The sequence below is a fragment of the Erithacus rubecula genome, assembly GCF_903797595.1.
Source record: "Erithacus rubecula genome assembly, chromosome: 3".
In the NCBI taxonomy this organism is placed as follows: Eukaryota; Metazoa; Chordata; class Aves; order Passeriformes; family Muscicapidae; genus Erithacus; species Erithacus rubecula.
Window position 1 is genome coordinate 4,073,111 of NC_136689.1, and position 284,645 is coordinate 4,357,755.

At 46.1% G+C, this 284,645-nt stretch overlaps 7 protein-coding genes across 19 annotated transcripts; 4 read left to right on the top strand and 3 right to left on the bottom strand.

Annotated features, from left to right (window-relative positions):
- Nucleotides 1-787: 787 nt before the first annotated feature.
- LOC306799984 (mitogen-activated protein kinase kinase kinase 3-like) lies at nt 788-160,489 on the bottom strand. Of its 6 annotated transcripts, XM_079301693.1 has the most exons (18): nt 160,477-160,489; nt 75,499-75,600; nt 54,707-54,785; nt 42,031-42,140; nt 32,273-32,316; nt 31,197-31,296; nt 26,129-26,242; nt 24,483-24,597; nt 17,582-17,715; nt 15,006-15,079; nt 12,896-12,963; nt 11,009-11,101; nt 9,876-10,070; nt 8,878-9,026; nt 8,280-8,411; nt 5,314-5,443; nt 4,577-4,754; nt 788-3,313 (listed from the first exon to the last, which is right to left on the bottom strand). In XM_079301693.1, exons 3-18 carry the CDS (start codon nt 54,708-54,710, stop codon nt 3,085-3,087), a joined length of 1,869 nt encoding a protein of 622 aa, XP_079157819.1. In that variant the 5' UTR covers nt 54,711-54,785; nt 75,499-75,600; nt 160,477-160,489; the 3' UTR covers nt 788-3,084. The 6 variants fall into 6 exon arrangements, with proteins under 6 accessions (XP_079157819.1, XP_079157822.1, XP_079157821.1 ...); XM_079301696.1 differs by lacking the exon at nt 160,477-160,489 and having other exon boundaries at nt 24,483-24,594; nt 32,273-32,313; nt 75,499-75,663; XM_079301695.1 differs by lacking the exon at nt 160,477-160,489 and having other exon boundaries at nt 32,273-32,313; nt 75,499-75,663.
- Nucleotides 88,101-107,352, top strand: LOC306799003 (cryptochrome DASH-like). 3 transcript variants are annotated; one of them, XM_079299482.1, is made up of 14 exons: nt 88,101-88,197; nt 88,940-89,112; nt 90,174-90,267; nt 90,524-90,654; nt 91,557-91,705; nt 92,635-92,723; nt 94,802-94,875; nt 96,448-96,537; nt 98,994-99,073; nt 99,925-99,984; nt 100,958-101,115; nt 103,811-103,930; nt 104,892-105,068; nt 106,968-107,352. In XM_079299482.1, the coding sequence occupies exons 1-14, from the start codon at nt 88,132-88,134 to the stop codon at nt 107,127-107,129; spliced, it is 1,623 nt and encodes a 540-aa protein (XP_079155608.1). In that variant the 5' UTR covers nt 88,101-88,131; the 3' UTR covers nt 107,130-107,352. The 3 variants fall into 3 exon arrangements, with proteins under 3 accessions (XP_079155608.1, XP_079155610.1, XP_079155609.1); XM_079299484.1 differs by lacking the exon at nt 103,811-103,930; XM_079299483.1 differs by lacking the exon at nt 96,448-96,537.
- On the top strand, nt 109,762-120,740 carry MYD88 (MYD88 innate immune signal transduction adaptor). Its single transcript, XM_079300646.1, has 5 exons — nt 109,762-110,159; nt 114,636-114,767; nt 116,302-116,482; nt 116,994-117,085; nt 118,745-120,740. The coding sequence occupies exons 1-5, from the start codon at nt 109,817-109,819 to the stop codon at nt 118,897-118,899; spliced, it is 903 nt and encodes a 300-aa protein (XP_079156772.1). The 5' UTR covers nt 109,762-109,816; the 3' UTR covers nt 118,900-120,740.
- On the top strand, nt 131,291-217,993 carry OXSR1 (oxidative stress responsive kinase 1). The gene is made up of 18 exons (XM_079301698.1): nt 131,291-131,587; nt 150,084-150,196; nt 159,554-159,662; nt 170,231-170,372; nt 184,301-184,356; nt 193,367-193,476; nt 196,799-196,900; nt 199,509-199,642; nt 201,445-201,493; nt 204,086-204,151; nt 204,383-204,505; nt 209,029-209,064; nt 210,583-210,774; nt 212,209-212,285; nt 213,153-213,205; nt 213,527-213,595; nt 214,454-214,518; nt 215,341-217,993. Exons 1-18 carry the CDS (start codon nt 131,518-131,520, stop codon nt 215,413-215,415), a joined length of 1,641 nt encoding a protein of 546 aa, XP_079157824.1. The 5' UTR covers nt 131,291-131,517; the 3' UTR covers nt 215,416-217,993.
- A 1,205-nt stretch (nt 217,994-219,198) lies between these two features.
- Nucleotides 219,199-225,670, top strand: LOC306800445 (solute carrier family 22 member 13-like). Of its 3 annotated transcripts, XM_079302550.1 has the most exons (10): nt 219,203-219,686; nt 220,620-220,723; nt 221,060-221,214; nt 221,546-221,714; nt 222,134-222,254; nt 222,790-222,884; nt 223,184-223,398; nt 223,899-224,007; nt 224,118-224,322; nt 225,316-225,670. In XM_079302550.1, exons 1-10 carry the CDS (start codon nt 219,315-219,317, stop codon nt 225,409-225,411), a joined length of 1,641 nt encoding a protein of 546 aa, XP_079158676.1. In that variant the 5' UTR covers nt 219,203-219,314; the 3' UTR covers nt 225,412-225,670. The 3 variants fall into 3 exon arrangements, with proteins under 3 accessions (XP_079158674.1, XP_079158676.1, XP_079158675.1); XM_079302548.1 differs by lacking the exon at nt 225,316-225,670 and having other exon boundaries at nt 219,199-219,686; nt 224,122-224,894; XM_079302549.1 differs by lacking the exon at nt 224,118-224,322 and having other exon boundaries at nt 219,205-219,686.
- A 5,091-nt stretch (nt 225,671-230,761) lies between these two features.
- On the bottom strand, nt 230,762-238,438 carry LOC306800064 (solute carrier family 22 member 13-like). Of its 2 annotated transcripts, XM_079301863.1 has the most exons (10): nt 238,170-238,438; nt 236,800-236,903; nt 236,213-236,367; nt 235,941-236,109; nt 235,400-235,520; nt 234,772-234,866; nt 234,053-234,267; nt 232,706-232,814; nt 231,653-231,863; nt 231,394-231,533 (listed from the first exon to the last, which is right to left on the bottom strand). In XM_079301863.1, the coding sequence occupies exons 1-10, from the start codon at nt 238,434-238,436 to the stop codon at nt 231,510-231,512; spliced, it is 1,470 nt and encodes a 489-aa protein (XP_079157989.1). In that variant the 5' UTR covers nt 238,437-238,438; the 3' UTR covers nt 231,394-231,509. The 2 variants fall into 2 exon arrangements, with proteins under 2 accessions (XP_079157990.1, XP_079157989.1); XM_079301864.1 differs by lacking the exon at nt 231,653-231,863 and having other exon boundaries at nt 230,762-231,533.
- Nucleotides 238,439-253,291: 14,853 nt separating this feature from the next.
- XIRP1 (xin actin binding repeat containing 1) lies at nt 253,292-275,176 on the bottom strand. Of its 3 annotated transcripts, none has more exons than XM_079302938.1 (4): nt 275,010-275,175; nt 264,697-264,848; nt 263,498-263,551; nt 253,292-261,913 (listed from the first exon to the last, which is right to left on the bottom strand). In XM_079302938.1, the coding sequence occupies exon 4, from the start codon at nt 261,911-261,913 to the stop codon at nt 254,261-254,263; it is 7,653 nt and encodes a 2,550-aa protein (XP_079159064.1). In that variant the 5' UTR covers nt 263,498-263,551; nt 264,697-264,848; nt 275,010-275,175; the 3' UTR covers nt 253,292-254,260. The 3 variants fall into 3 exon arrangements, with proteins under 3 accessions (XP_079159064.1, XP_079159066.1, XP_079159065.1); XM_079302940.1 differs by lacking the exon at nt 275,010-275,175 and adding an exon at nt 268,750-268,833; XM_079302939.1 differs by lacking the exon at nt 264,697-264,848 and having other exon boundaries at nt 275,010-275,176.
- Between the last annotated feature and the right edge of the window lie 9,469 nt (nt 275,177-284,645).

The window sequence follows — 284,645 nt, forward strand, 5'->3', positions numbered from 1 at the left end:
AAAAAGGACAGGAAAAGGATGAAAAAAGAAAATAAGGGAAAAAAGAAGGGGGAAAAGGATGAAAAAAAAAATAAAGGAAAAAAGAAGGGGGAAAAGGATGAAAAAAGAAAATAAAGGGAAAAAAGGACAGGGAAAAGGATGAAAAAAGAAAATAAGGGAAAAAAGGACAGGGAAAAGGATGAAAAAAGAAAATAAGGGAAAAAGGGGAGGACAAGGGGGGGACAAGAGTAAGATAGAGGAAATGGGGGGAGAGTGGGAAAATGAAGATGAAATAGAAATAAAGAAAAACACTCAAAAGTTTTAAATAAAAAGAAATAAATTAAAATAAATTACAAGTTTAGAAGCACCAAAGTCTGTGCATTCAGAGTTCAAGGTGGAATGTCAGGACAAAGGGCCAGGCAGAACCATCAGCTCAGAGAGCAGCACAGATCCATCTGTTCCAGAAAATCCCAGGAACCAACACATCTCTGTCAGCCCCCACCTCCACTGCCCCTGGAATGGTCACCCTAAGTGCTCCCTGTGCCCCCACCCATGCTGGGAACTGCCCTGGAATCACTGAGGTTAGAAAAAAAACCATGTTCACCCACCAAACCACATCCACAAGCCTTCTGAACACTTCCAGTGATGGTGATTCCACCACTCTCCTGGACATCCTGTCCCAATGTCCTGCTCCAGCCCACCCCTAAAAGGAATTAATTACTCCATGGACACATGGCAGTGCACAGGGAAAGCTGCAGGGCTCACTCCAGGCAAAATAAAATAAAAACATACCAAACAAACAGAAAAAGACTTTACATGGCAGAATAATTCAATTTGCTTTTCCCAGTTCCATTCTGTACATCAGAACACTGCAAGGGTTTTACAAACCAGAAAGGCAAAGGCACCTGAGGAGTGTCTCACACTCACACACACACACATTCCCACTCACACAAGCCACATCCATCCACGGGAGGATTTAGGTGGTTTGAGGGTCCTGGGAACATTTGGGACAGCCAGGATCCCCCTCTGGCTCTCAAATCTTTGGAAAGAAGGAAAACACCCACCCACCACTGAAGGGCTGAGAAAACCCAAACAGATTGAATGAAAGAAGAGAAAACAGCCTAAAAATGGTTTTGATTTTTTTTTTTTTTTTTAGCTTTGGTGAACACACACTTTGTTACCCTCTTCTGCCAAACTCATTCTCAAACAACACTGATTTTTTTTTCCCCTTGTGTTTGTTTCCATCCACCCATCCCATATTACTGACCAGATTGATGGATTTGGTCCTATTCACAGAATAAAATTCTTCATTCCCCTCAGCAAAAGGAGACTTTTCTCCCTCCCTGTGATGGTGATGCCCAGCATGGCTGACTGAAACAACCCCAGTGATGCTCCAGTGTTGGCCCTCAGCTGCCCTGAAACCTGGCCTGGAAATAAATGGCCTTGGAAGCTGTCAGACAAATTTATAGGGAATTCTTTTAGGTATTTCTTTTAATTTGCCCTAATACTCACAGTGTTTTTTCTTTAAGAACTGAAATAATTCTTAAAATCATAAAAATCTTTGAATGGTTTGGGTTGGAAGGGACCTTAGAGCTCATCTCATTCCAACCCCTTGCCGTGGGACAGGGACATTTTTTTACTAGACCAGGTTGCTCCAACCCTGAATGTTTCCAGAAATGGGACATCCACAGCAACATTGGGCAAACTCCTAAATTTTGTTTCTCTATTCAGAGCTCAGGACATGGACATGCTCTCACCACCACAACCAGCAATGCAAAGTCTTGATCCACATGGAAGAATTCAAGGACGTGTTCACATAAACAACCAATTTGTCACTTCCCTCTTAAATATAAGCAACACTTGTGATTTTTGCTGAAAGCCAGCATTAAAATAAACCTGTGTCTGACACACTGGCCTGAGGATGGAACCTCCTGGTGGAAACAGCTAATGCAGCAGAGAAGGGGAAGGTGAGATGGCAAATTTATCCCAAACACCCCAAGATCTGATTAATTAATTAATTAACGAGCTTCCAGGCACTCCATGCATGTTTCCTGCCCTGTTTTTCCAGTGGGGCAGTGCTGGTCAGAGGCTGCAGTCCAGCTCTGCTTTTGATTGACATTTTCACATACAACTTGGGGATGGTTCACAGGGCACAGAGGAGGAGGTGCCAGAGGAGGACACATCCAGATTGACAGGCACCAATCCTCCGCCTAACTTTAGGCACTCTATTGGGTCTAACAGAGATCCACTGGGCTCTCCCTGCAGCTCCACTTCTAGAACACGATGGCATCCCTCCAGCCCCACCTCGGCAGAACTGTAGCTATGAGCAGAGCTGTCCTTGCTGAGATTCTCTTCAGCTCCCACCTGAATCCTGGCTTCCAGCAGAACCTGGTTGCTGCTGAGTCCTGCCCACCACCACCACCATCATTTACCCACCCATCTCAGCCCGTGGCAGGGGTCCCGGGCATCCGTCCGCGGGCGCACCCGGCACAGACCTCCTGCACCCCGAGGAGACCCCCTTGTTCCCAGACACACACGCACACACACAACAAGGCAAAGTCAACACGGCTGCTGCATCCTCACACCAGATCCGAGCCGAGCATCACTCCTTGATTGCAACCGCGTAAGGCACAGGACAGTGAAACGCCGCCCGCGGAGCCGCCCCTGCTCCAGCGGGGCCGGTCCCCTTGAGGACGGGGACGCTCAGGACCCCCCGACTCTGCGCTGAGGATCATCCGAAGCCCCGTCCGTTCCTCTGCGGAAGGCGGTGATGGCCCCCGAGCATCCGATTCCCCCGCTGTCCCGGGGATGCTGCCAGCACCGCCGCCGTGCCGGGGGGACATCTCCCGCTTGTCACGCTTCCCCCAGAGAGCAGTTCCTTGGCGAGGGGGCACGACCCGGTACCGCCGGCAGCGGGGAGGTTCCGCGGTCCAGCACCCGCACAGGCCGGGAAATGCCTCGCTCTGAATCCCAAGAGTCCCGAGCGCAGCTTGGAAACCCGAACGCGGCGGGGCCGGGGCGGCGGCGAGCGAGGAGCGGCTGCGATCCAGCCCCGCCGAGGCGAGCCCGACCTGCCGCCGGCGCTCCCAGCCCCGCTGCCGGCGCTCAGAGCCCGCAGCTGACAAAAGGGTGTCGCAGCAGGTCCTCGGCCGTCGGCCGCCGCTTCTCCTCCACGAAGATCTGCTTGAGGAAGTTGCGGCAGCAGCTGGAGACGCCGTCGGGCAGCTGGGGGTTGGTCGGCTGCGTGGCGATTTTAAAAATCGCCGCCATGGCCTCGAACTCTGCCCAGGGCGGCTTCTCCGTTAACATCTCCACCACGGTGCAGGCCACGCTCCTGCAAGGACCCGAGCACAGGTGAGGGAGCGATGGCATGGCCCTGCAGGCTGAGTCTGCCTAAAGGGACTGTGCAGGGGAAAACCTGCAGGGGATTGGCACATGTCCCTGGGATTCTGCTCCCCTGGAGCTCACACAGCTCCTTGGCACTGAACTCTCCACTCCCATAGCAGGAATCAAAGCAGAAGCCTTGCCTTAAAGCTGGTGGCTTTTCCGCCCACTTTAAATGGAAGATAAGTACAAAGTTTCATAAAAGCTCAGCTGACAGATACATAAAAACTCACTGGAGCATCCCCTGAAGGGAACCCAAGCACAACTTCAACAATAGCGTGTAGTTCCCAGAGAAGCTGAGCCTGAATGAAAAGTTTGCCCACATCCAACTTCATCTCTGAGCTGTATCAGAAGGAGCACCTGGGAGGAGCAGCAAAGTGCCTGAGAGGTTTCCCTCTGCTTGCTCAAGAATCTAGGTATCAGCAGAGATACTCTGCTACCCCTATTCATAAACAACCCTAAAAAATTAAGCCTATTCTGAGCCTATCCTTATTGATACTATAAAGTTTAAAAATTAAACATTTGCCTCCCATCAGCTAGTGCAGGTGGCACAGGGCACATGAATACCTGCTAAGGACGTTGTAGGTTTTCCCACCCAATTAGGGTTCTCTTGGAAGGACTATTTTTTGTTGACCCTCTTTGCTTGGGCACCCAACAAAAAAAAAAACACACTGGGAAGACATTATTCCTCCTCATATACTGGGAAGATTAGTAGTATCATCCTAATTCCTCCAGGTTCCATCTGTCATCCTCCACAGATCAAAACATTCACAAGCAGCCAATGATTTTGGTTGTTTTCATGCTTGAGCCACATGCAAACATCCAGCAGCAGATTTTGGGAGGCCACTGAAGATCCCCTGAGCTGGATTTAGTGAACCCAAAATCAGGGCCACCAAAACTCAACAGGTCTTTTAGTGAGCTTTGTTATCAATCTGATTTCCAGAATTAAAAAGCAATTATGAGGAAGAGCTGGACGTGGGATTCACACAAGACAAGAGCTCCCAAAAGCAAGCTGTGATCCTGAGTGCTCCTGTTTTGGGAACTTAGCTACAACATGCTTCCTCTGGATATCTCCACAGTTCATCCCAACATGTATCTCCTGTTTTCCATCCTTTGCACTGCTTCCAACTACTAGCTGTTGCTCCCATGACAGCTTCCCAAAAGGATTGTTTGATTTAAGTAGCAGTGGTGAGGTTTTGACTGTGTTCCTTACCACACATCAGCTTTCCTTCCATAGCCCTCTCCACTGATCACCTCTGGGCTCATCCAGTATGGTGTTCCTGTGACAGATTTAATCCCAGTCCCAGACATGCAGATGGTCTGGATGCGTTTGCTGGCCCCAAAATCTCCAAGTTTCACATTTCCAGCAGAATCTCTCAGAATATTGGCACCTGGGGTGAGAAGCAAAGCAAGACCCCCAAGAAATGAATCAGCAATCTGAAGTGGCTACAGTGAGGAGAGCAGGAAGGGCACAGGTGAATAGCCAGGCAGGAGGGAGCCCAAAGGGCTGTGGTGGGGCTGGACTCAGCATTATTTCAAATCCTTCTCTCCTAAGGCAGCTGCTGTCCAAGGGGGTTGACTCCCACCAGCATCCCCTCATTCAGCAGGTTTCCCAAAAATGAGCAGTGCATGGGGGCAAACATTCTCCTGCCCACAGACAGCAGCAAGGAGCCTCAGGCCTCTCCAAATGCCAGAGTCTCCCAGTCCTTGCCTATGGTACCCCAGATGTGTAAGGGCAGTTAACAATAATCCCTTGAGAGAGGAAACAACACAAGATTTTGGTTTCAGCTGCTTGCTTAACATTTTCATGGTTCCTTCCAGTGAAGGGGCAAAAATAGCTCAAACAGCAGATCCCAGCACTATGCTGTGCACAAGGATTTGCACTGGGGCAAGGGGAGGCTGGGCTGAACAAACCCAAGCAAGCAAGAAGCTCCTCAATTATCCACTCACCTTTAATATCCCTGTGGACAATCATATTGCTGTGTAGGTAGAAGACTCCCTGCAGGATCTGCCTGGTGTATTTCCGTGTGACATTCTCAGTCAGAGCACCATAAGCTTTTAGCTGGTCCTTTATTGAGCCCTGTTGCAAAGAAACAACCATAAGGACCAGAGAAACCATCATGCCACAGCAACACCTTAAACTTTCCTGACCACTCTATCTTCCAGCTCAAAAAAAAAAACCCAAAAAACCCAAATCCTATTAGGAGAAACAGCAGAAATCCACTAAGTGCTGAAGAGAACAAAGACTTGTCCTGGTGTCCCAGATCCCCGGGGAGGTGAAGGCACAGGTTTGGTGCCTGTCAGAGCTTCCTCCTGCCAACACCACAGACCTTTTTCCCCCTCTAGTGGCTGGAGGGGTGCCACCAATAGCTCATGGAGAAGGACCACATTCCATTGATGAGGAATATCAACTCAAATGAGAAGACCAGCTTGATTAATTAGTCATAGAATCTTTAAGGTTGGAAAAAACCTCTGAGACTATTCCAATCATGAACTCAGCACTGCCAGGTCCACCACTAAACCATGTGGCCTTTTGAGCATTTCCAACAATGGTGATTGCACCACTTCCCCGGGCAGCTTATTTTGATGCTTGACAACCCTTTCAGTGAAGAAATTGTTCCTAATACCCAAACTAAATCTCTGCTGGTGCAGCTTGAGGCCATGTCCCCTTTTCCTATCACTTGTTACCAGGGAGAAAAGACCAGCTCCCACCTGTCAACAATCTCCTTTCAGGGAGTTGCAAGAGCCACTTCTTTAGGGTCAAGATAATCAGTCAGTCTTTGAAACCTCCTCCCAAAACTCTGCACAGCAAGGAACACCTACAGCCAGGAGAGACAACCAGCCCCACAAGGGACTGCTCCAACAAGACCACCCTGGGAAGATCATTTGCAAACATTGAATTTCTGACTCAGGCATGCAGGCTCAAACTGGTTTGGTGGTATTGATCAAAGAGGGAAGGAAGCAAGGGTACAGACATTTATCATTTGCAGCAGGCTGATCCCCTTGGGTTTAGGGTTTTGGCAGGGATGAACCAGAGGCAGATTTTGGGTTCATGCTCAGCTCTACCTCCAGTATTCAGGTTAGCTGGGAAGTGGGAAGGGAAACCCATCCTATTTCTGCCTGTCCTGCAGCTCTGGGGCTGATCTGAGACTGCCAGCCCTGTTCTGGGAACAGTGGCTGCTCTGCTCCAAGCCAGCCCATCAAACTGTATTAACTTTTCCACATCCACCCATCTCTGCTGTTGCTCTGCCCAGCTACTGTTTTGGCTTCTTTTGAGGCTGGTGGTGATCCTGTGGATGTGCTTCTCCTTTTCCTTTCTCAGCACTGCTGAAGCAGCCCAAGATGCTCTAAATGACTCCCTCAATATAACCTGTATGCAGGGTCCTTCCCTCACCACAACCAAATCAGGTTTCTTATCCTGCCCTTCCTCATGCTGATGAGGAGATAGCAAACAAGAAGGGGAAACTGGTTCTTTGAGGCCTGTGGTCAAATGGACCATTCTGTTTTCCAAGCATAATTTAAAAAACAATTTATGGGCAGGACAGAAATTACAGATTCAGCTATTAACTGAGGGATGTCATAAGAATGGCAGCTAAAGGATGCACCCAAACTTGGCCCTGTGAAGATTCTGCCAAGCTGACTGTCTTAAACTGGAATCTTGGCCAGACCCAGCTTTGCAGAGCTGCTGTTCTGCAAGGTTTGGGAACTCCCTCACTTCCACTGGCCTTGGAAACCAGAGCCCTGAGCTGCTTTTGTCAAATGAGCTGTTGTTGCAGCAGCAGTGTCAATCTGCATTGGTTCAGAGCTCAGCTTTATCATTTAAAAAAACAAACACTAAATTTCCAGCCCTGCTGGACACTGGTTTCCTGGCTGCTAACAAACATCAGCACACTGTGGAATAAGCAGCAAGGGGACTGCTGGAATTCCTGGGATTTACTCCTCTGGGTCCACACCCTGTGGTAGGGCCTGAAGGCAAAATGCCCACAGGGACAGAGGGAGGACAGGGCTTGGAAGGACTCAGAGGCATGGAAGCCCATCTGATCACTCACATGCATTCAGACAGCCTCTAGCACATAACAACCAAAATCATTTGCAACCAAATGACTTAATTGTCCCTTCTGACCTTACAAATCTCTGTATAAACAAGGGTTTATTCTCCCACACTCTGGGGAACAAATCCAGCTGGACAGAAGGGATTTAGGAGAACACATCCTGCAGCAATGTAAATAGCATTATGCTGTTTTACACCATCAGTCTAATGGCTGATGTAATTCACAAGCTCCCAAACACAGAGATGCTCAATTGTACATTCTCCAGCCCCTGCTTAAACTCCCTCAAAGCATTCTGATCTTTTTCCCTGTGGCTGTTTCATCCTATATCAGCAAAGCCACAAACTGGAGCCTCTCCTGCACAAGAGGATAATGCTGCCCACAAACAGCTCTGTCCTCAACAGCAGACTCTAAGTGAATACCACTGTTTTTAACAGACACGTGCTGAAAGCCACAAATAATTGGTGACAGCTGTGGGTGGACAGTTGTACTATTAGCTTGTCCTGCAGGGATTTGCAGTAAATACTTAAAGATGGGATCAGGCCACAGTGTTTGGAGAAAGATCTGGATCATGTCCCACATTCACCAAGCTCAGATTCCAGACTGCAAACATACCCTGCTTCAGGATTCAAACCTAAAACCTGCCTGCAAGGCTTTTCATTTCACCCTGTGCTTGCTGAGGGGCTTCAGCTTCACCATGACATCTGACTCACATTCTAAGCTCTCCCAACCCTCAGGGATCATCCACTGCTTTGGTTTGGTGAAATTTGTATCTGTCCAGCAGAGTTGCTGTATAGCTGATGAACCAAAGTCCAGGAAGCTCTAAATCTGCCACTCAGGACATTCTCCAGCAGGAACCACACTCACCCCTGGCATGTATTCCACAAAGATAGACAGTTTCTTCTCCTCAGGGTCCCTCAGGCACCCGTAGTACTGCACGATCCTTTCGTGACGGAGAGTCTTCAACAGCTGAATCTCACATTCTAAAGCATTCACCTCCTGTAACAAACCAGACAGGTTTCCTGACCAAAGGGAATGAATGGGGTCTTTGGGAACATGATATAAATACTGCTCCATGCTGAGCACAGATTTGGAGCAGCTGTGAAGGTGCCCATGAAGACATTGTCCACATGAGGCTCAGAAATAAGGACCACTGCCCTAAGGGAAAGGCAAGGAGAAAAACTGGGCTCAGCTTTGAGACAGGTTTACTTACTATTATTATTAGTAGTAGTATTGTTATTAGTATTATTTGTGTTTAAGGAGTTTTTCTGGAAAGATTTCAATGAAATTACTGAGCAGAATTGAGAGAAGGTAAAGGGAGCAAGAAGGATAAAACTAGGGAAGATCAGACGAGAGGGAAAACAACACCCTGTCTCCACACCCTGCCTGCCAGGGCCATGGACACCTCTACCCTCAGCCCACAGCTCCCCAAGGAGCTGCAGAACAGCCCTGCCCCTGTACTCACCTTACTTGTCTCCTGGCTGTCAGGGTCAAAAGGCACCTGCTTCACTGACAGCTCCCGCCCAGTGTCAGCATCATAGCACAGGTAAACTTCCCCAAAAGCTCCTCTTCCCAGCAGCTTCCCCAGCCTCCAGTTCACAGGTGCCTGCAGGGCTACAGGAGAGAGGAGAGGGTTGAGAGAAGGGAGACTTCAGCATCAGGGTCCATCTGACCCTGTACAGGGCAGTCAGTGAGCCACTCCCTCCCAGGGGCACCAGGACAAAACAGTTTTAACTACACTGGTGTTATTAGTGTGGGGGGGAATGTTTTCCAGCCTGCATAGAGCAGAAAAAAAACCCAGGAAAGTCCTATTTCATCAAGAGTCTTTCCTCTAAAAACTGTTTTCTTAGCCAACACTGGAATTTCCCTTCTGCTGTGGGAGTGTTTAGCAGAATACAGGATGGCTGAGCAGAAATCCAGGCAGGAACCAGTAAAGGGTTTTATCTCACTGGTCATTTCTGAGATGTTATCCACCCCTAAACAGGCCCAAAATGCACCAGCTTCTGTATCATGGGCAGTCTTGCAATAGCAGAGGAGCCTGCAAGACCATCTTTGGGAGCTGGGGTGACAGCAATGCAAGCCAAGGAACAGAAATTCTGGATGGATTTGCTCCCACATCCCAAGTCTTCTGGGAAACTTCTGCTGTGTGACCACAGTGACAGTTCAACACACAAGCAATCATCTGCAACCCAGCAAGTGCTGAACACCAGCTGACCCCACACAGCTCTCAGCCAGAGGCCAAACTAAGACACAGGGTGCTGTACTGAACATTAATTTGTACTAAACATTTCTCATGAGACAGAAGCTGGTGCAATGTGCTTCATGAGGGTGGGGGTGCATTCAAAGTTCACCCATGGCTGGCTTAGCTGGTGCCCAGTAACTCAACAGGTCACAAGAACACAATTTTGTGCCCAATCTCAGCTCTGCTGGGACCTCAGGCACTCAGGGCTTTGGCTCACTCACAGTTCCTGGCTTTTGTAGGGGAGGTGCTGAAGGCCTGCAGACCCTTTTCACAATTGTTCCAACACTTGGGCCTGTACTCATCATACTGCAAAGTGCTGAGCTTGCTGTCCCCTGTAAAACTCTTGGTTCTGCTGGAAGGGACGAGCTGAAACAGGTTCTCCTGTGGGAAGTAACTCCTGGGGAAAGTCCTCCTGCCTGCAGGGAAAAGGGGCAAAGTTACAGCCAGAACACACACACCAGCCTGGATCCACCTGTCACCACCTCACATCACTGCCCAGACCCTCACCTCTTCAAATTAAACAAAGCAACAAAGCAATGAAACTGAAGCAAAGCCCTGTGAAGATTTTAAATTCAATTTAAGAGTTGATAACAGCAGGCATTGGATCTAATACAGATGTTTCCAGAGGGGTTTGCAACAGTTTAATTACATCAGGAGGTTTGTTGGTTGTTAATCACAATTAAACAGGGAACAGGCAGAGATTTACATTGAAAATTATCCCTGCCATCCCCTAAGTCCATGTGCAAATGACCACACAGCAGGGCCTGCTTTCACAAGGGTGTCAGTGAGAAATGAAGTTCATTCTGGAAAGCTCAATATGCTCTCTGCATGTCCTCAGTACATTTTTCCCAGGGGAATTTTTGCCTCCCACTATTTGCAGTCTCATACAGTGAAAGAATGAGCAGGGAAAAGGTGATGGAGTGCACCCCAAAGCTCAGAGCTCACCAGCTTAAAACAGAGAAGCAAACAGATACTGCTGCCCTGAAATTGCTTGGGGATTTCCTACAACTCAGTGAGAAACCTGCTGTAAAGGTCACAAAATCATCCTCAAAAGCAAGCAATTTAGGGGAATGGGAAGGTTGACAGTGCCAGGGATGAGAAATGCCAATCATCCCCATAGCTAATTTAAAATAGAAGGTGTAAGCAGAGGACAGGCTGTAGATGCTCAGCCCTGGCCAAGAGCAGAGCTGCAATGTCTCACAGAGAACACCCTTCTGAACACACAAGTGAATCCCCAAGCACTTGGTGCTTCTCCCTTTATTAGAAATCTCTCCTTCCCAAGTCTTTCCAGTCCCAGGCACTGTCACAAGCCACCAAGGTGTGATCCCTCCCTCCCTCCCCATCACTTCCTTACCATCACTGTAGTCCTTTCGACTTTGGGAGAGGTGGTACTGCCTTGGGAAGGTCCCACCTTTCCCAAACCTCTCACAGAATGGGATGTCAAAATCTGGCAGGAGGAAAGAAGACACAGGTATTTCTGAGATCAGCTCAGCATCAAATGCCCAGAGTGTTTCTTTTGGGAAACACAGTTAGAGGCAAGAATGAGGTGACAAAGTGTTGATTTGCACAGCCCTGCATACCCCAAGGCTCCCTGTGAAACCTGTCCACACTCACAAACTCTTCAGTAGAAAATCAGAATTAGACATACTGCCCCTAAAGCAGAATTTATGTACCCTGGCCCACATTGTTCAAGTGCAAGGTAAGGGATTAACACAGACCATGCTTGGTTTCCAAGGCAGAGCACTGAAACATCTTATTCGAACTTGGAAAATGCAAAAAAACCAATGTGCAAAGAGAACTGTCAGGCAGGGTCAGCCTAGACACATCCACTCCAAAACCTCTGCCCTGATATCAGCTGTTTCCAGGGAAATGCAAAAAATCCAGTATTTAGCTAACACCTGATAATATCTCCCCCCTCTTTCCTCTCAGATGTGACTCCTCCCATCTGAAAGCCAATTTAAACCTCCAGAGCTCCAAACTCTTATATTTATTTGCTTAAATGCTAGAAAGAGAATATACAGAAGGGATTAAAGACAATCAGAGTTTAGACACTGGATGATGAGAGAGATGGATGGACATGCAAGATAAGGACATATTTCTTTAATAAAAACCACAGCACAGGAAGCCATTGCTGGTAGCACCAAATAACTTGAGATTAAAATATCTGTCATTCCACTCCCTTCTTTCACCTGCTGTTTTTCCTCCATCCAATTCTAATGACACAGCCCCTTCTGATTGTTTGTTTGTCTTAGCCTGGGGCCAGCAGCAGCTCCTCAGAGGCCATTCCTGGCCTCTGCTGTACTTCAGTGTGATTGCCAAAAAGAGCACATAATGGCTGAAATATGGTCAGCAAGAGGAGCAACAAGGACAGGGCAAGAGGTTCTTGGTGAGCCACGTGTGCCCAGAGGTGTCTCAAAGCCAAGTGCCACGGGGGAAGCATTAAAACCTTCAGCAACAAGGGCTGATTGCAGCTCCATCTCTGCAGCTCAATCTAGAAATCCTGCCTCAGGCCAGCAGTGAGTTATCCTGCCACAGGCTGCCTGCCATTTGCTCATTTTTAACAGTGCAAGTCATTATAATATTACAGAGTTTCCATTATTTAACCAGCTGGATGTTTATAAGTGATTAAGCAGTAACCTATGATCTGTGCAAGCACCAATACAGTTTCTCTCCCTGCATTTGCAGTGCTGCAGATTATTATTCATGCAAGTGGAAGAGGTGTAACTCCCTAGAGAGTTGGGCTTTGCTATGTAGGAAGTCGAGATCCTGCAGGGGCAACTCCCAGATGACAAAAAACAGACCAAAGCTGATTCTACAAGGCTGTTCCCAGCTTGTCTGCACCTTGCAGTTGCCTGCAAACACAAGAGCAACATCTTCCAACACAGATCTCTCTACAGCTTTGCCTGCTTGCCTCCATCCACCTCAGGGCCCCAGATGCCCAGTTTGGACTATTGTTACTCTCAATTGATTCCCAAAACAGTCCCAAAGGTATTGCTGCAGAGAAAAGAAGAGTTAATGAAGACAAGAGCAGCTCTGCCTGTGTTTGATGCTCTGGGCCTTTGGATTTTAGAGAACATTCTTGTTTGATCATTGCAGGGTCAATTCTAAGCCATGAAGCTGGTCTGCTTGATTGCTTTAATTACTTTTCATGCAGTGCCATTTCTCTAATAGTGCTCATCCAGCCTCTTTACTACATTCTTTTAATACTTTTCAGCAAATAGAAACCACCAAGAGTGCTTACCCATGCAATCAAGACCATCTTTGGGATGACTCTTCCTTCCAGGAACAGGGGTTTGGGGAAAGGGAGGGCTGCAAAAGGATGGGGAAAAAAAACCATTTATTATATCAGAAGGGGTATGGAATTAATAAACTAGGGAAAGGACAGGATAAAGCACAAGCTGCATTGATCACTGAGTTCCCATCCTTATCCTGCACCAGAATAAAGATTTCTTTTTTTGGATCACAGCTTGTTCCTGTGGCAAACAAAAGCGATCCTGTAAAACCCACAGTCACCAGGCTGAAGTGGCCAAAGATCATCACCCCTGTGCATGAGGCAGCACAGGAGGAGGGCCACAGGATTCTGTTCCCTCAGCATCAAGTATTCAACTACACACCTCTGCTTTCCATGAACATTGCCAGGTGCTGCAGGTGTACACACCACAGTCCTTCAGTCATGCTCAGCTCATGGAGCTTTCCCTTCTGTCCAGCATCACCTCCCACAGACTCTGCACCCCACTGGGAACACCCACGAGACCAGGAGGGAGAGTGTGGCATTGGTGCCTCAAGGTCTTTAAATTACAGTGAGAGGATGAAAAAAGCACTGCAGAGGGATTTCAGCAATCCAAATTTCATCCCAGGCTCTTAAAGAGTGATCAGGGCACGTGGGTTTTCCATTCCTTCTTTTAACAATATGGGCACAGAGTAGAAATCAGCTTTGTGAAGTGCTCTGAAACCTACTCAAGTCAAAGCTGATCACTGCTGTGGCAAAGAGGAGTTTGTGGTGCTGTTCCTAACTCTCAGCCTAGTGACTTTCTCTGTCCTCTTGGGTTGATGCCATTCCAAACTGGCTGCAAACTGGCTCCCTTTGCAGGAGTACTCCCACTGACTCCTCTTCCTTGGAATAATACAACCCTCCTTGTGTCTTTTCCAGCTCCTAGACCCACGACTGAGCACATCTGCCTGCTCTGCACAGGAAATCAGGCCATGCCACTCTCTCACAAACAGAGAGAACAGCCTAAAGCTCTTCTCTCAGTTCTCAGCAGGGTTACAAACAGCCCGTGCTTCTTCTGCTGTTCCTCTTGGCAAAATCCATGAAAAAGCAAAGCTGGGGCAGAGAGGTTGGGAACACAAGGAATCCAGCTTCGATACGGCCACAACAATGAGCAAATACATCACAGGAAATTATTAAAAGGCACAAAGAGGAAATGGACCTTGATGCTGAGACAGATCCAAAGCACACGGAGCTGCAAACCCGAAGCACGCTACACAATCAATGCTGGAACAGCCTCAGCGCTGTGTGGCAACAGCAACAGTGGAAAAAAATAGAAAATCTTTGATGCAGATGGAAAAAAAACCCAGACTGCTTCCCAAAAGGACACTGTGTCTTATCCAGAGCTCACCCTGCACAGCAGCAAACACACGGATTCTGTGCACGTGTGAGCCGGGACCCAGCTCAATGGCACCAGCCTGGGCTAGCACAGAGTGTCCCAGTTGCTTCCTGCTGAGGAGCTAAACTTAGTTACTGCTCATCTGGTGTCCTCAGCACCTTGAGTGACACGTCTGTGGCTGCTGGCACTGCACAGGGGCTGCTGAGGCTGCCAGTGGTCAGTGGAGAGCAGACAGTGTGCCCGGGGAGGCTGATGGAATATTGACCTGGTGACTGCAGAGAGCCAGAGGGAAAGGAGGTGCTGTCAGGGTGGTGAAGCACTGGAATAGGATGCCCAGAGCAATTAAGGATGCCCTTCCCTGGAAGAGTTCAAGGCCAGGCTAAATGGAGCACTGAGCAACCTGGTCTAGTGGAAGGTGTTGTTGCTCATGGCAGGGGATTGGAACTGGATGATCTTTAAGGTCCCTTCCAACCCAATCCATTGTGTGATTCTGTGAGAATTTTCATCTCAAAAGACAAAAAAGAAAACCTGGTTACACAAAGCTAGGCTTTGTCCAGCTCAGATTACTGCAATTCAAACTATACAATTGCATAGACATCCCTGCTAGGATCTGGTTTTCAGCGATAAATTTGTTTTGCTCAGGTGCATCCTCGTCCCAACAGAAACCTGAGGGGCTGCCACTGATCCTGCAGTGGAGCAGAGGCTGCAGCTCAGCTTGTGAACATGGTGACACACACAACTCACCTGTCCACTGACCTGTCCAGAGACTGGCAGCTCCCAGACAGCGAGTCATCGGGGCTGATGAAAGCTTCGAGCATCTGACAGAGGAAGAAAAGGGGAAACAATAAAACCATGTGCTGTAGCTCTCCAAGCTCCAGAACTACAGACCTCTGCAGGGTCACCCATTTATGATGCCTTCCCTGCATTATTGTTCTTTTCAACTGCTATTTGCTGGTAGGAAAACTGAAGCAAAGATTATTAGCACCCTGATTTTCAGAGCGTGCAGAGCAGTCAATGAGATTCAAAGTGCTCGAAGTATTTGGGAGAAATAACATTACTACTAAAGGAAAGTATGTATCAGGACACAAACTATGTGTCCAAGGCCAAGTGGATATTGTGTAGCAGGGCTAGGACTCCTGACTTCCCGAGCTGCCCTGGCACACGAGCCCAGCCTTCCTCTCTGCTGATAAGAGCAGCATCATCAGGGCTCTTGGCTGGAAGAGCTGCCTTGGCTCTCACCAGCTCAGTGACTCAAAAGCTGCATTTGTGTCGCTTCCTGGATGAGACATTGTACTGGCCAGGGTTATTTATAGCTAGCTAGTAACAATAGAGGGTTTGTATGGAGTGGTAAACCCTGGAGCTGTGTGCACTTCCACATGGAGCAGAGCCTGTTCCATGCCACACTGTGCTGCCAGTGGTGCCACAGCAGTGCCATGCTCCCTCCTGGATCCCTCCCCTACTCCTGCTCCACAGCTCACTCCTGGGAAAGCTGAGCAACGAGGGTTAAACACCATGTGGAGCCACATTTCTGCTTCTCACATCCCTCCTCCTTCCCCAACAGCCTCTCTTTCCACAGGCTGTTCTCTTTCCACAGCCCTCCTCAGCTGGTTGTCATAACAGCTCGTGCTGTTTTGGCCAGGCAGTCCCAACTGCAAAGTGCAGTTTTTTTCTGCTTCCTAGATTTTACCCCAAAACCTCCTTTAAAATGCACTAGGCCAAAGAGGAGCAAGCACTCTGATAGAAACCACTCCACACATCTGCCAGGTCTCTTCCAGCAGTTAAAGCTGAAAGCAGACTCATTTCTCAAAAGCATAAAATTGGGAATTGGGGCATGCTCCATACTCAGCCTCTGTTCATCTGCCAGGCTGGTCTCAAGACCACAGTTACTTCACAGGCTTGCACAGGGACATTCCCCAAAAGGCAGCAAGCTCCAGCTTCTGAGTGGTTTTCCATAAGGCACATATGGAAGCAGCAGCACAAGGACATTCTGAAGGCAAAGCCCAGGGAAAAACATGGCTGCTCAATGAGGGAAGACAAAAAATCCCAAACCATTCCCCAAACCCCTTTTCCCTGCTTTTGATTCACCAGCAAAGGGCTGCAGGCCACCCACAGTGTGATGTTGGGGAAAAGCAAGGAGAGCATCTGGGAACCTTCATCTGGAGCAGGCTCAGTGCTCTGAACTAATGGAGCTCCAAGAACAGCCAGTGGAGCTGGGCTGATTTACACCCAAGGAGGTCAGTGGGACCCTCCCCTTGCACACACACACACACTTTGTTTTTGTCCTCCCCAACATGTTTTGGAGGCATGTGAAAACAATAGAGAGCCAACTTTTGGCTGCAAGGAGCACACGATACATCTGCACTCTGACGCTGCCAAGACTCACCCCGAGTGACTTCTCATTTTATTAATGGCTGTATAACAAACTGTTGAAAACACAACTTTGCCATGGAAACACTGGCACAGCCTGCATGCAAATGTGGAGCTAGTGGGTGCTTCTGAGTGTAGGAAATACTCATTTCCCCAGGGACATCCTTGGGGGCCAGCAGAGCAGCCTGATGGATTGAGTTTGGTGCCTTCCAGATGTCCCTCCATGTCCCTATTGCAAACTCTGGATCTTGGCCCTGTGTTTCCAAGAGCTTTGTAAGAATGACATGTGCCCAGACAGCCCAGCTGACTTCACAGGATCTATACTAAGCTCTTCAGAGCTATAGATTGAGCAGAAATGCAAACAGAGAGTGAGGTATAAGCTGCTCCCACTGTGGTTCCTTGACACTGCAGTTTCCCTCATTGTGGGTACCAAACTGACTGGAGAAGGAGGTACTGCTCAGCACTGAGGAACCTGCTGCTCCTTCATTACTGAGGGACTGGAATATACAATTAAAAAAAAAAAATGTAAATGGGGGAGGGACAGAGACAAAACCACAGAGGCTGTGGGCAGAGCCAAGAACTGTAACTGGAGCTCAGGCAGAAACACCACATGGGAAGCAGCCAGAGCTGCTGATATCCCCAGGCTGTTGCAATCACAGGCAATCGGTGGCTTGGCACATTCCCTCATAGTCCTGGGACCTGGGAATGCTGTGGCCACGAGGGCCTGGCAGCTGGTGCACATGTGTGCCCCACATCTGAGCTGCTCCAGAGCTATCTGAGGTGCCTGGGCACATTTGCCATCCCCACAGCAGCTGGCTCTCAGGGTTCCTGGAAATCAGACTTTCCCAGGCACGTCAAGCCTGGGGGCACCCATTCCTGGAAAAAGCTGTCCCCAAGCACAGGCACTGCTGGAATGGAGTGAGGAACAGCTGTCCCAGCCCAGCCCCACTCACGTTCTGGTCCATGGTCTCGGGGATGAACTCTCCCTCGCTGTTGATGCTGGTGTAGGATCCCTGGCGCGCGATCTGCTGCTGCTCCTCGGGAACGCTGCCCGGCGGCGGCGAGCTGCGCCCGGTGTGCAGGGAGCCTGCAAGGGACACTGCTCAGGGACAGCCACCCACCAACCCTGGCACAGACACTGCTCCAGGGCTCCTGGAGATGCTGTGGGCACCAGCCCATGAGGGTGGAATGGAGCTGGAGGGTGACGCTGTTCATGGGCATTCTCCAAAGCTTTGGCGACAGGGGGAGTTTGTTATTGTGGGGCCACACAGTGTGTAGCAGATTTGACCTTCAACACACCCTGGATCCCAAGAGCTGCCACTGTATCCAGGTGCCATGCCAGAAAGGAAAGAGCTCTGGGAGTTTTGTTGTCACAATCAGTCAAATCTCAAAGCAAACCACAAATTCCTTTGATCTCTGGGCATTCCTTCCCTGGAGCAGGTCACTGCACCTGGGAAACAGCCCGGCTGTGCTCAGTGCAACATCACTGGAACACTTGTTATATGGAAAAGGACTTGCACTCAAATACCCTCTTCTCCCTTCTTTCCCTACATGAAAGTAAAAGGGAAGGAAAATCAGCCCTCAAATCCAAAAACCCCAGGGCAGGAATCATCTATGGGATGGGTTTGTCCTATTTTTGGCCAAGGGAATCGTCTCCCCTGTCTATAACCCCAGAGCCTCCATCCTGTGCACCCTATGCACAGACAGCAAATCTTCCACTGGCTCCCTCACAGGGCTCATTTAGCAGAAGGTGATTTCCATTTTGCACCTGGGAGAGAACTCCACACCTTCTTTATGATGATTCCTCCAAATCCTTGTGTCTCTTCCAACATAAGGGATTGCTGCCCTTGCTTGGCCCAGGCTGCACAGTCTTGGCTGTGCTTGACTCCCTGCAGTCCCTCCCCTCCACCCCTGCACTGCCATCACTCCATGGCAAGGATTTGCTGATGGAGATCTGTGTGGATCCATGCTGGAGCTTCAGCTGGTTGGCACTGTGCAACGTGAGCTTTCACACAACACAACCATTTGTTTCTGAAAAGCACACATCATTGAGGAGATGGAAAGCACATGGAGATGTGTTTCCTCACATTTTGTCTCCATTTTGTGGCACTCTCACCAGTTCTAGGTTTATTAGTACCATTTGCTAACAACATGCCCAGGGCTGAGCACAGGAGAAAGGTACTGGGAGGGGGCCCACCCCATCATGGAAAGGGAACACTGATTTATCAACACAACACTTCTGCCTCTCCTGCTGCTAATTCTGCATCACAGTTTCTGTGCCAGAAGGATCTCTGGAAGAAATCCATCTGCATGATCAACACCACAAAACCAAGTTCCCACCTTTCACTTAAGCAGATACTCATCAGGAGCTGTGAATGTTAACAGTGTCACACAGCATTAAAGATCAGTAAATCAGGCCTTTTTGTTGGATTTACACCAAACACACATATTTTTGTGTCTCATGCTACATCTTCCTTCTGACTCCTTGCTTAGATTGTAAAAATAAAAGTCATATGGCTTTGAGTTACTTTTTTTTTTTCTTCTTCCTATTTTCTCCTTTACAGATTTCCTGCAGGATAAGAACACAGTGAAAAAACTCCAACTGAAGTAATGCCAAGATCAAGAGGAGAGAATCTCAAGTGCTGCAGCACTCATAACGAACTGGCTTTCCACCAGCCTTAAAACAAAACCAGTTGGGAAGTACAGCATCCTCTCTTTGAGGATAAATAAATAAACTTTTAACTATTGAGCAGTTCGGGCACCCAGAATTAATCACTGCATCAGCAGCCCCTTGTTTGCTCAGCAGATGCCAATATGGAATGCAGCACAAGGACATTTGGGTGGCTCTTGCCCCAAAAAGCTGCTGGAGGATTTAGTGAGGGGTAACTGCTGTATCTGAGCTCTGCTGAGTATTCCTGTTACTGCTGCAATGAAGTGTGGGTATGCTCATGCACTACTGGGATCTCTTGCTCCAACAACCCACTTGTTATCCAGAAACCCTCTGACTGTGATTTTATAAAGAGCTGTGCATGCCCTGTTTGGCTCTGAACCCAGGGAGTTAAACCAGATTTATCACAAGCACAAAGACTTCACATGATCTTGCATTAAGCATTTGCCTGTAACAACTACTCCTAGCCATAGATCAGCTGTGTTGACCTTCCAGAGTCACATTTCCTACCAAGATCTTTAAAAGGGGATAAGACACCAGCTATTTCCCAGCAGGTAAGCAAATTAAAGTGCTTAGGCTTTTGCATGCTTGGAAACTGCTGGAGTGAAGCAGATCCCTTTTCAGCCAGGCTGTTTGGGTAGAAGTAAGCCCAAAGTAATTTCTGCAGCTTCACACCTCCAGGAGCACTGGCTGCTGCTGCTTTGCATCCATGCATGCTCTGGAGAAACCAGGGAGGTGCTGGGAGCAGAGCTCTGGAGCTCAGGGTTGATTCCCCACTCCAGCCCTGTCCTGTTAACAAAACCTCAGGCAATCCCCATGGTGCTGGAGGAGGGGAGGAATGGAAAACAGAGGAATGGGGTCAGAGAAAGAGAGCAACAGTAGTACTTCATAGCAGGCTTAATTAATAATGGGGAAAACACAAGGCACATTGGATATATTGGATAATGCTGATTAATCCACCCTGAGGCAGAGGAAGAAAGAGAAAAGCCCAGATGTGCCTGTTGGACACATCACAGATGTTCTTCACACTTGACCTAATACTCAAGAAAGAGCAGCAGCACCAGGCAGGGAGGGGAGACCCCCAAGGGACTGTCCTGGGTGTGTGGGATGCCAGCTCCAGTGGGGATGGGGCAGGCTGTGAGGCACTCCTGACAGGCAGAGTGCTGCTCAGGTCCCAGCAGCTCTGTTTGGGATTCCTGGGCTCAGGGTTGGCACTGGTTGAGCATCTGACCTCGGTTCCCCTCTGCAGCAAGGTGCTCTGGGGAGGGACTGCTGCTCCATGCTACACACAAATGCAAAGCCATAATTTGAGATGAGAGCACAGCGTGTCCTGAGGACAGAGAACTGGGACAGCACGGAGACTCAGTCACTGCTGGCACCCACTGGGGCCTTTCATGTTCCCTTCTGATATTTTCATTTAACAAGTGCCTTTCATGCAGTATGTGCAGAGCTCGTGGTGCTGCACGTACAGCCAGCTCCCCTGTGCCAGCCTTGGCTTCCCTCCACCCCCACATTCCCTGGCTTCATCTTCCCCTGCTCTTCCCAAAACTTCACCCATTCCTGAGCAGCATCAGGCAGGGAAGAGAAGCCCCTGCACAGCCAGAGCCAGAGCTGGGGAGGGTTTGCTGGCAGCAGCCTCTGCTCACAGCTGCAGCCACAGGCAGCCCAGCCCTGGGATGACGTCCCCAAGATGTGCTGCTCCTCTGAACCCTGGCAGAAGCACCAGGCTCAGGACAGGAGAGAGAGAAACCTGCTGGAAATGTCTCTCTCTGTCCTGTCAAGGGGAGCTGTGAGCAAATGGACTAAATCTCCCTCAATTTCTTCTTTCCAGTGGGATTTCTACAAGCCTCCCTCCTCTCCTTGCTGATCCTTCTGAGCATGGATTTCTGCATCTTGATTTAAGGCAAATTTAGGGTACTTTTAATCTAGAACCTATTTTCTAGGTCTAAATCAGCTGGCATGATGCACATAGATAAATGTTCCTCCTCTGCTCAAAATAGAACAGGTACCATCCATCCTAACTCCTGCAATACTCCTAGTCCAGAGAAATCTGGCAAGGCACATGAAGCCATGACTCAGCAGCCTGGTTTTCCATGAAAAAAACCAGTAAAATAAAGCTTCTGGTAAATGTTTCCACTGAAGTGGTGATGCTGTAATGGGGCTGTAAAATAATTTTTGGATAATGTTCTGAAACATGTATATCAAAGTAAATAAAAACAATCCTCAGCTTTCTGAAAATCCAGAACCTAAAAAGTTTTCTTTTTTCAGTCCAAGCTCCCTTGTGCTTTTGCTGGCCACCAAAAAACTGGAAGGGGATTTCCACTGAAAAACGTTTATGGGGGGGAAAAAAAAGAAAATATTGACTTTGCATAAGGTTTTTCAGGGACACAGCCTGAAGACATTTTCTGCCCAGTAGAAGCAAAAACAGCTAAATCCTCCCCAGAACATCTACCTCCCTTCCAATGTGCTTGTGCCAATTACATACAGTTTTATTATTTTCCACTGCTGTTTACATGGCAGAGTCAGCAGAAAAACATGAGACATCTCAGAAACATGGAGAACATGACCCTGAAGTACCTTTCATTACAAAGACATTTTAAATCTCCTTTTAAATGTGGTTTCAAGAGAAAAGCTGAACTAAGATCCTCTTCTGATAGCAACCACTTTGATGACAGCAGAAGGAAAACACTGTGAAATGCCTTGTGACTGCAAGAGAAAAAGAGTTTCTCCTACAGAATTCCCAGGCATCTTAGGATGCCTTTTGACTGTGCACCAAGTTCAGTGAAATCCCCACTTTGAGAAAACAAAACACAGCATCATGTCTGTCTGTCTGTCTATTCCCTGACACGGGTTTTATGCTCCATTTGAAATGCTGCTCTCCCTTTCAGCTCCCTGGAGTTTCTGCCCAGCTGCTGGATTGCCCAGTTCTGACTCAGGAGGTCAAAAATGCATCTGCTGGATTGCCAGCACCCCCAAGCAGAGCTGCAGTAGCTGCTACACACCTCAGATAACCCAAAGAGAGGAGTGACCTTCTATTGCCATCCACAGGGCTTGTGGAAACCTCCTTGCAAGACTGATGGTTTACATGGAAAAAGAAACAGGTATGACTGATGCTCAGGCTGGTCACTTTTGCCACCTGACCTTGTAAAAGTGCCAAGGACTCAGAGTTTGACACATTAGCTCCAGAAAATCCCAAGATCAGCACACTCTGCCTCCCACAGCTGGTGCTGCCCAGTGCTCCCCCTGTTACCTTGACTAAAGCAGCACATTATGTCCATTCCTGCACTCTGCTCCTCAAGCATTCCCTCAAAATTCATTTGTACCTCAGAGCTGATGTCTCACTCTTTGTCTGCCTTGCCTTGGCTCAGGACATTCTTAAGGCAGTGACACCTCACAGTCAGTGCTGCAGAGCTGGTCAGGAACCAGCAGCTCCCAAACAGGAAGGACAAGCCAAAGCATAGCATAAAAGTGGGGAGGAAAGTCTGAACTTTGCAAACACATCTTCCCACTAGCACAGTTATACACAGAATCAATCCTGCCCATCACAGGCCCACATGTCAGTGACAGCTCCCAGTGTCACAGCTCTTTGCTTATTAACAGCCATACTAAAAAAAAAAAAAAAAAAAAAAAAAAAAGGCAGCAGAGATGTTTTGCACCATTTCTGCTGTCTCTGTGCTTTATGTGAGCATTGAGGGTCATCTAGTGACTGCCAAACTCTCAAAAACCATGTGAGCTAGGAAAACAAACAAACAAACAAACACCAATAGAAAAAGACAAACTTGGTACATCTCAACACCAGACTCATAGAGAATCCTTGCACATGTGCCACCCAGCCCTGGCACCAATAAAAGAGGAGTATGGCTACACAAGAGTTATGTTGGACCTACCCTAGAATAACATTTTCTATACATCTTGTCTGAGATGCAGCAAACCACAGGATGTTATCAGCACAAGCTATGAAACAGAGAGGGGGCAAGTCCTTGGAGAAAAACACTCTTTTGTTGCACAGAGAAGTGTTTGGAAATATTTACTGCCATATAAGTACAGAGGATCTTTAGAGGATGAAGTATTTCTCAATTTCTGAAGGAGGGCTCCACTTTATACAAGGCTGTCAATTTTACAGCTGGCAAGTACTTGCATGAAAATGATAAAAATCTGTAGGAATGACCCTATAACCTGCACCCACAGACACAGCAGAGAACATCCACTGTGTGAAAAAAAAACATTCATCCTGCCTGCAGGCTGGAATATGAATAATTATTCTCCTGCTACACAGTCCTACATACTGCTTTACCAATCCTGCACAAGGCACCCTGCCCTCTACAAAATCCTACAAGGTTCTTCACACAAAAGCTCCTACAGACAGCTGATTTCAAACAGCTCCTGTTGAAAATCCTAATTTTCAACAGGATTTAAAAAAAACTCAGTATTTTAGAAAGCAAGGAAACCATAAACCAAGCTCAGAAAACTGAAGAAAATCACACAAGGCTGCAAACCAATTCCAGTCCCTGCAGGGCTGCAAGAGATCAGGTGTTTGCCAGCCTGGTTTCAGGGGCTGCAGGTACCTACTTCCAGCACCTCTAAAGGAAAGGGATGCTCCCCTTCCTCTGGAATGTCACCACAAAACACTGCACACATGCCCCTGAGAAACCCCAGAAACAGCTACAGATGTCGTTTCACCCACAAGAACAGACTGATGGCACACAGACACATATTTGGTCTTGATGTGGTGAAGGTGGTCCCAGCCAGCTGATGAGCCTGAGCTCACTCAGCTAATTATCCTGCCACCTGAGAAAGGGGGATAAATACTCAGAGAACAACAGCACACAATTAAAGGAACAGCCAAAAGTCACAAAACAGCCTTGGCTTTCTACAGATTATCAGTCTTCACTTTGATAAAGCTCAGGGGAATCAAATTAACTGGAAATTTTTATCACTGCATCTCCCACCTCCAAATTACACCCCTTCACTTTTGTGTTCAAAGTGACTCTGCCCAGCACAACCTCAACCTGCAGGGTCTGTTCCTCAGCCTGAGGACGAGCAGCAACTGCACTGAGTTACTGTGGGGGACATCAGGGTGGCTATGCAGACTGGAACACCCACAGGGCTGGGACAAGGAGAGGAAGAGGGTGGTGGGCAGGTTGGAATAGCCCAGAGCCCCCCACAGGGAGCTGTGTCTCACTCACCTGTGGAGTACTTGCGTGTCCTCTCGGAGTCTTTGTACAGGGATCCCATGATATCACCCATGGATCTGGAGATCCTCATCTCATGCTGCTTGCTGTTGTTGGGCTGCAGGAGCTGCTAATCAGACAAAGGGAATGAACAGAATTGGCCAGAGCCCTGTGGACACACCATGTGAAACCCTGTATTTGGCTCCCTGTGACCATATTACCCAAGAACTATTAAAAAAAATAAAAAAAAATAAAAAAAAGGAAAGAAAGAAGACATGCACGTAATCTAGAGTGATCCAAAAACCATTCACAAACAATTCACATCTGCTAATAAAACAGTCTAATAAGATTAAGCACCCACAGATAATAGCAAATACAGATATTTGACATAAAAGACTGTTCCTGCACTCCATTATCTCCAGATAGGTACAGAGACTGATCACTGAACTGAAAATACTTGCAACCCCAAAATCAGCACCTCTCCTCCATGCTCCCTAGACTCCAGTGGCAGCCTAGGCACTGCAGAGGTTCCACTGCAGAGGGCAGAGGAACAGACAGTGGAAGATCAGAGAAGACAGGTAAGGGATGAGCAAATAAATGCATATCCTGCTGTAACTTGGAAGTGGCCAGGTTTACTAAGATACCAAGACCACACACTACAGTGAAATGTGATTTTATGATAATTTCATGTATGACCTTGGAACCATGTGTCCTCACACACAGCAGCATGGCCACATGCTTCAGGAAGAGATGGAAATGCTCTCAAAGGCAGGCAGGAATCCACCTGGCTCATCTGCTCCCAGCAGCTGCCTTGCAGCAATGCTGTGTTCCCACAAACTGCCCCATTTCCCACCCAGAGTTTAGGAAACCCCAGCTGATGGCTCAGCTTCCCCTGGGACTCTGCTCCCTGCACTTCCCAAGCCTCTCAAAAGGAGTGGAGAAGCTCCAAGGACTGTGAGCAACAGCAATAGAATGGGGATGAACACCGTGAGTTTCAAGACTCCCTGTCTCTCCAGGACTTCTAGGAAATAAAAAGAAGAAACAGGAGTTGCAACATCTACAAATCCCTTGCTTTACAGCCTGTGCTTGGGGCAGCACGACATGTGCTTTGGCAAGACACTCTGTGCAAGCGAGGTCAAGCTAACAGGCTTAACTGCAAAACCACTGAGCTCAGGGAAAACTAATAAATAAATAAAGATGGAAAAAACCCAGGCAGTTCTGCATGAGACTAAAGGATTCTCCAGTTTTGTCTCCTCAGCCATTTAACATCACTGCAGCACGTGGAGGGAACAGTCCCCACGCTGCCACCCAGCATGGCAAGGGCCAGGGCATCACCCTGAACACAGAGGAGAGGGGGAAAGGAATGGTGCAGCATCTCTGGAAAGAAAGCACAAGGAATTCTCTCAGGGTTTGACCTCGTTTGAGGGTCACTCTGGTATTTAACCCTTCACAGGATGCAGAAGGAGCCAGAGGGAGCTGAGCTCAGCCTCTGGGCTACTATCACAGGAAGACTTCTGAGCAGCTGAGCCAGAGCAGGGCTGACCCCCTGATCACCAGCTTGCCCTCTGCTCTGCACTGTCAGGAGATTCTCTTCCACTCCCCAGCACAATAACAAAGCACCTCACTTGGACACAAAGGAACAGAGAAGGTGAAGGGCTCACATTCGCTTTCTTTGGAGCGCTCACAAGGATCCGCAGGCTCTTCAGGGAAGGGCTCAGCTCCAGCTGCTCCATGGCTTTGTCCAAATCTTCCTGGGATTTCAGTGGGATCAGGAGCTGGAAGGGATTAAACAAACACCAGAGGATGGCAAAGTCACACTTATGGGTAAACAGAAGGAGGCAGATTCTTAGAGGGAGCAGCTTGGGAATTGGGGGAGAGGGAGGAACTCAAGGAGACAATGGAAAACAGAGCCCCTGTGCCCTCCAGCTTGTCAAGCTCTAACATTTTCTTCCAAGACCTCATTCACTGAGGAACAGACACCAAAAAAAAAAAAAAAAAAAAAAAAAATCACAACAAACAACATCTGCAAAGAGAAAGCTTAAAGGTCACACCAGTGATCCAGCTAGTGGGAAAAGGAGAGGGCTGGGATGAAACCTTGGGCTTGTTGCCTGCTGCTCTGGGGCTGCTCTGACTCTGCAGGCAGGACCTGCTGCTAGCCAGCCCCAAAACAACCCCACATGTTCTTCCTGGGTTGAGGGTCATGCAGTGCTGCTCCAAGACACCAGTGAGTTGCACCCAGTTTTACTCTGGCAGATGCTTTGTGCCCCTCCCTACTGCTGCAACCTGTGTTCCTGCACACTGACACAGCTCCCAAGTGTCTGGCCATCAAGTGAAACCACAAAACATCACACAAATTAAAGTATTTTCGCTTTTGATGTGAAAGGTGTCCATTGGTCTCCTTCCAAGAACCACTTCTTTCACTCCCAACAGAATGAATTCAGCTTCTGCTCTTTATAAGAACAGAGAACTACACAGTGCCTTGTCTGTCAGGCAGCAAAAAGACCTGATGTTTTCCTGGGAAATGGCAGACTGTTGCCCTCATACCTCCATGGGGAATGTGACCCTCCCAACCCTGCTGTGTGGTGTACCATGTCCTGCAGACAGCCTGCAAAGCCTCCAACACCCCACACAGCTGCACTTCAGAGGAGCTCTGTGCCTTCTGCTGCCCTGGGCTAAGATTAAAAGCACAACTTCTTGCCCCTCATTCCAGAAGATTCTGCTTAATCTTATATCAAACAGGCCTCAGCCTCTGCAGGTTGCCTGGGGCACTGAATCTGGCCAACACAGCACATGTTATTCTCATGCCTGTGCCAAAGTACACTGTAAATCTACTGACCAAATCCACAGCTCCCAGCAGGCTCTTACTGGTCTTACTGGGAGCCACAGCTTCCCAGAACTCCTGAAAAGTGGCTCAGCCCTCTGGGTGATCAGGGCTCTGCCACCAGCCACAGCAAAGCCACCTCAGAGCAGCTGCCACACCAGGTGGCACTCACAAGCCAGCTGGGACACCCTTTCTGATCCCAGGGTGGTACCAAGGGTTTGGCTGCTGGCCTGTGGGCACATACACCTCAGGCTGTGTGCTTGGCCTTATGGCCAAGAAGGCCAGGGGTGCCCTGGGATGAATCAGGAAGAGCATTTCCAGAAGGTCAGGGGAGGGATCCTGCCCCTCTGCCCAGCCCTGTGAGCACACCTGGAGTGCTGTGCCCAGCTCTGGGCTCCAGAGACACAGGGAGCTCCTGGAGCAGGGCCAGATGAGGATACAAGGGAGATTAAAGGAGCATCCCTCTCATGAGGAAAGGCTGAAGGAGCTGGAGCTGTTCAGGCTCAAGAGGAGATGCTGAGAGGGGACCTTATCCCTGGCTGTGCCTGTCTGCAGAGGGGGCTCAGCACAGTCTAAGCTCTGCTCCTTGAGGGGGGGAGGGCAGCAACAGGAGGAACAGAAAGGAACTGATCCTAGAATTTGCCCCTGGACATGGGGAAGAACTTCCCTGTGCAGTGATGAAGCCCTGAACTGATTGTCCAGAGAGGGCACAGAATCTCCCTCCCTGGGGATATTCCAGAAACATCCTGTGCCATGTGCTTCTCTCTCTTCCTGACCCTACTTAAGAAGGGAGGTTGGAGCAGATGACAAATTGTGGTGCCTTCCAGCCTGACCCATGCTGTGATCCTGTGATTTCCTCTCCTCCTTTATTCATATTGGAATGAACAACCTGTATTCCCCACAGATATCCAAGATAGTACTGAGTATATCTCCTAAAAGCAGTGCTGAGCCTGGTCCCCTAAGCAGTAGAGGTAGAGAGGTTCTCTTGGGGCACTGCTTAACCCTCTTGAAGTTCTGCTTCAAGCAGACAAGGCTCCTCCTCTATATTCACCCAGACAGACACAGCTGCTCTCCGCTGTTTCACCACCAAGCAGAATTTGACTCTGAACTCCAAGCTCAGCCCTACTGCTCACCCATTCCTGCAGTGAGCTCCTCACAAGTGTTCAGAGCAATCCCCCAGCTGCTGCCCTGAACAGAACGTTCTGTAGGTCACCCCATCACTCCAACATCAGGACATGAACATGTTTGCATGCCTCCTTCAGAGAGCCAAAAACATCAGCGAGAATTTGCCCTCTTGTAAAAGGAACTGGAGCCAGTATTTAGCTTGGCTTTACCTGTTACCCACATCTGGAAAGAAAATTCTGCTCCATTTGGCTTCCAAATTGTGGCACATATAGATATCAGGAACAGGTATCTGCTAGGCATGAAACTCAAAGCAGACTTGTGCAAAACCATGGAAGTAATTGTCAGGGTGGATTTCCAGAAACCAAGTTTATTTGGTCTAAAGACTGAGTAGCTGTGATTAACAGCAAAGTTAACCTACACAGAAGTTGCACAAACAGAGCTTATTAGATATTTTCTTGCTTTTAAATACCATCCTCCCCTGGGGCCTGATATTTTAGTGGGGGACTTGATGCTCTCTCCCCTGCAGGTTGAGAAAGTGAGGACAAAGGCTGAGGCTTCAACTACAGCAGCACTGTCAGACCTCACTCTGTAAGACACCACAGAGAGCCAAAGAATTGTAGGAAACAGGGTTGGGGAAAAATCTGAGAGGTCAATTAGTTCATCTTCCTGCCCAACACAGGACCAACTGGGCATCAACAACTCTCAACAAATGTTTGTTAAATACGCTTTTATCTCCTCCCTCCCCCCAGTAATGGGGCCTCCACCATTTCCCCAGGCTTTAACTCTCCCTAAGCTCCCAAAATGATACTGAGGGGCAGCCTTGGAGGAGACAACAGGAGGTTCAGTGAACATGTGCCCAAGGTCACATCACAAGCTGGTGTCTGTGCTGCTCCCTGGCCAGGCCAGGCTTTGCTGTCCCACTCCTCAGAAAGAGGAGCCCAGCCTAGAACTAACACAGACATGGCCCGTGGGGGACACCCATGGCCAGGCCCTGCTCTTATCTACAGCAGCCCCAGCTTGCTGATTCTGATTCCATGGTCCCACCAGGATGTGATTCATGTGTGCCCCTGCTCCACCCAGCTGGCATGCTCATCTCACTGATCCTGGCTTCAGGACTCCTCCCCCACCAGGACAGGGACTGCCACTCACTGAGATTCTGCAGGAGTGGCTGACCTCAGTGTAAATTTGGTCTACAAAGTGCCAACAGCAGAGATGTCTGGTGGCTGCAAGGAATTACTGCACAGCTCCCCTGGAAATATTGAACTGCAATGAGTCTGTGGTCATGTTCTCCCTGAAACTTGCAGTCGTGACACCCAAAACCCCAACCCAGGAGCCAGATGCTGGGGTGTCACCTCATGGACATGTAGGCTATGTCCCCAAAAATCCCTCATCTGTTTACAGTGTTTCTACAACAACAACCTTGAGTTAGTACTCCTCAGGCATCTTCCCAGAGCTGTGGGTTCTCACGAGGTGGAATTTTTATGTATGGGAAAACAAAGCACTGGAAGTCATCCCCAGCCCTAAGAATTCAGGAGTACCCACAGGCCTGCTCATGGCCCTGCTATGTGCTGTGCACATGCCCAGAGACAGTCTCTAACATGGGATAAAATGCATTATTTAAGCTTCTGTTTGCTGTTGTTGGAAAGAAATCCTCTTCCAGTGGGAAGAAACCTGGAATGAAATGAGTCATTCCTGGAGAATTCAATGGCAGGCTTTTCCCAGAGGGCTGTCAAAGAAAATGTCCAAGATTAGAAACCTGACTGCATTCAAAGTCAAAACCCAGTGGACACTTTGGTATCATGGGGTACCTATTATAAAAGAATAGGAACTTTTGTTATAGAGCAAATCTTTATTGAAACAGAAGGGAGAAAATAATAAATGGGGGGGGGGGAAAAAAAAGAAAGTTCCTCAGGATCTCTCTTTCTATTCATACTTTAATCAAAGGCTGCAGGTCATCTACAATTAATACTTGAACAAGACAGCTGTCAGGGCAGATCCAAAAAGATCTGTGTTTAAAAGCCCACCTCTTTTCCATTTGGCCCTCTCCTTCTCCCCAAAGCCAAACCCACCAAGAGTCCAGTGGCTCCAGATGCCTCACAGGAAAGCACTGAGCACATCAAAACAGCTGCCAAGGATTTCGCCTTCTGCTAACAGCTCTAGCAGGACCCTCCTTTCACACTCAGTGCTGGATTCAAAGAGAAAGTGGGAAAAACACAGAGGCCTGTGTGATGAATGATGGAGGAGAAAGATCTTCAAGCCTTAAAATGCAAGGATTGCAGAGGGAGGGTTTCTTGGCTGCTTTCATGTGGCCACAGGAGCTGCTGCAGGAACGTTCAGCCATGCACATTTCACTGCAGACCCAGCCACAAGAATGTGCTGGGGGGGTTTGGGTGAGACAAAGTCAGGGCTAGATAAAAGAACACTGTGTGAGCAGCACTGTCCCTCCTGCTCTGCACTTGATGCTCCTGCAATTGCCTTCACATCCCTGATTGAGTGAAGGGGATATTTTGTTCTGGAGAAAAGACAATGTTACTGTGTAACGGGCCTTACTTGAAATAATTTTGACAAAGGAAAATCCCAGCTTGGAATCTGAGAATCCATCTGAGCTGTGTGCAGACAACAGCTCTTGTGCACTGAACTAGCTGGGAACCACAAAACAAGGTTATTTTTCTTCACTTCCAAGTAAAACAGAAAATCAGGGCCTTCAGAACAAGCCAGTGCTCAAATCTGAAGTTGGCACCAGGCATGCCAAAGCTGCCCCTGAGCAGTAAGGAGAAGAGTACCTCATTGTTCACAGAGACCAAGTCCATCGTCTGTCCAAAAGCATCCGTGACCTTCTGCACCACCTCCTTGAATTTGACTGGCCTTGGAAACTGGATAATCCTGTACACACAAACAAATCCAACAACAGTCTCAGTTTAGTTGAAGCATACTGGGATTTGACTGACAGTACAAAATAAAGGACTTGTATTCTATCACAAAGCATAAAGACTGTTCCTTGCTCTTGCACTCACAGCGGATCCTCTGCTGTGCCAAGAGGGGTCCTGATTACCCTGCAAGAATATCTACCAAAAATCTTTGTGCAGCTCCTCTCCCTAATGTGAGGTCAGGTGGAAAAAGAGTCCAGCAGCTCTCCACTGAAGAAAACCCACATCAGCAATGGTCAGTGATTAACCATCTCTCTTTTCAGCAAGAGGCTCTGAATGGGAAGGAGGGCTGAAGTGGGGAGGATGCAGTTTGACATCCTGTGACTCCCCTGTACCACCACATGCAGCACCTCTGTAGGTATTTACAGCAGGTACAGTCTAACCCTAAAACAACACTACTTAAATTTTCTTTGGCTTTAACATGCACCTTGGACCATCATCCTGTGTCCTGCCCTGTCACAGTCACCAGGCAGAGGTGATTCCATGAAAATGTCAAGCAGGGAAGGGCGGACAAGCTTTAACTCCCAGCCCTATTTTTATGGGAGCCATGCCCAAAATCTGGTTATCTTAAGTAAGTGTCATGGACTGCTAATCAAAGGACATATTTCTGTAGAGTTCCAGCTCTACTGTGGTTCAGCAGGGCTTAAGAATTAACAAGAGAAAAGAATCCAAGCATGCACCCAACATCCCAGGTAAAAGAGGCATTTCATGACTTCCAGCTTGGAACCATTTTGCCTGTATGCAAATCCCAGGAGCTTCTTGTGGCAAATGGGATGATCAGGCAGGGCTCTTGCATGGAAAAGTGCAGCTGATTTTGGGGGAATGAATCCTGCTGTGAGCTCAGCAGCAGCTGGCTGAAGTCAGCCAGACATTTTCAGGTGGAAAAAAGGTAATTTCTCCCCATATTCACAGGGACTGGACTAGGTACCTACCTTTTCTCTCCTTCATATTCAAACTTGATCCTGACACTTCGCTGCTGAAAGAAAAAGCAAAGAGTGGTGAGGTCCCAAACTGCATCTGGACTGACTCAAAGACCCAAAGCTGACAGGAGTTCTCAGGGAGACTCTCCTAACTCTGTAAGGCATCTGGTTTATTTAGGCCAAGCTGCCTGGTAGAATCACAGCCTTTGGGGACACTCCACATTGTTGAGGAATGTGCTTGGCAAAAAGTAATTTCTCCTGTAAACAAGAAAACACTCATCTAAATAACTGTTAGTTTTAATAAAATGCATTCATAAGGTGGTAAACAGTCCTGAACTCACTCAGGATCAAGGCACTATTATCAAAGAGGTCAATATGGTAAGTATCTGATGCCTGCCCACCTTCAGTGCTTCCCAGGGTTTTACCCCTGTACTTTTTGGTTGGAACCTCAGAAAACAAAGCTCAGAGGATTCTTACTAGAACACAAGAATACTTGGGGTGAATAATTAAGAAGCAAAAGCAAGCATTCTCTAATGGAAGTGGGGAGAGTCTGAAATTTTTAAGCCAACAGTGCCAGGATGGTTGAAGACTGGCTGCTATTTTGTAGAGACCTACAAAATGTAAAGTGTATCAGGCCCAATGCACAGTAAATGCCCACCCTGAGCTGACCCATTGCTCACCTCAAGAGAAACCACAAAATTTGCCCAAAGAAGAGCCAGTGGACTCACAAACACACTGGGCACACAGATGTCCAGGGACCAGTAAAAACCACTTCTCCCATCCTCTATTTGTGCATATTTAGCAGCAATCAAGACCACAAGGAGCTTTTTCATTCCTTCAGCTCCTCAGACCAAGCCTGAGCCAAGCATCCCTTAGATCATTCCAGGACTTTCCGACGGTCTCCAACACAGATCAAAACCCTCTTTACTTCCCAGACCAGGTCTAGTCAGTCCACTTAACCAACATTTCCCCCCCACAGTGCCCACCAGCCTCCTCCAACAGCTCTCTTGCCATGCAGAGAGAAGTGCTGGCCACCTCCCTGCGAGGTGTAGCCCCAGGGAGGGCTCGGTCCTGCTCTCCCAGGGATAACTTCCAGCTGGGAGGGTGACAGCCCTTCCTGAGCAAAGCACTTATCTCTGGGCCTGGGCTGCCAGCATGTGAAGGCACACTTTCCATCCTCTCAGAGGGAAAGCAGAGCTGCCCTGGAACGGCTTTGTTTCTAACAAGGAAAGCGAGCTGGACCAGCGCCCTCCGGTTTGTTTTTAAACTGACAGCTCCTCGAGCTCTGCAAACACCCACTGAAATTCAGGAACTCAAGGCTGGAGGCAATTCTGTTGAAAAGCTTTAGTAGATTCAGGGTAAATGTGCTGGATCACCCAAAACTCATCCTTATTATCTCTGCTCATAGCATTTTCTGTGTTTCCAGAAGGGCTGGGAAGAACCAGTGCTGGAACAGTCACCAACAGGGCACTCCAGGCTGGGCTAAACAGGCACTTACATCACCTCAGTGGCTAAAGCCAGTCCTGCAGACCCACAAAGTTTGGACAGTCTCCAGGTTCATTTCCAGAACCAGGCCTACCTTGTAAAAATAGCAGATAAATTCTAAACCAGTCCAAAATTCAAAAGGAGAAAAGATGACCATAACCAATCGCATGCTGAAGGTTCAAATCAGTCTGGAAAGACAGGCAAATATAGGTGGGATTGCCACCTTGATTTACCTGTGCTGGAAAAAAAAAAAGAAAAAAAAATACAGGCTCTTCCATGCCAATTTTTATTTGCACATGCCTCTCTGAACAGGTCTGGCTGGTTCATCCCTCCTGGATGCTGGCAAAAAATTAGAGTCGGTAAACTCACACTGGCCAACACCACAAAACCCTTCTCTAAAAAGGAAAAAAAAAAAAAAAAAAAAAAAATCAAGGCAAAGAACTTTCGAGGTTTCTCCTAACAAAAGAGCAGGACATGGAAGGGGAAGAGCTCACACAGCTCTGGCCTCACTGCAGGAAACCTTTCAAAACACAGGTTTCACTTTCAGCACAGCCCTGAACATTGCACTGAGCTGGGATGTAGCACACGCTGCCTGGCTGTGCTGAGCAGCACAGATTTCACAGACAAACAAGTTTTGAAAAACAGCTTATGGCTGGAAAATGTCAGAACACTCGTCTAAAGCTCCAGAGAGAGAAGAAAATGAAAAAAAAATGAGCCACGACCCTGCTGCATCCTTTTCTTCTACATCAACAACAAGGCTGATGTGCCATGGCCCGGTGCCAGCAGAAGGACGCCAGCTGCCCCACACTGCTCTGCTTCTGAGCACAGCTACAAACACATGGGCTGCAACAGGGAAATGAAAACCCACTTCATTTCTTAATTAGATAACATTTTTCTTCAATATAAAACACACTAACCTCTTGCGTCCCTCAAAGAAACCAAGACCTTTAGCTTGCAAGCATTTGGAAGAGGGATAAAACCATATTTATCAGTCTGAGAAGTTGATTACTGTCTAATTTTTCAGGCTTCCCTTGCCTTGCTCATGTTTTTGACCCACAGCTCAAGCTGAATTCATCACTGCTATCAGCAACAAATACTTTTTTCCTTTTATAAAGAGAAAAAAAAAAAAAAAAAAGAGTGGGCAGTGCCCAAAGTCCTAGGAAATCTCAGGGGATGCAAAGCACTTCCTAAATGCTGGAGCAGGCTGTGATTTTTTACACCCATGGAAGTCTGGTTTGCAGCAACTGGTTTAAGATTACACAGGGAGCCTGGGGCACTGCCAAGTGCTGGAGCAGAACCTCCTGTGAGTCTGCACCCAGCATCTCAAATGAACAGCCAGGGGAATGCAGGACCAGCACCTTCTGCACCAGGAACTCAACACAGATGCAAATGGTGAGGGGGAACAGGGGTGGGTGGTGGAGGCTGCTGGGTCCTACTCGTGCAGTTTTGTGAGGAATGTGACTCCTTGCACAATCCAGGTTGGAATATTCACTGTCCCTGCCATCAGGTGTCACATGAGATCAAGGGCAGCCCTGTTCTCCTTCAATCAAGGGGTCCTTGAGGAGAACAACCTGAGCCATCCAAAGGCTTGTGTTAAATATAGTGCAGGAAAGGGGTAAGGACAGTCACAGGTACCAGCCTTAAACCCTGAATTCTAGCAGAGCATTTAAACAATATTTTCATCAGCACTGTGAGAGTTCAAACAGATAATGGAGCAAGCAAAGGAAACTGAGGCACAAAGGCAGGAGAAGTTTTGGTGAAGGGTATGAAGAAAAAAACCCAGCCTGGGGAGGAGAAGGCTCCATGGAGACCTTATTGCAACATTTCAAAATATAAAAGGGGCTTTAAAGGAAGGGACTGGAGGAAGGCAATAGTTTTCAACAGCAAGAGGCTAGATTGAGGTTAGATATAAGGAGGAAATTTTCTCCCATTGGGTTGATGAGCCACTGGAACAGGTTGCCCAAAAACTGTGGATACCCCAACACCTGCAAGTGCTCGAGGCTGGGTTGGATTGAGCAACCTGGTCTAGGGAGAGATGCCCCAAAGCAGAGAGCCTGGCCTTTAAAACCCAGCCAGACCTGTCTGTGATGCACTCCCTGAAGCAGCAGAGGGGCAGAAAAACACAGCAGGTGTGTGTCTGCTCAGAGACACATCCCAGGGACAGTTTTCTCTGTGTTTCTGTGGGCACAGAGCGGCCCAGGCCCAGCTGGTGCCTGCAGGCCTGTGGTGACACAAACAGCACAGTGACAGCCTGCAGGAAATACCACAGCATTCCCTGCTCCAAAATACCCCACAGTGATACCACAGCATTCCCTGCTTCTGAGAGGATTCCTGCTCCAAAACACCCCACAGTGATACCACAGCACTCCCTGCTTCTGAGGGGATTCCTGCTCCAAAATACCCCATAATACCACAGCATTCCCTGCTCCTGAGGGGATTCCTGCTCCAAAACACCCCACAATAATGCCACAGCCATTCCCTGCTTCTGAGAGGATTCCTGCTCCAAAATACCCCATAATGCCACAGCATTCCCTGCTCCTGAGAGGGTTCCTGCTCCAAAATACCCCATAATAATGCCACAGCCATCCTGCTCCAAAATACTCCATAATAATGTCACAGCCATTCCCTGCTCCTGAGAGGGTTCCTGCTCCAAAATACCCCACAATAATGCCACAGCCATTCCCTGCTTCTGACAGGATTCCTGCTCCAAAATACCCCACAGCATTTCCTCCAGCCCTGCACACACACAGGATTACAATCCTTCTTGCCATATTGCTCCGAGAGGAAAAAGCAAAGCCACCACTGTGGCCACAAAGCCATGGCCATGTTTCCAGGCTTTCCTTGAGGGATTTTTGGCTCTTTCCTCAGAACTTCTGATTTCACAGAGAAAAAGAGCACAACTGCCAAGATTCAGAGAGGGAATCTGGGGAGAAAAGGGGCAACTGCTTTTGCCTCTTGGCTGGGGAACACGTACCCCAGCAGGCTTGGCCAAGCTCAGCACTCAGAGCTGGAGCAACAGCCTTGTGTGCTGGTTTAGATTAAGGAAAATGTTGAAAAAAAAAACGGAAAAACTGTTTCCAAGTGAGGTGAATCATGATTTTGTACAGAGATCCCTGAAGAGCTGACTGCTGTTTGTAATAAATGCACACACGGAGAGCAGGAAAACAAGCAGTTAGTCCTAAAATGGAAGTGGCTCTGGAGGATCAGAAGATGCTGAGCACCCTCACTCACTGCTGAGCAGCCAGGGGGTTGCTCAGATTGGGGTACAGGTCCAAGCTGAGCCTGTGCAGAAGGCTGTCTAATGGCAGAGCCAGCAGAGGAGCAGCCCTGTACCTCCATGCCTGTGTGTCACTGAAACAACTAAAACTACCACTCTAGAAAATCCCAGACTAGCACAAATTCAAGGATTCCCCCCATCATGTCCTCTCCTCCTCCTAAACTCAGCTTGCCATCAGAAAGAGTGCTCTGCACAGACCCCACTTCTGTGGCTTGATTTAGATCTGCTCCTATCCAATCTAACCAGGGGACAGCTTTGTCCATACTGAGACATCACAAGATTGGGGACTTCAGAGCATTTCTTCCACCCAAATCCACAGCTGCCTCACAAACCAACTGGGACAAAGCCTCTGACTTCAGCATTAACCATTCTGTGGTCAAGAAAGGCAGAAAAAAATCATCACAAGGGGCCTCCTATTCCCAAAGGTGCTGCTCATTCCTTGCTCACATCCACCTACAGGACCCCAGGCTCTTATTTTGCCTCAGCTTCCCCCCAGGTAATACAGGGGCAATGCAATACACCCACTTTTGCATGCCACAGGGTGATCAGAGGGACTTTTTTCACTTCTCTCGCTTTCTACTCACTGGATTAGGAAACAATGAGAAAAACCCCGTGGAGCCACGCAGGCATGAGTGCTCAAGTTACTCCCTTTGTACAAAGTCACCGAGCAGTGGGATTCCTCCTCAACTCCTGGCTCTGGCTGAGAGCATTCAGCACCACAGGGCCAGGCTGAGGGGACTCCTCCACCTCCCCAAGGTGCAGGTTGTTTGCATCAGCCCTGCTGGTTCCTTACACACCAGACAGCTGGAGCGCAGCCCCAGACCACAGGAGGAGATGACTAATCCACGTCATTGGGAATTATCTGCACAGAACCCCCACGCACACTGGCTTGTTCAGCAATCAGACAGAAAGGAGTTGCTTTGGCATTGCCCCCTTCTCATTTCAGGGGCAGAAGGAACAATACACCCCAGTCCTCCTGGATCTTGGCAGCTTTTTTTCCCCCCTCTGAAAGCAAGTCCAGCAGCTCAGAGGACAGTGGAAAGACGATGTTCAGAAAGTTCACTGCTGCCTGCTTCAGACATTTGTTTCAGACTGCAGCAGAAATCACAGGCTTCAAAACATTTATCTAAAATCACCCACCTGGCAGAGAGTAGTTTTTTTCCCAGCTGGATTTCTCACTGGTATCACCCACTTCACACCAAAGTCACCTCCACACACAAACATGGGAGAGCCTCTTAAATCCTTGGGACTCTGCTGCCTTGGCCATCTCCAAACCAAGCCTTTCCCAGCCACTGATGCTCTTCCTTGGCCCCTTATTTCTGCTCCCCAGGTGGGGGAAGCCCTGCAGATCCCCTCATAGAGACTCCCATCTTCCCCCATCCACATAATATCACCCAAATGCACCACAGATGATAAAACCAAACTCCTTTTTTAGGCTCCTCAAAGACCCACAGAGAGCCCTAGAAAATGAGCTGCATTTTATTGGAGTTATGAGCAAGTCTTGCATCCAGCTTGCCAAAGAGAAGAGTCCAGAGGTAATTTGCAAAAAGGACAACTTTTGGGACATTCTGACATATGATGTACACAGAGAAACATTTCCTACAAATATTTAATTGCCGTGGGAGAACTTGCCATGGTGATTAAGGTGGCAGAGGAACTGCTGGCTGCCACTGGCTGTGACACAGGGCCACTGACAAGAAGCTTCACACTGCCAGTTGCCAAGTGCTATTTATAGAAGTGAATGGATGTGCACATAGATACAAAATAAATGCTAATTCAATTGCTCTTCTCCCTCCATCCTTTTGTCCAGGATTTCCTAATTATTCAGGGTTTCCCTTCTTACTCCACTCATCTTTTTCATTAATGAACATTTCATTCTCCTGTTTCTTTCTCCCCCTCTTCAGAAACATTTCTATGAGTAAACTCCCTTATTCAGCCCAAGAAATAGCCTGAAAGGACTCCTTCCAGGATGCACAAGGAATAACACAGGGATGAAAGGAGTAACAGAGGAATTCCAGTGCAGAAGCTGCACTAGTAGTGTCAGAACAATCCCTCTATTCCCAAAGAATGGCTCCACCTTTAACCCACATGAGGAAGGAAAAGATGCCTATCCCTGTAATTGCCAGAAGGCAGAGAGGCAGGACAATGTAGTGGCTGCCACACCTGACCAGGACTCAGGAGATTCCAGCTCAGCCATCACATCTGCTGCCAGCTGCCTGGGCAATTCAAGGGAGGAAAACCATCCACACTGTTCTAATTTCCAGCATGTTCTGCAATGAGGCATTGCTCATGCAGAAACACAGCCTTCACCCTAAACTCATTTGTCAGGAAAGAAAACTAAGAAAAGAAAAATTTTAATGGAATTTGTCAAAAGGATGTTAATTTCTTAAGATGAACTGAAGCAAAACTATTGATATTTTGGGAAAGAAATATTTTGGAGCATGCACCACCACAAGCTGTTTTCTTGTGTGGCCCAGGCCTACCAGGAATACAATCTGGCAGGATTCAAATTTTAACTTGTGTCAAGAGAGCACTAAGGAAGCCCTCCAGGAGACAGGAATGAGATAGCACTTGGGTTGTGTTTCTCTGTGTACCAAAAAACTGCTGCAAGCCACAGGGAACTGGCTAGTTAGCCAACACATTCTTGTTGTGAACTCTTTCAGTGGAAATTTGGAACACCAACTAAAGGATTCCCAAGCCTCAGAAATAACATTTTTCCACAAAAAAGAAATATTATTTCATTAATTTACTAACTGAACTCCCAAACCCAAGCAGTTCAATGTGAGCGGGTTGCTGCAGGGTCTCATGAGAAACACCAACAATGAGATGACCAAGAGGACATTTTATCACCAAATTACCCCTGTGCCTCATTCCCCCTCCAAGAAAGGAAACTGTGCAGGGCATCCTTCAGCCCAACCAGCCAAACTAATCACAGGAAAAAATAAACAACAAAAAGGGAAAACCAGGAACCAAAGGAAGAACAAACCACAGGCACAACAACAGCATTTCCAAATCAATCTCTCCCACACACCAATTTCTGTCCTACAAAACAACCCTAAAAGTGACCCAAACAAGGTGATCAAACTGAGTTACAACCATGAACCAAATCCCCACTAATTCCACCTTCTCTGGCCACTCCCCTCCTCCCAAATTCACCTCCTGCTGTGCTGCAGGCCAGACATGTTCCAGCCAGCCCAATTCAGTGAGGCAACAACTCAACATCCTCCATTTCCTCCATCTCCTGGGGCCTGCTGGTCTGAACCCTCAGCTCTGCATGTGTGAGCAGAGAGGGATCCTGAGCATCCTCATCTCCTCCATCACAGAGCTCTGAGCAACCCTGAGCATGCAGATGAGGATCCTATACTTCTAAAGAAAAAGAAAAATCATAAAGGATGAAGCGTTCTTCCAAGCATCAGTCCTCTAATAAGAGGGAAAGCTTGATTCCTATAATAAATATACCAAAATATATCATAAAAATGCAATAAAATTAAACACAACTCAAAGCCAACTGTTCTAAAGCTGACATCAGAGCACAGCATACCTCCACTGGTGATTTCTAAATGAAGATGCAGAGTGGACAGGCTGTGGGTGTGAATTTGATTGCAAGATGCCAACTTTATGCAGATAAGAACTCAATAAAAACTATGATTTTCCTTATTTTACAGCTAATTATCTGGTTTACTGTGCACATGCTGCATTAACAGCCCAGGTCTCAAAAACAACAGCAGGGATCTTCCCCTACTGTGCAAAACAAATGTTTTTAGAAGAGCCTGAAAAGCTTTGCCACCCTGAAAGCGACCCAAGTCAGCTCCACACAGTCCCCACCCATCACCATGCACAAGACATTGCCCTTGCAGCCACCCAAAGCTTTGCTGGGTTTTCAGCTTTGCCTGCAGCTGCAGGGAGCCAGCCCTGAGCTCCTCTGGTCAGCTCTGTAAACATCTTGGACTTGTTTCAGCCTGAGCTGAAGACAAGCAGTGATTCAGCTGGGGCAGCTGCCGCCAGGACACGCTCTGAACGGAGACGTGCGCACGTGTTTTCGTCTGCATGAGGCTGGCAAGTCCAGAGGGACTTGGGAAGGGATTTGTCCTCCCTGCACCCAGACTTCATTGCTTGTAGCACAAGTGCAACTAAAGAGTGCATGATGATAGTAAATGACAATTTGTTTTCCCCCTTGATAGGCATCCAGCAGTTGCAGAGTTGACTGCAAGCTCGTTCTAAACCACAGAACTAGAGGTGGAATTCCAAGTGGATTTGCTGCCATGCTTCCAGCAGCTTCCCAGTTGTCCTAATCTTCTTCCCTTGCTATTTTGACAACTGAATTCTTTCTTCACAACTTTCATCTTAGCATAGTATTTGTTCCATACACAAACATGTGATTAAATCCACTTCAGCTATTTTATCAATGTCAGCAAATAATTTCTGACATTGCTCAAGGGACAATGTTTTTTGCTCACCAAAACAACTCTGAATGGCCAAAACTTCTGGGTTTAGGAGCATAAAGATAAACAGCAGTAACTCCTAATTAAACACTTTATGTAAGAATGACATTATTCCTCCCCAAAGAGCCTGGGTGTCTACAGCTCAGAATTGGCAGTCTGTCCTTCAGATATCTGAAGTAAATGTGTAGATAATAAATATTGTATTTCATTAATGCTGTCAATAGAAAACAATTGACTTATCTAAGTGCTAGAGCTGCACAGCCTGAAACAAGTTCTGCAACTTTCAGTGCTAAACAAGAGTTAGAAGTGCCTTGAAGTGGGACTCAAATCTCAGTTCCAGACTCAGTTGTTATATTTATGAATAATTTGGGATATTACTCTGCTCCTCTGTGATACAGGAACACCTGCAACTTCCTTTCAGCTCTCCAAAGAGAGAGGTCATAAACCTTGTAACTTGGTAAAATTATGGTATTTCTGATGTGCTAAGCACATGTTAACTTCAGTTCTAACATTTAAACTCTGCCAGCATGGCAAGCACCTCTGTGGTCTGCTGGAATTTGCCATACCTGTTTGTTGGAGTGGACACTGGTTTTATTCCTGTTGTTGTCCAGCAGACCCCCACACTTGCCCAATGCAGCCAAATCCTTCATAATAGAGTTCAGAGCTTCTTCTTCATCTGCAAGAAAAGAAGAGACAACTGAGGTGTAGAAGACAACCCTGCCCTGGGATGTGCAGAGTGAAAATACAGCACTGCAAATATAAACTTCCAGCACAAATGGGTCAAAAGACAATGTCAAGCCTTCCTATTAAGAGAAACATTCCAAGACCACACCAATCTCTCCCAGCCCAGTCTGTCTTCAAAATACAGGTTCCTTCATCACAGAGGAGACACAATGAGATGTCACTGTCCCCACCTGAAAGGGCCTGCAAGAAAGCTGGAGAAGGACTCTCCATAAGGGCATGCAGTGATAGGACAAAAGAAAATGCCATTAAATTCAAAGAGGGCAAGTTTAACTTAGATATTAGGAAGAAATTTCCCTCTGTGAGGGTGGTGAGACCCTGGCACAGTTGCCCAGGTGTGGCTCTCCCATCCCTGGACATGTACAAGGCCAGGATGGATGGGGCTAGGAGTAACCTGGGCTAGTGGAAGGTGTTTGTGTCTTTCCTCCCTCTTCTTTAAAGGTGCTCAAGAGCCACAATTAACTTCCACAACCAGAAGCAGTGAGAAACCAGGGGAGAGGACAAGGAACCCATGAGAAAAGAAAGAAACCCAGCAATGCTGGACAGAAGAGACAGAACCCTCATAGGATTTGTGATTTCTGCAGTAATGGGAGAGCTTTGCTTTCAGATCTAATGGGTCCTTCAATCTCCTTTTCAATACTTTAACATCTGTGCTTGTGGGCTCTTCAAGCAGCTGTGAAGTGTTAAATGCAAAATACCAACCACAAGGACTCAGAACCCTGTCACAACCCAGGGCAGGGCACAAGTGTTCGGGGTGTGTGAGACCCCACTGCACACTCCATGCCCATAACACAGCCAAGGCAAACATTAGGCACATGCAGCTATTACTGTAAAAAAATACAAACACAGCTACAAATCTTGTCTAAAAATTAGTGCCTCCAGGGACAGAACCACCCCTACGGCAGGCCAGCCTGCAGATTTAATTCAAAGTCCACAAATATGTGAAAAATGACAAAAACTACATGAAATCAGACAGGACTGGACCCAAACACTGAGGGTGTTTCCCCAGGGAGGTGTATGTTCTGGATTCTCAGATATAACACCATCTCTTTTTCTGCTCCTCCTGCTGGGTTCTATGAGCACTGAAGTTATGAAAAAATTCAGATATATGAGAGAAAGACTTCTCTTGCATGCTCTGCTCCCACAGTATAATAAAGAAATAAGGGGGAAAAAAAAAGGGGGGGAAATGTTTAAATCCAGTCTCACATCTCAGAACTCAGAAATGAACTCTAATGCCTACATGAAAATATTAGGAAAAAGCCTACATTTTCCTGTAAGCAACATGTGTCTATATGCTCAATATATAAGCATATCTGCATATGAATACTAAAAATATAATTGATAAAATGATAAAATTCATACCTAGGTATATTAAAATGTAATCCCTTTTGTCTTCCACATTTCCCTATTTACTAAAAGCACAGATATTTTTTTCCTGAGGGGTGGCAGAGAGCACAGCCTGAAAGGCTACAGGAAAGAACTCAAGCAAAAGAGAACTTTTAGTTCAAGTTCAAGAGGGAAAAAAAAAAAGAAACCAAAAAAGCCACAACAATAAAAACAAAAATCCAACAAACACATCCAGACCATCCCCAAAGTCCAGGTTTGGGGTGTTTTTCTTTTGCTATTGTTTTGTTTTTTTTAAGGGCCTCTGGGACAAGCATAGTTTTCCACATAGATTTTGTAGTAGGAAAATACACAATTAAAAAAGGAAAAAAGCCCTTTTTTTGTGGAGGGGGAGGGACAAACCCACAAAAACAAAACCCCCTTATGCTGCCCTCCAGGAATTTTCCACCAAAGCTTTAATCTCTACAGAGTCCCTCACTTTTTTTTTTTTTCCAGCCAGTGACAACACAAGTTTCCTGAGCTGCCTGACACAAAACACAATCTGAAATGTCCTGGGCCAACAGGGCCAGCAGAGCCTGGTTTGGTACCAAAACCACCCAATTCCTCACCCCTCTCTACTTCCAAACTTCCCTGGCAACATCTTCCAGAAGAAAAACCTCTGGTCAACCCACCAGTGCCCTGGTTTACATAACATTGTCTTCCCCCTCTATGTACACATTAATCTTGCCAAACTCTTTGTAACAGTCCAAACACAGGTTTAAAAATTCCTGGTGCTGCAAATCCAATAATAAGTCACATTTCTTAGGAAGACAGGCTAAAAAACTCTGCCAGAAGTGACCCTTTACATCTCTCCAAACCTAGCAAAGCAAGGAGAATCCACCCATTATCAGTAACTGCTTAAATTCAGCTGGTTTCCAGAAATCCCCAACGATCAGCTTAATAAGGCCTAGAATAAGTGGTGTAAAAATGGGCTCCAGCTGTTATGAATCAGGTACTGAAGGAAAAAAAAGGAAAGAAGCTATTTCTTGTATTTGATTGTTAAAGCAGCATTTTCCTTCCTTTATCCACAAAACAACTACACAAAAGAGCATTCTGAAAAGGATTTTTAGTTAAACATGAGTGTTGATTGTTCAACAACTAAAATCCACATCCAAGACACCACTGCTACAAAATAAGATAACTTCTTCCTATACAAACATAAAAGAAGCAACAAACTTCATGTACAAGCATCCTCCTGCTGCTGGAGGGTGAAAGATGACTTAAGCACAAGCAGAAATACAGTATTTCCTTAAACTAATGTATTTCTATGTGGTTAAGTATTTCTCAGCTGCTTTTAACAGTGTGTTTTCACTCCAGGAGAACTGAGATTTCAGGGAGGCAATGACCAAAACCTCAACTGCTCAAAACAAATCCCCCCACACCAGGCTCTGAAGCAACTTCTGAGCAGCAGCACAATTTGCATCATCGGTTGCAAAATCAACACTTCCCAGTCCTCTCTGGGACAGCTTTGCACAGGCACTGATGCTTCCCAGACTGAACCTCCTGCCCATCCTAATTACAGCTCTTGGGGTCTCCAAGCTGACTCCCAAGAAGGGTGGAGGACTTTGTTCCATGGAAATACGCAGCCAGCTCAGCCAGTGCAGTCAAAATTCAAACAAGCACTGGAGCTAACTGGATAATTAAATCCAAATGCCACTCCCAAGCCTTTCCAGCAGAAGGGGTGTCACAGGCTGCTCCTGCTCTCTTTGGCTTGGTTTGAGTCAGGAGAGGGTGAAGGGTGGATGGCTCTCCCAAGGACAAAATGCCAATTTTTGTCAGGAATCCCGTGCCCCAGGGACAGGAAAAAATCCTGTTCTCCTGATCCAGCCCTGGCAGGACCCAAATATTCTTCAGCCTTGTGAGAAGGCAGCACAGCAGACACCTCCCCAGGCTCTGCCATGGCTCCAGAACAAAACAGCTGCAAGTTGCACAACACCAATGAAGTATCCTTGGATCTGGGATGGACTTGAGAGACTCCTGGAAATCTTTGTGCAACGTGAGCAGGTTCCTGCTCCCAACAACCTCCTGGGCCAGCTCTACTCTGGCATCATTTTGCACAAATTCACTTAAGGTGCTGTGGCTGACAGGATGAATTGTACAGCAAATCCCACTTGATCTCCAACACAACATGTAAACAGGATTATTTCTACCATGGAAGATCAGGACAGAGAAAAGCTGATTATAGAGACAACAAAAATGAAACTTAAAAATAAATTGTGTTTAGTACTATTCCTCTGTCCCCAGTGTCTCTTCTTCCATCATCTTTCAGCTATTTCCCTTAGTAGGAAACTAATTTCTTTCTTCTCTGCTTTCCACCAACACACTTAATTTTGTGCTTTTTAAATCAGCTTCCTGTGACAAAGCTTGTTTGATCACACTGCCAAGCCCTTCCAACCAAGGATCACTTCCAACCAAAAAGAATAGATGTTTCAAAAGATATTAATTTCCCAGAGGTTTGGGGGTGGGGGAAATATCCATAACCACAGAGAGGAATACACAGGAGCAGAAAGCCAAGAGCACTCCCAGGAAGCAATGACCAGTGGAACTCCAGTAGACAGGGTTTGCATTTTTACTAAAATACACTCATCCATTTTGGCAGGATCCTAGATCAAAACCAGAATGCCTCCATCTCTCATCAAGTTTTCAGTTCTGCAAGATGTTAAGACTCTCAAGTCCCAGGCATTACCAGTATGAATCTGGGGTATTTGGCTACTTGGCAAATCCAAGCAGGGAGTGAAACCAAAAACCAGCAGATGACACATCCTCCTGCCCTTCAGAGACACATTTCCAGTGCTGCTATGTGGCCTTGGCTCCAGCCTGGGTGAGGGAGAGAGGAACCTGGACTTTCAGTCTTAGTACAACAAGTTCACTGCTCAAAGAGAAAAAAAAAAAAAAAAAAAAAAAACTTTAAAAGGGAGAAATAAAAAGCCTGAAGGTCAACAGGGACCACCCAAAACAATTCAAGAGTCAGGAGAGAAAGCAAATGAAGAAGGGACAAAGGAACAATTTAGCTGTGTGATGGTCTAGACATTGCTGTTATTGTTGGCTTGACTAATAGGTCATTGCTAAGAGGCAGCTTATGGTAGTTCCATGAAGCTGCTTCCATCAACACTGGAAAAAAAAAATTTTAAGAAAAAGCAGTAGCTGGATGAAGCCCACAGGAAAGCCTGCAGAAATAAAGCAGAATCCTGTAAAACATGGTGAGTTGTGATTCTCTCTCACACACACCAGGCAGAACCAGGGCTAGGAAGAGTGGGGGAAAAGTCCTGGGTGGTGCAGTAGGGAGGAATATTGCCCTGTGAGTCATTCCTGAGCAGGGCTGGAGCAGGCAGCTCCAGGGCTCTGCAGGCACTTGGATCCAGAGAAAAACCTCAGATGTGACCACTCGTGGTCACTGAAGATCCCACTGTGCTTTTCACAGCCCTGATGCTGATGGAGCATTTGCCTGTGTAAACTCCAGCAGCACCCTCCAGTGCCAGCATCCACCTCTCCAGAAGGTGATGCAGCCACTGGGGATGTCCCCAGGCAGAGGGAAGAGCTCTGTGAAAGTTGAGAAGGGAATGAAGAGAGGATGGGGAACCACACAAACACTGTCACCTTCAGTAAAAGCCCTTCCAATAGGCAAAGCCTCAAATATATAGTGACAAAAACACAAATATACAACAGCACAGTGAAAATAATTATAGAGCCAGTGATGATGACTCTGACAATGCTGAATTTGATCTGAAGAGATATCACCCTTTCCTTTTCACTGGCTTTTTTTGAGAATACAGTTTTTGGATTGACTGCTAAGTGATAAATATTATATACCAAAGGGAATCTGAACTGAAAGGCAAGACTCTCTCTCCTGGCATCACTCAGTTCCTGCAAAGGGCAGCCCCTATCCCAATGGAATTTCAACTACATGGTCAGAGGGAAAGGGAGATGGGCTGGATTTTGTCTCATTTAATGGGCAGAAATCTGAGACAGACAAAAGCCTTGCTCAAGACCACACGAGTCTGCAGCCAGAGCTAAGCACATTAAAGGAGCTTAAATTCAGAGAGGACTTAACTTGATCTGGCCTTCCTGGCTGTATACAAAGTGCACAGCAATTCATTTAGCAGCTTCCACATCCCAGCTTTGACCTGGGATCACACAAAACAGCCTCTTCAGAAAGCCTTAGCTGGAAGAGCTCATGTACTTACTGCAGTAACCCCTCTTTGCAACAAATATCTCAATTCCAGTTGAGAATAGAGCTTACTCTGTATTCTATTCATTAGATCTTGATACCCCTGCATCTTGGAGACCCCTCTGTTCATCAACACTCCCCATCTTCTCCAGACTGTGATTTCATCTCCTTTTAATCCTTCTTCCCTTAAGTAAATTGAAATACACAGCTTGTGCCACTACAGTGATACCTTCATTGATTTCTGCAGCTCTTTCCAGTGGGATATTTTTGGCTTTGTTGCAATTTTTTAAATTAAGAGGAAAGATCAAAGGAGCACATAATGTTCAGTGGCCAAAGCACCTTTTCATGTCTGTTTGCTATGGGATCAGGAGGTCACAGCAAACCTGGCCCACATGTTCCAGTGGAAGTCCACATCTGTCAGACCAGCAGCCACCTGGGCTGCCCTCCCAGGAGGTCAGGGCCAGACCAGGCCAGGTCTCTCCTGGTCCAGGGAACAGGAACACATGTGAGAGCACATGTCAAAGAACTTGCTTGTGGAGATAAATGCTGCCTTTTCTCCAAAAGCCAGACAGGGAAAAGGTTGTAGACAAAGAAAAATCATGAGATGGGTTTTTTCAGTACCTGCAAACACCCTGAACAGGCAGGTACAGCTAAAGCATTCAGGCTGTGCACAAACACCAAGGAGCCAAGATACCAAACCAGCACAGACTTGATGATCTGAAGGGTCTTTTCTAAAAGAAATTATTCTGATTTTTAACAGAAGGGATCAATTAGTAAGTAAATACCATCACTGACTGCCCCAGTCAATACCAGGAAGGAGCCCAGTGAGCCAGAGGCTCAGGAGCCTGACCTGGATCATGACAAAAGGCCCCAAATAAGCTAAGAAGGGACCCATACACTCTGCCAGGCATCTACAAACACTGTTGTGCAATTCACCCCCCTTGGAAGGGCTGTCTGTGAATGATCTGTGGCCAGCAGTGTGCTGCCTGCACCCCCCCAGTGAGACCCAGACAAACCTCCCCATAAATCCAACCCACACACACAAAGCATCCTGCCACTGTCTGGAGCCATGTCCAGAGTCTGATAAAGAGAAAAATTATCCAATTACCTCCTCCAGAGCAGAGTGCAGTGCAGCAGACAGCAGTGGAGCACATTCCCTTTGCAAGTCAGCAAAGGCTCAGCAGCAGCTGGATCCTGCTGCCCTTCTCCCTGCTGCAGCCCCACCCAAGGGATGCCAAGGTCACCCCTGTGCAGGACTCAAGGGCAGGGCACAGCCCAGCAGGTCAAGCAGAGCAATTACACAGGAGGAAAGACCCTCCTAATGTGCTGGAGTTCTTGGCAGGAGTTTGCTCACTGATGTCTTGAGCTCAGGACACACAAACTCATGTAGAAAACCAATGCTGAGATGTGCTGGGGGTTCTTGTAAGCACATTCATTCTTCTCAGAGAATTATGATGCTAAAGGGTGCATCAGGTAGAAGAGATTATTAACCTTCAACCTGACAAATTGATGCTCAATTCTTGCCCTCCTTAAATGGCATTGGTTTGGATTTTTAATTCCACTTCTAGAGCACAATCAGTAATTGCTTTGTGAAAAACAAAACCAAAGCCATCAGAGACTCTTGACAGCTGCAGATGTCCATCACACCAAGTGCCCAACAGAACACCTGTGGGTTCAGGGCACAGTTACACTATCCCACATTCCTTTCTTTGGGGCTAGAGCTAAGTTCCTGCCTCCTATTCCCCCTCTACCCCATGCTAGCCCTCAGTGATCCATACAACTACTGGAAAAATTGCATAGTTAAATTGGAGACCATGTTGGGATTAAAAACAACCCTTCCTTTACATCCCCCTGCAAAAGGGTAGAGAAAGCAGAGTTCAGGAATGGGCTTGGAAAGGAAGGCAAAAATCCATTTAAAAAAAACTGAACCAGTTATTTTAAAAATCAAATGTATATCACAAATAACTAAATCAAATTACCAATGACAGGACCCAACCAGTCTCCAAAATACTCATGCACACAAACAAGTAAACACCCCCAATGTACTACAGCCATACTAACACTCCAATCAATTAATGAGAGCATTGAGAAAAGAGCAAAAAAGACCAATGTGGCACACAAATTCGCATACTATGGTAGAACCCATTTGAGAGCCAGGGTGAGATCATGAAGAGCTTGAACTGCCCTCTGAATTTCCCCAGGAAAAACCAAAAGCAAAGGCAAAGCTACTGGGACTGCACCTCAGTTTAACAGAGTTGAGAGTGATGCCCTTAAAACCCTGAGTGATCAGTACCCTGCAAACACCAAAACCAAAGCCTTTGGGATGGCAAGTTCTATCACACATGGAAGTTTCAGTGGTTAGGCCACAAATCAAACAAGAAATTTCTCCTGATGAGCTGCAAAGCGCCGTGGCAGAACCCAAATGTTCCCTGGCCCCAGAGGCTGCCATGGAAAAGGACTTGGGATCCAAAAGGTGTTTGGTTTAGCTCAGGGCAGGGAAAGCAAGGTTACATCTGTGGTTCACCACAAGCCTCCACTCCCAAAATAGCCATCCCTGACAGCACAAGTAAAATTCCACAGGATCAGAGCCACTGGCAGAGCTTTCCCAGGCTCTGCACACACTGCTCTCCTCCACAGCCACAGCCCTGGGCACAGCTGTCACCACAAGTCCCCTGCACATCCCTGCACACTTGGAAGGTGGCAAAGCCCAGCTGTGCAGCCAATTCCCCCCCAGGGACAGCCCATGACATCCTGACAGCAGCTCTCTCTCAGCTCCCCACCTCCAGCAGCTCAGGAGCACAACCCATGGAGGTGCTGCCACCTCACAGCCTTCACTCCTCCTTGGCCAATGGGAAAAATGTCTGGGTTGAAACTAGGTGGCATTTGGTGGGGGAAGATTTGCTGAAGAGGGCAGAGTTTGGGCAAACAGCTGCTGCCCATCACATCCAGGCAGTGACTGGGATGCTGGAACAGAAGACAGGATCTCTGAGCCCAACCATAAACCTACCACTGCCCATGACAAACCCCTTGTTTCTCATTGCTTTTGCAAATTAAAGTTAGTCTAGGAGAGCTGCAAGCAGGGGCTAGACCCCTAAAAAGCAAAACTAACCACATTTAAGAAAATTTCTGCATGCCTGTAACTCTGCTACTCCTCACCACTTCAAAGGCTTCTTATCCCACAAGAAACTTTCACAACTTTTTTGCTAACTCTGCCCTTTGCTCCACAAACACCAATTTTCCTCTAATGGATTAGCATAATTAAATTAAACTTGGGCCAATTATTCCAGCAGTTTCCCTGCTAAGCTTAAGCCTTTCTTCAGAAAGAGAAAATTTTATGTGCCTGAAAGGCAGCCTGGTTTTTTTCCACCTCTATCATTTGGTCTAATAAAAGATATTACCTCTCCCCACAACCTGTACCTCTCTCTTGAGCACACTTGAAAGGAGAAAAATGTTTACCCAGCAAAGAAATGTAACTGGCAAGTTATTTCCCCTGACTGGCTCCAATACCTCTGAAGGTTATTTGAGGGATCATAAAGAACTCGTTCTCCCTCCCAGCCCAGCTACTTCCAGCACTCAAAGCCTCAGCCCAGAGCCCATGAACTCCTAACCTGCTGCTGCAGCAACAGCTGCAACATTTCAGATGTGGTGCAAGTCTTATCCCACATCCCCCAGGTGCCCAGGGCACCCTAAATTTGAACCCTGGGTACAATGGGTGCAAAGCCAGGAAAGGGAGAAGGAGACCATGGGCACCTTTTAACTCAGACACCTCTCAAAAACAACAAAATCTGAGCTAGAAAGCCTGATGTGTATTATATTATAAAGTACTGCAAGTCAACATGAATTATTTTTTCTTGAATAGCTTTCAGCATACAAAGATAAAAAAAAAAAAGCAATAAGGAAGTAAAGAGCAAAAGCATTGTCTGCTGAGGAATGAGGAAAAGATGGCATGGGAGGGCTGAGACACCCATGGGATAGGATCTGTTCTGCCCCCATCACCTCCAACAGTTCTCTCTGTTTCACCAGCCCCCCAAACACTCAAGGAACTGGGCAGAATGGCCATGCCATGACTGTTTAAATAAGCCTTCAGCTGTGCCTTCTGCCAGCTCAGCCTGCAATCACACACTCTGTCCACTCAATACCACAAACAATACCATTCTCCCATCTCCCACACCTCAGATGACCTTCCTGCTGAAGCAAAAGTCACCCTCACTCCAGAAAAGCACTAAAGACCCAAACCTTTGAGTTGGATGGATGCAGAATAGATCAGCCTTTCTGGAGTTTTTACTACCAGAAACACACATACATGCACACAGTATTTCATAACCACAATTGAGAACAATTAATTGATTTTTAAAATAAAAATTTACGCAACAAACAAGCTGGTGCTTTTTGTACCATGATCTGCAGTTTTAGTATTACTTTTACTGTGATGTCATGTTTAAACACAGTAATCTTTAATACTTATTGGTCATGGTTTTTGCACTGGAGATGTGGACACCTTTGAAAGTGTCCATAAGCACTATTGGATTTGGTTTGGATGTAGCCCCTGCCAGGCTCTTGCACTGCCCAAGGTGTATCAATGAATTCCTATTTTACTCCTTTTGCCCTGCCTAGTATCTCTTCCAGGTCAGCAATTCCAGGCATCAGTTTGATCAAATTCCAAAGAGCCTTGGACACTTGAGGAGAGGTTGCAGATAGAAATGGACTGTAAGATGAATAAAAAGACTTAATGCCAAGGACTTAGGCTGGTCCCAAGCTGGCACATGCAGAGACACTGCACCAGCCCTGGGACACCCCAGCTGCACAGGGCTGGTCCAAGCACTGCATGACACAGATGCCAGAAGTCCCCACTTCCCACCTTGTGGTCACCATGCAAGGTCATGCAGCTTCTCTAGAAAATGTCTAGGAGTGAACAGTCCTGAACTCTGACACACTGAGCAAATAGGGTATCAGAAAGAAAAAAAACCCCACAAACCAACATGGTATAGACTGTCAGACTACCTCATCCAACACATCTCTGTGGTCTTTTCCAGAAGGAAATAGATAATAAATAAATTTCCCTTGCAAATGTTCTCTCATCCCAATGCATCGAGTAAACAAACATATATGAAAGGAAGAGGGCGAGAAGTGAAACTAATAAACCCTCAACATTTAGCCTGAATTTCTGTATATCAGCAAAGCTATTACAGTGATTCTTTAACTGAGAAGCACCACTCAGGGACACTGATGGAGACACACAACACTTCACCCATCTCACCCTGGCAGCTGAGCCACAGACCAGACTGGGATCACAGCATGATCCCACCTGGACAGATCCTGGCAGATCTAACCCCAGACAGGTGTGGGTGCTGCTGGTGATGAGCCAGACCAGACTGGGATCACAGCATGATCCCACCTGGACAGATCCTGGCAGATCTAACCCCAGACAGGTGTGGGTGCTGCTGGTGATGAGCCAGACCAGACTGGGATCACAGCATGATCCCACCTGGACAGATCCTGGCAGATCTAACCCCAGACAGGTGTGGGTGCTGCTGGTGATGAGCCAGACCAGACTGGGATCACAGCATGATCCCACCTGGACAGATCCTGGAAGATCTAACCCCAGACAGGTGTGGGTGCTGCTGGTGATGAGCCACAGCAATGACATCTTGGTGAGGGGACATGCACAGCACCTTCCACCCACACACAAGTGCAAGAACAACTCCAAACCTGCACAGGGCTCTATTGATTCAGCTCCCATTCCCAAAAACAGCCACAGTGCCTCTCTTCACTACAGAACTCTCACAATTAATGCTGCCCTGGTGCACCCACACTACACTTGCAGCTGGCAGGCTGAAGGCACCTTCAGCAGGTTCTATCCACCACTCTGTGTACAAGAAATCACCAAATTTACAGTCTCCTGAGAAGTGGACTGGAGCCAGCAACTCCTCCCCTGCTGGGCAAGTCTGAGCTTTCCTTGTTAAAATAACCCACATTGCCTTGACAAAACAGTGACTTTTGTCCCAAAGTGAAAATGTTTCTAAAAAATTTTGGGGTTAGTCACCAGGGATTTTAAACTGAAATTTGTCATTCTTTATACTGAAGAAGCAGATCTGGACTTTCTCTTCTCTTCCCTTTTTTTTTAACCTAGTTTTAAATTAGCCCTCTTCCCACAAAATCTCTCTTCTAGGTAACAGAGAAAGAACAAAAAAAACACATAAATCATAAAGCATTCTGTGATTCTACACACTTGCAAGAACAAACCCTACATTTACTGATATTCCCACACACATCACTTTTTTTCCTTCTTTAAAAGCACCATTTCAGCCATCCCTGAAAAGTTTTGGGTGAACTTGTGCAAATGCTCCAAATGTGCAAATAAAGCAGATTCACATTCAGCCAGGACTCCAAGATCTCTTCTCATTTCTTGGGTCACCAGCTCAGTGCCATTTAAGCACTTCCAAGTGGTCCCAATTCCTGACAATTCTCTTCAGGAGAAAGTTCTTATCTTTAGAGATAAGATCAAAATCATTATGTACCTCCAGAACTATAAAGAATTCCCACTTAATAAAGTTTTCCTCAGACTCACAGACTATCTGATACACAACTGTTCCAGAAGAAGAGGGAGAAGGTGGAAGTAATCCAGGTCACCAGTTAGAAAAGCAATATATTCAGGCTTTCAAACAGAAAATTCCTTGGGAGAAGATCTACAGAGAATGAAGAATGCAGAGAAATACAGGGCACACTTGGGAAAAGACTGCACCTAGAATATGACCCACCAGATCATACTCAGAATAAAGAGAAAATTTATCTAATTTTGGCACAACTAAAATGCTAAACATAAGTTAGAAAGCAACATCATATTCAGAGCATCTTAGCCATGTCCACTAGTCTGTTGCCACTCTTAGTAGTCCCAACCAAAATTAACAGGCTGCAGAAAATTATTTGTTCCAAGGGAATCCAGTTCTTACCCATCTTTCCATCTACATCAGGCCTCCATTCCACTGGTCCCAGACTCTTGTGCCTTATCCTCCTCTCTCAAGCATCCACCTGTAACAAACACACAGATTAATTTTGATGTGACAACAGGGTCGTGGACCACTTTTCAAAGCCTCTCCCCACCATCCCCTGGGAAAGAGGAAAAGGAGAACCTTTAGTCAGGAATGGAGACCAGGAGTCTGCACACAAAGATAGCTACAAAATTGGGACCTTCATGGCTTTAAAACCTTGTACCTCAACAGCAGAACATGTTAAGTACATTACATTTTAATGTGTTTTTACATGATTAATGTAACCCTAAAGCAATAGCATCTTTAACACTTCAGATTCCACAGCATCCCTGTGGGATAACACTCACTTGGGGAACAGACTGACAGCAGGACATGGAAAAACAGTCCCGAATCAAAGCAGAAACCTAAATTTAGGCCTTTCAAATGGCAAAGTTTCAAAGCTTCAAGGTTTCCCAAGGCTGGACTAGCTTTCCCCTGACTGCATGGGGAAAAAAAGCTGAGTGCAGGCAGCTCCCAGCAGCAGTGACTGCCCCATACATCCCTCATGGGAGGTGTGTACCAGGGAGTCCCCCCAGAGTTTCTGCCCCCAACACCAGCACAGAATTGGGCTCAGTGATTACCCATTCCTGCATTCAGCCAAACTCTCACACCCAGTAAGGTTTTCTGAGACTTTTTTAGTCATCAAGAAACTAAAGCTTACTGGAACCTGTCCTGCTCACTAATGAAAAGCTTCATTTTAGACTGAACAAAGTAAAAATCACCTAAACATGGGCACCTTTTAAAGGGCACTGTGATAGAAGACATCAAATTCCACTTCAGCTGCCTGATAAGCCCTCAGATTTCTTGGTCATAAATCTGTGTGATGGCACAAGAAAAAGGAGAAACACCTCAAGAACTTGATCAGACCTGCACAGGGAATAAGATATTGCTGTTCTGCAGCCACTGCTGCCTTCCAGTCACTGAGAGCTCAGGACACTGACACAGATCTTTGAGTGTTAAATATGAGGCATTGGTCAGAAATGGTAGGAAAAGGCACTTTGAAAACCACTTGGCTTGGTCAAACCAATTCAAACACAGCAACAAATCCAAGGAGAACCAGGAACAATCCCAAGCATAGATTGAAACAATTTTCTGCAGCTCTGGTGAGGGATATTTATCCAACCTATTCTGAGAGACACAAGCAGGAAGGGAAGGCAACAGATAAGAGAGCAGCAGAGGTCAAGATGTCCCTGTGTCCCCAAAAATGTTCCTTCTGCTGCAGCTTCCTCCCAGGACAGCATCACTCAGCCTGAGACCCAGGGCCACCAGCAACTCTGCTCTGCCCATTTTCAAACCAAGGAGGAGGCAAAGAAGCAACCAGACAGCTTGAATGGTTAAAAATCTGACCTCGAGAAGGAGCTGATCAGTCTGTGCAATGCTGAATCAAGAGGCAGCAGAAAACCAACAAGAAAGCAGGGTAAAAACTCCATCTGATTATAACAAGAGCAGGAAACAGCCCAAGCCTTCACTTTTGCTTTCAAAACTGCTGTGACACTTCCAGGAATTAAGCTGAGTGTATAGTTTGCACCATGGGCCACAGTCTGGATTAACTGCAAATTCCTGGGACAGCCCATGTTCATCCCTCCTATCAGAGTAATGGATTTTTCTAATGTCTTTCTGGAGACCTTCCAGACCTTTCCAAACCATATCTAGTCACAAAAACAAGCACCTACAGGAACTGTGCAAACGAGCCCTGGAAAAAACAGGTGACCTTTCCATCAGCAGAGCCCTCCCCTGTGCTGTTCTCCATCACCTCTGCCACAGCAAACCCCTGAGACCCCATTGACCAGCCCTCAGGAGCAAACCAGCCCCTGCACACAGGGCAGGAAATCTCCACTGATACACAAGAGAAAAGGGTTTTCTGTTTTAGCAGAAAATCCTTCAATGCTGAGTGCAGCCAGCCTTCAAACTGGACTGCAAACACTGGCCATTTCCGTGGCTTCCCAAAAATACATACCAGCAGCTTCCTGTTACAGAAGGACAAATTCCTGTTTCTAGTACAAATTTTGTCCTATTATTATGTCCCTTAAAAAACAAGAAGGGGGAGAAAAATAAAAAAAAAAAAAAAAAGGGAAAACCCTTTTCCTGTAGATGCTGTTCCAAGCAGCCTCTCCTCCCACTAAGCTCCCTGATCAGTGCTGGCAGTTTGGGACACAAAACCAGTGAGTATCTGAAACTGGGCTCCCACTGGCCACTGCACCACTCCCACAGAACTCTCTAAACCTACTTGAGCTGTCCCTGGTAAGCACCTGGCAAGCAGTGAGCAAGGTGTTGGCTCCCAGGGATGCTGGGGCAATATATTCCAGGTTTGTGTTGTGCAAGAGACCCTGCTGCTGCAGTCTGCTCAGGGGATTGCTGGAAGTCACTGCACTTGCAGCAAAGCTCAGTACAGATGTTCTCATCTAGGGGAAAAACAGTTTTGGTTTGCCTGAGCTGAGCTCTGCAGAGTGGCTCAACATCATTATGGCCCCATGAGTGCAGGGAATGAGTATCTGCATGAGAGATGTATGCAAGGTTATTAATTCACTTTGAAAATTGATGCCAGTTCCTCCTTTTTTTCTCCTGGGAAGGGATTTAAGCAAGACTGAGCTCAAGGGAGACAACAGCTCAGCTATGACATGGCTGTGCATCCATGACTTTTGCCTCTATGGATCTAAGTTACAGAAAGCAAAACAGGGGAGGAGAGGATGGAGAAGTGTGATCTTCTGGATGTAAGCAAAGACAAAACAAACTGACCAAGAGATTTACCATGAGGAATTACACAGGATGAAGGTTAGGAAAGCAAGAAGAGAGCAGTCCAGCATTGAGAGCTGGAGTCACTTGCAGTCTTCTGGGATTTACAGTCTCACCCACCCCAAAAAGGATTGTTCTTACCCCAGAGGCTCAGCACCCACCATAAAACAGATTCCAAGCCAGCATGTCTGGCCACTACCACAGCACAATCAAGCAGCATCTCCCTCTGCAGTTTATCATCCCCAGGCTTCCAGGGAAAGCAGCACCTACTCATTCCTGCCTGAGCACCACTTAGCACTTGGGTTTGAAGGTGTAGGGACACACCACTGTAAAAAAAATAATAATAAGCCACAGTTGCCCCTGAAATAGGGCTCGGCTGGAAAGCTACTCAAACTAGCATTGCTAAAATTGGGACTTTCCTTGTTTTTTCAAGCAGCAGGGAACATGTTGGGCTCAGAGAGTTTAACAAGCAAGAGTCAAGCGGAAAAAATCTCTCCTTTTTAAGAGCTGACCACATTAACTTTCAGCAAGTTTCCGGGAGTCCTGCCAGAGCACTGGAGTTTTGTATACTACGGAACTGTTAAAAATATTATTGTAAATGTTATTTTCAAAAAGCTTCAGAGGCCAGCACTGGGGTAGTGTTAAAAACAACAGCAAAGCAAATGAGATTGTTTTAATGGTGAGAACACAAATGTATGTGTGCTGATAGCTCAGGCAGCCTGCAGGCTTGGCAAAGAGGGATTCAAAGGCAAAAGGAGAGTGGTTGGAATACCACAGATTTTCTCTGATCATCCCAACCTCATCCTTATAGTTTTCTCTAGATACTGCAGAACATTCAACCTGCTGTACTTGAAACTACCCTGGAACTTGGATCCATGTTCTGGGATACAAAAAAACAGCTAAATTTTGGAGCCATTTCAAACACATGAGACCCTGGCATTTTCCACCCAGGTTATCCAAAGGATATACCATGCAAAGGAAGTAAAAAAAATAGCATATTAAGACTGCATCTATGTAGATGTAGCACTTAGGGACATGGTTTAGTCATGGACTTGGCAGTTCTGGCTGGACACTGATGTTAAGATTTCTTTTCCAGCCTCAATGATTCCCTGGTTCCATGTTTATGAGCACACAGCTGGGATGGACTTGCTGCAGACAAGTGTGTAACCAGCCCAGGTCTGCAGGTGTATCTCCCCAGAGAGCTCAAGGGACAAAGTTCATGAGCCAGGAGGAGGAAAATAAAACCTCCCCTGATCAGGCTAAGCTGGAAGTGACACACACAGACCAGCACAGCTCATGGAAGGAGCCAGCCCATGAAACCCAACAAACAATTCTGTATCAGAACACATCAGCTGAGGCTTCTTCTCCCCAGTTTTGGCCATAACACCCCAGAACTGCTTAAGAATCCTTCTCACAACACCTATTGCTGGGAGAAGAGGTGTGTATTTAAAAGCCATTGTGCTCAGTGGAGAATTCCTCCAGTCAGGGACCCAGCAAGGACAGCTGCACTCAACTGCTTCTGGAAAAAAATCTCCTGAGCCATCCTGCTCCTTCTAGCATGATGTGTACTGAGAATAAGAGGTTTAGAACCTGCCTGAGTCCTGTTGTCAGCATCTCTGACAGCCCTTTAAACAAGCCATTGAGAGCTTGAAACAAATCCTCTTCTCAGAAATTACTTTATAAATGAAATGTTCCAGACAGCAGCTCCAGTGAGTTAGAGTGGTTTGGGTAGGAAAGGATCTTAAAGATCTTCTACTTCCAATCCCCTGTCACGGGCAGGGACACTTTCCACTATCCCAGGCTGCTCCAAGCCCTGTCCAGCCTGGCCTTGGACACTTCCAGGGATACAGGGACAGCCACAGCCTCTCTGGGAACCCTGTGCCAGGGGTTAATCACCCTCACAAGGAAGATTTTCTTCCTAATATCCAATCTAAATCTCCCCTCTGTCAGTTTAAGACCATTCCCTCTTGTCCTATTACTCCATGTAAGAAGTCCCTCTTCAGCTCTCTTGTAGCCCCTTTAGGTGCTGCTATTTTTCTCATCCCTTTTCTTGCTTTGCAGTAATATTGCTTTTACTAAAGTCAGTGCAGTAATCAGTAATGTATGCTGGCATATTAAATAGCTTTGATTTTCCATACAGATCTCAGACTTCTCTAACAATAAAACAAAGAAGCAAATCAAAAGGATTAGAAAGGGTTCTTGTATCAGCAAAGCTCAGAATTAATCTATTTTACATATAACAGACAAGTCAAGCAGAGCAAGTGTCCAGAGAACACATCTCCCACCTGTTTGGGTTTTTATTTTTATCAGGGTCTGCACAACACAGAATTGTGTCTCTACTGAACTCACATTTTCTACAGAGGAACAACCTCTCCCAGCAACTGGTAGAGATGAACCAATCTGCAGACACCTGATGACACCCCAAAGCCCACCTCAGTCCCACTGTGCCTAAATCCAAGTTTTCAAACCAGGCACTGAAGTGACCAAGTCTAAAGGAGCCTCATCTCCTGAACATTCACCTCCCCAGATGAAACTGAGCCAGGATTATTTACACACAGCCCTGCCTGTGAAGATGAAGGTCTGCAGCTAGGGGAGAGCTCTGTCCTGCATCATTTTCCCTTTCACAGGGCAAAATCCTGTCCTCAGCTAGTTCTCTGTGCACTTATGAGTCAGAGAGAAATCCTGATGCCAGTTACACCTACAGAAACCCTCTGATTCCAATGAACATGCCCCTCTAAGTGAACACAGCAAAGGGAAGGTATTTCTACACATAATGTAAAAACCAATGCAGAAGAATGTTGTCATTTCTTCCTCCTGCTTGTTTTCATTGCCTTATTTTTGTCTTTCTCCTCAAATGACCAAAGATTTTGTGGGAGGGAAATTAAAGAAAAAAAAATTTGGAAAAGTGAAGCTTCAGACCTCTTTCTTCTATTTTTCTGGGAAAAAAAGGAAGGAGAAGGAACAGAAAGCAAAAACAAGGAATAGATAGTAAAATAGTAAATAACAGATAGTATTTTCAGGTAAAATAAGCCATCAGAAAAGTCTTTGCCTCAGGGAAAAAAAAAAAAAAAAAGCCACCAAAAAACCAACTTTGCTGGGAAAGCAATTGGGAGAAAATCATCTGGTATCAGAAACAAAGTCCCCATCCATGAAGCTTTACTCCAAAGTCAACATTCTGCCATGGAGAACGTGGTCTGAGAGCTGAAATCTGCACCAGGGACTGGGATGCTCAGATGATAATGGCAGGCAGAAACCAACCCTGCCTCTGTAGCTTCAACATCCAAGAGCATCAAAAACATAACCAGCCTTATGGCTGATCCAACAGGGATTTTAACACTAAGTGACCAAGCTCTGGACAGGAAGGAGGGAGATCCATGACCATGGCAGAGTCAGGCCAACTTCCACACTCGCCCCACCTCACCTGAGCCCCTTTCTGTCCCTTGCAGCACCCCTAGAGCCCAGAGGGTTCACACCTGCACATCCCAGAGCCACCATCCCACAGCCTCTGTAATCCAGCATTTACCCTCAGCCTGCCACAATCAATAGTCCCTCACAGCCATCCCCCTGCACAGCTTCCTCTTTAACAAGCCACAGCCTCATCCCTGCAGCCTGCCTGGATTTTATTGATCCCAACACAACTTTCTGATTGACTGTGAAGCCGAGGGCTCAGCACTAATTGACCACTCTCTGCTCTCTCAGCAGCTGTCTGCTTGATTTTCTCCTGCTCTGTGGGCAAGAAGCACAACCTCCAGAGCACAGAGGGAGACCAGGACCCCAACAGCCACCACCAACTTGGACAGGTCCTGTCCTTGCTCCTGCCACTCTGGATTTGAGATTTCTCCAGTGGAACCCTGGAAACTGGGAGTGTTGAACTCTCTGTGCTGTCAGGCACTGACCCCCAAAAGAACACTGCTTTTGACATTAAGGCTTAGAGAAGGCTTCCAAAATTGAATGACAGAACTAGAATCATTGCTGTGTAGCTTGAATAGATGTGTGTAATATCACATGGTGAAGGATTTGGAAATTGGGGTTTTAGAATATAGTAACAGGTATAAGGCAAGATTAATGTTTTAGGAGGTTTTCCTTCTTCACTGGTATAGGTTGTACTTTTTTAATTGGATAGAAAATGCCACATTGCAGGTCATAGGTGTTTGGTCATTGGGTCAAAAGTGAAAATAATTTAGGTGTTAGACCTTAAAAGATCTTGTAACACAAAAGATAGATCACCATTTTTAGCTTGTTAGCTACAAGTGCTGTAGCACTCACTCACTGTAACATAGATAAGAATTAATAAACATCTGAGTCCAAACATGAAATTCCATCTCTCATGCTTTTAATCCTGACTCTGACAGAAAAGATAAAACCTGACAGGAGAAAGCAGAGCTCAGTAAGTGCTTAGTGGCAAGCAAAGATGAGAAGCCAGCTGTGGTTTTGGGCAGCAGGACCAGGTTTCTGCTCAGCCCCAGGACCATGCTGCCTCCATGAGCTGCTGCCATCAGTGGGGAGCTGCTGGGTTATGAAACAAGCATGTGGGGCAGCTGGCACAGTGGCTTTGTTCTCCTCATCCTCTGGACTTGCAGTGTCACATGAACTCGAGTGCACTTGCCTTCTCAGTAAAAAATGAGCCATCAACAGTGCAGAACCAGCCTGAGCACACAGAGCCTCACAGCCTGCAGAACACTCACTGCCCAAAGCTCAGAGCACTCAGGGCCTCCCAGCTCTGCCCTGCCTCTCCTGCCAGCCCTTCCCTACCCAGTTTTCACAAATCTCTGCTTCTGCAGAGCCTGAGCACAGCTGCTGCTTGCTGCAGTGCAGACAAGGTAACTTCTCCAAGCTGTGCCATCACCCAAGAGTGACCTGCTCACCCAGGGCAAGGCAGCACCTTCCTGATGCTGCACTCACTCTACTCTAATCCCCAAAACCAGTGGAGGGGAGAAAAGTTGATGACACTGAGGAAAAGGCACATCTTGTCTCTAAACCCAGCTCAGGGCATTGCAGAACTTGAGACTGAGAGCATGATAGTTCACCAAGGCCAAGAGCAGTGGGATGAGTAATTTCCTCTCCTACCATGTCCAGCCTGGTGTGGAGCAATGGAAAGTCACTGTGGGCATTTTGTCCAGCTCAGAGGAAGTCTGACCTGGAGACTTTCAGAAAAGAGAAGCCCACCACCCTTGAGAAACCATGAACCAGCCCTGCACCATCAAGGCAGCTGTACAGCACCTCTGAACTGGCAGACCAGCTGCTCAGCAGCTCCAAAATCAGGTCACTTATTAGGCACAGTGGGGAAGCAGACAGTTGCTTTTAGAAGAAAGCTCTGGAGAAATACAGTTCAGCTCAGTATTGATTCCCACAGCTCTGTTACAGACAGAATTAATTTCCAGGATGGAAAGAAACATATGCCTGCATATCAAAACAAAACACAGAAGCTTTTCCAGTCCTCAGGCTGCATTTCAATGGAAACCAGAAAGCTGTCATGATAGAAAGATCTCAGTTTTCTAATTAATCCTCCCTGCTGAGAGTTTAATGCTGCTAATTGATGAGGAGAGGTGGTGTCCAGACAGTGCCTGCAATTCTTTTTCACATCTTTAGGCCAAGTTCTGTCTAAATTAAATAATAAGGCAGATTTGCTCCCTGTGTGCACTGTGCTCTGCTCCAGCTCCCTCCTCCCTAGAAGATGTCTGGTGGAGGGAAGGGAGGCAAAGCCCATGTCAGAGCTCTTTACAAGTGCTGGAAGTTTTCCCAGAAAATGTCATCTGTGGTACTGTCACTTCCACAGGACAAGCCAAGAGAAAGACCAGTGGTGCCAGGGACACTGCCTGTACCATGAAACACCCTCCATGGATCTGGGTGAGCTTCTCCCCATGCCACAGAGCAATTGCTCAGCCAAGAGACATCCCATAACACCTCCAAAACCCACACAGAATGTACTGTGATGTCAGGAAATAGATCAGACCCTGCAGAACAGCCTCTGGTGTCCAAGTGTCACCACCAGCAGAAAGATGTCACTCGTGCAGAGGAAGGCTGGTTGCTCACCTGCACCACAGAATGGTTCTCATCCTCAACCCTAAATACTGATCTCACACTGGTGCTGACCAGGAGACACCTCTGGAGCCAGCAGAGCAACCCTAAGTGCAAAAACCAGCAGAGTCTCAGTAGCAGAAGGCAGTTCACATGCCTGGATAGGAAATTCCTGCTCCCATTCCCTATGGCAGCACATGCTCTGGTTCTTCCCCTGATCTAGGTAAGGACAGAATTTCTCCCTTTATTCTCAACACTCAACCCAAGAGCTCTGAGCAATTTTGCAATTGGGAATGCAAAACAAAACTCAATGCATGTGCTGTGGTTACCAAGCAGTAACAAACCAAGCAGTGCTGATGGTCCCCAGGCTCTGGCACTGCAGCACTGCTCTGTTTGTCATGGCAATAGCATTTCCACCTGCACCTCTGACATCTCCACTGGGAGCCTTTGCACACTGCTCTCCTAGATCATGGCCAGCTGTGCAGAGGTCCAGCTGGCTGACCTCTCCTTTCCAAAAGGCTGCTATTTTTTCCTCCCCCTTATTATTATTAGTTTTCAAGCCACCTACTCCATCATAAATATAAAGTAAAATTAGCTTATTCCTAGAATGCTATAAAAAGACAAGCTCATGCCTGCACAAACTGACAGCAAATCAAGGGGAAGGCTCAAAACACACCAAGAATGGCAAGTTGAGAGCTTTTGGCCCTTTTCTCTTTTTGCCATTTTGCTACAAGCAACATGTGCACGTGCAGGTTGAGTCACATGCAGGCAGTTCCTCACCTGCACAGTGCTCTGAGCAAACCACTCCTGCCTGCCCAGCAGCCTGTTCATAAACACACACCAGGGAGAAAAGCCAGCAGGGAGGTGGATGAGATGATCTAATAGGACCTTTTCCATCCCTTAGCTTTTCTGCTTAGTCACAGGATAAATATCCCCCACGTCGCAGAGAAACACTCGCCTGCTCGTGGGGGGAGAGTTGCCCTGTGAGACATTTTGGCTTCCAGATGTTCACAGAATCCCAGAGCAGATGTGGTGGGAAGGGAGCTCTGCAGATCTCCCAGTCCAGCCCCAGTGCTGAAGGAGGCTCACCTGGAGCAGGCTGCATGCCCAGGCAGGTTTGGAATATTCCAGAGACAGCTAACAGGGCTTACCCAAGGGAAGTTCAGCAACAGAAGACTCACATTAGCCTGGTTTGCAGCTTCAGGGAGCTGAGGCACCCAAGCAAGTCCCCTAATTCCTGTCCCACAGCCAAAAGCAGCACAGAAACCTCATTTTTCTCCTATTTGTGCTTCTCCAAGCTCTTCTGCTCCAAGATGGAAAGACACTTTTTTTACTTTTGCAGAAGGCAGGGCTGGCAAGAGCACAGACAGCAAACAATCAGGCCAAGCCTCCTGTGACAGACTGAGACAAAAAACCTCAAAAACCTTAACCACCCCAGAAAAGGAAATGCAAGGAACCAAAGGGTTTGGGGAGAAGAGGCTCCAATTCAGCAGTTTTGGTTTTCATGGTAATTTCCATTTGCATTGATTCATGCCACAGCACCAGCAAGGCTCTCTTGATTTGTGCAAGGCTTCCACAAAAGACCATCTTCACACAACTCAGAGCACCTGAGAGCCTCAAGGCCACAGATCTGCAAATTTCAGCATGCAAGGAAAAAAATATTTCACCATATAAATCATTAAAAAAAATCCCCCATCAGGAAAAAAAAAAAAAACACACCAAAAAGCCTAAATATCTCTTGCAACAAGATGGACACCAAGGGATAAGGCAGCATCTCTGGAAAGGGAGCTGGGAATAGAAGGTTTTACTTCATTTTCTGCTGAACAATGGGATAACCCTGAGCACTGCAAATTCTCACAGGATTTTGTGTTTTTCACAAGAACCTTGTTTCCTGGAGTCACATGATTACATCAGAATCCACACTTCCCCTTTTTTTTGTTAAAAAGAACTATTTGCAGATGTCAAAAGTTGAAGAAGCACAAGTCATGTCTGAAATGCTCAAACAAGAAATAATAGAAGCATCTACTTTAAAAGAAATAAATCTGCTTTTTTTTTGGAGGAAAGCATGTGATCCAGGATTCCTTTTCAGCAATACCATGCACTGGAAACCTTGGACTGGACAGGGAATGACTTAATTTTGGGAAAAGGTGGGTTCCTTCAACATCTCCATCTAAGTTAGAGATTGAAAATAGTTTTCATAGCAACACCTGCCTAGAAACTAAGCAGTCCTTTTGGGGTACCCTGATACTGTCTTTCCTAGTCAAAAAGAACATTATGCACTGGGGGACAGTATCAAGGCACAACAGTTAAAAAAATACAGCAGAATACTTTTCTCAATTTTCTTTCCACTTCTTTTATCCAGCTTTGAGCAGGGTAAAACCATGGAATTCAGCTATGCCAGCTCATCTGCTGGCATTCCCTGCTCACCAAAACCACCAGATTCACAGCTACTGGTGGATTTTGCCCAACAGAAATTTACCTGATGGTAAAAATTATTCTATAAATAAGGACTTGATTTTCTGAGAAAGCCTGTGTTGTATTTCACAGAGCTCATCCCATGTCTTGCTGAGCTTAGGGCAGTGTCACCATGGCACTGCAGGCACCTGGGCTGCACCTGCCCACCAGCACTTCAGAAAAATAAACTTTGGCCACATGTTCAAATACTCACAAGCACCACAAAGAGAAGATCTCAGGTCATGCTTCTTGCATGGAACAAAACAATTAAGATGTAGAAGACTTACATGCTAAGCTATGCACTGAACACATTATATCCATGAAAAAAAGAGTACCACACTTCTAGTTAAATCAGTGGCCTGACCCATTCTGTCCAAACCAACTAGCAAAGGTGCAGAGAAATTCAGAGGTGAAGATTATGAAGTGCCTGAGCAGTTGTGGTGCTCAGTGTGAGCCAAGCCCTGGGGGTGGCACCCACCACCCTCCCTGGAGCTCAGCCCTGCCATTCCCCAGCTCCAAGAGTTTGCTTTCCATCAGCTGCTCACAGAGACAGCAGCTCCTCCTGCTCACCAGGCACACACAAGGGCAGAGCAAGGAAACCTCTCTGGCACAGCCTCTGTTTCTGCATGATCTCACCTCCAGGATGGCAGGGAAGGCAGCACAGACCTGTTGAGGCACATTGTTCCCTCTCAGCCCTGGCCAAGAGCTGGGCCATTGAGCTGCTGTGCTCCTGCTGCTCCCAGCACAGCCTGGGGCAGCTCCAGCCCCATCCTCTGCCTGCAGAACTGACCCCAGCACAGCCCATGCCCAGCATTAGGGGCTGGTTCACAGCTCCCAAACCCCTGAGCTCTGAATTGGAGTGTGCACAGTGTGGAACACACCAAACCCTCGCTCCTCCCAGCCCTGCAAAGGATGGGCACACCAAACCCAGATCTGCCTATCCAAACAATTACCTCCTGCCTACTCAGGACTTCCCCTCCCTGCTCTGTCTGCTCTCAGGACTTGGGAAGGATCCCACACAGGCTGCTTTAACCTGGCTGCAGAGGTGCCACAACATCTGGGACCTCCTGCCCTCTGCAGCTCTCACTCTCTTCTGGTTAATGCTTATCTCACTGCACTCAGTTCTCAAGGATGTCTGTGCTGCTGCCTTTGGACCACACAGGAAAAAAAAACAAAGTGACTCCAGGGTCTACAAATAAATATTTTTAAAATAATAATCAGACTAACCAAACACTAAAACAACTCTTGCTAACACTTTGCTCTGCTGCCCCTATTTGAGCAAACATGGTGGGAAAAAAAAATTAAATTACAATTTTATTTGTAGAATTTCCTTTATACCTCCTTCTCCTTCCCCAGGAAGATTTGCTCTAAAAGGAAAAATACCACTCAATGTTTCTATCCTTGCTTATTTAAGAGGAAAACACAGCATACAGCTCTGCAATATTAGCACCTTTCCCACTAAACTATGACTAAATGAAACATGGTACAAAAACTAAAGACATGGAAGTTACAGGTCCTTTTTTTATCCCCTTTTTAAAACGGAGTAAGTGCTTTCTGTGCCAAGCTCTAGAAACCAAATCACACATACAAAGAAACGAATTTGGAAATCCCCCTCCCTCCACCCCCACTGCTATTTGCTAAGGAAACCAGATGCCCAAAGCCAGCCAAAAAATGATCTCAGCCATTCTTAAGAGAGACTACAGTGCATTTTCATGAGTCATGGAAAGCAACAACTCGTTGCTTTGGTAATGCTAGGTAAGCAAGTGGTCATCCATCCCCAGCCAGACTTTCAGCACTAAGTCAAAGAGCAGCCCCTGTCTTGACAGATTACATCAGAGGCAGCCCCAAAATAGAGCTGTGCAGCAAGGTGCCTTGCAGGAGGTTTTATGGCAGATGCCATAAATTGTGTCCATGGAAGCATTTAGCACAGCAGCCAGGCTCCCCCATGGTACTGCTGCAGGGCTGTGATCAGTGCTCCTCTCTCAGAGCAGGCAGCTACAGGCAGCAAGGGGAGAGGATTGCAACAACCCTCTGTGGGCTGGAGACACTGCTGCAGGGGCACCACTCCATGGTGACACTCCTGAACATGGCCATGAAGGTGGTGATGCCCTGAGATGCAGCCTAGAGCCCTCACCCATATCTGTCCAAGGGTTTGGGAATCCAGCCCAGGGCAGGGCAGGGAGGTGGGTAGGATCCCCATGCACCAAGGGGAGATCCCATTCAACACATCCCATGTTCTTCCACAAACATTTCCCACCTTGATCACCTCCTGGTGACTCCCTCAGCAGCCACACAGCCACTGCTGCCTGGGCAGCTCTACAGGGGTCAGACACCAAGCTGCTCCTCTCTGGCAGCACCAGGTGTGAGAGGCAAATCAAATTCCCACATGGTGATGAACCAGGTACAGGCAGCCTTGCTCCATCCCATCTAAGCTCATGTACCACACCAGCTCCCTGGGACAGCCCCACTGGGCTCCTGAAAGGGAAACTCTCCAGCACAGGATTTCCTGGACACAGACCAAGACTAGAACAAGCTCATTCCCATGCAGAGATGAAGATGCTACAACCTTCAGTACCTTTTGTGCTGAATCCAAAAGCCAACTGTGAAAACATTTCCTCAGCCCTTACAGCCAGCCAGGCTCACACCAGTTTTTATTCACACCTGCAATGCTGGAGGTGAAGTTGCTGAAATACTGGCACGATTAAACAAATATTTTCTCTCTATTTCTTGTGTCATCAGCCAGGTGCATTGTGCATGTCTTGAACATTTCAGCTTCTCAGTCTCAGTAAACACTCCCAATCCAAACAAAAATAGGCAAGAACAGGCATGGTTCCTCAAATCCCTCATTTCAGCCATGTCACAACAGGAGTGAGCAGATCTCAGCCTGATCAGATCCATCCAGCCAAGCCACCAGGAGCCATCCTAGCAGAAAACTGAGGTCAGGAGGGACAGAGCACCACTCTGTGCTGTGTGGTTCCACTTCCAGGCAGATCTGACAGTCCCATCCCAGCCCCAACAGCCAGCAGGGCTTCCCTTGGCTGCCACTGCCACAGCAGGAACTTAACAGGAGCCAAGGGCAGAGTTTCCCAGTGCAAAGCCAAGAAACTAACCGGACAGAACCTGTCCCATCATGAACTCTACTAAGACAGTTCAGCCACAGCCACCACTCACAAGGAACACAGAGAGAGCACTAAAATGATGCCTTTCCCAAACATTTTCCCTGTGGCACAGCACAACTCAGGAGCAGCTCAAATACATCCTGCCACAACATCCAGAGCTGGACCTTGACCCTTTCAGCAAAACCAGTGATGCAATAAACTAAGCACAGCTCAACACAATCTGTTTATCTCTTTTACTTGCTACCAGCACTATCCAAAAAGAAATAACTGGAATACCTTGCATATTTCTTTAATGACTCTTGGCATTTTGTTAACACCAGCACTGAGGGAATAAGACCAAGGAGCAACAAACCAGTGGTTTATTAACCACCAGGTGCTGAGGTTTCCCAAAAGCCACTCTCTAAGAGCAGGATTCCAGCAGAGGGACCAGTGCTGTAGATTCATGCTGAAAGGCAAACAGAATGCATTGAGGCTGCAGTAAGAACACTTCCCATCAGAAAGGAAAGCTCTCCAGTAACTTGGCCAGCCTGACATCTTAATTAAAGGATGCTTCATCAAACAAGTCCTGATCCACATTACAGCAATGTACAGATCAGTCACAACAAAAGGAAGCCCAAGTCTCTGATTTCAAGGTACTGGTTATTCATCACCTACCCAACCCACAAACCTCCCTCCAGCCACATACCCCCACAGCATAGGGACTTCAGGGTGATCACCCCTCTGCAGATCAGACTGTCATCATCCCCATCTGCTTCACCCAGCTGTAGATAACAGTGTTATCAGCTCCCCTGCACAAGGGGGACGTTTCCCCCAGGGCACTCCCCAGGTAGTGACAGAGAAGAAGAGGAGAGAGGCTAAAAGGAATAAGGTATTTAACAGGGAGTTTCTCTGCACTCTCACCTGTTCTGCTTCCACCTCCATCACTGTGGTAACAGCCCTTACCCTCACACCTTCTCCCTAAGCCATTCAACCTGACAGCAAACACACAGCTGACACCAAAGATAGCACCAGCCATTTATCATCCAACAGTAAAACTTTCATACCTCTCCCCTGGTTGATGGCAGGCTCAAATGATAGTGAAGGTGGTGACAAGCATCAGCCCTTTTCTCTGCAAAGTTCCATGAACATCAGCACAACACCACCTCCTTCTCTCTATCGTCCTCTCTTGCACAAGCAGCCAGCCCAGCCTTTTTAACACACATCCTAATTGGACACAGCTGCAACCTATTAAGGGCAAGGCTGTTTCCACTCTTTGGTAATTAGCACAGCTGTAACTCATCGGGGCAAGGCTGCCCACAGCACCATCTCCATTCTCTCACAATCCATTCTCCCACATTGACCCAAACAACCCTTCCTTAGCAAATCACTGCCCCATACAGGGGATGCCCCAACCCTTAAATTTGTATCTGGGCAAGATATTGCTGTTATTCAGAGCTGGTGAGAGCCTGATGTGCTCATCACCCTATGTCCACCACCCTTCTGCAAGGTGCTCATGGCTTGGGATAGAGCATCCCTGTTGCCACCTTGCAGAGTAAATGGTGCAGGCAGTCTGTGACAGACTGTGAAGAGATTAAGGATCTGCTAAATTCTTCTGGGCTCTTATTTACCATGGATGGCACTGCACTATTTCCAGTTCACAACTAGACTGTGATAATATGACCTCTGCTCAGTACAAAAGCCCCAAAAACAAGAGGCTGCAGCACAAAAGTACAAAGCAATCCAAGTAATTCACCATCCTCATCACAATGGACTTCTGTGCACATCCATAGAATGGAATAGTTCAACTGAGAGGGATCTACAGTGATCATCCAGCTCAGCTGCCTGAGGACTCCAGGACTGCAGGACAAGGACAGACCTCACCAGATGTGCCAAAGCAGCAGCATCTGACCCTCTGCACCAGCTCAGCACAGGGTTCACTCTTACACACAATATCTGTGCTAAGGGCAGTCATGTGCAAAGTTTTCAATATTCCCTTGGGGATTTGGGAGCACCTGAAAGCCACTGTGCACGAGACACCTGCACGTGGACAAGACAAACATAACCATGCCAAGACAGGAGCACTCCAAGCATTGCAGGGCCACACACACCCTCCAGCACTGATGAATGCAAGGTGTTCCTACCTCCTCACAAAGCCTTCTTATCTCACAAAATATTTTCCCAAAGCAACTGTACAAAGTCTTTTTCTCCATGTGAATCACCCTGCTATCAATCAGAGACTTTCTGTCCCTTTAGCACACAGGTCCCTGGCCACATGGGTATTGCAGAGAGCCTCTAACCCACCCACCCAGGCTGGTTTTTTTGAGCAATTTGGTGTTAAATCACTACCTGAACACACCTGACCCATCCTCCTGCCCCCCAGGACCTGGCCTGAACACATGGTGTTTGCACAGCAGCCCAGGCAGGAGCTTGGCCAGCTCCTTCCAGGATCTGGCCCGAGCTGCTGGGCATGGCACTGCTGTGCCAGCAGGACTTTGTCCCAGGCAGCTGCTGAGCCAAACCCTGCCTCAGCTCCACCCTGCTTCACTGCTGTACTGCTCCTTCTCCCTGGGCTGCACTGATCATTCCCCACAGTGGAGAGGAGAAAATCAGAGCAGCTCTCACAGAAGTCACAGTTAGTCCTGCATAAAATGGTGGCCAGGCTGGGGTTTAACTCAGGAGAGCAAAACCAACCACAGATTCCCATTAAACTTTGAACCACTTTGTCTCCACTGACATTTATATTGGGATCTTCCAGCACAGAAAAAAAAGGTGCTTGGAGAATGCATTTGGGAGTTGAACCCCCTGTTTTAGAGGGTACAGGTACATCTTTCACCTTTGACCTCTAAAAGCCTCAGAAAGCCCAGGTAAAACACTCTGGGTTCTCTTCACAGACATTCCAAGTGCTCTGGCACCAGAAGCTGGCACCTGAGACCAGACACAGCAATGACATGCAATGGTGTGTCCCCACCACTGGTCACACAGACAGGGATGTAGAGCTGCAGGGGTCCCCATCAAGGGTCAATCTGATGATGCTTCTTCCACCATCCTGGTCTCAGCCTGGCCCCAAGCCCTGTGGCTCCAGGGGAAGCTCCTGGAGCAACATCTCCAGTGCCAAAACAAAGCAGGGAGTCAGGTACCCCCAGCCTGCAGCCCCTCTGCCTGTGCTCCTCTTGCCTGTGCAACAGGTTTGCTGCAGGGAACAGCTCTCCAGGGCCTTTGAGGAGCAAGGCATTGATTTTTAAAGGTCTTAGCTTTTAATTTCTTGTGTTATTAAAGATGAACTGAGACTGACTGGATCATAGTATCGCTAAGGTTGGAAAAGACCTCTGACATCACTGAGTACAATTATTAACTCAGCACTGCCAAGTCCACCACTAAACCACATCCCCAGTGCCACATCTACTCTGTTTTTGAACAATTCCAGGGATGGCAATTCCACTTCCCTGGGCAGCCTGTTCCAAAGCCTGACCACCCTTTTGATTTGGGCACCAGCAGCATTTTAATGACTAATGGGAAGATTACTTGGCTAGGCCAGATCAGAACTGCAGGGACACAAAGAAAACAAACAAAAACGCCCACATATCCACACTTCTGCACCTTCACAGACAGAAAACCCCTTGCCTGTCTGATGCTCACCACAGCACTGACCACATCAGATAAAGGCTCATGCCATGTAGGATATGCCAGCCTACAGAGACAGTGTGATTCAGGCACAACTGAGATGACATTCACCACCTCTGCATCTCACACTGCACTCAGCAAAGGCAGAAAAGGTGTGAGAAAGAAATGTTGAACTGCCCTGACCTGTGGGAAAGGGGAGCTGCTCCTTGGAGAGACTCACCAAAAACAGCTGGTCACCCATTTCCCCTTTTGGAGATTAAATAGCTAAATAAATAAACCTGGGAATTGAGGGTCAACCTGCCAGTTTCAATATCAATGAGCCATCTATAGCTTTCCCTCCCTGTCTGGGAAAATAATAAAAACCAAAAAAAGTTTAAATCCATATTCCACTCCTTATGGCTCCACATTGCATTTTTCATCTCCCCAGTGCACAGCTGACATTCTGCACATTTCTCTGCACACTGTGCTTGGCCTGTGCTCTGTGCAAAGAGGGGAGTGGAAGGGACTGAGCCCAGCAGCCTCCTGCTACCGTCAGGAATCAGTGAGCACCATCCCTGTCTCCCACAGGCTGGAAAGGGCTCAGCCACCTCCTGTGAAGGGCTGGCACGTGGGTGCATCTCAGGATCTAAGGAGTCCAGAGATCTGCAGAGGGATGAAATGTGCTTCCTCAGGCCAGATGAACTGCACAGGTTGAATTGTAGTTGAATCTGTCTTTTTTTTCCTGTGTTTTCTGATTCCCTCAGTCTGGAGAGCCAAGGCAGACTCCGAGCAATCACTCCCTCCTTTCTCCTACGTGTAGACAGGCTTGTGCACTCCAAAGCCAGCCTGCCTTCCCTGAGCAGTCTAATAAAAGATATCCCTTCTAACAGCAAACCCTGACTCACTTCCCTCTAGGCTCGACCAGCAGGTCTCCAACAGCAGGGCCAGATCCAGCAGCACAGAAGATCCTGCCAGCCCTCGCTCTCGTTCCCACGTCCATCTGGGGAGAGCAGGGCTGGAAGCACAACACTTTCCATGCTGCAGCAGCACACTCCATCCCACGGCTCTGCCAGGGAGCCAGACACACCGTGGGAGCTCTTCCCAATGGGAAAATTCACACAGCATGGAGTGCAGGATAAAGTCAGGGAGCATCACGGAGCAGCAGGAACGTTCCGGACGGGCTGGAGCCGCTCCTCTCGCTGGCTTCCCGCGCCGGAGTCGCTTCGTCTGGCTGAAAATCCAGACCACATCTCTCTGCCTGAGCACACTTCCCTCTGACAGGCTCCAGAAAAATGAATGCATTGCCCATCAGCACACGTCGACAGGGCAGAGCTGTGGGTTTCTGGTGGAGATTAAGGACCCATGGAAAAAATTGCGGCACCAAAACCCGTTCACACGAGGAAGGTATAAAAGGTCCTTTACATCCACATCCCACCAGGCTGGCAGCTCGTCCAGCCTCACGTCCTGCCTCAACAGAGGAGCTTTTACAAGATGCAAAACCTTCCCAGGGCAAAGGCTGTGCCCAGCTGTGGAGGTCTGCTCTGATCTGCAGGAGCCCTGGGAAACCTTGAAATCCCTGTTTATAATTAATGTCTGGAAGTTGGACCATCTGACACAGGTTTTGAGACACAGGTAGAGCAAAACCCCAAATGCAACTGATCTCACACACACCTGAGGAGCTGCTTCCAAGAGCTGCACTCAATGCACAAATCCTGCACAGAGCTACGTCAAACTGCACACACCAGACTGGAAATAAATCCAGAAGGTGTCACAGAAAGAAATCCCCCCCCCGACCATTCACTCTCACCAAAGAAGTGAAATATCTTGACCCTGGAAATCCCTGGGATCACTTAAACCCTGCACAAATCCCAAACGAGTCCCGTGGTTCATGCACCAGCAACACATGCAAGACCCATTCCCGAACCAGGAACGGGTCCGCTCCCAAAATCTACTGGATTACTAGACAGAAATTGAAGAGGAGGATAAAAGCAGCAGCCGAGGAGAAGCCGAGTTGCGCCAGGGTCAGCGAGAACTGCACTTGGCCACCGTGACCACCTGCCCAGCTGGTCCGCGGCTCCCACCTCTCTCCGCTCCTCCCGTACAGCCGCGGAGGGCAGAGGTTCGGTGCTGATCACAAATCCTTCCCGAGCATCATCCCGAGCCGCGGCTCTGCCCCGCGGCAGCGCTCGCTCCGGCCAGGTGCGAACCCAGCTTTCCTCGCACCACTCGGGGACCCACGCAGGGCTCCGGATCCGTGCCCAGCAGAGCCTTCCTCCCCGCGTTCATCATATCTAGAGAGCTCTGCAGGACAGCGAGGGATGGCCGAGTACCCCCGCACCTCCCTGGATGCTTTCCAGGGACCCGGAGCCAAGCGACCGCATCCAGAATCAGCTGGCTCCAGAAGCCAATGCATCCCAAAAACGGGGACCGGAGTCTAAATCCTGCCGCTGGGACAAGCCACAGGCAACAACCTGGGGAAAGCAGCGACCCGAGAGCAGCAGCACAAGGCAGGGGTGTGCGGGGAGCCCCGGGGAAGGGCAGTCCTTCAATGTCTCTGCACGGACCCGCGCCCTGCTTCTGGGAAGCGCATTTGGGGACCCCCCGCTTCCCCCCGCGGCTCCCCAAACACACCCGCAGGGACAAGCTCCCACTTGCCAGACTAGAAAGGAAGGAAGAAAAAGCCACGGAAGCCAGAGCCGGCTGCAAAACTCTCGGTCACCACTGCAGACAGCAGGATAATTAAAAGAACGAAACTATTCACGGAGGCAAGGATCCAGCGCCCGCGGAAAGGGGGGTTGAGGACGGACTTACCGGGGTCACCCGCGGAGGGACATGCGCGACCACAGGGGCTGGTGTCACCACCTCGGGTCCCAGCGCCTGGCGCGGCTCCGAACAGCACAGCTCAGCTCAGCTCTGTTCAGCTCAGCTCGGCTCGGCTCGGCCGGAGCTGGGCTGGGGCGGCGCACAAAAGCGGGAGGAAGCGGTGACGCGCGGAGCGGCCGCGGACCAATGGCACAGGGATGGGGCCGGGGGCGGACCGGCCCCGCCAGACACCGACAGAGCGGGGATGGGGCCGGGCCGGGCCGGGCACCGCCTGCGGGGGGCGACACCGAGCCCCGGGGCAGCTCCAGAACCCTGGGGAGACACCGAGCCCCGGGGCAGCTCCGGGACCCTGGGGCGGCACTGAGCCCTGGGACAGCTCCGGGACCCTGCGGCGACACTGAGCCCTGGGACAGCTCCGGGACCCTGGGGTGACACCGAGCCCCGGGGCAGCTCCGGGACCCTGGGGCGGCACTGAGCCCTGGGACAGCTCCGGGACCCTGCGGCGACACTGAGCCCTGGGACAGCTCCGGGACCCTGGGGTGACACCGAGCCCCGGGGCAGCTCCGGAACCCTGGGGTGACACCGAGCCCCGGGGCGAAACCGATCCCCGGGGCAGCTATGGAACCGTGGGGCAACTCGGACCCCCGCGGCGGTTCCGAAACCCGGCGTGGTTCCGAGTCCCGGGACAGCTCCGGACCCCGGGCTGCTTCCGATCCGGGTGCAGTTCTGCTCCCCGAGCGGATTTGCATGCCGGAGGATGCCCCGTCCCGCAGCCCCGCTCGGTCCCGGTGGTGCTGCCCTGGCCCTGCAGGTGGGAATAGCCCCGGTGAGACTCGAGAGGAGCTCTGACCCACGGGGCGGTTCCGAATCCCGGGGCAGCTCCAACCCCTGGGGCGGTTCCGATCCCGGTGGGCTCGGACACCCGGCGCGGTTCCGGATCCCGGGGCAGCTCCCGGATCGTGCCCCGTCCCGCAGCCCCGCTCGCTCCAGGTGCAGTGTCCCGTGCTCCCGCAGGTCACATCAGCCCTGCTGAGACACCGTGGGATCCCCGGCTGTGCTTTCCAGAAGGATGGAGTGTGACCTCTGCTCTTCAGCTGAGGTTCTCCTACCTTCTGGAAAAACGGGGCTGGATGCGAGCTGTCCTACCTAGGACTGGCATAAAAAATCAGGAGATGGTGAAAACGGGTGAAACCCCTTGATTCTGGGATGAAGCTTCATCAGGATGCTGGTGAAGATGGTGGTATCTTGCTGCCTTCTGCAGGGTCCAGCTTTCTCCACACGGCTGGGATATGAAGCAATTGCTCTGATAACTTGGTTTGGCTTTGCTTCTTTGGGGCAATTAAAGTAAAATTGAGCTATAGTTAAAACCAAAGAGCTTTAGACTGTTCCTGAGTCACAGCTTGCTCTCTGAAACAGCTCAGGGCTCCCTGGGCAGCTCCCTGGAAAGGTAGAGAAGGCTCTGGGCTGTTCTGATCTACACCCACTGTCCCAAATCTCTGTTGTGTGTCCAAGTTCCTTTGGACTCTCTGTATGGAAGGAGCCAGCAATGGCATAGAAGCAAAATTATCCCTAAAAAGGGCCAAGCAGAGGCAGTAAAACAGATGGAAGTGGGAGCTGAGTTATGTACCAGATATCCCTCGGACTGGTGGGAAAGAGAGAAAATTTGTGCAGACAATGGAAAAAGTAACTAAGAATATATCTCTGATTATTTCCTTGCTTCCCCTTTTAGTATATGTGTTGTGGAGAGGAAGAGGAACAAAGTAAATTCAAGATTTCAGTGGGGGAGAGAAAAAAAAATGGGCTGGATCCTAAAACCAGCCCCATTCCCCTCAAGTTTTTAAGGAGTTACTGCTGCAAGAAAGTTTGAGCCATTGCCTATAAAGGCAATAGAAACCCCAACCAGGGACCCCTTGTGAGAGATTCAGATCTCACATCCTCGTATACAATCGCGTGACCTGTTAATAAAATCCATAGAAACCGATTCTGTGTATCCCAAATAACTGCAGATGGCTCCAGCCCAAACCGCTCTGGGTTCCCTCACTCCATAAATGATTTTACTAGGGCCAGTCCTGATCTTGATGTAATTGAATAGGTTTCACTCTTTTCTCTCTCCCTCCCCCTGCCCAGAATATTTGTGCAGCTTACAGAGACACATCCAGGGGGACTGAGCTGTTGCTGGAAGGAACCTCTGACTCCAGCTTGCCTCATCCATTCGGGAAGCAGCGTGAGTCGAGCCCAAGCCACCTGGCTTTGGGAAGGAGGGTGCTTTTCTCTGCACCTTCCCTCTAACTCTTTACAGCTTTTAATAAAATTCTGGCAGCTTGGCACATTTGAAAAGTTGGCTGCTGCCCATCAGGGATGTATGTCATGGATTCCTGTGCTGCAGATGCCTTTCTGAAATAAATCACATGTGTTTACCTTGGGAACCAGGCATAGGACCCCAGGACTTGAGGTTTAAGTATTATAAGGCACCAAGTGACAAGCAGCTCCTTTAAAACCACCTGGTTTTAATGGGAATTGATTCTGCACACACCAATTACTGCTGAAAGCTATAATTCTTCCAAGCATCTCTCCTTCCCTGAATGTGTTTGGTGGCCCATGAGCCCTTCTAGGGGGAATTCAATTCTAGAGTGTCCCTGAGCAATATAAAGATCCTCATGTGTGTCCAGGCTGTTTCCACTGATTTCCACAGCTCTTTGCTGAAGGGTGTGCTGAGGACCTGCCCCTGGATTCTGCCAGCTTGAGTCACTCCTGGAAACATTTCCAAAGGCTGGTGGAAGGATGGGCAGAGGTGTGTGGATCTGTGCAGAGTTTCAGCTGTTGTACAGGAGCTGGATGCCAGTTTCTGGAGAGGAGTGAACACCTCTGGAGAGGGCACAGTGGAGAGCAGTGGTGAACCCAAGTGTTGCAGCAGTGGCTGTCGTGGCTCTGTACAGTGAAATTAAACAGCTCTGTGTGCCTGAGACAACAGGGGTGCACACCTTGTACCCACAGAGCCAAAATCCCCCTTCTTTTCCAAAATTGCCACCAGGACACTTTCTTTGGTGCATGCTGTCCCAGTCAGTGAGACAAAAACCACATCACACATAAAACCTAGAGATGGGTGTTCTGATTGTTAGCTGACTGGTGTAAATGTTGGGTGGATATGAAAGCCTATTTCATCCTGACAGCATCTTCAGTGAAAAGTTTGATGGCACAAGTGGGTAATAGTGAGCTATAAGAAAAGCTGATGGTTCATCCACAGATCAAGAACTTTGCAAATCACAGCCCCAGGCTTGTTCTATTTATGCTTCCCCTTTAATGACGTAAGCATTAGTATTTGCTGTGGGGAGAAAAATGGGAAGATATTTGGCTTTTACCTAACTGCTACTATTTTGGGCTGTGCTAGGGTTCCTGAAGGAAGTGAACACAGGTCCCAGAGCACTGACCCAATTCTTCTGTGACTAAGTATGCTCCATCTAACCTGAAATTCTCCCATGCCTTCTGTTTGATATAATATCCTTTCTTACTTCCTGCCCTGAGCAGCAGCATAAAGCTGCTGTCTGCCAGGCCTTCTCTCCCATCAACATAGCTGAGAATGGTGAGTGAAATCATTCCTATACTTAGTTTCCAAACTGTACAGGAGTGATGCTGTCTCGGGGTAAAGAAAAGGAACCAATTACTTACTGAGAGATTATGAGTTGCTCCTCAGCTGAAGGCTGGAGCTGGGGATGGGTCTGGAGGAGATGTCAGCACATGAATCCAAGCCTGTGATGCTGAAACTTCTGCACAGCAGTGCCTGGGCTTGGCAGATCTGTGCTGGCTGCAGCTCCTCCTCACCGAAAATTAATTGCAGGTCTGCTGTTTGCTGCAGAGAAGCAGGTGGAAAAGGAGACTTAGAGCTCTCCTACGTCCCTCTTACTGTTAAGACCATAGAAAAGCCATATTTATTTCACTAAAATATTTATCTCTTGTTCTGAGCCAACTGGGGACTGCCTGATAGACAAACCTGGCACAAACCACATGTCAGCATTCCTATGGGTTTTGTGCTCCTCCTCAGAAATGTCCACAGCTATGCAGAGGTTTTCTGGGGACAAACATTTGGGGATGGCATTTCATCTCTACCTCTGCTTCTGTTTGACTATCACAACGTGGTGGAGTGGTTGAGGAGGGTGAGAGTTGGGTTCAGATCTCAGTTGCTGTGGGGTCACACAGTTCCCAGCCACCTTTCTCTGCATCTCCTGTGGCATGAAATGTTCCCTGGATGACATGAGCACCTGTTCATATCTGCTGTATGAAAGCCCTCACTGCCAGGCAAGAGCAGGAAGTGATCTCTTGATGGGTTTTGAAACCTTTCCTCTTCCATGGCAGGAAATGTTTTGCAGATAAAGCCTCCTGTCCACACAGCAAATTAACATCGTGGTTTGTAGCTTGGATTTGGCTTTTAGGATGAGGGGGAAATCCTGGGCTCCTTCCTAGGCTCGATGTATAGAATATTTCTAGGATCCACTCCAGCACAAAAGGTAGGTGGCAGCAGCAGGCACTGTAATTTATAAGGCAAGGGTGAGTCCTGCACTTGAAGACAAAATGCTCAGTGTCCATCCTGGAGAGGGTTCAGGGCATGAAAACCCAAGAGCAGGGAGCCACCCTCCATGCACCACCCCCCACCAGACATTTGGGAATACTGCTTCCCATCTCGAGGGGTTGGGAAGTTGCTCCATCAGGGGGACAGAGCAAAGAGATTCCCCCCAGCCCTCTCTGACCAGCATTTGTGTCCATCCACCTGGCTGGACACAGATGCCTGGAGAGAGATTTCAGATCTACAAAGCAAAATCTGCATGTGACATGCAGAGGAAGCAGCTTGCAGCAGCCAGCAGTGTCAATCATCCAAAACAAACAGGCTTAAACTCATATTTCTTCGAAGCTGGGTGTGACTGACACTGAGATTGAGTTGTGTGGATGATGTTTTTTTTTTTCATTGTAGTCATAACATGCACTTCCATAGCTGAATGTAAATTTCCACACTGTCTCTGCTCCATGACTCACCTCCTCTGCCCAAACAGAGGGGAAAAAAATCTCCAAAAAGGACAGAGTGAAAGTGAAGACGGTCTGATTTCTGGGTGGGTTGTTAAGGAAACATCATTGGTGGGCATTTTTCTGTGAATCTTTTTCACATGTGCATTGTGCTTGGAACTTCTGCAAGTTCAACCAAACCAAACTGTATTTGCAAGGTGACTCTGTCACTCTGGTGAAAAGTGTAAAGCTGGAAGCCTTGCAGAATTACCCTGCTTATCTGCAAACAGGCTCAGTTTAAACTTTCTCAGGTAAGGTCAGAACTATTCCAGAATATTTATGGGTTCATCTGGCACCTGAATATTGTGGGAAATCACACAAGAAATATTATCTTTGTGGCATTTGCAGCTGAGACTGCAAGAAAGCCAAAAATTGCAATGGATATCCTGTGTTTCCATGTCAGCTCCTCAGGAACTTCAGAGAAAAAACTTGAGGCTTTCCCTGAAAAGAACCAAGATTCTGCACCCTGCAGCTGGCCTTTCTTGAGCAGAGTGTAAGGAACAAGAGAAGGACTGAAAGGGCAGGACCCAGACATGGATATAGGTATTTGTGTCCAGAGAGCCCTGCTCTTTGTCCCCACTGATAGTAGGATTTTGTTCCTTGAGAATATTACCCTACTTCTCTAATCTGTCTCTTGATTTGAAAGATAACCAATCTACAGGGGTGTAGTCAAAGCCACCCATTATGATCACTGGATTTTTTCTGCCTTTTCAATTGGTATTTTGCACTATTTACTGTACTCCTGCCAGGAGCTTTTCAGGAATATCTGTACTCCTACAGCTGAAAGGAGATGGTGTACGAGCAGCCATTGAGCCCCTGTTTCTTTGTATTTCTTCCCATTTACCCACATGGAGCTGGATTTTGGGTGACAGAAATCAAAGGAAGTATGGAGTGATTTATTGCAGGTGGGATCTCTCCCATTCGCCACGGAGTTATCTGCACGCAGCCAGTGGAAACCTCCAGTTTTTCCTTTACATCTGTCACGAGGGGGAAGAAATCACCGAAACAATCAAAACCTGGCTGTTTACACATGTTTTGTTTTATAAATGGACTTGTATAGAAAGTTGCAGGGCTGCTGCACAGACAGCTCCCATAAATCTCTTATCACAAAAGCCATATGTCCTCATTTCCTCATCTGCGGTGAAACACAAGCGGTGGCGCTCCGATAATTAGGAAGCTGGAGGTAAGAGCACTCAGCATCCAGCAGGAGGAAAGTGGATGTGGGTGAAGGTTGCACAAAAAAAAAATTAAAAAAAAAAACAAAGAAAAAACCAAACCAAAACAAACCAGAGCAGTTTGGGTTCGAGCCGTGCCACTCGTCCACACAACTTTCCATTGCGCGCCTGTCGCTTGCGTGTTTGCAAACCAGTTCCTCCACAGAGGGATACTGGGAGCACTGGGAGGCTCTGAGGGTGCCTGATTTTCCCCACTGGGTTTGCTCTGAGCTGGCAGCCTGGCTGCCTTTGCTGGGCAGAAATCCTTCCCTTGTGAAGGATCCAGGTCAGAGCTCAAAAGGCAGTGAACGGACCCTGTCCCGTTCCAGTCCCTTTGATGGGATCTCCAGACAGGCAGAGGGGGAGAAAAACACCCCTGATGGTCCTGGAAAAATCCTTCTCCTTGCATAGACAGATGGCACAGTGGGGGATTCCCTCTTCCTTCCCCAGCTTCGTCTGGGAAGAAGGAACAGAAAGGTCTCAGAGGACCACTCAGACATTTTTTGGCTTCCCACTTACCAAAAACTCAAGTTGACTGCACCTGTGACATTTGTTGGCACTGGTAAACCAAGCCAGTGGCACTCACTAACTTTGCACTTCTAAAGTACTTTTTTTACTTACAAATTTCCACAAAGCCACTCTGAGATGGATAAAAATTAACAGAGTGTACAATAAGCACAGCTGCTGTTATGGCATGCCTGGGTCCTTCCAAACTTTTTTTTCCCCTCAAAAAGAGACATTTCCTAAATTTCAGATCAGCCAGCAATGGTGCAATGCCCTTTTGCCCAGCTTGGTGTGCTTTGTGTAAGGGGTATTTATTTAATCCATCTGAAACTACATGAGAAAGGAGAGAAATATCCCGGCGGCGAGATAAGATGATTATCTTCCTGGCAAACAATAGGAACGTGGTCAAAATTAAAAATAATTTGATTGCAAATAGGAAGCCTAGTAAAGCAGCAGGACTAGAGGAAACATGACTAATTTTTTTTTAGCTTGTCTGAACTCAGAGAGCAGAGCTTTGCAAGAGCCATAACTTTGAAATATAGATCTGTAGAAAACCCATGGGGGGAGGATGGCAACAGTCCAAGTGCAATAGTACAATAGAGGTAAGTTCATGCAGCTGGTAGATCTGACCTAAATGGCTAAATAGCAACAGACAAAAGCTATTTTAGGTGTAGTTTGGTGGGGACAACAGTAAATATGAATTGGGGAGGAGTGGAGAAAGTGAAGGCTTTTTTTTTCAAGTCTTTTTTTATTTGTTTCCATTCCTTTGCCATTCTCCTTGGCCAAACCATGATGCTGCAGGAGCAGCACTAAGCTCTCCAGACTGAGCCTGCAGGCCAGAGTTTCACATCCCTGGTCAGTGTTGGTTCTTGCCATCTCTAGCAAAGAGCCTCATTCTCTGCAGGGCAAAGAGAAGATGGCTGCAGGACATGATCCCCTTGGGGTTTGTCCCCAAGAGAAAATTCCTGTAGCTGTGACACCTTCAAATGGCATTTCCTTCTAATAACGATTACCCTGCAAAAGTGTTTATGTGATTCCCAGGAATATTGTCTGCTGAACTGCTGCCCCCTTAAAATGAAACTGAATATGAATCCTGTGTCCAGTGGGGGTGTGCTGGAGAAAAGGGGATGTAGGACAGCTGTTCCCCAGCACCTGTGGCAGGACTGCAACATCTTCCTCTGTCCCTGACAGCACCTATATCTGCTGTAGACATCCCACTGAGCTGTCCTTGTGTGTCTGAAATTGCCTGGTGACTATTGATTTTTAACTCGGGGGACATGAATATTTGGATGTTTTAAAATATCTAAGATGATTTGACTGTAATCCCCTCTATATATTATTTTCTAGAATTTTCTGTGCTTTTAATAGCACCATTGGGGCTGGGTGTCTGATATGAAGGCAATCACCATTCAAACTGCCCTGTGCAAGAGAGAAGTGATGTTACATCCATTTTACAGCAGAAGAAATTCTGCTGTAGGCAGAGGGTTGAAATGATCCCTTCCAAGAACACAGGGAGAAGCATGGAGGAGAACACAACACAGACATCATGTTCCCAGGTCTAGTGACCACAAAACCACAACTGCTTTTCTTTTTCCACTTTAAAAGCCTCTTGAACAGTGATTTTTTTTTTTTTTTTTTTTTTTTTTTTTTTTTTTTGTCAGCTGAGGTTGAAGTAAATTCTTGGTTAGCTCTGCTGAATTCCATCAGCCAAGGATGTGAGTACACTTGACTGATATTAAGCTACTTCAGTTGCAGCAGTGCATGTCTGATCCTTTGCCTGGGTAGATGTTTTTTTCTAATATTTTGGGGATATAATAAAAGCCAGGTGAGAGTGTGTTTCAAACCTGTGTGCTAGCCATAAGCAGCAGCTGACACTGGAGACTAAACAGTATTTAACCCACTTGGCAAAGCTGACACAGGTCCAGTAATTGTAGGTGGATGAGAGCTTGCAGGGGGTCATTAGGTTCCCTGATGGAGGAAACACTGCTGAAAGGCAGAAGAGGAAATGACAGATTTAATGAATAGTGGTCACAAGCTGAACTACAAAGAGCAATCAGTCTCTGTGTTTTCCTACAAGAACCCATCACAGCAGAGCCAAGGCCAGACAGACCCTGCACTGTCTCTGGTGGCAAGAGCCCTCTAATCCAGAGTGACAAATGGCATCTGGGAAAAGCCTCTGACCTGTAGAAAGAGTGGCTGCATTTCTGCAGGCAGAGAACTGAACCCATGCAGCAGGGCTATGTCCTTCTGCTTCCACCAGGGAAGAGAGTGCCAAGCCTTTGGCATCTAAGCATTGTCTCTGGAAGGCAGTCTGCATTAAAAGCAGGTTGTCACTGTTAATAATGGCTCCAAAAGCAGAAAGATAGATCTAGGTGCAGCATCAGATATGCATGAAAAGAGAGAGGTGTTTGGTGGATGGGATTTATCATGCTACTCAAACTGTGCTTGTCATAGTCAAAGAGCCATTAGAGCACACACATGGATGCAACAGGACTGGTAACAGAATCTCTGCTCTGTCCCTGAGCAGAGCTGCTCCCTGTGTTGATCCTAGAGTCTTTATGCTTTTGTGAAAACAGCTAATGATGACATGATTCAAGATTCTGTGAAGGGCTCAGAGGGAGAATCAGTAAAACATCAAATAACGATGTCAAACTTTTCATGCATGACAAGCTAAATGCAAAAGAGTCATTTTCACAGAGACTTGAAAGGAGCAACAGTTGGGATTTGCTTCCAAAATGAAAAAGGAAAATTTTCTGGCCAATTTGGGCTTTTGACAGGTGAAACACCATCTGAATTAAGATGGTGGGTACACATTGTGAATGAAATTGGGCACAGGTGCTTGTGAACATGAGAGGGGAAGAAAGGAGAGAAGAAAGGAGAGGAAAAGAAAAATCTCACAAAACTGGCTATATTTGTAAGGTATTTCTGTATTTGTTCAGCAAAAGCCCTAGGAGGTGACCTTACTCCAGGGGTGATGAGGCACAATCCTCTGACTCTTTTATCCAGAATGGGTACAACAGGCAGTTCTGACTGTCACACTCACCACCAGGAATAAACAGGAGACCATAAATGGCTTTAATGGGTGAAAAAGGACATACAGAGCAGCCAGGGGAAAAGGACTGCTGAATAATTATTGATTTGGAAATTGTCTGCCCATGCCCTGGTATCCCAGGTTTTGAGAAATGAAGAGCTCACATGCTGCTGTTCACATTGATATTCCAATTCTTTTATTACAGGTTCCCTGTGTAACTTTGTCAAAGCTCACAAACTTTCTCCCAAGCACCATAAATTGCCTAACTTGAGGACTGCAGGAAAGGAGCTGGTTCTTGGAGGATACTTAGAAGAAGAAAAATGACAGTAGACAGCTTGTTCTCTCTGTATTGGCATAGAGATTGCTGGTACTGCAAGCAGGCAATGCTTCCCTGCTTCCCAAGGGGAGAATGGAAAGCTGGAACACCATCCTGGAGTAAAGAGACAGGTGTCGGTGGGGAAAAAAGAAAGCTTTTGTTCTGGTGGACTGTGTTCATCTGAATGGAAAATCCAGGCAAGGAGACTGGCAGGCCTGCAGTTCACAATGCCAGGTCTCCTGCTTTCTAATTTTAGAACAAAGTACTCCTGCCCACACTGCTTTTCCCAAACACCCCTGCTACACTTATTTTCAGAGGATGATTTCATCAGGTCTCACAGAAGCAGGACCAGGCAGATGTACTTGCAGAATCTGAAGAGAAGAAACTGTGTAAATAAAAAAAAATGTATCCTTTTTCTCATTCTAGAATCCAGAGTGGATATGATCAGCACTGAAGTGTTCAACAGGATTTGTACTCTCCTGCAAGAGTGAAAAAGAAATAAAGCCAACCTCCAGCCATGTGACAGAAAGGGTAGGGTGTTAATCAGTCTGGGTTCTGGGCCTGAGCAGGTTGCCCATCACTTATGGACATCTGTTTTCCCTGCCCTCTCTTGCTGCCTGGATCACCACATCCAACAGCTGTGTGGGTGCAGAGTCTGTTGTGCTGCTCCTGCTGCCCATGTTGGACACCTCACACCTTTTATATCAACACAAATCCAAAGCTGGCAGAGACTTGCTGTTAAACCCACTTTTCTTTCCTCACTGTCACATCAAGGGTTTCTCTGAGGGTTCTGTTGCAGAGGTGTGTGTTTAGTGGGAACCAGCCTGCCTTGCCAGTGGGAAACACCCCCTTTGCAGGCAGCAGGGCACCCCTTGTGTGCACAGCCTTTGATGAGGCTCTTGGCATTGCAGTGCACGTGGGTGGCTGTCTCTGAGTAAGCTGCAAGAGGATGTCAGCACTGCCAGACTTGGCCCAGCTTCATGTCAACCAAGACACTGTGGGGGAAGCCTGACTGCAAACAAAAGCAAAGCCAACTGCACTGTTTGTCCTCGTCCAAATGCAGGCAAAGGCAAACAGGGAAGATTTATAAACTGGGTTTTGTTTTTTTTCATTATTTCTAATATGATAAAGAGACATGTTGTCTTCTAAGCATTGCAAGCAGACAGCAGTGTTTTCCTTGGGCATAAGCCAAAGTTTTGCCTCCTCTTTTCTTTTACCAAACATGAGCCCTCTGGGATGAGTCACTGGTTCTCAATGGGCTGCAGCTGCTGAGCCAGGAAAAGGAGCCCTTGGTGCACAGAGAAGGGGTCAGGAGCTGATGTGTCATGTGGGTTACACAGGGAGCCACATCACTGCCCACTGCCAGCTGATGCAGGCTGCCTGCAGAGCACCACCAGGCCTGGAGGAGATGGACATGAAGCCAGGACTCCCCAGGACCCACTGGGGTTTGGGTAGCACATTTAATCTCTGGTCAGAGTCTGTGTGGCTTCACCAAAAACTCCACTTCAGCAATTCAGCTACTCAAATGAGCTGCAGGAACTCATTGCTGTAAACCCTGATCCTGAATCATCACCAGCTCCTTGTTGCAATGTGTTAAAGCTTTCTCCACTTCTATTCCATCCCAGGACAATCAGTGGAGTTATACAAGGGAAGCAGGTGGCTGGAACACATCATCCAAGCATTTCACAGAATCATAGAATCGTTTAAGTTGGAAAAGACCTCGAGTCCAACCATTAACCCAGCACTGCCACATCCACCCCTAAGCTGTGTCCCTAAGGATGGTGACTCCACTGCTTCCCTGGGCAGGGTGAGGGAACTGGCAGCAGTTCCTGTGCTTGGTTTCCTCTTATGAGAGTAGCTGAATGAAAGAAAAAAAAAAAGTACCCTCAGGGACAATTCAGTGAGTAAGGGATGTGTGACCACTGGTGCCCAATGTCAGCTGATGGAAGCCACAGGATGAGGAAAAGTCTTTTCACTTCAGCCACTTCTTCCAGCACTGAGAACCAAGTGCATTAACTATTGCCAATGCACAACTCTCCTTTTGTGGGTCAGGAGGTGGCAAGCTCAGTGCAGAGCTGGTTCCTGTGCTAGCATTGGAAGGATGGGCACCCATCAGCACCACCGGAGCAGGGTGAGGCTCGGTGCCACCCACCTCTGCCGAGGGGGGCTGCTGTCACCGCGCCTGCTGTGTGAAAGATAAAGAGGGTTAAAAAGATGAAGAGGTTTGGGAAAAAAAAATCCGGCAATAAGAGCAAAAAGAGAAATAAGAGCAATAAGAGAAATAAGAGCAATACGGCTGGGGCAGAGCTCTGGTGAGACTCCAGGGGTCCGAGGGAAGGGAACTCGCTGCGCTCCCGCTGCCCTGCAGGGATGCGGGACGGGACCTGCCCGTCCATCCCATGGGATGCGCTGGGGGCGGACACGGGGATCGGGGCAGGACGGCTCCTCCCCGTCGGGGCGGGATGAGGGGCCGGGCAGAGGGGGACAGAGCCGGTCCCGGGAGGATGTCGGGGGCGGCGGGCACGGCCATCTGCCTGCTGCGCTGCGACCTGCGCGCACACGACAACCAGGTAGGGAGCGCCGGGGGTCTGCAGTGCTGGGAAGGGTGAGGAGTTGACAGCAAAGTGGCACACATATGTATGTATAACAGGAAGATTTTTGAATGTAGAATCTGAAGAAGGTAAAAAGATGATAGCAAGTTTTGATGTAGAAGAATTGCTAAGCGAGTTTTGCTGGATGACTAAGAAGGCAAAGGGCAAGTGAATTAGAAGGGGCTTTTATGACTTAGAGCAAAGGATAGATCCGCCTCAAAGAAAAGATGTTTTTACCAAGCAAAAATGTTCTCACAAACAAATAAAAGTGCCATGTTGCAAGTAAAGAAAATATCTCAGAATTTTCCACTGCAAGAAAACTGAAAAACAACTTCTAGCTTAAACTGCAACATACTAACCTTTTGTGATTAGAAAATCGTAACATAGACATGCTAATGTTACTAGTGATGATAGGCTATAGGTAATAGTAAAGGTTGATTGGTTGTCATGTTTTAAGATGCTCTATAATGAAAAGTTTATAATACATTGTAACCAGAACCAGAAGCAGCTTTCAGACGAACCCACAGCTGTGGGCTGGGCTATTGTCACCCACGACCCGTGAATTGCTGCATTTGGATACAATAATCAGCATTTTAAAGAGCCCGCCTGGAGTCCCGCATCCCTGATTTTTAAGCTCTTACACTGCAGGATCAGCCCTGCAGGATGAGCAGGGATTTCCCTGTGCCTGCCCCAGCTCTCACAGCCCGTTCTGTGTCCGCAGGTGCTCCACTGGGCTCAGCACAACGCGGATTTCGTGGTTCCCCTTTACTGCTTCGACCCGCGGCACCACCAGCGCACCCACTGCTATGGTTTGCCCAAGACGGGGCCTCACAGGCTCCGGTTTCTGCTGGAAAGTGTGAGGGATCTCCGGGAAACCCTCAAGAGAAAAGGAAGGTAGCTGGGAAAGCACCGTGTGAATAACATCTGCATTTCTGTTTTCCTGCTCCTTTTCAGCACATACCCGTGCTGTGACTCAGATCGGGCACTCTGGGCTCTGGTGCTGGCTCATTTCAGCCCTTCTGTAGATACAGAGGGTCCCACGTGTAGCCCCTGTTGAGGAGACCTCACAGGGTCACTGCACAGGGGACAAAGAGCCATCCAGGCTCTGTGCCACCTGGGCTTTGCTTTGTCAGGTGCCCCAGATGAGTGTCAGCCTTGAGAGCTTTGCCCAGAGTGCTGACAGTGGGAAACACGAACAGCTGAATTTTGAGATGTGGGTAATTTCAGTAGCCACCTTGTCCCTGGAGAGCTTTCCATGGGAGCTGGCTTGAGACAGACCAATGTGGATCCTGGCTTCTGAGACTGGAGAGTTACATTTCCTTATGCCCTGTACCACTAAACGCAGTCTCTAGGCTCAGATATCCTTGTTTATGATGCCTTTAGAACCATTATTGGGCTAGATCATGGCCTGAAGAATCCATTACCAGTTAATATCTGGCTTTGCAGAGTGAAAGATCATGGAGTCATAGAATAGTTTGGGTTGGAAGGGAACTTTAAAGGCTATCTAGTCCAACCCCTGCAATGAACAGGGGACATCCTCAACCAGATCATGTTCAGAACCCTGTTCAGTCTGACCTTGAATGTTTTCTGGGATGGGACAGCCTCTGTGAGAAGCTTGGACAAGGTGGATCAGCCAGCCCTTAAATCTCTTTAGTGCGTGAGGATGAACAGATTCACATTTAGGTAACAGCCTGGCTTTGTGCCCAGTCATCCTTTCTAAGGCATCCAGAGTGGCAGGAATGTGTTTGACACAAACTAAGCTCCAGAGGCTTATAAACTCTGTTTAGGGGCTCCTAAAAAATGCAGGCTGGTCAAATCCTGTTTGTCTGCCTCCACACACTGTGCTGCATAGAAAGCCAGGACATGAGTGCCTGCCTGGGCTGGGATGATGGCTTCTTGTACACATAAATAACAGCAACATCAAGACTATTTCAGGCCAATATTTTGTATTTCAGTACCCTGGTTGTGAGGAAGGGGAAGCCAGAAGATGTGGTCTGTGATCTGATTACTCAGCTGGGCTCTGTCACCGCCGTGGTTTTCCATGAAGAGGTAAAGGAAACACTCGAGTGACACAGTTGAAAGATAAAATTATGCTGTGAAGGTTTCTTCCACGACTGAGTGGTGATGCAGATCCTGTGTGTTCAGAGCCTTTCTGGGCTGTGATGTTGTCACCTTGGGAATTGGGGTGGGCACTCCCTGAGTGGGGCAAAGGCATGAAGGTGATGTGGAGAGGAGTGAGGAGGGCAGGACCAGGGACTCTGCACGGGGGAGCTGCATTTGTGCCTCACTCTTTTGTTCTCCCCAGGCCACTCAGGAGGAGCTGGATGTGGAGAAGGGGCTGTGCCAGGTGTGTAGGCAGCACGGGGTGCAGATTCAGACATTTTGGGGCTCCACGCTGTATCATCGGGATGATCTTCCCTTCAGGCCCATTGACAGGTGGGCTGCTCTGTGGTGTCACCCCTGTTTCTCACTCAGCAGGGCTCCCAGTCCCCTGGTCCCACAGAGAAAGGACCTATTAGTCCATCTATTTGTGCTCTTATGGATCAATGCTCAAGCACACAAAGGGGAAGCAGCCCATTCAGCCTCTGCACTAGTAGGAATTTTGCTTCTGTATGTTTAAAGCCAAGGTGTGTGTTTGACCATTCATTAAGGGACTGGAAAACACCTCTAAGATCATAAAATCAAACACCAAATCAAAATTAACTAAGCCAAGCTCACCAGTAAAACATATCCTTCAATATCACATCCCCACATCTTTTAAATCCTCCAGGACAGTGACTCCACCACTTCCCTGGAGAGCTGGACAGCTTGTTCCAGCCTGACCACCCTTTCTGTGAAGGAACTTTTCTTAATATCCAGTCTAAGCTTCACCTGAAGCAGCTTCATAGAACCATTAAATGGTTTGGGTTGGAAGGGAGCTAAGATGATTTACTTCCAACTCCCCTTGGTACTCTTCACTGCTCCCTCAGCAGTCACTTGAATTGTAGTTTTGTAGAAAATGTATAATACAAGAGCAGACAAGTCAGGCCATGAAAATGCCTGTTTTTCTCCTTTGCCAGGAGGATGTAGATTTTTACACTGAGATCAGCTGTGTTAATCAGAAGTTAGGTGAGATAAATCTGGCTCTCACCATTTCCCCACCAGGGCACACCTTAGATTGAAAATGCACGATTTGCATCAGAGGCAGAAATAAATTGGGCAAAGGGCTGAGCTTCTGGTGGCTGCTCTCCCCTGTTGTGCCTGGCAGTGTTCAAGCAGGCAGCACAAAGGTGAGAGGACAGGCTGGAATGCTAATCCTCTGGGCAGGGGGTGTGACCTGGCTGCTCCTGTCTGTGCAGGCTGCCCGATGTCTACACCCACTTCCGAAAAGCGCTGGAATGCGGGGCCAAGGTGCGGCCAGCGCTGAGGATGGCACATCAGCTAAAGCCCCCGGCCCCGGGGCTGGAAGAAGGGAACATCCCTACAATGGAGGATTTTGGACAGAAGGGTGAGAAAGCTTCATTTGGAAGGTGCTCTAATAAAGTCCTGCTTAGATGCTGTTCTTAAAAAAATATCCAACTGAGATCTGTTTTGAAAAAAATGTGATTTGCAAAGTAAATAATTTCCTGCTGCTCCAGATTCCCAGATGTTCAGCCAGAGTGAATCAGATACCTGCAGTGGCTGCACTTGAGCTCTGATGGTTAATACCACCAAACATCTTGCAATGCATATTATATTCTGTCACAGAAAAAAATGTCCTTCTGTAAAAATGCAGAGGCAATTAGTGCTTGAGAGATACATGAAATATAGTCCCTAAGGGTCTGGGAGGTGCTGTAGAAGCATCTGTCTTTAGTTGCAGGGTCAGGCAGATATTTGTCTTCAAATTAAAAGAAAGGAGTTTTAGATTAGAGGTAAGGAAAAAATTGTTCCCTGTGTGGGTGGTGAGGCACTGGCACAGGTTGCCCAGAGAAACTGTGGATGTGCCATCCCTGGAAGTGTGCAAGGCCAGCTTGGACAGGGCTTGGAGCAGCCTGGGATAGTGGAAGGTGTCCCTGCCCATGGCAGGGGGTTGGAACTGGATGATTTTTAATTTCCCTTCCAACCCAAACCATTCTGTGAGTCTATCATATGTCTCTTACCAAGAACCAAAACATGGATGCAGTGGTTGCCCTTCAAACTGTAACTAAGCCTCAGTTCACCCACAATGAAAATGAAATTAAATTCCCTGTGTGGAGGAGCAGCTGGGTTGGAAACATCCTCTTAGTGATTTTTAATATATTTGATATTACCCTTATTTTAAAATAAGGCCACACACTCTTTATGCTCCCAAAGCAGAGATTCCCACTGCTGAGCATCCCTGGATTTTAAACTAACTCCCTGCTTTTGAGATGCATTCCCAGGGGGTCAGAATGTGTTGGTGTTTTTTTATTGTGGCAGATCCTGTGACTGATCCCCGAACAGCCTTTCCCTGCAGTGGAGGAGAGACCCAGGCTTTGATGAGACTGCAATATTATTTTTGGGACACGGTAACTCTTACATTTCCTTGCCTACATCCTCCCCCTTGTACACATGGCTGTGCGAGTGGGTGAGGCTGCAATTTCACTTCCTAATAATATTTCCTTAGCTCCCAAATAAAACTTCACAGAGGAGGGAATTAGCATTATTTCAATTTTTCAGAGAGACAAAACTAGACCAAAAAGAAGTCATCTGGGACTGGGGAATGCAAGCCAAATGCTTAGGAGCCTAGTTTACTGGCCATCTCTCTGAGGTATTTTTTTCCATTAACTTTTGGGACTTGGAACAAAATTTTGTAGCTGCTTTACCTTGATTTGCTCCTTCTATCCTCAAGACCCACGTCATCAGCAGTGTAGTTCTTCTATTTCTGAGGAGTGAAAAGTGGCCTGAAGGGCTGGAATTGCAACTGGTGTGAGGAACAACTGACCCAAGTTCTGCCCACAGTTATAAATAGTAGGAGGTTTCTGTAGTCTGGTTTGAAATCTTGCAGCCAGTGATGACAGCTACTATTTGTTTCCTTGCTTTGGTGGAGTGAAGCTCCTGCTGACTGCATTTTGTCAGACAGTTTTTGAACTTCTTTCTGGTCTGGTTTGAGGAATTGTCTTAAATCTGCCATGTCTGAATTCAAATGTGCATGTGCTGATGTCCAACAGCATCAGGTCCCAAGCAGTTTCTGGATAAAGGAGGGAGCACCTCTCCAGCTGGGATGGATTAAAAGCGTGGTATTCCCAGTGCCTCACTGGGACAGCCCCCAGGGCATCCTTTCAGCTGTGTTTCTAAAGCTCCTGCATGGCTTTGCTTTTGGGGGGCATTGTCCTTGTTTAACCCCATGAGGCAGCTCAGCCCTACAGCAGCTGCTCCCTCAGTTCCTGCCAGTGACAAGGAAGAGAGATTCAGAAGGATTAAAGTGAGAAAAATTATGTGTTGAGTTAAAGATCACTTAATAGGGAAGGCAAAAGCTACATGCACAGGCAAAGCAAGGTATGGATTCATTTAATACTTCCCACCAGGGCAGGTTTTCAGCATTCCCAGGAAAGCAGGGCTCCATCACAGTTACTTGGAAAGACAAATGGCAACACTCCAAACATCCTGACTTCCAGCTTTATATGCTGAGCATGACATCATTATGGTCTAGAGTACCCCGTGGGTCAGCTGGGGCTGGCTGTCCCAGCTGTGTCCTCTCCCAAATCCTTGTGCATCCCCAGCCTGCTCAGGGTGGGGTGGTGAGAGAAGCAGTAAAGGCCTTGAGGCTGTGTGAGCTCTGCTCAGCAGCAAGGAAAACATTGCTGTGCTATCTGCACTGTTTTCAGCACAAATCCAAAACAGCCCCAGATTAGCTGCAATGAAAAAAATGAACTCCATCCCAACCAAAATGAGTACAAGTGTGCCTAGCTTCTGCTGTTGGTCAAGCATTAATATCATCAGAGCTGGAAAACATTTCTTCTTTTTTTTTTTTTTTTTTTGTAATGCAAATATTGTCTCCCCCAGTGAGCGAGAACAGCTCTTTAACAATTGCAACCTGTGCAATGAAGATCCAGGAGAGATTGGTCTTCCCTCTGTCCTCTGCATTGGAATGCTCAGGACGTGGGAGATCTTTGTCCTGCTGGAAATGTGTGGGGCACAGAAAGAGCAGGCTCAGGGTTCCTGCAGCTGGGTACTGTCACACTGCTTTTGCAGCCACAAGGCTGCCACTTCCACTGGTGCTTTTCAGTGGATATTTGAGCCAGAATCAGGTGGGAATGGGCAGGGAGCAGCAGAGCCAGGTGCACAGTGCTTGCAGAAAGAACGTGCTATAGGCTTGTCTTGGAGTGACTTTATGAGGCTTGGATTTAGATGATTTAGAGCACCTGAACTGTAACAAGGCTGAGGAGGGGAGCACAGCTGGTGACACACACAGACCCCAGAGCTATAATGGAATCTGCTGGCCTGACTCATGCCTGTGTGGAGGCAGGAATTGGGCAGCTGTGCAATCCTTGCAGGAGCCGTGAGAGGGAGCCCAGCCCTGCCAGATTGCTCTGGCTCCAGAAGGAAAGAACATTGAGCAGGTTGCTTTAAAGTATTAAATCCTTTTCTTCTTTTGCTCTCACAGAACCTGGTTGCTTCTTACAAGGAGACTCGGAATGGGCTGGTGGGAATGGATTACTCAACCAAATTTGCACCATGGTAAAGATTTTTGTTGGGATGGAAAATCTTCCTCTCCTTCTATCCCAAACTGATGTTCCCTGTCTGCTGGGTGTTTCTGGGCAGGGGTAGAGGGTCTGGGTGTGATTCCTTTGAGCTTTTTGTGGTGGTAGAGCAGCTCTGAGGCTGCACTGCCCTGGAACTGCTGCAGTGAGGCAGAGCTATGCTGAGAGCTGAGTGTGCAGGAGGGATTCACCATCCACCTTTGGCTTTGTGCTGCTTGGTGTGGGAAGGGAAAGGTAGGGAGGCAACACAGCTTCAGTGTGGTAGGGCTGTAGAACTCAGCCCAGTCCTGGTTTCCTGAATACCCTGGGGAAAGACACCCCACCTCACTGCCATTCTCTTTTTCTGTGGGGTGAAGAGACACTTCTGATTATTCCTGTTGGAAAGGATCTTTTGTTCAGATAAATATTTTGATTTTTAATTAAGGGATTTGGTCCCTGGTACTGGAAGAGGCAGTGTTAATTCCAGACTGGAATTGCATCAGCAAAACCCAGTTCAGCCTAAGCTGAGAGCACCTGAATTCTCCCAACAGAATTGCAATGAGAACCAAATTTCTGAGGCTGTTACAGGTCAGGATTTCTCTTGTGCTTTGATGGTTGCAGTGGATGGCTCCATCTGGTGGCACATCAGGATCCCAGGACTGCTGGCTCTGTGAAAGTTTGTTATTTGTGGCCTCCACTTGAGTTTTTCTATTTGCTCAGAGCCCACAGTCCTGATCTGCCTGCCCCAAAATGTTCCTCTGTCACATAATCAGAATCAGAGCAGTTCAGGCTGCAGCCACTCATTCCCATCTCACACTGGCCATTAGAGCTGGTCAGCAATTAAGGAAAAACTCTTCAAAGACTTTCTTCCTGTTTTCCACAATTCCTTAGAACATCCAGTGTTTCCACAAACTGTAGTGGAAATTGCAGTAAAATGCATTTCCAGGAAAAGCAAGGTAAAAGTTGTTCTTTATTACTCTGTATGGTTGGAGTCTGCAATTTTTTTCCTGTCTTGCAGCAGAACTGATTTGGAACAAATGGAAGGAGCCCAGTGGGTTGAAGTGCCAGAGCAGGGTTTGATTCCCTAGTTTTCCTGCCAGGGCTCAGATTTTCAGCAGTCACTTGCCTTTTGTGGTTGCTCAAATGAGCCACTGAAGTTCTGCAGGAGAAGGAGCCCTGGGCATAGGATAAGGAGGATTGTGGTAAAAGAACAGGGCGTGTGATGAAGAGGTTGACATTTGAGAGTCTTTTCATTGGGTTTGTTAAATCATTTAGGCAAAACTTGCCAAACTTGAGTGAAATTATTTATCTCCATAGCTTGGTGACTCTTTTAACAGTCAAATCCCAGGAAGGGGAGGATTTTGATTCTTGGAAGAGAATTTTCTCTCTTGAAGAGTTGCAGAGAAATTACAACTTGACTAAAGCCATTTAGGAAGTCATGGTCAGAAATGCAAGCCAAATAACATTTTTAGCCAGCAACTCAACACAAAACTGCCCCTCTCCTCCCTCTGAGCTGACATCAAGCTGTCAGTCCTGCAAGGCACTCAGGGCATCCCTCCTCTGCTTTCAGGCTGGCACTGGGCTGCATCTCACCTCGTTACATCTATGAGCAGATCCAGAAGTATGAGAGAGAGAGAACAGCAAATCAGAGCACATACTGGTATGTCTGCACCATCACATGGCTTATTTTCTCTGAAAAGGAACCTGGCATTTCCTGCACAGGAGAGTGATTTGATAACTCTCTTCATAATTAATGTTTGTTTTTCCTGTGCCTGCTGGCTGGTTCCTCTGGGTTGCACTGTAGTTCTCTTTCAGTACAGATTTATTAGTCTGTCCTCAACAGCCAGGGGCTTTAGGCACTTTGTAAGTAAAGATTATGAATGCCAGTTGTCATTATTATTGCTGGGAAACTGTGGTTCATGAAAACAATCTCAGCAAATCAGCACTGTCTATCTCTGTGTTCTTATGGGCTTACATGAGAAGGAAGAATAATTCACAAATAAAATCCGAAGGGTTTCTCAGACCAAGATATGAGCCCCAAAGTCTCAGTGACTGTGTGACTTGTGCAATTCTCATAGCAGAGGAGAAGAGGGCACTGGGAATTGGATTTAATGCTGCCCATCTTGTCACCCATGCTCTTCCTCACTTCTCAGTTTATCCATCCCTGGGCTGGCCTTGAACTTGTTCAGATCTGCCCAGACACTGTGAATCAGAACCTGGAGCTCTGATAGAGAAACAGGCTCATGTTAGAGCCTGGCCTAACACTAGACCTGGATGGGAAAAATCCCAAATCATAAGGTCTGTGCAAACTCTAGAGCTAAATATTCATTTTGGTTTGTTACATTTGCAACATGTCAAACAGCACAGTGGTTGGTGAAGAGCAGACAGAACACTGCCAACCATTCTGGCTGCTCAGTTTCATTAAAATTCAAATGACAGATAAAATATCAACACCTATGAAGTGTATGTTTGGGGATTTTTGTACTTCAAAGGCAGTTAAGAGAGGAAAGAGTTCAAAAAATGAACACACTCTTGTTTTCCATCTAATGGTCAGCCAGCCTGCTGGCAGCTGGCATGCCATGGTGATTTTTAGCATTTAAAAATGTTCAGTAATTATAAAAATGAAGCTGTCAAGCTCCCAAGAAGAAGTCACCTGTACAATGAAGTACAGTTCATGGTGTTATCACAGTTTTTAGGATTTGGACAGTGTCCTGTTCAGGTTGGACATTAGGAGGAATTTCTTCACTGGAAGGGTGATTAGACATGGCAGTGGATTTCCCAGGGAGGTGGTGGAGTCACTGTCCCTGGAGGTATTTAAGGAAAGTCTGACACAGTGATATTTGGCCATAGATGGCCCTGGATGACCTCAGAGGTATTTTCCAACATGATTCCCTAATTCTGTGATTCTGTTCTGTAACCAGATTATCCAGAATGATCTTGTCAGCCTAAAAATCAGCTGAGCAAGGTGCTTCCCATACAGCATAGAGTTGAGGCAGGTCTCTGAGGGTGGTGTACCATCATTTTATAAGAAGGTCTTTTTATATAAAAGTTTTTATATAAAACTGTCCTTTTTCCCATGGGCCTAGCACCTGATCTAATGGGCTGGACCACTGTAAACCTGTAAATGGGTTGGCTGCACCACCTAATTAGTGGCTTGTCTTAATTTTCTTCTGTCTTCACTCACAGTCTGGATTAAAAACATGAAGGAGATTAATTTTCTCATGTTTGGGCTTGGTTGTTTATTAAATCTTATCTAAAGTACAGAGAGCTCTGCAACACTTCCAGCTACCAGCTAAAAGTGAGCAAAATGGAGCTGAATCCAGCTAGTTACAAGGTCTTTTAAAGCTAAACAGTCCAATAGAGAATTAACACCTGTATTATTTATACTTTTGACCAAATAACCAAACTCCTGTGACCCTCAGTGCAGCACTAACTGTCCAACCAAAAACTACCTGAAATCATGAAGAAGAAGGAAGAACAAGACAGAAGGAGACACCACCCCAAATCCTCCATCTTGTCCCATACCTATTACAATACTCTAAAAACCTCAAATTCAAAACCCTTCACTATGTGAAATCACACACTTTTATTTAACTACACACCCATGACTTTAACTCCATCACTTAAATTTGGGAACCATCTCCAAGGCCTCAGGTCAAAAGCAGTGTTCTCCTGCACAGAAAGCTGAAAACTCCCAGGTTTCTGGGATACAAAATAACCAGTTCTGAAAGGTGTCTTGGAGTCCCTTGCAAAGGTTATTGCTCAAAGAACACAAAGCTCTCAGGAATGTGCTGATGGGCTGGTTCCTGTGGAGGTGTGAAGCTGAATCAGGCCCTCACCCTGCTCTGGGAGAATTGCATCCCAGCAGGGATGGAGCAGGAGGATGCTTCCTGAAACTCTGAGGGAAGCTTCCCAGGTGATTCATGCAGAGTTTGCTTTCCCTGTAAGCAGGGGAAGGAGGCTTGGGGAATGAACTGGTGTCACAGGGAAGGTCCCTGAAATCTCTCATTGTCAATAAACCTCACAGTGTTAATGATGGGTTGTATGGAAGCACAGTCCTAGTTCAGTGATCATATCTGACCCACAGTGAAATACTGAGATGACTTTGTGTTTCAGGGTCGTGTTTGAGCTGCTGTGGAGGGATTACTTTCGCTTTGTGGCCCTGAAGTATGGCACAAGGATCTTCTCATTAAAAGGTGTATGGATCAGCACATTTGGGGGGAAAAGTATTCTCTTACAACAGGGAAAGTAAGAGAAGAGGCTGTTGGCACTAAGTTGAACCAATATTCTTCTCATGGTGCTTGTGTCACACCCTGGGATGCTGCTGGGAATTCTGTTAGCACACAAGTGCCTCAGCAACAGGGTGCTGGACACTGATTCCAAATCTGGGGGAGTATTATTGACACATGTCTCTGGGAAAACAGCAGCACAAGGGGAGTGAAGATGCTGTTTCCAGAGACTTTCCACCTTTCAGCAGAATCCAGGCTCCAGACTTGCCCAAGTTCTCCAGAGGGACTGGGACAGAGCAGGAAAAACCCAGCATGGTGAATCCCAAAAACCAGATATTGCACTACGCAGGAATCAGCATGAGGTTCAGCTCCAGCCCCAGTGACAGGAGTGTGCATGTGAAATGGGGGTCTGAACACTCAGTTCAACAACCAATATCCAGCCCATGAGTCAGGAGACTCATGTCCTGGAGTAAAGCTAAAAGAGAAAATACCAGCCTGGGCCAGAGCACATCTCTGTCTGCTTGTGAGGTCTGAGTCACTTTTAATTAAAAAAGGGAAGAAAAGCAAGTATCAGCAAAATAAATAGATAAAATCCATTAGGGTTTGAGCACCCTCTGTGTGCAAAAGACACCCCTTTGCACACTGGAGGGGAGGAATGGATCATCTCTAAACCTGTGCAGAAGGTTTGTTTGTAGTGGCACTGAGAGGCTGAGCCTCACCTCATGCCTTGTGTCAACCAAGCACCCCTGGCTGTGTGCTGTGAACAACTGACTGTGTCAGTATTTTCTCCATCAGCAGGTCATTATTTTCCTCCACAGGGCTTCAAAGTAAAGAGATCCCCTGGAAAAAGGACCTTCAGCTGTTTGAGTGTTGGAAAGGTCAGTAGCAAGCACAGGTTTTGCCTTGTTCTCCACATCTCTTGGGGTTCACACGTGCCCCAGCTGTTATCAGGGCTCTGTAGAGCAGCTGCCAGCATGGTCAGGGCTGGCACTGGAGCTGCATCACCAGGGGATGGATGTGTGTGCCCTCCCTTCCCAGCCTGGCACTGCCCAGGTGCAGCCCACAGGGCAACCCTGCTGTGTGGGGCACTGCAGGTGGATTTTCCTGCCCAGGAGGGAGTGTTTGTGACCTGCTGGTCCCTTCCTTCTAGTCACACAGAGGCTGACCAGCCCTTCTTATCAATATTAGATTGCCATGACTGCTATGTTTGGTTCTGTTTGCTTTTGGTTGCAAGGTTACAACAGATTTAGACTAAATCACATCTTTTGTAATCCCACAGCCTTTTCTTTACCTGTTACAGCTTTATGAATAGCAAGCACAATATCTCAAATATTGGAGGGACTAACAGATTAAAGTATTAGAATCAGTGCAATACACACCTCTGTATCTTTTATGTTAATGCCACGTGTACCCATTTGCACACAGGATAAAATAAATCATCCAGGCACAATAAATCTTTTCCTTAACAACAGACAAACTCTACTTTTGAGGTACTAACCCTGGGGGATTTGTCCAGTACATCCCTCTGTTAGTCACCTGTCAAGAATCTGTTCTTGGCCCATCTCACTGTTGTCTGTGTATTTACTCTGCAAAACTCCCTGCAACCCACTTGATTGTTTTTCCAGTCTGAGATTTTTCTGTATTTTTTTTCTTTTTGTTTTGTTCTTGCCAAAACTTCTCCCCAACTTAATTTTCAGTGTGATATCCCATTTAATTTCCAGTGGATCTCAGTGGCTGCACTCCAGCTAAACCACACTGAAATCTCTCCCTGCTGCTGTGCACTGGCACTGTCCTGGTTTATGAGTGCCCAAATCCATCCTGACATCCCAGGGCTGTGTTTTGTCTCTGCAGAGGGCAGAACTGGGGTTCCTTTTGTGGATGCCAACATGAGGGAGCTGAGTGCCACGGGCTTCATGTCGAACAGAGGGCGGCAGAACGTCGCCAGCTTCCTCACCAAGGACCTGGGGCTGGACTGGAGGATGGGGGCAGAATGGTTTGAATACCTGCTGGTAAGACTGGGCCCTGGAGTTTAATGAGAGGCAGGAAGACAGCCCTGATTTATGAGACAGGGTACAGGTGATGATCAGTAATTTTCAGGCTGGTAAATAAAAGGAATTTTGCCACAATGGAGCTGCCACGAGCAAAGATGTAGCAGGGAAGTTTGCAGTAAGTGTTGATCCTCTGTGTAGGGTTTTAGCCAGAGGTCCATAGCACTTGAGCAAACTTTCAAACATGAATTATGCCAACAGTGCTCTGATTTGCTCACCCCAGAAGCTGGGGAGGAGGGCAGCCCAGAAATAGAACATAAAAAGGAGTGTGTGCTGGCACAGTGTCTGTGCACTGATGCTGTGGACTGGGAAGCTTCTAGTCAAGCACAGGCAAGTAGGGACAATGGCTGGATCAGAGCTCCACCCTGGCTGGAGGCATCCTTCTTCATTCTGGGCTGTTACAGGCCTCCCTGCCAGCTGGAGCACCAGTTCCTCTCTTATATCAATCAGCAGCTGTGTGAGCTCAGTTAAATAGCTGGGTCACTTCTCTGACCTCAGTCCCCATGGATTCTCTGGTACTGACTGGAAAAAGCCAAATGCTCACATCAGCCTCACATTAAAGGTCTTATCTGTGGGATACAGGAGGCTACTGGCAATCAGAAAACTTTCTACTCAGAGTGCTGGATGGGCAGAGAAAGCCCAGTTGCCTTGCCAATACCTGCAATTAAAAAAAGAGGGGTTTTGTGAATATAATTTTTTTGTAATTTCTGTGGACCTGGGCTCTGACATGGCTTTGGCTGCAGGAGGAAAATCTGGGTGCTGTCCCATCCCAGTGGGATTGGACAATAACACAGTGCAGGACTTCAGAATCCTGCAGAAATGGGTTTTGGGAGCCCTATGCTCAGAGAAGAGCAAGAGGCTTCCACAAATGTGTCCTGTTCCACAAGTGAGGAAGACCTGGAAGGTCTCACACTAGGAAGTGTGTCATCTGCATGTATTCCTAAAATCACAAATACCAGCCTTGCTGGAAGCAGAATTTAGCACACTGCACTGGGCCCTGTCACCTTGGGAAGCCCCAGATGCTGATGGCCACTGTAGGTTGGTGTGGCACAGGCTGATCCTTGTGCCCTTCAGTCCCATCTTGTGTCACACAGCTCTGTTCTGTGAGCTGGTGGCATTGCCAGCACCCAGGGAACATCAGCTTGGGGAGGACGTGGCTGTAGAAGGGTAGAGACCAGGGCAGAACTGAAACTGGTCTCACTTTCCTCTAAAAAAGGGAAGCAATGCCTATTTTATCTCCAATACTGCCAGCAAAGGCCCACCAAGTGTCTGTGTGTGCCATCCATACCAGACAGGCAGGGAAACTGAGACACAAGCTCTCTGCTCTGCTGGAGCCAGGGGAAGGGCCAGAGATCACTGGTGTCCTGAACTGAGAATATCTCAGCTCTGCCTTCATTGATTTCATTCACAGGGTCAAGCCCAAGGAAAGGCAGGGAAACAAACAGAGGAGAATGCCAGGAAGGGGCAAGGCTGAGGGGGAAATGATCCTGCCTCCTCCAGGTCCCTTGGATTTGCCCTCACTCCCACACACGCTTTCCTGCATGCCAATCACACCATCAGGCCCCCAGTGGCATCTTTCCCTGCTTATCTCACAGCTGAGGAAGTGAGCTGGGAAGGGGCAGCCTGGTGCAGAGCTGCTGCTGCTCACCCTGACCCTGGCCCTGCAGAGAAAGGGCAGCTTGAGCTGTTCCCTGAGCCCTCTGCCATCCTCAGCATCCAGCTCCTCTCTCCAAGGAGGGGCTGAGCTCTTGGAAACATCTCTTTGTGGGCTGGTTGCTGCTGTGGCTGCAGGAAAGGGAGAAGAGAGCAGAACTGAACCAGCTCTTACTGCCACAGCTGCTGCTTTTGCAGCACAGACATCTCTAGGAAAGCTCAGAGATCCCAAACTCTCCTTGTTATCACTTCCACTCCCCTCCTGAGCAGGGTTTGAGTTGTCCTGCAACTGGAAAACTTCTGGTGTTGGATTTAAGCCTCCCTGCCCAGCCGAAGAGCACTCAGGTGGGATCATGTTCTCCTCTCACTTGTGCTTGTTCCAAAAGCCCTGCTCCATTTTATATAAGCATCCTTGAGAGCTTTTTATTTGTTTAGAGAAGGGATAACTTGACAATGGGGAAAAAATGCAGTGTTTGTATAGTTTGCATCCTCATACACACTGTGTGGTTTGTCTGCACAGTCTGAGTTAGACTCCTCTCCAAGCTGCCTAGTAGGATCTGCAGAGATGATTTTGCCAGTGTGTGGTGTCTGGGTAACTGGTCAGAAAGAATTTTCTCCCATTTGAATACTTTCTTTTGGAATATGAGCATTCAAATGTTAGGTCTAGTTGTGAGGTCTGCCAAATTATGGCAGAAAGAGAAGGGTTTTCATTTAAAAGGGAGGAAACTGAGACAGAGACTTTGGCTGGGCTTTTATCTATCTCACTGACCTAAGTATTGTGAATTGAAGTAGTCTGGGAAGCTGATCCCAGCTGTAAAAAGCAGCCATGCAGGTCCTTTTCTGAGCCAGGTGCCTGTATGAGCATGGGGGGAGCTCTGACCACCCCAGTCTGGCTGGAGTGAACCCCATTCAAGGAATTTCCCCCTGAGCTAAAGGATGGAAGATAAGATTGACCAAGGGCCAGCCCAGCCCTCCTGACAGTTTTCTCCCTCTGTTTTCCAAGGTGGATTATGATGTTTGCAGCAATTATGGCAACTGGTTATACAGCGCTGGCATTGGCAACGACCCACGGGACAGCAGGAAGTTTAACATGATCAAACAAGGCCTGGATTACGATGGGAATGTGAGTCTTGTGTGGCTGTTTCACAAGGATGAGTGCAGGGGAGGGCATGTGGTGCTTTCAGGGAGCAGAGGAGATCACTGTGCTGTGGGGATACTAAAGTAGTTCTTGTGTCTCCTGGCCAAGTCAGACAGGTTCCTCCTTGGTGCAGAGCAGTGTAACTTGAACTGCTGCTGTCCCCAGGGAGGCTGGAGCTCCCCACACCCTCCCTGGTCAGTGTTTCATCACCATTTCTTCTGAGTCACAGCCACATCCCATCAGAACCTTGCACAGATGCTTCCCTGAGCACAGAGCAGCTGCTTGGAGATCTCAGGACTTACCTGAGAGACAGAGCCATTGCCTGAGATCTGCTGAAGAACAGATTAAACCAATGACTCCTCTGACTGTCCTCTCTTAAGTTGTGGGAGCAGATAAATTGCCCTTTACATGTGCTTAGCCGTTTCACATACTGGATTACCTGTTCCCACACTATTCCTTAGCTTCACGTCAGGCTGTGCTGTTGCCTTTTGGCACTGTAGCTGGCAGGATTTAGCAAGAAATCAGAAATTAGTCCTAGTAGAGGACACAGCAGTAGAGTTAATAGGAGAGATTCAGGAGCACAAGAGTGTGCAGCTGAGCTGGTCATCCTACTTTCCTTCAGTCATGGGAAACTTCCAGGGGGTGGCTTCATTTCAGGATGTCCTAAACAGGACAGTGCTGAAAATGTACCTCTGCCTCCCTCCTCTGCCTGCACTGTGAGCATGGGGGAAGAGCTCCAGCATCTCAAGATCTCCCTTTAGGCACTAATTCTGGAGGTGGAGGATTTAGCAGGAGGTGCTGAGGCTTGTCAGAGGTGACTGATGCTGTACAGCACCAGCCTCTCCGCCTGGAAATCTGGCTCCTCTCTTTCCCATTGGGACAGAGCCTTGCTGGGAAGCAGCAGACTGCCACTGAATGGATCCTGTCCTGTTTACTCTGTTTGCAGGGGGATTATGTGCGGCTGTGGGTGCCAGAACTGCAGGGCATCAAGGGAGCAGACATCCACACCCCCTGGGCACTGAGCAGTGCTGCTCTCTCCCAGGCAGGAGTAACTCTAGGTGACACCTACCCCCAGCCAGTGGTGACAGCCCCAGAGTGGAGCCGACACATCCACCAGAAGCCTGTGAGTTCTGGGAAGGTGGGATGGGGTGGGAGGGCTCCAGGGGCTGCTCTGCATCACTCTCTGGGAGTTCTGCTCTTCTTTCTCAGCTGTAAAGGGAAAAATGTTGTTTTAATGCAAGCTCACTGTGAGGTTCTCAGACCTCCAGTGCTCTAAGACACCAGCTCTGGAGCTCTGAGGCTCCTACTTCAGACTCGTGGCTCCTGCTTTGTTGGGTTACATTAAATAAGCAAGCAATTAATAGTTAAAAAGGTTATTTATTACAAAGCACATCTTATTACAAAGCACATCAGTCTCAACAGGCAAGCAGACAAGCAGTAGCAAAGCAATGGGAAATGCAGTGGCAATAAGAGAATGGCTAAAAGCACCAACTCTCCCCAATAAAAGCTCTTATATAGGATTTTTCCAACAGCCTAAGATGCAAACTAGGACCACCACTCTTGAACCTATTAGAGTTCTAGTTTCTTAGCATACCAGGTTACCTATAGACTGCACATACAACCTATCCTGTTCTATCTGAAAAATTGAAGAGATATTCTTACTAGAGCTTTACTATGTCTAAGCACTGTCTACAACCATGGGCCTGGAGCCTCTTGCTGAAGGTATCAGTAAGTTTATTAACCTTCACTAAAACTCACTCTGCTACTCTGGCATTTGAAACCTTTCACTTACTAAAAGCATCAGAGCTCACACTAAAATTACTAGCTTACTTCTACTTAAATATCTACTTTATGTGTGAGTAGCTTAATATACTTCAATCCACCCAAAGGCTTTAATTCAAGCCCTGCACTCTGATTTCTCTCTGAAGAATTCAGAGAGACCCCTGACTCCCTGACTCCAACAGCTCACATTACATCCCTGTGCAGCCAGGATTATTTGGCTGTCTGTCCTACCCAATGTGGTGAAGGATGTAAATTTTTGCTGCTTCTCGGTCCCCTGCATAGTCAGCAGGGTTTAGCCACAGCTTGTCCTTCTGAGCATCTTTCCATGCCCTGGTATCCCTGCCAGAGGGATGGGGTTTCTCCAAGGCCTCCACTGGTGTGACCACCCCCTGATACAGGTGGACATGAGAGAAACAACCCAGTGTCCTTTCTCTTCAGGTGGTGGAAATAAAAACAATCAAATTCCTGCTTGAGTGCATCCAAACTGGAGTCAGCAAGGCCTGTAAATATGGAAACTGCTCCTTGCTCTTTGCTTTTTGGGTGTATCTCCTCCTTAGAATGGGGGCAGAATGAGATGTTGGTCCTGCAACGTGTCACGGCTTTCATCTGCTGCCTGGGATGCTGTTCTTGGAGGAGATGGGTATGGAAGGAAATGGATGTAACAAAGGTTTTGTATTACAAGAGCATTCAGCATTTTGCCTTTTCTCCCATGCATCTTCCCTGCCTCTCTCTGTGTGAGGATACTTTGTGCAGGCTCAAATTTAGGTGTTGTACCAAGTCAGTGAAGAATGAAGCATGCCCCCATTTCAGGTTTTAATCCCAGGGTGCAGTACCAAATTTTTAGGCTAGATTCCTTTGCCATGAGAGGAAAGTTTAGTGGAAGCAAATCCATGCTGTTGGAGGGCCTGGATTAGTGACCTCCTGGGATGAGAGAAAGGACTCTGCAGGAGCACCTTAGTGAGACACCAGTTTGAGGCAGGGATGAAACTTGAAGCCAAAAAGCTTCTCCATCAGGCAAAAGTTCAATTTTGACCAACTTTCCCAGCTCACCTTATCAGAAACCCTGGTTTCCCAAATCCCAGCCTAGAGCAGTGCCTGTCATGCCTTCCTGCCCTTTTGAGTGAACTTGGGAGGCAGAAATTCCATGTGCACATTCTCCTGGATGTCAGCACTGCTTTGTGACCAAATCCACTCTGCAGCATCAGTAATATCTTACTGTCCCTTGTCATTTTTGCCACAGGGAGGAAGTCCCCACCCCAGGGGCAGGAGAGGACCAGCACAGCACAAGAACAGAGGGATTGATTTTTACTTCTCTCACAAGAAAGATGCTTGCAGAAGGCTGAAGGAGTGCTCAGCAGGAGGTTTTGCTGCTGAGAGTGCCTGGATGATGGTTAATGGTTAAGATACAGGTTTGGCATGGTAAAATACAGGATCTGCCTGTCTGCTGTCCCCAGGGACACTCTCTGCATGTGGGTGTTTGGAGGTTATCAGCACCTCTCCTTACAACCTGGAGCCAATGGTTTAGGTGGCAGGTGTTCAGTCAGAACTGTAACTTCCTATGCTAATTTTTAAAGTTTTAAAGTTTTGAATCCACCAATCGTTGTGCAATTAAAAGTTTTACTATTGGAATATTTTATCTTCCTCATTTCCACAGAGTTCCATAGATAGAGGGTGTTCTTTTACTGTGTCTCCTGCAAGACTTTGGAGAAGCAGTCTGTTCCTCCTGAAAATTTCCTTTCAGTACCCTGTTGTTTTTGGTACCTGGAAAAATCCTGGAAACTGAAAAATGTTCAGTTCATAGCCAGGAATTGTGTTTTGTACTCGGCATCAGAAACAGTTTGAAATGGATCCCTAACCATTTTTAGGATTTTATTTTTATGCAGAATGTTCTACTTGCTGGAGGAGTTTGTGAATTTGGAGATGGCCATATTTGTGCTGTGATGGAGCATTGTCATCTGAGGGGAGCCCAGATCTGAACACTTTGACCACCAAAGATGGGACATGGTTCTGGGTTTATTGCTACTGGAGACCCACTGGACCTTTCTGTAAAGAATAACTGTAATAATGCAAAATCTCTGAACACTCTGGGTTGATGGGTTCAGGTCTGGGTGAGAAATAAACAGACATTGAACACAAGAGCAAGTTGTTCTGCCAAAAGCAAAAAAAAAAAAACCAAAACAAGTGAGTTTGAACACAAGCCCTATCAGGGCCATATTAACAATTCTACCATTTGTTGTATTAGGGACCTGGGCAGGAATGTGGCTATCAGGGGGTGATCTAGGGGGAATAGAGTGAAGCAGCTTTTAGTGACAGCACTGACTCTCTGGCATAAGTGTCTCCATACACACAGCCCAGATCCCTGTCCAGGCTGCTCCAGAGGGCAGGGCACTACACTTGGACAAAGCCCAGCAGGAGAATCACAGAATTAACTAGGTTGGAGAAGTCCTTTGAGATCATCCAGTCCAACCTGTCACCCAACATCACCATGTCAGTGAGTGCCACATCCAGTCCTTCCTTGAACAGCTCCAGGGATGGTGATTCCACTTCTCTGGGGAAGCACATTCCAATGTAATCATCCTTTCTGGGAAGAAATTCTTCCTGATGTCCAACCTAAACTTACCCAGCACAGTTCAAGACTGTCATCTTGCCCTAACATTTATTGCCTGGGATAAGAGGCCAATCCACACCTGTCTGTAACCTCCTGTCAGGAGGAAGCTTCAGAGACTGATAATGAATCCCCTGGGCCTCCTTTTCTCCAAATTAAACACTCCTAGCTCCTTTGGCCACTCCTCGTGCTCCAGAGCATTCCCCAGCTGCAGTCCCTTCTCTGGACCCGCTCCAGCCCCTCAATGCCCTTCCTGAATTGAGCCCAGCACTGGACACAGCACGGGAGGGGCTGAGCACAGGGGGAGCATCCCTTCCCTGGTGTTGCTGGACACTGTCCCAATGCCATCCCTTCCCTGCTGGGCACTGTCCTGATGCCATCCATCCCTTCCCTGGTATTGCTGGGCGCTCTCCCAATGCCATCCCTTCCCTGGTGTTGCTGGGCAGTGTCCCAATGCCATCCTTTCCCTTCTGGGCATTGTCCCGATGCCATCCCTTCCCTGGTCCTGGCCTCGCCCTCCCTGTGCCATCCATCCTTTCCCTGATGCTACTGGGCACTCTCCCGCTGCCGTCCTTTCCCTGCTGATCCCTCTCCCGATGCCATCCATCCCTTCCTTTCCATGCTAGCCCCTCTCCCGATGCCATCCTTTCCCTTCTGGGCATTGTCCTGATGCCATCCCTTCCCTGGTCCTGGTCTCGCTCTCCCGATACCACCCATCCCCTCCCTGGTGTTACTGGGCACTCTCCCAATGCCATCCGTCCCTTCCCTGCTGACCCCTCTCCCGCTGCCATCCCTTCCCTGCTAGCTCCTCTCCCGATGCCATCCATCCCTCCCTTCCCTGCTAGCTCCTCTCCCGATGCCATCCATCCCTCCCTTCCCTGCTAGCTCCTCTCCCGATGCCATCCATCCCTCCCTTCCCTGCTAGCTCCTCTCCCGATGCCATCCATCCCTCCCTTCCCTGCTAGCTCCTCTCCCGATGCCATCCATCCCTCCCTTCCCTGCTAGCTCCTCTCCCAATGCCATCCATCCCTCCCTTCCCTGCTAGCTCCTCTCCCGATGCCATCCATCCATCCCTTCCCCGCTGGCCCCAGTCCCGATGCCATCTATCCATCCCTTCCCTGCTGTGCACTCTCCTGATGCCATCCATCCCTTCCCTTCCCCTCTGGCCCCTCTCCTGATGCCATCCATCCCTTCTTTCCCTGCTAGCCCCTCTCCCAATGCCATCCATCCCTTCTTTCCCCTCTGGCCTCTCTCCCGATGCCATCCATCCCTTCTTTCCCCTCTGGCCTCTCTCCCGACGCCATCCATCCCTTTCCCTTCCCCGCTGGCCCCTCTCCCGCTGCCATCCATCCCTCCCTTCCCCGCTGTCCCCTGTCCCCCGGGCGGTCCCCGCGGGGGCGGGCAGAGCCGTGCGGGGCGGGCCGAGGCGGGGCGAGCCGGGAAGCGAAAGCTCGGCCGGGGGGAAGCGGGAGCGCGGCAGGGCCATGGCTGCAGCCCCATCGGAGCCCAGCCCGGAGCCCAGCCCGGCCCCGCGGCCCGACCCGCACGCCGTGCCCATGGTCGCGCTCAATTACGGCGTTCGCCGCCGCCTCGGGCTCTACCTCAACCCGCGGGCGGCCGCGGCCGCGGACTGGACGGCGCTGGCCGAGGCGCTGGGCTGCAGCTTCCTGGAGATCCGGCGGCTGGAAGTGCTGCCCGACCCCACGGGAGCGCTGCTGAACGAGTGGCCGGCGCGCTGCCCCGGCGGGGCCACGGTGGGACAGCTGCTGGATGTGCTGCGCGACCTGGGGCGCCACGACGTGCTGACAGAGCTGGCCGGCAGCGTGGGTGAGCGAGGGGATGGGAGAGGTGGGGTAGCCCGGGAATCCTGGATAGCCGGGGGAGTTCTGGATAACCAGGGAATCCCGGATAGCCCAGGGAATCCTGGATAGCCCCAGGAATTCCCTCCAGAAAATCCCAGAGCCTGCCCTCGATGCTGCTTCCTTGGTGCCTGGGGAGGGAGGGATGCTGTTCGTGTTGGTCCCTCTGTTGTTCTTCTTGGTGTTGCTCTTTGCTGCTCTGTCTTTGGAGGTGAGGTTAAGAAGAAATCCTGATCAAGAAGAAAAGCCCTTTCCAGATGATGGAGTGACATCCTCGGTGGTGTTGGGAGGACCACAAAGATTGGAGCACCTGTGCTATGGAGCCAGGCTGAGAGAGCTGGGGGTGTTCTGAAGAAGAGAAGGCTCTGGGGAGACCTTAGAGCCCCTTCCAGTGCCTAAAGGGGGCTTATGAAAAGAGAGAGAGGGACTTGTTGCATGGACAGATAGTGATAGGATAAGGGGGAGCTGCTTAAAACTAAAAGAAGAGAGATTTAGATTATATATTAGAAGATTAGATATAAGATTAGTTATAAGAAATTCTTCCCTCTGAGGGTATGGAGGCCCTGGCACAGGGTTCCCAGAGAAGCTGTGGCTGCCCCTGGATCCCTGGAAGTGTCCAAGGTCAGGCTGGATGTGGCTTTGAGCATCCTGGGATAATGAAAGGTGTCCCTGCTCATGGCAGAGGGTTGGAATGAGATGACCTGTAAGGTCCCTTCCAACCCAAACCATTCTGTGGTTCACAGAAAGCTCACCTGGCTTCCAGGAGAGACACGTGCTGTGTTTCTGCTAACCATAAGCCCTGCAAAGTAACCTGGAGCCCTGTCTTATCCCAAACCTTCAATTAAAAAGTTTCTGTGTGTGAAAAGATGCTCTTATCCAGGAGAGAGATTGCACTGACACCAGACAGTGTGAAAATTGTGGTCTGTGGATATAGTGTGATAGGAAGAGGTTTGTTGGGGGAAATGAGGAATGTATGGAACTGGATAATGTCAGAGGAAAAAAAACAAACTCCATGCAAACTGGAAAAATTGAGGCAGGTCAATGGGAAGGATTAGAGTCCCTGTGCTGTTCTGATAACTTTTTCTTTTCGAATTCTCTTTGTATTCTTTGTGGTCAAAGAAATTCCGAGGGAACCAGCTGTCATCAGAAAGGGAAATTTTTTGCCAAAGGATTTCCAAAGCCTGAGAATTCCCTGCAGGCCTGTGTTGTACAACAGAGCTTACTGAGTTAGCAATGAGGAAGTAATAAATCTCACTTCCTGTTACTCATGGAGATAAAGGAAGATGTAGAAATCCATCTCTGTAGAGAGCCTGACCGAGAAGTGATGCAGGACTTCCCTTTGGCCCTGAGGTTCTTCCTATTTAAGATCACAGTCTGAAGGCCACATTTTGGGAAGAAACACAAGCATCAGTGTGCTCTGTCATCTTTTCCTAACAAACCTGGGGGAGCTTCCAGGTTGCAGAAGATCTGGGGCTTCACAAAAACGTTGGGATCACGTAGGGTGGTTCTGGCTCTGAGCTCTGTCCCACTGGAAGGGACTGTGGTGGATGGTCAGAGCTGGAATAGACTCCAGCAGAAGGAGTGGGAAGAGCCTGGGCTGCAGGAAAATCACAAGTTTTACCCAGAGTTGGGTCATGCTGATAAGAGGAGACAGGTAAATTCTTGGAAGAGAGGCTCACTTAAGGGCTATTTAACAAAAATACTGTTAGAAAATTCCTTAACTGTGAATGACCCAAAAAACAGATTATAAAAACAGACTGTAGACCTAAAAGATGGATTTTAGGGAAATACATATATATTAGGGAAATATTTCTATAAGCTCATTTTATTCTTATGTCCCCCTCTAGACACCTGGTTTTGTGCAGTGCTTGAGACAGGATGAGGCTTGGGGACAGTGGACCTTCAACCTGACCAGTGTGACTGTTCCTTTTCTGTGACTTTTGGCTGAGGACTGCACTGAGGGTCTGTGACTTCTTGCTGGTGCTGAGAGCTCTTGCAGAAGTTAGAGAAAAGGGAAAGGGAAAGGGAAAAGGAAAAAGGAAAAGTTTCATGTACTCTTGTGCACAGTATTTCCTCATCCCAGGGGCATCTTTGTGTACCACTGGAACTTTTTCAGTGGGATCCAGCTCAGAATTAGAAAACATCAGTATTGATGTCCCAGCAGCTCTGCCCTAACTGTGATCTTCCTCAGCAGTTTATTTTGCTGTAGAATTATCATCTTCAGGGATGTGAAGCTTTTTCTTTGATACATTTGTGCTCTTTCCTGCTGAACCTCAATGCTTTTTGTTCCTTCCCTGGCCTGTTACTTTCCTGCCAGTTACTGGGTCAGTTACATTCAGTTTCCTGACAGTTACTGGGTCTGTTTTCTCTGTGTTTTCATCTTGCTACTGACTTTGTGCTTTAGATTTCCTGTTTCTATTCTTTTTTTTCCCAGTTCTTTGGGAATTTGTTTGACTGCCAGAGGAATGTAAAGCCTAGTTAGGTGCTTGGTGGAGGAGGACAGCTTGGAAGAGTTTCTTGCTGCTTGGTTATGTTGTTTAGCATCCTTTATCTTTATGGACTCAGAGTCATCCCTGGTCTTTGTTCACTCTCATGTACAGTCAGGTGTTGTTTCCACCTGGGGACTCATCCATCCCAAATCAGAGGCAAGGAGAGAAGACTTGGAGCAAATACATTGCAAATAAACATTTCTGTATTGAGCACTGTGCAATGCTGTTAAATAATTGCCTCTTGTTGCCTATTCAGCAGTACTTTGGATTGTGAACCTGGCTCCCAAGGGAATCAAGGCACACTTAAGGTGGTGGCTGTGTGCCAGTCCTTCCTCTGAGACTGCTGAACCTGGCAGCTTCAAAGTGACTTTAATCATGATTTCAAAGATACTTAGCTGACACACCTCATGCAACAGGCAGCTGGCAGAGAGGTGGGACCTGAGTTAGGGCTTTATTGAGGAAAGATGTGAAATCTAAACCTCCTGGCTGGTAAGGACTGTGGCTGATTCTTCCCTTTGCAGCACTGGGAGGTTGAGGGGAGGAGAAAAGCAGACTGGGGATGCCTCAGCCTCAGGAAAAGCTTTGATCAGATCTGAGCCTTATTACATTGGAGATAATCCAGTAAAGAGATGCAAAGCTGAGGTAGGAGCAGGGGATGGGGGCTCAAGCTTTGGCTCCTGCAGAGCTGCCTGTGCCAGGTTGTGTTACAGGAGAACTCACTGGGCTCCCACCAACATCCTGCACCTCCAAGGGATCCTTTATTCTGCTGTTGCACCAGTCAGCTGTGCCAGCTGACCAGTAATGATTTACACTTGTTGGGAGGTTTTTTTAAAATCCGAAGTAAAGGCAAAGTCTCTAGGGAGTTTGATCTTTTTCTTAATTCCTGTCTTCAAATCTCCTTTTACTTTCAGTTCTTCTGTAATTTCAGAGTAGCAGAGGCTGCAGAGCTTCTTGTTGCTTCCCCAAAGACTTCACATTTAGATTGATGATTTATTTTTAAACCAAGTAGGTTTATAATAGCTCTGTGCCCATCACTGACCTGGTTGGGAAGTTGACAGCAGTGACTGTGAGAGGTCTTTGCCCTTCAGTTAACTCAGGGTGAGGTTCATGCCATCCACCTCTGCTTGGGATAAGAGGATCCCTATTGCTGTTGCACAACATAAAAGCTGCTTCAGGGTCTCCTTAGCATTTTAGATGGTCCTGCTGAATGTGGTGAGTGTGGAGAGTCATTGTCACCTGCAGTTGTCCTGGCTGGCAAAGGCTGGGGGTGTGAATCAGCTCTTGTGTGTCTGCAGGGAATTGTTAAGGTTGGAAAAGACCTACAGGATCATTAACCCAGCACTGCCAATGCCACCTCTAAACCCTGTCCCCAAGTGCCACATCTACACGTCCTTTAAATCCCCCCAGGGATGCTGACTCCACCATTGCTCTGGGCTGCCTGTTCCATTGCCTGACCACCCTTTCAGTGAAGAATTGTTCCCTAATATCCAATCTAAACCTCTCCTGGTGCAACTTGAGGCCACTTTGTCTTGTCTTATGACTTTTTATATGGGCAGAAAGACTGACACCATGAAAAACTCCCCAGCTGTTGTGATGTCAAATACTCCAAAATGAAGAACAATGAGAGCAGAAATCATAATTGGGTCCTGCTCTGTACCTTACTCCCAGTATTAAATACTGGGATATAGTAGAGCTAAGGGGAGGAAGAAGACTAAAACAAATAAAAGAAAGTACTTCTTAAAATATCAAGAGTGATTTTCAGGAATTAATTGCTAGAGGAGGTGGTGGAGGCAGCATCAAGAGAGGTGAGAGAAATTCTGCATGCTGAAAAAAGCAGACAGGGGGTTTCCCTGTAGCATCCCTGATCCATGAAATAGTTATTCCTGTTTTAATGAACTCCAGCAGTGTAAACCCACATCACAGGAGCCTCTTGACCTGGTTTTGTGTTTTTGCAGAGGAGGACTGCAAGAAGTACTGGCAGAGGAAGCAGGAAGAGGCCAACCAGCCTCTGCAGGTGCCAGCAGTGGACAGCAGTGTGCCAAAGACATCAGAGCTGATGGGCATCACCATCAGGGATGATCCCTATGGTAAGAGCCTGTGCTGCCACTGCTGCCTGACACCTCATGTTGGAATCTCCTTTCCCATGGGGAGTGCAGAAAACCTGCTTGCTTTCATAATTCCCAAGCTTTTCATACCCCAGGCCAGAATGCTTTCTTCATTTTTCCTGGTTCTTAGAGCAGAGAGGGAGAGCTGCCCTGGGGAACACTTCACCCAGGAGCAGGCTGGCACAGAGCCACTGGGCACACATGGGAGGAGACTTCAGGGAAATGTCCAGCCTGACCCAGAGCAGCAGCTGCTGAAAGCTCAAGGGGTTGGAGCCCAGGGGGAAGGATGTAAGAGGTGATTTCCCTGCCCTGCCTGTGGCAGATGGAACCACCTTGAATGAAAAGGAAGTGGGTTTGAAGTAGGGCTGGGTGTGCAGTGGGTGGAGAGAGGAAATGGGTTCTGTGTGTGCATTGCTGTGTGTGCAGCCAGGTCTGTGCTGGCCAGACTCACTTCAGGTGGCCACCTTTGCTTCATGTGTGGACATCATTAAACCATCCCCAAATGTCCACAGAGCATTATCCTGCTGTTTGTACACAGCAGCTGTGCCTGATGTGATCCCCAAGTTAGCACCATTCCCCTGCAGCACCCTCAGTTTGTCTGGCCTGGCAGACATTCCCCTTCTGCTTCACTGGATGCTTCTTGGGCTGAATCTGCCTGCTGGGTTGATACTTTACTCAGCAGCTTTTAGAGCCTGACCTATTTTTTCACTGTGGTAGGCTTTAATTGGCATAAAAAATTGAATATATCTGTAGTGACATTGATATAGAAAAAAAAATAACACAGTTGGAAATTAGCCAGCAGTATTAAGGTACTTAATTATGAGAAACATTGCCCTTAAAATGCAGCACTTTGATATTTGGATAACTGCTAAATAAATAAGAGCTGCCAGCCATTAAAGTAATTGGAAAAGAAGCCCATTAGGATATTACTTCAGGTACCCAGGTTTGATCTCTTAGCCATAAAAATGACAGGTTCCAAATGTCAAGGATCCATCAACAGCAGATGGCAGGACATTGCTGAATCCTGTTTTGGTTGGGAAGTTTGAATCTCTGTGACCTGAACTAGGGATAAAGGACCCACAGCCACAAGGATATTATAGTTGTGAAACTCAGTGAAATCCCAGAGTGTCAGGGCTCTGAGTTGTATCCCCTGGGTTACTCTGCTCTCTCCAGCTCCACCCAGACTCCGTGTTTCTGGATGTTATTGCCTCCACAGATTTTGCTGTTTGCACCAAAGCTCCTCTCCCTGACCCCTGCCAGGCAATGTGTGTGTGTGAACAGCCTGGCCAGTGAAAGCAGCCAGGGCACTGATGTGTGTTACCTCCTGCCAGCCTGGTAAGGACAGGAGTCTGGGCTGAAGGGCAGCTCACCTAATAAAATGCTAAATTACCTTTGTGAGTTTGGCCAAAGCTTTTCTCAGAGTCAGACTCCTGATTCTGGTTTAAAGTCTGTGGGACTTTAAAGAGTGAACTTCATTAATAGTAGAAGATGACAGCTACATTTTTAATGGTTTCAGGGAGTGGAACAGAGATATTTGATGCCTTCATCTGCTACTGTCAGAAAGACCTCCAGTTTGTCCAGGAGATGATCAGGGAGCTGGAGCAAACAGAGTACAAACTGAAGCTCTGTGTGTTTGATCGGGATGTGCTGCCAGGAACCTGTGTGTGGTCCATCAGTGGAGAACTTATAGAGAGGAGGTAAGTGAGCCATGGCTCTTGGGGCCAGCTGTGAGTGCAATGGAACATTGCATTCATTTTACAGTGATGTCTGCAGCGTGGGGCCAGTGAAAGAGCAAAAATCCACAAGAATGTCTCAGTGGGGTTAGCTTTATGCTCTTGGCTCAAGAAGGATGACCCAGGCATTCCCCAATGAGAGAGCTGCCACTGTGGTGATGCTACTTATGTTCAATCACTTTTCTTTGCCTTGTGTATCATATATGGACACAGGATCACATAAAGGTTGCAGAGATAGTCTGGACTTCACTGTTTCCTCATTTTTTAGTATATGAGTGTGTATCTGTAATCAGGTTTTTCTGTATAACATCTCTATGTGTCTGTCAGTCATTCCTGCTCTGCAGTTAATTCCTACTGGAACACAGCCAGGTCCTTCTCCACTGGGGCAATTCAGAGCAGTACATGCTTCTGTTTGTGGGAATGAAAACCACCTCATTTGACATTTTATTTGTTTTCTCCCCTGCTTAATCCCCAGGTGTCGGAGGATGGTGGTTGTTGTTTCAGATGATTACTTGGAAAGCGACGAATGTGATTTCCAGACCAAATTTGCTCTTAGTCTTTCCCCAGGTAAAATCACACAAATATCCCATTTGCAATTGCACATTATAATTTTTATTACAGTGACATCTAGGCCTTCAGCTGAGGTCAGTGGGCACTGGAACTAACAGGGGCTTCATAATTTGGTTGTGCAGGCAGGGGCTTGGGCTCAGTCTCTTGTCCTGCTCTTGACCTTCCTGATGTGGCTGTGGGCAAGGAGCTGCCTGTGCTGCACTGCTCCAGCTGTCAGTGGAATAATGCTGCCTGCTCCAGAAATGTCAGAGCTGCATGTCAGGCTTGTGAAGGGCTTCCAGATCCACACAGGAAAATTAGCTGCTAAAGAGACAAGCAGTATAATAAACCCAGGATGTGAGTAAAGCTGGGAATTAGGTGACAGGTAATGAACCTGCAGATATCAAGGCCTGGCTGGGTGGGGCTCTGAGCAACCTGGTGTAGAAGGTGTTCCTGCCCACAGCAGGGAGGTTGGGACTGGATTTTCAAAGCCTCTTTCAACCCAGCCCATTCCATTTTGTGATTCTTGCAAGAATCTTTTAGTATTGTGGATAGGTAAAAAAAATATGGAATGAATGTTCGGCTTAGGTTGGGAAAATTTTTACATATTTTGTTCTGAATTGATAAGCCACCAATTCACTTCTGCCAGGTCTGTTGTGATTGCTCTTCTCTAGCCACTAGTTGTTCTACAGTTGTCTGTGTTGCTGGGAAGAAAGTGCAGCCCAGCCTAATAGTATGGAGGATATGTAGAACTGGGAAAAGTATCTGGATATAAAACTTTTTTTCTTGCTGAGGCATCTGTCATAATGTTACAAAAAACATGCCAGAGGTTAGACTAGAAGCTGGTGGCAGAGACAGGAATTAACTTCATCTTCCTTGATACACTGATTTCATAATATCAGTTAATCCATTGAGCACTCCCAGGACTTTGTATCAGCCACCAGTCATCAAGATTTGTAGAAAAGTCCCTTTAGTTCAAATTGGTATGATAATTTCATGTGATTTTATATTATATCAGTTAATCCATTGAACACTCCCAGGACTTTGTATCAGCTACCAGTCATCAAGATTTGTAGAAAAGTCCTTTTAGTTCTTCACCAGTTTTTTTTTTTTTGTGGACATCACACCTTTCATTAGAACAGGAAAAGAAGTTCCATCTGCATGGAATGACCTGAGATCTGCCAGTTAGAACACTGGTGGAAGTGCAGGCTTAGAGAGGTCACAGCATTACCTGTTTGTGTGTGGGGTATTAGTAATGCACAGAAGGGTTTGGTGGCAGGCTCTGGGAGCTCCCTGGATTACTCCAGCATCTGCTGCAGTTATGAAATCTTGGTTATTTGCCTCATCCAGTCTCAGTGGGCACAGTGCAGATGGTGGCAGGTGGAGAGCTACAAGGGCAGAACCTCCTCTGTGGAAGAGCTGCTCCTTCAAGCAGCAGCAGTCACAGGGAGGGTGCTCTCATCTCAAACCCAGCAGTCCATGTTAGCAGGGGGATTCACTGGGCAGCACCTGCAGCCTGAGTAAATCAGGAGTCAGAGACTTGCTCTCCAGAGTGAGAGCTGGTTGCAGTATAACCAGATGATGCAAACTGGCTGTGTGTGCTGTGGTGGGGAGGGATGGGTGTGGGCTCTGCCTGTGGCTCTGTGTGACCCCCTGCCTGTGGCACCTCTCTTGCAGGTGCTCGCCACAAGAGGCTGATTCCAGTCAAGTACAAATCCATGAAAAACGAGTTCCCAAGTATCTTGCGGTTCATCACGATTTGTGACTACACCAATCCTTGCACCAAAAAATGGTTCTGGATCAGACTGGCAAAATCCCTGATGCTGCCCTGATGCAATGTCCTGAGGGCTGGGTGCTCCTGTAACCTGTCCTGGCTGTGCCTTTGGACCAGGGGTGTCCTTGACACGGGGTCTTCCACCACTTCAGAACCTGGATCTTTGCTTGGAGATGTGGCTGGGAACAAAGAACTCTCTCCAGCACTTCTTCACAACTCTGAGGGGAAATAAAGCAACTGTGTGGGTGTTCTGGGCTAAGTCAGTGAGCAGCAGCATCCAGCATTTGTGGACTAAGCACTTTCACTAAAAATACTGCAAATGCACATTTAAAGAGTGTCTGATACAGGAAGACTCTGTTGGAAGAATAAGCAGGACCTCAGAGCCTCAAACTGCAAGGTTTGTCAATATTTAAAAAACTACAGTAACATCGAGGCTTGTGGGAATTTTATGATATTGGACAGGTCTGTCACTATTCAGGTCACCTTATACCAGCATTTAATATTCCCAGATATTACTAAATTTTACTTCTCCTTCAGGAGAAATTAAGTCTTAAAATATATCTTTTCAGTGGCAGTCCTTACTACACAAAGCAGGGGCTGCTGTTGCTCATTGACTTGACCAAGGTGTGCACCTCAGTGGGTCCAGATCTCAAATTCTTTCACCTTTAACAGCCTTCCAAAACAGCAGCTTTTGGGATGCCTCAAAGGCACAGGGCTAAACACTGAATAAGGAGTGTATTAAATTGACATTTGAGCTGTTTAAAATATGGAGGGGAATGCTGCATTAATGTGAAAGAGCCTAATTTAATTAACTGCCACAATAATTACTGTATTTCTGTGACTAAGGCTCGGAGCAATGTCAAGACTGCTCTGCTTGTTAGACTTGGCCTTGAATCCTGCCCATGACTAGTAGATCTCATTGGTGCTCCAGGGTGGAGGTCATGAGTTCTACCCAAAGGAGTGTTTAAAGTCATCCATTGGTATATTAGACAGATTTACAGTAAATATTGACTTTTTAAATTGGGGAAGAGAGGAATCTTGCTTATGTATCTGCAGTTGCTTGAACTCTGCCCCTTTGTTCATTACTTCAGCCACTGACGCATGTTGATTTTACAGCTTAATGTTTTACTAGTTTACATTTTTAAGGTTGAATCTGGATGTGATTTTATTTTTTTCAATTTTAGCTTTGTTTTAAAGCATTACCAGGGCTGAGACAGAAATGTGCTCTTGCCCTTTCCTTCACACTCCTTGTCAGTGAATGATCCCTAAGCAGGGATGCTGCCAAATCCTGTCCAGGTGCTGCTGCTGGTTCCTCCTGGCTGACAGCAGCAGCCCCTGAGCTGAGCATGGTGAAGCTCATTCACACACATCATGTTGGCAGCAGCAGCCATTTTGGGATAGATCCAGGAGCTGGGTGTTTCTTCTACAAAAGTAGCTGCTGCTATTGTGCCAAGGTGACATTTACACCTTCCTCTCTTGCTAGAACAAGTGAAAAGTCTGTGGGCACGGGGTGGAGGAAAGTTAAGTTGATAAGGGGTTTCTGAATAGTTTGTCTTCCTGTCCTATTGCCCTGGGGCCTCTCCTGCAGAAGTGGAGACAGCTGCTTGCCTCAGGCTTGCTGCATAATTGTTAAATGTTAATTATAGAAGAGCTTCAGGAGGCTGCTTGATCCCCAGGCGCTCAGTGAATTCTCATACTCTGGAGAATGTATAAACATCAATTATGGGTCATTACTCGCAGGACAGGCAGATTCCTCCTGCCTGGAGAGCTGGAAGGGCTCTGGTGGTGGTTCAGGATCTGCTGAGGCAGAGGAGCCCGGGCTGTGGACGCTAGAGGGAGGCCATGGCCCACGCCAGGGAATGCAGGTGGGATGGGGAGACACAGCCAGCAGGGCACAGACCCTGTGGGGCATGGAAAAAACACAAATGGCTTCTCCTCCTCTTCCCCTTGCTCCCCAAGGTACACCAAAACCAGCGAGAATTTTGGCAGCTTGAACCTCGTGCAGTCCTGATGGTTAGGGACTTGGTGTGTTGCATACAAGGGGAAAATAACAGCTGGAAAAATAATGTTTGTAATAAGTGATTTGGTGATCCCTTAACAGGGAAAGTGCTGGTTCTGGAGGGGAAAGCAAATAGAGGAGCTGGATTTCTAAATTTTTTGGGTTCCAGTAGATAAATGCCATATTCCAGTTAGTGGTGAAAGATGTTGGGATCTTGTTATCACCCTGCTTGTGGTGCCCTGGCCTTTCTTTCTGCTTGGCTTGGATGCTGGGAAGGTCTTACTGTTATGGGGCTGTTGCTTTATTACAAGTTACTATATATCTTATAGGCTAAAATAATTATGTTTGGGTACAGTGAGGTAACAGTCCTAAACCATAAAATCTATTTTAAATATGTATTCTCTTCCATGTAAACCCCAGAGTTTATGCACTGTTACATTTCATATCTGCCTTGTCACAGTAACCTGAAGTGTGACATTGTCAATTATACAAAATGTATTTGTTGTGAACCATTTGCCCATTTCAGTGGCATTTTGGGTTCTCTTCCCCTCTTTCATGCTCAATGGAAGGTCAAAATTTTTGAACACCTTTAAAAAAGGGATTTATAAAATTGTCACAGGTTTTTTTCTATTTTGTCTCTGTCCCTCTCTGAAATTGTCTTAGTTGAATCTATTAGTGCCAAATCATTTATTTTTATATACAGATATCTATGTTTATAATAATTTTGTGATCTGATACAAAGGGGGGAAAGCATCTGTCTTTATAGGCATTCTGAAAATAAACAGTGTTTATATTTTTCTCCTCAAAAACCCGAACTTTTGCTACTTGTGAAAACATTTTAAAATAAAGAATGAAAACCCAGCAGGCTGCTTCTGCTTTGTGGGTATTGTAGAACAAAACTGTGTCTCAAAATAAAGTTTAAGTGAGGAGTGAAATGGGGTAGTTCTTTATTTTCATGTTGTGAATAAATGTCATGAGAGGGGGTGGTTGGCTGTGCCTGGGGGAGAGAGAAATAGAGTTATGTCATGCCAGGAGGAAATTCTATCAAGGAATTCTACTTCAGACACGCAGTTCCTCTCCAGGTCCTGTTTGTGGGTTTGTGATCTGTGTTGCCATCGTGGATTTGTTGAGCCCTGGTGCCCATCAGGCTGGAGGGGATGGAGCCAAGGCTGTGCTGAGATGCTGCTCCTGCCCCACACCCCTCTGGAGGCCCCAGCAGGGATTCTGACAGTGCAGTGATCCAGCTGATTCTGCCAGCTTGATTTCCTTTGGCTCACACTCAGTCCAAGCCAGGGCCATAACTCAAACCCAGCAGCTGTTGGGCCAAGGCTCTGCCACACAGGGAAAGATGAAGGATCACTAAATCACAAAGTGTTGGTGGGAAGGAATTCCTGGAGGTCAAGGCTGAGCTGCTCTTCCCCATGGGAGGGGCCATACCCTGAACCACCTGTGTTCCCTATAGAGCATATGAAGTCGTGCCTCTGCTATGGCTGCTATGAACATATGGACAGCAGTATGGAAACCACCCTGGAGAGATTATTCTAGATGGAAACTGCTGGCAAGAGCAGCCTGCCAGGAGAGTCCCATTCCCTGGAAGTGCTGGCATCCCATCACTCCCAGTGCAGCTTTACACACCCCCCTGGTCTGGGGTTTGGAGCAGTTAATGGTTCCTGCCCATATTTGAACCTGAGCTCTGATTCAGGTCGGGTTGAGAGGTCCAGCAGCAGCAGCAGCTCTTTCCCAGCTGTCATTCCCCTTTTACTGAAGAAATATTCCCAGTTGTCTGTTTTACTTTGGTGGAATCTTGGTGTCATTTCCTCATTTACTGGAGGACAACATTTACCTGGTAAAACTGCTGCAGAATGTTCTCAGCTTCAGAAAGAGAGGACAAGTATTGACCTCGATGGATCAAATTCCATCCTTCCTTTTCACCAGCCTGACAAGAGTTGTGTTACCATGAGGGACTGCTTGGTCCAGAGGGCACATTTAGAGGAATAAAACCAGCACAGGGAAGTGTAATTATGCATAAAAAATATCTGGAAAAATGTTACTTGAGCATCCTGAAAACAGATTTTAATAAGGCAATAAAAAACAACCCCCACAAGGTTCACACTGCTGGGAAACATGCTCATAGAATTTATTAAAGAGCACCTCTGCCATGCCATTTGGGGCTTTCCAACATGTGTTGTGTACAAATATTTTGCTAAAGGTAATTTTCTCTAGGTGTTACAAGCATTTTTGTATCCCCACTAGGACTTTGAGATGACTTTGAACCCAGTCCAACCTCTTGATCAGCACTATCAAGCCCAGCCCTGGAAAAACTTGTTTATTTTGCAACAAAATCTGCACTCAGGGGACTGAACAGTGCTGTATTCTCTCTGGGGCTGTGCTGCACTGTGAAAGTTTAATTAGTTGAAGCTGTGTTTAAGTCTTAAGCAGCTCCAAAGTCTGATCTACAAACAATGCATTTTCTGTTCTGCAGCAGAACCCAGCTTAGCAGTCAGTGCCTTTTCCTCATCCTGTTCCCACTGATAAAGCTGCTCATGCCATGGCAGAGGTTGGGGCTGTCCTTGCCCACCAGACAGCCTGATCCTTCTCTCTCAGCTGGATAAATGATTTCCACAAAAGCAGGGGATGCATCCCTGCAGTTCAGAGCATCCAGTATCAGCTGCATATGGAGCTTCTCCTGCCTCACAGCCAATTGAGGGGTTTTGATTCCCATTTCCCCAGTTCCTAGTCTTGCTTAGGGTGGGTTTTGGTGGGGCTGGACTGGAAGGATGGAATGAATGTATCTCTGTTGTCCATAAAACTACTTAACTATGGCTCTCCACAAAAGGTTGCTTGGAACTTTTTCCTCCTTGTGTTTCCACAGGCTTTCCCCTGCCTTGGAGAGCAGGACAATGTGCAGTGTGTCTGGCACAGCTGCTCCATCCTGTGCCTCCAAGCCTCCCCTTCCCAGCAAACACAGAGAACCCCCAGTGAGGAGGCAGGTGGCAGATGGCTGGGAGCACAGAGGTGCTGGGAGGAACATGCCAGCATTTCCTCAACAGTCAAGCATCCAAACCCTCCCCAGACCAGACAGCTTTTGCTCAGCTCTCAGTCCTTCAGTGCATTCCTGCAGGGAAAGAGCAAAGCAGTGTGTCTGGCTGGGTGCCAGCCTCCAGGGAAAGATGCACTGGATCCTGCTGGCTCCAAAGGGGAGAAGCTGCTTATTCACCTGTGCCAAGAGAGCAGAGGGCTCTGCAGAGGGAGCAGTGGGAGCAGGACCATGAGAACCCCTGCTCCAAGCCCAGTGAGAACATGGAGGCTCAATGCTACCAATCTTCCCTGGTTTCTTAATGAAATCAAAATAATGAGGTGATAAAATAGGTCTTTTTCCACTGTTTAGGATGCTAGTCAGGAACTCACAGGCAATATGTTCAGGCAAATGTGGGGTTACCACAAAGTGAATTTTCACAAAGTTTTTGCAGCATTTTTCTAGCTCTGATCTTCAGCTGTGTCCGCCTTCTGTCTGTGTCAGCAGAATGAGATGTATGAGCTGCAAGACCTGAGGTGTTTAACTGCTCATGTGCCATTTCTGAGGCTGTTTCCTCAGCAACAAATATTACTCAGGAGGGGAAAAACTGGGAAAATAAACCTGAAGTTCTCCGTGCACTTCCCTATCCCACTGGAGCCATGGCAGACCCTGCAGTTGGCTTTACAGCAACATTTTCAAAAGTATTCAGAATCTGGGTGACAGATTTAAAACTACTGAATCATAGAAGATTTAGTGTTTGATTTTTAGTAGCACTTGACAGAGACTCCTCCAGTGAAATATTCAGCAAAATGAGATTTCAAGTGTTTTGAGTCGAGGAATAAATTGGACATTGGTACTAAACTATCACTGTCTCAGTATCAATAAAGCCTTGCACAAATATGTAAAGACCATCATTTTTCAATGTCAGTAAAGGATTTTGAGGTCTTTAGAAAGACAAAGAAGAGAAGCATCACATTTTTTACTTCAAATCTATTTAGTTGAAAATTACCATTCTCTGCTTTTCCTAACAGTTATTCTCTAGACTCCTTGGTGCCTTCACCTTTTCTAGGACTGCACCTGGCATCTGCTCAGCTGTGTTTTTGAGCATCGGGAGTGGAAGCTTTTCAGGTTCCCTCTAGGATCTCACCTCATCAGCATGCTGCTCTTGGCAGACTGTCTTGTCTTCAGCTCCAAGACATGCATATTGATCAGTCATTTCCTTTTGTTACCTTGCATCCTGCCATCGATTTTAATTGTTCCCTACTGAAGAGGAAGCATTCAGCACACGCACAATTACCAACGACAAAACTCTTGCTTTCCACACCTTTTGCCAGGTGGTGCCTGAGCTCAGCTCTCCAGAGCTGAGGATCTCTCTCCCTCTCAGCAAGCAGCAATCTGCACCAATCATGCAGCAGTCAATTTGTGGCTATTAAATCAATTTCTGATTCCCTATGACAGCTTTCCCTGCTGCATGATTTCACACTTCAGCAGTTTGTTTCTGAGGTGCCATGTGGGTTTTTTCTTTTTCGAAGGGGTGATGGTGATAATGCATTTCATTTGCAGATACCTTACTCACGTCTTCCCAGATCCTCTTTCCTGCTGCTGTCCTTGAGGGACTTGTACAACTTCAAATGACACCTAGTGAGTCTCTCTTATGGCTCCTCTTTGGATCCTCATCATCCCATAGGGCTATTCCTGGGCTGTTTCCTGGAGCTTCCTGCTGCTGAAGTGGAACAGCTTTTCCAAGACAAAGCTGCAGCTTGGTCCTGTACCTCCCACCCCTATGGTGTGAAATACCAAAGCTGGGAACTGCTGTGATTCATTAATTCTTCTTTCCAAGATACCTTCTTAGATTGTTCCCATTTTTAAAAAGCATTCCTGCACTCTCACAGGGCTTTCATTAAAAATATTTCCTGAAGTCTCTGTGTCTAAGGACCTTGGTCCCCTCCCACTGTCACTCTGATTCTAGATTTTCCTTTAGATATACAAAAAGGATCCTATTTTTAGCAGCTAGCAGTCAATGGCACAGGAATTCATGAGTAGGGAGGAAAGGATGTGAACTATCCAAATATTTTTTTTTTTTTCAAATGAGATCTCTTTACATTCCTATCGCCACAGTAATAAGCCATGAGTCACTGTTAAACTGAACTATTAGACCATTATTGTAAACTCATGTCACTAGAATCTGCTAATGTGAACCATAAACCTTGCCTGCCCTCTGCTTTGCCGGGTTCAAGAAGATATTGGCCATTTATAAGGATAAGAACAGTATTCTCTCACAAATTTTATTCCCAGATGGCAAGAAGAGAATGAAATCTTATTAAATCCTATCTTTCAATTCCTCGGGTTTCTTTTCTCATTGCCTTTTAAGAGAACTCCTCTTACTTCACTGTAACATTACAAAAGAAGTTTTATTTGATTTCTCCAAAGTTTGCCAGCTGTAAATTGGGTCCAAGCACTCCTAGCTGAGAGAATATCCATGCTGTACCACCTGGGAGCAGCAGTGTCACCTCCAAAAGCTGCTTCCCGTGCTCAGTCCTGCCAGGGCCAACCCTCCCTGCTGCTCATTGCTGTGGCAGACAAGTCCCACGTGTCCCTGGGCACTTCAATCTCATTCTGAGGCTTTGTCAGGAGTTATGTCCAGACAGAGTTTTTTCTACAAGAGTTTTGTTGAGTAATAAAATGTCAAAATGGTCTTTAATACACACACAAAATTTTACATCACAAAGCAAACAGTCTTTGGCTGCCCTTCATCAGCTGCAGAAGAGTCAGGCCAGGCGTAGCCACTTGTCCATCAGGGTCTGGCTGCTTCCACCAGGCTTATTTTGCACTTTCAAGAACCAGGGGAAAAGCTGTGAAACACATTCTCATCCCTGTCTTGGTCAGCTGCTTAAAAGATGCTTTATGATGGAGATTAACCCTTCACATTGGGAAAAAGAGGTACAGGCATGTGAAGTGCCTTTCATTGGCTTTTATAAAGACAAAGAGGAATGATGAAAGCATTATTGTAAACCAGAGCAGAGCAAGGGCTTATTGTTAATTGGTGGTTCAGGTATGTGCTAATGAAGATCTTGCTACAATTATTTCTCAAGCCTGGCATTGATTTTATATAGATTGGAAGGAGAAAGCAAAGCTTTAATTTGTTACGGAGAGGGTTAAATGGCTTTCAATTTATATATGAAAAAAATCATAAACGTAGAAGAAAAGAATAAGAAGAAAAAACTTAAAGAAGAAAAAACTTAAACTCTTTGCTTGTTTCCTGGAGCTCAAAATCTGGGGGATATTTTCAGTGAATGAAGTTAGAGAGCAGCACAGAGTTTCTGTGGAGAGGCAGGGTGCTGGGATGAGAAGTGTGTTTGCAGAGCAAAAGCTGGTTTCAGTAAACACCCTGTGAGAACCAGAATTCACCTGTTAAAACCAGGCCTTCAGCTACTTGACTTCAAAGTGACCTCAGAGCTGAATTTAAAACGGCTCAGTGACGGGGAGGAGATACAGGGTAGCACACGGATCACTTAGGAAAACCTGCTGGTGTGGTTTAGACTGGAATTTAGCTTGTGGTTTGAAAACAACTATTATTAAAAGCTTGCTCTATTTGGGGGGGGGGGTTTGAAATCACTGCTCCTTCCTCCACTGCAGGGTCCTCACCTCATTTCTCCAAAGCAAAGCTGTCAGGGAAAACCCCTGGAGATGGAGTGCAGAGCCTGCCTTTTTTTGTTGGAGAGGAAACTGCCTTGTACTTAGTTAAGTAATCAGCTGCAGTTTGATAGAGTAAGGTCCCTTCAATAAACCTGGAAATGTTTCCATGAAGAGAGAACAGCAGGCAAATTCTGCAGTGGAACAAGGTCAGGCATTCTGCTCGAGGACATGGGCTTGCCCAGCTCCAAAGGCAATAAAAACAGGCATTGTTGGGCTTCCCTCAGCCCAGGCCTGTACCAGGCAGCTCCACAGGCACATTAACTGCCATTGTTTGTACCAGCCCTGGGAGCCACTGCATTTACACACAAGGTTTTATGGTGCCTTAAAGAGCTTTACACCATCAACATGGCAACACATGCCACAGCCCCTGAGCACTGCTGACATGTGACAGCAAATGTCTCTGTGTGGCTCTGCTGAAAGAGCAACTTTGGCTTAAACTCCAGCAAGAAGAAAGTTATATATCTCAGAGGCTACATGGCAAGAAAGGTGAAATCTGCAGGGCCTCAGGACACAAACTGGAGTTTAAATTAGTTTTCTGACACCTAAGTGTAAATAAAGGTAGTTTATGCTCACAGTTGTGATGATGATCATAGAATCATAAAAGAGTTTGGGTTGGAAAGGACCTTAAAAGGCCATCCAGCCCAACCTCCCTGCAATGAGCAGGGACATCTTCCACTAGAACTGGTTGCTCAGAGCCCCATCCAACCTGACCTGGAATATTTGCAGGAATGGGGCATTACCACCTCTCTGTGCCAGTGCCTCACCATTCTTATGATAAAAAGCTTCTTTCTGATACCTCATCTAAGCTGACAGTCCTTCAGTTTAAAGTCATTCCCCCTTGTCCTATTGCAACAGGCCCTGCTAAAAAGTTTGTTTGCTTTTTTCTTACAGCAGAGTTGCTCCAGTATCTTTGTGGCCTCCTCTGGATTTGCTCCAACAGCTCCACGTCCTTCCTGTGCTGGGATCTGGAGCTGGATGCTGCTCTGCAGGTGGGGTCCCACCAGACTGGAGCAGAGGGGCAGAATCACCTCCCTTAACCTGCTGACAAAACCCATCAAGGACCCTTTCCAGGTATTAAAGGTAGCAATGTCTGTGTGCTGAGCATCAAAAACCAAGCTGGGCATTAAACACCATTTTTACAATATTACATGGATGGAAAAACCAAGCTAAGAGCTGGACAGTGCCAGTAAATTTCACTGAAACAATAAGTAATTGGCCCAGAAAGGCAGGAAACCATGTGCCTTACGAGAAGGGGAGCATTTTGTGTGAGAGCTTGTGTTGTGTGCCTGGTGTGCCAAGGCTTTGGCAGTGGAACACCAGCCCCAGGATATCAGTGAAATGCAGGAGCCAGGAGAAAGCCTCCATTCTGCTGCAGAATCAATGGAGGAGGAGGGCCCTGCCTGCCCTGATCCGTGGTGCTTTACTGGAAGTCAAAAAATTCAGGAAACCCAGCTCTGGATTTTTTTTTTTCTGGGGGATTTCTTTTTTTTTTTCTCAGGCTGCAGCCTTCCCACCTGAAAGACATCCAAAGTTTTTCCACTTCTCAGCCTCCCCTAAAGCCTGGTCCAGAGTGGAGGTGGATACACCAGGAAGTTGCTTTTCCACTTCACATTTCCACTAAAATTTCTTGTTATTACAAAAGAGCACTTGATTCAGCAGCAGCACTTCACAGCTCTTTTATAAATACAGGCATTGCCTCTGCCCTGAGGAGCTCACAGCCTATACCAGACAGGCAAAACACAGCAAATCAGGAAAAAGAGGATGAGCAGAAGGGATGAAAGAGGAGAAGGTGCTGCTTGGAGGGATGAAGGAATAAAAGCTTTGTGGAATCCAGCTCCATGTTTTCATCCCTCAGCAGACTCAGATTGGAGCAACCCACTAAATGAATGAGTGCCACAGCAACCCCTGACTTTTGAGAGGCTCAAAATGCTGAGTTAATTAAAAAAAAAATTGCAACATTTATGAGACCTGGAATTTATGAGTGAATGAGAGATCTGGGTTTGAAAATATGGAAATGCATTTTTCATGGCAGAGCTGGAAAACTAAAATGCAGCACTCATCTCTCTATGCTCACGTGGCCACTTGAGGTCTTGCCAGTGAATGTTTTAAATTTTAATTTTGATCAAAGGCTGTGGTTATTCTTAAAGAACAAGGCACATTGTGGACCTAATTCTATCCCAGTGGTCTAAAGCAGTAAGAGTTCTGGCATTGCCTTCAGGGAGAAGATTTTCCACCCAGAATAAGAGAATCCAGAAGATGGTTCTGAATTTAAAAGCATGTGGTAAAATTAAATGTATAAGTCTCTTTTTGTTGTTGGTGCCTGGCTCAGATCCATTTTTAACATGCTGTTAGCTATCAAAAATATGACACTAGCTACCCGGGTGCCTGCTCTGGGGTAAAACCTGTTTTTAATTGCTATATAAACTCCTTTTATAACATGGTTAAAAGATCACAGAGATGGTTCCGAGCAGTAATTAAGGCATATTTAACAAATATTAAAAATGGCTCAGCAGGGGAATGTTTAACACAGACAAGCAGGAAAACAAACAGCTTTTCAGTTGGAGGTTCTGCCTTATGACAGAGCTGTGGAGTGCCTGCACAGCAGTGAGCGAGATGGGGCTGGGGGGCTTTTTGTGGAACACAAAAAATAAAGAGTAGAAGGAAGGAGCTGGTGTCCTGCATTAGAGCAGGAGTGAAAGCACTGTGGTCAGACCATGCCTTTGGCAGTGGCCCTCCACAAAGTCTGGTTCACCAGAGGCATCTCAGGAATTTGTCCTAATAAACTAAAAATACATGTAACTGATGTTTGACCCACAGAAGGGACTGACATCAAGGAGAACAGTGACCAGCAAAGAAGGATGAAACCTGATACTGAGATTCCAAGTTATCCTGATGGTTACAGTCTTGCATTGTAATACTGAGATGCTGTTTTCTCTCTTTTCGTGTTGGGGGAAAATTTAAATGTATATATTTTAGGGACATCAGCCTTCATGAGTGCATGGTGCCACTCTTCACTCTTTTAAATCTCAACTTGTTTTCCTCAATGACCACCAGATGTAGTCCTGAATGCATCCAGATATAAAAGCTCCGGGTTAAAGCAGAGCCTCGAAGCACAGGAGGAGCGCGCAGGACATCTCCATGAGGGTGTTGGACATATCCAGGAACGCTGGAACTGTAGCGTGGAGCGGAGAATTGCCCATCCTCGGGGGCTGCGAGGGTACCAGGCCTCCTGATCCCTCACACTATATATATTTTAAAACAGGGAATGTGCATCCCCGGAGCGCCTGGGCCGGGCCCCGCTCGGGATCCCCTCACGGCAGGATCGGGATCGGGATCGGGATCGGGATCGGGATCGGGATCGGGATCAGGCCCGGCCCCGCGGGCACAGGGACCCGGGAAACGCCGGCACGTGATTGACAGCCGCTCCACCAATGGGAGCAGCGGATCCGGCAGCGGGATCGCTGCCCTCGCTGCTCTTAAACCGGCACCCGCTCCCGCCCTGTGCTTGTGGGCGGGGACGATGGGCGCACCGCCATCTTGTGTGTGGCATCCCCGCCCTTCCCTTAGGGGCTCCTCCTCCGTCCTTCGCTTTGGAATCCTCCCTTACCGGCCCGTCCCCGAGGGCTGGTGGTGGTAACCGAGCAAACCGTGGCGTGGTCACCTTCTGGCGGCGGGCGGGGAGTCGCCGCGCCACGCTCAAGATGGCGGCGGGCGGCGCCCCGCCGTGGCGGGCGGGGCGCACGCGGGTGACGTTAGGCGCTCCGGGCATGGGCAGGTGCAGGAGGTGGCGGCGGCCGGAGTTGGGCCGGCGGTAGCGGCGGGAGAGGAGGAGGCGGAGGAGGAGGGGGCTCGGGCTCGGCCGGGGTTCGGGAATAGCCGGGACACCGCAGCACCTCCTCTCCGCTCCCTCGCCCCTCGGGGACGCTCCCCCTCGCGGCGCGGAGGGCGGCGGGCGCGGCGCGGCCATGGCCGAGGAGCCCAGCGCGCTGCCCTGGTCCATCAACAAGGATGACTACGAGCTGCAGGAGGTCATCGGTAAGCGGTCACCGGGGCTTGGGGGGTGCAGGGTGGCCCTCGGATCTGGGGATGTGAGTCCGCTGAGGGAAGGGCAGTCCGGCCCCCTCATCTATGGGGGATCCTGACACACACCCCGCAAAGGAGTGGGACTGCGTGGCTTCCCCCTCCCTCAGCCATGTGAGAGGGTCCGTTCCCCCGCACTGAGCTGTGTGAAGGTCTGGGGTACCCCTCAGCTATGGAGGGTCTGTCCCCCCACTCTGAGGGGTGTGAGGGTCTGGGAGGGTCTCAGCCGGGAGGGGTCCCGTCTCACACGCCCCGTCACGGGCTGGTCTGTGTGACCACCCCCCTCCAGCCACGTATGTAGAAAGGATGTGAGAGGATCTGTCCCCTCGCCTGAGGTTCTGTGGGACTCCTCTGCTGAGGCTGCTGCCCCTCCTCACCCTTGTGTCTGCTCTATTTCAGGAGAGGGTTGTGATGGCAGGGACACCTCCCTGGCATGGGGCTCCTCCCTGGGCTCTGGGCAGGGTCTGTGTCTCCTCGTGTCGGGGTGAGCGGGACAGGATCCTCTTTGGGGTGCTTTTTCCTTCCCGAGATATGCTGGGTGTGAGTTGGTCAGCGGGAGTGATCTCCAGAGCTTGCCTGGGCTCTCTCCTAGGGCACCCCCGTTCATTAGGGGCGATCGCCCCTGTCAGCGGTGTCCGAGCCCCGCACTGCTTTGGTCCCTGCACGGAGGGTTTGGCAGAGCCGCCGGACGAGCCTTTCACCCTGGGATTTTGCTGCTGCCGTGCGTTTTCATTCATTGTCCTCAGCTCGAGGCCCCAGCCCTTGCTCTCTCCATTAAATGTTTTTTTTTTTTTTTTTTCCCTTCTTCACTCTCTCTGCTTTAAACTTCCCAGTTACCAAAGGCCTCCTGCTGTACTGATTTATTGGCTGTCTCGACCATTTTGTTGGGGTGTGTTTGAGGGATATATTGCTCTAGGGCGAGTGTGTGACACATCAGAGGTGGTGCCACAGGTGACTCTAAGGTCAGTCTCACCCTCCGGAGGCTCGGAATGAAGCAGGAGAGTGGCAGGGCAGGCTCGCGGCCAAAGGGTTTTAGGAAGGAGGTTAATGCTTTGAGTAATCTTTGTGGAGTGCTTTATTTGAAGTTTCTGGATGACGTAGCACTGTCATGCCCAGGCTTTCCATCCCAGCCTCGTGGGGAGGCTTGTTTTCAGTTGAGGGTGGGAGAGTTTGTGAAAATGCTGTTTTAGGAGATTAAATCCTTAGCATTGTTTAAATGTAGGAAGGAACTAAAGCTGTGGAGTGGGGGAAATCCTTCTGGAAATCCCTGTTGCTCTGTTGGGATCAGGCTTTGTCCTCTCACTCCGCTCAGAGCGAGTAGCTTTAGGAAGGAATCAAATCCTTGTAAAGACAGGGAAGATGTAATCCTACAGACGAACTTTTTGAATCTCCTCTGGAAAACGTGCCCTGGGGAGAAAGGTGTTCAGCCTCCCTGAGGAGCAGGAGATACAGGTGTGGGGAGGAAAGGGGAGAACATGCCACCCGTTTCCTGGGGAAAGAGAACTGAATTTCTCTGTGTAGGAAATACTTCCTTTTCTTTTGAGGGCCTGCGAAGGGGTGCTTTGTGATGGCACAAAGCAAGGATTTGGACCTGAGTAATCAAGGATAAGGGCAAATACCTCTTTGTAGCTGGGGAGTGGGGTAGGATAGGAACAAAAGGGAATGTAAATACACTTCTGCTCTTGGGAGAACTTGCTGCTGGAGGCGCACATCCCACAGCCTCAGAGTACTGGGAGGAGCACAGAGATGTGTTGTCTCATGTTAACTGACAGAACTTGGGGCGAAATCTGGAAAAAGTATTGAATTCTTCTGTATCTTTTCCTTGTCCCTCTGCAAACTGAGGTTTCTGCATGTTGCCGGCTCACTGAAAGGTTGTGTTGGCATTTTGGCATGTGATGGAGTGTACACTGAGATGTGTATATTGCAAACATATGGTTTCTCTTTTTAACTTTCCTGTCGCCTGCCCCCCCTTTGCTCGTTTCAAACACTGGTGTGTCTGCCAGCGGCCTGGATGGAGATGTGACGCAAGTTTCCTAGCACGTATATGATTTGTGGGACAAAATGTCACTGTGTTAACTGAGCTGGACTGCCTTGCCTCCTGCTTCATGTCTCCTGTAAACCTCAAGGGTTTTTTGGTTGGTTTTTTTTTTTTTTTTTTTTTTTAGCTCTCTTTATAACTGAAGAGCTGTAAAGGTTCTTCAGCATGGAAAAAAAGAGATGTTCTGGTGTGGAGAGAAATGAACCTTGCACCAGTGCTTTTAAAGGATTTAACTTGTTTCCTGATGAAAAAAAATTATTCTTAAATTTTAAGAGTAAATTTTGTGATTACCAGCTCAGCTGTTTTTTCATGTAAAATAGTGGAAATTCATTTGGAGTCCAGTTCTTTTATTTGTACTGTTTTTGCCTGAAAATAGCCATATGTGGCTTTTTTGTGGATGTGGATGGTTCCATACCACTCAAGTTCAGGAATAGAAAAAGCAAGTTTCCTACCTACAAAGAAGAACCTGTACTGTAAAACTGCCCCCCTGATTCTGGCTAATACTACATATAAATAAAAAAGGATTATTCAGCACTGGGGATGACTCATGCCTTTATAAAGGTGTGGATTAATATCAGTGTTGATTATGCTTGGTTAGTGTTAATAACTGCTGAGTAGCCTCCTTAGGCTTAAATAACTTCTGGTACACTGAATCAAGGAACTTTGGTCAGATGAGAACCTGATTTCATTTTAAAAAAGGATAAAATGCAGGTGGGGTAGAGAAAGCAATTTAAAAAGCATTTCAATGAAATATACCCCCAGAGTAGCGAGAGTTCTGCAGGTGAATAGGGCCTTTGGAGATGCTGCATTTTTGATCTCAAAAGCAGAATATAGTCTGTGCTGTGGTTGTGAAGGTGGTTGGTCTTCTGAACGTGGATTGCATATAAATGACTGCAGTCTTCCTTTTGAAGCCTGCAAAAATTCGACCTCATGCTGCTTGTGCTGATCAGATACTCACACATGCAGGTTCCCCTGGATCTCACAATTCCTCTTGGAAATGCTAGGAGCGAGAGTGAAGTTGGTTGGAACTGGGTCATTCTCCTTTTGCTACTTTTTTGGAAAGATGAGAGCTGTGCTGACTGTGGCTGTTTGATTTAGGAGCATCCCCTTTGCTGCAAACAGCCCGTGCCAGAACCAGGAGATAAATTAGTGGTGGGAGTGCTCCCAGGCTCTGTTCCTGTGCCTGCTCTCCCCTGACAGATTCCTTCACAGCCACGAGGACAGTGCAGGCTGCATGAACAGATGTGCTGGGAGTTTCTTATCCCATCAGAAATCAAGCCTAAATTGAAAATTGAAGTCACCATTTAAGGAATGATTAGTTTTTTTAATGACTGTGGTTCAAGTAGCTTTGGAGCTGGGCTTTGCCTGTGAGCATGTTGATCTTTTGGGGCTGAATATTTAGATTTCTATCTGTGCTCATCCCAGCCCTGTGTGGGTGAACTTTTTTTTTTTTGTGGGTAGAGGAGAACTTTGTAGAATGAAGGTATCTGCTCTCCCAAATTTTATCAAGATATCCATGGTCATCTGTCTGGTGCTTGTGTAGCAGTGTCATGTGCTGAGAAATCACAGCCATTGAAAAAGAGCAGCCTGGAGGTGCTGACCAGGAGAGATTGGGGGTATTTAAATGTAAAAGCCAGGCTGGAATGGGAGGCTCTTGTCCAATGATAACTGTAGGATTCGATTTTTTTTTTTCCCGAGTGGTGTTCATTGCTAGCTGTGGTGACTGTGCTGGCTGCAGCCGGTTTCACACCCTGATATTTAAAACCCATTCAAGAAAAATGTTACACTGTACAAAATATAACTGCCTGAGCTCTAAATGGAGTGTTTCAGATTCAGTCTTGGTGCCATATGTTTTGTTTTAGCATTTCCTCGTGGATTCCCACTCCTCCCCCCCAGCTTTGCTGAGCAAAATTGATTCCTACACTGTATTCCCAGTATTCAGGCTGGTTAATTCATTTGAAGACTTTCTTTGTGTTCTCATTTTTTCCACATGAAGTTGGTGGAAAAGCTTTAGTTGTTTTATATTATATTAAGACTTGCTTTAATTAACTTTGGGCAAATGTAGATAAGTTTAAAAAAATCAGTGGTCATTCACAGTACTTGTTCTGCTTGGGAATTCAAGTGGGAGATGCTCAGTACCAGTTTTGCTGCTGCTTGGATGTAGACAAATATATCTTATGTGATCCTGTGTGCAACAGAATAGCCAAGCTACTCCTGTATCCAGGCTACCTTTCTTCTGGATACTTCACACATCTCCTTTCCTTAAGACCTTTAATACCATTGCCCTGCTAGAATTAGAGTTGAACTGAGTCACTTTTCACCTCTGGCGAAGTGAAAGCTAAAGGTGTTTGGCCGTGCATGTGCCTTTTTTTTTTTTTTTTTTTTTTTTTAGTGCCTCTCTCTGTGCCCTGGTAGAAAGGAGGATAAAATGTACAAGGCAGCAAAACCAGGGCTTACAAACCATTGATGGAGGAGGCTGGCTGGGAAGAATACGTGGTTGTTAGCCTTGCCTGCTGGTTGGAGGGGAGAGCAGAGACAGACCCTGCTGCTTTCAGCTGTTTTGGGTATTAAGGAAAAAAAAACCATGCAGGGTGTTTCATGTAGAAGAGTTCACACTTTCCTGGGTTGGTTTCTATGTAGCAGTTGCTCCCAGTATTGTTAGGTAGCTGGACCGATTAATGTTTAACACTTCCATTTCTCAAGAATCCATTTGAATAATTTCAGTTTAATGCAAATACCTTGGCTATGCTGAGGAGTGTGACTGTGCTGTGCTTCTCAGCACACCTAAGGAGTGTACATGCTGCCTGACAAATGCATGCCTGGGAGGCTTCTTGCTTTTGCAGCTGATGAAATCTTGAAGAGAATCAACTCTTCCCCAGAATATTTGTCTATTTAAAGTTGGCAGCATCTCTTTTCTTTGAGTGTTAGCAGCTTGCCCACTAAACCAGAGTCTAGAGATGTAATCTTTTATTAAAAGATTGAGCTCTCTAAAATAATGGCAATAACACTTATTGCTAATTGTATTAGTGCGTTGCAACTGGCAGTGTCTTGGACAAATTTTCTTGGAAGATTTCCCCAAAAATGGACAATATCCATCATAAATCTCTGCAGCAATAAATTTAGCTGTGGACATGCTGATGGAGTGCTTGTAAACTTGGTGTTACTAAACTTTCTTAATAGGGAGAGACAGACTTTAGGGCTTTGTGGGTGTAGTAGAATAGCTGTTGGAGCAGTGGAATTTGGCATTGCAAAATCCTTGAAATATTGGGATGCTGGGGCTTTCCAGACAAGTTCAGCCTATTATTCTGCATTCCCTTTAGAACTGAACAACTGAGATGCAGATATGAAGGACTTGGCTCTCAAATTCACTGCAGTTTCCTGTGACTTCACCTAAGGGAGTTCAGCCCTGACGTTTCTAAAGAACACGTGAAACTCTGTCTCTTCCTGGCAGCCACATGGGAAAGTCCAGGAGACAGGCTTGTGTCCCTGGCTGACAGGCAGTCCAGGCTCTTCATCACAAGGTCATAGCTCTTGCTGTGTGAGAAGAGATGGGGTACCTCTGATAGGCAAAATAATGCAGATACTAAGAACAAAATCCAACTTGTCTGGCTTGAGTGAGACAAGATCACTTTAGCAAATGGTGTTGTAACTGCAGCTGAGTGGCAGCAGGGATACAGGAGCCTGGTGCTGAGTGAGAATTTCTCATGTCCCTCATGTGCATGAACATAAATGAAGGGACTGACCTTAGTGCAGGGTTCTGTCAGCCCTAAGTTTCATCCCTTGTCTGAATGTATTGTTTGCCTTGAGACATTGCTCATGAGTGGGGTTTTCATGTTAACCATCACAGCCTACATTTTCCTTGGTTTTAACTGTGTTAGGTGGCCCTGTCACACTGTACAAGCAGGCAGAGATTTGTGGTGATACAAGTGCACAAATGAAAAATCCGCTACTTTTCACAGCTGCTCAACAGCTACAACAACTAGCAAAGTTTTTTTTTCCATGTTCTTTCTCTCATCACTCCTTGAGGTTCTTAAAGATTGTTGTTTCCTGGTGTGCACCACTGCTCACAGAATTTTTGCTTAATGTGAATATTCTTGTAATTAAGAGAAATTCCATCCTGGAGAAAATACTTGGTTATGTATCAACCTCTGTCAAACTAGAGTGTAATGTGCCTTGCCAGAATTTGAGACCTCTTTGGTTCTACACATTGGTAAGTCTACAGGGGATGATGGTGTTCCACTCTTAAAGGCTTCCTAAATCCCATCTGTGAATGAAGTACAGAGTAAATTCAGAGCACTGATTCATTTTTCTCACCAAATTACCATATTAGGCAAATCTTCTTTCATGTCCCATCCCTTAGTTTTTATGCAGTTTATTCTGCATGCTTGTGGAACAATACCTTCAGTCTGATAACTCAGTCAAATTAAAATGCATTTGTGAGGGAATGCAGAAGAGCTTTCCTGAATGAGGTTTTAATTTTTTGCCTGATTTCAATTTTCTGCTCCAACTGCCTTGTCTTGAGAGGTTGAGGCTGGGGAGAGAAAAACTTCTTGTTTTCTTTAATTTCAGTGTTCCATGCTAGACTGACTTTATAGCATTCTCTCCAATGGATATTTCCTTTGGGTAGAAAATGAGCCTATGTAAATTCTTTCTGGAAGGGAAAGGTATAAGCAGATGTTAAGGAATAGTGTGAATTGAAATACTCCAGTGATCATCTCTTACTGTAGTAAATTCTCCTTGGGTTTTGCCAGAGTTTTACTGTTTTATAGTCATGAATGGTAATTTAAGGACAAACTTTACTTCTTATTGCTGGCACCTTGCTAATAATAAAGCTGTGTGGGAGGATGCTGTTCCCATTTCATCCATCCACAGAGTTGAATTAAGTTAAGACTGCACAGTGAAAATTGGACCTTGAGTACCCACCTCACTTCTGGTGAGATCTGACTGAGCACATGGCTTGTCCAGTGGTATCCTGTGCTGGCTTGTTGTGTGGAAGAATTGAAGTTGGCTTTTGCCTTAGAGCAGAGCTAATTGATGAATTTTGCAGCTCATCAGAAGAGGGAGGGTGTTGTCAGGCAGGAAAGTGTCTAAAACAGTATTTGTGAATGTGGAATTATGTTGAGGTACTTGTGGCAGGATGTGAGATTACTGCATCTTGGGGCAGTTCACCATGTGTTTTGTAAAACTGATGGTTTACTAAATATTGGATGAAAGCACCATAGTTCCTGTTGGATAGGTTGTGCATTTTCAACTTTGATTATCTCCGAGTTAGGCTTTTGTTCATTTTCAGTTGTAGGGGATTTTAAGAGCATTTCCTTAGGTTCTGAGGCTCATTCCAGCTCTTCTGAAAAGGAAGCCTTGAAAACAGTGCAGAGGGCATTGGAAAATGATGGTATTTGACAAGTGAGAGCACATTGATGGCTGTGGGATGAGAGCACTTAGAGAATATTTTTCTTAACAAAATTATCAGCTCAGCTGTGGTCTGAGGTGATACCTCTTAAATGGGGCAGCTGAAACTGCAGTTGGGAATTTCAGACTGTCTCCATCTTCCAGGTAGGCAACAAATATTAGATTATCTTGATGTCTTGAAAATTTCTCAATTAGAGACAATGCTTCTTGTTGTGGAGTAAACACCTTTGCTGTGAAATCCATGGAGATGGATTTAATGGTGTCAATTTTCAGAACAAAACCAGAAAGCTCCTGTCACTTATTTTGCTGAGACACAGAGCTAGTGAGGACTCCCAGGGTCATGGAGCTCAGTGCCCTGCTCTGGCTGATGCCAAATTGTATAATCCCTATACTGAATTAATGAATGCTTGTGCTGGAAATGGCACATGGGGGAATTACTGACACACGTTCTATTAAACACTGAAATCTCCCTGTGACCCTGTCATTGCTGGATGAAACAGCTGCTTAATGGATTCCCCACAACAGTGGAAAGTAGCAGTGCCTTGTCTTTCATAGCAAGTGGCTGAGGGTTGGTGGCTTTCCTGCACTACTTGCTTTATATTCAGGCTGTATCTGCAAGGACAGTTGCCTGTGAAGGTGCAGGAAAAGATGAACTCCAGTTTGTGATTCCTCAAGATCTACTGATGGAATTGTTTGGAAAGTTGATGTGTTATGTCTTTACTTCCTAAGCCACTGTTTTGAACCTTTCTGTGTCTCACCATGTGAGGTAGTCATAAAATCGTAGAGTCATGAGATCATGAAGATTGGAGAAGACCTTTAAGATCATCAAGTCTGGTCAAGTATCCTGCACCACTATGGTTCACCACTAAACCCTGTCCCCAGGTGCTGCATCCTTGTTTTTGGAACGCTTCCAGGTGTGGTGATTCCTGTTCCAAGGTCTGACTGCCCTTTCAAGTGAAGGTGGTTTTCCTCATATCTGATATAAACCTCCCATGGTGCAACCTGGGAGAAGAGACTGACTCCCACCTTGCTGCAGCCTCCTTTCAGGGAGTTGTAGAGGGCAATAAGGTCCCCCCAGGAGCAGCAGGCAAGTTGAAAGGTGAAGCCATAAGTTCCATCCTTTCACTAAAGTAAAAATAGTCATTGAGGATGCCAATTGCTGTCTAATAAATAGCTTGGTATTAACAGCTAATAAATACATAAATTCCAATACCTTGGTATTGACTTTCAGCAAACTGTACTTTACTGAAAAAAGCATCTTGAGTGTGAACAGTTTTCCTGTTGAACGACTCACCAATACAAATCTTATTTGAAACAGCTGAGAGGCCTGATGAATTGGCCACATCAGCTCAGTTATTTGTCCAGATCCTAAGGCTCAGGATGGTTTTCTTTACTCTTGGTTAAAGAATGTAATTTTTAACTAGTGGGCTAATCTTGTGCTGAACAGACTAATAGATGCAGAAAATATTTACTAGATCAAGATATTTGCTGAAAAGATAAGTCTTTGAGAGAGGATATATCTGATACTTAAAAGCTTATTTACCTAAAATAACCATGGTACTATCAAACATCTGCCCTGTAAGCAGACAGATTGTTCTGTTGAGTGGAAACTCGGCCAAATAAAATATCCTCTACAGCTGACAATTACATTTGAGACGGAGTTCAGAGATAAAGATTGGGAGGGAAGAAAGGACAACACTGGCTTGGCTACTGTACCAGTGCTGTATTTTGAGTCTTGGTAATACCTGATGACAGCCAGCATGATATTTACATTGCTGCATATACCATAAAGGCAACTGACAGTGATTAAAAGGGAAGGATGAACCTTCTCCACTAAAGTTGCTGTGTTTGGAAATGAGATGTTTGAGCCTGCTTTCCATCGTGTAGAATTAACACTGCATAGCTGCAGTGCCCTTTAAATTAGCCAGAGATGTTGGCACCAAATCAAATAAATATAATTGGTTTCAAAGTAAAAATCTAATTTAGGCATGCTAATAGCATCTTAAGTAAATGTGGCAGGTCACGCAGGACTTGTGTAACTGGTCCTTGGAGCTTACTGCAGTTACTGCTGTGGGGAAAATGGTCTCAGAGGTGTTCCCCAAATCACCTGGGTACCTTGGACAGCTGGAGGGTGTTTTGTTAAAGGCATGATGGGAATGTCTGCTAGTCTGGGCTGATTTGGGATGTTGTGAGGGCTGTGGGAGGTCAGGCATACAGCCAAGGGCAGCACCCTCTGCCACCCCCTCTTCCGTGCTTTGGTGTTTGCAGTGGAAACTTTGGAGGAATTTCAGATGGGCTGATACTCCTCCCTGGTAATCCTCTCTCTTCTGATACCTTCTGTGGCCAGTGGATTTTCCTCTGTTTTTTTTTTTTTCTCCTTGCATCTCTTGCCCTGGTGTGGAGTGCTGCTGGGGGCCTGCAGCTGTGTCAGGGGGAGGCAGTGGAAAGCTTGCCTTGCTTCATGTGTGTGGGCTGGTGACTGCAGATGAAATCAAACAGCAAAGTGACCTGGTGACAACTTTGTCACATCTTGCTGACACGCTCTGCATGGCCAGCACTATTCCTCGCCCTCTCTTCCAGTCCTGGCCTGTTTTATATTGACAGGCTCACCATTTTTTCTCCAAGCTTGTCACTTCCCTACTTAGTTTGTGAGGGTTCTCAACCTGAACGTTTGCCGAAGGTGGAAAACAGATTACACTTTTCTATGTTCAGAGCCTAAGAGATACTGAAACATTTTTGAGAGAACAATGCAATGTGGGGTGGGGTGAAAATTTCCTTAAGACTCCCTCTCTGCAGCAACTTTGGCATTGAGTTGTTTAGATTACTGTAGCTAACCTCTCTCCAGCTTAGAAATCAATGCTATTTATTTATTTATACTTTAGAGTTCAGTGGGGCCATGGGGAATGTACCTAGCTTGGGGTATTGCCCATCAGTTGTTAATGACCCTGAAAATGCTGAACTTTTTACATGTGATTGGATTTATATTCCTTTTGAGTCTGAGATGTGAATTAAAGACTTGGATAATAAATCTGCAGCATTGAGTGTTTCTGTATTGGTGGACCACTGAAGGGGAAGCATGTTTAAGCAAGTGCTGGCAGCACTGTGTGATCTTTTCTGCCTTATCATTGTTTTCCACTGTGCATGGAGCACTAGGGATCTTGAGAAATACATTGTCTTACATGGGCAGAAACCTCTGAGCTCTGGACATGGTGTGTGGTTTTCAGTGGTATTCTCAACTGCTAGAGCTCTTGTCAAGATGTTAAATAACTCACTGTCAGCAAGTTTATGTGCTGTTCAAATGTTTTGGCTCTATTTCTAATTGGACAGCAGACTTTCAGAATATGCTTCTTATTTTCTGAAATTCTTTGAGCACGCTTGATTAATGCTGGAATATCAGTTGTCTGTTGGACACTGCAGGTGCTGACATAAATTGAGCAAAAACTCAGGCTTTGAGAAGGACACATAATGATGTCTTAATAACAAAAATCCCTTATATTGGGAGTACTATTTGAAATATTTGGCCTCACCACTTGCTCAGAATCTCAAACTACTTGAACTCTGGCTGTATTGGAATAAATCATCAGAGCATTGCAAATTGAAACACCTGCAATTTAAATGAAACAAATAGGAGTTGATGACTGAAAACTGCTTTTTCCTATTCCTCCTTCCAATTCTTTAGTAAAAGGTCTAGACTTTTTTTCTAGTCATCAGATGTGCTGGTGTGAAATGGAAGTCACTTGTATTTGTCTTAATTGTCTGCCTGGACTTGTTACCACCCCATCCTTGCCCATGGCCTGTGTCTTACTGTACCTGCAGCCACCTTTGGCTTGAACCCAGCTGAATGTTCCCAGCACTGGGCTGAGCTCAAGGTGAGCCTGAACTGGGAATGAGCCTGCTGCCTGCAGTGATGTGAGTTGGGCTGGACTGAAGGGTGGAGTGACATTGACATTGATCACACAGAATGCAGAGTTTAAAAGTTATTTATTTAAATTAGGGTTGATCTGTTCCTAAAGTCTTTTCATCAGACATAGGAGGGTAGCCTCTGTCTTGTAAATGAGAGTTCAGCTGTTACACTCCTGCAGGACTGTTGCATGCACATTGTGTGCATTCTGTGATCTGTAGTCTGTGGGGATTGCTGGTTTTCCTCCACCACCAGTATAGGCTTTAAATTTGGCTCCCTCACAACTTTCCAGTTGAATCTGCTTTCACTTTCTGCCTTTGTGTATGCTTCTGATTTATTTCTTCCCTGCACTGTTTTAGCAAGTGTTTCTCTCCTTTTCTACACAGTATCTTTCCATCTCTGCTGTTGTGAGTTGAGAGAAGGTGTACCAAGTTAAACCCGGCCTCTTATTACATCTACCAGGGTTTTAAATAGGTGCTTGTGCTGTGGATGTGGCATCCTTCAGCTTGTAAAGAAATGTAAAGGCTCTTCCTCAATAGGCAGCACTAGTCACAGTAAATTTGTAATGGGATTGAACTTGGGAACTGAGTGTGGCTGTGTTGGTGCAGCTCTGGGAGCATCCTGGGGGTAGGTGCATGTCTGCACTCCAGTGTTGCTGTGAGAGGACAGCTGTGCTCATTCCTGTGCTTTTGTACCTTTTTTGTGTTGTGGCCATGGTTTATTGCTCTGCTGCTTCAGTTTACCACAGGCTTCTTAACCAGGCACAGAGCAAGCCCAATTGGATTCTCTCTTACTGGTTTTGCTGCTGCTGCTCCCAGTGTCTCTAAGAACAGTACTCAGAGCCAGCTTGCTGTTTGAGCTCTCTCTGAGCAGTGCCAGAAGCACCCAAATGATCTTCCTGTTGATTTGGGGCTCTAACTCCACTTCTAGAATTGTTAACACTCTTCCTGCAGTCCCATGCTGAGTAGATGATACTTTGCTGTGAAAGCTTTTTCCTCTCCACAGGTAAGCAGACTTTTTTTGTCCCCTCTGTGGCAATACTAGGGCTATGTCTGAGTCCTGTTATGAATTTCCTTTGATTTTTATTAATGCTATTTGTAGCTGGTATTGTAGATTGCATCTTCCATTTTGTAGTAAGAATGTCACATGTAGTGAGGAGATGGCTTGAAAAACATATTCAAGGACCATTAACATTGCATTACTTCACTGTTCCTGAATCGTGGGGCTTGTGCCAGCAAAACTTTGACATCCAGTGGACTCTTGTTACCAAATCCTGCTTGGGGAAAGGAGTATTCCCACCCCATGCTGAGTTGGCTGGTAATTTGAGAGTAGGCTGTTTTTTGTTTTTTTTGCTAACTTGTTTTTAGAAGCAGTCCATTCTTTGCAAAAACACTCTTCTCCCCAAAGCCTTAAATGAGGTGCAGAAGTAGAGGCATTGCTTTGCCTCCATAGGAAATGGACCAGACAATGCAAGATTGGTCTGAATTTGCAATCCAGTATTTAATTTCTGTTTTAATTAGATCTGTTTGCCCTATGCTCTGTAAGAACACATAAGAAGTTCTATTCCCAGTCTTGTAGCTTCTTGTTTTATTGCTGTATTGTCCTTGGAATGAGTAATTAGAGCAGGGCTCCCACAGCTCTTTGGCATGAGGCTGTCACAGAGTTGAAGCATCCAGAGATGGAATGAGCCTGCTGAGCCTGGGCTGTGAAGCATTACAGGCCTCCTGGGCTTTTGGGGTACCTGGAACCTGAAAGTCATTGCTTGCTCCAGAGCAGCCTTGCAGGGAAGTGTTCTGTGTGCATTGTTCATAAGAGGAAAACCCGTGGGCACAATTATAAACAGAGCCTGCGTCACGAGCGGCTTTCTGGCACCGCACTCCAGATAGTGGAGGATGGATTCCAGATCTTGCTTAAAAATAGAGAGCTTGTGTGTGTGCAGGGAAGAGGGGAAGCACTGGGCAGGGTTGTGTGGAGGTGTTTGACTGGGCATTGCCCTGTGCTGAAGGAGACTTGAGAATGTGACTTATGGGAGCAGGAATGGAGAGCTGGATTTCCCAGCCTTAGAGTTGTTGCTGTCCTCAGCTATCTAGTGGGAATTTCTAGAGGAGATGAAACTGAATTGTACAGAAGTGCATGAGGGAAGGCCAAGATTGGGAGTGAAACTGGGAGATCTGATTAGTTAGCAAAGGGGAAAAAAGTTTACCATGTGGATGGTCAAACACAGAGACAAAAATATTGCGGAAATATCTCTTAAGGAAAATCCAGACTAGGCTGAATTTGATGTTGAGGAGCCTGATCTAAATTGGGGTTTGATCCTCCTTTCAGCAGGAGAGTGGACTAGAGGTTCCTTCAAACCGAAGTTGATCATATTCTTTCCCAGGGTCCAATGAACATTTCCTCTGCGAAGGGGATTTGATGCTCCAAGGCTGTTGTGGGACAGGTCCCCTGTTGATTGTAACAGCTTTGTAAGCAACTGAGTTACAGTGAAGGGAACTTTCACATCTCTGAGGGTCCCTGAAGTAAATTTAAAGCTTGGGCAACACTGTTTTATGAGTCCTTCTTCCATGTAACTACTTCAAATTGCTATGGCACGTGGTAGGAGAATACTGTCCTGGAGCCAGGATTTGATGCTTGTCTTGTGACCATTTGGCATGACTGTTCCATTGCTCAAGCAGATCTCTCTGCCAAGAGGATCTGACTTGCATTTGATTGGGAAGAGGCATTGGTGCAATTCATCCCAGTCTTACTGGGAGAGCTGCAATGTCCTTATGTGGCTGCAGAGATTGAGTTAAATTGGTGACAAAGTGTATAGGAACATGCTGTGTCCTCTGGTCAGTCCCCTGGCTTTCCACTCCTCTAATTATCCTTGAAGTAATTGGTTTCCATTAACTTCAGCTGAGATCTCAGAGGGTTTGTCTTTATTTTCAAAAATGGAAGCTTCATGTAAATTGTGGAACTGTAGAAGAGATGGTATCCAACCTCCTTTGAAAGCTGATGCTGGACTTTGTTGGGGACTTTGTCTCAACTTAAGAAGTTAGGGCTGGAGCTGTGGATGCTGAAGGTACAGGGACCAGGGATCCAGAGGAGATAACCTGTAAAATCAGGCCTCAGTAACTGAGTGCTTGGGGACTTTTTTATTTGGGTTATTTTAATCCTTTCAGAGGTTGGTTTTATTTCAGGAAGAGCCATTTAATCGTAGAAACATGAAAGAAGCAGGGGTTGGAAAGGGTATGTTTTCCTCTTAAGGCGGTGTTTTCTAAAGTAGGTCGTGACCCTCTTATGCAGGAATTTTGCAGCTGCTATCCTAAGGGTTGGAACTATATCTGAGAGCCTACAGAGGCAAGAGCAGGGGGTATTAAGCAGATCCTAATACCAATTTGGGGTCTCTTTCCTCCCTATCATCCTTCAACAAAATGATCTGCTTTTCAGGAATAGAGCAGCAAGCATTTGGCCGTGTCTGGTTTTCATTGTTTTGCTAAGCTGTTATGTTGGAGGAGATTAACCAGGGAGCAAATTTTCTCCGAAAGCTGATCTTGAGAGAGGCAGAGGGAAGAGCCACAGCACTGACCGAGTGTCTTGAGGTGGGGAGTCAGCAGGAACCCAGCACAGGAACATTAACCCTGTGCTGCTCACATTGTTGGGACTGCAGTTGGCTCTGATCTCTGCTGGGAGAGGTGGCTTGTCCAAGTTGTGCTTCCCTGGCACAAACTGCCCTTGGGGTTTTTCCTCATTGAAGGTTGTTCATAGTAGCCCAGGAAATCTCTCCCTGCTGTTGCCCATATATTTGTTACCTGCTCCTAAACTTTACAAAACTTCCTCGATGAACTTTCTCTCTGATATAATCTCTCCCTATGCTTGTTTTCACTTAGCAGTGTCTTCAGCATCCTCGCTGCAGCTTCTCTCTTTCCCTTCTCTTTCCACCCTGGCATTTAATAAACAAACGGTGTGGCTGCAAAGCCTGAAGTGCCCGTGTTGCCATGTTTCCTGAACTCTGCAAAGAAGCATGGAAAGCAGTCTTTGTTTGGTCCCAGCAGCACGACACGTGGCTGCTGCCACCAAAGAGCAGCTTGCTTGTGGCACATCGTGCTGCAGCTTGGCTTAATCCTCGCTTGATACGCTTTTGAGATTTCATTGTTTCTCTATAATTAGTGCTACAGAGGAGCTGAAAGAAATGACGAATTAGCGGGAGAGGGGGGAGGGGGGAGAGCAGGTGGTGATCGAACTAAAGAGAGCTGCCAGAAAAGTAGGAGCAGCAGGGAATTAAATGGGAGGAGTCTCGAGTTCAGATGATTCCCTGCCATGTGCCCAGAAGGATTTAGTTTGGGATTTCATTACTGTTCAAATAATGCCATACACTCATAACAGATCGAGTCGCTGTAGGCTGGGGCATTGTCCAGCACTTAGTGAAAAGCAGTTTTTGCCCTGAAGTCCTAGTGAGCATTGATCCTGCAGACTTGAGTACTGGAAAGGAGCTGTGGCATGAGTGGTCCTGCTTTTAATTAGGCTTCATCTATTGTTGCTGGTAGTTACATCCTAAAAGAATAAAATACAAAGCCATTCTTTGTGTGGTGACTTCTTTAAAGCCCTAGATTTCATCTTGTGAAGGATTTGGTTCACAGTAATGATGTTGCATCTGGATTGTTAGAAGCACCTCTGCCAGTTGTGCTTACACAGAAATCCTGGGATGTCATGCTGTGGGGGGGGGACAGGAGTATGCTGACACTGTTGGGAGTCTGAGATACCCAGAAAGTCTTTGAACACAAATACCTGTGCTGATGAGGACAGGCAGCTTTAGAGGTAAAAATACACACTGAGAAACCCAAGTGGGGAATGAGAAGGGTTGTGTGACAAGGCAATCCTCTGAGGTGCATAGTCATATATTCTTCCAGCATCTGGCTTGTGTTTTCACCCTCTATTACTATGCACCAAGACATCCAAAGAAAGAAATCATAATACTGGTGCTTTGAATGTGTCAGCATCAACATTTCTTTTGGGATCTAACTCTTTCTGAAGAACTGATAAAGTGTTTGTTTTTTGTTCTGACTTCCAAAAGGCTGTTGCTATAGGGAGACCAGCAGTGCTAGGAAGTGCAAACTCACTTCTGCCTTTTGTCACCACTTCTGCATGTGCTGCTCTCTTTGTCTTGAGCCTTTGTGTTTTTACAATTTCCCCCCCCACCAAAGAAGCAGCAGAAACAAAACAAGAGAAGCAGGTACTGGGAGGAAAGGAGTCGATCAGTGCCATGCAGGATTCCCAGTCAGTGGGAATTCATTTGTGCTGGGACTTCTGGATTCCTGACCTGCTGGGCAGAGTGACTACAGGGAGTGCCTGTGGAGGTTTGCTTTTGGGATGTTTGTCCTGTGCTTAATGTTGAGTATTTCAGCCCTGCTCCTGGCAGTCTAACCAAACTCTGCTGTCAAAACCTCCTCTCCTTGCTCTTTCTGAGCACTGTGTTAAAAATCTGCATAGACCTCTCCATCATCTGTCATTTGCTCAAGAACCTACTTATAGCACTCCAAGTTTGTTCTCAAAAGCCCCTTGTAAATATTCTTGCTGTTATTTCTGTCCTTTTCCTAATAACTTTGTTTTACCTTGTGCTATGAATAGTCTCTGAAAAACAACATGTGCAAGTAATAAATGGCCTCAGTCTTGAACTTCTTAAAAACCCATTTGCTTTGGGAAATAATAAAGCTTTAGCAACCTTAGCATTTTGTGTTCTGCACACTTGTGCCACTAAAATGCAAACTCCTGAGTACAGTGAGTCCTGGCAAGCTGATGCTGATGTCCAGGGTGCACTGGCCATGTTATAAAGTGAAGTCAAAGTCCTGTAGCTCCACTCTAGCAGGTACTGGTTGAAGATTAGAGGAGCAGAGTCCTACAGTTCAGGGTTTTTCAGTTTATTTCAGTGACTCAGAATGGAGTAGTTGTCGTCTCTTTCAGGGCTGGTTTCAAGCTCTTTCACTCACCTGGAACTTTGAGTTGGTGTAACTTTGTGTGAGAAGACTCTTGATGGTGATTGTAGGGAGCTTCAGTAGCTTTTGTTTGAAAGTGAAAGTTTTTGCCCCCAGTTGGTGAATGTACTAGCAAAAAATCACAAAGCTTGCAAAAATGTCCTTTACTGGACTTGCAGAATCTGGAAGTTGTTTTTATAGTACTAAAAATAGGAGAATCTGCTAAAATAGATGTTACACCAAAATGCAGAGTAGTTTTGATTTCTCTTTAGTTTTATTAGCATTTTTAGGTATTTACAATAGGAACCTTTGAACTCTTTTCCACGTATCCTATCTCCTTTTTTATTCATGTGGGTTTACTCCATTCCAGTGAAGTGTGTGATTGTGGGGAACCATGATGAAGGTAGAAAGTAAAGCAACAAGGTGTCCTATTGATGGGATGTGAACGTTGCAAAAGCTTCTGGTGGCCCACAAAAATCAAATTGCAACAGTGAGACTTAAAATCTAACTCCCTTTCATGTTAAAGGATGTGATGTTGCTGAGTACTTTAAATCCAGAACTCCCTGCTTGTAGCAGTTTGAAGGACTGACTGTGTGTTAAAATGTGGTGTCTTTTCCCTATTGGAATTTAAATGTTCTGGGGCTGTGGTTTTCAACCCATAAACTGATGCAGTGTGAAAGCTGGAGCTGAATGTGCTTGAATGAAACCCACCTCGTGTCTTTGCATAAAATGAGGAGAGATGAGAACAGCAATTAATGCATCAAAATATTTGAAAAATCTCAGTGTCAGTAGAAAAGAGGGGCTTGCTTTGACACTTGGGGTGAACACATGTGGTTAAAAGTTTGTGTGACCTCAGTGGCATATCTTTTAAAAGGACATGAGTAGAATCACTGTTTTATGAGGACTCTGGAGAGTTGCAATGATCCCTGGAAGAGATCATGAAGACCCTCTTGTTTTCTTTCAGCTTGCCCAGCACTCGGATGAGGTGGCTGAGCCAACCCATGGAGCTGCATGGTGGGGAGTGCCTAGAGTGCTTTACTGGGTTTTTTACCTTGCTCTGCTCTTTGTGACCTGCACTCAGAATTTTGCTGTCTGGGCTCCCTCCCTCCTGCTGGATCCCTGAGGTGTTGGTAACTGTCTCTCTCCCCGCAGGCAGCGGAGCCACCGCCGTGGTCCAGGCAGCGTTCTGCGCTCCCAAGAAGGAGAAGGTGGCCATTAAACGGATCAATCTTGAGAAGTGTCAGACCAGCATGGATGAACTCCTGGTATGCAATCACAATTGTCTGAGGAGTGGTATTTCAGTTATTTCTGAAATAGCTTTTTGCCAAGTGCCTTAAAACCTTTCTTTAGGTGGGGTGAAGGTGAGGGAACTCGACTGACTTCATTAGAGGCAGCTCAGTTGTTGTCCTGGTTGTGGGATATGGTGCTTAAAATGTTAAAAAGACCAATTGTTGCAAAACATGAGACTGTTTAGAGCTCAGCACTTTGTATAATCCCTTTGTTTTGAACTGAGTTAATGTGCAAGTGTGAAGCTCTGCTGTACCCACAAGAGCTCTGAAGTTTGAAGGGGATCCAGAGCTACATGCTTTCAGAACATTTAAAATTTAAGGGAATGGCTTTGCTTTCTTTTCCTTTCCTGCAGTTCTTTACATTTTTTCCTTTCACCTGTAAAGAGAGAAACTGAATGAATTAGCTGTTGTTCCTAATCTTTCTGGTACTGATGCCAGCTAAAGGGATCACTGACATATTGCAGGCTGCCATGTGGAAATCCCCTGTAATTCTGAGTTCAGGACAGGAGACTGAGTCCTTTGGAGCTGTTGTGCTGTAATTTTCTGCTGCTCTGTGCCTCTTTGCTCAAGGTTGTCTCAATGAAAACCAGATTTTTGCAGTAGCTGTGGTATTAGTAGCTGAATTTCCCTTTCCTCATCTGGCTCCTGTGTTGATGGGCTTGGTTTTCTTCTCTTTGTGTGTGAGCTGGTGCCTCTGCACTGCAGTGGTTGTCTCATTCCCCTCACATCTGGAAGGTCCCTGAATTTGAGCCAGACAGACACAGACATTCCTGTGAGCACTGAGGTGTCTCCACTAGAATGAGAGAGCTCTCTGGGGCAAAACTTCCCACAGTAAATATTGGCATTATGGAGAATAAGGCCTGGTGCCATCTTTTCTTCTGAAGCATCTCTCTAGGTATTTTATAATCCTGCTGTGTCTTTGTCCCCTTGAATCTTGATAGCTTCTGTACTTTAACTCAGGCACTTGTTTTGCTGCTTGCAATTAGAAGGTAGAACAGAAATGGAATTTGGGAGTCCTGCTGCCTCTACATTTGTACAGTCTTCAGCAAACCACCTGCACCACAGTTGCACTTTCCATGTAGTGTCTAATGGTATTTTGTCATTATGGATATCTGCAGATCTGCCCTGGTTAAGAGGAAAGGGCCCATGCAGTCAGTCAGTGCCCTGTGGAGGGTTGCATGTAGGACTCAAGGTGGCCTGTATTCAAATCCTCTTACAGCTCATGCTAGTGTAGGAGTTCAAGATCTCTTCTCACAGTTTGTCTTTGTCCTTATACCAACCCTTGGCATCCTTATAAAGCCTTTTGTGTGGCTTGCCCATACTACCCTGCCTCAGTGATATTCCTGACTGCATTGTCAGGATGTAGTAATTGAGACTGATTCTTTGAGTAGTTGCCAATTCTGGCTAAAAACATTAGGTTGAGAAAGCCACACTGCAAAGACTTGATGTGTAATTTTAGATAAGTACTTCTAATTGCACATTTTAAGTATCTGGCTGACCTGTTCCTCACAATGATTTTTCCTGTTATGGGTGGGCCTGCAATGTATTGCTGCTGCCAGCTCTCCACAGCTTCCAGTTTTGTGACCAAATCTGGTGTGGGTCCTCTGGGCTTAAGCATGCAGCTGTAAGTATTGTTGAATTTGAAAGTCCTAGAGGGGTAGAGGAGCACAAAGATGGTTCTGAGCTGTAGCAGCTTCTGGGGCAGAGGTTGCTGAGGTAGATGTGTTCTGAGTGTTTTCCCTGGATTTGTTCTGAATTTGTCAGTCTATTGGACCACCAGTGTTTTTTCTCAGTGCAAGACCCAAAAGAATGCAAGTTCCTGATTTCCCAGCCCTATGTGCTATTATCTTCTCTTGTTTTTATCTTGTTTCCCTATCTGCTTCTACCCTAAAGTAAATATTCTCAAGTTTTATGGTCTTGTAGTCTCCCTTCATGGCAGTTATCCCACTTAGTTTAATTCACTTTTCAGAGCAACTACTTGGTATTACAGGATTGTGCCTTCCCCACAAAAAAAAAAAAAGGTAACTGTAGATGGTTGCAGGTTTAAGAAGAAAATGCAAAGACAAATGTGATGAGTTCACACTGGGGTATGTTGCACCCTCACCTTGCTTCTTCCTCTCCCCCAGTGCAGTTAAAATCACCAACTGTGACTCATGAGCTCCATTATCCTTCAGTTGCTCTGAGGATGTTTGAGCACAGCAGTCAGCTCATGGTGAACTCTGCTTTCCTACCTGGGGTCAGGAGAATGCTCTTGGGCTGCAGCACTACCCACTCATTGGACAGTGTGATAGCAAAGGGAAAATTGTGCTTGAATTATTTCATAATTATTTTTCTGCAGTGCCTCAAACCCATAGACTTCTCTGTTGAAGAGAAGTTTTTATTCCCAGAAGCTGCATAGCCAAGAGGATAGAACAGTCTCCTATTGCTTGGGACAGGGTAGGGGGACCAGCAAACCATGCTGCCATTCTTAGAGATTATTTGGTTCTTGTACACCTTTCATTGTCTGTGCTTCTTTGTGATTTGCACTTGTAGTGCTTGGGATGGAGGAGAAGAGGAAGGTTAATTTGGAGTGGGAAATGCAGAGTAAGTGCCTCTGTCACTAGCTGGATGGATGAGTGGCCCTGAGCTTCCTTTAAGCTTAACAGGTGTCCAGAGGCCAGGAAATCTGGGACCATGTCCTTGCTTTGGAGAGGCTGTGTTTAGAGTGAATAAGTGCTATGACTTGGCTCATTAAAGGTATTGATCTTGATCCTTTTATCTCAATATACATTTGAGCTGTGTGGGTGGTCAGGAATAAACTGCACACTTTGCATATACTGTATGACATTCTAGGTTAATGCACTGTATTTATTTATTGCTGCTGTGGGGTATGAAAAATGCAGGAAGGGCCAGTTTTGTTGAATCATGAGCAAGTCAAGGACATTCAGCTTTTCAGCTGAAGTTCTAATTGCTGTAAAGAATGTAGACAGCAGGAGCAATGCTGTGCAGAGATGGAACTCTTTCTAACCCAGCTACTGAATTAGGTGATGTTTGTCAGGAATTTATTTCTATGCTTTATATTTCTTTTTCCCTGTACCTTTTTGAATACCCCCAGATCTCTCCTGGACTGCCAGTGGCATTCAGCTGACAGTGAAGTAAAATGCAGCTTAGAATTCTTGCTTGGGGTGTGACTGGGAGTGAAGTATAAGGGGAGATGGTAAATACAGTGTTGCCTACAAATGATCTTGGACTTCTTGATTTATTACTCAAGTTCCACTTTTAATTTGTTCTGCAACCCATGGTAGTTAACAACCACACCAGTGTGGGTTTGCAAACAGTCTGCTTGCTCATGTGTTGTATTTCACAGCTGCACACCATTCAGAGCTGTGTTTTGCTTTCTTTTCCATTGTGGGATGCTGGTTGCTTTGCTGCTGTTGCCAGTCTTTGAAACAGTGGTGTAACATCTGCCTCAAAATAACCATGCCTCCAGCCTTTTTTTCTTGTATAAATGTTTTCTTGTTTTAAAGAATTAGTGATCTAAAAGGCCTTAAATTCTCCCTCTGTCCTACAAACTCTGCTTCATTTTCATGCAATTAAAGCTGAGTTTTCTTTCATCCAGATGGAGGCTTTTTTCTTCATGAGTAGCATATGACGTGGGTTGTCAGCTTAGCAGTTACCAGGAATGTTGAACAGCAGAGAGAAACATAAGCTATGGGATATTTCACACTGGGCTTTCCCAGCTTGGGGAAAATGCTGCCTGTTTATTCCCTAGATGATTCAACAGGAGACAGGCTTGGGGAAGAGCATGGGAGATGTGGTGTTGCTGTTCCTAGAAAGATTCCAAAATCTTTCTAGTCCAGAGACTGATTGCCCTGGGCCTGACAGGTTGCACACAAGAAGTAAAGGTGCTATTCTTTCAGTGCTATGGCCAGAGGGCAGTTAAGGAGGCTGAGGGAACAAGTTGAACTGCAGCTAAACAGAAATGTCCTTTAGAATTTCATGGAAATAACCCAGGGAACTTGCTGCCAATAGCATGGAGATCAAACATTGCGTGAGATTAAATAAATCAACCTATAGTTGAGAAGGTTAAATTAGATAGGATTTAAAAAAGGGATTATGAGCTCCCCTGGTTTAAAGCATAAGCCAACTGTTAACTGCTCAGGCTTAGTCAGAAGTCTACCCTCTGGGCAGATAATTGTGTAACTGCTTTTTATAGGGTTTTTACACCTTCTTTTGAAGACTTGGACAGGATATTGAACTGCCTTTTGATCTGATGGAGCACTTCCTACAAGTGGATTAACCAGACTGTGAGGTTGTTGGGAACAAAGCAGCAGATTGCTGTGGAAGTAGTACAGATGTTTCATCCATGCCTGTCATCTGATGGGAATTGCTGTTATAATTCCATTTCCAGGCCTGAGGATCTTCATTTGCTCCAGGAAAAAGAAGTCCAAGTGTCAGTGCCAGGGAGTCTAATAAATTCTGTGGTCTCTGCATGGTTATTTGATTTACTGTGTTGCATGTTGGGATTGCAGGTTAAGATTTAAACCTGTTCTGGGTACATCTTGGCTGTATTGTTTATCAAAGCAGCAAAAAAAAAAAAAAAAAAAAATCTTAATTACTGGCCTGGTTTAGGTTTTGGTTTGGTTTTGCTTTTTTGTGTAAAGTTCACTATGAACATCAAAATTAATGGTGGGTGAGATCCTGAACATCAGGTGTGTTCTTTCACTTGGATTGGATGAGCATGAGATGGTGCATGTGAGGAGCTTCAGGGGGTTTGCAGCTGTCTGTGGGCACCAGTCACACTGACAGCATTGCTGAGCTGCAAGCACTGGGTGTTGATCTGAGCAGCTGTGAGGGTCAGTGATGGGTTAGGTGGGGATGTGGGTAAAGCTGGCTTGCTTGTGAGAGGAGGCAGTCACTCACATGTTTGCTTTTTGGCTGAAACCAATACCAAATGGCCATGTAGGAATTGCTACACCAGTACAGTTCTTCCTTCAGTATATTTTCACTAATGCTGAAGACTTTGAAAGGGAATGACCACTGATTGAGACTGAGGACTAGCCATTAAAATGAGCAACTACTGAATGAGTTGCCATGGGACTGTTTTGTTCCCATCCTTGGAAATTAGTTCATGGATAAACTTATCCCTTCAGAATGTTGTTCTAGGCTAATCTAACCCCTCTTTACTCATGCCAGGTTAGCTCCTGTAGCCACTTGATGCAAGGAGTTGAACTGGGTGATCCAAGGAGTGAGAGTTGAATCAGAATCTCTGATTCGTGTTTTTCCCCCACCTTCTCAAAAATATCTTTTGAGTTAATTTTGGTAGAAGAACATGATTAGATTTGTTTTTTTATTTTTGGTTATGTTGCTGTCTCAAAAGGCAAATTAATTATTATTGTCAATTTTACAACCTTTTAGCTAAACTGTTAGAACTTCACTTATAGCAGAATGAGAATGGTGATGGCTGCCTGTGGGACTGATGCTCTAAATCCTGCTTTAAAAGGATGAAGAGCAGCTTTAATGCCTTATCTCTCAGCTGAAATCTCATGGTATAAGATCTTTGACAGCCATAGTTGAAGCATTGGTGTTTTCAAGGGGTGATCACATCTGACCTGCTTTGATTTCTGCCCCAGCCATGCTTTCCCTCCCCACTTCTCTTATGGTTGTGATTCCCTTCAAACAGGATAGCTACCTTGAGTCTCTGGACTCCTCTGAAGCTGCAGGTAGCCATGTGAAAGCACTCTGCTGCTGTGCTGTATCTCTTGAGTTTGTCAGTATGTAGGAAGCAAAACTAAATAAAGCACAATTTTTATCCTGGTGTTTGAGAGCAAGTGCCTCTGAAGCAAGCCTCAGGGGCAGATAAATGCAGAGTAAAAGGTGGTGATGTGAAAAGAAAATACCATTAAGAAACTTGAGCTGGTAGCTAAAACACAGCCTTACCTGCTCCTATTAATTCAAGCTTCAATTGTGTATCACTGAGCAAATAAACCCTCATCCAAAGGAGCTGATCTTCAGAAGTATGTCTGACTTACAGGAGATTAATAGTTGCTTATGATTCTGGCTTATACTTCACTGCAGTTTTATTACTGTTTTGCAAGCCTTGAAATGTTTCTTCTATTGCCTGTAGAAGTGCTGAGAACATTTGTCAGAACCTTTAATGGAAGCCATGGAGGCATTTAGAGCTAATCCCAGTCTATTTGCTTTAGGTATTTGACAATACAGATATTTTTAATATCTTGCCCAGGGTGAGCATGTAACCATTTCCAAACCATTGCCTGTGTCTAGACATGTTGTTGTTGGGAATTCATTCTCTGTAGCTGAGCAGAAAGCAGAGCAGTTTATGAGAATTGGCAGGAGGGCATTCTCTCACCACTGAAGCCATGGAGTGTGAGGGGTGGAAGAGCTGCTTATCACCCACTGCATCTGTGGGTCTGTATCAAGTGATCCATGGCTGTTGGCAGAGAGGGAATAAAGCAACCTTTCCACCTTAACACTTGTATAGAGCAGCCCAAATAAATTATTACAGAGGTGAGGAAATCACTGAGATTTTTATTAGCAGTCTTCCAATGTAGTTTTGATGCAGGAGAAAATAAAGGATGTACAGTTGTAACTCTTACCTGGGATAATAGTCTTATTAAGGAGATGGGAAAAGCAAGCCTTGAACTGCTGTGACTTTGTGTCTGAAGGGTAGCAAGCTCTCCCAAAATCTTTGGGAATAGTATTAAAGCTGAGTTTACTATACACAAAATGGCTGTTGCTGCATTTTATCCCTTCCTACTGTGAAACATGCTTTTGAGCAGAGCTGCCCAGTGATCCTTGAGTGAGATTCCTGCTTTAGCTACAGCCCTTCAGCCCCTGCATTTGTACTGCTGGAGGAGACTGTGGATGTTTGATAAAATTGGCTTGGTTTCAGTTATGCCAGGAAGCATTTTAACCACAAAGCCCCTGTGATTTGCCACTATCACTTAAAACAATTGTATGGGTTGAGCTTTCAGGATGTTGGTACCCTCTTTGGGGGAGAAGAGGAACCAAACTTTGATGAAGCCAGTGTGAGATTAGCCTAGAGAACTGCTAAAAATGAAATGGGGGGTGGGGGTGGAAGGGAAAGTCTGCCTGCCTGCTGTTCCTTCTGATTGATAATAATGTAAAAACACTGAAAATCATGGGCTGTGATGCAATTAACTATTCAGAGCTGTGCTACAGTGTGTGAGAAATGGATTAATCTGCCTGTATTATACATCCACTGGCTGTCAGAGGTGTTTAATTGCACAGAGCAGGTTTGTGATTATTTATTTTCCCTCTTTATGCTTTGGTGCACATGACAGACTTGAGCTATTTGGTTTTTTTGAGCTGTGTTTCCCAGCCCAAGGGAGCAGACTGTGGTAGTGAATGAGAGAGGAAGTTCTTAGAAAATAATAATAAAATGGTAACTAAGTGTCACCAAATGACTGAAAAATTCTGTACTACAGAGCTGCTTAAATGTCAAAAATCTCATGTAAGTTTAGGATCTTAAGTAAACTTAGTCCAGACTTGGTCTCATTACCTTCTGTATTCCAGTAGCATACACAAATATATATTAAATATGCAATTTTTGTATATTACTCTCTCAATCTCACAGGAAACTGCTTCAAAATATTTTGAGCAGTCTAGCTGAGAAAATATGAAGCCAGCTCTTCTATATACTTCCTAAGAGTGATGGATTTGGGGCAGGTCTGGCTGATGGGATGGATTACCAGTCCTGCTTGCTGCTTTTCACCCTGGTTTCCTCTGGTGCCACTTGATCTTATGTAGTATATTTTAAGTGTCAGAGAGAGAGAACTACAGAAAACTCCAAAGTTGCTGATTTATTTCCTTTGTGAAAAATGACTTGACACAAGTGAAAGTTTGCAAGGAAGGGAGCTGGAGCTGTCAGAGTCAGCAAAATATATTGTTTTAGGCTGTATTTATTTTCAGAGTATTTTTTTAGTCAGAGTATGCTACATGGAGATGAATAGCTTATTCCCTACTTTTCAAATATCCTTTCCTGTTTAGAAGGATTCTTCTTTAATCTGCTTGTTAGGTTTCCTGGAAAGTTGGTGCCTCTCCTGGGGAAGCAGAAAAAGGAACCAATTGCTTTGGATTCCTCAAATGCACCTACTCCCTGAAAAGCAGTGCTAAGTGGATAAATCAACATGAGCCTGTTCCTTTGGAGCTGTGATTGCCAGCTCAGGCCTTGCCAAGGGGAAGCAGTGGCTTTACTCAGAACTCAGCCACAAGCAGAGCTATGTACAGGAGCAGGAGGAAAATGTGCTGCATTTGTGGGGTGCCCTGGGCAGCAGGGAATTCTTCTCAGAACTCTTTCCTGTACTTCAGTGCCAGGGAAGTCTTGTGCTTGCAGGGAGGGAAGGATGAGGGGCTGAAGGGCCCTTGCTGTCCTTGTGTCCTGTGAAGGAATGCTGTAGTTGGGAGCAGAAGTTCATGGGATGAGGGGGTGATTGTCTGGGGGTGGGTGCAATTTGTCAGGTTGGGGGATTTGGCTGAAGCACAAAGGCTCAGCTGGGTGCAGTGCAGGGTGCCAGGCTTGGCTCAGGGGGATGGCTTTTGTCTATGGACAGCCAAGAAACTCTGAGTCTTTCCAAACTGGTGATTTGTGCTTGCATAATGAAATCAGTCAATGTTTTCTATGGTGTAGTTCCCTCCATAACCTGGAAAACCTCCACCCTGAACCCATAACCAAAACTAAGACTAAGCACAATCAAAACTCAGAACAATTTAATATCTCAACATATTTCATATTGTCCTCAACTAGTAGTAGCTACTGACTTTCTAATCTCAGTGATCTCTCTTCTTCCAGTGTGACAAAGGATGCAGCTGTCCTTTGTGCCTCCAACCTAATTGAGTTAAGCCATCTGCTTTCCTGCTGGGAAGAAACATTAGGAATAAGAGGCCTTTTTTTCCCCAGTGACCAATATTTCCTTTTCTCATCCAAATGATAGTCTTCAACAGATTAAGCATCTGTTGCATAGTATTTAACTGAAAGAAGTCAGCACAAACTTCCTAGGTCACAAAGCAGAGTGAATTTCTGGGAATGTTCTGTTGTAGCTGAGTGCAGGTATTTTGATTCCCACCACTTTGATGGCCTTACCACAGATTTTTGGTTAATTTTTACTTCCTCTAGACAGACAGGAAGAACACCCTAAATTACATTTTGGCTCTAGTATGATGCAGCCTGAGTGTCCAGAATATTTCTGGATTTTCTACATTTACTTTCTAGGTATCGTTTTTCTTTGCACTGTTTCTTGAGGAAGATAATCTCAGTGCCAGAGGAATAATAAGCACTGTGTCCAACTGCTAATGTTTTATTTTTCTCTACAGAAAGAAATTCAAGCCATGAGTCAGTGCCATCACCCCAACATTGTATCTTACTACACATCGTTTGTGGTGAAAGATGAGCTTTGGCTGGTGATGAAGTTACTTAGTGGAGGTGAGTGGTCCAATTTCTTTACCCTAAAGGCAGCATAAAAACCTGTCATCCCTCCTTCCTCTCTCCCTTGTTTACCTCTTAAGGTTCCCATCTGTGAGTTAAGATACTTCATAGAATTGTGGAGTTGTTTAGGTTGGAAAAGACCTCTAAGATCAGAAAGTCCAACCATTACCCTGGTATTGCCAAGTTCACTACTGAAACCCTGTCCCCAAGTGTCACATTCACATGACTTTTAAACACCTGTGGTGAGGGTGACTCCACCATCTCCCCAGACAGCCTGTTCCAGTGCTGAACAACCCTTTCCATGAAGAAATGTTTCCTAATACCCAATCCAAACCTCCCTTGGTGCAACTTGAGGCAGCTTCCTCTTGTCCTACTGCTTGTTCCCTGGGAGCAGAGCTCAACCCCCACCTGGCTGCATCCTCCTGTCAGGGAGTTGTGCAGAGTGAGAAGATCCCCCCCTGATCCCCCACTTCTCCAGGCTGAGCCCCTTCCCAGCTCCCTCAGCCTCTCCTGGGGCTCCAGACCCTTCCCCAGCTCTCTTCCCTTCTCTGGACCCACTCCAGCCCCTCAATGTCTTTCATGTCATCAGGTGCCCAGAAGTGACTCCAGGGTTTGAGGTGTGGCCTCAGCAGTGCTGAGCACAGGGACAATCCCTGCCCTGCTCCTGCTGTCACACTACTGCTGACCCAGGCCAGGTGCCAGTGGCCTTCTTGCCCATCTGGCCACACTCTGCTCATGTTCAGCCACTGTCACCAGCACCCCCAGGCACCTTTCCAGCCATTCTGTATGAATAGCAATATATGATTGCAACCCATTCAGCTCAGAAATAGCTTCTCTTGTTATGTCCATCAGTAGTGACATCTAACTGGCTTTTGAAAGTCACTGCCTGGTTAACACAGAGCCAGGGAAACTTCCCTTTTCTAGACTTAATCTCTCAGACACTGGAGAAACAACTTTTTTTTGAGAGAGTGAGTTTGAAAATTATGTATCAGTAATGTTTTATTTGAAGTCATAATATTTTCCAGGATCCTGGTTTAAGTTACAGTTGAGACAAGAAATGGAATCAAGTTCTGGTTGTTAACACAAAGGGCTGTTGCTAAATCCTGGGCCTGTCTTTAGGCAGACTTCATTTTCCTGGCTCTGCAGTAACAGGAATTGAAAACTGAAAAAAAAAATCAAACTTTTTTTTTTTTTCTTTTGAAAAAACCCCAATCTGGCTTCTCTGTTCTTGGCTTAATTTAGAGGACTGTAAAATGCCAGGAGATGATGTGGAAAAATCTGGCTAAACCTGTTTGCATTTTGCACAAGAACTCAACAATGACCATAAAACATGTCTCTTTGAAGGTGTTCTTTAGAGAATTTTAGCAGTTCTCTTAGGGGAAACCAAATTCCATTCCAACCTTAAGCCTATCTTAAAGGGTTTTTAATGTTTCATGTGCTCATGTGTCATTAAGCAATGCCCTCTGTTTTCTTAGACATGTAACAGGCCATTAAAGATGTGATGACTGTGTGTGGAAAAGAATCCCCTGCCAGCTTAGAGCAAGCAGTGTTGCTGTGTGTATAAAAGGTGTATCTATGGGAAAGTTTCCACAACATGAGGAAATGGCATTTCAGGGGTGTTGGAGAGGCAGCAGCAATGGGTTTGGCCTTTTCCAGGAGAGTGCACAACCTCTTTGAAGAAAATGCACAGCTGCCTCTGTCACTTCACAGCAGTTTTCTGTCACAATTGAGTCACGATGAGGCTCATCCTTGAACCTCCAAATGTTGTCTCTGTTTGTTCTCAATTTTGTGTGGAGGTGTTTTTTTTTTTTCCTGTTTTTTTGTATAAAGCTGGGGAAAAGTCAGACCATCACTATTAAGGCACCACAGATGTAAAGACTACACTGGAAAATTTCTGGAAAAATAATTATTGCTTCAGAACCAGCCTCTTGCTGGTATGAATGATGACCTGCTTCTCATTCAATATTCCCTTTGAATGGGCTTTTATTTTCATCAGCCTGATAATTGACCCTTGTGCAGCTCTGGCATTTGGTGGGGGACTTGCAGGAAAGCAGTGCTAGGAAATCTCCCTGCTTCTTATTCTGTTGCATATGTTGAAGAGTAGGGTTATACAGTAGAAGACAGACCAGAAAGAGTCCAATTCTTCCCTCTCCCCAACATTGGTGAGTCAGTGTTCCATTTTCTCACTTAAAAGGAATCATTTGAAGGCTGGAGGAATTGCTAGACTAACTAGGAAGACCTCGAGCATGACCTGTCACTTTCTAAGCAGGAGGATCCCTTGTGAGGTATTTTTCAGCTGTTTTCTTTTATATACTTTTTACTTCATACTTTTATATCTGTGCTTCAGGAAATTCATATTAAATTTCGCAGGCAAATTCTACAGCACAATCTTTAGGATAGGGCAAGAAACTTGTGATTGGAGCTTTCTGACTGAAGAGCTTTTTCATTCACTTTTAATGAGACTATTTTCAGTTGGTCTTAGGCTGAGTGATTTATGTAAGAAGAGACACTTCTAAAACTGCCTCTCATTCCTTTGAGCTTAGTTCTTATCAGTAATAAAGTGGCTCATTTCACGGTCATCTGTCATCCAGTGGGAAAAATAATGATCTGGCTTTCTCAACAGGAAAAACTTTTGGGCTGGTTTTTAAACCAGAAAACAAAAGTAAAGAAAAAAAACCCCAAACAAACAAGCAAACAAAACCCTCTGCCAGAACAGACCCAGATCAGGGTACAGCCTTATACTTTCATTTTGTTTAGCTGTTCAAAAAGATTTGTACATCCTAATAGGTACATATGAAATACATCCTGATATCCATTCTGCATCTTGATCATGGCTTTTGTACTTGAGAATTTATTCTCAGTGAAGTTCACAATTTTATTGCCTCTTTTCTGTCAGTGTATGCTGGTGTGATTTCAGGCTGAAACTAGATTTAATTTCAGGCTGCAAATACTGACCTTATTAATTTGATAAACAGCCCACAAGATGGCCCAATCTGTAATGCAAGCCTCTTTTATTGTTGTAAGTGCAATTTAATTTATTTTCTGGCTGCAGTATTTTATTAAAATCCTCACCTGGTCATACATACAAGTGTTTTAGAAATGTCTCTAAGGGAAAATACTCTAAATCCATGCACTGCTGTTGTCTAACAGTGTTGCTCCTCTGACAACCAGAGGATGCACTCAAAGATGCCTTAATTACCTGACTGACATTACCACTGGAACAGAACTATTTGTCTCCACAAGTACTCTGTTGATGGGAGATTTCTATATTTGAAAGTTGTCAGCAGGCAGGAGGTAGCACTGGGGAGCTGATGTGCATCAGAGCCCAGCCAGGCTGGTGGGAGCCACTGCCCAGAGCCCTGTGAGCTGGCAGCCCTGAGCCCAGAGCAGGTGTGGAGCTGCTGATGGCAAAAACGTGCCTGTGAGGAGATGCAGCTGTAGAGACAAGTGTGTCCTGGTACTGACAGCTTCTTTCAGCTCTGGAGATGTGTCTGTGTCAGGTTTGTGAAGTGTCTGCTGTCCTGTTCCCTTCAGGAGACATTGCAGACCCTTTTCTCTAATGATGAAGTTCTGTATGGTTCTGAGCTTAGCAGTGTGAACTCAACACCCCAGCCTTTGAGTCCAGGGTTACTCCAAACTAAAATCCAGTGGCTATTTCTAGACAGCTGCTGACCTGCTCTTTGCCTCCCTGGCATTCTGCTGTCATGAATTTTATTCATGCCTTTTTAAAGCCTTCTGAAGCCCAGTCCTGCTCTCAAACTCCTGTGGCTTTTTAGGAGGAAGAGGAGCAGCTGTGCTTTTGTTCTTGTGCTTTTACTGATTGTGACCTGCTTGCTCTTCTAAATTCTCCTGCTTTTAACAAGAGATCTCATTTCACAGGTGACCCATGGCTGTAGATAATGCTCTAAAACAGTTGCTCCTATGAAACAGCTGATTCTGGTGACTTGCTATATCACACAAGTTTTCCTTTCCTAGCCTGCAGCAGATGAAACCTCCAAAATATTTTTAAACTATGCAGATTTTTTAAGTACTTAAACATTTCCAGATAGGACTCCTGGATATTCTGTCCTCTTGAAGGCTCCTGATTAAATCTGCTAAGGAGATTGCTGTATTGAAATAGTTAATTTTTTTTTTTTTTCCAAGAGTTTTTAAGATTAGCTATTCAACTTACTTCAACCTTTGATCTGAAGTTCAGAATGCCAGACCAAAAGAGGTAGGCAAGTCTTAGTTCTCTACCAGAGAGTTAGGACATCTTGTTCTGCTTCTGCTGTGTTAATCTCTCATCTAGCCCCTCCTAACTCCAACAGAGTTATGATCAAAGCATAAACCACAGCTCCTTAAAAATATTCATGTTTATATTGAATTATTTTCTTAGGGGAGAGATATGCTATTTTTAATTCATCTGGAGGGGTTTAGATTTTATTTGTAGAAACACAATTTCAAATAAGGATAGGATAAGTCAGAAGCAGGGACTGGCAGGGATGGTACATGATTGTAGAATGCAAAGTGTGTAGATACATTGCCACTCCTAACTATTAAGAAAAGTGTGAAAAATTAGCTTGTCTTCAGATTTTCGACTATAAATGTGTTGATCACAACAGCAATAGGTTGTTTTGCTCCCTTTATTGTATTATCTTGTAGTCTGCTGTAATTTTTCCTTATTTCTTCTGCATCTGTGCACATGCCTTGGGGGGAAGGAGGCAAGAAGTTGTTCCTTAGCTTTCCCTCTGAGGAGGTTTAACCAGGGTTAATATCTTTCTTTGTTTTATATAACTTTTTTCCTTTACTTTGCTACTCTCTAGCTGTATCTGTATTCCTTAGTCCTAGAAGTACTGAATCCAAGTTCTTCCTTCTTTTGTATTTTCATCTGTTTGCCAGAGACTGACAAGGTGCAGATTTAATTCTTGGCTGTAATGACAGCCAGACTCACTAAAACCACTGGTAAATGCTGAGATGTCTTGAAAGAAGCAGCAATGAATCTGCCAATTCCCCTATTTCAGAGGTTCAGCCAGTTCAGCATCAGTATTTGTCCAGTTTGGGGCAGATTTTGGTTTTCACAAAGTTGTATGGTGATTACCCAGTGCAGTTTTCAAGCCTATTTGTGCCAGGTCTCTAAATGGCAATTCCATGCAGGTACTGTTACCTACTTTTTTAAAAATTTTTTTTTTTTGGAAGTTAGAGATTAAATTTTCCCATTCTGCTTCCCAGACAAAGTTTAATGAGGAGTTGTCTTTGCATTTAACTCAAGTGACAGAACCAAGATACACTAAGTTATAATATAACATGTGAGATATGGTTCCCATAGCAATCAGCTCTGCTGTACATTTTTTCCTTCCTCTTGGGGCATGTAGCATTCCAGCAGGAATACTCCTGCATTTATCTATAATCTTGTTCCAAACCAGCTTTCCTTTCTGCTCAGGTTTTCATACCTTTTTCTTCATCCCCCATGTGCTGAAGCACTGAGCAGTGCTAAGCACTAAACATCAGTGTCACTGATGACTGTGGATGTTTTCTTCCTCTGCAGAGGAGAAACGTCAAACAGGCTTCCTAAATGCCATTCCCCAGGCTTGCTGGTGTAGGTGAGGTCAAGGAATCGTGCTCTGCATTTGGAACAGGAAGCCTCAGTCACTGTTTGTGGTGGTTTGCTGTTGAAAGTGAATCAGTGGAACAATTAGGACTTCTTGCCCCGAGGGTGCAATTACACAGACTTTTTCTTCAGCAGCAAAGCTGGTTTAAGGAGTTCCGGGCTGTTTGGTCTCCACCCTGCCTGGAAAACTGGATTTCCAGTTACTGCAGTGATCCCATTTTATAGTATGGCTTTGTAAGGGGGTGCAGGGCCTCAACAGTGAGGTGAACTGTGGCACTTTAATCTCATTTCGTTGCCATAGGTAGCCTGGGATCTTTGGAGTAGCACACAATTCATGGGGTTGAAAGAGTCAGTTTTACTGGATATGTCTGGGGTGCAAGTCAGGATTGCTTTTGATGGGATCCAAGACTGTCCATTGCAAGTGTCTGCCTGATGTCAATATTCAAAACCTGAATATTCTCCCACAAGTAGTTACAAGTGGGGCTCTCTCAGCTGAGAGTAAGTCTGTGTGCAGGTTCCTTGTGACTTGTGCTGTCCTTAGGAGCTACTGCATTAGCAAACTTTGGAGCAGGCTGGGAAACTTGTGAGTTTGAGAAGAAAGTGTTTTTCTGCTCAGCTGCTGTACAGTTTGCACTGAGAGCTTGCTCCTTACTAAGTAGGTGCATTTCCATGACCATTGGTGTCAGCACACTGAGACACTGGGATGATGAATGAAGAGTCATGCTAAATGCTTCATCAGATTGCACAGTATCTCATAGGCTTCCTGTTGATGTGCTGCACAGTGTATATTTGATGGGCAGGAATTTGTTTTAGCTGCATTTTTTCCATATCAATCACTAAATGTTATCTCCTTTCCTTTTGTCTTCTGTTGGGCTTTGAGATCAGTTGCTCATCACCAGCTTTCTTTAAACATCCTTGTTAATGACAGCATTATTTATATTTATGGTTAGACTCTAGTTCTGACCCTTTTCTGTGTCTTGATTTGTCTTTTCTTGGTATGTGGCCCTTCTGGGCTTGGAAGAGCTTTCCAGTCAGCCTCAGCCAAACTTAATTTCTTTTTTTCCTTTCTCTGACTTAGGGTTCACCTTCCTGTATTGTGAGTCTGTAATTGCTACTTGTGACTTCTTAATGAGAAAAATCATGAGGGACTTGTTGTAATCAAGCCTAATGCCATGTATAATACACACCAGAGTGCTTCACAACATTACCTAAAATAGAGGTTTTATTTTAGGGAGGAGTAAAAGATACTTCTTTTCTTTTTGGAGACATAGTGGTGGATTTGTGTTCTTGAAAATTTAACTGTTAATCTAGAGGAGGGTACCTTGTTTCCAGTGTGAACCTCATCCTCTGGCCACTAGGCTCTGTCTTAGTGAGATTTAGCAGTTTGCACACAGAGCAGAAATCCATAGTGAAACTGCATTTCAGCAGAGATCCAGCTGTGTTTGGATGTGTTCTCTTCCCCAGTTACTCCTAAACTGGTTTGAAGCTGGCTTAGAAGCTGACAGTCTCTGCAGTCGTGCTGGAGTTTCCCAGCAGTGTGGTCAGTTTGTTAAGCACATCCTCTGGTGTGGTTTAGACCCTGCTTCCAGTTGAACTGAATTAGTTTCCAGTTAATTTTAGCATTTATTGTACTGCTGGATTGGTAACAGGCCACTGTGCAGAACAGTAATTTTCTCCTTTAGATTCTGATTGCCTGATCTCTTGGTCCAGCACAATGGAGTTGTGGAAATTTGTGTGTATCCTGAGGCAGTGGAGGTCTTACCCTAGTGAGTGTCACACATGTAACTGAGACCCCTGGGATCAATTTTGCATTGAATTTATCAGCCTAATGTTGCAATCCACTCCTGACCTTCTAGCAGGAGGTGTTTTCCTTGACAGGAAATTTCCTTGAAATTCCCATGACTTCTCCTTTCAAAGTAGCTCCTACCTGGCTGTGAGTTTCTGCTTGGGGATTTGTTTTTTTTTGCTCAGTGCCAGGCTCCCTGAGCCAGACTGCTGGAACACTGCTGGAACAGTGCTGGGAAGTGCAGCTTGGCTGTGTTCTTTGTATCCCCTGGTGTTGTGCTTAATGAAGTTGCAGTTGAGTTGTGAGTCAGAACCAACTCCCAAACTTACTGATTTGTGAGTTGGAAAAATCACAGCTTCATGGTGCTGTGGTGCCAGTGGCCAAATCCTGAGCAGACAAAGGGGGATGATCCCAAGAACACTTTTTCCAGCAGAAAGGTGGCTCTTGGGTTGCTTTTCTGCTGTTTCCTGCAGTGGGCATTTGCTGATCCCTTTTTGCTATCCTCATTTTTGCAGGGGACTGACAAATTCCCCCACTTCTATGAACATCTCAATGTGAAAGTGGTTTTAAAATGTGCTTAAAAAGTGTCAGGCAGAGAACTGGGAGCTGTGAATCAGCCTTTTCACAACCAGGGCTGGCTCTGTGCATGCCCTCTTGTCTGTCTACTTTCCACTCCCTTTCAGGGTTAAATGCAACCTCTAACTTGGCTAAATAGAGGATTTTTTGACCAAATGAATTTGAGCACCATATGATCTGCCTCCTCATGTTCCCTGAGCCCTTTGCAGGAGAAGGGAAATGTTTGTGAAGCAAGTCTGGTAACAGTCGTGGGTGGAAAGAGGACAAAGTGAGTACGTGAAGAACCACATATTTTCACTGGACTTCTAAAACAAGTGTCAGTTTGTTCTCTAGATTAAGGCACATTTCAGAGGAAAAACCTGAAGAGTAGATGTGGAGGGGCTTTTTTGGTGGGGTATTTTTTTTGATGTCACAGAAATTCTTGTCCAGAATAAAAAAAACTCGAAGTTAGTAAGCATGTACTCTTTAAATGTGAAAACATGATAGGCTGAAGGCCAGGTAAGTCCTCATGACACATAACAGAAGATCCTTTTCTCAGAACATAAAGGTGAGATTTCAGTAAAAAGGCTCATTTCCAGCATCTGAAATCTTAGCTTTCTTCAGTAAAGATCCTCTTGCTCTGATGCAGAAGTCCAAAGTATGTCAAAACAACCTGAGTTATGTCTGGGTGAAACATTTGGCTAAGACCCATGTCAAAATTCACTAAACATGAGTGTCTTTCTCTGCTTGGGTGGGGTAAAGGAAGGTTAAACACAGAGTATTCTTGCATAAAATGTTGGGGTGATGTTATGTAACTTCATTTCTGTATTTTTTTTTTTCCCCTCTGGGTGTTTTAACCTATTTTTATTAGAGTCTTCTGTGTTAAGATTGTGTCCCCTGCAAATATCTTGAACTAAGCAAAGATCTTTTTAGTAAGAAGAAGCTGAAGGTGCATTCAGGGCAACCAACTTATCCTGCAATTTATTTCCACTGTGTTTACTGGATGTCTTGATGTCCAGGTGAAGCTGGTGTCTGTGGGCCAGGAAAGATGCAAAGTGAGAAATAGTGACTGTGCTGGCTGCAGCAAGCTTTTAGATGAGCTCAGCATATACTGCTCTTCACAATCTAAGGGACACTGTGCACCCATGTAATTGTTTCCTGTGCAGTTTGAATTGTGCAAAATGAGCCTTTCCACATGGTGTTTGGATTCAAACCTTCAGACACTGCTTTCATGGAGTCCAAAAGCAAAATACTCTAAGTGAAAACTGATCTGCACAATTGTTTTCGCCTAGAAATTCAATTGGGATAGTTAATAAAATAAATGTTAATGAGGAGGGTTGGTGTGTGTGGTTTTTTTTTTGTTTTTTTTTTGTCTACCTGAACTTGAAGGGTGAGAATCTAACTGAAAACCTCCATTGTATTTTACACTTGCTTCAGGAATTTACAAGGTAAAGCTTTTAATTCTCCCATGGACCAAATTAATGAGAATTTCTGCTCTTCAGTTCCAAAAATATTTCTCTTTCTTGATTGTGAGTTAAAAAGAATCAACTTCTCTAAACATTTCTAAAACTGAACTCAGTTTTAGCTGAGTTAGTACTGGAATATTCTTTCCCTGTAAGTTTCCTGTTCAAGACAAGCAAAGCTGCAATTTGTGCTCTCCAGTTGTGCCTCCTTTTCTCACTCTTTAAGAACTTCCAGTGCTGCTGACACTGCTTTGTGCCCATAGCTGTAAAAACCCTCCTAGTCCCTATCCAGCCATTAAACCATAGAAACCCAAGTTTGAAGGGGCTAAGTGGCACAGGCTTTGGAAAAGAGGCTTAGCCATCCCATGCTGGAGCAATAACAAGTTCTGGGAAGTATCCTCAATGCAAAGAGGGCAGTTCCCATGTCTGTGAGGAGCAGGGCCTTGCACAAGGGGCCTGCTGCGAGTCACTGGTTCCATTTATTCCTGGGTGCACTTTGGAGAAGTGGTTTGCTCTCTAAAGCCTGGTTTGTCATGGAAGATGATGTAATTCACACCATGCTTGGGAGAGAGACTAAACATGCTTCTAGGGAAGGATCTAAGCTATTCCAGTTTTGTACACAGTGAAGAAGGGACTTATTGTCAGAATTCAGCCTCATTTGTTCTCTATTTAATGGTTTATTTCCACTTTTTTTCCCTGTTAGGGTTGTACCAGCTCTTAACAGATGAGATTTTTTTCCTTCTGTTCCTCTGCACAGAATTTTTAGGAGCTGAAAAAGAGTGCCTAATTTTATCAAGCTTGTTGCCTTCAGTTTGAGTCCTGGCAGCCCCCTGCTTTTTCCATTTCCCCCTTCAGCATCTCCAGTGCTCAGCACTAAGCCAGCTGTAGCATCAGTATCTACTTAAAAGCCTTCCAAGAGTCCTGTGTGTGTACATTTTACATTTTGTTCAAATAACTTCAGTTCCTTGTGTTCACAGGGGTTTTACAGCCCACCTTGAGTCCCTGCCCCCAGGGGTGGATTGCTGTCTCTGCTTTTCCTGCATCAAAAGCTTCAACATCTGACTCTGATCCTGACCACCATCAGTGAATTTCTTGTATATTAAACAATGATAAATTACTATTCACTGTGAATCTGTTCTTCTAGTCTAAACTAAGATGTTTAACTCTTCTCCAGGCTCTGTTTTGGATATTATCAAGCACATTGTGGCCAAAGGAGAACACAAGACTGGTGTCCTGGATGAAGCCTGTATAGCCACAATCCTTAAGGAGGTGCTGGAGGGACTGGACTACCTGCATAAAAATGGACAAATCCACAGGTATTTCATGATTTTCTCACTTTTTCATAATGTTACTGAAACAGAGCACAGTCTCATCCCATAACTTGCTGAAAGAGAGGGAAGTTAAGCTGAAAACTTAAATATAGAATTCAAATGTTTGTGTTCTCTATACTATGTCTATATTCAATGACTAGGCCAAATTTGGGGAAATTTCAGGGTGTTGAAATTTCTAATATAGGGAATGTCTTTTTAAGTGTTAACGTTCAGCTGCAAAGTACAGTTGATGGAAAACTGGAAAAATTCCACTGGTTTTGTTTCTTGCAGAGTTACAAATTGCCAAGAACACTGCCTAGGCAGAGTTGAGCAATTTCATAAAAGTCCTTCTTCCTCTGAGGTTTTTTTTTTTTTTTTTTTTTTTTTTGTTAACTGCAAGATCATTTGAGTTTGAGTAATTTCATTTAAAAAAAAAGGAAATGAAATAAATGGAAAAACTTCTTTTGTAGGCAAGACCCATTTAACTAATGGCCTGTGATTTGACAGATCACTGAAATTTGTGGGTTTCTGTGCTGCTGTCTTGTTTGAGACGTGTTTTAAAATCACATTTTCCTCTCTCCTGGTGTCAAGGTGTGGTGTAGTTCAGTAGGAGAAGATGCTAAGTTGGCCTGTTCTGCATTAAAAAGACTGAAGTTTGCAATCCTAAATATGTGCTGAAAATAGAATATACTGCTTGTGTGTAATATACACAATCCCAGCCACAGACTGCTGCTGGAACAGCCTCTTCTTTCTTGGGAGTTTTGTGAGCTTGGCTCTTTTCTGGTATAATGCCATCATAAGCATTGCTGCTGCTGTGCTGGAGTAAGTTTCTGTCCTCTTATAGCTCCACAAGAAGAGGTAATTTTTTTTTTTTGCCAAAATGTTATTTTAATTAGGAAATATAAGAAGTATTCATAGTTTCAATCAAACTGACTGGCTTTTGTAGGTTACTTTGGATTAAAAGGAGAGAAACAGTTGGAAATAATTCAGGTGGAGTTGTTCTCTCTGAAAAAAGTATAAAATTTCAGTTTCCAGTCTCAACTCAACTTCTGATTTAACAAGAATCATTGTCTTCATTGGAGATAGTTTTGATTTCATAGATGGTTGCTTGTTGATTTACTTTGTTTTTTGAGATAAGACTTGAGGCAGCTCTGAGAATTTAGAGTAAAGTAATAAATCAACTTACTTGCCATGATTACATGGTAACTTTTTGCTTTGCCATAAGTAACTGACAGAACTCTATTCATCTGTGACCTGCAGTTGGTTTGCTTGGCTGATTTAGTTATCTTCTGGTCTAGTGAAATTGAAATATATCTGTTAAAGAAGCAGAAACCTGTTAAATCTCAGGTTCTTGGAAGATATTGCATAATATTTTATGTATTGAAGAGAGGTGGTTCTCCATTTGGCTGGCTGGAGTGGAAAAGCAAAACTAGTGAATGTGGTAAGTATTAGAGAGAATATATTTTTGTGTGTTATAGGGTTTTTTACTGCACTCAGCAAAAATACCATGTTTACAAAATTCAAGCTGCTGATCTTAAGAAAATATGATTCATATTGAATCATTTGGAAGTGAACTGGATCAAACTTGCTGTGACCATTTCCATCCTGCTTGTTGAAGCATTTTGCCCATACTTCAGCAGAGAAATCAGAGCTGTGTCATCAGCCCCTTTGCATGTGTTTCATCTCTAAGTTTTGGGGCTGCTCCAACAATGGTGTAATATCTTATCATAGAAAAGAGTTTGGATTATCTCATTGTGCTGGGCACAGTGGTCTGGGAAACTTGGAGAAGTTGGATACAGAAAGAAAGTTGTGTGGTTTCCTACCTGTGATGCAAGGCTGTTTTGGCTGCTGGTAGGAGGCAAGCTGCCATGCCTTTGAGGGATGAAACATGTTTCCTTAATGGAGTTCATCATGCTGTGTTCCATTTTATCCAGATGTGTGTGTGCTGCTGAGGAAAACACAGCTTAAAGTTGTAGTGCAGCTGGGACCTTTCCTCATCTGTAGGAATAACTGTATGGTTTTGCCATTTTGCTTAATGCTAGGGGTCAGAATATTGGCCATGCCTGATGGGAAAGGCAGGTGGAAATCTTGCAGCCATGCCTGAGATGCTCTGAGAGGAAGTGTTTAAAATAACTGAACTTTGGTCCCCTGGGTCAGCTTAAAGTATCTGGCTCTAAAGGAGAGCACATCAAGTGATGGCTGAATTGCAGATATTGTCTGTAGTGTGGGGCAGCTGTGCTTGGGGTGAACTTCAGGCCAGAGCAAGATCAGCTGTGAAGGGTCAAAATTGAAGGGCTTTAGTTAAGACCTGGAACAGCCAGCACAAAGCAAGCAGCCATCCAGCAGGAAAAATGTTCAGCTGGTTACACTAAATATCCAAACTCTGCTCATGTTACGCCTTGGAGAAAACAACTTGATAAAATTAGAGACACAGTATGAGTGAATGACTGTAATTAGCACATGTGAAGTTGGACAGCCAGGCCCGTGGCACAGCCCAAAGGATGAATATTGGGTCCCAAATGTAATTTTGTGGGCACTGTAGACCAGAAGTGGGGATGTAAATCACTGGTGAGATCTGAGAACATATTTCTGTCAGTAGAGCTGCTCAATACTTCTAAATTATGCATCATCTTAAATGGGTATATTAAGTTAACACATGAAAAACTGGCTTAATGAAATTTTGCTGCTGCTGAATCTTGCTCTGCCTACACCCACCTTGAACTTAATGCCACTTCCAATTAAGGTTTGGGGAGCTGGCTTGGTGTGGAAGTGTAAATCCCTGCTTTGGACAGGAGAGGAGTTTGACAGTATTCTCTAGAGGAGATTAGAAAGCCAAATATCTAGTGAAGTCTTAAATTATGATTTTATTTTTTATTGTTTACTTTCCTAATTAACAGCCAGAGCGAGTCTGAGTCTTGAATAGACACCATTGTTCAGGAATAAATGCTGAAGTCTCCCACATTGCCCAAAGTGATGTTTTGTTTTTTTTCTTTCATCCTGCAAAGGCTGATGGGAAGTATCTGAGGCTTTATGACGAAGACAAAATCAGTTTTATTTTCATCAACACCCTATACCACAGTAACAATTGATAACAAATGGTGCCCATCTTCCTCCAAAATGACCAGTGCCTGCCTTCTCTGGAGCTGGCAGCTGCCTGCTTTGGCTGTGCTGTCCCTGTGCCCCTGTCCTGTGCCAGCTGCTGCTGTCCCTGCTGGTTCCCTGCGTGGCACGGTGATCCAGGCAGGATTTGCAATGCCTGTGATCCAGCTCATGTGCAGTGAGTTAAGCACCTGGGCAGCAGCCAGGGCTGGGGACACAGGGCTGCTCTGGGAAGCCCTGGGTGAAGCTGTCCTGCAGGAATCTGCTCAGGCACATTTCTCTGTGCAAGTCAAACAACACTGACGTGCTCTGAGGGGTCACTGCCAGGCTAATCTGGGCTGGGTGACACTCAGGGTATGTTGTACCTCTTCCCCATTTGGACTCTCTGATTCCTCTGTGTGTTTGGGGATTAGCAGGAGTTTGATGAATGACTTAGAAATAAAACTAAAGCAAAACCAACCCAAGAGGTTTTATTGCTTGAAAAGATTTATTGGAGGGAACTTCAAGGCTTTCTTTTTCAGGTGGTGCTGTGTATGGCAGGCTGACAAATAAATCATGCTGATTAACTGTTACAAGGTCTCTCTGTCTTTCTCCCTATTTTTATCTCTGAGCTTATCTCTGTTCATGATTAGCTGTTGTGTAACTGAATATTTTAGTTAGTCCAGGTGAAATAATACACTGCTCAAATATATCCAGATTCTCTTATTGCAGCACAATAAATGTGATACTCTCCTGTTTTTTGTAAAAACATAAAAAAAAGCCTGGGAAGAGGTTTAGAGTTGTGTGCACTTGAACTATTGGCATGGCAGCAATCCAGCTATTAGTTTGTTTGCTGCTCCACTTCTTACAGGGTGAGAGGAGCAGCAATGTATTTCATATGCTGAGTATGTGCTGCCATACAAAATGTTTTGGGGGGTTTTTGGTGTCTTTGCAAAATCAGAATGTGGGTAGCAGGGTGCTGGGACAGCTGTTTGAATGTGGCTTTGAACAGACCCTGGAAACAATATTCTTGCTATGCTTTTATGCCAGGTAGGTTCAGGTTTTTTTAGGGTTTTTTGGACTTTAGCATGGTGTTGACAGGGAATCAAAGTTTTATTCTTTGATTCTTTACCCCATACTAAGAGTAAATATCTTCTGAAAAATTGGTATCTGTCTATCTGCACATAAACATCACCAATACTTGCATGTGAGATTCTGCAGGAGTTCACCTCCAGTAGCAAGGTTTTGATTTAAGTTGAAGGAGCTGATGGATATATTTTGGGAGCACTTGGCTGCCCTACAGGATTCAAGCTTAATTTTCATGTAGCTGATTAATGCCTTGATAGCCATGCTGGCAGGTATTGTGGTTAAACTGGATTCCAGTGTGCCTCTGAAACACTGTCCTTTCATGTTTCTTTAGGAATACTGTGGGAAGAAGTGGGAGAACTTCAAGCCCTCCTCTCTACAGTGCTGTGATCTTGCTTTGGGGAGTGTGTTTTGGAAGTGAATATTGGTAGGGGATGATTAAGAATGGGCAACAGGATGTGGAGCCTTTCCACCTCTAATTGCCAGTTTAAGTCAAGACACCAGTAATTGGAAAGTTGGCTATTGCTTAGCTGTGGGAAGTGCAATTTTTTTATTCAGAGAGATGTTCTTTGGTCTCTTCCCTCTTATAGTAGGGGATGAGTAGAAAAAGCCTTTAGAGATGGTAGTTAATAGAAGTTCTAGAGCTTTAATTTGTAAACAATTCAGAAGCCAGAAGAATAGAAATGTTACTCTGGTGTGTCTCAGTAGGAAGGAGGACAAGAGGTTGCTCAAGATTGTACTGGGTGATTTGTTCCCCTGGTGAATTCCTTGCTCTGCAGTGTCAAAGGCCCAAGGACCACTGAACCCCCCTCTCTGTACAGTCAGACTGGGGTGTATTGTGGTGGTTTGGCAAACCAGCACGTTTTCCTGATGGCTGTTTCTTCCACTGCATCATCCAGAAATTCATTGTTTAAAAATAAGAAAATTCCCAGTGGTTGCAGAGAGATAATACAAACCAGATGTAAATCCCAAATCTGCAGACAGCCAGAAACAATAACTCCTGTGGAGACAGTTTTCCTCCAAATGGATAAAGACAGTCTTTGCTCTGAAATCTAAAATCCTGGAATTTTAACCTCTGATAGGTGCTGAAACCAGAGGTGCTGGGAGCCCTGCAGTGGCTCCAGGTAATGCCCCAACTCCTGGGAACTCCCTGCAGCACAAAGGTGCAGGTGGGCTCCAGGGTGATGCCTCAAGGTGTGGCTGCTGCAGTCAGGGGTTTGTCCTCCTGTCATTTCCCTCCCACCCAGGAGCTGCCTCTGAACTTTGTCACTGGGTCCTGCAGTTACTCAAAGTAACTTTGGTTTAGTCCAAAGGAAAACCCAACTGTTTGGTAGAACTATTCTGACCTTTTAGAAAAGGGAGAGGAGTTTTTAGGTATTTCTCTCTGCTTTGCTACATGGAGATGAGAAGCAGGAAAAGCATGATGAAGAGTGGGAAAATAGAGGTTGGATGATCTAAAGGTTCAACAGCAGTGGCAGGTTTTAGTCAGTGATCCATGACTGAGTTGTACACTCAAATAATGGTAATTTCCAGCAATTCTCAAATTGTCAGGAGTATTTGAATTTGATGTGTTTCCAGGGGGAATAATCATTCACTGTCTGCAGCACTAAATGTATCAAGTGAAAATGTAACAGGCTCTTAGCTTTTACTCTGAAGAAGCCGAGTGCCATTCACACGTGTACAACACTGACATCTTTCTCATGTCGCTGCCTTTATCTGGTGTAGATTGCTGAGACTAGGTCACCTAATTTAGGCTCTTCCAGCATCACTCCAGCAGCTAAGTAATTGTTAAAATTGTCTTGTTCATCTGTTCTGTGATGATACATGATGTGAATATAACACACTTTAAAAAGACAGCTTTGGATATTGTTCCTTGTTTTGGTGCACCAGAATTTCTGGTCTTCACAGATCCTAAAAGCTGCATATGTAGAGGTGCTTTAAACATTTATTCAGAAGCCACTGTAGTCTTTTCATTCATGTCTTATGCTAAAGTAGGAGAAAAGGGTCACTTGCTAAATTTTGTGTGGTAACACATTTAACACACTTGAAAGTTTTCCAGGGTGGCATCAGAAATATTTTTTATATTTACTAAATTGAATTATATCTTGCCTTGATATTAAAAAATAAAGTTAATACTTTCAAAAGCAAGTGAGACAACCCACCCACGTTTAGGACAACAAACAAAACTGCCACAGAGAAATCTATCCCTTTGTGGTAGCCTGGAAAGCATTACCTGATTTTATAACTGCTTTCTCCATTTTATGGGAATAACTGGATGAAATGGAGGTCTTTGTTCCTATGCTGGTCATGCTTAAAACTGTTATCTTAGATTTTTGGAGAAATAAGTCTTTCTGACAGGCTTCTTGTGAGCTCTGGCTGTCTTGATTTTCTCCGTGTCACGTTGCAGACATGGCTGAGCAGGAGCTGTGGGTGGCTTTGTAGATAGGGACAGCTCTTGGCTGCATGGGGAATACCTGGGACCTTGTGTGTATAGAGAGAGGCAACTCCTCCAGAACACAGTGCTTATTGCCTTTGGGAAATGCAGTCCTTTTTGAGCTCCTGTGTCACTTTTTTTGGGGTCTAATTTGATCTAGATTGGCTCTGTACTTGCCATAATGACCTTTCACCTTTCCATCATGGCAGGGAGATGTGTGAATCACTGACAATCCTGTTCCTTCTGCTACCTGATGCAGCTTGTACTCAAACTGGGGTGATGTAGATTTTAATTTTTTGGAGATTCCTATATCTGAGTGCACTAGGAACATGTTCTTACATGCAGGAGGTACTGCAGCATGATGGTGTCACTTGGTATTGCCACGTGAAGCAAACCCACCTCCTTCCACATGAAAGAATTTGACATGAAATACTGACATAAGACCACATTATAACTTGACTGTTTCCCTCTGTTAGCAATGACTAAGGCAGGGTGTCCCAGAAATATCTGGACCTCCAGGGATAGGAAGAGACCTTGTGACTCCACAGCTCACTCTGTGTGTTGCTTTTCATGCAGCAGCTGTTAAAGGATCTTTGTGCCTTGTCCCCACCACAGTCCTAAGGAAGCAGGATCAGGAAATGGACAGGCTGAATAGATGAATTTGTGGAAGAAATCCTGTTACATTTTTAGCTGCTGTTCAACATACGAAAACTTGATTTTAAAGCCTGCTGGGCAGAGTACTTTCCTTATACAAGAGAAAAAAACCCTGAAGTTGACAGAATAGGGGGAACATTAAAAGTAGTGTATGAAGTCTGAGATAGAGGTTTTCTCTTGCAGTAACTGCTGAAGGTTGTCAAAAGTGTGGGCTGTTTGGCAAATCCTCCTTGTCCTGAGCTGATGTTAAAGCAGTGATGTGCTTAGGGATGAATGTGTAAAGCAAAGGTCTCATTTGCAAGAGGAAGAAGTGGAGCTGTGAATATTGGTATGGTTAGATCATCTCCATGTTGGGAGGCAGGCCTATGTCCAGTGCTTTTCTGGCTATTTTTTGTCTGAAGGAGCTGTTTGTGGCTGAAAGCTGTTTAAGGGTTTGGATTTAGCTGGAGCAACTTGCCCCTCACTGATGTGCAATTGAGGTTACCTGAGCACTGCTGCTGGGCTGGAGGCTTGGCTGTGGATGGAGGTGGAGTCCAGGCAGGCAGGATCTGTCCTTGAACTGCACCTCCTTTAATCCTCTGTTAGGCTTGAACCACGTGGGAAGAGAAGGAATTAATGAGAGCACCAAACCATCAGAGACAAAGTTCGCAGAGGAATGAGAAGTGTGAGCTGGATGTAATTTGCTGAGATAAAGGAAAATTGCAGGCACTGTGATATTGGTGGCTGTGTGATAGGGACACAGTGAGGGATGTGACACACTGCTGCCTGTCTCACTTCATAACAGAGGCTTGCATCAAGTTAGCCCAAGGTCTGCAACTCTTTCTCTACAGCCTCAGCATCTTCCCAGCCCCTGGAGCTATTCAGACAACCAAGATGACAGTGAATTTCAGGCAGATCTCTTGCAGCTTCCTTTAGTGAGTTGTCCCTTGTCTGAGCTGCCAGAGCGACTTGACCTAAAAGAAATCACATTTGAGTCATGGTTTCTTGGGCCCCAAACCCTCTTCTTAAAGCAGCAGTCCACTTCTGCAGCACTGGAGGGAGGAAAATTGAGAGGAGTTGTACCTAGTAAGTGCATTGTGGAGCCTCTGAAAGATATTTTATGTTTTTACAATGAAGTGCAATGGGAGATTAATTTCTCATGCAGCCCTTACTGAGGTTTCTGTTTGCCTATGCCAGGTGACAGAATGGAGATCTGTCCCAGGAGGTCTTCACTGCACTCAGAGTGATCTGCCTGGATCTAATGGGTCAGGGAGAAAACTAGTACTGGCTGTGGTCTTAGAGCTCTCTGTGATGGAAGCTGACAGCCCTTTCCAGTGGGCTTTGTATTCACATGGCTCTGTTTGCAAAGCCACAGTCTGTCTGTCGCTTCTGCCTTCCAAAGCCTTGCTTCTGTCTGCTTTAAAAAAAATACAACAAACCTTTTAAAATTCCTGCTAACATTGGATTATTCATCTAACTTTCTCCAGCCATTAAAATGGGAATTTAAAAGCCTTTAATTATTCCCACCTATGTAGCCCCCATGAAGGTGTAGCTTCAAAAATGCTTCTACTGTTTCTAGTCTTGGAGTTAATAATGAGTTGCCTTGTTCTGCTGGCTCAGCTCCCGTGTGGAGGCTGTGGTCTTTTAGCACAGCCCAGCAGCTGACAGAGCAGCTTGAAGAGGGCAGCAGCAGTTGCTGTGCTCCCCTGATCCTGGGCAGTAAAGCATGTCACTGGGCTGCTCCCCTGCTGGAGATTGTGGCAGCCTGGCTGCTGCCAGTGGCCACCAGGACGTGCTGAGAGGGCTGTGGATGAGCAGGGATGAAGCAAGCTGTGGACTTGGCCCTCTCTTCCCTCCTCTTGTGCTGGGCTCAGCAGGGAATATGGAAGCTGCTCTGCCATTGGAAAAGCTTCAAGCTCTGGGAGATGTTTCCAGTCTGGCTCTGCAGTTCAGTGCAGCACTGTAACAGGCAGGAATTGCACCTCACCTGAGAGTTTGGGACTTCAGGTTCAACACTGTGGCATGGAAATGTTAGTGCACACAGCTTTCCTGAGCCAGAGCAGGGACATGCTAATGTATAGAACTTTCAGTACAATTGCCTTGAATCCCTTCTCCTGTGTTGTACTGAAAGTGTTGGCATTTGAGTGGGTAAAAATACTGATCGGCCTGCATGCTCTAAGCCTAGTTTGTGTTTTGCAGCTCTAAATGATAAAGCTCTTTCCTGTCACCAGCTTCTTATATCTTGGCTTATAAGGCAAAGGGAAGAGGTGACACAGGTAACAGCTTATTATTGAAAGCAGAAGAATGTTTGATGGTAGAGGGACAATAGCACTTATTTGGTGTAAAATGTCACAGATTACCTCATATTTAGCTGTATGTAAAGATGGTGTCCTGGAAGTATTTTACAAGTTACTCAGAGCAATGTCAACTCCAGCAATTAGTTGCATTCAGCATAAATATTGAGTTTTTCATTACCTTTAAAAGAAAATAGTAATTATTGCATCTTGCACCTTTTATTTTTTTAAATGAAACTTGGCAGGACCTACTCCTTCCTCATGCCAAATTATGCACTATAGAGTTCAGTCCATGAAAATTTATTGTTGCAGTTGATGTAAATTGCATCTAATGGGCAAATGACTCATGGCTGTACTTACAGCCAGCTTTGTGTTCTCAAGGCACATGCCTGCAGGTTGGAAGCAGAGGCAGAGTAAACAGGGCTTATCTGTTTCCCCTCTCCTGGGACAGTTTTTGTGTCCCTGCTGGGCTGCAGAGCTCCTGGGGTGACACTCTTTGCTCAAGTCCCTTCTATTGTGGTTGCAGTGGCTGTAACAATCACTGTGGGGTGGTTGCTCCAAGGGTTGAGGGCTGCAGATGAGGGTGGATCTGATCATTTAGCAGGATTTTCAAGATTCTTTATAGTGGGAACAAGCCACCAGGATACAGTTCATGTAGTTTCCCTGTGCCCTACTAAAAAATTGTGAGGAATGTGGGAACATGACACTTAAAACTAGGCAACATCATCTCATTGCCTTCCTGTGCTCCCAAATCTCCTGTAGCTGGAGCTTGGCTGTAATTTTGTCATTGGGATGAGATTTGGTCATAGAGCACCTCATGCCTTAGGGCCCAGCCCCAACCTGGAGGTGTTAATGTGATGTAACTCTTTCTGGTCAAACTGGGAAGCTAAACCAGTTTGGAATACAGATGAAGAAGGGTTTCTGCCCTGCTGTGAAACCTTTCAAGGCTGATGTGGAGAATCCAGCTCTGGTTGTGATGTACGAGGTAAATAAAAACATAGTTGTTATTTTGTGGAAAGACTCTTGAAGGCTTAAAAGAGAAAGATGCCAGCTGTGGAGCAGGAGTGTCCAGAACCACTGTAGCATTTTTTATGCTATTGACAAGAGAGTTTACTCCAGCCCTCTGTAACTTCATTTAAAATGTGATATAATTATTGTTTATGCTAAAGCTGCTTCCTGTTTCCACTATAGCAATTATGCCAGAGGCACACCATTTGTTCCCAGTGTATCAGCCCAGGATATGGTCATTACCACATTAATGGGAAGTGCTTTCAAATTGTTACACTTGGCAATAACTATATCCTGGAGTAACAAACTTCTCACCATTCAGCTCACAAGTTTATAAGCATCTTCTGATGAAAATAAACAGGAAAGCACTGATCATCTTTCCCCTGCCCTATTGCTTCAAATGCACTAATTTTAAAATATAATTTTAATGGAGAACCTGCTTCAAAGATGCTGCCATTGCACCAATATATTCTAAAAGGAAGGAGTCTGTGCCCACCTGGTGTTAAGGCTGCTCTGTGTTCACCTGATGCTGTTGCAGAGCTGTTACACTGGGATGGGGAATGGGAAAGCTGGAAATTTGTTTTTATGGAGCAGTGACTCCTCAGTGGAAACAGTGACTCCTCAAACATTTTGCTGCCCCATCAGTTTTGCTGCTCTGGGGTGGAGTGTGCCAGGCTGGGGTGAGTGACAGTCTTTGCTGGGGGCTGGTCATTGTGAGGAAGTGTCACATGAAGGGGTGATTTAATTCTGTAGTTTGACTTGGATATTTGGCAGCAGCTATTCTGCCCTCCTGGATTTCATATTGTGGCCATGACTTGTTTTAATTTCTTGATACAGCTTTAAGCATCATATTTACTGACTTTTGTTCCAAATGGGAAAATAGTAAATTTTAATTAATCCAAGCTGAAGTTTAAAAAAAAGCAAGCCTCTTGATTTGAGGGGGTTAAGGGCCTGGAGTCCTTTGGCTCATTTTTTCTATGAGATTCAGTCTGAATGCTTGTTTTACTATTCCTTGCATTTCAAGCCTGTCCAGCTTGCTCTGCTGTGGTGGGATGGTTTGGTGATAGGGAATGCCTGCTGGTTTCTGGCTGCTGTTGCTGTGCCAGTGGAACCTGCCTGAGTTGTTTTGGATTGTGAAGTGTGTGATAGTTGAGACATCATCCTTAGTTTTGCTTAAAATCTTCCCTGGCACTTCCTTCATGGCTGAGTGTAGTCTGTTGTGGGGGCTTGGTGAGCCACACGTGCAGTTTTGCCAGAGGGGAAGTTTGGACAGGCTGCACAATACTGCATGGCTCAGCTTACTGGGGAAATGCTCCAGCATCCTGGGCTGCCTTGGAGTACAGATGGAAGAGGAAATTACTCTTACTCCAGTAAGAGAATTAATAACTTCAACAGGCAACCTTGTGCATGCTGTTCCTTTCCCCATAACCTGGAACTGGCAGGGCCTTGTGCATCCTGGAGAATCAGCTGAGGGTAAACATTTCCAGTAGGGTTGGAGAGTTTCCTGAACACCCTGTGTTCCCTCTGAATTAGTGCTGGTGTGCAGGGGGATTCCTGGAGGTGGCTGTGCCTGTGCCAAGCACATTTCACACTGTGTGAGCCAGCTCCTTACCTAGGACACAGCAGACTGCAGTGCTGTGCTCTCGTGGCTCTGTGTGCTCCTGGATCCCAAAGGCATCTTCTGCCTAAATATTGGCAGGGAGCTTTTCCATTCCTCCTTGTTATGCACCATGAGCAGTTTGTGGAAGTGCAGGCCTCAGGCAGGTTTGTGTCTCTCATGGCAATTAGCTCAACAGCACCAATTATATTGGATTTGGCCATTAGCAATGGATGCTAATTAGGTGGCTACAGTGCCCCCCCTTAATTCTGCCTTTAATCCCTTCAGGTCCTTCATGTACTTAAGAGTATCCACTGATGCTGTGTTGTCTGCAATGGCTACCAGGTGCTGGATGCAGGAAGAAAGCAAAAATCCTTCTTCTGGAAGGCAAAGCCAGCTTCTTGAGGCTATCAGATCTGCATGAAACTCTGAAGTTCTGTGACACATCTTCATTATTAAAGCAAATTAGAATTTTTTTCCTGTACTTTGCTTTCACACCTGTGATTGAAATTGGGGTTAGGCTCCAGGATGGGCCCTGCTAGCAAGAGGTGTCCACTTGACATGACTTGAAATACCAGTTAGAAGGCTAAAGGTGCTGTCTGCTGCCTTGTGGATGGTTTTTGTTCTGCTGTGTGCTAGGGAAAGGCCTTGCCATGCCACTGTCCTAGGCTGGGTACTGGGAAGAGTCTGACAAATGCTGGTGCTGGAGAGGATGTGTTTAAAATTATCCTGGCCTGGAACTGGCAGTGACCCAACCTCCTCTTCAGAATAGCAAAGCCAGGAAGGAGGAGATTTCCAGGGCCTGACTGGGGCTCTTTGGCCAGGCCATCACACCAGTTCTGTTCTCATAATGCACTAGGGAGGGGAGCAAAAAATAGCTTTGGACTTCTATGTGTATGTGAAAGGATTTGGAATATTTGCCAAAGGCAGTGGAGAGAAAATCTGCTTGTTTTGGGGTTGTTTTCCTCTTTTTGCTCCTGTTCCCTGTGGGTTCCTGGGCCATGCAAACTTAGCAGCCATGCTGATGAGCAAGGGTATCAATTATGAAGTGCTTCTCTTGGCTTGGCATGTGGAGCAACCTGTGAAAATAAACTGGAAAGCTTCAAAGTGTTTGCAGTGACAGTAGTGTTCCCCTCAAGGATGGAGAAGTGTTGCTGTTAACCTCAAAACCAGAGCTTTTGGCTAGAAAGAGGATAGTGCAAAACATTCATAGCACATGCTGGATGTTCTTGTGTATTCATTAAAAGGAAAAAAAAAAGATAACAGTGAGACTTTTTTTCACTGACTAGGCTCATTAAGCCAGGAGCAAACAACATTTTTCTGCTCTCTGGATTTTCACCAGTGTATGGGGCTAAACTGATTTTTCTGAGGAACCATGGGAGCTTCTCCAAGGCTGGAGAGCAGTGAGATGTGGGGCTGGGGGAGAACCAGATCAACTCACTGTGTCTTCAAGTCTGTCCCCCTAAAAAGGGGTACATGGGTACCTGACCATTGCTAGGTTTGCTTTTCACCTTTTTAGCTAACTCTAAGACCACTAAAGCTCTTTCCTTGCATTTTTAAGGGTACCTTCTACAAAGTTTTAATTTTTCTTCTCTGTGTGTAGTGCCTAAAATATAAACCATACAAATGTTAATTAGTGTCTGTCTACTGAAGTTACAGTTAAGTCCCTATTTCTGCATGATTTGAGGCATGAACTACCAATATAAGAAACAAAGGATAAGAAATAATAGCCTTTTAATTTATTTTTGTTGGTTGAAGTAAAGATTTAATGACTTCCACTTATTGTTGCTATATCTTTCTACAGGGATGTGAAAGCAGGAAATATTCTTCTTGGAGAAGATGGCTCAGTGCAAATTGCAGGTAACTTTCCTGGTAGCTTTGAGTAAACTTTGGGCATAACTGCATATCCAAAGAAATAGTTTAATGATCAAGGAGAAACCTGCATAAAAATTTTAGCTTCCAAAAGCCCCACAGTTCATAAAACAAGCAAAAAACCCCAGCAATAAACAAACCACAAACCAAATTGAAAAGCCAACTCAGAGTTCATTATGTCTTGTTATCTTGAAATACTATTACTTGGAATAATGACAATCAGCAGATATAAATCATTTGATTGTGAAGTCCTCAGAATCAATAGATCAGATAAAGTTCTTGGCAAAAGCTAGTCAGACACTTGCATCAGCAAGTTTATAGGCTTGGCAGTGGAGTGCACAGACCTCACTGATTTATCACTGATGTGTGAGGTGGTTTTGCACAGGTCTCTGGTGAAGGGTGGACAGATCCATCAGAAGGAAATGGGCATATCTGATGGTAAAAGTCATTTAAGGAAAGATCAAACTGCTCCTGTGGATGCTCCCTGCTCTGCTTCACTTGAGCTGAGTGGCAAGAGAGGGTGTTTAAGTGGCTGCCCTGGCCCAGCCCAAACTGGAAGACTTGGAAGCAGTCATGCAAGGAAAAACTGTTAAGACAGTTGCTTTAGCTAACACAGATGTGCCTGGAGATGTCTGCTGCAGTCATTGCTGACATGAGCTGCAACAACAGAGCTGTGCTGGAAACAGTCCTGGGTTGGGACAGACCATGTGGAAAAGGGTATTATGTGGAGTGTTTGGCCTCCTGATCCTCTTCTGATGTTTTGTTTCATACATGTTCCTACAGACTTCACTCCTCTTTCCAGAAATCAAGAATTATTCCCCATCCCTGAAAACATTCAAGGTTGAATGGGGCTCTGAGCAGCCTGTTCTGGTTGAAGGTGTCCCTTCCCATTGCAGAGGGTTGGACAAGATGACCATTAAATGTCCCTTCCAACCCAAATATCCTGTGTTTTTTGATTATTATTATTGCAGAGTATTAAGTAAGCCAAGATTTTTGGAGAGTACATTTAGAACCTGTGCTATTTGTTTTTCCTTCTCTTCCCAGTGTGCTGTTTTCCTATCCTGAGTACAATTTTTCTGCAATTCTCCTTTCCCTCAGTACTCTGTTCTTCCCATGGGTCTTGTAGTGCCTTTCCAGTCCTAGTGCCACCTCTAGCTGGGGAGCAGAGCTCGTGTCCTGTCCTGCCAGCTTGGCAAACACCCCTGTACATGTGTAACATTTTCAATCTCATATTTAATTGCAGAGAGCCATATCTTGTGTGACAAGGTCTCTTCTTCAGTGCCCTGTCCTGCTGGTAGAGCCACAGCAGTGGGCCAGGCTGGTGTGCTGGGAGTTTAGGGATGAGACAGTGACTGTTGTGTGAGGGAGAAGTGCCTGTACCATTGTTTATTCCTTTGGAGTATCTCTTGCATCTTGGAATGAAAGGTGTTGATTTTCCAGCAGGAATTAGTAGATGTTGCAATGCAGCTTTTTTTCTGGTAGCTCTCCTCTCTGCAGAGGACAATAAGCCCTTTTATAGGACATAGCACCTATTTCTGTTTGAAACCTGAAGTATCTTTGTTTTATTTTTTAAGTCTCCTGGTGCCCTTAATCCCTGCTGTTATATTTCTAATGAGATGTAAATAATTCAGTTGTGTAGCAACTGATGGAAGGTAGAAAGTGGCTTCTAAAATGCTCAAAGGAGTAAACTTTATACAGTGAAATCCTACAGTTTTTTCCATAATGGCACTAAGATAAAACAGGTTGGATTTGTAATTGCACAGAGCTTTTGATGCTGTTTTGGGAGAGGCTGCAAAATGCTGTAACTCAGAGTGTTTCTGCCAGCCTAGAGAGAGCTGCTTGTGTTTCTCTTCCACAAGGCTTTCAGGGCTTGGCTTTTTTGTATTAAGGCTCACAGGCAATAGGTACTGTTAGTGTTTTTTTTTTCCACTGAGCAGTTTTTAGTTCATAAGTAGATTTAAGGTTGACTGGGCTTAGCTCTGTGCATTTCAGAGGATTCATTTTGTCTGGGATTGTACATGTTCCCTAGACTGAACTACTCGTGGCTTATACGTGCAACACTTAAATGATGAAATTCATTTCTTCATATCCTGTGAAAGCAGCACTGAGAGATGTGCAAAGTTCCCTCTTTGCATGTTCTAAGAAAGAATTTGTAGAAGGACCAACCCTGCCACCTTTCATCAGCCACAGCAGGGCCACTAAACCAAGGTCAGAGGGTTCACTGCAGTGGCAGGAAGCACTTTCGTTTCTGTGGAGGCAGCTGATGACTTGAAAGAAATGAAAATAAATGAATGAATAATAGAGAAGAGCCTGATCTGGTCATAACATGAGATTTTGTTTCTGTGGGAATTTCTGACACTTAAGCTTCCTTGCCTCCTGACCCAGGATGAAATAGCAGAATTTCTGGGGAATTTTTTGAGGAGGAAAAAATGCTGGAAGTAAATCAATCCAAATAAAACGAGATTTGTTTCAGCGAGATCAAAGCTCTTGCCTTTGACAATAATATTAATGCATATTATGAATAATTCTCTTCATTGTTGAGTGCTTCAATTATGAGCTGGATGACATCACTTCGTTCCCGTGAAACAAACGCTCTTAAGTTTCACTGGAAAGTTACACCACGAGATAAAAAACAAAAGATTGATCAGCTGTGGAATGTAGCCTGAGGGTTGGAGTGAATGGGGCACCTCCCTGCAAGGAGCCTGTTTGGTATACATGAAAAATTTAAATCATGTAGCAGGGGAAGAAAGACTTCCATTCTTTTATAATAACTTCTTCCTTTCTGCCACTCCTCTATCCAGACTGCCTGTGAACAGTTAAGAAGGTCTTATTCAATCTTTGGCTTTTGTGACCTTGGGTTCCTGTGTGTTTCCTACTGCTTGACACAATTCCTGTTCCTTGTCCCAGATGAAATGTAATTCTCAAATTTAAATGAGGAATGTACATCTCAATCTTGAAATCCTTTGAGGGGGAGAAAAGACAAGGTGCATTTGAAATTGAGTGGTGGAAACCTCACTGCAGGACTGTACCTCCACAATGTGAGTTTAATTGCTTGAAGTCTTCACTGTATGGAATTCATGGCAGTAATTTTGCTGCAGTATTACACAATTCTAACCAGTGAAAATGGAACCCTCTTTTGTGAATTTTAGGCTGTGCAATTCTGTTAAGGCTGAACAGAAAAAGCAACTTGATGAAGGTGTGTCAGACATTTCTCATGTTCTGTTTGTAACCCCGAATTGGTGTTTGTGCATATGGGAAAAGCCACTGTGGGAGCACTGTGAGCTGAAGGTGGCTACAGGTAAGGAGATGGAGAGATCTATGAGCTCTGGGGCATCTGCTGGAAGTGGGAATTCTAAAAATTCCTCTAATGGCTTGCACAAATTCCCAGCTTGAAACTCCTCCCTGAGTCTTATTTTTACTCATGACTATTTTTAACTGTGTCGCTCCTTTGGCTTTCAAAAAGTGCATCCACTGAACCAAGGAGAAAAATTGCCTTTAACAGATCCAGCTGACCAGCAAGAACCTAAAGTGAGGCAGTTTGCTTCTATCTTAACACTTCTCTTTTTTTCCCCAAGGGCACTGGCTTGGGCTTGTGGCTTGGTACCAAGTTTTTGGAGCCTGTTACAATTCAGGGTGTTGCTTTCTCAGTTTGAAGCATTCTCCTTCACACTGGATTAATCTGTCTTGTGGAGACAGCAGGACTCTTTCCCTGATACCATTGTTCTGGGCTGTGCTGACAGTGGTTGCAATCTAAATGGAGGTAGCCATGTTCTTTTGTGTTCCAGCCTCTCCATGGCAATTACTTCATTTCTTTTAATCAGAGCATAAAACCTCTTTGCCCTGTTATTTATCGTCTCCCTGGAGTCTAAAAGTGCACAGATAAAAACACTCTGTCAACATAAAACTGCATTGGCACCAGTATTGATGCATAAACCAGGAGATAGCTTCTTACAGTAAGCAAGGCTTTGCATTTGTCAGTTTATTTAATTATGCAGGACCTATAAATTACTGTGAAATGAAATGAGCATCTTGGTAGACTGAGAAGGGGTGGGAGGGGTTGAGGAGAAACTCTCCCAGGGTCCATGGGCCTTGTTCACTATGAGCCCCTCTCCAGCCATAGCATGATGTGAGCATCCTGCTGATACTGAATGCAGACTCATATTTTTTTTTCCTCTGATTTTATCCACTGGGTTATTAAAAAATGCTGTCACCCACCTCTCTGAGATTAAATGTGATGATACAAGTGTCTGCAGAAGGCTGAGAGGCACACATCTCCCCATGTGTGGATTTTTTGGTTGTGGAGACAGTAACACATGATCTCTTTGTGGTTTAAAACCAGAGAATTCTCAGTGTGCACTCCCAAGAGGTGCCTGCAGTGTCAGCCATGGCCTGGGCAGGCTGTGTTGCCAAGCAGTTGAAGTAGATAGAGATTTCACTAAGTCGTTCAGGACTTGCTAATTGATCCTGGGCAAATTGCCTAACCCCTCTCTCTTTATCTATTTATAAAACGGGGATAGTTAAGGCCAGGCAAAACTTGTGTAACTGAATTTGTGTAACTTTCCACAAATCCATGCCAGCTTGTCACCGGTTCGCTGTGTTCCTGACTGCTCTTAATTCATTGCACCAAAATAGCACTCTACATAAACATCGAGCTATGATGCAGGCATTGTCATTCCCCACTTTCCCTTAGGAAACTCTAACTTTGGGAGATTAAATTGCCTGAACAAGGGGCAAGACACAAATCTAACTTGAGAGGGGAGTGTTGATTGCAGGGCTCACTCGAGAAGCCTGTGTTATATTATGAATACCTTGAAGCTTCTTCCTTTCAAATAAAAAGCCTGAAGTATTTTTCTCTATGCTTGGTGGACACTTTTAGGACCTCTCCTGTAATTGTGAAATAACTTTGTCTCTTGTGCTATCTGTGTTCCCTGAAGAGATGTTGCACTGTTTGATTGTTGAAACCACTTGTGAACGTCTCTGAGGGTGGTGGGTGGCGTCAGCCAGCCTGGGCTTTGTCATCCTGAGTTACTTTGTGGAGTAGGAGGACAAGTGTGCATTTACAGATGCAATACCACTGTGCATCCATCTAGACTTTAAAAGGAAAGAAGCCTTTGATTCTTGTTCTCCACTAATCTTCCTTTTATCTGGTGTCCTACCACCTGCTGCATTCTCAGCACAAGATTGCTATTTATCACTGCCTTCCTCTTCTTGCTGCCAGGTTCATTCATCTTCAGTGCTCTAAAAGCTTTAAGGTTTACAGGAAAGCACTAAGTACAACTGCAGATATTTTTCTGATGGTGAACAACTGAACAAGAAGGAAGGTGACCAATGAAAAAACACTTAGTGCTGTGTTCTGAAATGCTTCTTGTTTTAAGACAACTTAAAGTGATTTTGAAGTCAAGATTGAATTATTCTGCTTTTCTGCCCCTGTTGAAGTTGAAAACTGCTTTAGGGTCTGATTCAAGCACACCAAATTCTATAGGAGCCCTTCTGATATAAGCGGGTTTTGGTCTTGGCTCTTAGTGCACATTCTTCCTTTCTTTCCCTTCTATGTACCTTGTAGGTAACTAAACCCAGTAGCTGATTTTTAGGATCAAGGTAATGTTAGAATATGAGATGGCCAAGGAGAGATTATTTTTAACAGCAGACTTCTAGATTTGAGTAAAGCAAATGTATCTTCCTGAGAGACACATCTGTGGTGGTACCTGTTGTGATGTGGTCCTGCCACAGCATTCTTGTGTTGCTGAGTTACTTCTACTGGGTCTTCCCTTTCAGCTTCTACATTTCCTGAGTGGCCAGAGTAGTTTTTAAGTTTGACAATTTGGATACTTCAGTAGCAGGAATTGTTGCCTCATGGCATGCTATTTCAAACACTGCTCTGCAGCTTCAATGCCACTGTAGTGTCATGTGGAGTATATGGTTTGCAACATATTTCTGCTGGAGGAGACAAAATTGGCCATATTCTGTGCAGAGCCTGCATCAGCAGAACTGACATTCCCATCCTGGATTTTGCTGTGATATGAGAGTCTGGAGATATACATCTTTATAGTTTGGGGTTTTTTAGCAATTTCTGGGTTTAAATGACTGAAACAGCTCCAACAAATGAGTCTTTTCTGTGTTGCTTGAGAAAAATGGAAAAAAAAGAAAATCCTATCACTTTCATCCAGACACCCTGGAGACTGTTATTTGCTGTCACATTGCTGGAAGTCTGCAGTTTTTGGGCTCCTTTAGGATGCTGTTGGATCCCCAGCAGTGGTGGTTGCTGGTATTGCAAACCAGGTCCAACCATTTCCAATTCCTCCCTGTCTCTGGTGATTCAGTCCTTTCCAGTTATCACTGTAGTGAGCCAATATAAACTACAAGCTGCCAAGGAAGAGTACAAATGTGTAAACACTTCAGAGCTATCCTGCATTTCATGGGTTTTCCTATTTTCTAGAGTTAAATTCATTTGCAATAACCTAGTTCTGCTTTAACCTTTCTGGGGGCAGAGAGACTGAGGCACAGATGGTCCCAACTGCTCAGAAATAGGAATTGAACCTGAACTTGTGGCTGAGGTTGTGTTTTATTGCTTTGCAGATATTTCCTGAGAGCAGGCACATTCTTATCTGAATAGCTGGGGCTTGGATAAAGTTAGTAAGATGACATTTGAGAAGATGGTCTCCAAGTCATTCCTTACAGGGGAGTAGCATGGGCTGTTGGAGCCTGTTTTAGCCCAGTGGAAATGAGGGAAATTAATTGGGAAAACATTAAATAAATCAACCATGTAATGAAATAAACTTTAATTCCATTTAAGCTTTCTTGAGATGGCAGATGTAGGGGCCTGATTTCCATCTGGAATTTATAAGCCCATGTTTGATGTGAGATGTGGTGAATACTGTGTGAAGGACTTGTGTTTTTACTGCTGGAATGCTTTTGCTTTGAATGGCATTTCCTTTCCCCTCAAAATGACTGCATGGAAACTTGAGGTAAGATAATATGTGCAAGTTCAAATACAGCACATCACAATAAAATGCTGGTGGCACTTGGACAAGTTTCTGTTAGTATTATCTTACTTGAAAGAACTTCTAATTGCTCTTGTGTTTAGAACAATGGATCTTGGGAGACTTCCTGTAATGAGCATTGAAAGGCAACTTTACTCTGAATCTTTTAGGGAGCTCCTGCAGTTTCTGAGAGAAGCAAAGATGATGGATACTCACATGGAAAATCTCAAAGCAAAAACCACTGTTGCAAAAAGTGTTTGCAGAAGATGCAGATTGCAGTACTGAAGGGACAGTGATCCAGCTAGGTGTGTAAAAACTTCAAGCATAGCAGGAAGCTAAGATGCCTTTGGGAACAGGAAAAGAACAGGACAACACATCTGGAAGAACTGAATCCTAATGATAAGCTTCTGTTAGTGCTGGTTTTAGCTCTGTGGTTTCTGTGCAACTTTCTTTAATGTCACCTTGCAATTACCCACATCTAATACTTCAGTGAGCACTAATTTCTGTCCTGGAAGTCTAACTGAAGTGAGCTGGAAGCTTTCACCATCTTCTGAGTGATAACTTAAGAAATGTTTCTCAAATATTGAAATTCTAATGAGAAATGACTCATTGCACTACTGGTGTGATGCAGAGGGAACTTGGGGCAGTCCTCATATGGATACCATGAGTAAAAATTGTCAGAAGGAATCTTGTGTTGCAGTTAATTCTTCAATTTAACATCCTTAAGCCATGGAGTAACTGGCTCCTCTGGCCACAGAAGCAAAGGCTTTTACATTTTGCATTGTCAACTATGTTTCAAGAATTTTCCAACCAGTTGTGATCAGTAGTGTTCTGGTTTTATGTTAAATATCTCTGGAATTTTAGACATTTGCTCTCCAAATCTGTTGTCATCAATCTCAAAATTGGCATTTGAGATTTTAATTACTTGTACTGTGGTTAAGAAAAGGTGTGTGTGTGGATAAATTTATGGGGAATTGAGTTATATATTGATTTATAGGCCTGTAATTGAGCAATGCATAAATAGTGTAGTTTGGAGCAGATTGGCAAGAAATGCAGTTCTGTGGTAACAGTTTCCCTGTCATTTGGTTTTATTTTTTTTTTTTCCTCCAAAGTGCCATCCTCTTTTGAGTGACTTGATTGCCAGATCTTTTGTAATGCTCTTCTCTGAACAAACATACTTTATCCCACTGTTGTCCCTGTATGCTGCTGCTGGTAGCAAATTCTGTTTTCCATGTAATTCTTAATTGCATGAAACATGAGGTTACAGCATGGTTTTCACATAAGGGTGATTTATTCCAAGAAATGCAATTACCAGTGAGTACAAAGGACATCCTTGAGCACCCTGGTTTGTGGAAGGTGTTTCAGGTGGGGTGATGCTGAGCAGGGTGTGAATCAGTCTGAGGCTTCCCTGGGCTACTCCACTGATTTGTGACATGTTCAGTATCACCAGGAACCAGTGCAAGGTCCTGTTAAAGCACTGAGCATTTCAGCCATGGAGGATAACCAAATAAAGCATATTCTGGTAATAGAAAAATCCAGAATAAGGGGCTGTTAGGATAGTTAAATGTTTTCAAGGGGCTTTCTCTGCACCCAGCTTGATTGCTGTGGATGTTACAGGATGCTGCTGGAGGGTCAGTACAGTTCTGTGTGTGTGCAAATGTAAATGCAGCTCTGGCTGGCAGGGCAGGTTTGTACAGCAGCAGGGCTGCTGGGGGAGTGTGGGCAGGCTCTAATGTGACCAGTGGGCTGTAATGGAAAGTGGAATTTTCCTCTCTGCCAGCCAGGGCTGAAAGCTCTGCTGTCCCCAGGAATTGAATGGTGAACTGCTGAATGGCAGTTCATGTACCAGCACTCCTAGCTAACTGTTGATCATTCCTCCTTTATTAGGAAACCCCTCATGCGTGACTGCATGGTCTGGAACTTAATAGGTGGCTGGGAATATGAGGGGAAAGAAGGGACAGCCCTTCAGTTTGCTCAGGATGTGTTCTTAATAAATTCTGCTTTTGTTTTCTTTTCAGACTTTGGTGTTAGTGCGTTCCTGGCCACTGGTGGTGACATTACCAGAAATAAAGTCAGGAAAACCTTTGTGGGCACACCTTGCTGGATGGCACCAGAAGTTATGGAACAGGTGAATTGTTTTTCCCAGTGTCCTCTGAGCTGATCTGCAACTGGAATTCCTGTTATCAGCAATGATTGTATTTACTTCCAACTAAGTTGATAAATTGACATCCTGAAGGGTTTTTTTTAAAGCCCAGGATTTTTTTTTACTTGCCTGTTGCAGCCAGACTTGTACTGGGGAATGTTAAGTATTCAGTAGATTTTTGCCCCATTGCTTCTCTTCAGGCTCCTGCCTAAGGTGAGGATGAGGCAGCTCAGTTAATTGCATAAAGAAGATTAACCTGCCCCTCCCTTTTGCATGAATGTGAGGTAGAATATAAATAGTTTCACACGTGGTGAATATGCACATTCACAGCTCAGTAACGTGCTCTTCTGCATCTGCAAACATAAGAACTTAGGGTGGGGAGTTAATTCAGTGTAATAACATGCATTTGACTTCATTCAAGTTTTTAACTTCTCTTGGCTTGTAAATTATGAGGAATGCTTGTATCTCTCCCTTCTTCCTCTGCTCTTTTGACTCACTAAAAGATGCCATACTTCTTCCATTTGCCCATGGAGAAATGTCACTTTTTGTCCTCCCTGCTTCGAGACCAAACTACAGAAGCTTTGTCTGTGTGACTTTTGATGAAGGACACCTGGAAACTGTTTAGTGTAAAATTGCTGCCCAATTCTGAGCAAGATTCACAGAGAAGACACTACAGTCTTACCAAGGCATTTGCAGTAACTGTCAATGGCATTGATGTTAACTGCCAGGAGCATTCCAAAAATTATCCCTCATCCCCTTAAAATCAGTTTGATAGAGGCCTGAGTTTCTGACAGGTGTGCTAAGCAGGAAATATAACTGCTATAAATGGGTTTCTATTTTTCTTTCCAAGTTTTTTTAAACAAAAATATTGAAGGATTTGTTTTATTAAAGCAAATTCACCTTGATGCATTTCTCCTTCCTATTGTTCCCAATAAAATATTTGGAGGGTTGAGAGGATCTTAAACAAGACCCCCCTATGTATATCTGTATTTAAAATGCAGCTAAATTTGGGTGCATTAAATGGCATTTTCATGCATTTTTTCCTACACCTTAAAACTCTTTGAGGAATGGAAATGATTTTGGAGCAGCTTAAAATATATTATTGATGAAGGCTTGTTCAATGATTGCCCTTTTCAGTGGCTCCTCATGGTGGCACTGAGGGGCTGGTGCATTCCAGCACTGCTGCAGCCTCAGAGTGCAACAGGGCAGAATAAAGCCACACTTCCCAAGTGCAAACTTGATTCTAAACTGCTTCACTGTCACATTCTTCTGGAATTTTTTTATTTAGTGCTGAGTTAAAATAGAGTATTTGGTGTTTCCAAAGCTAGATTAGAGCTGTCTCTTGCTTTTCTGTCCTGTGTGTTATGCCCAGGGCTCAGCAGCCTAGCTAGGATCTAATGGTGCTGCTCTAGGCTCTTTGCAGCTACAATCCTCAGACAAAAGGGAAAAATACCCTAAGGAGGGAGCTAAAAATGGGAAATAAAGGTTTCAGTAACAAAGTAAGGGCTGGTTCCCCACAAAGGAGATAATTTATTTATTTTTTTTATTGAGTGCAGTACCTCCACCAAGGCTGTGCACATCTAACCAGCTGCAAATAACATTAAAGCAGTATTTGGGATGCTGATGTGAAATCCTTCCATGTCCAATAGATGATCTTGCTGCCTTCCAGCAGGTGTCACTCTGAGCCCCTGGATCCACCCAGGAAGAGGGACAGAGGCCTTGCTCTAAGCTGGCTGTTCAAATGTAGATATTATCGACCCAGTTCCATCTGGTTTACTTCAGCACCATTAAATTCCTTCAGAATGTTAATATTTGATTGCTCAACATTGTCTTTTAATGTATGGTCACTTGGCACATTTATGGCAAAAAGAAGTTGATGAGAAAAATAAATGTTGTTGATATAAACTAACTGCAGGGTGGTGACTAATGTACTGGACAGATGTCAAGATGAACTGCTGCAGACACTTTTGAGCTTTATAGCTTTCACTTGCAAGCAGGATTATGTGAAATAATGGAAAAAGGCCTTGCATTAAACAGTTAAAATCTTGTCAGGAAATTGAGAGTTGTACAGTGTATTGGTGTGCTGCAAGAGTAACTGAAAGATGGAGCTAAGAAATGCCCAAAAGTTATTCTTAAAACCTAAAAATAGCATGAGAAGGCAAAAAAAATCACCATTAACAGTGTATTTCTTCTTGTCCTGTACTCATATAAATGTTACTAGATATCTGTATGTATTTAACTAACTTGAAATCTGTTCCAAGTCATGGCATCCATAAACTGAGGCACTTGAAGAAACATTTCAGACTTTTTGGACTCATGAAAATTGTGCTTACAGGGTGGAAGAAATCAGTACAGGATATAAATTCCTATCTCTGTAACAAGCTTCAGTCCAACTCTAGTATTACATGACAAATAGTGCAGGAGGGGTTTTTGTTAGTTTGCCAAGATTCAAGATCATCTTTAAGGTAGCTTGGGGAATGCTTTTTGGCAGCATCACAAGGAGTGTCTTTCTGTAGCTTGTTAGGTTAGCTGAGCACAGTACCTCTGTTAGCTCTGCTCTGATTCAAATTTCATTTTTCCATAGTGTAGTGAGAAGAAACACAAACCATCCTAAGTAACCAAAACACTTTGATTTTCAGAGCTGCTCTTGAAGTTAGTACATAATGTCTCTCCCCTGCAGCAGAGAAAGCAAGTGCCAAAATATTACCTAATGATAATGAGGAAGTAACTGCTTTGGCATATGAAATATTTTTTCCTGTGCAGGAGGGGAAGTAAATGCTATAAATTTTCCTGAACAAGCCTGTGTTTAATGTCAAGTGCAGAAGCTACTGTTAATTAGTGGAGGGAAACATTAGTCTGCAGGCAGGAATGAGGGGCTTTTAGTGGGCTGGTGTGTTGTGAAATTCCAGGATGGAGCATATTTGCAGTCAGGTTGATTAAGTGGTTGGCTAAAAGTGTAGTGAGGAGAGTGTCCCCAGGGGGAGCAGTCCATCTATTAACTATGAGAGTTTTATTACAGTCTGTAATGACTCTGGGTCTGTGTGTAGCAGTCAGAGCCTGGGTTAGCCCAGTGCACCTTTATGTTCTGCAGTGGAGTTTATGGCTGAGCAGTCCTGGTTGTACAGTGCACAGCCATGACTTCTAAAACACCTCCTTGAAGGGATGAGGAGCTGGGGAAGAGAAGGGACAAAGTGTTTCCATCTCTATACTGCTGATCTTTCCAAATTTGTGGGGAAAGGGTGTGTGAAAGGGATGGTAGTGTAGGACTGCAAGAGGCACAGGATAACATCCTCTAATGTTTTTTCAGGTCAGAGGATATGATTTCAAGGCTGACATCTGGAGCTTTGGGATCACTGCTATTGAACTGGCCACGGGAGCAGCTCCTTACCATAAATATCCACCCATGAAGGTGAGCAGGTCTCCAGATATTTGTGCAAGATAAGGGATCAGTGTGTCCTGTGCATGTTTCCAAGAATTTGGCTAACATGTTGCACAGAAGAGTTTGTCCCCTCAACTTAACATGTTGCATAGAAGAGTTTGTCCTTTCAACCTGCACTTGTGGATCATGATGTTCTTGGTTGTATCTTGAGTCACCTTTTAAAAATACACCATTTCATCAGCATTATCTGAAACTACAGTTTTTATTTAGATCCTGAGTCTCACTGTTCTTAAGGAAAGTGCTGTGTGTTTTAAACCTCTGAAGTCAGCAGATGTTTTTAGGGTTATAAATAATTATCCAGAATGCTTGATGGGCACCCAGTGACATTTGGCTAGCCATTCTTCCTCCTGCATTGATAATCCTTCTTAATGCCTCTCAGACATACTCTTGATACCTCTTATGTTACCAGTTTTCTGAAATAATGTTTAACTTTGTTTAACACTGACAATCCTGTCAATTACTCATCTAGTTCAAACTATCACATCAGTATGAAACTGTGGTATTGGCAACAACAATATTTTATTATAGTTGAAAGAAATGTTCTAATTTAAACCTTGACACATCAAAATTCTTTTTCAAATATCTTGAACATTAGATCACCTTAGAAATTTAGCTAACTCTCTGTTTCCTGACTCTTGAAGCAGGAGCTGCTTGTAACATCCTCCTCTTTTGGAGGAGGGTCCATCTCAAGAGTTGACACCTATTAGCTGAGGTCTGAAACATCCTGTCCTTCTACTGAGCTTTGAGATCTTTTTCCTTATCTCCTTTGTGATATCTGATAAGGCCTTGTCTCGATCACAAAACTTTAAGCCCCTTTGGCCCACCCTCTTGAAGGCCACTTTGGTTCTCCTGGGATGTGTGGGATGTTTGGATCAAACACAAGAATGTGGAGAGCCTGTTCTACCCTCAAGGCTCATGGTTAGAGCAGTGACCTGGGATATGAGGCCTGTGGGTGTCAAGTCCATCTGTTGTTGGCACTGGGAGAGTGATGTTCTACACAGGCAGGTAGTGATAGGACAAAGGGGAGTGGCTGAAAACTGAGAGACTGATTACATAAGGGATTCTGTGCTGTGAGGGTGGTGAGGCACTGGAACATGTTGCCCCATCCCTGGAGGTGCTCAAGGCTAGGCTGGGTGGCAGATGGAGCAAGCTGGGCTAGTGGGAGGTGACCCTGTGCATGGCCCGGGGATTGGAATTAAATGAGCTTTAAGGTCCCTTCCAACCCAAACCATTCAACAACACTGTGGGCAAACTCCCATTTTTTAAGTCTTAACTGGTGAAGTGCTATGGGAGTTGGATATCACTTCTTGAGGGACTGGGTGCATCCCCTCCCACACCAGAATTACAATGACTTTTGGAAATCCAGCTGCTCCTAACTCTGAACAGGCACATCCCTGCCAAATGGATTCTGCAGAGTTTTAACTCTTGTAGAACAGAGTTACTTTTAAGAATTGTCATCTACATGCAGAAACTGTTGAGAGGCTGGGTATTTCAGAAATGCCATTAAATTTCCTGCAATATCAGTGGCTGTGGTAAAGCAAAAAGGAGTTCAGGCAAAAGTGCTGCTGGTTTAGGTGCTGCTGCTTTCATTGATTTTTGCTTCTGGGCTATGATTATTGGTAGCATTTTGCAGCAGCTTCTGCAAGTTGTAATTCTGTTTATTGTGACTTGAATGCACAGGATGAAGCTTTGAATACCAACATCATCTGTTTAGTATCAACAGCACCTACTTAGTGCTGTCACATGCTAGATAGAATTGAGTCCCCAGTTCTGTGAGGTTTGTGTTCCAGTCATGCAGCCTGCAAGAAGACTTCTCTATTTTATTTATTGAATGTAATTCTATTGCACTGCAGATTAATTTTGTTAGGCAGCAAAATTACTCATGCATTAAGTGACCCTTCAAGGAGTGGGGAAGAAAGCAGGGAATTCTGTCATGAGCTGTATAATTTCAGCTAGATTGATGGGCTTTTGCTGCCCTAAGCAATATAGCTGTTGAAAGCTATTCAAATGTGCTATGTGCTGCTTCCTTTTCTAAAAATAGGTATTCATCTGTATGTAGGTGACAAGTGGGAATGGAAATGAGTAATTTTCTCCTTTCCTTCAGAATATTTAAGTGATATGAGGGAAAGAACCAGTTTGGTTTGATGGGTGCTTATTTGAGGAATGTCTTCACCTGCTGTCACATTGGTACAGGGAAGTGAACTCATGTATTTTTTCATGTTCCCCCTCTGTCTTTAATTTGATTTCTAGCTAAGAAATACCTCAGGGAGGTACATTGAATCAAAAGCCTTGAACAACTGCTTATCTCAAATGAGGAAAACTGGTAGAAGTTCTGCTCTGCTTCTGCTTTTAATCCCCCAAAACAGACCTGAAAACACATTCCAGCCTTGTGTTTGACCCATAGACTGCAGTGTGGGCCAAGAGATGGGATGGAAAGCAGTAACTTCATTTCTGGGTCTTTGTTGTTAGCACATCCTTGTTGACTCAGATGCTTGATAAAGTGCATGTCTAAAATACATTTTCCCCAAGACCTATCTCTAACAAAGCCCAAGGAAAATTTCATTGCCAATTATTTCAGGTTTTAATGCTGACACTACAAAATGATCCTCCATCTTTGGAAACTGGTGTGCAAGATAAGGAGATGCTGAAGAAATATGGGAAATCATTTAGGAAGATGATTTCATCGTGCCTACAAAAAGACCCTGAAAAAAGGTAAGAATGGATCACACCAAAATAAATTAAAACATGCAAACAAAAGAAAGCAACCAAACCCAAACTCACAAACATCATTATGTTCCCTATTTTTTGAAGTTGGTATGCTCTCTGCCCCTCCAACCTTTCAGTCACAAAGAACACAGCAATCTTGCTGTGTGGCAACAAATTCTCTTGGATGTCCTTATTTTTATGGATAAATGTCTGGCACTGTGTCTGGCCAGGGCACACATTTTCCATCTGGGTTAATGAGAGTGCATCCCAGTCCACTGCCTGGGTAGGGCCATCCTCCCTTGGCCACCTCCAGCAGGTGACTTCAGTTCATGTTTTGTTCCCAGTCAAAACTGCTTTGTGTTCATAAATCAGAAATTGCAGGTTGGGAAATGTGTTTACTTGCAAAACTACATAAATAAACTTTGAAAATCTTGTCAGTGCAGAGAAGGCCTTCAGTGTAGTTTTGACTTGTTTAATTATATGTAATACTTGGTTTGGATAGGAAATCAGGAAAAACACTGGTCAATTCTACCAGCATGTTTTCATCAATACAGATTGCTTAAGTGACCTGATGACACTTTCAGCCTTCCTTGAACAGCATCTTGGCTACTCAGTGATGTAGGAAATATTACCAAGGGGATGGTGTGTGTGCTGTGCCATTTTTTAATACCTCTTAGGTTGGTTTTTTTTTTTTTTTCCTCCTCAGTAAGCAGACTTAATTCTGGAAAGGAAAAAGTGCTTTCATAAAATAATAATAATGAAGACATTTTTCAGTTCCCTCTTGTGTCAGATCCAGGAACACAAGCTTCTCACGCACTGTGCAATGAGTCTCTCTTCTAACAAGCATTACCCTTGAAATGCTTAATGAATCCAGTAAAGTGCTTGATAAAAGTTGATAGCTGGGGCTTTTTCCCAGCATGACATTTTTTCCCCTTTCTGAAGCATATCCTATCCTTGCAGGTTAGGATGTGTGCTGATCAGATTATACATAATCACTGAATTGTGGCACACCCCTTCTCTCTCCTCAAGCACTTCTTACAGCCACTGGCATCATCACTGTGGAAGCAGGAGGTTGCCATATTGCATGGGAACAGAATTTAGTGCAATTGCTTTTTCATTATCTTAGGGGCTCCCTTGCTCTAAGGTAGATGCCTTTTGTTGTGATGAAATAAACCCTGTGATGATTTTCAAGTCACTGATTAAACTCTGTTTAATCACTGTTTGCAGTGTAGAAAATGCTCTGAAACTGTCACTTTGTCATGTAGGCTTGAGTCTAGAAAATTCCTCCTGAACCCACCAAGGGATGTCTCTCACTTTCCAGTATTTATTCTGAAGTCTGACTTAAAGGGGAAAATAGTTTGTACTTGTTCATGTTTTTTTAGACTGAGATTCATCCCACCTGTGTTTAATATAATTAATTACACACATTTAATCAGGTATCTCTGAAGTAACTGTTACTTGCACAGGGTGAGTACTTCACTCCAGTGATGATTCTGTGGTTTCCATTTTGAGCAAATTTTTTGTGATTGTGTTATCTAAGAGTCTCAAGATCAGCATCAAAATGGGAGCAAATTCTCCCCAACAGTCTATTCATTGCTTTAGAACAGAATAGGCCTTGTTCAAAATACACTGAGTAATTTAAAAGATTGCTGGTGTAAAATTTACTTGGAATACATTAATTTTAGGGGAATTATGCAGGAGAAGCTGATGCCTTCACAAGATGCCAACAAGCTGCAGCAGCCTGGAAGACCGTTGGGTTGAAAGGGAGCATTTATAATTGTCTTTTCTACATCTGTTTTTATTGACAGACCAACAGCAGCAGAACTCCTAAGACACAAATTTTTCACAAAAGCCAAGGTAAGAAAACACTTCCTAAACTGATTTGTGCAGAGCCTGTGGAAAGGACTTTTCAGAAGCACAATAGGGTGTGGGTGACAACTTTACTGGTTGGAGTGTGGGCTCTTGGAGCCAGCAGAGCTGAGTGAGTTGAATGGGTCTTTGTGAAGGAGCAGAATAAAATCCCCTTTCTGTATCTCTTGTGTATGCTGTTGGTAACAGAAATTATCTAGGAATTTTTGAGCATTTAAATGTCTTTCATTGCCTTTTGAATTTGTTCTTCCTTTGTAGTGGTGCCATTCTGGCTGCCTGTCCAACCATAAAGGTCTCTGCTGCAGCCAGTGGAACTTAGATTTTAGTAAACTTTATCATCAGTCTGTGTGTAAGGGTCTGAATGAGGCCCATTGTGAAGAGCTACCTAAAGATATTTCATCCTGTGTTGCCTTATGGAAAAGGAAGATCCTGTGATACAAAACAGTGGGAAACTCCCAATTGTAGCCTTGGAGTGAGCTGCCAGGGAGCATTATGTAATTACTGCCTGGAGATTAGTGCATATGCAGCATGCAAGGTCTTACTGCAGGAGACAGACAGCAGTAACACAGGGCAGCATTTGCATTTCCATGGGCATGGGCAATGTTTCCTGTTTGCTTCTTTTTTTTTGTGATCAAAGTGCACAGGATTTATAGCAGAATGCAGATTAAACTGTCGAAAGGAAACTGCATACTTGGCATAGCACAGCAGCTTCACCAATTCATCAGAGTAGTTTTCAACTCACAAATTGAGGTGCTTAAATGAAATTGGCCACAGCAGGTATCTGTATCCAGGAGCTGGATGCCCTATTGAAGCTGGCAGGAATCTTAACAGGTGCAAGCCAGGAGGAGTTGCATTTCCTCTAAATGAAGAGAAGCACAGGGGCAAGTGCTGATCACAGTGGTGACCAGTGATGGACTCAAGGGAAAGACCCAAAACTGTGTCAGGGGCTGTTTGGTTTGGGTATTAGGGAAAGGCTCATCCCTCAGAGGGTGGTGGGGCACTGAACAGGCTCCCCAGCAAATGGTCACAGCCTTAAGGCTGCCAGAGCTCCAGGAGCATTTGGACAACACTCTCAGATGGGATTGTTGGAGTATTCTGTGCAGGGCCAGGAACTGAACTCAATCCTTGTGAGTCCCTTCTGACTCAGGGTATTGTGTGGTTTGATAATTCTATGAACCAGGGAAGTCTGGAGTGTGATCCAGTTGATGAAATGCAGAATTTTGCTTTAGGGCAAGTTTAATTGATATCTGGGCTCTTGACAGTATTAAGTGGGGTTTCACTGTCCATAGTGGGATTTTAGGCAGCTGATTAATCTGCATCTGTATGCTAGATGCACACTTGGTGTCCAGAGAGACAAGATGGTTTACACATTGCTGACCTTTCTCCTTTTGGTTCTGCAAGTTCTGGTTCATGTTACACTCCATTGTGTGTTAAATCTCCTTCCTGCTTTCATTAAGCTGCTGGAAAGTAACATATTAGCATGGGTGGTGATAGAAAATTAACATTATTGAAAATGAGGCCATACTTAACCCAGCATCTGAAGTGCAAACGTGTGCCAGTTCACACTTGGAGTTAAATTACTGTCACACATCAGCTACTGCCAAACTGACAGCTGGAACTTGAGGGCTGAAGTGTGTGGCTTCTATACATCTATATTGAGTCATATATTTGAATACCATCTAGGCTATGCAGAAGTATGGTTTGATAATGCTGGGAGCCACTTACCAGGAATGACAGAGTGTGTCTTGAGACTCTCCATCCTGCCTGCAAGCAGCTCTCCTGGGGGAGTTCTGGGAGCACTGTGTGGGCAGGGGCAGCAGAGCTTTCCAAGTGCACTGCTGTGGTGTGGAGTGCCCAGCCCAGTGCCAGGGCTGGCCTGGGCTGCCCTGCTTCCCCTGCTGCCACAGGTTTCCCCCACAGCTCAGCAGTGGGAAAATTGTTTTCTCAGGAGCCCACATTTGCTGAAGAGGAAATTTAATGCAATGAAGCATCACAGGAGTTGCCCAATATGCCAGTCTGTTGTGATCAGTGCATTTGCTGCCTCTCTAAACATAAATGCTGTACAATTTTTCAGCCACTTTAAGTCTTTCTGCCCTGATTTATTTACTCCAGCACAGAGGGATTCCTGCATCCCAACCTTTCTGAGGTTTGCCTTTGACAGTTGGACAGGTATAAATTTAGGAGTAAGATAAAGTAAAGGGGATGGATCCAGGTGGTGTAGTATCTGCAAGTGGAAGAATGCCAAATTCCTCAGCAGGGTACCAGAAACTGCAGTATAATATATATATTTCCAAATAAACCAGAATGATATCTTGCTCCTCAGTTGTTAATTCCATGTCACTTTGCATAGAGAGAGTGCCATTATTAACTGAAAAGGTATTTAGAGGAAACATCACATACTGCAGCCCAAAGTAGGGGAATGGTTAATATCCCTGGGGAAATAGGGATGAAACATGTAAACCTGTAAACCACTTTGCTAGAAACAGCTTAACAGTTACTTTATCAGAGGCAGTGAAGGCATCAAAGGACTTTTTCAGCAATGCAATTTTTTCTTTTTTTTGTTTTTTTTTTCTTCTCCAGAATAAAGAGTTTTTACAAGAGAAGATGTTACAGAGAGCACCAACAATCACTGAAAGATCCAAAAAGGTACTGAAAACCTCCTGGGCTCTTGCTGTTACAGTTGTACAATTTTGTGTGTTTGTTTTCACATTTTTAATTACTACAGTACAGCTTTTTCTAGGTATAGCTATTCATTTCAATAAAATGATCAGATACCATGGCAGGTGATACAACCTGAAGATGTTCTGGTGTTATTTCTTCTAAAATCAGCTGTAGAAACTGTTTGAGGTGCAAGATCTGTGTCCTTGTGCTGAGCAGGTCCGGAGAGTCCCAGGCTCCAGCGGGCGTCTTCATAAGACCGAAGATGGTGGCTGGGAATGGAGTGATGATGAGCTTGATGAAGAAAGTGAGGAAGGCAGAGCAGCAATTTCACAGCTCAGGGTGGGTCCTCAAACTCCATTGTCTCTGTTTTGTTTGTCAATTGTGGTAGGTCTAAAAATATTTGGGGAGCACATGGACTTAAGCATGATACACAGCAAGATGTAATTCCTTCCTCGAGATGGGAGCTGAAGCAAAGAAAGCAGACTGCAGGTTGAAGAAATTGTATTGATCTTTTCTGTCATTGTGGTGGGGCACAGCTGCTCTCATTCAGGGATGTTCAGCATAATTGGAAATGTTAATTCAGACAGCCTGCTTCCAGCTCAGCATACTAATTCACTGCAGCTAGGATATTCCCTTCAAGGGTGCTGACTGCTTGAGATGCTTTCTTCTGGAAATGTCAGGAGAGGTTTTATCCTACTGCCCTCTCCAGGATGGAGCTGAAATCAATAGGGTCTGTTCATATGGCTGATGCCTGAAACATGTAAGACCTGGTTCTGCCCCCAGTTATACTGAAATCGATGAATCCTGGTAGAAAAACCTCAGAGCATCCCAGAAATCACAAGAGTGATTATTCTTGTGCTTGAAAATCCTCAAGAAAACACTTTTCCCTCTCCCAATATATATAACTCTCCCTTCCCAAACAACTCAGAGGGGTAATGCATAATGATCAGCTGAAAGATTACAATGCATTTTCAGGTTGTTTCCCCCAGCAGTCACCTGTGTGGGTTTTGGCTGTAATGGTCCCTTTTCACTACAGCAGGTGGCTGGAAGTGGACTCTGTGTTTTAATCATCCTCTAATTGAATTAGTGAGACAGTGAAGGATTTTTAGAGGAAGGAAGCTTTTCAGTATGAAAGGGAAAAAAGCAGTATTGGTTTGAAGCATTTATCCCTTTACAACTTCTCTCATTTCTCTTTCATTAGCCTGGCTTCTGTTGCTGTTGTGAATAGACATTTAAATATTAAATACAAGATTTTGCATCTTTTCAACATCTTTTGAAATGCTTGGGTTTTTAAAAGCCACCTGATACAGTAAATGCATTATTTGTGACAGCAGCTCTTGTGATTTCTTAAAGAGCTTATTGTGTCCAGCTTCATATTATACATGAGTAAGGAAAATCTCTTGCTACCAGGTGGCTAGTACTGAAATTACTTGATGCTTTATAAGCTGAATTCTTCTGAATTCCTTTTGTAGGCTAGAATACAATCAAAGTTTAGGAGGCAATATTGTAAAATACCCTAATGCTGTTCCAGAGATTATTTGGAATTTGTTGTATCTTGTCTCAAAGCTCAGGGTACCATGACTTAACACTGTTTACTGTCTTTTGAACAGTACTTACTTGTTTCATTCCTCTTAGGCAGGAAAAAGCAGATTGACACACATGTTTACAAGCTCCTTTTCAAGACAGTTTTTTCTTGATGCTTTGTATATTTTCCTTGTACTGCTGCCTGTCCTGGTTGCTCTCATTTGGGCTGTGCTTGGCCCTTGTAGGTCTCCCATCCAGCAAACCTTTAGGATGGATGTTGGAGTAGCAGGTCTTAGATCAGTTACCTCCCTGTGGATGTGTATTCTCATTTTGGGTGCTCCTCATGTGTAGCAGCACTCTGGGGCAGCTGTGTGTTTCAGGATGTCAGGAAGGGCACTCTGGCACCTCAGACCTCACTACATGTCTGCCTGGGTACTTGAATTTGATTCCTTTTCAAGCATTCCTAAGACTTGTATCCAAACTGCCAACTTTTGCCATAAATACAGTGGTGTTATTGAGGGTTAGTGTTTATCTTCTGTTTTTGGTTCTATTTCAAACACCTGGTATAAATTCTACCTGTCTGTAAATCCCTCTGCAATTTTAACCAAGTTGTTGGCTAGAATAACTTGTGCTAACTAGGTGGCACTTTTTTTTCCTGCCCATTGCAGTGGGGGTGGAATAGAGGATTTTTAAAGGTCCTTTCCAACCTGAAACATTTAGTGATTTTGTGATTCCATCAGTACCTGCATTTTACTGCTGTCAGCCACAAAGTAAAAGGAGACCCTGCACATTGACTTTAATGTGCCAAAATACTGAGGTATTAACCTGCATAAAATCATCTACATAAATGAAAAGTGTTGGCATTTTTTACTTGTTTCCACTTTGCAGAAAAAGTAGGATGAATTTAATATATGGAAACCTGTATTTTACAAGTCTCTTCCTAGGACTGCACCTGAAAGGAGGCAAATATTTATTATACCCAGAGCCAGAAATATCTCTTCCATTCACTGAATATGGTGACTTGCTGGGTCAACATTACCATTGTGATATAAAGACTTTCTGAACTTCCTCTCTGGATTTAAAACTTTTAATTCAAATTCAAGCAGTTGAGCTCTGTGGGCTTTTAAATTATGCACTTTCTGTTACCCAGTAAATCTGAGTTGTGTGGTCACATTTCACTGTTTACTCACATCATCTTTGATTACACAAGCAAAAATTAGTTAGAACTAATCCCCAAAGTATCCTATTTGTGCCTTAGGTAAATATTTTTTAGTGTTTGTCATGTTTTCTTTCTGTCCATGTGTTTCATAAAATCATAGACTTGCTAAGGTTGGAAAAGACCTCCAGTATTGTTGAGTCCAGCTGATAGCTCAGAACCACTGTTTACCACTAAACCCTGTTCCCAAGTGCACCCCTTCATGTTTTCTGAGCATTTCCAGAGATGGTGACTCTACCACTTCCCTGGGCACTCTTTCAGTGAAGAAATCTTTCCTAATACCCAATCTAAACCTCCCCTGGTGCAGCTTGAAGGCATTTCTTCTTTTCAGTTGTTACCTGGGAAAAGCCCCACCTGGCTGCTCCCTCCTGTCAGGGAGTTGTGGAGAGTTAGGTCTCTCCTGAGCCTCCTTTTCTCAGGCTGAGCCTCCCCACCTCTCTCAGCTGCTCCTGGTGCTCCAGAGCCATTCCCAGCTCCATTGCCCTACTCAGGACTCTCTCCAGCCCTCAATGTTCTTCTGGTAGAGAGGGGCTGAAAACTGAACCCAGCACTCCAGGTGCCTCAGCAGTGCTGAGCACAAGGGACAGCCACTGCCCTGGTCCAGTTGGCCATACTATTCCTGATACAGGCCAGGTGCCCTTCGCCTTCTTGGCCACCTGGGCACTTGCTGGCTCATATTCAACTGGCTCTCACCACTTGTGTGTCATTTATCTGGATCAGTTGTCAGCTGAGGGCAGGGCCAATGTTTCCATACTCATGTGTACAGTGCTTAGCACACTGGTCTTTCAGACAAGTTCTTTTATGTAGTTCTCTGAGGCATCCAGGTACTCTTGGATATGAGCTTTGTTCCTGGAAGAACACTGCAGCAGCTGTGGCCTGCAGATGTGGAGCAGGGCTGTTTCTCTCAGAGCAATGCCATGTGTTTCATCCCACCTGCTAACTGTAAGTGAAGGCTGAGCACACTGAGATGGATTTCAGGCTTTGCTTTTCTGGCTGTGTGACTTTTTCCCTGACACTACCTACACATAGTTGTGCTGAGGGAAGTGTTCCTTCTCCCCCTGTCCAGAGGCCTTTTTGAAACTTGCTGTTCTGAGAATAAGACATCTTAACTTTTTCTCACAAGAAGCTTCTGAGTCATATGTTACAAATTGCTCTGATCTGCACTCATTAAGGTAGCTGCCTCTATTAGTGGAGAAACTGAGTAGGGGCATGATGAGCCTTAATGTTCTGCTGTCCAGCTTGTACTGTCCAAACAGCAACCTGTTAGAACATAATATGGAGAAGGAAGAGGTGTTTTGTTCCCAGCATAGACCAAACCATCCTACCTATCTCTGTGTAGTAATTGGTCTTGTTGGAAGTCAAAGTTGCAGGCTCTCTTAATTGCAGGGCTTTCCAGGAATATTTGGCAATTCCTTCCTGCTCATGTGAAACAGCTAGTGCTGTTATCTTTGTTTTACTGATAAGCAGAAGTTGGTCACGTTTCTTTGCCTGTGCTTTCCCCTTTGTTCCACTGGTGTCTTTGTTTCACTGTTGATTGTGCACCTACCTGTCAGTTCTCTGCTTTCTGTCACAAAGAGCACAGGGCAGGGAGAGCAGGCCAAGGATTTCCTTCCAAAAAGCAGCACAAGCAAGGCTGATTCCCCCCTCCCACCCTGCAGAGGTTCTGTATGTTTTAAGCAAGTTGGTTTGGAAACTACCTCCCTAAGTAAGTGAAGGGAACTTGTTTCCTAGCAGAATTCTGGCAGGCAGACCTGTGTGTATCTTTTTCTGCCAGACTTGAGTAGCTTGAAGGATTTTCCCATTTTGATGCTTAAGTAATTTGATCCAATCTGAGTGATCTTCAGGAGTCCTGGATTTTGCTAATGAGTAACAGTAATAGCAACTTAAGGTATTGTGTACCACTGTGGAAATACTGACTGAAAGTTCTGACATAGAACTGTGTTTCTGGGTGGTACAATATGACAGCAAATTGTGTGGTGTCCCTTTTATCATGCATCTTATTTCACATGTGTGAATTGAAACAATTGTGTAGGATTTTCCTGTTGAGTACAGTTCTGGCAAGTCCTCCTAGTCAGTAAGCATCATTGTGGTCTAGGTAATGATATCTTTTTCTCTTTTTTAGTCTCCCAGAGTGAAAGAACCTCTACAGAATTCTGAGGTAAGTTATAATTGCAAATGGCTTCTTGAAAAGATGACTCCTAGTTATAGCTGTTGTTTCAAGGAATGTGCTTTATTAGCCTTTGAAAGCAATACTGTGTGAAGTGGAAGCCAATATCTAGCTGAGCTTGTCTGAAGAGCTCAGGATCCTTGGCTGTGTAATGCCAAGAGCTCTTCTTGAGGTAAGTTTGTTTTATGTCTTGTCAGCTTGCTGTGGCAAAAGTCTGTTTTGTTGCAAGGTAATGAATTGGTCACAAAAATAATCTAGCAAAACAATTCTCATTTCCTCCTTAAAAAAAAACAAACAAAAAACAACAAACTACACAAAGCCAACAGAACAGAACTTCAGGATGTCTGGTTTGCATTGTCTAATTCTCTGATTTGGAACCTGTGTTCAGAACTGTTAAGGAACTCTATAGTAGTGTTTGATAGCAAACACAAATTCATTTGCAATTTGTCACTTTCTTCAGTTCTGAACTGTGTCTTACATTAGGAATATTAGTATGTCTCATCTTTCAGTGATAGGTGCAGCTTGTCTGCCAGAGACTGTGCTGTCTGTCTTTTCCCTACCTGTGTTGAAAGATAAACAGAGCTGTCTTCTAGAAATTTGTCTTTGGGCTGTCCTGTTCTTCATTTGTTTCCAAAAAGTGTTTATAAAGAGAGATTTTGAGAAAGATTACAGTTCTGCCACTGTAATTTGACATAAATTCTACATTAAATAAAAAAAACTATTGAAAACCAAAATCCCTTTGGGATGAATTTTTCCACTGGAGTTCTCCTGTCCAGGTTTCCAGCATTGAAGGTGATTTATATTTCCTACAAGCTGTCAGAGTAAGCTGGAGGGCACACTGAAGTGCCATCAAGCTGACAGTTCTTTGACTTCTGTGCCAAAATTGGTTTTTCTGTACTGAATAACAAGAGGTAAAAAGAGATTAAATTTCCACTTAGCTCTTTTTCCCCACTCTCAAATTAATTTCATCTAGGTTTTTTATTGGTTGGTTGTTTTCATTTTTTGCAAGAGATTAAAGTGAAGTCCAGTCCTAAATCTTCTCTAGTGTGATTTGAAGAACTCTGAATTCCGTTTCCATTGGTAGCCAAATTACTTTGGCATTTGCTTGGTCAAAGGCTCAGCTGTCAATAGTTATCTCACTGCTTTGCTGGGTTTTGCTCTCTGAAAAGAGCTATAAGTCAAAGCAGGGCTGCTCTGCTCTGAGTTCATGGAAGGATAGGGTGCTCTAATCCCAGCTGGAGATATGTGTGCACACAGAATGTAATTATTGTCCCAGATCCACAGCCATGTTGGTATCTTGAAGATGTCAGGACAGAATGGGTCTCTGGACATAAGGACACATTAAACCCCTGGACACCAACTTGGGATCAGCATGAATGTCCTGGAGCCTGGGAATGCCCTTTGCACTGAACTTGTCTAAGTGTGGCAGACAAGCCCTTCTGGGAAAGCTGGTGCTTGAATCAGAGCTCTTGAGTTCCTTTGCTCACTCAAACTCCTTTTTGCTTGCAGCTGTTTCCATCAGCTGAGCCTCCAGGTTCTTCACTCAGTGCTCCAGCACAGGCACCTACTGAACTACCTCAGGCTGCAGGACAAGCACCTGCACAACCTCCAACTGCTGTACCTCCACCCAGCCAGGCTCCTGCAGCAGCCCCAGCCCCAGCAGCAGCTCCAGCAGCAGCAGCCCCAGCAGCAGCAGCCCAGGTAAGAGCACACACCCTTCCTGACAGCTTTTTGCCCTTAGCTGTTCTGTCCAGATGTGCTAGAACAATCTGAAACAGTGGAAGCTTGACATACTCTTGGTGACATCAAAATAGCTTTAATACTTAAATCAACCCCCTTCTCTTTAAAAAGGTCAGTATTTAATCTCTGAATTTTATGCAGCAGTTGAAACACCAGCAGCAGTGAAGGCTGAAGCAATGTTGGTGTCAGTGACACCTGGGATATGCACTAGCAGAATATCTGCCACCAATGCCCAATTCCTTATTTATTGGTAGCTTGTCTGAAGCTGAACTTCATGAACTTGTATCAATGTGTTCTTCTCTATAGCTCTTATTATCAATATGCTCTGTTTTATAGCTCTACATATGTTCTTCCTCATAGCTCTCTGTCAGTGTTTTATTCTTTATGGCTCTCCTCTGGTTCTTGTTGCTCACTGGTTACTGTTTTGCAGAGCTCTGGGCTTCTCCATGAACCCTTGTTTGTTTTCACTGACCTGGGGGTTTTCAGCTTCAACAGAAACCAGGCTGTAATCAGAAGCCCTGAGCTGCATTGCTGGGCCAAAAGCACCTTGTAGCAAAATGCTAGTCTTAAAGGGTTATTCTCTTTTTCTCTTGTGAAAAGAACAAGTAATCTAGATGAAAAACACTTGGTCAAGACTTCTATACTTAAATTATCAGCCTGGTGTTATCTGTCATGTTCCTGCAGGTGTAAAATTCTTGCTTCAGCATAGGCAGTACAGGTGATGGACTCATCTGATTTATTTGGGATTTTTTTGGTGGCTTAGCTCTGTACTGGAAATATCACAAGTGCTGTAACAAGTTCAGAGCAGCTCCTAAATCCTCTCTACTGGAAATCTGCTGCTAACCAATATGAAATTATTTGATTACACGTTCCAATAGTTACTCAGAAGTAATTTAGAATTGAAAATAGGCAGCTATAAAATTGCTGCTAGATGCTCTTAAAGCCTTTGATTTCATGGGAGAAAAAGGGTTACTGAGAGTACATGCTAATCTGTCAATTTTTTTTTCCTGATGCAGTTGTATCAGGTTTTTAAATCAGATGTTTGGGGAGGAATTGAAACACAGGCAGTCTTGAAGTGTCATGAATATTCAAAACCCTTAAGTTTTAATGCAAAGCAAGTAATCTTTTTACATTTAGCACTTCAGAAGTTTCCTGCCATTTTGGCATTTCTCAAAGTTGTGCAGCTTTTACTCTTCTCAAGGCCCTTGCACAGACCCTCCTGTTTAACTGTGAAGCTTTCCTGGTTCATTGGTCTGTCATCTTTATCACTGTAGTGCCATGATTCCAATGATGAGTTAAACTTTTACTTGTATCTATAATTGATCAAGGTTATCTCTAGTTTTAAAACCAGAGCAAGGAGTTAACCTGCTTTAAAATGATTTAATCCTATTGCAGGCCCCACCTGCAGCCCCTGCTGCAGCTCCGGTACAGGGAGATGTGAGAGTCCCCATCAACCTTGTATTAAGGTTAAGGTAAGGACACAAAACTCACCTGTTACTGTTAACATGAGCCTTTGTAGAGAGGCCCACTGGCTCTCTTCTGTGCCTTTTAATTAGTAGGGTGGTGATTAGGTGTTTGTCAGCTTGGATTTATCTGCTCTTCTGAAACTGTCACCTGGAAAAGCAGTTTATCACATCCACTTCAGTTTGGCAAAAGCTGTATATTGAAAGGTTTTGCTATTTGTGTAAACATTGCTAAACTCTCATGGAGTGGGAAGGAGGAGTTAGCTGGGCTCCCTGAAAGGATTCAGGGGTTGTGGCCTTGTGCTGAACCATCTTAATCTTTATGCACAACTTCAGACTTCTGCCAGTTCTGAGAGTGAGGAGCTTTTACCCAGTTCAGGGAGTGGATTCTGGTCTGTGTCACTAGAAACAGGCAGAAAAAAGCATCTTTCTATGCTCATTACACACATACTGCAGTTTCTCATTAAAAGAACCTGCCTCTCATCTCTAGAGGCATCCTAGTTACTGGTAGGCATTGGAGTGGGGATTTTGAGCATCATTCCATAATGTGTGTGCATCTGCAGCCAGTGAGCACTTCCCTCCTCTGGAGCATGTGCTCCAAGGCTATCTCTGCTCAGGGATATGAGTTGCTGAGACAGTGGAACAACATGGCCTTGTACCAGAGAGGAGCACTCAGCTGTCCTGACTGGCCAGGCTGTCAGGTTGGGAGGCAGACTGTGCTGCTTCCACATGCACAACCAAGTGATGAGTTTCTGCCTTGGAGGGGATAGAATGCAGTGAATTCACAGATTGATTAATCAATGATAGCACTCTCTTTTGGCCACCTATCATATCATGAAACGGTCTCTTTAATATAAAATTCTCCTCTTTCCACAGGAATTCAAATAAAGAGCTCCATGATATTCGGTTTGAATTCACCCCAGGGAAAGGTGAGCTGCTGGGAAATTCCAGTGTGTGAAGGGAAAATTTTGCTTGGAGTTGTGCTGTTGAGTGAGTGTCTGTCCATAGAGTGCCTTCCTAAAGAGCTTGTTGTGGTTGGGCTTGGAGCACTCCTGTAAAACTCATGGATGTGGCTAAAGTGCAGCCCTTCAGTGAATCCACAGCACCTGGTGTGCACCCTGACATCTGTCTTTTGTAAAGAGCACTGCTGCTCTTTGGTTTGTACAAGTTCCTTTAGATTTCTGTGTGGTATTTCCACCAGCTGGACAATTTCTACTCTGTGGTGATGACTCTTGTATTTTTCCCAACAGATACTGCAGATGGTGTGTCTCAGGAGCTTATTTCAGCAGGTCTTGTTGATGGCAGAGATCTGGTAATAGGTAATTACAAATTATTTTTTCTGCTCTAACCATTTCAGTCATTTTTTGCATGTTAAAAATGACCTGAGTAGTGGGTGATAGGAAAATTTCCTCTGGCCTTGATTCTCTACCCCAGTTGCCCTGCACAACTATTGTCAGTTTTGGTGACAGTTCTGTGCCAACATGTAGGCAACCCCCAGTTCACAAGAAGATGATTTAGTTGGTAACATTGTGAAACAAATGTCCCTTGTAATGCAGAATGAAGTCTAATTGATGCATTAGCCAAATCATTATCATCTGACAGAGATGCATCACTAAACTGCTGCACAAGCCTGTCCTGCTCACAGGTCCCATGCAAGAGAGCTCTGGGACTGGACCCAGCCAGGCTTTTTGGGATTAATTAGGGCTGGGAAAGGAAGGGTGAGGTGCACATGCTCTGGGGCAGCACACGAGTTGTATGGGGGGAACAGCTGCCTCAAACAGCAGTTTGCTAAATAAATGTATCCTGTGCAGCAGGTGAGACTTTTAAACTGTCAGCACTGCCTGTGTATTCCAACTGCAACAAGCAAAGCTTTCCTTCTACACAGTGCAAAATAACTGGATTTCCAGATGCAGTTGGCCATTTATTACTATTGATCCCATCACATCCTGGGAAAAATAACTACCTCTGAAAGAGTAATGTGGTAACAATAACAGTGTTTTCACAGTCCAAAACTTTAGGTTTAAGTAGACTGAGTCTAATTGAGACCTAAACCTTTCCTTATAAGTGTAAAAGTTTGAAGTTTGTTGAGTAATAGAAAGAGGACTAATGAGTTTGGGATGTTTTTCTTCAGCCTGTCCTAATATTTGCCCATTTTCTTTGTGTCTGTGTGATTTCAGTTGCAGCTAATTTGCAGAAAATTGTGGAAGAGCCCCAGGCAAACAGATCCATCACTTTCAGACTGGTATTTATTCCTGTTCCCTAATTGATCAAGTTGTCCCTTGCAAGGAGAAGGCATTGCATGTAGATGTCTACTGCAGGCATCTGATGTATGCACTCTAAATCCTCCCTTCTTTCCCAATGCTCCTTACTGGTTAAATAACTGTAGGCACTGCAGGCTCCCTGCTTGTATCCTCTGAACAGCACCTGGGATAAATATGCCTGAGATGATGTGCTAATTAATATATATGAATGTTGCAAAGGGGTATTTCTGGGGTTTGGGATGTCCACTTGCAGAAATATTTCAAGGCAGATGGATGGGCCAAGAATTGCCACAAACTCCTTTATTGGAGGAAGAGAATGAAGGAGGGTCCAGATACATTGTCTCTGAGGAGGAAATGAGAAAATGAAGAAGCAAAAAGGGAAATAAGAGGGGTGAGCCAAGGAAGAGAGTCAAAACTGAAAGTAGAGTAGATGACTCTTTCAGAGGTGGTGAAATTCAGGAGGAGTTGCAAAGGTGCTTTATAACCAGGTTATTGGGAATTAAGCAGTTAAGTGCTCTTATTTTTCACTCTTCCTGTAAGGAAGTTTTCATTTGATTTGCCCCAGTTATTACACATATAATGTCTAAAAACTTCAGTCCCAGCCCTTCGTAGCTTAAAAAAATAAAAAGGAAAAAATCCAAAAGCACTCAGTTTTAATTTTGGGTAGTGTGAGCTGCTGAATACAGTGCAAAGCTGTCCTGTGTCTGCTTCCTCCCCCCACCCTGCCTGACACACCTGCTTGTATTTTCTGCTGGGAGGTAGAGCATGTGTGTTGCTATTTGAATCTCTGTTCCCTGTTTCAGGCATCTGGTGTCGACGGCTCAGAAATTCCGGATGATGGCAAACTTATAGGATTTGCACAGCTCAGCATCAGCTAAACATTGGTCCCAGGAGATGTTTCCCAACAGAGAACCCACATGTGCATATTTGTAATGCTTCTGTTAGCCTAAAAAAAAAACCACTACTGCCAAAGAATTGAACTACAGCCCCCTTCCTAGAAGCTTTAACATTTTCCTTAATAGGATCACAAACCTTCCTGAAATTACCGATGACGTTTACACCTTTTGTAAACAACTCTCATGTTTTTGTATCTGTCATCTCAAACATGCAGACCCAACACGTCATTGCCTGCATGTTCATTTTATTATTGCCTTACTTTAAAGAGAAATACTACTGAGTACGAAGCAGGGGGTTCCACTGCTCTGATGATCTTGCCTAAGTGTTTGCTTACATGTGGTTTCATTTTTTTTCACTTTGCTATTTTTGCACAAGTTTTAATACTGAACGGATTTCTTTTTTTGGTTCTTTACCTGCTTCTCCTTCTATCTGAAACACCAATGTAAATGTTGTTTGGGTCACCTGGAATGCTGAGAAATCTGTTTCTCTTTGGCTGTGTGTTTTAAAACTGCTGGTTTGAATGCTTGCACCCGAGAAAGCAAGCGGAGTCTTAACCCACAGGAGGGGGAGCTGCCTTCCCTTGTGTTTGTGTTTTTGAGAAGTTTCTTGACTTTGAGGTGTTAGAAGTCAGCTTCCCTATGTAAACTGCCTTAATTTTATTTTTTTTTCTTTATCATTTTGGTTCTTTCCACATGAGTGCCAGGCATGGCATGAGGGCTGAACCTTTTAATTTACATTCAACAGTCCTTCCTGCTGCTTTCATTCTGCATCTTAGACGTAGTCTGTTCTTGAAGCAGACCAGGGAGGCCTGGCTGCCTGCAAACTGGTCTTTCAGATGATGAACACAATATCCATGGACACAGGGAGAGGAGATGTGTGTCACTCTGCCTTTGGAACTTCCAAGTGTCCCTGAAACCCAGTTTGGTCATGCCTGGCTGGCCTCCCAGCGTGTTCCCCAGTCCTTTGCAAGCTGGTACCCGTGGAACCATCCCTGTTGTGTTTTACAGCAATAAAGAATCACCAGTAGAGTGGCTGTACTGGGCAAAAGCGGGCACTGGGTTTGTCCCTCCTGCACTAAATCCCTTGGGTCGTCGGGCTGTGCCTCAGCCCAAGCCTCGACGTTTGATCAGGATGTCACTGCACCCCTGTCACACACCTATTTAGCTTTTCTTTCCATGTGCTGTTGAAGTTGAGTTTCTACATGAATAATATAAATTATGCTCTGAGTTTGATAAGAGACACTTGTAATGCAATATGTGAATAATAAATGGTGTTGACTTTTTTTTCCTACTGTTTCACAGTTGGCCTTTGTAACTGCTCTTGGCTCTGGAGTGTTTTCTACACAGAAATTGTAAGTCTGTAATTTAACATGCAGATGGAAACAAGCTTTGTTTCCATCAGACACAAACAATGCAGAAATGAGTGGAATGACTATGTTCAATTAGAACTTTTGTTCTGTTTGGTTTTTTGGTTTGTTTTTTTTTTTAATTTCCAAGTCTTCATATGAACAATCTGTATTTATATCTTGTTCTCTATGAGCAGCTGTGGAAGCTTCCTGAATTGTGCATGTTCTTTTTTAACCACCCCTGTTGCTTGTAGCCTCTGGGTGGGTATTGGGTGTGTCCCCATGGGCTGTTTGCAGCCCCGTGGCTGGTGAGTGTGAAGGGGAGGGAGAGGAAGATGAGAATTTGGAGTGAGATCATCCCAGGGTGCTGAGCTGATGCTCTCTAGAGCCCAGGAAGCGAGTGCCTGATAGCAGGGAGCTGGTGGTGGCTGGCTTGGCCAAGTGTGTGTTGGCACCATTTCCTGTTGCCTGACACCAAGCACTCCCCACCTGTCCCCCATTGAGCTTGTTGGCTTGGGAAGAGCAGGCTGGCACCTTGATTTTCCCATCACCCTGTGCTCAGTGTGGATGTGTTGGGAGCCTTTAGGATACAGAGACAAGGTAGTTGTGGTACAGTATTATTTTCCCTCTGCCTGCATGCCCTGGGGACCTCCTCGTTCATTTGTGTACTGGTGCTGAGGAAGGTTAGGACTCAAACTGCTCAAATGGAACAATGCAGCATCTATTTATTGTTATTCCCCATTTTCCCAAAGCCAGGACTTAGAGAGCTCGAGCTCACACTAACCCAAGGTTCCGTAGTTCTTTAATGGAGAAAATAAGTGAGGAAGAAGCTGATGGGTTCTGCTCTATAGATCTCCAGATCTTTTGGGTAGGGATCCAAAATATTTACTTGGGCTATTACAGTGCTAGACAACTGTCTTTTCTGATGTTGTTCCAGTAAGTGCCAATGCTGTTCATAATTGTTTTCCAGTGTCATTAAGAATTTGGTTTTTGTGCAAATTTCTGATCTGAACCTGGAAGCAGGTGGTAATTTTAAGTTAGCTCCTACTTTTAAGGACAATGCTCTGTTAATGAAAACGGATCCTCTTCACAACTTTGGTGTATTGTAGATTATAATGAAAGATGTAAAATAGTCAGGCTTTTTTTCCTTTTTTGGACTTTGTATTTTACTGCATGTGTCTAATTTTTAATCAATAAAGAACAAATTGTCCATTGCCAGGTGTTTGATGTGTGGTTCGTTTGTCAGTGGGTTGGATGGTGTGTCTTGAGGAAGGGGTTTGTCTGAGTGTCTGTAACCTCTGAGGGGTTTCTGTTTGGGGTGATGGGAGGTTTGGAAGCCCCCAGGAAGACTTGATGGGGAAGGGGACATCAAGTCCAGGCTGGATGGGGATCTGAGTAACATGATCTGGTGGGAGGTGTCCCTGCCCATGGCGAGGGGCTGGAGCTGGATGAGCTTTAAGGTGTCTTCCCACCCCAACCATTCCATGAGTGCATCTCTGCAGGAGCTGTGTGCAGAAATTGAGCCAGGAGGGCATTCAGGATGAGAGTTTGCTCCAAGCTCTGCACGCCCTGTGAGCTGGGAATAAGTTTCCCATGTCCTGGAATTCCTCAGGATGACATAGGCTGGTGTGAAAGTGGGAAGATTTATATTCTGGCAACTGGTGAGAGCATGAACTGCCCTCCCTCCTCTCCTCCATTATAACTGTTCTTTGTGGCTGCCCTGGTCAACCCCAGCAGGGCATCCATGGTCTGTTTTCCAATGGGATTTACAATGCCCTTCTCATGGATCTGTGGGCAGCTGGAATATCCAAGTGGCTTTTGGGCTCCTCATCTCAAAGAGCCCCAGGCAGATGCTTTTCCTATGTGAGGGGTGGGCTGAGCTGAGCAGTGCTGGACTTGTGTTTTCAATGATCATTTTAGGTATTTGTGCCTCAAGGACCATTACCTTGTGTCAAATTTCTCCCATCCCTTTACCCCTTCCCCAACTCCCTTGTGCATTTAGCCCCAGTAACCTGCAAGGTGGCCCAAAACTGGTGGGAAGAGGGGACATCCTGTCCCTGGCTTGCAGAGAATCTGCAGAAGATGAAGGAAATGGCAGCTGCCATCCCCTGGAATCACAATGAACTGGCTGCCCTTCTTCATGTTGGGTTCTGCCCATGCATTAACATAATTCCCTTTATTCCTCTGGACTATTCCCAGCTCTGCCTCACCGTGGGCTCGTTTTGGCCCCTCTGAACCTCGCTTTCCTGAGTGGTTCAGCAAATGCAGCCATTGTAGTCGCTGTAGAGAAGAGTCTGTTCCCTGCCAATGCCAGCTGGCCCTGGCAGAGGAGGTGCCTGGGTTCCCTGAACCAGGGGTCCTTCTGCTCCAGCCAGCACTGGATGTTCGTGGGGGTGGCACAGGGATGATTAATATATTACATGGTGTGCTTCTAGTGACAGCCTATGACTGCAGAGCTTATCTGAGGTTTAAACATTAATTCCGGCCCTGTGGGAAGTCTGTCCCAGCACTGTCCTGTCCCAGACACAGCCACCAATGTCAGGCGTTGGGGAAATTTTGAAAGCAGCTGGTGATTTTGGGCGATTCCAGAAATGCCTGGTGCTGCTCTCTGTCATCCCCTGCCTCAGTGTGGCATTCCACCAGTTTTGCCAGCTTTTCATGGTCCCACATGTGCCTTACCACTGTGACACCAGCTGGATCCGTGCTGTGGGCCCCAACCTGACGGAGGAAGAGCAGCTGAACCTCACCCTGCCCCGGGGCGCCGACGGGCAGCTCGAGCAGTGCTCCATGTACTCCCCAGTGGACTGGGACCTCGATTCCATCCTGGTCTATGGGCTGAATGACACACAGAAGTGCAGCAATGGCTGGGTGTACCCCTCAGGACAGCCACCATCCCTGCTGACTGAGGTCTGTATTTGCTGTTTGATGTGCTGGGATGTGGAAGGGATGGGACACCCAAATGGCCACAGTTCCCCCAGAACTGGTGCAGTTGGGATTTACTGCTGGGGACCTTGGCTCCAGCAAACAGGCCCCAGGTGTGGTGCTGGAGAGGGTGCAGCTGTGATAGAGGTGCCAGTGGGGAGATGAATCACTCCTGGAGGGACCACCAGCCCCTGGGTTTCCCCATCCCTCTGCATACAGGGGTTAACCTTTCCAACTTACTATCATGGCATGGTTTGGCTTGGAAGGGTCCTTTAAAAGCTGTCTTGTGTAACCCCTGACATCACAATTGTTAGCTGAGAAAGATGCCACATTAAGATAAAGGAGAGTAGGTGTAGATGAAATATTACAAAGAAATTAGTCTCTGTGAGGGTGGGGAAGCTGTGGCTGTTCTACCCTGGAAGTGTTCAGGGCCAGTTTGGATGGGGCTCTGATCTACCTGGTCTAGTGTAAGGTGTCCTGCCCATGGCAAGAGAGTTCAAATTAGATGTCCCTTTCATGTCCCTTCCAACCCAAACCATTGAATTGTTCTATGATCCTTCCTGTGTCACTCTTTCCATTGATGTCCTCTGGATGCTTGCAATTGCAGGACATCTCTTTAACAGAAACTGCTTGTCCCAGGAATCTGCATTGTTCTTCTCCACTGGGAGGTCAGGTGTTCTGGCAGGAAGCAAAGAAGCTGCTTCTGTCCCCAGGCCCACCTTAAGCAAAATTTCCTGACCAGGAGGCTCCCCTAGGTTGGCTGGGCTGGACAAGGTGAACTCCTGCAGGTCCCAGTGCACGGGAGAGGGACCCCACTGAGTGCCCAAAGAGCACCTCTGGCTTGTGTGCCCGGTGCATACTGTGAGGATTCACATCCTTGGAAGAGGGGATACCAAAGCATGTTTCTCTTTTCTCCAGTTTGACCTGGTGTGTGATAAGAAGGACCTGAATGACATTGCCCAGGCCATCTACATGGCAGGGCTGCTGCTGGGATCCATGATCTTTGGGCCTCTGAGTGACAGGTGAGGAGCCACAACCCCCTGCCCAGGGTTTGTGCAAAGCCAGCACAGCACAGAGCAGGTGGTGTGAGCCTGTCTGGACCGTGCACCCTGTGCATTTTGTCACCACTTCTCACTGACAGGGACCCTGACCAAAGTCCTTGGGTCCCATGAGGACACAGCCACCCAGGGAGGGGAAGGGAGAGAGACACAGCATATCTGTACAGTGCTTCAATTGTTGCCCCACAGTCAACTCTGAGCCTTATCAGGGTGATAAAAATCACTGTATCACCTGCTGGGCCTCCTGCCATCCCCATGGGGTCTCTCCACACACTGACTGTTTTCCCTGTTTCTCCCCAGGATCGGCCGCCGCCCAGTCATTCTGATCTCCATCTTCCTCCAGGGCTTGTTTGGCCTGGGAATTGCCTTTGTGCCCCATTTCTATGTGTATATGGCCTTCAGGTGTGTCGTGGGGGCCACCGTGTCAGGGATCACCATGACAATACTGGCCTTAGGTGAGTAGAATGCCCTTGCCCTGGGGCATCTCAGGATGCAATAGGAAATCTTAACAGAAGTAAAAATATTCATGTTTGACTAGAAAAACACCATGGTGAGAACAGGTCTTGATCTTCACTGTCCTTTGGTACTTTGGCCACTTCTCAGCCCTCAGAGCTTTGGGGAGCATCTCTCCCCAGCCAGTGTTCAGAGGAGGGCAAGGGGACAGTGTCCCAGCACAGGAGGTCAGTCTAATCCTCACATCCAGAATAATTCTTCCTCAGGGAAACACCCTGTTTTCCTCAGGGGGAAATAACTTGGATGACTCTGAGCCTTCCTTCTTCCTGCCAGCTACAGAATGGATTGGTGTCTCCTCCCGGCCCAAGGCAGTGCTCACTTCTCACTGCTGTTTTGCCATCGGCCAGATGATCTTGGCTGGGCTGAGTTACGGGATCCGCAACTGGAGGCTGCTGGAGATTGCAGGATCTGTTCCTATATTTGCTTTTTTCTTCTTCATCAGGTAAGTAGGATGGGGATAGAGCTCCTGCAGATGTGACAGCAGAGTGAGGGTGTGAATGAGGAGGTGGCAGCAGCTCAGAACCAAGCTGGGTCCTTCCCATTGGAGTGCAGGTGCTGCAGGAGCTGCTGCACAGCTCAGCACATCTCCCTCAGCACTGGACTGCTGAGAGCAGCAGCTGCTTTGCTTCAGGGCTCCAAATGGAGCCTAAATTTAGGCTGTTTAGACCCATTGATCCCATGGGCCATTCACTTTAGAGTTGGGCTTGATGATGCTTGTGGGTCCCTCCCAACACAGAACATTCTGTGGTTCTGTGGTCTGACTCTGTGGTGGCCAAGGCTTGCTGGACGTGTCCCAGAGAAAGGGGCTGTGGGGGAGCTCAGCAGGACACAGCAGCATGTGCTGGGCTCCCCTCCTGGCAGGGTGCTCCCAGAGTCAGCTCGCTGGCTGGTGACCAAAGGCAGAGTGGAGGAAGCCAAGAAGCTCCTGCAGAAGGCGGCAGCCACCAACAAGCGCAGCCTCTCGCCAGAGCTGCTGGAGCAGGTACTGGGGGGTTCCCATCCTCACACACTGCCCTGGGCCCTGCAGCAGCCCCTGCAGCTCAGCTCATCCCAAAACCTCTCTGCATCCCACTGGGCACGGGCTGCCCTTGGGCTCTGGGGCTCCAGCTGAGTCACACAGGGACCAGCTCAGCCTGGAGCTTGCTGGGGTGTCCCTGGGGATGTGGCAAGGGCTGAAATGCTTCCCTGCCTTTTCTCCTGGGAGCATTCCAGCAGGGTCACTGATGAGCACAGAGTCTCTCTTTAGTCTGTGGGTTTCCATGCAGAAATGCCTGAGGGGGGAGTTCCCTCCTTGCCCACCCCAAAGTTCCTACACTGGGGAAATAAATGTTCATCCTGAGGAACCTGTCAGTCACCCCCCCCTGTGCTGGGCACCCAGAGCACAGAGGCACAGCCCAGCCCCACTGAGCTGCCCTCCCTCCCAGAGCACAGGGGGTCACAGGCCAGTCCCACCAAAAAGGAGCTGGACATGGGTTTCCTTTCCCTGCTCTGACTCTTTGACTTCCTGTGTTTTGAAGCTGAAGCCTGAGAAAGAGGTCAAGTCTGCAAATTTGCTGGATCTCTTTCGGAAGAGGCACCTCCAGAAGGTGACTTTAATTATGTCATGTGCCTGGTAAGACATTCCCTGATGCACATTTCTAGGTGAAAGAAAAGAATGAATTGAGAATTAGTCATTACGATATTCACCTTGTGGGTTTTGACTGTTATTTGATGGTTGTTTCTGCTTCTGTCTGTTAAAGATGCTTTGTGGGAAAGGTTAGAGCATTTCCAGCCTTGGCAGGCCTGTGGTATTCCTCTGGTTTTACATCTCTTTGGAAATGCTGTGGCTTGGTCAAAATGTTGTCATTGGAGATCAGTGCTGCATTTCCTCATGGCTGACACCTGCTCAGTGCCACCCTGCCTGGCTTTCAGGTTTGTGAACAGCTTTGTCTACTACGGGCTGAGTTTGAACGTGACAAATTTTGGCCTGGACATCTACCTGACCCAGCTGGCCTTTGGAGCAGTGGAAATCCCAGCCCGAGTTGGTTGTATCTTCACCCTGCAGAGGTTTGGGAGGAGGAAAACGCAGGCTGTTCTCCTGGTGCTGAGTGGCCTGGTGTGCCTGGTCATCACCGGCATCCCTGAAGGTGAACAATGCCATCCCAAACATCCTCTGGATGGGGAGGCACAGATCCCAAACCCTTCCCTTGCTGGGTCTGTCCTCCCATCCAGGGGGGCTCACGTACCTCTAGGCCTGGGCTGAGCCTGGAACCCACAGCACCAATGCAAAAACTAAACCTTTTCTTGCTGATGGCGATAGCGGAAGGCAGAGCTGAGACCCCTGTTAGGAGAGGAGTGCTCTGGGCAAATGAGTGTCTGGGCAAATGAGTGTCTGGGAAAATGATTGCTCTGGGCAAATGAGTGCCTGGGCAAATGAGTGTGTGTGGAGGTGAGGTGATGGCTGCAGAGTGCGCTGCAATGGCCACCAGGCCGAGGAGGCCTGGTCCCGCTCAGGCCCTGTCAGAGGCCATGGCTCCCTGCCGGTGACACAGCTGGCACCATCAATCCCCTACAATCCCCTACCCCTCCGTGAGTGCTGCTGAGCCCTCTCCCATCCCATAGCAGCCATCTCTCCTCCTCCCCTCAGACCAGCCCGTGGCAACCACCGTCCTGGCCACCATTGGCAAGTTCACCGCCTCAGCCTCCTTCTCCACCTCCTACGTCTACGCTGCCGAGCTCTTCCCCACGGTTGTCAGGTGAGCTGTCCCCACGCCTGCCCCGCGCCGTGGCCGTCCCCGGGGACGGGGCGGCAGCCCGGCGGCCCCACGGCGTGCCGAGCCCTGCCCACAGCCGCTCGCCCCCACAGGCAGACGGGCGTGGGGCTGTGCTCCATGGCGGCGCGGCTGGCCGGGATCCTGGCGCCGCTGGTGCGGCTGCTGGGCCGCTACCACGCCGCCATCCCCATGGCCGTCTTCGGCTGCGGGCCCGTGCTGGGCGGGCTGCTCTGCGCCATGCTCCCCGAGACCCGCGGCGCCGAGCTGCCCGACGACACCGCCGCCGGCCCAGCCCAGGTGGGTCCCTGGCTGCCTCTGGGGTGGGCCCCTGGGGAGCCCCTCGGTTTTGTTGTAAATGAGAAACGAAAGTCTTGATATTCAGCAAAATTTAGATTGCTTTATTTTATATAGAGCAAGCGGCGCGCTGGGGATACATGGGGGATGCTGCCCACTCCGTGCTCTACCAAACTTTGGTTTGCAGCTCCCTTTTATAGCATGGTTTCTTTGCAGTCATCAATAATTGTTATTTTTTTGCTGTCATCATTTTGCCAGGTAAGTCTGTGGGATCGCTGGATGACGTGAATCTCTGGACAATTTGTCAAGTCCCATAGATAACCATCTGGTCTTGGTAGATAAGGAAATGCAGAAGTCAGGAAGTCTTGTCTTGGGGATAAGCTGCAATTGATTACACAAAGGCAGGAAACTTGATTTGGCAGAATCTGTTGGGCTGTGTGAAAGCCTTGTTTTGCAAGCTGTCAGTAGATACAACTTATTTAGAAAACATAATATTCATAACAGGGGGATTTAAAACAAAATTATTTAGTCATATATTTTCCTTTATTTAGTGTCATGCTTCATTTCAGACCTAAGTATTCTCCCCAATACTTTTATGATTAGCATGAATCTTTTATCAAGTATCACAGTTGTTGCATGGAGTGCCCTGGGGCTGTCCCGCTGTGGAGGGAAGGGAGGAGACCCCATAATCTTGCTTGTGGACTCATCCCTTCATTCCTGCCCATGGGATAGAACAGCCAGTGCTTTCCTCCCTCTGCCCTCCTCAGGGCAGCACTGGTGCCTTGTAGCCACATCCTCTGGCTTTCACCCCCTCAGAGCTCCCAGCCCTCATCCCCCATGGGGCCAGGTGGAATTGCACCCAACGCCTTTGTTGTGTGTCCACAGGAACAGTAGGGAATGGGATGCAGGATGCTGCAGGCTGCCTGTCTCAGGCACAGCTGCCATCAGCTCATCACACACCTTCCCTTGCTTTTACACCCTTTTCCCTTTCACCAGGTCTGTGAAAATGCCACCAGTGGCTCTCAGAATGGGCAGGTGAAAGGAAAAGGTGGCATCCAAGACAACGAGAGCACGAAGAGCACGCACTTCTAGCTGGCTCTGCAGGTGGCTGTGGATGAAGGCAGCCCAGAGCTGAGTGGGTGCTGAGGACAGGCAGGGTCTCTCCACCTCAGGACACCAGCATTGCTCACGCCCTCACTGCCAATCCTTGGGTTTCCTTGTCTTTTTTTGCCTTCCTGTATCTCCCTCTGTAGCTTGTCCTCAGGCACTGCAGGCTGTCACTGGTGTCCAACAGAGAAAATTCTGGCTCTCACCAGAGAAAATTTGGTGCTTTTTACTTGAGGGAAAAGAAGAAAGAAATCAAGAATTAGAATGGAGAATTTCTCTTCATTTTTCCTGTTATGGCTCTGGGAAGGTGAGACTGTAAACTTTGTCCAGGGAGACACCCGCTAGAGCATTGAATAAACTTGCAAGAGAGAACTGGGCTCACTAACAGAAGAACTGGAGCAGATGCAGCACTGAAAATAATCTCACACTTGCAAGGAGTGATTTATCATGACTGTCTAGCAAGATCACCCCGTTCTCTCATAAAAACACTCCTTTTTAATTTTTTTTTTTTTTTAATTTGAGATACTTAGCTGAGAAAAAAAAAACATGTGATGGAAGAAACAGCATGCAGGGAGCAAGGATGTCTAACAGGCAGCAGAATTTTCACTTCAGTTTTGGTGGCTTTGAATTGATGCCTGTCAGGATGCTTTGGGCATGGAAAATGGTGCTGTGGGGAGCAGTGTGGGACCAATTTGATTCATTCCAGGAAACTGAGGGATGTTGTGGCAGTAGGTCTCTTAGAAAAAAGTGCAGATCTTTCTGGGAAATGTCAAATCTTTTCTACTCTGTTCTAATCTATTCCTTTTATGCTGGATCCAAAGATTTAGGATTGCTTTTGTCTTATACTATGAAGAAAAAAAGGTGGTTTTCCTGTGCTTCCCTTCATATTATCTCATGTCCCTCAGTCCAACTTTCTTTTCCCACTGGATGGGTACAGATGAAGCCTGGGAATTGCACATGGTTGTTCTTCATCTTTGATGGTTCAACTCAAAGGTTTTTTTTTCTGGTAGTGTCAAACAGACCAAAGTACCTCATGAATATTCAGTTTGATCAAGACAATTTGGGATAAAACCAGTGCCATGTGACAATGTCCTGCCAGGAAGGACTGACTGTGGTGCCATTTTCTCTCTGGCACTGCTTTTCAGAGCATTTGCTGTGGTGCTCCTCTTCAGCACCCTGGGAAGAGAGGAGCTCAGTCCTTTGTCCTTTCCTTGGAAAAGGCTGGGGAGCCTTAGAAGGCTTGGAAAAAACTGGGAGCCTCCTTCAGGCTTTTATGGCAAACAAGGCTTTGGGGGTAAAGACTGAGGGAGGAGTTTGCAGCCAAATGTACAGTTATTGAAGGAGCCCCTTTGGAAGGAAATTGTACTCTGAGACTCTGTTTTAGCTCATTTCATAAATAAAGGCATCCAACCACAGCTGCTGTACTTCTGCTTCCAGTTCATTTGTGCCTCCAGTGGCTGAAGATCCATTTCATGGAATCTTGGATGGTTTGGGTGGGAAGGGACCTTAAAGATCATCTCATTCCAATCCCCCCCTGCCACATGCAGGGGCAACCTCCACTATCCCAGGTTCTAAGCCCCATCCAACCTGGCCTTGGACACTTCCAGGGATCCAGAGGCAGCTGCAGCTTCTCTGGGCATCCTGTGCTGGAGCCTCACCACCTCACAGGGAAGAATTTATTCCCACTGCCCTCTGTCAGTTTTAAGCCATTCCACCTTGTCCTGTCCCTCCATCCCTTGTCCCCAATCCCTCTCCAGCTCTCCTGGAGCCCCTTTAGGCAATGGAAGAGGCTCTGAGCTCTCCCTGGAACCTTCTCCAAGCAGAACAATCCAAACTCCCAGTCTTTCCTCATGTGAGAGATTCTTCAATCCCTCTAATCATTTTTGTGCCTCCTCTGGACTCACTCCAACAGCTCTGTAATTTATTTTATCTGCTCTGCTCTGGATCACTGAACCTTGTCAGTTTGAATACCCCTTGACTGTGCACTTGAAGAGCACCTGAATAACTTTACTCATGTTTTGCCCAGCTCAGCACAAATGGGAGGATGTCCAATGTTTTTGCAGTTCCCTAATGTCACTCCTAGCCAACCCACACATGGCCTTGCACTGTAATGAGTACAGGTGACAGCACAAAGTGAAGCCAGGAGTGCTGGAACAGCATGTGGGAATGCAAACATGAACCTGTGGGAATGCAAATACACTTTTGCATGCACTCAGTGGGATGTTCTGGGCTCTCATGATTGTGAGGCCGTGGGCAGAGGGTAAAATGTGACCTAAGGAATAACTAAGGCAAAGAGGATGATTCCATATTGAAGGGAGGGAGTCAAGAGGCTGATGAGGTGATGAGGACAAAATGGGGAGAGAGGTTTAGCTGGGAAGAGAAGCTTGTCTTATTTTAGAGACAAATTTAGGAGAAAATGCTCTGGAATTAGTATTTCTGCTGAAGAAAAAGAGCTTCAGTAATGCCTTTCTGTCAATGGGGAAATGGATACCAACAGGTCAAAGTGAAAAAACCCAACTGTTTATTGACAAACTTCCCACATGGCAAAGGAAAAAAAAAAAAAAAAAGATAGATAATGTCAAAACATTGCCCCCAATACCCACCCACAGCAGAACAAAAAAAGCCCAAAATTCTAGGGAAAGAAACAAACTGTCTGTGTGGCAGGGGGAGCAAAATGGCGCCAGTTTCTTTGTCTCAAGGAAGGGAAAAAAGTTCACACAGCAGCTTGGGCAAAACAAATGGGAACCTGTGGAACCTCTGGTGTTGGTCTCCTTCTCACAGCAAATTAAACTGCTGGGTTTTAGTGCCTTTTCTCTTGTTCATTCAGCTTTTCTCAAGGTCTTGGAGCAGCTCCTGGTGATTGTCTGATCTTGGAACAAAACTAAGCCTAACAGTTCAAGAAAAAAAACCAAATCTGCTGAGGATTGCTGCTGCAGTCTCTTCAGGCCAGGACAAGGGGGAAAAAGAAACTTCTTGCTTAAGCTAACAAAAATTCAAGCTAGCTAAGCAACTGTCTTAGGGTGATTTTATGATGGTGCTCTACTCTCTAATTGTCTTCTTTATGCCCAGAAATGGCTGCTGTAGCTTTGAGATGGATCTGGGTGGAGGATCAGGAGCCTGGGAGACCCTGCAAGGACTTTGTAGAAAAAAAAACCCTCTGGTGTGCTCCATCCCATGCAGTGGACATTGGCAGTTACTTTGTTGCTTTACTTTTTTTTTTTTTTTTTTTTTTTTTGGTAGCTTAAGCAAGAAGTTATTTTTTTTCTTTCCCTTTCCCACTGATCTGCAGCAGCAATGCTACGGTTTTTTACCTTGAACTTTTGGCTTGTTTTTTGGTCCAAAACCAGACAATTGCCAAGATGGACCAGGACATGCAGGGGACCAATGGGAGCCACTCCAAGCCTGAGATCTTGGAATAAAAAGCTGAACCAACAAGAGAAAGGACACCAAAATCCATCAGCTCCATCTGCTGTGAGGAGGAGACCAACATCAGAGTTTCAGCAAGTTCCTGTTTGTTTTCCCTGAGTTGGTACATGAACTCCCTTTTTTTTAACCTTTCCCTGAGACAAGGGCCCACTGCCATTTTTGCCTTCCCAGCCATGAGGCCAGCCAGCCTGTTTGTTTATTCCCTGGGCATTTTGAGTTTTTTGGTGGGTGGAGGGTAAGGTTCTGAAAATAAATATCTAGTGTTTATTCAATCTTTTTCTGTGCCTTGCGGGCACCTTGCTTTGTTAATAAACAGGGGTTTTTCACTTTCACCCACTGGCATTCATTTCTGTCGGTGGCAAAAGGCATTAGTGAAGTCCTTCTTTTTGGAAGAAACATTAATTCCAGAATATTTTCTCCTAAATTTATCTCTAAACTGAGACAGCAGCAGAGAAGCATCCAGCATGCCGTGGAGTGAGTCTTTGAACAAAGCTCATGCAGGAGCCCCCAGGGCTCACACCCATCCCCCATATCAACCTTAAAGTACAGCAGCCATTTCTGGACAGAAAGGAGATGATCAGGAATAGAGGATCATCATAAAATCATCCCAAGACCCAGAAGCACAGCTGAAACAGCTCCTGTTGTCAGAGGAGCCCCACAGAGACCACATAATTAGCACATTTTCAGTGTCAGTGGAACCAACAAATTGTGCTGCAATCCTGACTATGGGGCAGAAGTGTCAGGATCCTGAACTTTCACCATGACTTAGTGGACATCACCCTCTCCTTTCACCTGACCCCATGCTGGGAAGCCCCAGGTCCATGAGAAGAGCAAAGCTTGCAGAAAGGGACCCAGCAGGGAATGGTTGAGGAGATGGGTATTAAAACTGCTCTCCTGGCTGTGCAAGAAGCCATAGAATCATTAGTTTATTTAGGATGGAAAAGACCTCAAAGATCACTAGCTCCAGCCACCAGCCCAGCATTGCCACATCCACCACAAAACCACATCCAGCTATGTGTCTTTTAGTGACTCCACCAGAGCCCTGAGCAGCCTGTTCCAGTGTTGGACAACCCTTGTGGAGAAGGAATTTTCCCTATTATCCAATTTAAGCCTCCTGTGGTGCAGCTTTGGGCCATTTCCACTTGTCCTCTCATTTGTTACTTGGGAGAGCAGACTGACACCCACCAGGCTGCACCCTCCTGTCAGAGAGTTGTAGAGAATGAGAGAGTCCCCCTTGAGCCTCCTTTTCTCCAGGCTGAGCTCCCTCAGCTCCCTCAGCTGGGAAAGGTGCTCCAGCTCCTCCCCAGTTCCATTCCCTTCAGTGCCAAAGCCCAGATCTTGCAAACTCCCTATCCCATCTCCAACCTTGCACATAACTGGGGGGATTCTGTGCACCATAGGCATCACACAAAACGAATATCAGCTCCAGACACATCTGGCCTGGACTTGGGACACCCCAGCACTCAAAACTCCATTTACTAGAGCACAAAGAGATTGGAAACCAAAGGGTGCAGCAAATCTGAGTGAGCAGCCTTCTGCTTTCTTGAGAGCAGTGGTATGCTTGAGAACTTGGATCCATTGGAAGGCACTGAAATATATCCTCTGCTGGCAAACAAATTAGGGAGGAGAGGAGCTCACCCTTCTCTTTCTTTTGCATGACACTGGATGACACTAAAATGTCATGACTGAGCTGGCAGCAGCCAACTGAAGGTCACTGTAAAAGGCTCACCGTGACTGAGGAAAGCTGTCCAAATGCCCACACAGTTTGGCATCAAATTGCAGCTTTCCCATGCAATTCAGGAAGCTTCTACAGCTGCTAGTAGAGAAAATGAATGTGTATTGTTTGTTGGAAGACTTTGAAAAAAGAAAAAAATCCGTATTGAACTCAGCAACTCTGCTTTAACACTCTGTTTCTGCATTGTTTGTGTCTGATGGAAACAAAGCTTGTTTCCATCTGCATGTTAAATTACAGACTTACAATTTCTGTGTAGAAAACACTCCAGAGCCAAGAGCAGTTACAAAGGCCAACTTTGAAACAGTAGAATAAAAAAAATCAACACCATTTATTATTCACATATTGCATTACAAGTGTCTCTTATCAAACTCAGAGCATAATTTATATTATTCATGTAGAAACTCAACTTCAACAGCACATGGAAAGAAAAGCTAAATAGGTGTGTGACAGGGGTGCAGTGACATCCTGATCAAACGTCGAGGCTTGGGCTGAGGCGCAGCCCGACGACCCAAGGGATTTAGTGCAGGAGGGACAAACCCAGTGCCCGCTTTTGCCCAGTACAGCCACTCTACTGGTGATTCTTTATTGCTGTAAAACACAACAGGGATGGTTCCACGGGTACCAGCTTGCAAAGGACTGGGGAACACGCTGGGAGGCCAGCCAGGCATGACCAAACTGGGTTTCAGGGACACTTGGAAGTGCATCTGTTCCAAAGGCAGAGTGACACACATCTCCTCTCCCTGTGTCCATGGATATTGTGTTCATCATCTGAAAGACCAGTTTGCAGTTTGCCTCCCTGGTCTGCTTCAAGAATTATGGAATCAGACTAGAGTGTTAGTAGATGTCTGTCCTATCACCGCTTGCTCTCTGAGCATCTGCAGACATCCTTCTCCAAGTCTCTGTCATCATCTCTGGTGTCTCATTAGCATTTTTCAGTTGTCTGCTCCTGAAGATAAGAAAGAAAGAGGAGGAGATGAGACTGTATTCATCCCTGATTCTGGCATTATTTCCTGGCCTTAAAATTGGATATTTCTTTCCCTAAAATTCAGAGCTCCCTGTACCCACCTCAGGGGGGAGTTGGTTATTCCTTGTGTCATCTGACAGGTCAACGCCGCGTGTCTCGGGCAGCAAGATGCAGGACAGGGACACCAGCACGGGGATGCTGCCGAAGATGGCCATGGGGATGGCCCGGTGATACTGGTCCAGGGGGATGATCAGCGGGGCCAGGATCCCGGCCACCCTCGCCATGGTGGAGCACAGCCCCATCCCGGTCTGCCTGGGGAGAGAGGGGCACCGGGAGCTGTGGGCAAGGCTCAGAACTCCTGGATTGAGTGTGGCCCCATCACCACCTCCAGCCTTGGTGTGTTGGGTTGATGTGGCCACCAATGTGCATTCTGTCACCATATGTTGAATCTGGGTGGGGCAGTGACCCTTATCTCTGTGGCACATATTATCTGCTAACGGGCCATCTTTAAACCAGCTGGGCAATCATCTTTATCTTTTCCACAGCCCATCCTCCCTCCAGGAGATATCATCTGCTGCTGGCCCATTGAGTCCCAGTGCATGGCTGATAAAATTCCATCATCCCACTGGGAGATGCTCCAGCCAGGGGAGGAGCCAAACCTTTCCTACCCAGATAAAAACTGAAATTTTGGACAGCAAGTTATTCTGTCTTTTCACTGGATTCCAGAAGAACACCAGACCTTTCCACATTATCCCTAGACCTTCAGAGGAAACTGCACCTTCTCAGGAGCACTCCTGCAGCTGAACCACATCTGCCACTGCAGGAGGATGCAGCCACCATTGAATGGGACTGCTGCCACCACCCTGACTGACTGACAGGGTGTGTCAGGTTGGATTCTGACTCTGTCAGTGTTTTTGGGATTGTTCTTTGTAATACTGCATTTCTATTTCAATTTTCCTAGTAAAGAACTGTTATTCCTAATTCCCATCTCTTTGCCTGAGAGCCCCTTAATACCAAAATTATTGTAATAATTTGGAGGGAGGGGGTTTACATTCTCCATTTCAAAGAGAATCTTCTGCCTTTATTGGCAGACACCTGTCCTTCAAAGCAGGACACTTGGCCAAAGGAAGCCCTGATGTGTGGGGAGAGCTCACCTGACAGTGGTGGGTAAGAGCTCAGCGGTGTAGACGTAGGAGGTGGAGAAAGCAGCTGTGGATGTGAGCTTGCCAATGACAGCCAGGACGGTGATTGCCAGGGCCTGCTCTGAGGGGAGGAGGAGAGACAGCCACTGTAACCTCCAGGGATGGTTCACTTGGGACCACAGCTCTCTGCAGTGGGATTTCTTGTCATGGCCCTTTCTGTTAGACTTGCTAAGCAAACTTACCACTGAGAGGAATGTTGCATTGTCTTTACAAGCAAGCTGTAGATGTGCTGGTAGATAAGATTAGCACTTAGAGATAAAAGAAACAATGAGATGGATTCCACTGATTAATGAATGGAAAAAGATGTTTGCCTTTACAAACAAACTGTAGGGTTTGCTGATAAATGAAATTGGACATTGGAAGATGAAAGAAGCAATGGGGAAAACTGTGAATTGTAGAAGAATTAAAAATTAAAAGGGAGGGTTATACACTAGAGGGGAATCTCAGGTATCTGGTATTCCGGGAAGTCTGTGCCTCTCAAGTACCTCAGGGAATGGGGAAATGGGGGAAATGCAGCCAGGAAATCGGGATAAAATTTGAAGGATACCAGGAGAATGCCCGATGGCCTCTCCCTTTATTCAAATAAAGCAAAAAGGACTCCTCTGTCTCCTTTTTGAACATAAACTTCTGGTGTTTGTGGATTAGTTTTCCTGACGCACCTAGCTCATTGGAATGACTCGCAGCATCCCCTTAGCTGGAAAATATCCTCTGCAAAGAGAATCCAGATTTCTCCTGAGCCCTTGGGCATTTTCTAGATCTGCAGCTGAGGTGAGCTGCTGAGCCACCACAGGTGTTTGGGGAGTGCTTGGTTGGAAATGCCATGTTCTTGACTTTGAAAGCATTGGGGAGCCCCACTGTTACCTTCAGTCTCACTCACACCACTGGCACAGCAGCAGGCCTGGGGTATGGACTGGGGCACAAACAGATACAAACAGATGAGGGGGAGTGGGCATTTGTTTTTTCTCTTCATCTAGGAAAGGGAGACATGGTGGCTTTTCAAGCACTTCTGCTGCTGTACCTTTCTGCCAGGAGGTGATGGTGTCTAGTGGGTGGTGGTGTCTAATGGACACTGCCTACAAGGGCTGGGAGCTGTGGAAGAGCCAGGCACAGCCCTGAGGGAGAAGGAATCCAAGGTGAGGGGAGGTCAGAATGCTGGGGATGAAGCCCCCTGGGCTGTGACAGTGGAGGCAGCTGAGCCTGAGTGTGAGATGAGTGAGGGATGGGAAGAGGATGGATCTGAATGAGGGTAGGGATGTTCAGGGCTCTGCCCAGCTCTGCTCACAGGAAGCGAAAGTTCACCTTCAGGGATGCCAGTGAGGATGAGACATATCAGGCCAGACACCAGCAGGAGAGTGCCCTGCACTTTCTTCCTTCCAAACCACTCCAGCAGGAAAATGCAGGAAATTCGAGCTGGAAGCTCCACTGCCCCAAAGGCCAGCTGTGTCAAGTAGATGTCCAGACCAAAATCTGTCACACTGAGACTCAGCCCATAGTAGACAATGCTGTCTGCAAACCTGAAATTCAAGTAAAGCAGAATAGAACATGTCACCACATGGTTTTATGGAGGTTTATAACCAAAAATTAGAAAAGTTAGAATACATGCAACTTCTTTAAAATTCCAACAATCTCTCTTTTGGTTCTAGTCACCACCTTTGACAATTCTGTGGGACATAGTTGCAGGAGATAAAGCAGAATGGATCTCTATATGGTCAGCAAATACTAGACTGAAAACCTGCATTTCTAGATAGGTACAAAACTACTGCAAGGCCCAGGGATTGCCAAAGCTGGAATTACTCAAGCCTTTTTAACAAAACCCACACAATCATGGATAATCATCTTCTTTCCATACCCAGACATGGTAAATCTGGTCCATTTGTAGGTGGAGATAGAATGACAGCAGATAAAGACATACCATATATATTACCAGAAAAGTCACTTTAATTTACCATTCTTGACAACCATCAACTTCTTTTATCTCACCTAGGGGTTTTAACAGAGGGGACCAGGGAATGTCTTACCAGACACATGACATAATTAAAGTCATCTTCTGGAGGTGCCTCTTCCGAAAGAGATCCAGCAAACTTGCAGACTTGACCTCTTTCTCAGGCTTCAGCTTCAAAACACAGGAAGTCAAAGAGTCAGAGCAGGGAAAGGAAACCCATGTCCAGCTCCTTTTTGGTGGGACTGGCCTGTGACCCCCTGTGCTCTGGGAGGGAGGGCAGCCCAGTGGGGCTGGGCTGTGCCTCTGTGCTCTGGGTGCCCAGCACAGGGGGGTGACTGACAGGTTCCTCAGGATGAACATTTTTTTCCCCAGTGTAGGAACTTTGGGGTGGGCAAGGAGGGAACTCCCCCCTCAGGCATTTCTGCATGGAAACCCACAGACTAAAGAGAGACTCTGTGCTCATCAGTGACCCTGCTGGAATGCTCCCAGGAGAAAAGGCAGGGAAGCATTTCAGCCCTTGCCACATCCCCAGGGACACCCCAGCAAGCTCCAGGCTGAGCTGGTCCCTGTGTGACTCAGCTGGAGCCCCAGAGCCCAAGGGCAGCCCGTGCCCAGTGGGATGCAGAGAGGTTTTGGGATGAGCTGAGCTGCAGGGGCTGCTGCAGGGCCCAGGGCAGTGTGTGAGGATGGGAACCCCCCAGTACCTGCTCCAGCAGCTCTGGCGAGAGGCTGCGCTTGTTGGTGGCTGCCGCCTTCTGCAGGAGCTTCTTGGCTTCCTCCACTCTGCCTTTGGTCACCAGCCAGCGAGCTGACTCTGGGAGCACCCTGCCAGGAGGGGAGCCCAGCACATGCTGCTGTGTCCTGCTGAGCTCCCCCACAGCCCCTTTCTCTGGGACACGTCCAGCAAGCCTTGGCCACCACAGAGTCAGACCACAGAACCACAGAATGTTCTGTGTTGGGAGGGACCCACAAGCATCATCAAGCCCATCTCTAAAGTGAATGGCCCATGGGATCAATGGGTCTAAAGAGCCTAAATTTAGGCTCCATTTGGAGACCTGAAGCAAAGCAGCTGCTGCTCTCAGCAGTCCAGTGCTCAGGGAGATGTGCTGAGCTGTGCGGCAGCTCCTGCAGCACCTGCACTCCAATGGGAAGGACCCAGCTTGGTTCTGAGCTGCTGACACCTCCTCATTCACAACCTCCCACCCATGTTGTGTCTTCCAGAAGCTCAGCCCTGCTCCTGCTTACCAGATGTAGAAGAAAAGAGCAAACATAGGAGCAGATCCTGCGATCTCCAGCAGCCTCCAGTTGCGAATCCCGTAACTCAGCCCAGCCACTGACATCTGGCCGATGGCGAAAGCCGTGTGAGCAATCAGCACTGCCTTGGGCCGGTAGGAGACACCAACCCATTCCGTGGCTAAGAGGAAAAACAAACCTTCAGGCTTCTCTTTGGGCTCTCTTTTGTTATTAGATCTTGGGAGGCCACTTGTGCTGCCTCAGGACAAGGGCCTCCCACTCACCCAGGGATACGACTGTGATCATAATTCCTGACACCGCAGCTCCCACGACAAACCTGAAGGTGATGAACACATAGAAATGGGGCACAAAGGCAGTTGCCAGGCCAAACACAGCCTGGAGGAGCATGCAGATGAGAAAGACTGGCCGTCTGCCTATCCTGTGGAAGAAGAGGGAAGAGCCAGTCAGTACCTGCAGAGATCCCATGGGCAGAGGGAAGGGCCCAGGAGGGGTGAAAAGTGATTTGAGAACCACAGGAGATTTGACATCCATGTGAGCATAACTCCTCTATACACCCCAAGAAATAATGTGCAGAAAAATCAGTGTCTCCAGTGTTGGCCCATCATGTTCTGGCAAAGCCTGAGATACAAGCAGGGCTAAACTTGTGACTCCTGAAGAACCACCCCACAAGGCTATATCTGCCTCTTTTCAACCCTCAGACATTTCTAGACCTCCCAGGTAGTCCCAGATGCCCTATCTCAGGCAAGGGGATTGAGTCTTGTGAAGGGAGCAGCTCTTGTTCAGTGCATGGACATCTGGGCTGTCCCTGGGTGCTGGGCAATGTCCCTGGGAAGGAACTGTGTTTCCTCACCTGTCACTTAGCATCCCAAAGAGCGTGGCTCCTACGAGAAGCCCAGCCATGTAGATGGACTGGGAGACATCATTCAGGACAGCCCTTTCACACACCAGGTCAAACTGGAGGGAGATAAACACAGATGTTGTTGCTTTTGACAGACACCAGCTGCTTTCTGGGTGTGGGCAGCCTCTCTGGTTTATGGTGGATCCAGGATCTGGGGGCCTGAGCTCTTGTTCCAGCCCCTGGGAGCTGAAAGCTCCTCAAAAGGGCTTGAGCCCTTCCTGGTGAGCACTTAGCCACAAATCAATGGTGGGATGGACATGAGGTGCTCAGCATGCCTCTGCATGTCTGCTGGGATCTGCAGGATTCCCCTCCAGCCCAAATATCCCTGAGGGAGTGTCCTGGTTGTCAAATTTTGTTTGAACTGTGACCTTGGGGTGAGAGCTGTATCAGCTTTCTTCTCTGGCTGAAAAGGCCGGACAGGGTGGAAAGAGGAGACCAGTGTGTTTTTCTGGTAAAGGAGGACCAGCAAAGGAATGAGAAGGGATGCAGGTGTTGAAAGCTGCAGAGAAGCCTTGTCTGAAATGGACTTAATGCTTCAGGGACACTAAAGAGCCTTTGCAAATGCCAGAGGCTGGAGTTTCTCCTCTGTTCCAGCTCAGAGGAAGGAATTAGTGAGGAAGTGCTGGAGCTGGCAGGTAGGAAAGGAAGGAGGAGGAATGAGGGGAAGTGAGAAAGGAACAAAAGTCTACAGAGGGAGAATCACAGTATCACGGACCATTTAGGTTGGAAAAGACCTCCAAGAACATCAAGTACAACCTTTGACAGACCACTACCATGTAAACTAGAAGGTGGGAGATGAGGCATGATGGAGAAGTTGAGGATGCTAATAAACAATAATTAAAATAATTAAAACAATAATTAAAATGCTAATAAACAAGACTTTTGCTCATCTGCATGGCCCCTGGCATATCTTGTTGCAGCCCTGAAGGTTTTTGGAGGCCCAAGAAATATCAAAGACCACCACCTGGAAGGTAAATGTCTTTCACAGAGAAAATGATATGAGCAGAACCAGGCTGAAGAACAGGGGATGCTATGGCAGAGATGCCCAAAAGGCCCCTCCAGGCAGATACAGATAGGTAAAGGATCTGGATACTGGAAAGGGGACAGATGGTGGGCAGAACATGTGCTGGACTGGCACCCCCATCATCACTGCTTGTACCCTCCCCTTCATCATGGGATTCCAGCTGTGTGATGGAGGCAAAATCCTGCAGGAAATCTCAACCTGACCACACCACAGCTGGTTCTGTCTGACCAAACCACAGGCCAGGATATTCCCATCCCCTCCTTTCCACATCCCAGCACACCAAACAGCAAATACAGACCTCAGTCAGCAGGGATGGTGGCTGTCCTGAGGGGTACACCCAGCCATGGCTGCACTTCTGTGTGTCATTCAGCCCATAGGCCAGGATGGAATCGAGGTCCCAGTCCACTGGGGAGTACATGGAGCACTGCTCGAGCTGCCCGTCGGCGCCCCGGGGCAGGGTGAGGTTCAGCTGCTCTTCCTCCGTCAGGTTGGGGCCCACAGCACGGATCCAGCTGGTGTCACAGTGGTAAGGCACCTCCACAACCATGAACACTTGGCCAACCATCTGGAAAGGATTGAGAAGCAGTGGGAGGGACACGAGCAGGACCAGCAGTTTCTGGAATCGCCCACACTCCCCCAGAGCCCGTAAGAGATCCGTGAACTCAGCCATGGTGAATTCCTCTGTGGCCAGGCTGCACTGCTGCCTCTGGCTTAAAAAGGCAAATATTAATGTTTAAACTGTGTGAGCACTAAAGCCCTAATCAAGTCTGATAAAACGAACACCTGTATTAGCACACTAGTCCATTTTGATGATACAGTGCAGTCCTCCATGCTGCACTTTGTCACCAGCCATTCCCTCCCTGCTCTTGGGAGCAGAACAAAGGTGCCAGAGCACTGCCACTCTTGGACAATGTATGGTGACATCTTGTTCTTTTCCAGCCTGAGACATGTCTCAAGGTCTCCTGAAGGCAGCTGTGCTGCAACACAAGAATTTTGTTTGAGGCATGAAATTGAGTCTCTCCAAATGAGGGTTAATTTTACTGTTTGTGGGGAAGCAAACAGAGTAAATTTGCTGCTCCTATTAATATATATAATATTCATAATGCACATTATATAACATAAATATATAATATATAATATATAATATATAAAATATAAAATATAATATATAATATATAATATATAATATATAATATATAATATATAATATATAATATATAATATATTATATATTATATATTATATATTATATATTATATATTATATATTATATATTATATATTATATATTATATATTATATATTATATATTATATATTATATATTATATATTATATATTATATTATATATAATGTATAATACTATATATAATAGATAATATATAATAGATAATATAATGTAATATAATATAATAGATAATTAATATATAATATATAGTGCATCCTGGAGACTATATGTAAGACAAGCAGAACGCTTCTCTGGACCAGGAAATATGGTTGGTAGTCCAGTAGATTTACTCTTGACAGCTGTGTCCCAAGCTCTCTGTTTTCATTTATAGAAACCCTGGTTAGTCATAAAACTGGATCTAAACTACATTCTCTTGAGGATAATCCTAAAATAGACCTGGCTTAGAGAGTACCCTCAGGGAAAACAGCATGTTACACACACAGACATTCAGAGCACACAGGATTTGGGAAATGACACCATCTTGGCTTTGCCTGAGGTTCTGATGTCACTTGAAAAGCAGATTATCCTCATTTCTGCTGCACATCTGAGCTGCTTCCTGGGCAGATTCCCTGAGTGGTTTGTGTCTTTATTCCTGGTAAACTGGGCATCTGGATTGCCCTCACTGTGTGAAATTTTCTGTGTATTTTGACAAAGGTTGGTTTTACCAGAGCTCTTGGCTGCTTTTACCAAAGCTATGAACACATCACTAAACCTGCTCATTTCAAACCTCTCAAACTCTTTGTTTTTCACTCTTAATACCCATAATATATCTGAGCCTCCAACAAAGTCACTCCTGGGTCACACAGGCCTGAAATGGTGTTTCATGAGTGGGATTTGCTCTGTTGTGCTTATGAAAGTCAGTAAAGGAGAAGAATATTGGATTTTAAAGCTTCCCTCTCTAATCTGGAGTGGGAGAGTGAGATCATATTGGTTAGTGCTGTTCAGAGTAAAGGAAGAGAGGAGTAAATGTTACTTAGAGTTGTGTAAATTCACACCAGTGCTGTGCATTTATCAACTGCACACACCACACAGCCAAACATCACTCAGCTCTGCATCCTTGGATGGGGGGACTTGCTGCTATTCAGAGACATTCCCCAAGCAGGAGGTTGAGCTACTCAATTTCCAGAGGTTCCTCTAACCCTAAATCCATCTCTGGCCTTTTGGTAGGATGACTTGGCTGAGGAGATCTGTTCTGGCAGAGACACTTTGTCCTGCTTTCTTTTTTTTTTTTATCAGTGTACAATAAGTTCAAGTTTTCAGGCTCACCCTGTTGTGTGTGGCTCATGGTCTTCCCTCCCATTTCTCAGCCTCCAGAGTATTCTATGCCAGAAGTCCAATTTATGTCTATAAAACCTCCTTGGGGGTAAACCAGATCTGAGTGAGTTTCATGTGCTGATGCAGATGTGACTCCTTCCTTAAAGCTGTTCTTCCAGCCATGACCAGACAGGCTCTTCTGAAGCCCTGAGAAAGTCCTTTGTCACTCTGAGATGACATTTCTGGTGGAAAGATGTCTTCATACCTGTCTCCATCATCTAGGGCTGAGTGGGTCCATCCTGCATGGGGGAGATCTCTCAGGGAGAAAGGCTGGGGCTGCCCTGCAAGCTGCTGCTCCTGGAGCCCCTTCTGTAGGGACTCTGGGCTTATTGATCTCTGCCCAGGTGGATTACTAAGGTTTGCAAAACCTCTTAAAATGGAGAAGCCTCTATCAGAGACCAGCAGGTCTCAGGGAAGGCTTGGGATGGACAGCTGGAAACCTGTACACCAATGTCAAGGACAAGGGAGGGGGAGCATCCTAGAGAGAAGTTCAGAAAGAGAAACCAGAGCCTGGGATGAGGCTTAGTGCAGGAAATAGAGCTTTGATGTATTAATTCATGGGCTTGGCTTTTCTCTGTGGGTCAGGAGTGGCAGGGGCTGGACACCCCTTTGGACACCTCTGTGCTGGGGTGAGCTGTGGGGAGATGGATTCACACCCACCAGCTGTGGTGCTCCTGCCTTTTCCCCTCCTCTCAGACCTGGCAGGGACACATCAGGTTTATGGGTGTCATTTGGCAGTGACAACTCATCTGGGACTTCACTCTGAGCACCTTTTGCACATATGACAGGGGCCACCAGCTTCCTACTGCTCCAGTGAGAGGTTTTGATCTCTACAAGTCTCCTTTCCATCTCTGAGCACAGCCTGGCCACACTTCAGGCACAGCTCTGAGACAGCAGTTCCTTTACCCTGAGCCCCTTGATCACCCCAAGGTGAGGCTGACTTCAGAGTTTGATGAGTCTCATGAATTTCAAGGATATCCCTTTTCCCCCTAATTTATGCTGATGGAGCTGTTTCCCTACACAGAGCACTGATACTGCTTTACTGCACATGCAGTCATTAAGAAGCTTTATTCTTCCAGCAGATCAGGTAGAGCCAGGTTATTTTGGCACTGGTGAGGCAGGGAGCTTGTTGGGATATTTTATTTTATTTTATTTTATTTTATTTTATTTTATTTTATTTTATTTTATTTTATTTTAATTTTATTTTATTTCATTGAATTGTATTTATTATTTAGTTTCTTAATTTAATTTAATTTCATTTCATTTCATTTTGTTGTATATCAAAAATTAATCATTTTAACACCTTTATATATATATTTTATTTTTTTTTTACATACAGCTGATTAAAATGTGAATTGCTTTGCTGAATGACCCTTTTGATAGTGTGTGTGCTTAGTACGTGACTAGCACATGCATAGTTCATGTTTTGACCCTCTGGAGTTTCTCTTAAGCTTGTTTATCATTAGTATAATTGTTAACTTCTACAGCATTTATGTTATGTAATATTTATGCAAAGGACAGTCAGGGAAGAGCAGAGTGCAATGTCACAAAGAGAACAGATTTAGCTCTGTCCCCACACCCCAAGACTTCAAGACACCAGGGTTCATTTCCCTCCTCTGCCCTTCTGGCCTTGGCAAGGTGATTTCACTTATCTTTGCTTATCATTGTGCAGCTGAATTGAAGAATCACTTTTAGTCCCATATCAGCTAAACTGTGCTGCAGGGAGGGCTGTGGGGTTATTTTTTTACCCCCTCCCCCCCTTTTTTCTTCCCAACCTATATAAAGAACTCCTTCTCTGAAAGGTCACAATTTAACATCTCCAGGTCTTCAGAAGACAGACTGGCACAATCTTCTTCAGCTCCTGATGTTTTTCTGCTCCTGTTCATTGTTTCAGAAGCCACCTGGCCCATTTTGGTTGAATAAACATCAAAATGATCAAAGACACCCTGATTAAAGGTTTCAGAAGCACAGCTGCTGAGCATGTATGTTAAGAGAGAATTGTCATCCTGTGTAGGGAGATGATTTTTGGTGGAGCCTTCAGCACTGAGACCCATTCCAAACATTTCTTCTGCTGCCTTTGGAGCCTGGCCTTGTGGATCCACCTGCAGCAGGAGTTCACAGCTCTGAATCCCTTCCAGGTCTCTGATATTAATCTCATCCTGCCCATCAAGAAGTGAGAGGCTGGAGGTGTCCCAGAGCTCTAGTGAGGTGCTGGTTTCTGATGAGATTTCCTGGAATAGATCTGAAGGATTTGGATCAAAGAAAGGTGGAGTTACTGCTTCTGAATTTTGCAAATCTGAATTTGGATTTTTATTTGCCATACTGGGGAAATCTTGTCCTCTAGAAAAGAGCAAGTTACTGCATCCCAGAAAATCCATGTTGCTGAACTGAGGCTCAGCATCCTTAGGTAACTTTTCTGAATTGAGTGGTGAAAAAAATATCCCATCCTGTGCCACTGTGTCCTGGACATCCAAACTCAACAGATTCTGGGTTCCTGGCACATGAGCATCATGGTGATTCCCTTCCCTAGTGAGATTTTTGCTGTTATCAGCTGCAGGCACAATCTTTGGAGGAAGCTGTAGAGGGTTTGTTCCATGATTTGAGATTCCTGCAGCTTCTTTCTGGCTTTTCTGTGCTGGCATGAGAGGGGGACAACAGCTGTCTTGTTGCTGCCAAAGCTGACCATTTAAAGACACTTGGTCATGGATGTCAAGTTCAGTTCTGTCACATTTATCACCATGGGACATGGCAGTGCTGGGAGCATCAGTCTCCTTGCCCTCAGCAGAGCCTGGGAATCCTCCAGAACTCTCCTGGATGTGTTTAGGGAGCACCTCCATCTTTCCAGGCTGATCATCCTTGGAGGCATTTTGCTTTGCTTGGCTGGAGGAGCTGAGGAGACCCTGAGCCTTTTCTGTCCTGCCATCAGTATTTGCTTGTTCTGAGGATCCTGCAGGTTTTTCTCGTGGATTCTGCTTCTTCTCTGAGGAGTGACCAAACAAAGTGGCCAGGGCTGACTGGGGTTTCGTGGGTTTCCTCTGGGTTGTTGTTTCTTTTCTGGGATTTCTGCCTTTGTCTTCAGAGCCAAAAAGGGTAATGAGGGGGTTTTTCCCAAGCCTGAAACCTTTACCTGATGTCTCTCTACAGGCTTGGCTGCTTCTGGCCTCCTTGCTCAGGGCACCAGTCTGTGGCACAGGCACAGTGCTTTCCCCTGGAAATTTCAGATCCACTTTCTCCTCACCTACTGGATGGTCTCTGGATTTTTCTAAGGACATATTTGGTTTGGAATATTCTAATGTCTTGGCTGCTTGCTCAGAAATGTTCAAGGTGTTTTCACTAGGAACTTCCCTGGAATCCTTTGACTTGGGGTTGTTGCCTTCATCATGTGAGGGGCAAGTGGCACAAGTTCCTTTCAGAGCTGTATCTGTTGATACTAGAAAATCCTTGCCAGATGATTTGGTATCATGTCTCCAAATAACCTCATGAGTGTTACTTTGCAGATGGCCACATGTGTCCTGAGGTTCTGTTTCTTGTAAGGAAGACATGTTGTGTTCATCTGTGCTGTCTGGACAAACAGATGAAGACACTCTGCTCTTTTCAGCTTCATTTTCCTGAGATGTATGCTCAGGACTGGGCTCTTCCAGAGATGCTGACTTAGTTACTGGTTTCTTTTCATTTATCATCTCAAATTCTGCCCCTTTGCTCTCAATTCCAGGCAAATCACTTATGCTGGATGGCTGCATAGCTTCCCCCAAAGTTAATGGCATCTGTTTCCCAGGGAATTCTCTGGTCTTTGATTTCTCATTCAACAATTCAGTGATCTCAGGTGACACACTCAGCCCTCCTGGCTCCAGGGAACCAGAAGATACAGAAGAGGTTCTCAGCACATCAGAGAGGGGTTGTTCAGCTTCATTTTCAGAGGGATCAACATCCTCTGCTCTATATTTTAGCTCTGTATTTGTGGTGTTTCTGGTTTTGGGCTCTCCTGGCACTTGAATGGTCAGTGTGCTGTTCATTCCCTCTCCAGGGTGATGCTTGGCCCCTGCAGTGTCTGGGGTGGCTGCCATCAGCCCAGGCTTGTCATGTGTGATTGTGCCTCCTTTGCTGGGTGTGCTCAGTGACCCACACACCTTGTTGTGTGTCACTGGGGCCTCTGTGGCAGCAGGAGTGCAGCCCCCTGTGCCCCCCAGGTACCTCCTGGGGGTGGGTTTAGGGCTTTGGTGAGTGGGGTGGGGAGCAAGAGAAGCACGAGGCAGGGGTTTCACAGGCTCCAGGACGGGAGGGAGGGAGGCACAGGCAGCTCCTCTCTTCAGCTGAGCTTGGCCCTGCTGGATTGCAGCCACCCTCTGGGACACCTTCCCACCCTGCTTCCCTTCAGGCACAGCCCCATCCCCATCCCCAGCCCCTTCATGGCCTCTCTGCTCTCTGTTCTTGGGCCAGGAATGCAGCTGTTCTCTTTCCTTGGTGATTCCAGGTAAGAATCTTCCCTTCTCCACTGCTGCCACCCTGCCTGCCCTGCTGCCTGCAGCCTGGTGGGTTGGCAGGCTCAGTGCAGGATTTTTCCAGGAGCTCATTCCATTTCCAGCCTTCCCATCTGCAGCCAAGGCTGCTTCTGAAGGTGGCCAGACTGTTCTGAGCTTGTTCCCTAAGAGGACAGCCCTGCTGTTCCTGTGCTCAGCCAGCTGCAGATCCCACTGTGCATTGAAGGATGTGGGTTTCTCTCTTGTTTCAGTTTTTTTGGCCCTGTTACCCCAGTCCTGGGGCTGTGGTCCATGCTGAGTGTGGTGGTGCTCCAGCCTTTCCATCTCACTTCTGCTTCCAGCCCCAGCCATCAGCTTGTAGTGGACTTGGCAGTAAAACTCCCCGTGGAGGGCAGCATAGTTTTGCAAGCTGGAAAACACACATTGGCACAGCTGTCAGTGACTGTGTGGGAGGGGAGCTGTAGCACTGACAGACAGGTTTCAACAAAATCATTTTTTAGTGGGGAAGGGAGGGAGGGAGGGGGCTGAAGAATGAAACCTTTCAAAAGCAGTGGTGGCTTTCTCAGAAGATATTTGATTTTTCTCTCAAACACCAAAACAACATGAAAAATTAAACATTTCCTTGCAATACCTCTGGGGGCTGTAGCTCAGGTTATGTGCAATCCTTTTCTCATTTACAGGCCAGGCTACATACCAGCACTTCATCTCTGCCCCCCTATGCACAGCATGGACCATATGGATAAAATTGCCCAGGGCTCCCATGATACAACAACTGCAGGATGGGAGGAAGTGTCTGCAGGGCTGGGGGCAACAGGATTTCAAGCAGCCTCACAGGGGGCTGTCTCAGTGACTGACAAGCTAAAACAAGTCAGCATTGTGCCCTAGGGACAGGGAAGCCAGCTACATCCTGAGCTGCAAAGAAAACTTAATGTTTCTCTATATTTGACATTTGTAGGATTCCTTGTGGAGTACTTTGTCCAGTTTTGGGCTCTTCTCAGCAAAAAAGAGATTGCTGTACTGGAAGGAATCCAGCAAAAAGCCACTAAAGTGGTGAGGGACCTGTGTCATCTGAGGAGAGGCTAGAGTTGGACCTACCAGGAGAAGGTTGGGAGGGAGAAACTCATGGCTGTGAGTGTCTATTGTATGGGACGTTATAGAGGAGACAGGGCTGGAGGGCCTTGGAGGGGGCAGTGACAAGATGAGAGGCAATGGGAACATCTTATAACACAGGGAACTGTGCTGAGATGCAAGAAAAAACATTTTCACTGGTGGTCAGATGTTCAAAGAGGGCCCCAAGTGAGACTGGGTGACCTCCAGCCTTGAAGCCATTCACACCTCTCCTGGACATGCTCCTGGGCTCCTGCCTTCCTTGGGCCTGGGAAGGCTGGCTGGAGGCTTCCAGAGGTGCCTTCCAACCTGCCTGGCTTCATGTGATGCTTGGGAACAAGGTTTGGTAGTGGACAGTGTTGAGTAAATGGTTGGACTCGATCTTAGAGGCCTTTTCCAACCTTAATGATTCTGTGAGCATTGGAGGCACACAAATGACTCCTCCAACTACATCTCTTACTATATTTACAGTCTTCCCAAACTGTAAATATTTATTGTTGTTTCTGTTCATCCCTGCTCTACCATCCATGCAGATTCCTGATCCAGAGGAGTCTGCAGGCTTGAGGTGGGCAGGCTTCAGTCTCCAGTGATGGAGAGGCAGATGGAATCAGGAAAACTGCCATTTTTCTCATTTCCTGAATCCTGCACTGTCAGAATTACCCTTGGTAATTTGATGGACACTCTTAGGTGTCTTGGATTGCAATATAAGATGTGGCCAGCAATGTGTATTCTGTCACCATATGTTGCAGCTGGGTGGGGCAGTGCCCCTGATCTCCTGGCACATATTCTCTGCTAATGGGCCATCTTTAAACCAGCTGGGCAATCATCTTTATCTTTTCCACAGCCCATCCTCCCTCCAGGAGATATCATCTGCTGCTGGGCCCATTGAGTCCCAGTGCATGACAGATAAAATTCCATCATCCCACTGGGAGATGCTCCAGCCAGGGGAGAAGCCAAGCCTTTCTTATCCAGATAAAAACTGACATTTTGGACACCAAGGAACCTTCTTTCCACTGGATTCCAGAGGAAAGCCAGGCCTTTCCACATCATCCCTGGAGCTTCAGAGGAAAACTGCACCTTCTCCAGGAGCACTGCTCCAGCTGAGCCACATCTGCCACTGCAGGAGGATGCAGCCACCATGGAATGGGACTGCTGCCAACACCCTGACTGACTGATGGGTGTCAGCTTGGATTCTGACTCTGGCAGGGTTGGGATTGTTCTTTGTAATACTGCATTTCTATTTTAATTTTCCTAGTAAAGAACTGTTATTTCTAATTCCCATATCTTTGCCTGAGAGCCCCTTAATTTCAAAATGATAATAATTTGGAGGGAGGGGGTTTACATTCTCCATTTCAAAGAGAAGTTTCTGCCTTTATTGGCAGACACCTGTTCTTCAAACCAGGACACTTGTGCATCCCTTGAAGCAACTGATTCCCACACTCACCTGAGCTTCCTCCCGCAGACGTGGCAGCAGAAACACGAGTGGTGCACACAGAGCCTGTCAGTGCCCACACCCTCCATGGGCTGCACAGGCTTCAGGCAGGAGGCACACATTTCTGTCACCATGGGCTGCAGAAGGAGAGACTGAGGTTAAATAACTGGATCATGACCACCTGGAATTACCTGCAAGGTAATCTCCTGCTTGTTGTGTTTTTTGGTTGTTTCTCTTGTGGATCTGTTGTGAGATTCAGATTCCTGCCTGACTCAATTTGCCTGTCATCTTGAATGGGTCAGTGTTAATTTTCAGTCAGAACAGAAACAGAACACCCTTGGATCTCTGATGAGAAAAAAATATGTTAATTTGATTGAGAGTAAATGATTCATTTAGTTGAATAATTTAAAAACCTTGAGTGAGGTGAGAAATGTTGCTCTGACTCAAAAACTCTGTGCAGCTCCTGGAATCACTGGTACCTTAAGGCTGCTCACACAGACAAGGTCCAAACTCAGGAAAGGCAGCTCATATCAGTGTAAAGCTGCCACAGCTCCATAGATCTGGTGATTCACTCCAGTGTTTACTCTCCGGATTTTGTTATGTACCCCAACCTGATTCCCCAAACACTTCTTCATGTGAAAAGCCCAGAGAATCTCTCTGGAACTCATTGCCAGCACCAGCCACATTAATGGAGAGAGAGAGAGGGGGAAAAAAAGGATCTTGGCTGTCAGCCCAGCTGTAGGAACAGCTCCAGGCATTCTGCATGGCCAAGTGACCCAGAGGATGCAGGTGGCAGTGAGGATGCCTCTGTGCACTCCTCACTGTGGGGCAAAGCAGAGGCTCAGCTTAGCTGCTGAGTTAATCTGGAAATGCAGGTCTTTCCAAAGCCCCAGGAGGAGCACAGCTGGGCCCAGCCTAACTCTGGCAGGTCAATGCTCTGAGTACTGACACCCCCTCACATCAGGGCAGCTCTGCCTCTTTGTAGGGAGCTAAACTGCCACAGTTTTGCTGGGGATCTCTGATTTTTTTCCATATGTTCCCACCCTGGTTTGCAGCATTTTCAACTAAAAGAAAAAAGAAGTTTACTTTCTGCTGTCATGTGCTGATGGCCAAATTTTAGCTGTGGCCAGAGTAAACTAGTTGGCATCCAGAGAAGCTGTGGATGCCCCTTCCCTGGAAATGTTCAAGGCCAGATTGGATGGACCCTGAGCAACCTGATCCAGTGGAAAGTGTCCCTGCCCATGACAGGCCTTTGAAATTAGATGATCTTTAAGGTCCCTTCCAACCCAAAACATTCTCTGACTCTGTGTTTCTGTGAAACAGGAAAGATGTTTCTGTATCTCAAGAGATGAGTTGACACGAACAAGAACAAGACAGGGAATAAAACATTGTCTTTTACTTGCAACAGACACCTGGGGAACAAATTTTTAACTTTTAAAAATTTTAACTTTTCTATTTTTCTGAACATACCATGAAGGCCAAATCATCTTTGTTTTCCTGTAATAACACTTTCAAAAAGATGAGTTTAACATCTTGAGGTTTCTTTCTTCCTTCTAGAGGGAAGCATGCAAACAAAATCCCTGTCTTTCCTTCAGTCTGAAAATGATCCCAGCATCCCTTTGCTCTTCCAGTCCTCTGCACAGAGCAAACCATGGGTCTATAAGTGAATACAGAAGTAATGGGTGTCTAAACTCCCAGTATTCTTAGTGGAGACCCACTTAAAGGAATCTAAAAATCCTAAAGCATCTAAAACATCTACCCTGAAACAGACCCATGCAGTTGTACTAAATCAATCTGCTTGCAAGGTGAATTTTGCCAATGTGACTGCAGAACTTCCTCTGATGGTGATGAGCATAAGGGTCTGTGTCCTGGCAGAGAAGAGAGTAACTCAACATGTCTGTGTTATATATGAAAAAAAATGCTTTCCTTTAATCATGAACAAGGAAGGAGTCAGAGCTGTTTAGCAAACAAGCAAGATCTCTTTCCTCTGAACTGGGAATGAATGTCTGAGCTCCTGGAGTGTGTTTCCAAATTGGGATAACCTTTTATAATGAATACTGGTCTGTTTCACAGGTGGATGTATTTTCAGTGCTCCTTGTCTGATGCATGGCAAACATTCCTGCTCTTCAGAGGTGAATTTGTCAGCCCCAGAAATGAGCCTTCCTAATGGTCTGGAAGATACAGAAGTGATTTGAAGCAATTGCATGGCACTGTGGGCAAGGAAATTATCCTAAGGCTTCTGTGAAAAGCAGTTACAGGGTGTTCCTGGAAGGCTTTGCCAGCACACTGCTGATTACTGCAGTGCTGAAAGTTGCAGCTGGATTATGGCTTATCAGCTGTTGCCTTTTTTTCCTTGTGTGAATTAAAACCTTTATATAGCAGCAGAGGTCAGCCTGAAAATGCCTGTATTGTTGATAAGCTGAGAAGCTGGAGAAGGGTTTGGACACAGGGCTTGTGAGGAGCAGCTGAGGGAGCTGGGGAGGCTCAGCCTGGAGAAAAGGAGGCTCAAGAGGCATCTTCTCACTCTCTACTACTCCCTGACAGGAGGGTGCAGCCTGCTGGGAGTTTGTCTCTTCTCCCAAGTAGAAAGGGATAGGACCAAAGGAAATGGTCTCAAGCTGTGCCAGGGGAGGTTTAGTTTGGGTGCTAGAAAATATTTCTTCACAGAAAGGCTTTTCAGGCACTGGAGCAGGCTGTCCAGGGCTGTGGTGGTGGAGTCAGCATGCCTGGAGGGATTTAAAAGATGTGTAGATGTGGCTCTTGGGGACAGGGTTTAGCGTTGTGCTGGCAGTGCTGGGTTAGTGGTTGGATTCCATGGTCCTTGAGAGTTTTTCCAGCCTTAATGATTCTGTGATTCCAGTGTGAACATGAATCTTTCAGACTGAAAAATGAGTGTCCTCAGGGAGGCCAGTGACTGGCTGTAGGAGAAACAGGACTTGTGGACAGCAAATTAATATGATCATGCAGAAGCTGATTTATTGTTTACTTTTAGCTTTAATTATACATTTTAATACTACTTTCTATGTCATTACTCATCTTTTGATCGGTGCTTTTATTTTGCTCATGTTCCTTGCACGAGCTTTTCAGGTACAGTGCTTGGTCACTGTCCAGAACTTTGCTGCCCACTTTTATCTTGGGTCTTGTAATTTTGGTATTTTGTTTTTTAGTTCTTTTTTTCTTGATTTAGCACAATTTATGTTTCAGTGGCCTTGAAGGGTCTTAACAAGTTGCAGAAAAGCACTTAAAAATAGCTCATTTTGTGCAGTTGTTATAAACATTGGTCTAAACTAAGAAGTGTACAGAAAAACATCTAAGCATGTGAAGAAACTGTAAAATATGCAGAAAAATAACTAAGCAGCAAAATATGGAGAAAAACAGCTAAATATGGTTTGGCTGGTGCATATAATATAGATTACAGCCTAGACTTGTTTAGACATATCACTGTGGCTTAAACTTGTTCAGTATTACTACAACTGGCAGGGCTGGGAAGGGCAGTGCATTTTCTACTTTTTGTGGGCACTTCCAATTAAGCCTCTTTCTTGTCCACTGCTGCAAAAAAGCCAAACCTGTAGCTGAACTTGTTCCTTGACCCCTCAAGGAGATGCAGTTCTGACAATACCAAGTGTCCTCTGTCTTCTGGTCCAGAGAACTCCCCATCCTGCTTACTTTTGAAAATCTCTACTGTGTGAGCATGCAGAGACCCACCAGGGCAAAGAACAGTGAACAATGTCATGTCTTGTACCCCAAAATCACAGCAAATCTGTGACAACTCATTTGGGATCTGGAAGTTTGTATGTGCTCTGCTGGTTTATTATTGCAAAGTCTGAAGTGGAGGGAATGTGAACTGATCCTTCAGCTTGTGTTTGAGTTTCAAGTCTTTGCATTTGTTTTTTCTCTCCAGCTCTTTCAGTGTCTCAAGGAGCCATGTATGGCTGAAATAATACAGCATCTGTCTCCTCATCATATTTCTGTTCCTAGATGATGGAAATACCATGAAAGAAACATGTTTTAAATGATATTAGCTTCATAAATGGCTCTTTGAGACATTTAGAAATCCTTTAAGACCAGAAACACAAACAATAAGATTGGTATTTTTAAGCAGTGGTAGTGCAGGATATTTGGGTTTATTTGAGTTTATGTGGAGTAATTTTCATTGCCCAAACAACCTGTTTGCAGCTTACTAAAATTGCTCCACAGCTGTCCTGCAAGAGAAATGAAATAAATGTGATGGAAACTGAGATGGAAACAAACAGGGAGAAGAAAGAAGTGTTGAAAAAAATTCGAAGATGATTTCCAGATAACTAATTTTCCTTTTATTTTACAACTGGTCCTACTAAAGGAGTTGGGGAGGTCTAAATAGTTATTTTATTTCGATTGCCTGAAAATAGATTTGCTCAGTTTGTTATGATCTGCTCTTCCAGCTCAGTCTTCAGTGAGGAATTGAAAATTATGTCCCTATTTTTCTTCTGGCATGTTTTTTTCGGATTCATGGGGTTCTAGATGTAAATCAATGCATTCTGGTTATGCACCTCTTTTCTGGGGAGGAAGCAGAACTCTGACATCGTCCAGAACACCTTGAACAAGGTGCTCATAATGCAGAATGACAACTGCTACTTAAAATCTAACTTTGGGCTGAGGGACATGGAATGGTAGACTAATGGACTTCTAATTCATTAGTGTGGGCTCTTTTTCCTCAGAGGAAAAATGGCAAATACTAACTTATTTTTTTTAAATGGAGTTACTGCCCCATTGTCAGGTGGACTGATGGACTGGGTGATGAGGTGTCTGCCTGTGCATCAATCAGAAGAGCTGCAGTCAGCCCCAGAAGCTGGCAGCCTGAGCCAGGCTTTAGGACTCAGCTCCACAGCCTCACCTCGAGTCCCGTGGGCAGTTCTGGCCACCACAATACAGAAAGGACTACACAATACACAAAGAAGGACTATAAACTGTTAGAGAATGTCCAAGGGAGGGCAACAAAGATGGCAAAGAGCCTTGAGGAGAAGCTGTGAAGAGCAGCTGAAGACACTTGGTCTGTTCAGCCTGGAGGAGACTGAAGGGAGACTCATTGTGGTCTTCAAATTCCTGGTGAGGAGGAGGGACAGACACTGGAGAGGGACACTGGACACTGTGACCAGTGACAGGAACAGAGGGCATGGCCTGAAATTGTGTCAGGGGAGGGTTGTGTTGGATGTCAGGAAAGAAGTTCTTTCCCCAGAGGGTGGTTGGGCACAGGAACAGGTGCCCAGGGACGTGGTCACAGCACCATCCTGAGCTCAAGAAGCATTTGGACAATGCTCTCAGCCACATGGTGGGATTTTGGGGGATTTCTAGTGTAGGGCCTGGAGCTGGACTCCTTGAGGATCCCCTCCAAATCAGAATATGCTGTGATTCTGTGAGAAATCATCCAGTCCCTCCATGGGCTCCTCACATTCCCCACACCTGGAGAGATCTCCTTGCACCCTGAGCTCAGAGTGAGGTGAGCTGAGCACAGCAGTGAGTAAGGGCTGGAGTAAAGGGCTGCTCCTCCTTGTAAGGCTTGTGGGGGCCCAGCACCTCAGCTGCCTTGTCCCATGGGGGAAAAGGATACACACAAGTGTCCAGACCCTTCCTGGTGTGCCCACCCAGGCTCCACACACCTAAACAGAGCCCTGGACTGGGAGTCTGCATCACCCTGCACTCATTTTTCAGATAAGAGGATGAACACTCTGCTGCAGGGCTGATGATCCACCCACACCATACAGAAGATGTAGAACAAATCCCTCCAGCAACTTATGTGTGATTCAACTGGTCCATCAAGAGATGATTTCTAGGTATTTTCAGAGGAAACAGGCACTGAACAAAAGAAACTCGACCAGACCAAAGTATTTTTAGAGGTAAAGTTTACCGTCAGAAGGCAGCAATAGAAGTTAAAAAAAAAAAAAAAGCCACAAAAATCTAAAATCTTGAGTTGAGAATGTACAAAACAAAGTCATAATAATAAGAAAAACAGCTTTACAAAGTCTCAAAATGAATTTAAACAGTAAACATGTAGGAAAGCATGGAAAATCTAAAATAAGGGGTTTGTGTATACTGAATAATAAATTACAATTCTAGAAATAAAGAAAAGAAAGCAGTAACCATTCTGACTCAAGAATCTTTCATAGCATTTTTCTTTGGGGGAATGGCATTGATAGTAGCTGTGGGTCTTGGCTTTACAATTTCCAGTATCATCAAACACTTTCCAGGAACTGAAAAACAAACTGATAAATAACTCCCCCAAGTCCAAGAGTGACAAAAAACTCAATTTTTTTTTTTTCATTTTCTTTTCTTAATGGCTAAGAGAAAACATATCCAACCCACCCATCAATATGAGCTTGTGTGTATATATATATGTGTGTGTGTGTGTAGGATGCCCTTCTTAGAAAAAGAAGGTACCATAGAGGTGTTTGCTTGCCAATGACCAGATTGATTGGTTCTTTAATTGATCCTACCTATCCTTCCTTCTGCAGTAGTTCAGAGAAGCCTGATCCAACACCTCCAACCCCCACCAAACATTCTAGGGAAGTACCCCAAGGTGCCCATGGATGGATTTTTCCCTTGTGCTTCTAACAGTGCCAGGACTCTGGGTTGTGGTGCAGCACCAAGTCTGTCATGTTGGCCAGGTGAGAGCTGTTCTCCAGTGTCAGGGCAGGCTGCACTGTCCTGTCTGTGTGCAAACACCAAGACAATGACCCTGAGAAGTCCTTAGGGTGCAGGCAAATCCCTGTGTGTAATGTGGATGAAACAGGAGAAATGTTTATCGCAGCCTTTCTCTTTTGTCTTATACAATCCTCTCTTGTTCTCCAGAACCTCCTATTTCTTTGGCTTGGAGTTGCCAAAGGTGACAAACACCACTCCTGGCTCCTGAAAACTCCCGTTGGTGTGGAAATCTTCACCTGGGCTCTTCAGATACCTCTGAAACACAGGTGAGGCAGACACCTCATAGCGAGGATGAGAAACCACGTCGCACGTGGACGATGTCTGTGTCTCGGATTGCTTGGTGACTGTGGTGGACGAAGTGATGATTTTGTTTCCAAACTGGTCCATTTCCTCATACTGCTCCATGACAGTCCGGGTGGCCCCGTAGAGCTTGGACCCGTCAGGCCCTGTCTGCAGCTCCAGGATGCTTTTCTGCCTCCGTGGGTTTTGTGGGCTGGGGACGTTCAGGGAGCGGTATTCCGAAAAGCTGCCTTTCACCCCGCAGTGGCAGCTGTCTTTGGAGCTGTCCACAGAACCCTTCTCTTTGTCACTGCCTGGGTGGTTGGCATTGCCAGGCGTGTGCTGTTTCATAGAGCTCAGCCCAGCTTTTGTTTGGATGGGGTCTGGCTTCTTCTCCAAGGGTTTCGTGTCGTGCCCAGCAGACCCTGCTGAGGCGTGGTTATAGGAGCTAAAGCTGTTCTGAGCAGAAGCATCCCTCTTTCCTGGAGAGTCAAGACAGTCTGGTGAAGCTCCATCCTGGAGGGAATGTGCTGTCCTGGCTGATTCTGCTGGTTTCCTGGCAGCAGACTCGATGGTGATGTAGGAAGGAGAGGAGGGAGAGCTGACACGGGACTGAATGAGGCGGGGCACCTCGAGCTCTGCCTTGGCTGCCTCTGTCTTTTCTGCCACCTTTGCACTTTCCACAGATGCTGCTTCCCCTGTCTCCAGCACGACTTCCTCTTGCCTGGCTTTGCTGGAAACAATGCTGATTTTACGGATATTGCTACTGCTCACAGAACTTTGGGCACTCCCCAGAGACTCCTTGAACAGCCCTGAGAGCCCAGCAATGTCTGACTCAGACTTGAGGCTAGAAACAGAATAAATGGCTTTCTTGATGGCCTCCTCGATGTCCTGGATGCGGGCAAGCGTCTGCTCCTTCAGGTGGAGAATCTCAGCACTTGCTCTCTCCAGGTCCTCAAAAACCAGGTCCATGGAGGGGGCACTGTCAGCATCCTCCTTTGCCTCAGCCTTGTCCTGCTGCCTTGCCTTCTGGCGCACAACCCACTCGGGCACCTTCTCAAAGAAGCTCTTGAGAGCTTTCACATCCACCTTGCTTGTCTCCTCCTCAAACTCCCTCACTCTGGTCAAGATCTCTTGCAGCTGCTCCTGTCTCCTGAGGTTCTCAAAGATCTCCATAGCCTCCTTGACATTGCCTTTCATGATCTCCTCTTTGTGTACTGACAACCTCTTCCGACGCTCATCTTCCGTTTCTCTCTTTTTTTTCTCTCTCATAACAACTGCTGGCTTCTCCTGGGCAGGTGTCTCTTCCTCCCTGTCAGGACATTTCAGCTGCCTGCTGTTTCCCTGTTGGTGCTCCTCTAAGGAGTTCACTGCCTGATGATGGAAGGACATTGAATGAGACGTTTGTCTCCTCTCCTGCACCTGCCGCACGACTCTCTGACTATCCCACAATCCATAAGAATTAGAGACACTTTCCCTTTCCACCTTGGATGAGGCATTTTGTGTAGTGCCATCTCCTCTTTTTGGAGGGGTGTTTGGCTCAGTTTTTCCTGGCACATCCTGTGCCTGTGCTCTGCCAGGACAGGCTGGAGGTGACAGTGAAGAACACCCATTCTCCTCTCGGCACAGCTCTCCCTGCCTTTGAGCCACCTCTCCTGGGCATCTCCTTGGAGCAGCTGCTTTATCACTCATCACTCCCTGCTTGACTTCAAAACCAACCACTCCATTTTTCATTGGCTTTGAGGTCTCAGCACTGTCTGGTTCTACCTTTCCTTGTCTTCCTTTGCTGGCCTTGTACCTTTCTTCTGCTATTTGAAGAGGGGTTTTGGCAGTGTATTTTGGCATCTTTCTCTCAGGGTTTATACCCTGAACTGTGACAGACTTCTTCACAGATGTCTCTAGATTGCAGCATTTTGCTTGAACCTCTTCATAGCCTGATTGTTCATGAACTTCCATGCAGTTTAATCCCAGCTCTGTGGGGGAAGGCCTTGGCTTGCTGATCTCCCTCAAGCCTGAAGGTTTTGGAGGCAATGGTGGTGGGATGGGTTTTGTTGATCTGCTTGTGCTATTATTTGCAGAGGCAGAATGTGCCTCATGTAAAAGGTGCTCAGGTTTCGGAGGGGGAATAGGTTTTTTCCTGGGTAGGGCAGTAGTTTCTGGTTTTGGAGGAGGCCTGGGCTTCTCTGCAGGACTCTGGTCACTGGGTTTGCAGGACAGAGAAGGGAGAGGGGTCTGGAGTAGTGCAGAACATCCTGGGGCTTCATCTTTGCTGGTTGGTAATGGAAGGGCACCTTCTCTTGCTGCTTTAGTTGAGGGTGGGCAATGCTCTGCTTTCATCACAGCAACTGAGGGAGGAGGAGGAAAGTCATTATCAGCCTGTGACCCTGAAGCCACTACAGCAGTCTCGTTACTAGCCAGTTGAGTCTCATTTTTCTTTTTACACACAGAATAGGACTGCCCTGCATTTCTGTATATCATAGCAGCTTTAAAATCCCCTCTGGAGACATTAACGTTAGACTTTTCCAGCGACTGAAGTGTGGCTTTTAAATTACCTCGGACAACGTCCTCCTTTTCTACCAGGCGCTGTTCAGTGGCGGCACTTTGCAGTGCTCTGATAGCTGTCTGCACATCCCCTCTGACACCAACATCTCTTTCTTCTTGCACTGATTGCTCTTTGTAATCAGACTCAACACAAGGGTTTATATAGGTTTTCACAGGTGTGGCAGTATAAAGGCCATCCTTAATGCTAAAATCTCTACTGGGCACAACTTGGATTTCCTGGCTCAATAGTTGTCCTCCCTGTACTTCCTCAGAAGCACTGACCTTTTTGTGTGATGCTATGCTCTTCTGAGACACGCTTGTGTGGGTCTTGGATGCCTCCTGGACTCTGGTGGTGGTGGTCTTGGTGGCAGTGCTGCTGCTCTCCTGCTTGGTGGATGAAGAGTCCTGCTGGTGCACGGTCGACTGGAGGGTCGTGGTGCCCTGTGAGCTGACTGTCTGCTGCCTGCAGGCTGTGTGGACCTCCTCCCTGTTCCTCTGGAACTTGCTCTGAACGTGGTGCTGAATGTTTTTTGCTTCTGCTGTTGCCAGCCTCAGGCTTTGCATTGCAGCCTGAAGGTCAGTCCCCAGAGCCTTTTCTTCTGTCTGAGTCTGGCTGGCTTGCCCAGACACCACACTCTGCTGTTTCCCGTCCACTTCTGCCCTCTGAGCTGTCATTTGGGTTGGAAATCTACCTTGTACCATAGGTTTTGGCTCTTTCAATTGTGCAGTGGCGGCTTCTTCTTTCTCTGCCTTCTTGCTGGTGTCTGCAACCCTTTGGATTGACTTTGTGGTCACCTTCAGCCCTCCGGACAGAACTTCTTCCTTTGCCATGGCTGTGGGCAGGGACTTCCCAAAACATTGCACAGTGGTGCCTGTCACACCTGCTGCATGCACAGCCTCTCTCTCTAACACACCCTCTCTGCCCATGCTTTCACATACAAATCCCTTTTTTGCTCCCTCCACAGCCCCTGGCTCACCTCCTGCAATCACTTTCTCCATTTGTTCTTTATTTGGCAAGACATGCATGTTAGCCCCTGGCACAACCCGTGGGCCACTCTCCTCTGCGCCCTCCTCGGCTTGGGCAGAGATGAGGGATTGTATCTCTGACTCCTGCTGGAGATTCCTCAGATAGCTGAGGTCTCCCTTCTCGATGCAGCTCGCAAAAAGTTGGACATTTCCCTTCTCATTGTCCTCGCGCTTGATGGTGGCTGCTGCTTTCTGCTCCTGAGAAGAAGCCAACAAATTCCCAATCGTTGACTTCACATCCCCCTTGACGACTTTCTGCTGGACAGAATGGAACAGGAGGGAGTAGAGAGTCATCTTCACTGATCCTGACTTTGTCTCTTGCAGGACCATTCCCTTTTTGATGGAAGAATCTTGGCTGAGGAGACCCTGTAAGGCCTTGGCTACATCTCCACTCAAGTCCTCTTTGCCTTTATTGGCTTCACTCTGGTCCAGCAGCTGCAATGGGCTTACTTTGATCTTGCCCTCTCTGTCCTCCTCCACCAGCATGCTCTGTGCTTCCACATTGGTCCTGTGCAGGAGCTGCAGCATAATCCTTTGCAAGTGGCCCCCCACAATCTCCTCTTTCAGGATCTCTGGAGCTCCTGGGCTGCTGAGCTGGTACTTCACCATCTTCACACTCTCCATATCATTAGCTTCAATGAGGATCCCATCATGCTGGATAGCCTGGCAAGTGCAGAGAGTCTCTAAAGTCTCTTTCATGGTTCTTTCCTTCAGTTCTATTTCTATGCTACCTTCAGAAGCACTAAGTTTATCCAGGGGTGTGCTCTCAAAGAGCCACGTTGTGCTTTTCACATCTGCACGCGGGATCTCTTCTTGGGTCCCAGTGCTGGCTGTCACCTCTGTGTCCTTAAGGGTGTCCATGGGCTGGGTTTCAAACAACCAGGTGCAGCGTTTTACATCCCCTTTCTGGCTGTCCTCTCTCTGCACTGTGCTCATGGACGAGCTCCTCTCTGCGTCCCCGTACAGCGAGTCCACAGGATGGTTCTCAAAGAGCCAAGTGGATGTCCTCACGTCACCCCGCTGCACGTCACTGACACTCACCATCCTCACGTACTTCTTCTGGCCCACCTGCTGGGACTCAAAGAGCTGCTTGTTGGACTGAACATCTCCCTTCTGCACGTCATCCACTGTTCTGGGCACAGACAACTTTCCCCCTGAGAAGGAGTCAAGAGGCTCTGTCTCAAACCTCCAGCGGGCAGTCTGGACATCTCCTTTCTTGATGTCCTCTTGGGTGACAGCCCTAATCACAAACACCTCTTCTTCCTTCTTGATCTGGTCCAGGGGCTTGGTTTCAAACAACCACCGGGCACCTTTCATGTCACCTTTCATGATTTCTTCTTTCTGCACTGAGGTGACCTCATGGTATCCCCCCTCTTTGTCCTGGATAGCGTATAAAGGTTGGCTTTCAAAGAGCATTGTGCAAGACTTGACATTAGCTTTGCTCATGGTGTCTTTCTGGATCTTCTGGAGCTCTGTCTCATCCACTTTGTCATGGATTTGATCAAGGGAATAGGTCTCAAATACGAACCTTTTTCCTCCAATATCTCCCCCCTTGACATCCTTTTCAGGAGGTATTTCCTGGATGCCCTCAGAGCTGTCCTTCAGGGTGTCCATGGGGTAATTCTCAAAGAGCCATGTGAACTTGTGCACAGATCCAGCTTCAATTGTTCCAGCATCCTTCTGGGATTTCAGCTTGGTGGCTGTGTCCAAGGGCTTGGCTTCAAAGAACTCTTTCACTCTGGACACTTCCCCAGACTGGAACTCCACACGACTGGAGTACCGCATGGTTTTCTTCCGGTCAGCTTCGCTGGCAGTGCTGCTGCCCAAGGGCTCAGTCTCAAACAGGTGCCGGACAGTTTTGACATCCACTCCCTGTAATTCCTCCTGACTGTAGGCCTTACTGACTTGCAAATACTGCTCCTCCTGGCCTTTCAGGGAGTCCAGGGGCTGAGTCTCAAACATCCATGTGTAGGATTTCACATCTGCTTGGGGCACACCACCATCCTCCTCCTGCTTCTTCTCAGCCTTCTCGTACAGGGTGTGCATGGGCTGGGTCTCAAAGAGCCACCTGCAGGTCTTCACATCTCCCTTCTGGGAGATCTCCCTCTTCACTGAGGGGTGCTTCTCCCCTTCTGTGGCTTGGAGATGAATGACATCCATGGGCTGTGTTTCAAAGAGCCACTTGGCTGTCCTGACATCACCAGCCACCACCTCTTGTTTTGTGATCCCCCGTATTATATCCACCTTCTTGATGCTTTCATCAAACTGGTCCAGGGGCCTGGTTTCAAACATCCACTTGTAGTTCTTGACATCACCGCTGATGATCTGCTCTCTGCTTACAGAGGTGACTTCATGGAAATTGCCAAAGCTATCCTTGATGGCGTACAGGGGTGTTGTCTCAAACAGGATTTGGTTGGCTTTGACGTTGCCAGCTGGAATCTTCTCCTCCTCTTCTTTGGTGACGGGCTCAGCATCAGCCTGCTTAATGCTGTCTAAGGGGAGGGTCTCAAACAGGGTCTTGAAAGATTTCACGTCCCCTTTCACTACCTCTTCCATGCTGGTGGGTGGAATTTCTTCCTCAAATGCCTTGGAGATACTGCCAAGGGGACAGGTCTCAAAGACATGTTTTCTTTGCTTCACATCTCCCTTCTCCTCTGCTGTAAGCTCTACTTTTGTCAAACGTCCCACCTCAAAATTGTCTTTCAGGGTTTCCATTGGCTGTGTTTCGAAGAGCCAGAGTGTAGACTTGACATCACCTCCAATGACTTGTTCTTTGGCTACAACACTTTCTGAAGCTTCTCCTTTCAGGGAGTCAAGAGTCTGGGTCTCAAAGAGAAAACGCTGTTTGGTGACATCTGCCCCTGTGACAAAATCTGTCGAAGCCTTGAAGTCCTGTTCTTCTACTGTGATTTCTCTGATGGCATCCAGAGGCTGAGTTTCAAATATCCACCTTGCACCACTGACATCTGGCCTTCCAATTTCTTCCAGTGAGATCCCACGGATTATCTGCACTTTGGAAGTGTCCTTGTTGATGGTATCCAGGGGCTGAGTCTCAAAGAGCCAGCGAGCTGTCCTGACTGCATTGCTCTGAATTTCTTCTCGGCAGACAGACTTGATTTCATGGATAGTCCCACTTTTGTCTCTGATGGCACAGAGGGGCTCTGTTTGGAAGAGCCTGACAGTCTTCTTAACATCACCTTTAAGCTCCTGGATTTCTGACTTGAGTTGTAGGATGCTCTTCTCCTCCACTGAGGAGCAGCGTCCTATGGCATCCAAGGACTGTGCTTCAAAGAGCTGTTTGGCCCCTTTCACATCACCTCCCTGGACAGGCTCCTTGAGAACTGCCTCCTGCACCTCGGTTTCATCAGAATACAATTTATTTAATGTGTCCAATGGTTGGGTTTCAAAGAGCCACCGGGCAGTGCGAACATCCCCTCTGGCAAAGTCTGTTTCTGACACCTTGGCTGATGTTGTCAGGTTGTATCCATTTATGGACTGGCTTTCAAACCTCAGGGAAGTGCTTTTCACATCCCCACTGGGAATGATCTCTTCTTCTGTCAGCTTCTTTGTGGCTTGATGGTCCCCAATGGAGTCAAGCGCCCAGTTCTCAAAAATCCAGCGCATAGACTGAACTTCTCCTGGGAGAACTTTATCCAGGTTCACGGAGGCCTGTGCATTGGGATCCTCAGTGTTAAGCATTTCTGCCAGGTCCTCAGTCACAGCTTCCTCCAGGTTCTTCCTGAGCTCGGGGTGCATGTGCCTGTAGAGCCTCTTGAGCTCGTTCACCTGGCGCTGCTGGTAGAACTTGGAGAAGGCTTGCTTTGGAGGAGGCACAGGGAGTGCATTGAGATCCTGGCCCCCTGGAGCAACCACCTGCACAGAGCCAACGGCTGGAGGGGGAGGCAGGTCATCTTCCATTTTCTTGATGGCGACTTTAGATGATTTCTGAGCTTCTGACATCTTTGGGGAAACAGTTTTAAATGTCAGCATCACCTCTCACCCCCCATCCCCGTGGCTGTTAATGGAGTGAATGGCAAGGGGAAAAGCCAACAGGGGAAATCCATGCACCCAGTAAGCTCCATACCTTTGGTTCAGTAGCACACAGCACTCCAAAACATCACATCACTGCACACGCTGCAGGCTTGGTGTTAGCCCTGGTTCCACAGCAAAGCGAGGTCTCTAATCCAGCTCAGGTGGTTAGTCTACAATTCCCAGGACTCAGTCCAGCTAGAGCACAACAGAGGTGCACAATTTGGACTATGTGACCACAAGAGAAAGCGACCACAAGAAAGATAAGGCTGACTTAGAGAAGTCAGTGAAAAGTAAACTTCTCCCTCCTGCTGTCCAGTGTCCAGAACTGTGTGTCCCCAGCTGAGGACCTGCAGAGAGTCTGGGAATAAAAGATCTGGGTGCAGGTGAAAGTCAAGGAGCTATTTGTGAAGAGGTCTCAAGAAGAAAATGGGGAGAAGGAACCAAAGAGTCAAACAGAGCTGGTGAGGTAACATGATGAGCCTTTGGTAGCACTATGGGGTGCCCACTCACTGCTCAGGAGGGAGGGCTTGGGGAAGGATGTTCATGTGATTAATGGTTTCTTCCTTGCACTCAGAGGTGTGCCCCATGGCACCATCAGCACAAGAATAGATGCACATTTACACAGACTTAAATAAAGCTATTCTGACTTGCAGGCTTGTGCAGTCAGGAGGCTAACTAAGGTTAAGCTTGCAAACTGCTGATGATCTGTGCTGCCTGAGGAGGAAAAGCAAGGCTGAGGGACCAGAGGATGGGGTAGCACCTACAGATGGGGGCCAGTTAGGCCTGTTTATACTCAGTCAGACTGAGCTTATCTCACATTCACAGCAGTGTTGGTAGAGAAGTGAACAGAGTGAGCTGTGGTTGTCCAGCCTCCCTCTGAGCCTCCATTTTTGCAATTTCCCCCCTCAGTTTGTGCATCCTGAGCACCAAACACTGAACTGAATACCTGCAACCTGCACTGCCTGTGCATTTATCCACAGGGAAGGTGGCTGAAGCCTTTAATCATTGTCTAAAAGAGACTGTAATCCTGGTGGCTTTCCTTTCAGTAAACAGATCTGCTGACCCTTGGCATGCCTGTGCAGTTACGTCTGCAGAGTTATGCCTGGAATATTATTAGTTGTTGCTCAAAGCAATGGTGCACGGTGTTATTTCACTCTGTCACACACAGATTGTTCTGGCTAAAAATAAGTTTTGAACATTAGTAAAAGAAACCCACACTCAGAACACCAAAATCAGCATATTTTGCAGCGAGTGAAAAATATAAATCTTTTGCATGAGCCAACGTACTTGGAATGCACTTTTTAAAATAAAGGGTTTTTTTGTTTGGTTTTTTTTTTCCCTTTTCTTTTTAAATCTGTGAAGAACTTCTGAATGTGGGGAAGGGCAGCCGAGCAGCTGATAGCTATATTCAGCATGTAAGTGCTCCTGGCTGCCTTGTGTGGGTATTTAGATCACACTCACAGGCCACAAATATTTGGTTAGATAACGGTGCTTATCTTAAACATTTCCTACCTTGCTTTTTTTCTGTCTGTGGGGAGAGTGAATGGAGTTGTCCTTCACAGTACTCTGGAAAAGATATGAGGAGAATTCCATTAAACTGCACAGCAAGACACATTATCTGCATGTATATTTTTATATACTTATATGTACTAATTATATCAATTACAAAGAACTGAGAACTACGCAGGTGTAATTTTTGCTTTTGGTTCATTGGAAGTTCTGTAGAGTTGAGAAAGCAGTCTTATTCCAGGTTGATCAGATATATGTTTCCTAATATCTTAGTGAACAAACAAAACCTCAAATGTATTTTTTTAAAGTTGGGGGGAAAACAAAACCAGCACTAATTTCTCCAAAGTTTGATTTAGCCTATATTTTTCCTTACACTTCAATATTTTAAAAAATTAAACTGATCTACATTTGTAATTGAATTATGAATTGTGCAATTTATTGCTTTGTAATTTTAAGAAATTTTCTTTTCTAACCAGCTGTAATTTTCCAAATGCAGTCTCTACTTATTATTTTCAACTGAGACTGCTTCATCTGGACCTCTCCCTGATAAAAACTCAAGAGACTGCATCTCTGAATGGGGGCCCCATAAAAGGTTGAGAGTGTGAGGAAACATGGATGTGCCTGCAGGAAGGGTCCAGATATGAAATCCCATCCCATGTCATTCCTGGATCACCAGTGGAACTGGGGAAATGGGAAAAATATGCCTCATAACCCTTATATCCTGTATTATCCTGTGACATGATGATCAGGCTGAAGTGAAGGATTAAATCCCTTCATCCCATACTAAGGGGGATATAAACAGAGAAGCACAGGGAGGTTGCACTGCAAAGTTATGTTTGAATGTGGTGTATATGGACATATATAAGTATATATATATTGTGTGTGTGTGTTGGAATGGGGATAGCATGGAGACATTGCTCTGTACTAATTATTTCCTCCACGGATGTATGTGAATACAATTGTGCAAATAAAGAGGAAATCTTATTACGGGTAAACTGTATAGACTAGTGGATGTGGATGTGTGTGTGTGTGCATGTGTGAATTCAATAAGTATGTGATACTTGCAAGTGTTTGCACACATTTATCCTGGAAATGGTCACTTTAGGGAAACCAAGCGGCGTTTTTGAGGTTTACAAAGGCAGGGTGTCTGTCTCTGTGGCAGCGGGACATGGCTGGGATGCCGCGGGGGACGCGCTCCTTACCGGCTGCGCGGGGCTGGCGCCAGCAGCAGCTGTGTGTAAGAGGAACAGAGCCGACAGCTCCTTCACCGAGGGTGCACGGAGCCTCCCTCCTCCTCGCTGGGCTCTGGGGCTGGTGCTGCTTGATGGGTCTAAAAACGACCGTGCCCGATCATCTGGAACAGGGACAGACGTGTGCGGTGAGCCACGAGCCATGGACAGGACAGCAGGGCCAGCATCACTTTCCTGTCCCTGCTAGGTCTGTGGCACTGCACACCGAGTGATCGCCCAAAACTTAACACCACACTCTCCCAGTTCAGGGAGAAAAAACATAAATATTCCCATCTTCATGGGTGAGGTGGAGGCTGGATGAGAGTGATGCTTTGGCCCCATTCCTGCTTCCCTGGGCAAGGCCATCTCCAAACATGAGTGAGTCACGGGATGTGGAGGAGCTACACATACCCAGCTTGAGCCAATTCCTGCTTTTTTTGCACCCCTCTCTTATGGGTGTGCCTCACAAGCAGTTATATCCACTTATCTTTGCCTCTCCCCCAGGAGCTCATCTCAGGAGAGATGAGAAGGGTGAGACTTGAGGATGCAGTAGGGAGCCTTTGGTAAAACTATCAAAGTCTGCTCTGCATTTAGAGATTTGGTATTTTGAACTGCACCACCTCCCCAATGGAGCTTCAATTTTCAAATAAAAAAGCCACTCCAAAGTGTAGTTAAAACCCAGATGTGAGGATGGTTATCTCCAGCTCCCACCACAGACATACACAATACATAGAGCTTTACACCTATAGGGTGCATCTCAGCCCTCCAGGTTAGTCAGGGCTGTAATTTCTCTGTTCCCACTGTAAAAACACCAGAAGCTTCTCCCGTTCTCTGTGGGGCTTGTGCTGCTGCATTTGGATTTAGTGAGGTATTTGCAATGCTTTTGGTTTGAACAATGGGCTCTCTCTCCACAAATCCAGCTATTGCACAGCCAGGAAAGGGCTGATGTACTTTTTAATACATGCACTAGAAGCACTGCAGCCATTCCAGCATTCTTTGCCCTCAAACCTCAGTCCCTAAATCACGAGAATTAGAAAACAACAAACCTAATGACTCTTCTGCTTTGTGCTCTGCATTTTCAGTTGAGATTTTCAAGTCTTTCTCTAAAATACTGAAATAAACTTATTCTGGGTTTATTTCAAATTGACGAGAAGCAACTCTATACCCTAAAAATGTGCTTCAAATGAAATGCCAGTTCCTATAGGCACAAACATGCAAAAAGCCATGATGATAAGAGCAGAGGGACCTCAGTGACCTGTCAGACCCTGCCAGTGGTGCTGCTGGAAGGTGCCAAACCTCAAGATTTCTGTTCTCCTTTATTCCAGCTGTTCCTGCAGGTGTGCAAGCATTTTGATGCAGAACCAAGGCTGGATACATGGGGAAGCACTGGGATGCAATACAGATTTAGCTGCCCAGTTCTGCTGGAGGTCACTAGGACACCAGAGGAGGAAACAGAAGATATGTCCTTTTTTATTTTTTTTTTTGCTAAATCTCTATTTAATTATGGCACCTCTCTCTCTGATGTCTGCTGTACACAGCTTAAACATTGAGTCCAAGGGAATTATCTGTCTATAGCCACTGCAAGAGCAGACCTGGTGCATCCTGAGATAGTGTGTGAGGTTGCAATCATACTCTGGTTTCATTAGTTTCCCCCCATCCGCTCAATACACCCCAAACTTTTTTCTTTGCATGGTAATGAGATTTGGCTAAGTGCCCCAATAAGAGCAATGGGGAGAACTGGGCACAGTGAGCCTTGCTAGACTCAAGATAGGAAGGAAACCAAGCACACCTTTTCAGCCTTTCTGGCTGGGAAAATGAACACAAGCCCTTGGCTGTCTTGAAAACCACACCTAGGAGATGGGATCCCCTCATGGCAAGGCAGGGACCCTGCCTAGGCTGACACAAGTCCTGTTTTGGTGAGAAGTGCTTAGCAAAAGCATCCCTGTGTCCATGAGATGGGCTGGTGATGTTTAATGGTCTCCTCCCACCCCAGGCTGTGAGCATCACTGCTGGGATGATATAATTTGTACTGACCCGCAGGCCTGGAGGTTCACATGCTGCACAAAGAAAAGCAACATCCCCCTCCAGCCATGAACAAATAGTGCAGCTGAAGGAAGATTTCCAGTTCAGGCAGTGGGAAACAGCACAGTGTCAGTGTTGCCCGTTCTTTCACCCCTTAGCTTGGATGGATGAAAGGCCACGGGGCTTGTTTTAATGACAGATAAAATTAGATACAAGGCTTTTGTTGAAGGCATCGCCTTATCGCTGCCTTTGTTTTCTTTTCTTTTTTTTTCTTCTTCCCTTCTCATTTTTGAATATTTTTGTTAGCAGTGCACAGGCTGTGCACAGCCCTGTGTTTGCTTATCACTTCTCACAAAGCCTCCTGCCTCGGGGAAGGGCTGCTCCAACCCTCTGCGCTCGCACAATATCTGGTCTCTGCCTGACAAAACAGGCTTGTTGCCTCCCTCCAAATCCCTAATTATAGCTAAGAGCTGAGGAACTCCTGCTCGTTCTGCTGATGAGAAGGCTGAGCTGTGGCGTGTGAGGGGATAGTGACATCCCAGCAGCTCGGGGACATCTCAGGATCCCCTGCGAGGAGAGTGGAGCTCCTGGCTGGAGATGCTGAAGCACAGTGTCCTGGTTTGAAGGACAGGTGTCTGCCAATAAAGGCAGAAGATTCTCTTTGAAATAGAGAATATAAACCCCCTTCGTCCAAAATATTATTATCATTTTGAAATTAAGGGGCTCTCAGGCAAAGATATGGGAATAAGGAATAACAGTTATTTACTAGGAAAATTAAAACAGAAGTACAATATTACAAAGAACAGTCCCAAAACCACTGACAGAGTCAGAATACAACCTGACACCCTGCTGGAGCATCTCCCAGTGGGATGATGTAATTTTATCAGTCATACAGTGGGACTCAATGGCCCAGCAGCAGATGATCTGTTCCTGGAGGGAGGATGGGCTGTGGGAAGATAAAGATGATTGCCCTAGCTGGTTTAAAGATGGCCCATTAGCAGATAATATGTGCCAGGAGATCAGGGTCACTGCCCCACCCGGCTGCAGCAGATGGGGACAGAATTCACATTTCTGGCACATCCTGTATTGCAACCCAAGACACACAGCTAAAAGCTGCTATGCACATCAGGCTTAGGGTGATATTTGCTGTGTAAGAGGTGCAAGCCCAATCTGAAACCTGTGTCAGGCCCCAAATTTCTGCCTCTCTGAGCCAAAGGGCTCTGCTGGTGCTCGGCATCCCTGCGGCGCTGAGCGCCGCGTCCCGCGCTGATCGACTGCGCGACTGTTAAACACGACACTGCAGGCATCAAAGCATCCCCTGAGAGCTAAAATAGCAGGAAAAGATCTCCCCAAACCCCCCTCCTGCTGTCCCACCCAGCGGCTGGCTCCATGTCCAAATGAAGGACACAAGGAATGCTCCTCCCTGCTGCTCGTCGGCAAAATGTCCTTGGTGCCGGCGTCTGGCGCCGGATGAATCTGCACATTTTGTGCGAGGGGTTGCAATGTTTGGACTGCCCATAAGGAGCAGCTGTCGGGCTCTTTGAGCTCTTCCCATGCCCCACGTATTTGCGGGTCGGGCTTGGTTTACAGCCTCTCTGTCCCCTAAGTCACAGTCCAGACACAGAGACTTGCAACAGGGGAAAATAATTCCTTGTATTCTTTTGTGCTCACTGATCTTTCTAAACACAGGGGGAGAAGGCAAGGCAATGGGAGGAAAAGACTCTTAAATATTCATCTAAAAATTCACTCACTTCCTCTTCAATTATTGTCCATAAATCACTCAACTGCTCTGTCTCCTGCTGGAGATAATATTGCAGGTCGCTTGAACCAGAATCATCTTACACCTGGCAGCCAGCTCCTAACAAGTGGAAAACAAATCACCAACAAAACCTCTGCCCCCTCCCTCCCCTGAGAAAACCCCATCTCACCAGCAACAGGGCAGCTCTGTCTCACTCTACTTTCTATTTAAACCACTTTATCCTACGAACAAACAATTCTACCCACCTGTCGGTGTCCACCACCTCTGCTGCTGGCACTCCTTCACAGCCAGGCTCCCACCACCAACCCCAGTGAGCTGCCGAGTGCCTGAGTCACCTATTAAAAAAGGAAGCTGCAAGCTCAGCACCAGTCTCCCGGGTCGCCTGGCCAACCACATGTCATCAGCTGTGCTCCCAAAATCAGCCGCCCTGAGCAAACACAGCTGCTAAGCAAAGCCCTTTGTGTCGCCCCACGGTGCCCCGGGAACTGGGGGTTGTGTAACAGGGCTGGGATGGGATGGGATGGGATGGGATGGGATGGGATGGGATGGGATGGGATGGGATGGGATGGGATGGGATGGGATGGGATGGGGTGGGATGGGATGGGATGGGATGGGATGGGATGGGATGGGATGGGATGGGATGGGATGGGATGGGATGGGATGGGATGGGATGGGATGAGATGGGGGCTTGCAGGAACCAGAAGAGAAGGGATGGCCCTGTGGGGCAAGTTCTGCCATGGTCCCGTGCCTTTCCATTGCTCACTGATGGTGCAGTGATGCAAAGGGCATCTCCTGAATCCAGCATCCTCCATCCCCTGCTTGACTTTGCTGCTCTGCAGGAAATTTTGGGTTTGCCATGTTGGCCTGACATGTGCCATGGAGCACAGATGTGTTGTGGTCTCATGTCTTGGCTAAGCCACAGCTCCAGTACCACAATATGTTTGGTGCACCCCATGGTGCAGGACCCAAACCCAAATCTCAGAGGTCAGTAGGAGCAGAAACTCATGTCCTGAAACTCCTTAGCACCGAGGGAGTAAGGGCAGGAAAACAAGTGATTTCTTCAGATTGTGAAAGCAAATGTCTATTCCGAGGGGATGGAAGCAAACTGACAAGGAAATGCTGCTTTTTTGGCTCTCTGACTGGTTGTTTTTGGGAATTTGGGGATCCCCTAAGATCAGCCAAGGGTTACCTCCATCAGATAGTCACTACCAGCTCAGCTTCCTGACCCAGGAGTGTGTGACACCCCTGTGTGACTGGACATGTCCCCAGTCCATGCTGTTCACCCACATCAGCACCTCACTGACCTGTCCCAAAGGTGGAAGCACATCCCTGCAGATGGGGACCCCATTTCTAAGTGCCTCTGCCCTTGGATGTGGCAGCTGCATGTGCAGAACCACATCTGTCCCAGTTTTTCTCCCCAGAGAATCAGTTCCTTGACAAAAGTGACTCCTAAAAATATTCAGCACAGCTCCATGGCTGGGCTGTGGGAATTTGCATGGATGGGTGAGCAGCCATAAAAGCTGCCTGGGAAACCAGTGCTGCTGCTTAATCCAGGAGCCAGGCAGCCCATTGGGGGTGCTCAGTCAGTGGGGAAAGGTTTAAATCTCTGCCCTAACCCCCCTGCCAGTGGCCCTGGTCCACAGGGAAGCTCTGCCAGAGGGGACACACTCTGAGGGAGGTGTGGGAAGCAGGGCAGGTCCCTGCTGCCCCAGTTTGGAGGCTGCTGAAAAGGTGAGTGGTTCTGGGATGCTTCACTGGTGGGTGGGAAGGGAAGGGTAATCCTGGGACAGCAAGGATTTGGGCAGGAGAGAATCTCTCTGTTCCTCACTGCCCTCATGACCCACTCATGAGGCTTTAGAGAGTGTTAAAATAGCATCTGTTTTTTTGGAAGGAAGGGGAAAAAAGGTGGGACAGAGATGCAACAGGGAGCATGGATGGAATTTTGGAATCTAGCAAAGGCTGAGGAGCAGTCATGCTCTAAAACACTCTGCTCACCCTCACGGGTGCTCCCTCCTGATGCCCGGATCACACTTTGTTCTCTTTTCAAACCACAGTACCTTCTCTCATTTTCAGCCCTACAAAGGACTGTGAGTGTTTGAAATTCAAGCTTTTTCTTTCTGCAGTGGGTCGGCCCATTATGTGCCAGAGTGGCAATTGTAAACATGTTCTTTTTACATGGAATTCATGTGGTGTTTTACTGGCTTGGTCCAAGAGTACCTGTTATAACTATATGGGCTAGGAATCAACCTTTAAAAGCAAGTACTGAGATTTTCTCATGCTCACCTACCAACTCAGATATAAGAACAGCACTGATAACAGTTGGATGATTAATGAAAATCATACAAATTAACAAGGCTTTTCTTTTTCTGATTCCAAATTTTCATGAATATACCTTGTCTTTTCAAATAAATTTGTCCAGCATCACATACAATAGATCCCTGATTTGGAGGTGGGGAGCCCTGCTGCTGTAGAACATAAATGTAAAGGCTAACACATATCAAATAAATATAAATCATTCCCTTTTGAAATGGTTTAAGAGAGATTTTGCCCTCTCTGCAAGGCATTTCCTGCGATGATTAGATAGAGAGTTAATAGGTGCTTTCTGGGATGGGAAATGGGCTGAAAAGAAAAGCACTAGAAACAGAGGAAGGTGCTAGACAAAGAAGTAAAATAAAATAATGTAACTAAAGACCAGCTGTGCTCAAGAGGAAATGAGATTTAAATGACCATTTCATCCATTAGGATTTTTCTACTAATTATAGTAAAATAATTAACGTTTTTGCACATGTATAAAGTTGCATTTGCAAATCTGAGAGGGTCAGAAGCAGTGAAAGAAAAAAAAAAGTGTCTTGTTTCCTGCCCTTGATTTTCAAAATCAGATCTCTTTCCATTTCCCAGAACCTCCAAACAGAAGGTTCACAATCTTTGGTCACTTCTGCAAATGTTTTTGGCTCTTCAGTGTCAGCTGGAATGTCCTTTGAAGGAGCAGCATCAGGACCCCCCAGGTAATTTAAAGAGCTTCTGAGAAGAATTGGGAAAATATAGCTTTAGGCAGAGCTGAGTATCTGCCCCAAGGCAGCTCGGGGCTATTTCTGGGCTGTGCAAAAATCCAGGAATGTGGAGGACTCTATTCTGGGCACCAAAAAAATGCCAAGAAGCTCTGTTGAGAGACAGCTGCAGTGGCATTGCTGTCTGGGGACATGGCCTTCCTGCGTGGGCCAACTGCTGTGGGCTTGTCTTTCCTTAGGGAGGGTTCCAGCATCATCCCATCACCCCATTTCACTATCATCCATCACCCCATTACACTATCATCCATCACCCTATCGCCCATCACCCCATCACCCCATCACTCCATCACCCTATCACCCATCACCCCATCACCCCATCACCCTATCACTCCATCACCCCATTACACTATCATCCATCACCCCATCACTCCATCACCCCATCACTCCATCAAACTATCATCCATCACCCCGTTACCCCATTACCCTATTACCCCATTACCCCATGACACTATCATCCATCACCCCATTACACTATCATTCATCACCCCATCACCCTATTACTCCATCACTCCATCAAACCCATCACCCTATCACCCATCACCCTGTTACTCCATTACCCTATCACCAATCACCCATTACCCCATCACCCATCACCCATCGCCCTATCACCCATCACCCATCACCCTGTTACTCCATCACCCCATCACCTCATTACCCTATCACCTCATTACCCTATCACCTCATTACCCTATCAGCCAATCACCCTATTACCTCATCAACCTATCACCTCCTCACCCCATTACCTCATAACCCCATCACCCCATCACCCCATCACCGCATTACCCCATTACCCCATTGCCCCATAACCCCATAACTCCATAACCCTATAGCCCTATAACCCCACTACTCCATAACCCCATCACCCTATCACCCATCCCCCCCTCACCCCATTACCCCCTCACCCCACTATCCCATCCCCCCCTCACCCCATCACCCCCTCACCCCACGGTTTGGGTACCGAGGGCTGCAGGGGGAGGTGGGTGCAGCCCCGACTGTGCCCTCGGCTTTGTGTCGTTCTCTGTGTCCCTCTGCCGAGTGACTAAAGGGTTAATAAAGGCCGAGTGGGTGTTTAGTGACTGTCCCCGGCTGTGTGTCACTGGGGGTGTCCAGCCCTGCCTCTGACACGGTTCTCGTACCCTCCAGCAGCTCTTTATCTGCTATTCACAGCAGGGTTTTCACTGGAATGGTGATAAACACCCCTGCTTGCATCCATTCCGTTTCTCTATCTCCCCTATGCCACGATCAGCACCACTTTTACCCCTAACCCCTCTCCCAGGATCTTTTCCTTCCTGCAGTGCAGCATCTCAGCCCCCTCAGCCTGGAGTTGAGTGTGACCATTCATGATACCACTTCCCTTCCTCTAAAACCCCCTGCAACACCCAGCTCCCCCCTGGAACAGCCTCATCCTGGGGACAGGGCTCCTTGGCATGCCCCAAATACCAGACCTTTTAAGGGAAGCCCTCTGCCACCCCTCTGCAGAGATACCTTGGGAATGTGTGTGCAGGCAGAGCCCGGGGAGCATCCCCAGCCTCCCATCCTGCTGGGATCCCGGCTGGGATCAGGGACAGGGCTGTGCCCTGCATCTCCCAGCATTTCTCTGCCTGCCATGGTGTTTACTGGGGGCATTGCAGGGATTCCACATGCCCTGAGGAGCTGCAGGGCCCTGCTTTGCTTTTCTATTCTTGTCCTGGTGTTTCCATGCTGCTGTCGGCTCTTTATCACCCACAGCCAAGAAAACTTAATACTGTTTTGGACCAAGAAAGAGTCACACCCCAAACCAAATTAGCAGCATCCTTTAAAGAGAAAACTCCAAACCTACTTGTAGCTACTGAGATTCCTGGGAATTTCCATTTGTTTCTGGGTAAGACAAATTGCCAGCAAGAATATGGGAGAGGAGAGAAATGGTTGGATTGAAAGTGTAAGGTACAGTAGTGCAAGAAAAGATTCCCACTACTCTGTTCAGACCCAGTCTGGGACTTTCACCAGTGCTAAAGAAGGATTGTCTCCCTCTTTCTCCCTCCCTGCCTGGTTTCCCCACAAAAGAAAGCTTCTGTATGCTGTAGAATAAACTGAGTCTCTCCAAGGGCTGAGCACAGCCTTTGCAAGATGTTCCTAGAAATGTCCACGCATGCTGAATCCCTGAATTGCCACTAGTGAATCATCTACCACTTTGCCTGAACAAAAGTATTGATTTTAATATTTTGCCTCTTCTCTCAAAGTGATATCTATACCTGAGACAGGGAAAGAAAGACAACTCCATCTTTCCCTAAATCCCTGATTTCTAACAAAAATCTGAAGCTACTTCACTTTTTTTTTTTTTTTTTAGATAAAAGATTTGAGTGAAAACTGGAGACCTGGAGGGAACTGGGGCAAGCTACAGAATTTCTGTCATTCTCACAGGCATCAGCTGGATGTGAATCTCAGAAGGAAACATTGGCCATCAACAAATGCATGAGCTGAAAAAAATACTGCTTTCAGCTCAGGTCAGGCCTTCCCCACTGAGGGACATCCCCAGGGCTGGACCTGGAGTCCTGGCTCTCCTGGTGACCAGGGGACAGCCCTTAGAGCCAAAAGGCAAATGGATAATCAGGTGTGAGACACACATGTGATCACACAGGGGCACATCTCCTCCATTCTAGAGTGATGCAGGTTTTTGGAATGTTCTTCCACACATGTGAGCACAATCAGGGAGTGGGGTCCATACCCCATGTTAATGCTGCTGACCCCACAGGCTCATGAAGCTCTTTGTTTGGCTCAGGGTCACAAATATATTCTGCTCTCTCTGGAGGCAGAGATTGAAGAGAGAGGGAAAGAAATTCCCTCCTTAACTAATTCTTCCTTGCCTTCTGTTCCCTAGGGATGTGAGGTGAAGCAAAGCTCATTTCCTTCTGAGCAGTCCATGTTTTGGTGCCTCCCCACTGCCAGTCCTGAACAAGATTTGGGTCTGGAAGGTGTCCCCTCCACCTCCAGCATCCCCCTGGCTCAATTGGATCCCACAGAGATTATTTCCCCTAATTGTGCTCAAAGGGATCAGAGTAATAAATAACAGGGTTTGGGTTTTTTTTTGGGGAGAGAGTAGACAGTCAGATCTGTTCCCATGAATTTAACCTTCAGAGCTGGGATTTTCAGCATTTTAGGACAGAAGAAAAGCACACAGTTACAATGCTCTGTTTCTGTCTAGAACACATCCAGGTGCCCTAAACCATGGTCTTGAACCAAACCAAAGCCACCATACCTGGAACACACCTGCAGCACAGAGCAGGATTTACCAGGCTCTGGGTCAGCAGAATAAAATCCATGGCTTTCCATGAGCTGCAACAGTGCTTTTACAGCATGAAACACTAAACATCCTCCTTTGCCCTGCATTTTAGGACCAGTCTGAGGTTCATATTCATGCAACATTTCACTCCATTCTAATCTACCCCAGAATTACTTACAGGGAGGTCTCTGCAGTCCCAACAGGTGAGTCACGTCTCAGACAGCCCCAGTGGAAAATCTGTGTGAAAGCCAGGCCAGGCAGCCCTTTGTGTATCCCAAAAGGAGCCCTGCTCCACACCTCACACCCTCAGTCCTGGTCACTGCCTCCCAGTGGTCTCTGGCAGCTGGTTTTATCTCAGATTGCTGGGCTATGTTGAGAGGATGAACCACTTGGTCTATTTTTAGGGAACAGTGAAATTGCTCTTCCACCAGGCTGAGTCAATCATGAGTCCCAGCAATCCTGCACAGGGGCTGGGAAAGGCTGGGGCCCTGGCCTATTTTCAGAATTTATTCATTCAAAATACCCCTGGTGTAACCTGGTATGGGACAGTGGTGCAGCAGGGAAGAGGCATTTCCCTGACTCACTGTCATGTCCTCTGATCCTCACAGCCCTCTGTCACCTCTGGCCACAGAAAAAAATTAAGAGAGAAGCTAGTAAGGTGAGAGGTATTACCTACTTTACTGGTTCCCTATTTCCTTATCAGTTCCATAATTTTAGAAACAAGAATAAAAAAAATTACTTTGGGAATGTGACTAAAGAAAGGCAACCACTCTAGCTGCTTTATGGTAAGCTGGAAATTGCTCCAATCATTGCAGCAGTGTGGTGCCACAGGTAGCTGCTCTGGAAAGTGTTTGGAGAGGGATGATAATAAAACACTCAAACCTGGAGGACTCAGCTGGGCAAAGGGTACTATTTTTAGGATGTTAATGGTGTAATGTAAAACTCTGTGCCAGAGCTGGTGATCTTGCCTGGCCAAGCTAATTTGCAATTACAAACATAACCAGAGGCTCTGGGGGTGGTTTTCAGAGTCCCAGCAGGCTGGGATACCAATTTCACTGTACCCAGTGACATTGACCCAGGCCCAGCTGTTCTCTCACTGCTTTTCTTTTCTGACACCTTTAGAGAGTGTGTATTTGAGAACATCACCCTGTGGCAATGGAAGATGTGCCTTGGCTGTGCCAGTACGAGAAGTCCCCATCACCTCAGATAAAACACTCCATGCTCTTTGTTGCAAGAGGCCAAGCAACTGATGCAGATTTTCCAGTTTCACAGAATCCCAGAGTGAATCCAGAGTGGTTTGGGTTGGAAGGGACATCAAAAAATCATCCAGTTCCCAACCCTTGCCATGGACAGGGACACTTTCCACTAGACCAGGTTACTCAAGGTCCCATCCAATCTGGCCATGAGCACTTCCAGGGTTGGGGCATCTACAAATTCTCTGGGCATTTCAATGCCTCACTACCTTCTGAGTAAAGGGTTTTTTCCCAACATCTAATCTAAATCTCTCCTCTTTAAGATTTAAATAATTCCCCCTTCTCCTCTCACTATGTGCCCAGGTAAAAGGTTCCTTTCCCTCATTTTGTAAGACCCCTTTAAGTAGTGAGATGTTTAAGCTTTTTATGCATTTCTGCTGAATAGTTTAGCTGGACTTCTACAGGGCTGTTTGGAGGGGCTGCTGCCCTCTGTCCCCCCTCTGGGTCTGCAGGTATCAGAAGATGCTGCACATCACCCAGACTGCAGTGCAGCATGAGCTGTGGTTTCCTTGCCAGCATCACATCCCATCTCAACATGTCCAGATGCAGATGAACATCTGTTTTCACTGAGGCTCCTGGAAGGGCCCAGCTCCTCTCTACCACAGCCCAGTTTCTTTAATCATCCTGCAGGGCTATGAGTTGCTGTTCCCCTGCTGTCTGTGTAAAGCCTGATGCCTCTGGAGATCATCACTCCTCCTTCTGATGTGGTCTCTGTGTTCTTTGTTGCTTCATTCCAAAAATGAGGATCAGACAAAGAGCTGTCAGGCAGGTGACAGGCAGGTTTTACCCAGCCAGGTGTTGGGGCAGAGGACTGGGGGTGTCAGGGCTGTCAGCAAACACACACCCACTCTGGTAGCACCAAGTGGGTGGCAGTGGTGTCTGCAAACACAGCAGCACACTGGGAACTGAGATATTTATCCCATGTGGATGAAGGGACATAAATGCAGGAGGTGAAGGGCAGGGCAGATCAGCTCAGTCAGCAGCTGGCAGTGGGTGTTTGTGTGTCATTCCTGCCTGAGCCTGGCAGGAGCACACAGGATGTGAGTGTATGTTTGTGTGGAGCTCTGTTTTCATCTGCAGCATCTCTGTGTTCTGTCTGCACACATAGCTGCTGTTCACACTCCTGCTGCCTCTCTCCATCCCCAGGTGAAGGACCTGCTCTGCTCTGGGCTGTGGCTTCCAGCATGTCCCCATCAGTGCCCCTGCAAGCTGCTCCTGCAGCCCTGGCAGATCCCATTACCTGACAGCTCTGCAAGCCCCTGGGGAAAGGATTTTGTCCTCCTGTCTGAAAGACAGCAACTAATTAGAAGTGCAGGAAATGAGAAAAAATAAATCATGGAGGCAGTGGGATTTTCTGAGAGGCACTGAGTGTGTGAGGGGAGGGATCAGCAGCCCTGGATCTGGAGCAGAGGGCAGCCCTAAGCCCTTGGCTGGGATGGGGTGGCTCTTGCTGGAAGCCCAGTGAAGAGGGAAAGGCTCTTTAGGCTAGGCTGAGTGAAAGCAGAGACTGGGGCTGGCAGGAAAAGCCGATTAGGAGGGACAAACTTGTCTGCTTTGATTGTTGGCAGATCAGCAGAGGCTGATCCCTCCCCTGCCCTCCAAGAATCCCTTCGAAATACTGTGTGCTCCCACGGCAGCATCCCCCCAAAATGCCAGTGATTCCAGCTTCCCTGAGTGGTGACAGCGGCTGGGAGAGGTGACAGAGGTGGGTGGCACGTCCTGCTGCCTCTTCTTTCTGTGATGTGAGGTGCTGGAGTCGGGCTACAAGATGGATTTTGTGTTTGAACACCCCAAGCTTGCCTCCTGCCGAGCTGCAGAGGCACAAAGCAGTGAGAGCTGGACAGATTGGCCACTTACAGCAGTCCTGACATTCAGCTCCTGCTTGTCATGCCCATGAAAAGCAACTGCTGAAAGGGAACAAGCTTTTAAGGAATATTTTGATTGCAGGAGACTCTATCACGGGAGTGCCGGAGTTTCCTTGAACTCGGAGCTGTTTCTAGCGTGAGCACAGCCTTTTATCTTAAATCAGCATTTTCCCCCCGGCCTTTCAGACCTTTCCAGCTCACTGGCGATGTTCTCCCGAGCCCATCTGCTAATGCAGACGGCGGAATGATGCTGAAGAGCCCCGGGTCGCCTCCCCCTCCCTGGGGCTGGGACACGGCGCCCGGAGCATCCCTGCCGAGCCCGATTTTGGGATGGGAGCGAGGCGGTTCCCTTGTCGCTAGATGGCACCGCACCCCCTCGCAGCAGAGCCAGGGATGAAGCCTTTCCTGACAAGCAAACCCTTGGACCAAACCTGAGTCTCCCTGCGTGCAGGATGGGGGATCCCACCCTTTCCTACCCTCTCCTTCGCCTCCTCCCCTTGCTTTGAAAATTCCCTTTGTGTAGAGGTCGAAATAAACAGAATAGAATAGAATAGGATAGAATGGAATAGAATGGAATAGAATAGAATAGAATAGAATAGAATAGAATAGAATAGAATAGAATAGAATAGAATAGAATAGAATAGAATAGAATAGAATAGAATAGAATAGAATAGAATAGAATAGAATAGAATAGAATAGAATAGAATAGAGGAGGAAGGGTTTGCAGGTGGGTTTGAGGCTGCCTGGATGCTCTGTAATTTGCAGTCACCTCAGGCTCCTGTTTCATCCTTGCTCTGCACTGAGGGAACATCCCCGTGTGCCCTTCAGCTGGAAGCCCTGGATAATGGAGCAAACCTGCACAAGCCTGTGTGCATGTCCCACTTCTCTCTCCTTGGCCATTCCCTCTTTCTGCCAAAATTCACTTAGAAGTTGTTGATTTTTAAATCCAGAGCACTCAGAAGACTCTACCTGCAATAAATTAGCTGGTGCCTTCTCCTTTTGAATATTAAAGGACTCGAGCTTTCAACTATTTCCCTTTGCAGAAAAATGGTTCCCAATTTGCTGTTTTCCTTCCTAGGAAGAATTTTGTTCTGCTGTGTAAGTCTTCCAGTGCTCAGTTTAATCTCATTACTGCAGATTACAGCCACTTGGACCTCTTTAATTAGTGACTTGGTGACGTCTCAGGTGGCAGCTTCCTCCAGAACATCTGATATTGCCAGTGTGACCAGGGGCACAGCCCAGCTGGCTTGGCTGCCTGGGAATTTGTTTTTCTGAGAGGTGTAAGAGCTGTCCCCTTTGAGCAATGACCAGACCTGCAGCAGTGTCTTAGGTGTGACTGTGCTGTGCCTGGAAAGAGATGCAGCTGCTGGTGCTTTGACTTTTTCTGCAGTAATTCAATTCCAAACTGATGTGTTTGCTGACAAACCCCACTCCAGTCAGCAGAGCTGTCTTGAACACTGCCAAACTGTTTCACTCCATATCAGACATCTCAGCCCCTGAGAACTGTGGTCATTGTGTGGCTTCAAACCACTGGACACTGCTTTCCCCATCCCAAGCCTGGGATGTCCCCTGCTCATCCCTCAAGAGGGGCAGTGGGGCTGTCCACAGGAGATCTGCCCTGCTCACTGCTGGGGCTCGTGGAGCACCAAAATCTCTTTACTCCATGGGAATGACAGGATACAGCACAGGTACAGCCTTGGGTGTGCCTGCCCCCTGAGAGATTTGGGACAACTGGTTCCTGGACTTTTTTAGGAAGCATTACAACTCCTGTGTCTGAGCAAATCCAGCACCTACCTCAGCAGGAGCTGTCACACTCCCAGCTCCCTGGATGGAATTGCCTCCCCAGAAGGACCTCACACAAAGCCCTTCCAATGAAGCCATGGCTATTACAAGACCTTTGAGTCAGGGGCTGGGGGGTGGTGTAAGGCTCTAAGATAGGCCATGATTCACCCCTGGCCAGCCAGAGGAAAAGCTGTTCCTGGCACTGGGAAAGGCACACAAAACTGTGACAGTGTGAACTAGATAGTGTGGTGACATCATGTGCCCTGATATTGAAAAAAAATAAAAAAATAAAAAATCCCAGCAGTGCTGTGGAAACCTCAGCTCCATCATTTGTGTGCTCATGTAAGAGATTTCTTTTCCCATGCAAGTTGGGTAATTAAATACAGGGTCTCAAATCCAGGCAGTGTGTGATTCTTTTTCCCTCTCTTGTGTGAAAGGCAAGAAAGAAATGGAAAGAAAAAAATAACAAATCCTAAATACATAGTTTAAGGGGATCCTGAATTCCTGATCCAGGGCCAAAAATTGTGTGCTGGTCCAGTGGTCTCTAATCCAGTCATTATGGGATTTTTTGGAGACCTGTTTTTTCCTGCCCTAAGTCAAACAGCAAAGTTCGGCAAAATTCAACCCTTTCCCATGCAAAGCTTGGATTTTTCACTCTTGACAGATGTCTGTTGCCTTGAAATATCCCTGACCTGCTTTAGTCCTGATGATATCATAACACTAGGGATCACTTACATGCCCTATCTTAAGCCAAGGATGATTCTGATCCATCAGGGCTGCCAAATTCCAACAGGAGCCCAGCCAAGGCTCCTTAGTTAGGTACAAAGGAACCTCATCCCTCTTCCTCTCCTCAAGGCTGAGGTGCAGGGAGATATTACTCATCCCAAACTAAACATGGATGAATTTCTGCCTTGCTATTTAATAGCAGCTATTTTTAAGTGCTGGGATAAGCACAGGGAGAGCCAGCATGGCTCTGTGGACTCATCACTGGCCCAGATCCCGGCTCTGCTGGGATTTGCCAGCTCTGTGTAGGGACTGATCAGGGCTGCAGTCAGGGGCTTGTCTGCTCTCTCTGCTCCTTATCCTTGGCCACATTCCTGAATGTCCACTGCTGGCAGGACCCACATGTCCCCAGCCAGCATTGCCTGCTCAGTGTCTGCTGTGGGGCTCTGTGGGAAATCCAGCTCTGTGTAAGGACCAGACCCTTCCCAGCTGCATCTCTAGAGGTGGAAACAGGGTAGCAATGATGTCTGGAAACCAAAATAAATCCAACTCACAGCTTCTGCCCGTGGCTGAGTCACCAGCTGTATCTGGCACCGAGGAGATGATCCTGTCCTGGGACTGCTTCCCTTCCTGCGTGGGAACAACAGCAGAGAACAGGTAAATTCCCACAAATAGAGGAGAGGAGCTGCACAAAGGTCTGGTGTGGGGAAAATGATGGCACCAGAGCCTTTCCAGAGCCAAATGTTTTTTGGTTTTTTTTTGTTTTTTTACCTGCAGGACCCAGCCTTGGCTTTGCTCTGCTCTCTCCAAGGGCTGTCCTTCTCAGCTTTTTGATGCTGTGACTCATTTCCTGAGTTAAGTGGCATTTTCCCTTCCTGTCTTTGATTTTGAGGCCACCTTTCAGAAACAGGATTATCCATCCATTTCCTTTAGCAACTCCCACAAGGATTTTTGTGTCTCAAACCTGGTGGAGACTGGTGTTGCTCTCTGCTGCAGTCCCAGTCCCTCATGTGGGGGATCATACACCAAAGAGATGAACATGATAATTTCTGATAGGATCTCATCCATAATTAATATTCCATATCAGCATGGCTGATATAATTTCTCATATTTCCTTGTGTAGATACCTCTCTAGGCTGCCCATTCCTATCAACTCCTTCCTTCCAAGAAGAGGATCATCATGAGGAGCAGTTTGTTGAACATCTGACCTGTGCCCCTGGTGCCATTAAATCACCCAGAGCTGGATGCCACCAGGCATAAACAGGGAAACCTGTCCCCTGTGCCTAGGGATTGGCATCACTGAGTTATGAATCACCACCATGAAACCCAGGAATTTATAAGGATAAAATATATTCCCAGGGCTTTTTGAAGAGCACCTACTGACCTTTGCAGCAGATTCCCTCCCCGTGGTGGGGGCAGGAGCCCATCGTGCCCTCCTCTGGATGCTCTGCAGAGGGGAAAGCAGGGCTGGGTCTCTGGGGGCTTTGCTGTCCCTGCTCAGGGGCTGGATTGTTGTCAGGATGCTGGTGTGATCATCCTCCCTCCTCCTCAAAGCAGATGGTGCCTCCAGGGGAGCACAGTGTGAACTCCGACAGTGTGGGGTGATTTTAGGGGTGAAATTCCTTGCTGGAGCACCAGCCTTAGGGATGGGAACACCCTCCTTGGGCTTGCTGGAGCACATATCACAGGGATGACTTGGAGGTAAGGCACAGCTTTTCCCCACTGGAATGACATTGTTCTGTGATGGATATCTTGCATCCATGAGCTAAAACAAAACCAAACATAAAACCAAACACAAAACATTGAAATAGGTTCTTATATAATTTCAATAATAAATAGTGAAATTTTTCTTCCTGTTCTTCTACTTCAAGCATCACATCTTTGATTTTCTAACTTTGTGGAATGAAAGATCCCACCACTTTCTATGTTCTCTGAAATAAATGTTGAGGACACAATAGCTTGTTTCTGAAGTGTTGAAGTTTCTGTCTTGCCTGTTTCCAGCGAACCCTCTTGACTTGTCCATGAACATGCTATAAAGCCTTGGAGCAGAAAAAAATATGGCCAGTGGTTGTCTCCTCTCTTGGATCATTGCTTTATTCCCATCTTCATCCTCCTACTCTATGAAAATGTTGAGTAACAGCCAGAAAAAAAACCCTTTCTATCATTTATAAGAAATCTCTACTTTCTTCTTAGAAACCTGGACTGAAAATAAAAATTTTCAGATTCCGCTTTTTATTTAATTAGGTGGAACTAATCTTTCTGTGATCAGAGGAATCAACCCCACTTTTAGCAGAAAAGCTGGATAAAGGCCAGAATATCTGGCTTCCAGTGTGTTATCTTCTCTTTTATATTCCAGGTTGTAAAAGGCCCTTATCACAAAGCAGGGATAAATGAGCAAACACAGAACTGAGGATTGCACATTCTGCCAATGAATTTACCATCAAAATATGAGGAACACTGGCAGGTGGGAGGTATCCCATTGCCATGATGTGAGAACAGTAGTCCCAGCTTCTGGCTGGGGGGAATTCCATATAAGATGCTGAATTGCAGACCCCTAAATGCAAAATCTACCTATTAACTTGTTGTCTAAGTCCCATTACAGTAAAAAACACCAAGAAAGTGCTAGAACGGTGGAGTAAAATGGCAGAAATTACACAAGCACTAATTTGAGACACACAGGACAACCTCAAAAAGCCTCCAGCTGGTGGTGCAGGAAGGCAGAGATGCCCCAGCATCATCCCTGATAGCCCAGTGTGGCTCTCTGGGTGCCTTAATGACTTTCAAACCACCACTAAATCCTCTGCCAGGTCCTTCACTTCTTGACTGTCTTCTGTTAGTCTCTACATCCACAATTTTTTTTCACTCCACAGCAACCTGAATATTACACATGAAATTCCCATCCTGGAGCATCTTATGTATGCCAGTCCATCTGTACATACTAAGAGGCAACTGGGTCTGACCTGTCCTGGGCTATCCTCACAACAGCACCAGTTATTGCAGAAAATAAAAATACTGGGTTTTGTTTGTCTGTCATTACCTAGAACTGGAGCTTTATGTTGTGAGGACAACCTACACCAACAGCTCTGAGCCTTTGGCTCTCACCTTGGGATTTTCCTGCTTGGTCATGCTTTTTTCACCATTCAGGATGCTCTGGTACCTGCAGGGAAGACAGGAGATGGCACCTGAGTCTCTTTTCAGCCAGAATACATTTTTGTATATGGTGTACAGGCTTGTTCTGCCTTCCCCTACCTCAAAATATCAAAGACTCCAAAGGGAAGCCTGAAGAGTGGCAGAGATGTGAGAAAGCTCCCAGACAGGACTGGCTTTAGCTCAGGGCAGTGCTGCCAGAGCCATGGTGAGCCCTCTCCTCCATACAGAAATGTCCCTGGAGCATCCATGCCCCACTGATGGGTACATATTGGGGGTTTATATTTATGGGTACATATTGGGGGTTTACATTCCCTGAACCAGGTGTATTACTGCACTCTGCTGATTTATAGCTTGGAGCTGAAGTCAGGCTTCCCAGAAGGTGAATTCATTCAGCTTTAACCTAATGTAAAGGGATTTATCAAGTTGGTACCTCTTATAACACCAGAGATGAGTGAGGGCTTTGCAGAAGAAACCACCTTCCTTCTCTTCTGTGCTCTGGGGACTGCACTCAGCTTTCTACTACTTACAGTGGAGACTCACCAATTTTTGGGATGTTTGGAACTAAACTGTCCCTTGGGGAAGTTCAAGAGACAGACTTGACAGCTGCTCAGCCACTCTTACATGGAGGGAGATGCACTTTGGGTTCTGTTCCTAATCTTGCTTGTCTCATGCTTGGCAGTGTTTTGGGCTGATCTCAGTTATGAGCTGTAACCAGAAGAGAAATCAGCCCTTAAGAGGCTTGGGCTGAAATGTGACTCTCCCTGGAGTCTTTTGGTAAGAGACAGCTGAGAGAAACCAGGAGGGGATGCAGTGCCCATACCTCTCTTTCTCCAGCATTTGCTCTTTCCCTTGTGGCACCTTACAAACTACCAGGATTAAAAGCTTGAATTGTCCACCTGGGAATGCTCCAGTCTTTGGGGTCAAGGGCAAATTCCTCATTTTATTTAGTGAATATTGTTGACTGTGTCTGGATTTCAAATCAGGACTTTCCAAGACATAATAATGGAAATATAGAACAGATAGGAGCACTTGTGACAGAAA

Excerpts from the sequence above, each read along its gene's own strand:
- LOC306799003 (XM_079299482.1), top strand. The coding sequence starts at position 88,132 with ATGTCGGGGGCGGCGGGCACGGCCATCTGCCTGCTGCGCTGCGACCTG. Across the intron at positions 99,985-100,957 it reads GCTGTTTGAGTGTTGGAAAG|AGGGCAGAACTGGGGTTCCT; the intron begins GTCAGTAGCAAG and ends TTGTCTCTGCAG. Across the intron at positions 105,069-106,967 it reads GACACATCCACCAGAAGCCT|GGAGGAAGTCCCCACCCCAG; the intron begins GTGAGTTCTGGG and ends TTTTTGCCACAG.
- OXSR1 (XM_079301698.1), top strand. The coding sequence starts at position 131,518 with ATGGCCGAGGAGCCCAGCGCGCTGCCCTGGTCCATCAACAAGGATGAC. Across the intron at positions 201,494-204,085 it reads AATTTTTCACAAAAGCCAAG|AATAAAGAGTTTTTACAAGA; the intron begins GTAAGAAAACAC and ends TTTCTTCTCCAG. Across the intron at positions 210,775-212,208 it reads CCCCAGCAGCAGCAGCCCAG|GCCCCACCTGCAGCCCCTGC; the intron begins GTAAGAGCACAC and ends ATCCTATTGCAG.
- LOC306799984 (XM_079301693.1), bottom strand. Across the intron at positions 12,964-15,005 it reads CTGGACAGGTCAGTGGACAG|CCCTCCCTTTCCCCAAACCC; the intron begins GTGAGTTGTGTG and ends ATCCTTTTGCAG. Across the intron at positions 8,412-8,877 it reads ACAGCCAGGAGACAAGTAAG|GAGGTGAATGCTTTAGAATG; the intron begins GTGAGTACAGGG and ends GGTTTGTTACAG.
- LOC306800064 (XM_079301863.1), bottom strand. The coding sequence starts at position 238,436 with ATGGTTGGCCAAGTGTTCATGGTTGTGGAGGTGCCTTACCACTGTGAC. Across the intron at positions 236,110-236,212 it reads GATCACAGTCGTATCCCTGG|CCACGGAATGGGTTGGTGTC; the intron begins GTGAGTGGGAGG and ends TTTTCCTCTTAG. Across the intron at positions 235,521-235,940 it reads GCTCTTTTCTTCTACATCTG|GGTGCTCCCAGAGTCAGCTC; the intron begins GTAAGCAGGAGC and ends CCCTCCTGGCAG.
- MYD88 (XM_079300646.1), top strand. The coding sequence starts at position 109,817 with ATGGCTGCAGCCCCATCGGAGCCCAGCCCGGAGCCCAGCCCGGCCCCG. Across the intron at positions 114,768-116,301 it reads CATCAGGGATGATCCCTATG|GGAGTGGAACAGAGATATTT; the intron begins GTAAGAGCCTGT and ends TAATGGTTTCAG. Across the intron at positions 116,483-116,993 it reads GGAGAACTTATAGAGAGGAG|GTGTCGGAGGATGGTGGTTG; the intron begins GTAAGTGAGCCA and ends CTTAATCCCCAG.
- LOC306800445 (XM_079302550.1), top strand. The coding sequence starts at position 219,315 with ATGTCAGGCGTTGGGGAAATTTTGAAAGCAGCTGGTGATTTTGGGCGA. Across the intron at positions 221,715-222,133 it reads GCTTTTTTCTTCTTCATCAG|GGTGCTCCCAGAGTCAGCTC; the intron begins GTAAGTAGGATG and ends CCCTCCTGGCAG. Across the intron at positions 223,399-223,898 it reads CATCACCGGCATCCCTGAAG|ACCAGCCCGTGGCAACCACC; the intron begins GTGAACAATGCC and ends TCCTCCCCTCAG.
- XIRP1 (XM_079302939.1), bottom strand. The coding sequence starts at position 261,913 with ATGTCAGAAGCTCAGAAATCATCTAAAGTCGCCATCAAGAAAATGGAA.